Raw genomic sequence first — 288,358 nt, forward strand, 5'->3', positions numbered from 1 at the left:
CCTCACTTTCTGCATGCATAAAATAAAAGAAAAAGATCATCTGTACCCCGAACAGTCTTCACAGAAAGGGGCAGCAGCACCAAAGGCCTCAGTGTGCCTCCATATACTTATTAGGGCTGCAATATCAAAATAGATGTTTCACATGCAAGAGAAAATATAATTTTATTCTGTGATATGGATAAGAAGTCAGTCAGATCCGTATCTTTTTCTGGCAGTCCACTGAAAGGTAAAGTTTGACTCTAAAGGCAAATGGGATAACTTCTGGCAACGCCTTTAGAATGAATCTTTTTCTCTCTGCCATAAAGCAGTAGTAAACTACACACTGTTATACTGGGACGCTATAGCATTTTTCCACACAGGCATACAGTTCAGAAAAGCGACTAGGGTGTCCATTTAAGGTTTCAATGGCTTGTCATGATCTCCCACGTACTTTCTTTACTGCCTTAAACAAAAGCAACATGAGAAATGTACAGCTTAGTATAGCTGATTAATTAAATTGTATTCTGTGGTGCTGTCTTCCCAGTTAACATTAAATCACTTCTTTTGAAAGTAAGATTAAACTTAAAATTTTTAATATACTTTAATTATTCTGAACAAATACCTGAGTCCTCCTTGTGTTCATATAACTAAAATTGAAATTCATATTGGGTTCAAAAAAGGAAGAGACCTGTAAAGATTTCATTACTGAAAATATTCTTGACCACAAAGCACAATCAACTAAAAGCTGAAGGAACACAAACAGAGGCACTGTTTTCTCATCGGTAAGATTGTCTGCAGGAGACAGTCTAGAAGCACATTTAGTTTTATACTTTTGGAAGGATTATGGACCAGATACAGAAGCTCTTAATCAGAAAGTTGTCCTACTACTAAAACACTGAAAATCATTAAATGGTATTATATTGTAGTATTACAGTATGATTCTTTTTTGTATTATAAATAATATCTATGTACTTCTGTAAGAGTGTATGGTGTTCTATTTTAGGTAACACACTCCAAAATATAGTTTCCTCTCCAGAACACCTATTGGAAAAACTATTTCTCTGACATGAAAGACCAGGTTAAAGACTATAGACAAGTTGAAGAAAAATGAAGGACTTTTATTTGATGACACAGAGAACAAACAATTCCTTTGTTCATCTAATATTTTCTGTATTCATGGAACCAGAGCAGGAATAACATCTCCCAAATACATTTCTTCATTAAGAGTATTCGCAGCAGTTTGGGCAGAAAAGACCACCACATACCATCACACTGTCCATGCTGTGAATGTCATTGATAGCAGCTTTCAATGAAGGCTGCTGTATCATTCAATAAAATATTCAAATTGTTCCCATTGATGTTTGCCTTTTTTCATGTCTGGTAGTAGAGAGCTACCAAACAAAACCAAACATTGATGTAAATGACAGTTTTTTGGCACCCCAAAAACAAATTTACTGAAACGATTCATGTGTCGTAATGTTTCTAAAGTCATAAATCCCACAGGATGGAGCTGGGCAAGAGTGACAAGGGAAAATGCTTTTACAAAACACCCTTGTGCATCTGATGCCTATTTCCCTATCCCATAGGTAGAAGTTTCACCAAGATGGCAGGGAAAATTGTGATGATGTTGTCTTGAGAAATGTCTTTTATAGGTGGGCCTGTCAGGTCACTTCTCCATCCTAAAAAAATTATCTCAGGGGTCATAAGGTGCATGTCCTAAGAGAGTGGGCTGGCAGCAAGCAAGGAACCCTAGAAATATTTCATCCAACCTCTGTCTCTCTTCCCTACAGTGAAATGCTCTCCCTGCTGGCGACTCCATGAATGTTTTAGGAGGGAGATGAGGAAAGAGGAGAGCACACAAAAACTGTGATGTAAGGGAGGTGCAGTCCATGCGCTGTGCAGATACTCAGGTTCCTTCTGCTTGTCTGCTTCCTATAGAATGGGACACTGAGCAGAGGGCTGTCTAATATACTGCATCACTAGTGTAATGTAGGTTTTGATACCTTTGCATGGATGTAAGGAACAACCTATGATCCCTGCATTCATCTGGATGAACCAGTGACTATAGACAACTATAACTTACAAACCCACCACCCTTCTGAATGCACAATGCATGTTTGCCGAGTCCTACAGAGCACTGATATCATTTATTGCAAACTATTCAGTCTTTGCTAAGTTGAGAGGTACGAGTAATACAGGCACATCTGAATGAATTTGATATATTCAGTTGAACCCAAATCGAAGCTGCGACACTCTTGTTCTCTGCCCAGAATCCATGGTAAAACAAAGGACTGCTAGTTATGAAATATAAGCTCTACTTTAGCAGGTCGTTTCTCTCCAGTTAGTGTCATTGCTTTCATAAACACGCTGCTATAGGCTGGCAACAGTCTAAAAATGCTTTACATCATTACAATGAAACTTATTTTATTACTGCTTAGTTTAAAAGGAGTATTCAAATGTGGATTGTGTGTGAATTCTATTGTAACTGGGTAAGAAAAATGTGAATTATTAAAGTTCCTTTGGACCTGCAGCCTTCTCAAGACACAGAAATAGGCTGTCATAAATATGCCTGTGGAATAATATGAAAACATTTCTTAGTCAATGTGCATTCAGCAGGAATATTGCATTCATGTTATTTTCATTTTATTAATTTTAATATGGAAATCAGAGCTTCATTACAGTGGAACAAGAAATACATAATAATCTAAAATTTCAAAGCACACAAATAAAATTATGCCTTACCCGCTTTCATTTCCCCACAGCACTCTGCAAATAATATAAACAGAAGTTGTGTTTCAGGGTCGGTGTGGCATAACCAATTTTGCTCAGGTAGAGAGCCAAGAAAACACAAGTTCTAATCCCTACCCTTGGGCTCTCAATTCAGCAAGGCACTTATGTCCCCATGTAACTTTAAGAAAAAGTAGTGTTGTTGGAGTCAATGAGTCTACTTCCCCATTCATGCATTTTCCAAGTGCTCTGCTCAGCTGAGGTGCTAAGCTCCTTTCTGCTACTTTTTTTTCACTTACATCATGGGAGCAATACTTCACTGTTTCACAGTGGTGCTGTGAGGTTTCTGATCTGTCTTTCTGATGGACTGATACAGCCCTAACACCAACGTTCCGTGGTCTTTAATATGTTTACTTTTTTAACATAAAGTCCATTTTACTAACATAATGCCTTCTGATTTTAAGCAATGCTGAGCACCTCTGTCTCTCTTTCACATTAGCGATTAAAGAGTTATTATTACAAGAGTGCAACTGAATTTCCTTCCCACTCTACCTGTCTTTGGTGAAATCACCTGAACTCTGCTGTAGTCCCTCTCCTGCTGTGAACACACCATTGCTGTCCTCCTCTTGAGCTTTTATCTGAGGGGTTGCTTTTCCATGCAGACACAGCACCATTTTAAAGTTGGACCAACCCTGCCTGTGCTGTGTCCCTACAGCCCTGTGTCCGGTGGCTATCTGCACCTTCAAGTCTCTCCCTCCCACTTGTACTAGCTCTTTTCCCAGTTCGTGGAATTTCCCCCTTCCTGTTCTTAACACCAGTCACCTCAGACCTCTTTAAACCTCTTTAAACATCTTTGTTACTAGGACCATCCTTCAAAATCATCATCCTGACTGCTGTGATCCACTCCTGCAGCTCCCTCGCTTCTGTCACTTCAGTAACAGGCTCTTACTTTCAAGGCTACCACCACATGCTGATGTCAGCATTTTTCTTACTTCTTTCTGAAATGCTTCCCGGCCTTTTCAAGCTGTCCTAATTTCATAGGGAAATTTTTCTGACAATGGACAAAAATGTGGTTATTGGCTTTTTAATCGCTCACTACCTCTGACAAATCTCTCCTTAAAACCATCCTCTCCCTTCTGACATAGACAAGACAAAATATGAGCTGAAAACTTTGCTTTCCTGTAAAATTCATTGTTATCCTATGCTCTCATTCACTCCAACTTAATTCTCCTCTTTCGTCATGTCTTTCCCTTACGTGCAGTTCACTTGTTCTGTGGGCTAAGATCTGTCTTCTTGGCTGCTCATCACTGCAGCAATATCCACAATGGGTCTCCAAACCACAATTAGCCTTTCTAAAGGTCTGTGAAAAGTCAACCACAATTTGTTGGGTCCAAACCACATGCTCGTCCCCTTTATTCTTCCCCAAGTGGGCATCCTTCATCGGATGCTCCCAGGAAGCCACCCACGCTGTGCTTTGAGGAAATGCTACCATCCCATGATCTCAGGGTTCAATATTTTATAGACACTGAGGAGCACCAGCAGGTTACTCCTCAGTGTCGCTTGGATATTGTTATGTGCCCATGGCTGCTGTTTATATTTTATTTTCATAAAACACAAAAACCTTCAGATCTGTAACTAAATGTAAAAGCCTGCAATGTTTGAGAAGCAAGGCTGGAATTGATTTGAACACATCCTAATGGTGGCAACAACAGAAGAGTCCTGCCTGATTTTTTTTCAAAAGTTGCTTTGTTCTACATGTTTTCAGAGTTCAAAGCACTGCAAACCTGCTTTCAAAATATTGCTCTTCTTCATATGATTGTAAATTATGTTAGCTGCACCTTCAAGTTTTGCACCAGAAGTGTCAAAACACTGTTAATAGAGTCAAGACCTGTTTCTCATATAAGTGCTGGACTTGTTTCACAGTTTCCCAACAGAGCAGTCTTAGTATATATCTACTTGGAGGTCATTTTTGTTCAGACATCTGGCCTCATTATTGCAGCTGGACTGCTATCTATGTTCTGGCAAATCCAAAATTGACTTTGATGTCCCTCTGTTCAAGATAGCCTTACATTTAATTACAAGTGCTTAGAGTTAATTTGGGAAATTAAGGTAGGCTGACTATAGCCCCTCAGTCCTACAATGCTGACAGCACTAGGTCTTGGAGGATGCTCTCAGTGGGAACTAAGGCACCAACTGAGCAATCTGCTATACTGTGATTCACACCCATGTAACTCCATTGATTTTCTGAAAGTTTCACTAGCATATAATCAGCACAGGAAAGCAAAAATCAAAATCACTGGCCTCTCTACCACACAGGGGAGTCTGAGATAACACACAAGATGCAGCTGCTACACATTGACATGGCTTGCATTCATGCCTTACTCTGTATCACACAGAAAGATAACTGGCTTTCTACTTTTAGCACATTTTCCGGTATGAGCTCACTACTTACTCATTACAATACTTCCACCTAACACCAACAAGCATCCATACACAGGCTTGTGAAGCTGTATGCACTTGGAGCAGCAGCAGAGCACAAGAGATTTTAAAGCATTACTTCACTGTAGTGATGAAAATACTTCAGCCACTGGCAGGTAATGGACCGATGGTTCAGGATTGCTGTTACTTCTGGAAAAAATTCACATTTTGGGCTGCATTACAGGAAGTGTTGTCAGCAGGTAATGGGAGGCAATCTTTCCCCTCTACCTCACCATTTGTGAGACATACCTGCATTGCTGGGTCCAGTGCTGGGCTCCCCAGTACAAGAAGGACATGGACTTACTGGAGTGAGTACAGAAAAGAGCCACAAAGACGATGAAGGGCTTGGAGCATCTGTCACACGAGGAGAGGCTGAGCACAGCACTGTATGAGGCATTTCTTCAGAGACAAATCACAGCATTTCAGTGATAGAAAGATTTCTAAGCTATCTTATCTCTGACCAAGCTTAGCATTACATTGCTAAATAACTCCTCTCAGAAAAACACATATGACACCAGAAATGTAAAGGAGACAGGACCTCACTAACCTCTAAAGGTCTAAACAATCCTTGCAAACTTCACTTTTCTGCTGTGAAGCTGGGCCATAAAGGTTTAACTACTACAGTGTCAAGTTGCCTTTCTACTGGTTTTCACCTTCTATCAGGTTGGACTTTATTCCTATTTTGCTGGGCTCTCCGAGCATGTCTAGACAATAAATTTGTTGGCTTCATGCTCACACAGATCAGTCCACCACTCCCTCACATGAGGACTTTTTGTGTAGCTACATACTTAGTTACCTTGCTAGTGTTCTCACATCATGGATTCCCATTGTACCTCCTGCCTGCCATCTGCCTGAGGACCCTGCACAGTGACTTGCTAATCGAACTGCCTTTCAGACAATCCTCAAGGGCAAACATTCAACTCAGATGTTACTGAATTGCACAGAGGGACTCATTGCATCAAGCCTTCAAAGCATATAGAATTTAGTGTGTTAAATAACATATTCTCCAAGCTTTTCCAGTTCTGGGAACAAGGATGGCATCTCAGCATAGCCCTCCGTGATGCATGGAACAGAATAACATTGCATGTTATTTTTTTCCTCTTTCCAAACAGTCCACTCCTGTGCAATCAATATCCTCCAAGACTGAATCCTAGTCAATCACCCAACCCCTAACAAGTCTACAAGGGAAGAAGGAAATGAAAAGTGATGTCCTAGATGCCTCTAAAGAGTTAAGCTTGAAAACTCGGGAGTAGAGAGGACTTTTCACATTTCATAAAAGAATAGACCAGATAGTACAGTAGAGCCTTACTTCCACCTGAAAGCAGGTGAAACAGTCTTCCAACACCATAAAAAGCTGTGAAAATCTAAAAGGAGCAGTAGTTAGCAGAGATGAAGACCAGAGAAATAGCTTTACAATAAAATATGCTCCATCAAACCTCCTCCTTCATCACTACACAGTGCTTTCAAGCTTTTTTTCTTACTAAAATCACCCTATAACCCTTCACAAGCCCTAAAACCAGTTCTCAAACCACAGACAAAACCAGTACCTGCCTTGGTACAAGCAGTTGGAGACAGTGGGGTGGCCGGCAGAGCTCTGTCTTTTCACACACATCAGCAACCGACTGGACTGCTTCTGCAGCACAGTGGTAATGGTTTTATCAACTTTTTGTATGTATTTTATTAAAACTTTAATTCATAGAGTTGCACTAAAGTTCTGTACTGAATGCAAAACTCCTTGTTCATCAACTTTCAAACTTGCTCTATTAAACACAAAAAGAAGAACATGAGCATATGTTCATAACCCATAAAACAGGAACAGGCATGATTATGATTTTTTATGATATTCCTTTTAAATATTTCAGTTAACATCTACAATATTTCTATGAAATATTTATGATAATTTACATTCATCAGTTTGAGTCCCAGTTTTCAAGATTAGCCAAGTGATAGGAGTACATGGCACCCTGATTGTGAATGCCTAGCAACTGTCATTTGTCACTGAAGAGTCTTGGGGCAGATTTCTTGCTGCATTTTTCCACCTGCACTGAATTTCCCATTGCATTAGCCCCAGCAAGGGATGAAGGCTTATGGGCCCATGGGATTTTGTCTGCAGTGCTAAGTTTTGAAAATCCTTCACATCTAGAAACAATGGTTTTGCTTCTAGGTGAACTCTGCTTCGTGCATCATTCAAACTGCTCACGTGCTACCAAGTAATGGCAAGGAGAATTCCCTGTAAGAATGACTGCTGGAAAACTTTCTTATAAAAGAGTGATTGGTACCTCAGAGAAAATCATGATCAGCTTATTAATCTTTACAGCACACTGCATTTGCATAAAAAAATTTAAAACTTGTGATGAAAAAGAAAGCTTCATATCAGCAGTCCTCAGTGAGCAAACTTTCTGCTACCTTCAGCTGAGATATAAGAGTGAGCAATTAGGCCTCAGGCTGGCAAACAGGTTCCTGTGCTGAACAAAGGAAAGTCATCACTCATCACGACTCTTCATGGGCTAAAAACCAAGCAAAGTGTTTGCAGAACTCAAGTGAAATGCACCTAATGAATTCGTTCCCTTTGCTACTGAAAAAATACTTAAGACAAACAATTAAGCCACTTCCATTTAAAAATTGACTATGTAAGTGGATGGTTTTCACAAGGCTTTTTCTAAATTTTAACAATGGCTATTCTATAAGTCAAAAGCAAATATAAATGAGCTACCGTGCAAAGGTAGAGAGCAGATGTTACAAGCAGTAATTCTCCTTTCTTATCAGGATCAGAGTAATACTGTATTTATAAGCAAAGATAATCTGTACAGAAACTCTATTGTGTGATTGAAATGATTTTAAAATTTGCCTACAACCATAAACCCAAGTTTTCCAACAATTCTAGAACAGCAAAGTAACAGCATACTATACAACTACTCACATTGTTGAGGTAATACTGTCAAATACCCATTTCTAGATCACGTTCACATTGCTTTTTCAAACATTCGTGAAAATGAAAACGCTATATCTGGTGAAACACTCAAGCATAAGAAAAGAAATTCCATGTTGTTTGTTTAAGTGTGAAAATACAGATCCTGCTGCAATTAAATGGAGGAGTTTATAAAGGCAGACGAAAAGCAATAAGACCCCAAGTAGAGAGTCTCATATATTCCTCAATTTTTTTTTTTTAGTGTCATCTTAGAGATAATGTGGTGTTATCTATCTCTAATAGTTACAACATAGTATGGGATACCTATACTTCCCAAAGTAGTATCTTTGCAAGTAATATATTACAATTACTAATTACTTTAATAAATTGCTGATCTCTTCTCCTTGATATCCAGTGATAGGACATGTGGGAATGGTCCAAAGCTGCACCAGGGGAGGTTCGGATTGGACATCAGGAAGCATTTCTTTACCGAGAGGATGGTCAAACACTGGAACAGGCTTTCCAGAGAGGTGGTCGATGCCTCAAGCCCGTTAGTGTTTAAGAGACATTTGGACAACGCCCTTAACAACATGCTTTAACTTTTTGTCAGCCCTGAATTGGTCAGACAGTTCGACTAGATGGTCATTGTAGGTCCCTTCTAACAGAAACAGTCTATTCTATTCTATTTTCTATTCTATTCTATTTTCTATTCTCTATTCTATTCTATTCTATTTTTATTCTATTTTATTAAAATTGGCTATCACTAATAAGAACATCTATTAAACTGTCATTGTTGGATTATGTGGTTTATTCTATTTAATCTTACACTGACTTGATGAAAATAAAAACATTTCAGGGATATTCCTACTGTTGGTTGTAACACACCTCCATTTAGAAGACACGGGTAATTGTTTCTAACTGCTGCTGGGTTTCATCATGTGTATTTCATAGAGAAATGATTGAAAAGTTAGCCCCATCAGACTAATATATGTGAAAACATGGCAATACTACTTAGCTTTGATGTACAGAGGAAAACAACAGACACATACTCCTTGTGAAAGCATCCTCAGAATAAAGCTGACGGAAGTCATTTGCCCAAATCCATTTTCTTTCCAAAGTAGAGGGTTGCCAGAGCATCCAGTCTCAGTCAAGAACAAGCTAGGAGATATGTGTGTTTATGCCCTTTAGCTGTTTGAATAGGGTATTTTTTATTGCAGAAAGATACAAAGGTCATTGGAGAAAACATTGACAAAGGCACACTAATCAATGATGAGACTTGAGCAGGTTTTACTCCTCAATGAAGCAAAAAGAAGTTACTGGCATAACATGAAACATCTCCAAGAATGTGATACTTCAGTTAAGATACTTCATTTACATCCTTCAGTTAAGACAAGTATCACATCATTGGAGATGTTTCATGTTATGCCAGTAACAAGATCACCACCTGAAAAACAATTTTAAAGATTCTTTCTTGTCTTTCTTAGACAGGTGTCTTATTTAAGTTTCTCAGCTCCCAACACATTCTTCATGTTAGTTACAGAGTAAGTATCCACAGATGTTTCACAAACCACCTGGTAACATGGTAACCAAGGGTCAGGAGAGGAAGAAGCGTTTACTAGCAACCAGCAATGAGCAAGAAGGCTCTCTCACAGGCAACAAGATATTGGAGACCATGCCTGTACCTTGAGTGTGTCACATACATACATATAGGTTCTGGAATCTAGTAATATTCTTATACTCATTCATAATCTCTCCTGTTCTCCTGAGCTCCAAATGAGCACAACATTTTTACTGTCATTACCAGCAAGTTGCCCCCTTGACACTAAGTTCACCCTCATCTATATTTAATAACTTCACAGTGTTTAGGGAATAACATGAATCAGTTACTAAAAAGTGAAAACAGGCATATGGGCAAAACCTAACTTTCTCATTGCCTCTATGGACCATGTGGCATGCCTGCTGGGCAGCTTGACAGAAATCCAGATATACTTCTGATGCTTAGACACATCTTTTGTGAAAAGCATGCTTAAAGAAAGTATTACAGAACTAGTGTTTTAGAGATTTTTCCCAAGTGCTCAATTTCGGGTAGACATCACATCACAAACAACTTCTCTGTTAAACTTTCTGCAGGTAACTCATTCAGTTGCTTTGTTCATTCAAAGGAGTATTAGTTGATTTAATATATCACCTTTCTTATCTGAACTTACTTCAAAGCCCTGTGTGCCAGCAGATCTAGCAGATGCCTCTGCTGAAACATACTTAGTGTTTACTTGAAGTACTAAATTGTGTTTCAGTCTTAATAACATCTTAATATGAGCCCAGAGTAGGCAGGCTTAATGTGTAACTGCCTTAAAACAAGGGCCTTTGTATCAGGTCAGTAAGCTAAACATCCTGAACCTGGTACCCCACAGATTCATGGACCTGTACAAGTTAGGAACCAGCTTTTGCAGAGCTCCATCCTTCATGAGAGTATGAGTCAGTAATATGGAAAAGCTCTCTTCTTGCTATCAGTGAACAGCTGAAGACACTCCAGAAGCTCATGCCCACAAATACATCAAAGAAGCTAAAGATGCTATGCCAGTATGACTGCAAAGCCCCAAATAGAAGCATCTTCCTAGTAGGTTGGAGATGACACAGCATGGGTTCAGAGTGGCTGAAGATTGTCAACAGCCTAAGGGCCTAGGAAGACTTAGCAGGATTTAAAGGAGAGAAAAACAGTGTGGAGATTTATCCTCTTCCTTTGCTAAAAGCAAGAAGCTAGAGCATCAAAAGGAGCTAATATTTGTGGAGCTTAAAGGATCCCAAAACTGCCTTGCCAGCAGATAGAGTAAAGCCAGCAACAGAAGAGAGAGCAAAGGAAAAGGAGGAGATTGTCCTGATTTAGAGAGGCAATTGCTTCCTTTTCGACCAATTTCTGTATGCTTGCTGGCTTTTCCTTTCCCCATAGTGAAATTCAGGCAGGAAAAGAGAGAGACTCAGTGCTTTCTTCTCTTCTTCCTCAATATTAAAAAGGAGTAAGTCCTGACAGCATTTTCTTCTCTTCATTTAAGGATCCAGCACAAACTAAATGAGCAGTAGTTTCCCTCCATATGCTACAAGGCAGGTCCTGTGTAGGGAGGGTGCTAGTGAGGAGGGGAGCGCACTGTAGTGTTCTGCACAACCCATGCATGTGTCAGCCTCCTAGGGAATGCTAATTCCCGTGCAGCCAGCCAGTCTCCTCTACCGACCCCTAACACAAAATATGATGCCACTGCTACACAAGGTCATCATCCATGTGACACACTACCAAAAAGAGATGGCAAGCCCTCCTTGCTGTTTTTGACAATTGGCTTCAATGGAATGTAGGACATTAGCCCTTCATCTGCTGAGAGAGGCATCATTGTATAAAGCGAGCAGATATTTCTCCCTCTCACAGAATGAAAATAATGGGAAACATAATGTCCCCTGGACATTCAGAATAGAAATGTAGTTTCCAGATAACAGAGTCACTACAGCACATGACTGGTGCTAGAGCTTAGTAACTGAACAAATATCCTTCTATCTTTAGGCTTATAAGTCATATCCAGTCTGGAATGAGAGCAGCTGTAAATTATGGCCACGTATGATTGTGCCATGGGCTATCCCTGGTGAACAGTTTGTCTCAAAGCATTTCTGTTTGTCAGCATTACCCAGGAAAATAGTCACTGGTGACTTTCCTAAGCTGAAAAAGGAAAAGAGCTCATATGCTTTAGATTCACATATATTTTTACAACACAAAGGATACAGTTAGATCCAACCTTCCAAACAACAAGCCTAATGCTCTCTTCAGAGAGAAATATACTAATGCAAAGATTTCATTCTCTATCAGTTTTGTCCAGCAACTACCACCCTCTCCCAGCTATGTGAAAACTGAGTACAGCTAATCTATCACAAACAAGAGTTGACACATCCCCTCTCTGTGTTATAAAATCCAAACAGTGTTTCATGCTCTATTTAGTGGTATTTTGGAATTTCCCTATCTCTTCCAGTGCCAGATCCAAGTCACAAACTGCACAGTGATAAGATGTCACTGACTACCTGCCTGAGCCTGCACTACCTACCACACATTGCTGATATGATGAGTAACGTAACGAAGAGTACTCTGCTTGAGCACGTCTGACCCCGCCAGGTAGAAACAGCCTTTAGAAACACACAGCACGTCCACAGAGTGGTGTGTAATATGACAGGAAGTTTGTAAAAGTTCACCGAGCACATAGCATTGCCAATTTCTACAGTGGCTTCTGGATGGAACTGTCAGCAGCCTTTCATCACCATGTGTGTCCTTTGGTTCAGGTTCTCTGTGCATGGCTACACCCCTACTTTCAGACTGACCATTATTTTCACACCACAGACTCTTGCAGCTTAAAGACTTTGCTTCTTTGAACAATATTTTTCCTTTCACTGTTCTGCCATCCAAGACAGCCTTTACACACACAAAAGCTTGATCTCTAGGGACGATGTGAATTCAGTGTTCCAAATAGCAAGCTTCCTTACTAAATTAAATACTTTGTTTTTAGCTTTAAAAATAACTACAAAGTTCATCTTTCTAAGCTCTGCATTCAGTGTTGAGAAGCATACTGAAAGAGGATCAATGCCCTCTTTCTCCTACTCATACAAGTCTCACTACAAATACCCAACCAGACAGAATTTCTATAAGGTGATGTACTGGTGCTACTCTGGTGTGGGTTGGCATCAAAAAGTTGTCTCAAGCATAGTTTTTCAGGAGGATAAAAATACAGACACTTACAAAGTTAAATGTTTTTTCCACTTAGTACCACAAAAGTGCTGGTCTGTTCTGGATTAGGTTAGTGTTGAGATATCGAGGCAGAATCTTCAGCAAAATGTGCTTTCATAGCAAATACAAGACAAAAGTTAGTCTCCTCAAATTTAACCTTAAATGGTGAGGTTCTCACTAGATTAGAGATCCGTATCAACAGGACCTTTTTCTATACCCAGTCAACACGGGACATCTACACTCAAACTTCAAGATTGACAAGGATGCCAGCAATGTCAAAGTCTCGGATGCATATGTCTAGTTCTGAGTAACTCTCATGTTCCTATTCTATTAGACTAACCAGAGTATTAGTTGTTTTTAAGTACTGCAATGCTTTATTTAAGATAAAACGCGGTAGACTCTCATTCAAATTACTGTTCTGGTTTGAAGACCTGTTAAAACTATTCAATTTGTTCTAAAAACTCATCACAGTGAGTCTTCTTACAAGCTTTCAAATTATTTTAATGGTTTCTGTACAGTTATGTCAGCTTATGAAGTGTTAACTAGTAGTGCATTATCCATTTTATGTATTTGCAACACAGCCTAATAAAGCAAGTGTAGAGTCCAATGCCATTTTATCCTTTAACATTTATTGACATTTTTGTATTGATTTTGTTAAAAATTCTCAATTAAAGCAACATAATGTCACATTTCCAATACGATTCAAAAGCAACATTTTCACATTTCCAATATGGTTAAAAATTTCTATGAAAGGCCTTGATGAAAGATTAAGACCAGCTCCAAAGAGACATTGGAGATCAGCTCTCAGACAGATAAATCAAGACATGTTTTACTAGCGGCTATGTGATATGAAGTCTTTGATGTACTTTATAAATGCTTTGCAGCTGGATGTTCCATTTTCCAGGGAGACTGAAATTACATTTTTGTAACTCTCTGTAAGTTTTGTCTCTTTGCTGATTGGTAGTATAAGCTGTGCTATTTCTTCAGTGTAAACAGTGTACAGAAAAAGGCTATATAAGTGTCTGTGGATGGCTGTTTAATACTTCAGATGTGCTATCAAGCCTAGACCATGAAGATGATTACTCATAACACTTTGAATAATGATTGATCTTAAAAGTTTTCCTTTTGCTATGGTACTATGTAGTGGATACATCGGTTACTTCTTGCTCCAATTATTCTGAGATGGCTGCTATTTCATTGGCTTCAATGTGGGAGCAGGAACATAATTTTTTACAGATTACCTGTAATCTGTAGTAAACATGCTAGTAAACATGACTGGCTTAGGGAGCGAAACAGAAAAGTTCAACTTTAATGCTTCTACATTTGACAATAAAAAAGGTGATCTGAAAAACTTTTACAAAGTTAGCATTTTACTCTGAGAGCAGACCTGAGTTCCCAGTGTTTCCCATCACTTTCACACTGGCATAGATCTGATTTCAAATTAGTTACAGAGATTGGTAAGTGATGGAATGCTCTGGGGAAATCAGGACCATGGCTTTTAGCAATGATAAGCTAAAATTAAGAGAAGATTAAATTATTTTGCAGCAAGATAAGAAAACCAGTGAGGAAAAATTTCCATGGACAGAAAAAAAAAGAAGAAAAAAATACTGTCTATCACAAAGGCACAAGTAAATTTAGTAAAAAAATCAGCTGTGTGGTAGTCTTCTCCAGATTCCAAAGAACTCCCAATTTCTATTTCCTCCCCTCATCACTGTACATACTCTATATACCCAATAACTATTGGTCTGATTTTGCAACATCTATTCTCTCTGGCCGGCGGCATCAGAAATGATGCTGGAAATATTTTGAGAGATCATTTGATGAAGAATTTACTTCCTTAAATATCTAAGACTGATTCTTCACAGCTGTGCAAAGTGGCTTAAAACTCCCTACAGTTGCAGTGGGCACTTTTCTTACATTTACACCACTAATGCTATGGGGTCACCTGTGGTCCCAGAAACTTGCTGTGCCCAGCCACCATTTCCTCAACCCCCACCCCAAGTTTACAATCATCTGACCTGGAGAATGCCCTGGCCTTTGAAAAGCAATGCAGCTGCCATGTTATTCACTGTTTTTTTACCTACTTTCTGAAGTCACCAGAGAAAGTGCAAAGTACTAGACAGTGGAGAGTTAGGATCTTGGTTTCCCATTTGTAACAGCAAACTGGAGGAATTTTGCTTCATCTTACTGTTTAGTTGATTTTCCTCTCTTATGACCTGCCCATTTTGAACCTCTGAAGGCTACTAAAGTGGGACCCCTACTTTCTTTCAACTCCTGAAGCCCCTTAAAGTAACCCAACTGCCAGCAAAATATTTTACTTTTATTGACTTATTTGTACTGTACTTGAAAGCCTCAAAGCAGAAAGATGCTGTTTCAGCTGTCTTTAAGAACAGTCTTGGTAAAATGAGCTGAATCACAACTGTAAAATAACGTTACCTTCAGGGCATCACATGCACTGAGAAAACTTGAGGGACCAGCTCTCCTCATAAAGTAGAAGATTCCTATTTCAAAGCAAGATATTGGTATTCAAATAGCTACATTAAGAAGGCACCACACACATTAGAGATCTGTTCTTTTTTCTGGCCACATTTCAGAATGAGAAAGTAAGAGTGTGTTTGTAACAGCTGACAGTTCAAAGCTTGAGCATTGGAAAGCAAAGCCTTGTTTACAGAGCTCTTCCTGGATGTCTTAATAAAAATATTTGAAGCTTTTCATTTTACATGCACCATGTTGGTTCAAGTACACCGATAAGGCAGAGTGCATTGAAAGCTGAGAAGGCAATAAAAATTGAAATCTGCTAACCTTATATTTTAGCAGAAAATAAAAAGTCACCCGTAAACAAGCTCTTAGTTTTCAATGATTGAAGTAGAGATAGACATGAAAGTATTGAACCTTTGTGCTGTTCTGAACTTTTATCTATGCAATTTATATAAAGAAGTAAGGTATTTAGCTAAAATCTACAAAGTTTAAGCAAACATAAGAATCAGAAGAGTAAAAGCAGGAATATCCATGAAACAGCACTCTACAGTCATTCATCCACATGATATGGGTTGCAGTTTGTGACCTCCATTATCACCATTATCGATAAGGATCCTTTAATATATTTTTCTTCTTAAGCATTATTTTTACACACTCAAAATCTGTCAGATCTATTCTAACAAACACCAGAATTCCAATATGAATAAATTATCCAGATATGCCTTTACTGAATACTCTTCTTTTAAAGAAACACTAGACACAAACCCAGCCAAGGTGACCACAAAATAGTTAGTGGTCAGTTAGTACAGAGAAAGTAGATGTGCATTAAAAGTTCTCCTATTTACACTAATCTTGAATCTTAATTCACCTTGTTTACCTTCTTATCTTAAAGGTCAGCTTTTTTTCCCCACTGTTAGGATGCATTCAGTAGTTAAATATGCCAAACCTGAATATATGAATGTTTTTTTGACTAGAGGGTTTAGGGATTTTCAATTACCTTATTGTCTGCAATGGTTGGAACTCGCTTTTTATTGCAAAATAATTACTTGTTTGCCTTACATCTGTAGAGAAACCCATGCTCAGTAAAGAATTTATGCTCCAGCATCAGCAGATACTTAAAATTTCAGGGCAAATGTACAGTGCACCATTCAACCAACTTTGTCAGCTGTGGACAACTTACTTTAATTTGTGTGTTGTAATAAGTAGCATGTAATTTATGACTGTGTAGACTGGAAATGTGTTCCTTTGTGAACTTACAAATGATAATTGCAATTGAAAATATCTACTTTTGTGAGTTACAGGGGTACATAAAGTTAATGTTGGTAAACATCATATTTACTTATATTCTAATATAGGCACCAAGAAATGAGTTTGGAGGTCTTAAGAGTGATTCACTGCTGGATTATTATTCATAATTCATAATACTGTCAAATAACAGAGTAGTACTTGGGCATAAGATACACTAGCAGATTTCTCACTGAAAGCTTATACTTTCTTTAGCATACAGCTGTCCCACTCTGATGCTATCAGTATGGGAAATATCTAACATTAGTGAAATTTGAAGACTGAGTTTGCTTTCATGGAGGTTTATGCACATACCAGAGCTTCATTAGAGCACTGTGTACCTAAGTGAAGCATCCTTTCTGCATGAATCCCAGAACAAAGCATGCATTTCCATGAGAAAGGTGAATCCAGCATAAGAAACATTCTCCACTTGAAACGTCATCACTAAATCTTATTTAAATATAGCAAGAGAAGCAAAACTGTTCTTTCTAAACCTGTAGGCAACATGGATTCTTTGGAAAACTTGTTATACCTTTTTGACCTGTTTGGTGCTAGGATAACATCACTGTCCAACTACAACTGAAATCTTTGCTTTTAAAGAACTTTGATAATACGACATACCACAACCCTGTTAAGCCTGAACTTAAAAAGCTAAAATCACCACCACATCTGTCACTTAACTAGTCTCTCAGTGAAACAGATGCCAACAACACATTGCTAGGTAGTTTATTTTTCAGCAAAACAAAAAGGGTGGTTCTATTGAATAGATTCTCTGTTCTCATATTAGCAAGTACCAACAAATGCTCTATTATATGCTAACATACATTTCATTCAAATGCACTTGAAATTTTCATTGTATTATCATTCTTTTAAACACAAGCAATACTATTTATCTCCATTCAACTTTGGATGCAAAATAAAGCAGATTTTCCAGCCTTGAAGAAAACTGGAATTGAGTGCATGCTACATTTTGTCTAACCAGCATTTACCCACAAAAGCAATTTTTCATTTTAGAAATTTTCTTCTAAACAGAGCTAATCCAATGAGCAACAAAGATACAAATACGTGTAATGTGCAAAAATATTACTCCAATTACAGCAATAAAACACATATCAGCCTTAAAACACTGAGAAATAGAACATCGTATTTCTGAGAGCCAAACACAGAGGTATGTTAAGTGAATAATAAAAACACACTTGTGTGTACTAATTGGATAATGACATATATTGCTTTGACTGTCAGTTACCACTGTGCCTTTAAAAGTTCCTTTTGTTAAGCATGTAATTTCACTGTTAAAAAGGAATAAAAACCTATGCAACTGCCTCAAGACAGCCTTGCATACGGTGCAGATCTAACTTCAATGTTACTTAGTAAATAATCCCCATTGTAAGTCTTTGAACTTTACATTCTCATTTACTTCCTATCTGTCTGCCTAGGCTATGCTCTGGTGTGGTATTTTAGAACTTTTCTGAAGCCTTGGGAAAGTTTATAGGGAGAACAATACAGCTGGTATTAATCCATTCCTTATTTAGGTTAAAAAGAGAGGGGTTTGCAGAGTCCGGATGACAAACCCTCTCACTGTAAGAAAGCCCTGTGCAAAGCTGCTTCTGATTTGCCACCAAGACACCGTCTGTCCTCTAGTCCTCCCTGCAACTGAAATCCACAAGTAATGGCACAGTTTTGACCTGCTATCATGTCTCACATTGCATCTCCTCAGGCACTCTGATGAGTGGTTTTAGTATTACTCCTGTTACCCAAGCAGGGAGACTACTCAAAATTAAACTAAATCCTGAAACAATGTCTCACCTCAGTGTTGGTGAGACTGATCAAGTCTGTATCTCACATGTAAACAGACCCCAAATCAGCATTTTTACATGCCTCTGTCTGCATGCAATTTTTTTTATCACTACTCAGTTCACGACTGTTACAGCTATCAACAATTTAAAAGCATACACCGATGGAGAGGAGGGGGAGGAGGAAATTTCAGGTACTCAGACTGAAGTTTACCCTCCACTCCCCAGAAGCTGAGGCAAAGAAAAAGAGTTGCTACAGACAGGACGTGCTCCCAGAGTTTTCTGCCAGCCTCTCGCCTTTGCTCACACAATGTGTCTGGGGAGCATCCTCCACCCATACCGAGACCTTCAGCATCGAGTCACAAAACACAGATGTGACAACAAGGTACGCCCCAAAACGCCAACAAGCACCAGTGCCGGATCAAACCTCCAAAAGATCGCCCCACTAGTTAGAAAAAAATACCGAACCCCAAGGCAACGCTTCCAAGAGCACCTCGTGGTGCGCTTAGAAATCCTCACTCTTTGCCCCTCACGTCCTCCTCCAGCCCCTTCTCAGCTCCAGAGTGGCTGAGCCCACACCATCCTCCCGGGAGCCGGGAGCTGGTTTCCCCACCAGTGCTTGGAAAATCCCCAGCCAAGTTCACCCACTGCACTCTCCGCAGCCCCGCTGCACGCCTTTAAGCTTACCCAGAAGGGAGGGCAGGCAGACTACCTCCCCGTGCTCCGCGGTCCGGTCGCGTGCAGGGAGCCGAGTGATGGAGAGCAGGGAACTCTTCAGTGATAATCAGCGCTGAGAGGCTGCTCCCATGAATAGTGTACATCCTGTAGCAGCAGGCTCTGCTTCTAGCAGCTGGCAGCAGCCCTCGCAGGAGCAGTGATGAGCACAGCTTGAGATCTTCCACAATTAACCAAATATTGTATAGCAGCAACAAATCAACAACTAAAACCGGGCTCACAAATAAAAGCAAAGTACAATTTCAGACGGGAGCTGAAAGCTTAAGTCACCGAATGCTACATTTCTTCTTCAAGATTATTCCAGCAAGCTCCTTCTGCTATTTTTACTGTACCATAATGCACTAGGTCTGGCTTTTACCCTATTGAAAGAACATGAATATATTATTATCCACACAAAAGAGCAGGTTATTGTTTATGAATTACCAGCCTTCCCAGCAACAAAGGCTATTTTCATAAGAAAACTCAATTTCATTTTAGCTCCAATTTGATTACCAGCTGAAGAAAAGCAGCCCTGCGCCTAAACCTCAAAGGATTTTTATTCATACCATTGAATGGGCTTTATTGCTTCCTTTTCAAAACTGATGTAGAAAGCTTTTAGAGTAAAACATTGACAAAAAATTATTGCGCTGCTATTTTGTGCAATAACAGAGCTGAAGAGGGGCAATGATTTCTCAGTCATCCTTCACTGTACTTCAGAACAGTAAAGGCTGGAATTAATGACAGACCATAGAGAGGAGCTAAGCCAAGGTCTCACAATGCATGTCAAATCTAAATGATCACTATACATTGAAAAGACCCAAAAAAGCCTGCAGCTGATTGATTCATGGCTTTCACAAGAAAGACAGGCTTGAAGAGTTTATTGCACCACAATTTACTCTGAATTATCATAAAAATGAATGTAGAGGCTGAATGTCACCCCGGCACACTCCAAAAACACACATCCAGGGACAAAGTTCACCCAGGAATTATAGCAAGGCTGTTCATGCTACTATAGTTGAGGGTCTGTCACTTTTCTCCTATTATAGGGGTTTTTAGCTCAGCTGTGAAGCTGTGCTCCAGAATAAAACTTGGCACAAAGGTCTCATTTTGAGGGAATATAATTTTTTTTTAACAAATGTAAAAGAAAAAATAATTTCCTGGCTGTTTTTAAGTTAAACATTTCTAAAAGCTGCTTGCTAATTTCTGAGGCTTTTTAACAATTGTATAACTCAGGATTGGGTTTAGGATTTGAATATTTTTTTTCTTTAAGAAATAAAAATCAAGCTGTCAGGCCATGAAGGGCACAAACTGGTTTTGCCGTATCAGTCAAAAAGATTTTAAAACTATTGATTTTTTAAAAATGGTTTATAGAACATGTATGATAGAAGAGTGGAATTGAACTGTTAGTACATGGACTTTGCCAAAGACACTTGAATGCTGTATTATGAAAGCAGCCTCTGTACCACTATGAATTGAATTGGCTCAGTCACTAAATTAAGAAGTCTCCCAAAAAATCCACATACAGCGGATCAGAATGACTCAAATGCAGCACATTTAAGACCACTGATTCTGGGACAATTTCCCTCTCTTTACACAGCTACAGTAAAAATACAATTAATTAATTTTCATCTTTCAATGGTCTGACATCAACTTTTGAAAAGCAAAAGAGGAAAATAAACTGCAGTTGCTACAGTAAGTCCCATTTGGGGCTCTTTGACTAACACGGAAACATTGAAACCTGAATTAGTTTTACAAATAAAACAATTCTCGGCTCATGTTATATTTCTACCTTTTAATTCATTGTGCATTTTTTAACGTTACCTGGCCTGAGCACAGATTCACTTTTAAGGCATTCTTCTCAATCCCACACAGATTTCGGGGAAAAAAGGCTGTCTTTTGGTGTTGGTCACTCATAAGTATAGTGGAGCCCAAACCTGGAATTGCAGAGTAATCTGAACTTCCTTTTTGGTTCTCTTACAGGATGGGCACAGCTCACACAGAAGAGCTGAAAGAGTTCAGCTCTTGTTAAAGGCAGATGCTGCTCCTAAGGTTCATATCTAGGTCCAAATTCATTAAAGGTTAAAGGGCTTTGGTTCTTGATGCTCACTTCAGTGAGTCAGAGTTTCTGTACTGGGATGATCAGATTGCAAAAGTCCTTTGTCAAATACAACTAAGAAAAGAAAATTAATCTGTTCTTGTAAATTTTAGTATGGAGTGCTTTCACTGGAAAATATCTAGAGAGCTTATAAAAGCAAAAGAAGCCTGAAAACCCCTGCTTCAGCATCAGAGAAAGAGAGAGAGAGAGAGAGAGAAACAGTGTGTACATCAAAAGAACTGTATTTTGAGTAAAATATTGCAGTTTGGTTTGTCAGAGCTATTTCTCAGAGTCAGGCAGCTACCTACAAAATTCAGTGTACACACAGACCATTGTCAACGCACAGAAGCTGAGCACAAAGAGGTATTTTTAAATTCCTGTATACGGCTATACTTATTACACAGTCTCGTCCTACTCACTCCTTCAAGTGTTCTCATTACTTCATTTTAGTTTTCACTGTGTTTGAAACATCTCTGAAGAGTGCTGACGATGGCTATGGATCCCCTTGAAACACAATCAAACGCTGGCAAAATGATGTGGGAAACAGGAAAATTTTGTGCCCGGATCAAGAAAAAAAATCAAGAAAAAAAGAATAGCATAGACCATGAACAATTACTCACATAGTTTTCAAATGCAAAAAGTTCTAATTCCGTACGTGCTTTAATACCCGTAAAACACTGAGAAAGTTGTATGCTCATGTACGTATGCCTGAGTAGAGAAAAGGCAGCTACAACTGCTTACATTCTGAAAAATAGTAGCATTTAGGGAAGTATACTGTAACTTGTGAAAAATTTTTATTCAGATACAGCAATTCCAGTTTGTGTTCACGAGGCTTGTTAGTACATCAAGGCAGTAAGAGCGTCTGTACAATACCACTACCCAGGGACAGAATTTTTACCACAAGTTCTTATATGCTTGGCACCATTTCTGTGTGAAAAAAGCTACTGAGACCAGAAAAGTACTGAGCATCAACAGAAATCTCATACCATTGCATAAAGCATTTAAATTTGTGTATGTGTGCACATGCAGACTATTAAAGTGGTCTCCATATATATCCACACACAAAATCTAGTTGGTTTTGCAGTGCTCTCATAATTCGTCTGTGTTTATCTATTATATGCAGTCACGTGCACGTGCACATTTTTGTTTACAGCAGATGCTTTCTGAAAATATCTTTTGTCTCTAACCCCACATTTTTTAAACGTAGAGGATCCAACAGACTAGGGAAGTCTTACAAAGAGACAGTATTTTAATACGTTACCATACCAGGCTGAGCTGACACAGTGTTTGGACCCTTCTGGTAATGGCTGCACCCTGCCCCTTCTCCCACTTCTTAATACTTAATATTGTCATGCAGGACAGCTAGCACTCAGGGCAGGTGTGAAAAGCCCCTTCACACAAGACATCATGCAAACTAGAAGCAAACAGCCTGCTGCTGCCTGTTGTAAAGCCCATACTGCAGAGACGTGGTAATGTTTGACACGGCGTTAAACCAGCAGACTTTTACTTGTGTAAAAGAGTGAGTGGAAGTGGAAACCCATGATGGATTCAGTCTCTCAACATACACAAGAGCCTGACATTGTGGAGCGGGGACATGTCCTTGAATGCAATAGTCATGGATGTGCATTAAGTGCTCTGTCAGGACAACAGTAAGTAGGGAAATAGCCCCAGGACTTTTCCACTCCGTTTCATTAGAGCATTGCACAGTGAAAGCAAGAAAAGCTGCCAAGACATCAGACGTGGCTTTAAACAAGAGATGTTTAAAGTAAATGGACTTGCTTCTACCAGGTCTTCCTCATTAATCTTTCCACGAAATCAATGAAGAGTCATCCCTCATACTTTCATCTTTTGATAAAATATGATTGACGTGCCCTTAAGCACATAGACGAGCAACACCTACAGAGGTTTTCTAGCAGACACTGCCCTGCCCCAGGCCTCTTACTCCTCCCATTTCATCTTTCCACAAGCATCTGCCACAGACCCTTCCAATGTTCCCTCCTCATCAGGTCTAACTTCAGCAGCACCCTTAAACCCTCTCCTGTCACATCCTCCCCTCCAAGCAAAGGCTGTGCTTTGACTTGCCCTGCAAGTCCTGACCCTCCTTTTCCCTTCACCTGCTGTCACTTAATAGACTGTGATGAGAGTGCAGTGCCCTAACACGGGAGAGAGGGGGAATAAGCATCTCTGGGTGCAAACCTGGGATGCAAAAGCCACACTTACCTCACAAAAAAAAAAGCTAAAGTGCCTGACCTGTCAAATCTTTACTAGTAAAATCACTATTTGGCCAATACAGAAAAAAAAAGTGCCCTTTTTCAAAAGGAGGTGACACAGTCCATTTTAAACTGTTTGAACCAGCCAGTATTAGGCAATCCCTGCCATTTTAAAGATGGGCTCGCTGTTTCATCATTGCCTTACAAGTGCCAGTCATCTTTCTGCTCTCCCAGAGCACAGGTCACCTTGCACTCAGCAGTCAAGAGTTAAGAAAAGCCTTAGAGAAGTTACACACAAGAGACCACAGAGGCCTCCTACAGATAAAGGAGGAGGGATAAATACTGCAGAACTTCAAGCTACAACTTCATTTACTCTTTTGATACTATGTCCGCTTCTGCTAGGATCAGACAAATTTAATTCAGACTAATTAATGTATTGACTGTTTATTACTCCTATCTTTTTTTTTTGTCTGCTCCCTAAGAAAGGCCTTAGACTTACCTCCAACCTAAAACAAACATCCTCTCATATGTTTTATTCCTTCCGCAGCTGAGCCCTCCAGCAGCTTTTCAGCCAGCACAGCTGCTCCCTTGCTCACCAGTTTGGGAATTTCAGGCAGACACCAGAGACCTGTACCCAGTCTAAGTCCATGAAGAAGAGAGAAGAAGAAGTAAAAGTTGGTACAGATTGGCTAAAAGCACTAGCATTGTGCATGTGAGGGGATAAATAAGTGTTCATCGGCACCTTTTTTTTTCCCCTGAGAGGAGGGGCATTTGATGGCATCTTTGAAAAAAGAGCTAAGTAGTACCTTGTCATTGCTGTTTTGCACTACTGTAGGACATGGGAAAACTGCTGATGGACTTAAAGCTCATTATGTCAAACAGAAACTGCTCTCTGATGTGGGGAGTGAACAGCCCAAAGCAGATACCAGTGGACATGGGAGCAGGAGGAGACAAGGCTATTTGTCAGTCAGCGTTATTGGCCGTGGTCTCCCAGGACATAAGGTCCTTAATCACACTGATGGTTTTGTAAGTATTCCCAGAGACACTGATTTTCAGGTGGAAACTGAACCACAGTGTTACTGGTAGAAAGCAACCAGCTTTTCAATTAGAGTGGGACAGGGAAGCATACAATAACCCATTTTTATTAACAGAGAGATGCTCAGATCACGCGAGCCTAAAACTCAGTTTAAGTCTTTGTAAGGATATAGGCAGTTGTCCGCTTCTTGGCAGAAATCCTCTCTCCTTCACCAGAAAAGTAAGTATTTACTTGAGAAAAGTAAATAGTATTTATTAGAAATGCTATTTTAAATCAGAAAGCAAAACTCTCTGCGAGAGTTAGCTAGCAGAAAAACCCACACAAAGTAATGTAAAAAGAATGTAAAGAAAGACTGGCTGTCGGTGGGAGGAATATTTAAAGACATCATGGGAAAAAAAGTGAGCTCATTTCAAAAGAAGGTTGTGAAAAATGACTACCTGAAGTAGATTTAAATGGAAGAAGATGACTTAGAGACACTGAAAGAGACTAATGGAGAGAACAACATGCCTAAGCTATAGCCATGAACAGTAGCTGGGTAGTTAAGAACAGTTCCAAACAACAGCAGCTCTTCTGGGCCAGTCCTGCACTTCTGACAGAAAAAGATCCTCAAAGAAAATAATCCTCATTAACTAGTCATATTTGTGACACAAGGCAGGCAGTAATGTCTTGCTTATCTGGTTCTTCTCCTCACTATGTATTAACATATTGAGAACAGGTATGTTTTAAAAAAAATGTACTCATTATGGCACTAGCCCACGCTTTTATCTTTCTTTGCATTATCTCAGAAAGAGCAGAACCAGGAATACCTTTTCTACTGGTATTTCAAAATAAAAGGTAGTCCTCTAAACGTCATGGATATTGTTTGTGACAGGATACGGGGATATCTGGTGCAGGGCCACTGGAAGGAATTAGCTTCATTTGCAGTGGAGGGGTCTTTTTTGAAATGAACAAGGAGAATTAAAAAGAAATGGAAAAGGAAGCTGGTAGCAAAGGTTGAGGAAAACACAAAGAGTCTATTGGACAGCACTTCTATTTTTCTCTGTATGGTGCATTAAGTGCATTATAGTAAAAATGAAGGAGATTTCTTTCCTTCTCTTTAAAGTCCAACGTTATTGAACTTGAAACCTTTAACTGCGAGCAAAGCTGCGGTTTTTCTTTAATACAATTCTGCTATTGATTTCTTCATGCATTTCATCAGAATGATTCTGACAGTTTAAGAAAAAATACATTACCTTGATGAAAGATACAATTTTTCTCATGGAGAAAGGCCCTTGGGTAGGTATGTGTGATGTACCAGGCCTGTGAATCTTAAATGATGCTCTGAAGTACATAAAAATAAAAAACAACAAAAAAAACACAAAACAAAACAAACAAGAAAAGAAATTTTAAAGAAAGGTGATCCAATTATCCTTAGTGATTAAGGCTCTGCACAAACAAGTCCCACACTGTATCAGAGAGGTTCATCTTTTGAAAGCACAAGCACCACTTCTCCCTTTCTACCCTTTCCCGCTATCCTAAATCCCCTTCTGGTCTATAGACCTCTTTTCTATTGCTTTTCTCTCTCTGCCTTCATTTGGCATTTGTTCATTGCAACACTGCATTAGCTTCCTCTTTATGCAACTTGTGTAGTTTTATCTTTGCTAATACAGAAAGGTGTATTTTTAATGTGTCTTAGTATCCTAGCACAGAAAAGACCAGCTGCTGTTTTACCACCCCATAAGCATTATGGAGAACAGTCTTCCCATTTCCCGTCACAACCTTTCCATTTGCACGTGTGCTCACTTTAGATACCTTACACCTTTAGCACACATTAACAAGGCTCCTTTTCTTGCAGACAGGAACTACATGAAACTCATAGACTTGAAGGGCAAAAATAATCATCTAGTGTAACCCTGTGCATTATGCACACTGTAAGATTTTCTCTGTATTTGTTATTTCAAGCTCAAAAACTTTTATTGAACTGGAACGTTTGCCTGAATTCATCTTGAGTTGAAATTTGTCCAATGAAGGGCATTGCTGCCCTTGATAAATCATAATAATGGTTAATTTTCTATGCTGTTAGAGTTTCCTTCATCACGCCCTTACTTTTAATTTGAATTTGTCTTTCATCCATTGTGAAGAGAGAGACTCTATTCAAGCCTCTCCAGCAAGAACGTGCCCTGGTTTTTGTGTCTTTCTGGGGACGAATCCATCTGAACTAGCAGTGCTGCCGTCAAACTTTTTTTCCATACTACACAAATCCCCAGCACACTTGAGTCAATCGCTTGTCCTCCCAGCATGCTGCCAGCTGGCCAGATGTAGGCCTCAAGTAGTCTGGTAGAAGCATGGTGTGATATCAGCAAGACCCAACTTTGAGAAGAGGTAACTGGAATATTCTTTTGTGAAGTTACCTCCATGAAGAAGGCATGAGAAAGGATTCCCCAAGCAACCTTGGCCAGCCCGTTAATCCTCTTCTCTGGAGCAATATAAGAAATCCTACATGTCCAAGCTCCAGGAAAACTAAACTGACCATGCTGCTTCTAAGAAGAAAAAAGTCTGAATATTTTCCTAAGAATATTATAATCAAGTTATTGATCTCCGTATCTATTCTCAGGAAAAGAGCAGCTGTTTGGATTAAAAGCACTCTGCTGGGGGCCTGGAGCAAAAGTTTTCATTTCCATTCTGAGATGTTCACATACTCCAGTGTCAACGCTCTTTGTAATTATATAACTAGCAAAAATGTCTTTGACCTGTCCCACTCTGCATACACAGCATGACCTATAGTACCTAGAGTCAGTGCAATGGTCAGATGAGGAGAAAATGGAACACAGCAGCTGCAGAACAGACCAGCTAGACAACTACATAGGCTTGAAGTTGCCACTTCCCCTCCTGCAATGCAGAAAGTTAAAAAAAAAAAGCCTTTCCATTTTTTTCTGCTGCACAGAAAAGTGTTATATGTTATGTTATGTGATAAAAGCTTCCACAAAGGAGAACAGAGAGCAGAGGAGGCAGGGATTTCAGTTAAGCACTCTCAAGAACCGACACACTGTCTAGACCCCTGCCAGAACTGTCCCAGCAGAGCCATGCCTGGTGTCCAGGCATGGAGCCCACCACGATGGAGCAGCTCTTCAAATCACTTTTCCAACTAAGGGGAGTTGCTGCCTAGGGTTGGGACACATTATGGGATGCAGGGGAAGAGCATTTTAGGGTTTGCCAGGAATTATTATGGGATGCTCAGGGCAGGAACCAAAGGTGGAGAAGGGAGGCATCTAGATGATTTTGGGAGGAACAAGTGTGGGAAAACAGAGGGATAAGCAGATAAAGTGGGCTGGGTGCATGTAAATAGGGAGCTCGTCAGTACATTTGTCTGGCCATGACCTTTGCCTGATCAGTGCAGTCTGTCCCTAATTAAATTCCTTTCTCATTTCCTGGGTGCGGGTTCTCTGTTCTATGTGCACGTGTGTGCTATGGAGTCTGAGTGCACCAACTAGAGTGGGACCTCGGGTCACAGGCACCCGTGTGTTCATGGTGGCAGCAGCTGCAGCGAGTGTGGGTGTGCCGGTGAGTGTATGAGCAAAGCAAAGATACCTGTGAGTACATGAAGTGGTCTGGGAGCCAGGCGTGTGTGTCTGTGTGTCTGTCTGTCTCTAAGGGTGAGACCATGGGAGGAGTGGGTTATCGGTGGGATCAGGGGAGTCTCACCAGTTCCCAGAGAGATGGTGGGGTTGGCGGTTCTCTAGGAGCGAGAGCCACACGTGTGTGTGTTTGTGTCTAAGTGTGAGACTATGGGTGGTGGCTGCTGGGGGACCAGAGGAGTTCCAGCCATCTCAGGGTGGGTGTGGGGGATGAGTGAGATGGTCTGTGCAGCAACTACAGAGGGGCTGCGGCCTTGGGGGCTCGTATGTCCAGGTGCCAGCAACTGAGGAGACTGGGATCCAGGGACCAGCTGTGGGGCAGACTGAGTGTCTGAGCCCAGCTGCTGGAGGGATCCACCTTGTACATATGTGTAGCTATGTCCTCACTAACGGGCCTCCATCCTGGTCAGCTTGAGAGGGGAGCTGTTGGTGCTGCCTGTGTTCATGTGAGTGCTCTGTGTGTCTGATGTCATCTGAGCGGCCAGCCATGTATATATAGATGTGGTGTATATGTGTGATCTGTGCATGTGTTCCTACTGGGAGTACATTTCCAGCCTTGCTACTGGTTGGACCTGGAGGCACGGAGCTGCAGCAGCCTCACCCTCTCTCAGGCTGTGGGATCTCGCATGGTATATTTTCGTCTAACAGTGCAGGTTATCAAACCATTCTGGATTTTCCCTTCATACAAAGGTAAAGTATGTAGCAGGGTAGAAGTTCCCCAAAGTCAGATGTCTCAGAAGGGAGGGGAAAACTGAAGATACAGACTCTTGTATCTTCAATAGATACAAGAATCTGTCTCAGATTCTTGTTCAAAAATCAACAGTGCAATTGGAAATATCATAGTGGTTTCAAAACAGCTCAACCTACCTCATCTCTCTCTCAGCCAGCCAAACTGAAGTTACAGTCGCATGTCCAATGTAGAATTACATATTCCTCTGCCACATACACTCAGTTCATAAGTCCAGGTAGGCCAAAAAAAGGCTAGATCTCCTAAATTAACAGCAGAAGGCCATGCGTATTGCTAGGTGTGAAAAAAAAAATGAGTGGTTTTGTCCAAATATGAAAATCAGAGCTCCCCAAAACACCTAGCATAATGCACCATGCTGGAGCTTTGCATGCTGGTTGACCCTCCAAACCTTCCTTTTCTGTTCCACAGAGGCCTGTAGAATGACCCTTTCTGGGCTACATATTCACTCACATCAACACCGATGGCTGAAACAGCTCCTGGCCCAGTTCCATGCCTTGCCTTGCCTCTGCTTGCAGGAGAACATCAAGCCAGAAGTGCTTCTGCTTTATTAAGTTGCCAGGCAAAGAACACAGAGCCTCAGACAGGGCAGACCAAACTGTGATATACAAATTACATCACAGCGTACAATCCTCGAGTCTGGGAGGTCTTAGCTCATTCTATACCAAATGGAAGATATTCTGTGTAGAAAGGTAACATGGAAGAACATGAAGGATGGAAAGCATAAGGCACAATAGGAACAGATGCTTCAGTCTTGGCTACACATGAATACAGAGTCACTGGCAACAAACATGTAGCTAGAGTAAGACCACCAGCTAGTCACAACCTGATTTTGAATTGCCAGGTTCTTCCAGCTGGATTTACTTACTTAAAGTCTGTGCAAGAGGAAGAAATGACTTTATTCTGGATAGAAACCCTATACTTATGGCTCTTGCCAAGGAATGAGGTGTGGCTTCAAGGCTTTCCTCATCCTTGAAGGAGTTCAGTCCCCTTGCACGCACACTCCAGTAGAAGTTTCCATTGAAAAGTTCGGGAGAGCTATTTCCTTCAGAAACGCAAATCAAAAACCCTGCATTATTCCCTTCTCTGCCATTCTTCCCAAACCCACTACCTGAAGCATTCCCAATACTAAAATTAGATTTTTATGCACACACTCTTAAAATCAAGAATAATTTTTCTTTTTTGCAACTTAACTCACAAAACTTCCTTTAAATTCTGAGTATGAGTACCATTATGTCTGAAGAAGTAAGCTTTTGCTCTTCCTGTTGTGAGCTCCCTTGGAAAAACAAACTCAGTACTGTCTTAACTATGCCCTTTAAAACTATTGTAATAAATCGTTCTTGCAACACAATGCTTACAAAAACCTTGACAGAAATACAGCTTGCTGAGATTACCCAGTATTACTGTAGTGTTACTTCAGTGATGCTCTTTAGTCCTAAGGAGATGAAAGGAACATAAAACCCCAAAACTGACCAGGCCAGAAGTCCATTCAGAATAATATCCTGTCTCTGATGTTATCCAGTAGCTGGAAATACTCGCCCTCAGTATATACTCCCAGTCTCATTGAGGAGTGCAGGGATACCCCAAGGCAAGTGTCACAGTCAAATAACTACTTTTAATAACCCAGCCACAGATCTATCCTTGAATTTCTCTACATCTTTTTAAATAAATTTATATTTTTGATTTTACTGCACCCTGTGACAACACGTTACATGATTTAATTATACACCATATTTGTTTTAAAGACATGATGTTGATTTAGCAATGTGCTTCACAGCCCTTCTTTTGTGAAAAATAGTGAATAATAATTTCCTTGTCATCTTTCTGGACCATCTGTAATTTTATAATCTTCCATCCCAATTCAGTTAGAGATGCCAATCTCTAAAGATGTTATGCATGAAACCTAGAAGACTACTTGGACTTTGACATCTAATTTAAGATTACTAGTATTAAAGAGGATGAATCCTACCTTTTACTGTCGTGAAAATTTTTTTCTGAATTTGGCTGCTAGTATTATTTTAACACTCTATTAAATTTCATAATATGTTGATTGCATCCAACTAATGAATCCCCTTAGTTTTTTGAGAGCACTGGAAATTAACACAGGATGTGATACCTACAGGCTGCTATGCATTGTATTTATCACATATCTACTACACTGTATGTACAAACATATGCATTCAGTAGGGAAACATGAGCTTTTATCCATATCCATAATACCAGAAAGTACTATAGATAAAAAAACAAACACACACACACAAATGTAACCCTCTAGTCTGCATTACGGAAACCTCATTGCTAGCTTATAATGTAAGATATCCTTGATGGAGATTCAAATTAAAGATTAAATTTCCTTTGTCATCCATTTAGAAATATGTAAAATACCGTGTTAGATCAACAGCTGACAAGCACTATTGTGTCTGATTAAATAAGAGGAATGCTTAAGCTTCATGTCATCTTTACTCAACATAAGCATTCCTACAGTCGACAACAATTCATAAATAGATGGACCTCACTGCAGAGCAGAAGCATAGTTTTTTAGGTGGGGGGGGGGGGCATTGCAGGCATCATTACTGCTTCACGAGGATGCCCAGCATAGGGTACCTGGCCCCTGAAGTGTGAGCAAGAATGCCTTGTTCGGCACCACAGTTCCCTTTGGAGGACACGGGCTGAGCTGGGAGCCTCCAAGCAGTGACCTAAACAGCTCCAAAACAGTCCCTCGAGGCAGAATTCCTTGCTGTGGGTTTTCACAGGGGGCTGAGTTCTCCCAGCGTGCATTGCACAGGCTTGTTCCTTGAAGACTGGGTCTTTCGAGGGCATGTACAGTAGCTAATAGACCTTCAGCAATATTAGGCACTAGATAATCATCTGTCTGCTTGAACTGGGGAACGTCACAAGGAACTTGGGATTCAAGCTGGGAGGCACCAGTTAAACCTCCAGGTTCAGTGGGCAACTAGGAAGAGGGAGCTTGGGTTGCAACATTAGACTTCAATACCTTAAATCTGCCTGCGTTTCAGTTTATATGTCCCTATGTGCTCTACTGAATCTTGCCCTTAGTTACATGGGCACTTCAGAAAATATTGTTTGTTTGAGTGTATTTTCTCCACAGAAGCAAAGGGATGTCACTGCCGATCTATAAGGAGTGAGGAGACATTCTGCTGGGTGCAGAAACCCAGACTGATTAAACCCATCCATGAAAACAGAGATTTGTAATAAAAATATTAAGCTTGGTATGAATGGAGAGTGAATGGGCATGTCTAGGGCTGGAAGCATGAGAAGGAAAACCAGAAGTAGGGCTGTAAGAATGACAGGTGTTGATAGCACCCAGGTCAGCAGATCTCCAAGTTCCTAGCACCCAGACACACAGCTTCCCAGGACATCCTGATGGAGAAATCACCCAGACTTAAACAAAAGACAGTCTGCATTATGAGATGATGACAGAAAGATAATGGACAGGACTGGAGTGTTAAGACACACATAGATAAGGAGCTAAGAGGGAATAAATCCTAATACCTCACACAAGTGGGTCAGGATGTCCCAAAAGACCACAATCACCGTCAGCTCTTACAAGGCACATCTTGGTGACCTCAGCTTGTTGACCATGTGCTGAGGAATCCAGCAGTATGGAGAGGGGGAGACAACTGGCACCCCTCATCCTCTGCCCTAGCCAGACCCTCCGGACATGCAGCTTAGTACTTGTGAATAGGGAAGCATGAGTAGAATTAGCTTTTTTAAACATATTTTTGAAAAATATCTTGCATTGAGCTTTGCTACAATATCTCCTGGACCCTGGAGACACCAGCATAACCTTTGTGTTGGACTCCAGCTCCTCTCTTCCATGGAGGCTCTGAAAGTACTGAAGGTCCTTTAGTCCCCTTGCCTCTGCATTTCAGCCCACATCCTTCCCAGGTAAATGTTGAAACGAGGGACAAAACTATTCACAAAGCCAGCCTGTCTCATGAGGGGAAGCAGTTATCTCATGGAGGCACAAATCACGGAAATTATTCTTGACTGACAAATGCGCAGCTATCAAGTCTCACATTTTGGAGATCAATTGCTGAGAATCTGGTAGTTATTTAGAGTATTCACAGTAGATCTGCTGTCTGCTGTTAATGAATTTAGAAGGATTGGGTGTTTTATACTTGGGAAGATACGAAATTATTCTTGATCATCAAGGACTGACTCTCTGCGAGGTTAAACTCAGTCACTGTCACTCTAATGGAAACAAAGCACTGGGAGAGTTGGTAGCGACTGCCATTGCTCTCTAGCTGTTTACAAGCACTACATTCACAATCCCTCCTCTGCAGTTCCTCATGAGCGAGTTAAGTGCCTTTGTACACCTAGGCTGTATTTCAGCTGAGAAGTGCTACATGCACAGGCTAATGGGAAAATAGTCCCTGAGCCTTCAAGTATATTACCTGTGGTAAATTAATCAGTTAATATAGGTATACATTTATGTAATGTTTGCCTAAGAGTGACTCTGAAATTCTCTTTGAATAATACACAATTAGGTTTAAATGTTTTCCTCAGTTTTCCTTTCATGAGAATATTTTGCAAATTTTCTCAGATAATTCATTCCATAGCTGTCTTTCAACTGGTTTGTAAAATTTTACTAGCTCACAAAGATACAATTTGCATAGAAATGAAACACAGACAAAAATGATGAAGAAAAAAGGAGATTTAAACTAAGTATAGCATCACAAACAATTTCTTTCATAGGTGCTTTCAAGTGCAGTTGGAAACAGTCATTTAAAAGAATACTATCAAAGAACATGCTGTACCAAGAAATGGTACATTATAAACCCAATTCAAACAGCCAGATCTAAATTCCGCATTCATATGGACTGAATGATTGACTGATTATTACGGGCATTTATTTCACAGAAAGAGGGCAGCTTAATAAAAGTGTATTATTTAGTCAATGGTGTGCTGTGATGGATAAAGAGGTGAAAATCACAAACATTTAAATAGAACAAAAGGAAGAAGCCAAGGAAAGTAGTGAAAAAGAGGAAAGAGAATTCATTGCTAAGTGATCATCATCTAGGCTAGATGGTCTACTCTAGCAACCAGTCTCAGAAAACAGAATCACAGCTTGACTTTGTAGTCCAAGCCACGAGGAAAAGCTGCAATTAATTTCTAGTCAATAAGATACCACATCAGTCCTTAAGGAATCAAAGGGTAGAAGTATCATTGTTTTTTCATCTGTACTTCAAAGGTTTAAAAGAAGCAAGTGGGAAATTGATTCTGGGACAGAATTTACGAAAGATTCTTGGGCAAAGAAGGAGAAACTGCTCATTCTTTTTCTTTCTGCCTATGGTATATCTGCTCCCATCCATCTTTATTTTACCGATAAGACAGGTCTGTGTTTATTAAATCTTCCGTGCACTTCCTAAAAGCAAATAAAATTAGAACAAACATTGGTCTTACATGTCAGGGAGCTGACATGCACATTAGCATATTGTATCATGTAAGCCAAAGGCAACCTTGAAACAGTGCTTTAAAAGGACTTTTCTCCACATGCAAAATTCTCTAGCTCACTTAAAAGGTGAATCCAGAACTTGAGCTGTGCTCCTCCAGGCATCTCAGACCACCATCGCTGATTGCTGGTCCTAGCGATTCACAAAGTCTGTAGGGAGGTAAGTTAAGTCTCTTACCCAGAGAACACCTTCATATCACCTGGTGTTCACAGAAGCAGAGGTCGACGGCCACAGCCATTCTCTTTCTCATAGCCAGTGAGTTGAAGTGCTTGGCAAACACCCTTCCCATTTACCCCTTCTTTCCCATGATCTCAGCAGCAACGCAGCTGCTGAAATTCAAGTCCTTGCAAAGATCCGTCACCCCTCTTCTGCTTCTACTGGTCCTCCTGCCTGTGTCCCTGTGAGGCCCAGAACTGGAGCACACAAGACAATGAGGGGACAGGATTTGCAAATAACTCCCCACAAGCCACTCTGTGCTAGCCCGTCTCATACACACAAACTGTACTGTTTCATACCAGCTGAAAACACGTTCTGCAATGGCGTTTCAGGGGTTTCTTCCTGGCGGACTGCTATCCTGATACATTTGCGCGTTTTAGATCTTTCCTGCTCTAAAAAAAATTTGAAAATATTTATCAGAAGTGAGCCACAGGAACAGAAAGGAGAAAGAAAGGAAGGAGCCTGCTGACTTTAAAATACTTTCTAGGAAAAGCTTAATATGAGGAAGTATAAGATTTGCCCACAAGTATGTAGTGCTCCATGATACACCTAGGAAAAGACCTAGCTCAGTTGCTGAGAAACATCTTTGTGTAGAATTCATCACACACTGCTTTAGTTCAACCTGCCGTTAAAACACAAAGAAAACAACATACTTCTATCTGGAACAAAAATACATTGAATTTTTATTTTGAACTGAATGAACTTCTATATTTAACTTAAGGTTTCCAGATATAAAGAAATCCTTTTTCACACACAAGGGAGTTTCTGAACAGCAAGTACTGATCTCTTCCCAGACTTCAAATTATACCTAAACAATGCTGACAGATCAGAGTAATTGAATAACCTGCAAAATGCAGTTCACATAAGTCCAGGAGTTTGCACAGTTCTCAGAATTTTTCTTAAAGAAGGATGGAGGTTTACTCTACTTTCTCCTTGCTACTCCAGTGCTTTCTCAACAAAATGCTCAAAAAAAGGAGGTTTGGAGAGCCAGTTACCTGAACAATGCTTTATAAATCCCTCCTAAAAATGGCATCTTGCTAGTATAACATTCCGTGTCTACTCAGGAGACTTGTTTTAATGTCAAAACAAAAGGAGATGCTAGAATTACATAAGTAAGTAAAAAGCAATATTCATCTTTGTATTTCCAGTTTCCTCAGTCTTTAACTTTGAAAAATATACCACCACAATAAATTTTTTAAAAAAAACCCCACCTTACAGGACATATCTCATGGTGAAAGAATGGAGCTGGGAGAGGTGAGAATGGCAGAAACTGAGACAGTTGGCAAACTCCATTGCTCAGGTTTGCACTCTGACACTAACAGTCCCCAGTACTAAGAGATTCTTTTGTGTATATTGTAAAAATGAACCTAGCAAAGAAGTCCTGAAATGCATTACCAGCTATGTGAATCTTTGAAATAGTCCATTCTTTCAACATTTTCTGGATACAGGACAAATACTTGGAGTTAACAAAGAATTTCCATCATGCTTTTTCTCCTGTCAGCCTTTGCACTAGAACAAAAGGTTGGACAAGGTGATCTTTCGAGGTCCCTTCCAACCTGGGCTATTCTATGAAATGGTCATTGTATACTGATTTATTTTGCTTAGTGGGTATTGATTTGGAAATTATTGCCCTCTGTAAGTGACCTTTTGGGTGAAAATGAAAATTTGGTGCCCATTTAGTCCTCACTGGAATAGCAGTTGGATGTCTCATCCACCCACTCTCCCTCTGCAGAGGAGTAGTGTTCAAACTAGGTGTATTCTTCTGATTACGCTACCAGTTAAGTCCGTAATAATCTTTTACATTTGCTTTTCATAATAGCAAGTGGCCCAACAAACAGAAAAAGAGTGAAGACCAAATGCCAGGGGGGTTCTTATTAACCATAGCTAATGTGCCTAAACAAGGACACGTTATTTCAGTCTCTTGTCAGTTTTCCATAAAGAGTCTGATGCTTTTATTATACTGGTGAAGGGTCTGGAGGGTATGACCTACGAGGAATGGCTGAGAGAGATGGGGTTGTTTGGCCTGGAGAAGAGGAGGTTCAGAGGTGACCTTATTGCAGTCTACAACTACCTGAAGGGAGGTTGTAGCAGAGTGGGAGTCGGCCTCTTCTCCCAGGCAACTAGTGATAGGACAAGAGGACATAGCCTCAAGCTTCGCCAGGGGAGGTTCAGGTTGGATATTAGGAAGCATTTCTTCTCAGAAAGGGTCATTAGACATTGGAATGGGCTGCCCAGGGAGGTGGTGGAGTCACCATCTCTGGATGTGTTTAAGAAAAGACTGGACATGGCACTTAGTGCCATGGTCTAGTTGACATGGTGGTGTCAGGGCAATGGTTGGACTCGATGACCCCAGAGGTCTCTTCCAACCTGATTGATTCTGTGATAGCACACCTCACTCCTGTATCTCATGGTCATAAGATAAAGCTGGAGCCCCTAAAAATATCAGTGAAAAATAGTTATCATAATCTCTGCTCTGCATTCAGGAAGAACATAAGATCTTGGATGGATCTGAAACAAAACCAGAGAAAACAAGGTTTGAGCAGAAGTTGGCCCATGCAGCCTCATTGGGAGAATGATGTAGCAACTCCTGTAGATAGAGCATTGATTGACTCTGCCCAGAGTCCAAAAGGAACATTATTTTCTTATCTACCTTCATTGCCTGTTGTAGCTCACCACAGTTACACAACAGATTACTTTTGCAAGTAAAGCTAGATTAACCATGCCATTGTCATGGGACTCAAAGAAATCATAAGCCAGCTTGCTTCCATAGACCCAGAAATACAGCAGCTTCTTGGTCAGTTAGATCCATAGCAGTAACTTGAGAGAAAAGGCACAGTCAAGGTTATGATATTCCATGCAACACGGGTAAATGGAAGCACACAGAATGCATTTTTGCTTAATAGTTTTTAAGCCATGTGTAGCTTAAAATTATTCAGAATCTCTGAAAGTAGCATGCAATGTTCATGCTCTTCTCACATGCTTCTCTCTGTACAACATAACATCAGGACCTCCCTCTTTCAATAGTATGTGAGCAAAAACAAAGAAAGGAAGATATCTGGCAGCTGCAGAATGATAAGTCCCTATCCATGCATATAGATTTTCACATAACATCATAAGAAATTAGATTTTATTTTCTCACAATGACCCTCTGCAAAAGAGTCATTTAATGTCACATTTAGTATCACTTTAAAACTACTCAGTTCTAGGAATTAAAAGCCACATCAGACATAGGTACTACAGGAATCATCTGCCAGCAAGGCTTTAGAAAAAGTGGGGAACACTAGATGTACCTGAAGCTTTCACATGCCAGCTGCCAACACACAAACTCCTTCAGGTAACAGTCAAGTAGTGACAAACCTGTGGTAGAGAGGCTGAGGGATACTCACAAGAAGAACTCTTAGCAGCAAGGGAAAAGCTAGTCACTCTCAACATCTGTCCTAACACTACAGAACAGAGTGGAAGAATCATAGAATCATAGAATAGTTTGGGTTGGAAGGGATCTTTAAAGCTCATCTAGGCCAAGCCCCCTATAATGGGCAGGGACATCTTCAACTAGATCAGGTTGCTCAGAGCCTCATCCAATCTGACTTTGAATGTTTCCAGGGATGGGGCATCTACCACTTCTCTGGGCAACCTGTTCCGGTGTCTCACCACACTCACTGTAAAAAGTTTCTTCCTTATATTTAGTCTAAATCTACTCTATTTTAGTTTAAAATCATTACAACTTGTCCTATTACAACAGGTCTGTCCCCATCTTTCTTATAAGACCCCTGGAAGTACTGAAAGGCTGCAATAAGGTGTCCCCGGAGTCTTCTCTTCTCCAGCCTGAACAAATCCAATTCTCTCAGCTTTTCCCCATAGGAGAGGTACTCCAGCCCTCTGATCATTTTTGTGGCCCTCCTCTGGACCCTCTCCAACAGGCCCATGTCTTCCCTGTGCTGGGGACTCCAGAGCTGGACGCAGTACTCCAGGTGGGGTCTCACGAGAGCGGAGTAGAGGGGCAGAATCACCTCCCTCGACCTGCTGGCCACGCTGTTTTTGATGCAGCCCAGGATACGGTTGGCCTGCTGGGCTGCAAGCACACATTATCAGCTCATGTCCAGCTTTTCATCCACTGGTACCCCCAAGTCCTTCGCAGGGCTGCTCTCAATCCCTCCATCCCCTAGCCTGTATTGATACTGGGGGTTGTCCTGACCCAGATGCAGGACCAAGCTAATTTCTGCTCCTGGGCAATGTTATTGGCCATTACCATCATCCTGTGCAAAGACAAGCAAGTAGCACACTGCTGGCAGATAAGGCAAGAGCATTTTTCTTTGAGCTACTGTTCTTTGTCGGGCCTTTGGAACAAACGGGCAGGAAAGAGAGTGAAGTAACTCCTTCTCAATTTGCATTGCAACACACCCCATTGAAGTGAGAAATGAGATTCAAAAAAAATGTAGGGAGAAATGGGAGCTTATACACATGGAAAGCAAGAATAGTTCTGAAGATTATGGATCTGGGACAGGGGATTAAAAGGAGAACATTTGGACCCACCGAACAAGGAAACGTGTGGGAGAATGAAGAGAACAGGAAAGCCTGGGGTGGGATGGAGGAAAGACTGGTACAAGGAGAGATCAAAGATGTCACAGAAGAGATTAGACAGAAAAGTACATGCTGCCCTTGCCCAAAGCTGAGGAATCTCACCATATCTTTGCTGTCAGGAATGCATGCAAAATGCTCCTGCAATCCCCACACCCTGACCTGGTTCATTTAGAGAGCCACAGTCTGCTGATGTTGTATAATACTTGGTTCATTTAATGAAAGATGTTTGCATGGCGGATGTAATTGTTCCCACTGATGATCTCTTATTGATTGCAATTTAGTGTCACGCTGTGTCTGGAAGGCTTTTTTGGGGTGGTTGGTCTTGGGGGTTTTTTAAGAGTCCCAGAAATCCCCCCCTCCCAGACATACACATATAGAATTAAAGTATGTGATTAGCTGTAAAGTTGCATGTGTTATATATACTATGGGGGTGTTGAATTTGCCTACAGCACTTTCGTAAGGCCTTCTTGCATGTAAGCACTATGATCCTTCCTTCCATCATCATGACCTAAGTACCATAGGACCCAGGCATATGTTGTACCTACTCCATCGTACTCTGTCTTGCATTTCCACGTACAACATCCCGAGTTCTTCACCGTATCACACTCTCATGCCAGCCTGTACTTCTGAGACTTCATGCTGCCCTACTACAAGTTCAAAGCATCTGTTTGATCTAACAGAAGTGTCTAAGCAGCTAACCCACCATCTTTCTGATCGTCTTGTTTAAGACATTGAGAAATTTAATGAGGACAAACAAAGCTTTCTAAAAGAGGAAGAACAACACGTCACGAGTTGTATGGTTTTACCACAATTATTTTAGCCAAACTGGAGGCTGTATGCTTGTGCATATGGAGGCAAGGTGTGTTGCTCACGGCCTAGGAATGAGATGTTGAGCAGTATTCGGTATATTTTTGCATCTCATCTTCTTCCAAGTTGTTCCAGTTCTTTTACTGAGGCCTTGACAATGTTGCAAGTTATGAATATTGGACTTAGCTGGTCTTTAAGATCTGTTCCTCTGAATAAAGACAGATCCTGAGAAATGATGAGCAGCCTCCTCTGCCTACCCAAGCACCAGGAATAAATGGATCAAAATCTGTTTCCAGGCATGAGACCAATGCATCCTGCTAGTGACAAAGCAAGAAGCAACAGCTACAGCTTCCTGAGAGAATGCATGTTTCAGTACATTAAATGGTCCAATTTTAAACATGAGATCCCCTGCATAGCTAAGGGCCTCTTCACTTCCCACACACACCCTTTCCAGACAGCCAAGTTTGGCATGTTCCACACTGGAGGTTTTTCTCTGCCATCCATTCTATAACACTCCACACCTGGGCTGCCCCTTAATTGATAATGTAATTATCAGCATAGTCATATTACTTCACACTAAGCATTTTCAACCATTTATCACAATGTTGATCTTTATTTTAAATATAAATCAGGCAATCATTTATGTCTTTTATGTTCTTTGTATTTATTCAAGAATATTTAACTGTAGACAAAAGGTGACTTATTCATTATTCATCCTGAACAAGGCAAGTATGGCAATTTGAAAAGCCTGACATTTGAGCTTTTTGCCAACTCTAGCAAAATTATATCCTTCCCATTGTAAATCAATGAAGTAGAATCATTGTGCACAAAAGAATTAAATTGCCTTGTCACTTTAATAAGGCCACCTTATATACAACCTTCAACCAATGCCATTGTGCAGAAAAAGGGTGCATCCTTTGCCTCAGCTGCCTCAGATCTCAGTAGGCTTTCCAATTAAATGAACATCCTCTTAGTCTTTCACTCCACTCCACTCTTTCTCTTTTTGAGAGGTGATGTCAGAATGTCATAGGCATAACTTGCTATCAGTGGCATGCAAACATCAATGTGAATTAACTTCCTCCAACTCATGCTTTCTTTGGCAGCCTTTTTAACTTGTTTGTCAATTCCAAAATGATGGAACTCCAAGAAAGGGGATTTTTTTTTTAATTGTTTAAAAACTGCTTGGATACAAGCTGCAAATAGCTATCTACAAAACAAGAAAACTATACAAATGTGAGAATCCTTTGCCGGCAATGTAGATAATGTAAAATGGCAAAGAAACAACATGTCCAATCAAGCAGAACACAAGTGGCGTACACCAGAAAGAGAACAACTTTGTGTGTTCTCACTTCACAGGCTAGGACCCTATTATTACAATCAGACCTGATTCTTCCCATCCAACACCCCTTGGATGTGTTTTACCCTGAGAGAAGAAACCTTTAACCAGCCATTTCCAGGCTTTTAAATGACTATCCAGAACATCTATTTCATAATTCAACAACAAGACAGCTGTCTATAATAGTCATATGCCTCACCCTTCCTTTCAATCGTGGTGTGCAGAGGTTGAAAGAGTAACTTCAGCCTGGATTTTTCTCAGAATCAGAGAAATGAAAACAATGAAACAAAGCTGTGCTCGCCAGCAGCCGAAGCACAGCAACATGAGCAAATCTTGATATTTCAAAACATACTCAAAAGTCTGCAGCTTTACAATTGTTTTGGAGTCTCAATATTTTGTCCTGTTTTGATAGTTAACTGAAAGGTGCCTGATAAAGAAAAACCCACGTAAGTATAGAAACAGCGGCAATATTCTTGATGTTGTTAACATTTCGAGTTTAGTCAGAAAATGTTAATAACAAATGACCTTTTTCTGAAGGGTATTTTAAGGAGACCAAGCAATTTTCTGTAATGTGGTTACCATAGTGATTGGCCCTCTAAAAAGACCAGGAAAAAAATAAAAGATGTACATCTGTAATCAACCAGCTACTGCAACAACAAATGGTCTGGTAAAGTAACACTTTGAGTTTAATTCCAAACCGGAAAGATACTGGCTTTTGAAGTTAAGTATAAAAGAAACTATTTATGGGTGGAAAATAAGTCCTCTAGTAACTATTACAGAGCATTTGTGATGACTCAGAAGGGATTTTCCCCTTCTGAGGGATTTTTTCCCCTGGAAAAATACATTAGTGCACAATAGATCAATTTTTCTCTTAGAAACTACTTCATCATCTGTACTGTCCTGAGTCATTCAGAAAAAGAGCTCAGCAAGCACCTGGGGATGGCAAATAGGAACCTCTGTCTCCCCCACTCACTGTCTCTTGCCTTTCCCAGAGCATACCTGGAAAATAAGCAGCTAAAAGAAGTGCTATGGTTTTAAACATTTCTGTAACTAGACTTACAAACTAACAGTGCAAACGTTTCAGCCTACCTGTCTAGGTAAGGTTGGTGATCACCACAGAGTATTTAAGGACAGAAACTTCTAATTGCCCATTACAGAACATGTGATTTGACATTTAAACCCAAAATTAGAGTTTTAAAACTTCAGCCATCTTCCTAATTCTATTCACTGCTGCCTGACTCTGGGCAAACACCATGGACATCCCATTTTCCATGATAAAGTTCCCTGAAAGCCTGATATGACAATCCTGCCCTTACTCAGAGAAGCCCTTGCCATGGCAAGATGCTGCAGACTGAAACCATGTAATGCTCAGAACCAGACAGCCTTGCTTCATAACCTTCAAGGCTTGGGACATGTCTAACAAAGCCCAGCACAGCAGTACCAAATATTAGGTGACATTTTTATTTGTTTTAAAGCATCTTTAACCAAATTATACAAGCAAAAGAGTGACCCTCTTCTAATTGTTAGCGATACAGCACAGAATAATAAACACAGAATAGCAGCTCAAACTTGTGGACAGGCACTGGGCTAGTTCTCAGCTGGGATGTCCCACAGCAAGGGGGTAGAGTGAAGGCTCACCTTGGTAAGTCGATTCAGCTCAGTTCAGTTGTAGACATTTCTTGGGCTACTCTTGAATCTCCTCCTGACACACCATCAGATGACGGCCAGCCCAGAGGGAGGTTCTTCTCACCTGGTCTGGAACACCTGGAAGTGCCATGCCCAAATCTATGTTGGCCATGTCCAGCTTCCTTTATAACCAAGAGAGACAGGCATGTACAGAGAGCAATTTACCTGACTAAAATTAGTCTGAGATACAATCAGTTTGGTTATAAAGCTTGCCTGCACACCCACAAAGGAGCACAGAGAGACAACGACAGTTGAAGGCACCGGAATAGTATCTTGCCTGGCAACTCAGAGGCCCATCCCAGGAAGCATCAGCCCATCAAAGACCCACCTCCACAAGGCCAGAGAAGCACAGAGACACAACAGTGAGCAGAGGGAACCCAAAGTAGGGACTCAGAGGAAAGGCAAATCATGTGCGGGCCCCTCCAAGAACTGTCCCAGGAGACCTTCAGCCACATTGTCCAGGAGTGAAACCCAGCAAGATGGATCACTGCCTGAGCACTTTTTGGACTGAGGGGATGCTGCCTAGGGTTGGGACACACCATGGGGTGCAGGAAAAGAGTATTTTAGGGTTTGCCAGGAATTATTATGGGATGCTCAGGGCAGGAACCAAAGGTGGAGAAGGGAGGCATCTAGATGATTTTGGGAGGAACAAGTGTAGGAAAACAGAGGGATAAGCAGATAAAGTGGGCTGGGTGCATGTAAATAGGGAGCTCGTCAGTACATTTGTCTGGCCATGACCTTTGCCTGATCAGTGCAGTCTGTCCTATTCCCTACTTAAATTCCTTTCTCATTTCCTGGGTGCGGGTTCTTTGTTTTGTGTGCACGTGTGTGCTATGGGGTCTGAGTGCACCAACTAGAGTGGGACCTTGGGTCACAGGCACCCGTGTGTTCATGGTGGCAGCAGCTGCAGCGAGTGTGGGTGTGCCGGTGAGTGTATGAGCAAAGCAAAGATACCTGTGAGTACATGAAGTGGTCTGGGAGCCAGGCGTGTGTGTCTGTGTGTCTGTCTGTCTCTAAGGGTGAGACCATGGGAGGAGTGGGTTATCGGTGGGATCAGGGGAGTCTCACCAGTTCCCAGAGAGATGGTGGGGTTGGCGGTTCTCTAGGAGCGAGAGCCACACGTGTGTGTGTTTGTGTCTAAGTGTGAGACTATGGGTGGTGGCTGCTGGGGGACCAGAGGAGTTCCAGCCATCTCAGGGTGGGTGTGGGGAATGAATGAGATGGTCTGTGCAGCAACTACAGAGGGGCTGCGGCCTCGGGGGCTCGTATGTCCAGGTGCCAGCAACTGCGGAGACTGGGATCTAGGGTCCAGCTGTGGGGCAGACTGAGTGTCTGAGCCCAGCTGCTGGAGGGATCCACCTTGTACATACGTGTAGCTATGTCCTCACTAACGGGCCTCCATCCTGGTCAGCCTGAGAGGGGAGCTGTTGGTGCTGCCTGTGTTCAAGTGAGTGTATCAGTCTCGGTTAACCTGTGTGGCCAGCCATGTATACATACATGGTGTGTACATGCACTCTGTGTGCATGTTTCTACTGGGAATGCTACTGGTTGGACCTGGGGGCTTGGAGCTGTTGCAGCTTCACCTCTATTGGTCTGCCTCATCTGGCTCTATTTCCCTGACATAATCCATCCTAGTTTCCTAAAAGAAAAATCCTACTTTCCATGTTGGGGACCACACACCTAGAGGTTAGAGCTGGGTCTTGCACTGGAAGTACAGGCACTTCAGAGAGGCACCCAACTGTGCTGATGGCCCAAAAAAGGTGAGAGTTTTCCCTATCATGCTGTCCTGTATGCACTTCCTTATTTATCTGCATACATGTAGGATGGGGCCCTTGCAGTCCTGTTTTGTTGTTTACAAGGTCTCTCTGGTCCACATCACTGTGCACCCTTAGCTTGCCAACCCAGTCCACCACTTCCTTACTTGAATGTGGTCGTCACCTCTCTCTCCTGTCATTCCCAGTTTAAAGCTCTCCACACCAGGTTAGCTAGCCTGTTGGCTAATATGCTTTTGCCCTTCTTGGTTAGGTGGATCCTCTCTCTTGATCTTCAAGTAGGTTTCATTGTCATAAAACCCAAATCTCTGTTGCAGGTACCAGCTGCAGAACTGGAAGATTCAGAAATGGCTAGGTCTGAGCTGGTTCCTGCTTTTAAGGAAACAAGGACCGCCAAGTAGCTCCTAACATTTCTTTCAGACATGTTACTAGAAAAGCCTCTCCTTTTGTGGATTCTCTCTATATTAGGGAAAATATATATATGCTCTTTCTTTCCATACTCCTGCTGATTCCAGCCTTACCATCTTGAAGCAGTTTGCTTAGGTTTATTTGTCGAGATAACAAATTACATCATCCAGATGTGGTGAGACCGTACAGGTAAGCATTCTGGGCAAACAGATACTGGGCAACATTTAGTTTAGGAACATACAAAATTGAAAAATCCTCTCTGATTTCTAGTAATAATAAATAAATATTTGTGACTTTGGACATATTAACAAGAGTCTCTCTGTTGGTATATCACCAGTTCTTTAAGGAACATGAGTTTCCTAAATAAATAAAACAAAGAAACCCTGGAATTCACCAGGCAGGTGAGCAGTGTGATTGACATGGCTGTTAGCTCATGAACACAAGTCAGTGTTTCAACAACAATCACATTATTTGCTTTTGCAGCTATCATTTAACTGACTTAAAAGTCAACAATTTATTTGGATAGATGTTTAAAGTCTCTATATTATTTAGTCAGGCATTAATGACCAGTTTATAATGAGAGTATTTTATGCTGCCAATGTTGCCATATTAGTTTGACTTTGATCTGGTACTCCTCTAAGTTTGTCTGGATGATTTAATTATTTCAATATCAAAATACGTTTGGTGAAAGCATATGATTGGAATGATTGCTAAGGTCTGCCTCTATGAAAAGAATATCAATTGTGGATTTATGATCAACCACAAAACAAGTCCCAGTAATTTGTGTTAATACCCAGAAATATTTTTTAACCAAAATACGATGGTTTTCATTTCCCATGGGTGCTCTTCACACATAGACATATCAAGCAATACTTTATAGGCATCTTTGAGCAGAAACTAAAAGAAAGAAGCCTTTCAAAAGCAAAACTTTTGTCAGGAAGGACGAAGTTGAATTCAACCAATGCAGGTGAAGTAGCCTCTTTAGACTCCTTCTGAAGGGCCAAGAAATCCCTTCTAGAAATGCTTTAATTTACAACATTTACAACATTCTACCTTGCACCCATTCTGTAATGACCCTATCGAACTCTCAATTCTCCCTGTCATTGTACAAGCATTAATAGCTTGCAACTTCCAAGAAGAGTTTAGTTTTAGGTCAATATCAGCCATTACATGCCGTTTCATCTCCACAGTCTCTCCACCACTACTCCAGGCCAGCTGGGATCAGACAGCACAGTCCTGAGGTCAGGCTCACACAGCCGGTCCTTCAGAACATATTAGCTTCTACTAGCATTGCTCTAACTGCAGCCACCTCGGAGGAAACACTTTGGGCGAGACTCAATTCCAGACCGAAACGGGTAAATTCAGGTGTCCCATGTGTGCTGCTCCCCTAAGATCCCATTGCAGCCAACTGAGATCTAGTCAATACAGTCCTAACTATTTACCCTACAGGACCTGCCAAAGAATGGATAACTGATTGAGGAGCTTAGGCAGCATCAAACTGAAGAAACGTGGGTATCTACTTGTAGCAAATAGTGGAAATGATGGTCCTGAGTTACTTGCAAGTACAATAGGCTTTGACTCAGCAAGACTGGCTAAATTGGTACATCTGTAACTCTTGTGACTTCACAGCAACAGGGTTAGGGATGTGTCTGGGAGGTTCGCATAAGTTGTTCACCCACGGAAACATAGTGCCATTTGGGATGACTGAGCCATCTGTACAGAGCAGGTGGATAGTACATGACCTGGAGGAGACTTGTTTACTTCTGCCTGATTCTGAACTGGAGGTCAGCAAGGATGTGGGGGCAACTGAGTTAAGCCCTGTGTTAGTTATGCCTCAGTGACTAGGCTGGGAACTTAGATAAGGAGCTCACACAGAGAAACCTGTATGAACATGGAGCAAGCCTTGCCTTTGAGCTCAGGAGGTGCAGCTTGCAGAGACCCGGGATGCCACAGGAGCAAGGAAGGGATAGGTGACAGGCTAATATCTAGGTGGAAGATGACAGGATAGACAAATTCCAGCTTTCTAAAGCAAGGAAAAAAAGTCACGATACAGAGGTTTTGTATTGTTTGAAATGTGGTAAGGCCAGAATTTTAGGAAGCAAAGCTTAAAGCTATCCTCCAGAATTATCATTTCAACTCATGTATGGCCAGTCTCCAAAAGCATAGAAATACCTGATGTCCTAGGTGAGGGGAGGGTGGATCCCTTTGGACCACAGACTGAGATTTCTGAATCTCACTTATGATGTTTCATTCCCCTTAATGTCAGCACAAATATTTATAAAAATCAGAAGGAAAAGAGCATCCTGGGCTAGACTGCAAGGGCACTAAAGGAAGAACAGGAACATTAGGAAGACACAGTGAGGTCAAATCCAGCTTTATAGCAACAGAGAATCAACAGATTTATGGACAAGGGATTGGCTTAAGGAGGGAAGTCTGGAGTCACAGATGATAAAAGTTATCACTGTCGGCAGTAAATATGATGTTCAAGGCAAGGACAGTACTGGAGTCCCAGAAACAGCACAATTTAGCTTTCTAGGAGGAGTTTGGTCTTTGAAGCAGGCTCTTAAACCTAATCTCTCTTTAGCAGCCTTGTCATGGATGAAGAGGCATCTCACATGAAAAGTGATTTACAAATCAGAAATGTAAAAGTCAGCTCCTGCAGTGGTTCACAGAATGAAAAAAAATACACTGGAGAAAGACACACCTTGAACTGCTAATATTTAAAGAGTATAATTGTACAATAAATAGGAATATTAAAAATAAGACAATGAACAAAAAGGAAGATAAAAGTAGCCCTGTTACGACAACAATTTATAGGGTTTTAATTTAGCCTGTATCTGTGAAAGAGTTTTCAAATATGCACAAAGGAGGAAAAAAAATTTCTATTTGCCTCCAATGTCCACCAAGAAAAAGGTAGGTTGAGAGCCTTTTATTTTTTTTACTAAGGTTAGTGTCATTAATTGTTATTGCAGATTTTTAGGTTTACTGGAAGAAGAGGCAAAAAGAGAACTTGAAATAAGTCAAAACCTTTTTTATTCATTGGTTTTGAAAAAGGAAAACAAGGAGCCAGGAAGAACCTTCAGGAGTCGAGAAGAAAGAGTGCCAACACAGGAGGCAGCATGGGAGAAGGCACCAGAAAAATTCACCATATCCCTGAACTACATCTGAGTGTGCAACAACCACAAAACCCCACTTTAGAATAAGAGTGACTGGCTTAACATTCAAAAAGTGAACTCAGAGGGACAGGAAAGAGGACTGAAGTGCAACTAAGCCCTCTACATGTGGTACTTTTCACCTTACAAAGCCTGAAGTATATACAATATCATAAGATCACCATCTTGATCAACACAAAAGACACTAAGTAGGCCCAAAGAGGAGATGTTCTCCAGAAAACAGACACCGTAGTGAAATCATGTATCTGACCTGAAGGTACTAGTGATACCATCAAACGTGGGTTGTCTCCTCTTGATATTCCCTCACGGTAAGATTTGTGGGGAAAGATAATATCTTTTATAATACCATCTGATCTATTTGGAAAAGAAAGAGAAGAGCTTTTAGGCACATAAACCCTTCTTCAGGTCTGAAGAAGCATCACACTTCGGGCTAAAGACAGAATGAGCACAACACCTGTGAGTTTAAATTAAGTATGTTAATTAAATAGCTAGAAGGAGTTGGTACCTGTGGAGCAGAGGGAGGCTGTTAGCAAAAGTGGAAGCCTAAGTCAAAGGGGGGAAAAAGAGGTAAATGCTGCCTATGTAAGGCAGAGACAATAACAGCCTTACAGTGCAGCAAAAAGTACAGCGTGGAGAAGCCCGATATTGTTGCCAATACTTGGTTTAAGTTGTGTAACAGGAAGAATAACTTCAGTCACTGTTGAGTCACGAGCAAACAGCAAAACACCCAGCCTTTCCGCAGCCCCACAGCTCACACCCCCAAGCATTTCTAACACCAACAGAAGACGTTATAACCAAGTTCACAACTTCTTCCCCCATCCAGGAATTCTCTAATATATTTGCTGAAATAAATATCCATGTCACTCTGCATTTTCATAAATTAAAAAAAAAAAATAGATTCTTTGCATTTATGAGTACTAAAGATCCATAAAGAAGACATGTATTACCACAGGTCCAAAATCACTAACACAATTCCCTCACAAATCCTAGAGAATTTTATTTAATAGGGTCACTTGGTGACCAGTACCTTATAGATAAATGCCTTTTATGGATGAATAAGGAAAACCAGAATATTTTTAGTAGATTTTATAGGCATTAGGAATATTTTAGGAGCTATGCAGATGGCAGTCAGTGTAACAGTCAGAAGAAGATTCAAAATGCTGGTGTATAGTTTTGTGCTCTATGGAGATGCAGGATTTAATCATCAGTGGAATTCTTCATAACTTTTTTGATTCTTCCTACACCATCTTTTGGCCTTCTGCAAAAAAAGACAACATTGTTAGAGGAGTAAAAGCCTCCTCACTAACATTTGCTTCTAATACTTTAGTGTGTAAGTAGACCAGAGTGGGCTAGCATGGCTGTCTTCAGGCAAGACATGGCCTGAAGACTGATTGCAGCTGACCCTCCACCAGCTGCAAATAAAGTCCAAAGCTAGACAGAGAAATTGTCTCCACACCCACATGGGAGGAAATGGCAGGGCTGCAGCTTTATCTTCTCCCATGAAAGTCTGGCATCAAGAGCTGGGAACGGTGTGCCCACCTCCTGTGGTCTTGCAAGGATGTATTGGACTGCCCTTGTTCTACATAACTTTGAAATCTAACTCATAGCTTTTATGAACATGAACAAGTTTAGCCTATTTACAATATTATGAATTGCATGAACAGCAGCAAGGCAAGCCACAGCATTGCTGCATTACCAGGGAGCAAGAGGTAGCACTAGGAAAGAGAAGTCTAGAGGGGTTCAGTTTGAGATTCACTCACCTGAATCTAGGTGCTGACATGAGCTGGGTGCCTAAGCTCCCATTACGGACAACGGAGAGATAGGGCTGGGTTCAGTTGCTTAATCGTGGGTATCTAGTATCATTTGAGATGGGTTTTCTGACTGGCCTCCAGCAGGGCAGAGATTTCCCATAGGTCCTATATGATATCTGCATGAGGCTGACAGATGTCTCAATACCCTTGGTCACCAGATTTGGCAAGATAGGCTTGTATCTGGGTAACTGGATCGAGTTCCAGAGCAAGGTTCAGCTCACCCCTTAAAGCAGGCATCAAATAGCTGGATGGCTCTCTAGGCTCCACAGACTGTACTGACTTGCTATCAGGAGAGCCTGGACACCTAGCACACACAAAGGTGCCTACATTTAGATGTCTTAATTGTAGGTTAACTGCACCATCAGGGCAGGATCCAGCTGCCTAAGCAGCTCAGGCCCATCCAAAAGGGCACAAATCATTTTTCTCAAACCCTCCCTCCAGTGGGATAAAGTTATAATCAGGCTGTCATCCTTTTTCCATGGCTGAAAGGAGTTAGTTGCATCAAATCAGCATCCAAGCTTATAGGGCAGGATACTCAAAATCACTTTGTTGTGGCTCACCACCCAGGTAATTCTCATCCCCTGCCTTCCTTCTGTATTATTCCCCAGGCAGGCAGCACAGACATTTCTGGGGATAGATTTTTTAAAAAAAAAAGTTCAATATAGGTGAAAGCCCCTATAAACTTGAAATCAACTTATATATGGTATTAATTCAGTTTTGCCAAAGTCAATAGAATTACATTTTCTTTATAGAGTAAAAGCACTCACTTGCTGTACATAAATACAACCAAGATGACCAGGACAAGCATTATCAAGCTGGTGAGCACTTGTAGGCTGAAAAACAATTACACTTAGTCATCTACAACTCCTCAACAGTATTTCTTCCTTTAAATAATGGCAGCAGCCTGCCAATTACATGCAGGAGTGGCACAGACAGCACACATTTAGTGACATGGTTAATATTAGGTATCACAGGAACAGCTTGTCTCTACCAACATGTGCCACCTTTTCACAAGTCAGAGAAACTCATAGGGTACTGTTGGAATAGATATGGGTAGTCTAGACCCTGAGCTGAGACTTCCTTTTAGTTTTCCTTAAATGAAGAGTCTGGTCTTCACCTTTGACTTGCAGCAGGGGAATTATCATAAGCAGAAAATTAAGTGACTGATTCCTTTGAGATATACACAGAAACAAACACAAAGAAATCATGCTTTTAGCTCTTACAAGGTTTTTCATTTTTCCTCCAATCTGAAAAATAATTCTACCTCTCAAACCCTCCACAAAGTCATGCTTTTTATCCTTGCTGTTGAGGAAAAAATCGTGACAAGTTTATGCTAAAAGGTAGGATGCCAAACAAAAAAGCCCCTAAATGTATCTTTAGGAATAGTAATAATATTGTTATCTTAACTGCTATGACCTTTTAAAAAACCCAGTTTTTAAAAGGCTGGAGGTTGACTGCTGGAACACTGGTAAGGTCACAAAGGCACCTTAAAACACATTTCATTTACCACAAAGGAATTAAGTACCTGAATATCTTTGTACTGGCTTTTAAATAAAATATGAAGCATTTCAGTGTTCTACGTCTGCTCATGCTACCAAGGCAAAAGGTCACGGGATTCCCATCCCTGCTTTACAGACTCACTTGCATCAGGACAAGGAAGGTTTGAACTTCGTGCTACGCCGGCCGGCAAATTCCCTGGTTGCTGGGTTATCACACAGGAGAGGAGAAAGGGACCACTGCATCCTCCCTGCAGAGACAGCACCTGCACTTCTCTACAAACCCACCCTGAAACACTGCGATGTTTTATTATGGAGTCATTTGAATCAAGCATTACATGATGTCATGTGTTTCTACCTCTCCACCCAATTCAATCAGGATGTGAAACTCTGAGAAGCCCCAATGAAGCAGCACTTTTTGGCAAATAGATTTGTGTGAAAAACAATATCCATTTCTCTGTGCAATATTTCTTTCAGCAAAGCCTCATACTGTGTCCAAGTTAAAGGTGCCCTATACCAGCAGAAGCAATACCACACACCGTCATCTCTGCACTCAGCATAAACCTGCTACATCGACACCAAGTAAAGGAAAATAAATGGGAAAATGTAGAGAAGTAAAATTTACACAACATGAAATAACACAGTTCTCAGAAAAGGATGCTGAAGCACGTGCATACACATAAGTGTGTGTTTTGCACTTGTTTCACAAAGAAAAAGTAATTAGGGGGAGAAAAAACAAAATATGAGGCACAGGTTGGGGCCAGGAAGATTATAATGCTGTAATCTGAAGACGAAAACATGACCGTGCAGTTTGATTTGACTGCTGTTCCTGGACTACTCTAAACTGTATGTTAGATACTTTTTTCTGCACTCTTTAATTATAATCTATTGAGCAAAGATTAGTTCCTCACTTGCACTGTTATAGAATAGAATAGAATAGAATAGAATAGAATAGAATAGAATAGAATAGAATAGAATAGAATAGAATATTTCAGTTGGAAGGGACCTATAACGACCTTCCAGTCCAGCTGCCTGACCAATTCAGGGCTGACCAAAAGTTAAAGCATGTTGTTAAGGGCATTGTCCAAATGTTTCTTAAACATTGACAGCCTCGGGGCATCGATCACCTCTCTAGGAAGCCTGTTCCAGTGTTTGACCATCCTCTTGGTAAAGAAATGCTTCTTAATGTCCAGTCTAATGCTCCCCTGGTGCAGCCTTGAACCATGCCCATGTCCTATCACCGGATACCAGGGAGACGAGCTCAACATCTCCCTCTCCGCTTCCCCTCCTCAAGAAGCTGTGGAGAGCCATGAGGTCACCCCTCAGCCTCCTTCTCTCCAAACTAGACAAACCTTCAGGCTTCAGGTTCTTCAGGCTAAAGAATGACAGGTCAGTAATTTTCCCCTTTTTGAGTTTCATTTTATCCTATTACCCACTCCCCCACAGCTACCGTCTTCATTTTAACATAGTTTTTTAAAAACCCTTTTCCTATCTAGGGCATTAACCTTTTTTTTTAATTCTTTATTATTTGACCAAGCTTCTCATTTAACTTTCTCCTGTTTGGACAGTCCAGGTAGTCTTTTTATATGAAAACCAGATGTTTTCAACCATAAGATTTTAAGGGGACAGCATTTCAAGTATCACAGAGTGGCATCAATACAGACCTAAATTCTATGTGCACAACCCAAATAGAAAAAGGCAAAGGAAACTTGTCCATCTCACTTCTCTCTGAAGGCGCTCTTTTGCAGGTTTCTCTCTCACTCATGGAGAAAACATGCCTGCTCTACGTTTTTATAAACGTCTTCCATAATTTGTCTGAGTATATTTATTTCTGCCCCTTTATTCATAAAGATCTTGTTCTCTTCTCTAACATCTCTCCTTCTGGTCCTGTGGCATTATGAGAGGAAGCTGAAACCAACCCTCTGAAATGCAAGTACAAGTCAACTTATGAACATGAGCTTAAGTTCTGGACAGAAGTGAAACACTGGTCAGTCTTTAGCTGTCTCCAAATAGGCCGATTTTTCTAAGATTAAGATACATAGCCTGTCCTGAACATTTTTATGATCAATCTTTACATAGATTTTAATTGGAATCTGGGTATTATTCCTGCAAATGCTCCTCCCACAATTAACCATGTGGTTGAAGAAAGCTCTCTTAGTTCATTTAATATCAAGTGTGATGCCAGTCACCAGAAGAGGACGCAGGGATATACGGGCATCGATCAACTTCAAATGAGAACAGAAAGAATGTGGCAGGCCTCTTCCTGCCTGAGACATAAAGAAAACGTAATTCTGTTGACTTTGGCAAAATTATGTATTTCATAAACATGAAGTTCACAAACTATAAAATAGAAAAAAAAGAGGGGAAAAAAAGCAGTGAATTTAACATTAGCTTTTCATTGAATTTCACTGAAAGTAGTTGCATTATCTTCATAATCACTGAAAGTGAAATCTGTACTGCATGTCTAGAATAAATTAAAGTTTGAAGCAAACAAAATAAAGGTAGAATTGACTATTCGTAACAACACAGTCTCCAAGTCATAATGAACTTCAGTGGAAGACGCTTGCTGATGCCAGTCTGAATAGTCCAGCAGAACACAAGACAGACCAAATACAATAGAAATTCCGAGATTCAATTTGTAACATATAATTATTCCATATTTTACTGTATTGTAAGTTTAAATTATCCACATCAGAGGATTTTAGGATTTCAAGCCTGTGTAATAGAAAAGAATTTTTACTCACATTTTGACAGGAAGGAAGATAATGAATATGTACTACAGAAGAAGATTAAAGAAAAGTAACAATTCTGTAACTGACCATTTTCAATATATTTACATGTAGTTCAACATTTTCATCAAGAAAGCTTTTTATAGTATAAAATGGAAATGGGATTGCAAAATGATTTCAACTAGGAAAAAAAAACTAAAAATGGGGAGGAAGATATACGCTGGCACATCAAGGGACTCCCACAAGACACTGCAATAGAAAAGAACATGCTGAATCCACAGTAGGGGACACCTCCCAGATGCAGAGCTAATATTAATGGAACACAAACATTAATAAGTCAAAATTAAAAAAGCTTTTTGTCTCAACAGAAGCCCTTTGGCAGCTGCACCTTTTGAGGTGTCTGTGGTCCAGAACTGTAGGCGTGAGCTGCATACCTGCCTCCCCTTAGCCGCTGAGAAGAAATGGAAAGCCCATTCCCTGTTTCAGCAGTCAGTGGTACCACAATTCTCAAAGACAGCTTCAGAACAACTCTGTGTCAACTGTTTCCATTAGCCCTGCCTCATACAGCATTTAAAAAACAATATATATGTTATGGAATTACAGGCAGTGTAGTGCACCACCATCTCGGAGCACTTCTATGCTGCAGTACACAATGTGGTTATGGTATGGGAGCACATACCTGATGATCAGCATGAAGCCATGAAGGATAGGGCAAACAGTCGACTGCAGAGAGTACCATGTCATTATTTGAGCTAGGACCTGTGCCAGCTACACTGCAGCCTTGGAGACCTGCCCAGCCTACCTTTAATCCAGCTGTTTTAAGTTCCTTCAGCAGCATCAGCAGTTCAAGCCCACTGGGTTCTCTGGTTAGTTTCCCACCCCTGAGGATTTTCAAGACCTGAGAGGACAAAGCCCTGAGCAACTGGGTCTGAACTAAAAGCTGACCCTCCTCTGAGCAGGAGGCTGGACTAGATACCTCCCGAGGTCCTTCCAGCCTGAATGGTTTTATTCATGTACCTAGCCCATACCAAAGCCCGTATTGCTTTAGCTAATCCTACCGTCAGTGCTTAGGCGGAGATGATGAGGTGGTCAAGTTCAGGCTTGTTCCTCTGTGCTACAGTCACATCTCTAATTCCAATATAGGTCTATGAGCTCTGAGATTCAGTAACTGTGGCAAACCTGAGCAAAGGCCCACTTAACATCTCTTAAAAAAAAAAAGCATGCACTTGGCAACCCAGCCTAAATGTGGGACACATTTGATATGGGTTTAATGTCTGTCTTCCCAGAGGGAAATCTGAGCAAGAAAGCTAAGTAAAAGAAGAAAAAGGGATTTAAAGACCAGCCTGTGTGATATTGATCTTTCTCATGACCAGTGGGGAATTTTCTGAAGGTCCAACAGGATTTAGAAACTTAAACCTCCGTAAGCAGAAACAGGACCTGTAGCCTGGAAGGACTTTTTACTCTTTTCCATATGGATTCAGGTTTTCTGTCCCTCAATACTAACACTGGAAGGTTGTTCCAAGTCCCAGTTCCAACTCAGAATAAAACCTCCCAGTAGTTTCCAGCACCAGTCATTACTCTGTAGCTACCCTTGATTGATACTAACTGCAGGAGGTGACTAGGGTCCCCTTTTTGGGAAAATGACAGCTATGGTGACAGAAGCCACCACATGAAACGACAGACCTGCCAAGTGCTGAGGAACAACAAAAGAAATTTCCTCTGAAAATGGACTGTGAACATGCAGGAGGCTGGATCTGGCAAGACATGGTGTCCGCAAGCCCGTGAAGTATCTGGAGGCTGTACTGGGTTTGGCTGGAATCGAGTTAATTTTCTTCGTAGTAGCTCATATAGTGCTATGTTTGGATTTGTGATGAAAACGGTGCTGATAACACACTGCTATTGCTGAGCAGTGCTTACACAGGGCCAAGGCATTTTCTGCTTCTCACATCACCCCACCAGCGAGTAGGCTGGGGGTGCTCAAGAAGCTGTGAGGGGACACAGCCAGGACAGCTGACCCCAACTTACCAGAGGGATATCCCACACCATACGACATCATGCTCAGCATATAATGCTGGGGGAAGAAGGAGGAAGGGGGTACTTTCAGAGTTACAGTATTTGCCTTCCCGAGTAACATTACGCATGATGCATCCCTGCTTTCCTGGAGATGGCTGAACACCTGCCTGCTGATGGGAAGTAGTGAATGAACTCCTTGTTTTGCTTTGCTTGTGCATGTGGCTTTTGCTTTACCTATTAAACTGTCTTTATCTGAACCCACAAGTTTTCTCACTTTTACTCATCCGATTGTCTCCCCCATCCTACCTGGGGGGAGTGAGTGAGTGGCTGTGTGGGGCTGAGCTGTCTGCCGGAGTTAGCCCATAAGGCAGACAGAGAGAAATGAAGCAAATGCCAGAGGAACAGAAAGAGGTCCTGAGAGAAAGGACTACTTGGGAGGATTTCAGGCACAGTCCTGTTTAAAACTTTCTTTTCCTCAATTGCTGCTGCATTCCGTGAGCATGTAACTAGCCTGGGATCCAAAGAATCATAGAATCACAGAATGGTGTGAGTTGGAAGGGACCTTAAAGACCATCTAGTTCCAACCCCCCTCCCGTGGGCAAGGACACCTTCCACTAGACCAGGTTGCTCAAAGCCCCATCCAACCTGGCCTAGAACACTGCCAGGGAGGGGACAGCCACAGCTTCTCTGGGCAACCTGTGCCAGTGTCTCATCACCCTCACAGTAAAGAATTTCTTCCTAAGATCTAATCTAAATCTACCCTCTTTCAGTTTAAAACCGTTCCCTCTTGTCCTGTCACTCCCTGCCCTTGTAAAAAGTCCCTCTCCCGCTTTCTTGTAGGCCCCCTTCAGGTACTGGAAGGCTGCTAGAAGGTCTCCCCGAAGCCTTCTCTTCTCCAGGCTGAACAACCCCAACTCTCTCAGCCTGTCTTCCTAGGAGAGGGAACCCACAGAATCCTGTATCTCAAGGTAACTACTCAAGTACCAAATGGATGTACATATCGATCAACACACCGGAGCCAAGATTCACCTCGATATACCAAAACAAACATGTGCCCTGCTCTTCCCTCCTCACATTGCTGCCCTGAATCCTACCATGAACTGCAGCACCGAAACACCCAGCCGAGCACCAGGACCCAGGAGGCTCAGCCTGGTATGGACGAGAGAGTCCCTCCCTCGCCGAGTAGTCCCACATAATTTACTTGGGGGGAAAAAAAAAATATCAAAGACGACGGCAGAATAAAAGTTTACGGGAAAAGACACCAACCTACACCCCAAGAGGCCCGGGGGCTGCCCACCCGGCAGGGCCCGGCGGCGGTCCCGGCGCCAGCCGCCAGCAGGAGGCGCCCCTCCACCGCCGGTGGCGGCCCTGCGCTCCCCGCCCCCCCGCCGGCACCTCCCGCTTCACCAGAAGTAAAACCACCCCGTGAACGTCCCACAGCCCACCGCGGGCTTTAGTCTCCTTTCAAAGAGGGGTAAAAATCCATAGGAAACCGCAGTAAAAAGCAGAGCACAGTTTCCTCAGCCAAGTGTGTTAAAGACGCTCCTTCGTAGCACGGCAGGTGGGATTTTACCAGACTGGGGGGAAGATGATGGATAGGAACGGTCCTCCCTGGAGTTCAGAGTTTCTTAATGCCTTCTGCATTTAATTTGAAGTCACCGATATGGATTTCCTACAAGTGATGCTGCTCTGCCACTCCTGACTGATGTTTTGATTGCTCTGAGTATCTACCTCCCTCACGTAGAGTACAGAAAACCCTGCTAATGGCAGCTTGTTCTCTGTTCCTTGGGGACTCACATTAAAGTTCCTAAGATGTTTATTTTACTCTTATGCTGTAAACTGTCCTTAATCTTCATGGGCTTCTTCTCTTCCCACCACTGCTCCCACATGCCACTGCTCCCATGCATTCTGTAGTGAGATGAAGTAGTTCCTACACCACTTAGTGAACATCCATGCTTGGAGTCACCTCTTAACTGCAGGCGTTCACAGACCCATAGGTAAATTGCACTTTAGAGGATGCAGGCATCCAAGAACAAATTAAGCTCTATTTAGCGAGTTCATCCAGGTTCATTGCTCTCAGGCATCAGTACAAAATCCACATTTCACTGTCTGCTTTGGACACAAACAACATGACGTGAGGTTAAAAATAAATGAGAGAAGAGGGCCTAGCAGGCCTCTGACTCCCCCAGTCTCTACTCTTACATCATGGCTGTGCACAGCTTTTATTAGGGTTGTGCTTGTTCCAGATGTAATAGAATATTTACGACAAGCTCCTCTTTTATGACAAGCTCCTTTGGATTTAGTTTTGGTTTTCTACAAATTTGCCTATATTGAAAAATGCATTATATAGGATTATTCATCAAACCACATAATCTCCTTACAATACAAATTCTCATATCGTGAACAAACATAAATAAGAGTTTGGTGAGGTGTTCTATGAACCTTATTTGTTCATCATGTTTCAAAATCTAATAAATTGCACCAGATTTCAGAAGCTCTCAGCACTCACTCTTTCCCTATTTGAATTTTTCTGATGAGTACAGGACTGAACTGTACCATCACACTTCTGAATCTTGTTTACTGCTTTACCACAGTTTAAAGTTGCATCATGAAACATTTACAATATGTACAATTTTGCGGTGAAGTGTTACAATATTGACTGTTTACATTTCAGAACTATCTCTGATCAAACATGCTTTTTTCTAGCCCTGAAGACAGGTTGTTTCTTCCCGTCACCTCACATAATTGAAGTGCATCATCTACACTTTATACTCCAAGCATGTAAATCCAAAGTAAATCTTTTCATCCAAAGCAGTTTGCTTTCTGTACCACAACTTATGAAATAACAACTTGTCCCATCTACCACTATTTCAAAGGCAAATGTTCTGAAATATCTTACTTTAAGTCATTCTCCAAAGCCTGGCAGGAAATAAAGTTCACAGGGTTGTCAGTCATGTTCCAGGTGTGCCTTAATCCATTCCACTCAGCCTCACTACCTCAGTTTTGGCAGAGGAGAGGCAAACACTTACTTGTCCGATGGTCTCAGCTACAGCAAGTTGCTAGGTCCAGCCTACCAACTTGTGTCCCTCAACTATTCCCTTTTTGCAGTTTTCACCTATACAGGTGTCACTTCCAGAGATCAATACCTCACAAAACAGGGGCTAAGGAAGAGATCTGTCATCCAAGAGGGGTTTTCTTTTGTTTCATGCAAGTTTTCATTGCTATCTGAGCTTAATATGGACAGTCATGTTGGTTTCATATTCATTTAGTCAAATTCATTTAAAATATTTTCCTTTCAACAACTGTAGCAGCACATCCAAGCTATCCCCTAGCAATCCCATACAGTTATGGCTTCAGGACAGCATCTAAGCAGGCAGTGGGGATGCTTGATTCAGACCAGGGACTTTCATGGACAGATGAAAAAGAGCCGGTTTCAAGATCAGATCTGATTAGGGCTGCCTAAGGAATGACCCTTGCAGAGCCACTGAGCTGAAGAAAAGAAATCGCCTAGGACATCAGCCAGCACAAAACCCATGAGCTCTGTGCAGTCGAGGGCTAGTAATGTGGACATCAAAGGGAGAAAGGGTTTGAGAACAGCAACAGACCCTGAGCTGTGAGCAGGAGGGACAAGGTGCCAAAGAGACAAGAGGATGCGTGTCTGTGACAAGTTCACAGAGTTGGGTTTTGGTGTGCAAATTCAGTTTTGCTCTAGTCACCTTTGCTCAAGTTGCAGAGGATATCTGTACGTCAATGAGTTTCCCTTAATCAGTATTTCTCAACTTTTTAACATTTTTTTTTTCCAGACATTCATGGCACTACTTTTAACTGAATAGGGAGACAAAAGTCCAGCAACACCATTCCAAAATTGTTGGGCAGCTGTTCTAAAAACAGAACTTGGCAACTAAACAAGCAAATCGTTACTGGCTTTATAAAGGGGTTTTTAGCAAAACTGCAAACATCCACGTGACCCTATGGCTGCCCATGAGCACAGCCTCCAGCAGCTGTCAGGCTTCAGCTGTGCCAAGAAGCAGCCACTGCCACACCAGCACCCATGTCCTGAGCGCCCCATAACATAGCAGTGTCTGCTGTGGCCCAGCTCTGTCATGTTATTTTCAGTTGTTTCAAGAGTGATAAGTGATTACATGTTTCATTACAAGTCTGTATACACAGTTTTAACTTCACTTTCCTGAGGTACCTACAAAAACTACAAAATCACTTGGCCAGCTCCTCTGCTTCCCATACTCACTCCCAGTCTGAACAAACTTTGAACATCCCAGTGGACTTCAAACATGTTTGACAAAGGGACTGAGTTCTTGAATTTCTTATAAACCAACACTCATTAGACTCAAAAAGCTCTGTAAATGATTCTCCTTAAATCAAGATAAAAACAGATTCTACCTCATTAAGGCTGATCACGGAGCACTTCCAAATGCTGCAAGACACAGTCAAGGCAAGAGGCAGAAGAGCCTCACAGCAGCACATTTTTGCCTAGGAACCAAGTAATGGCTCACTGAGTAGTTTAATATATTACGATGTGCACAGTCACTGCCTGCAAAACACATGAATGCGCAGAGTAAACTACGTCACTGCTTTCTAACCTTGCTGGGAAAGCTTCCCTGTGGACAGCTTGGAGATCTCACCTGAACGCTGACAGTGAGTTTACGGTCAATGATGCTGTGTGACTTACTTAGAGGGGAAGGCCAACAAAGGGTACTGAGAGAGCTGGCGGAAGTGCTCACCAAGCCACTTTCCATCATTTATCAGCAGTCCTGGCTAACCAGGGAGGTCCCAGGGGACTGGAAATTAGCGAATGTGACGCCCACTTACAAGAAGGGCCAGAAGGAGGATCGGGGGAACTACAGGCCTGTCAGTCTGACCTTGGTGCCAGGGAAGGTTATGGAGCAGATTATCTTGAGTGCCATCACGTGGCACGTACAGGACAACCAGGAGGTCAGGCCGAGTCAGCATGGGTTTGTGAAAGGCAGGTCCTGCTTGACTAACCTGATCTCCTTCTATGACAAGGTCACCCACTTACTGGATGAGGGAAAGACTGTGGATGCTGTCTACCTAAACTTTAGTAAAGCCTTTGACACCGTTTCCCAGAACATTCTCCTGGAGAAACTGGCTGCTCATGGCCTGGATGGGCGTACGCTTCGGTGGGTAAAAAACTGGATGGCCGAGCCCAAAGAGTTGTGGTGAATGGAGTTAAATCCAGTTGTCAGCTGGTCACAAATGGTGTTCCCCAGGGCTCAGTATTAGGGCCAGTTCTCTTTAATATCTTTATTAATGATGTGGATGAGGGGATCAAGTGCACCCTCAGTAAGTTCACAGATGACACTGAGTTGGGAGAGAGTGTTGATCTGCTGGAGGGGAGGAAGGCTCTGCAGAGGGATCTGGACAGGCTGGATTGATGGGCTGAGGCCAACTGTATGAGGTTCAACAAGGCCAAGTGTCGGGTCCTGCACTTGGGTCACAACAACCCCATGCAATGCTACAGGCTTGGGGAAGAGTGGCTGGAAAGCTGCCTGGTGGAAAAGGACCTTGGGGCTTTGGTCGAGAGCTGGCTGAATATGAGCCAGTAGTGTGCCCAGGTGGCCAAGAAGGCCAACAGTATCCTGGCTTGTATCAGAAATAGTGTGGCCAGCAGGACCAGGGAAGTGATTGTCCCCCTGTACTCGTCACTGGAGAGGCCGCACCTCTAATACCGTGTTCAGTTTTGGGCCCCTCACTACAAGACATTGAGGTGCTGGAATGAGTCCAGAGAAGGACAATAAAGCTGGTGAAGGGTCAAGAGCACAAGTCCTGTGAGGACCGTCTGAGGGAACTGGGGTTGTTTAGCCTGGAGAAAAGGATACTCAGGAGACCTTATTGCTCTCTACAACTACCTGAAAGGAGATTGTAGCGCGGTGGGTGTCAGTTTCTTCTCCTAAGTAACAAGCAATAGGATGAGAGGAAACGGCCTCAAGTTGTGCCAGGGGAGGTTTAGATTGGGTATCAGGAAAAATTTCTTCACCAAAAATGTTGTCAAGCATTGGAACAGGCTGCCCAGGGAAGTGGTTGAGTCACCATCTCTGGAGGTATTTAGAAGTCGCATAGATGTGGTGCTCAAGGACATGGTTTAGTGGCGGACTTGGCAGTGCTAGGTTAATGGTTGGACTCAATGATTTTAAGTGTCTTTTCCAACCTAATTGATTACAATTCTATGATATCCTAACTGCACTGTCACAAATGACAATTGATCGCAAAGGGGAAATGTTTTATCAGATACCAAACCTAGAGTCATCTCAACGAGATCTAGGGATCGTATTGGACTAAAATTTATTTCCTATTTAACCTAAAGGATACAAAGGGACTACAGTGTGACTCTGTGGGGAAAAGAAAGATCCTTTGACAGAAATCTAAGACATAGCCAAGGAATGGGAAAGCATCTTAGGCTGCCGCTCCCTGTTCAGAATTTTGAAATGTCCTGCTGCTCTGGAAAACCTAGAGCGTGTGCCTTTTTATTTGTAATGATGGCAAAGCAAAGACAGTCAGTGAGACAGCCAGCAGATACATGGAACCAGGTCTGAACGCTGAGACAGAAATCCTTCTAAAATTCTAGTGGTTAGGGCAGGGCAGGGTCACTTTCCTGAACCTGTATTTTCAAATGCTTAGCTTAAATCCAAGGTAGTCACCATACTTCCTTCTCTGCCACCAGGAAAGAGTGCGTTGCTCTCTCCCCTTCCAGGCACAGGTAAAACAGTCCTGTATAGAATCATAGAATGGTTTGGGTTGGAAGGGACCTTAAAGATCATGTAGTTCCAAGCCCCCTGCCACAGGCAGGGACACCTTTCCACTAGACCAGGTTGCTCAAAGCCTCATCCAGCCTGGCCTTGAACATGGCCAGGGAGAGGACATCCACAACTTCTCTGGGTAACCTGTTCCAGTGTCCCACCACACTCACAGGAAAGAATTTCTTCCTAATATCTAATCTAAATCTACCCTCTTGCAGTTTAAAACCATTCCCCTTCATCCTGTCACTACTTGCCCTTGTAAAAAGCCCCTCTCCCGCTTTCCTGTAGGCCCCCTTCAGATACTGGAAGGTTGCTAGAAGGTCTCCCCGGAGCCTTCTCTTCTCCAGGCTGAACAGCCCCAACTCTTTCAGCCTCTCTTTCTAGGAGAGGTGCTCCAGCCCTTTGATCATCTCCGTGGCCCTCCTCTGGACTCACTCCAACAGCTCCATGTCCTTCTTATGTTGGGGGCCCCAGAGCTGGATGCAGTACTCCAGGTGGGGTCTCATGAGAGCGGAGTAGAGGGGCAGAATCACCTCTCTCAACCTGCTGGCCACGCTGCTTTTGATGCAGCCCAGGATATGGTTGGCCTTCTGGGCTGCAAGCGCACATTGCCGGCTCATGTTGAGCTTCTCGTTAACCATCACCCCCAAGTCCTTCTCCTCAGGGCTGCTCTCAATCTTAAATTCCCAGCAGAAATCTTGCTTGGTAAAGTAGATAGTAACGAGAGAGTGCAGTGGATGGAGGTTGCATTACACTGTCCCACTGTTTCCTCAACTCAATCCCAGAATGGAGACTTCTTATGGGAACTGCTAAATCCAATCCTGTAGCAGTGGACATTTCTCAGTTCCTCTGAAATTTTCCCTGCCTTAGAGTAAGGCCTGAGATTAAACGAGCTAGTGATCACAGCCAAATTCCTTGCTTAGTTTTGCCTCACAATAAACCTGATCCCGTGTTACCTCCACTCTGCACTGGGCTGAAAGAGCCCTTGTGATGCTGAATGTACAGACGGTAGGATAAGTCACGCGTGCTGCAGGGAAGTGCTAAAAAAAACATACAAATCCCATACACATGGCTAGGTCAAATGCTGCGTGAACACTTTCAACTGTGACTGTCTGCTTTTGTTCTACAGGACAAAAGGTTAATAGCCTGGATATCCTGGAGCTTGAAAAACAGCTCAAAATATACAAAAAGCTAACTCCAGTCAGCTACAAAAGCATACGGAAGTACAAACATTAACAAATTCAGGGAAACTGTGAGTATTTTCTGACAAAGCAGAAGCTAACACAGTCCTCTGCTGGAAAAATACTGTAAAAACATGCTATTTCTGTACTGCTTATCTATGCCTACAGCAAAAACTGAGCTATCATAGGCTGCTCAACAGGCAAGAGATGTCTAACAAAACCTGAGCGATACACTGGCTAAAAAAAAATAATAAATTGTTTGGGGAATCTCACCAGGCCTACCTATAACATCAGATTGGACATTAGGAAAAGGTTCTTCACAGAGAGGGTGGTCAGTCCCTGGAACAGGCTCCCCAGGTCAGTCGTCACAGCACCAAGCCTGTCAGAGTTCAAGGAGCATCTGGACGATGCTTTTAGTCATATGGTTTAGACTTAGGTAGTCCTGTGAGGAGCATGGAGTTGCACTCAATGATCCTTATGGGTCCCTTTCAGCTTGAGATATTCTGTGATACCGTGGGTATCACACATGGCACACCACATTCCCAGGACTGATGCATAGCCGTAGGTAAAATTTTTCTCACTCTTATCAGTCTCCCTTGCCTTTTAGATGTCAGCCTAAAACCATCCTCATGATCAGACTCGCTGCTTACGCAGAGGAGAGTCAGCAGGATAGGGCAAGACTTGCACAGGACCTTTCCTGCCAAGGCTTGTTAGCACTGCCGTGGCAATTGGAAAGCCAGCAGATATGCCTGCAAGTGTACAGGGGACAGCCTCGCAAGTGGGGGACGGGACAGATTCATGGCTGCTCAAGATTGTTCTTGGGGTAAAAGCACAGAAGCTCGCTCTGCCATGCATAAAGGAGAGCCTGTGCATGTTCAACACAGGAAAGGAATGAAATCAGTGAGAACGTTCAGGAACTAATTGCAGCATCTGAGCAAATTTTGGACTGCTAAGATCTGTGCTCTGTAAATAGCAACATAGTTGTAACTGTTCACAGCAACTCACTGAACCATAGCTCTCATTTCAAAGAACACAAGAATTAGATTTGGGCCTGAACAGCGGCTTGAGGGCAGCCACACAAATGAAAAGCTCAGGAGGCTAATTTAGTTACAAATCCAGGCTCAGATCCCCTTCCAAGATGATATTTGATTCACGTGAAGCAAAGAGAAAGCTCAAGTGCAGAGCACACAGTGTGAAATATGGCAAGCCTCCATCACTTTTCCAGCTTATGAAGCACGCCTTGCAGAGCAAATTCATCTCAAATTTTATTTCAGCATTTCTTCAGAGTGCAAACTCCACATTTCTGGGATCCTTCAGCATCAGCACTGTGGGACTCATGGCATACATACAAATACACACACACATTTCACCTGACTATTTTAGGCCTCTCACTCCCATAATCAGCAGTTATTACATGCTCCCTCCTTTTCCCATCTCTTGACCTATCATAGCCAGTAAAGGTGTCCACTGGAAGTGGGTAACAGCAGGTTCTGCACCTAAATTTCTGAGCCTACTAGGTGTAGCAGCTCCGATGGGATGTAAATTAGATACCCCTTGGACAAGCAGCAGCAGTTCCGGACACAGCTGAGATCCTCAGCCAAAATGGTGATGCCTCGAGGAAAGCATATTTAAGAGTGTGGCAGTGACAAAAAAAAGTGTGAGAAACATCCCTGTGAATACTCAAGTCAAAGAAGGAGGGGAACAAGGTGCTCCAGGTGCTGGAGCAGACTCCCCTGCAGCCCATAGAGAAGACCATGGTGATGCAGGTTGTCCCCCTGCAGCCCATGGGGGTCCATGTTGGAGCAGATACCCACACTGCAGCTCATGGAGGACCCTGTGCTGGAGCAGGTGCCCTGAAGGAAGCTGCAGTCCAGAGAGAGCCCACACTGGGGCAGGCTCCTGGCAGAAACTGTGGCCCACGGGGAACCCACACTGGAGCAGGCTTATCCTTGAAGGATGGCAAGCCATGGAGAGAACCCACACTGGAGCAGTGAAAAGCATGGAGAAGGAGGAGCAGGAAAGAGGAACTGCTATGGACAGACCACAACCCCCTTTTCCCCATGTCCCTATGCTGCTTGGCAGGAGAGAGGGCAAGGTAGGGGCGTCAGGAATGACAGAGTGAAGTTCAGCCTGGGAAGGAGAAGCCAGGTAGTGGAAAGGTGGCGTAGTTTTTCTCTTTGTTCCTCACCATCCAACTCTATTGTTAAATAGCAAGAAATTAATTTTCCCCAAGTTGTCTGTTTTGCCTGTAACGGTAGCTGGTAAGTCATGTCCATGTCTTACCTCAGCCCACAAGCTTTTACATCTTATTCCCTCCTCCACCTCTTGCTGAGGAAGAGTAGTAAGCGAGCAGCTGGGTGGGGGTCTGGCAGCCAACCAAGGTCAACCCACCAGAATAAAAAACACCCAAAAAGAAAATCCCTAAAATACTTAAGGTGAAAAGTAAATTACAATTTCAAATTGTGGGAAATACCAGTCTTTACAGTGATGAAACAAGAGAAAAGTTGGAAAATAATATTTCTTCTGGCAAAAGCTACAAAACACTACACTTAAAAATCCTCTGTGCTTTTAAAGTATACCTCCTTGCTAAACTACGCTGGAGTAGAGGTATTATTGCACACATCTAAGCTCAGTTATAAACCCCTTCAAATGCCTTGTCCAAAGACTGAAACCACCTTTTCAAACAAATGACTCCCTACACTTTCTTTTACCCATCCCATCATCCTGCATAAAGCAATACTGATGACGTTCCTACCATAAAAATCACCCCCCCCCCTCTCCTATTTCAGGTAGCACCAAATAATGTCCCTATGATACACACATAAATTTCAGGTCTATTCAGATGATTTATTTACGCAGCAATTTGATTTTCTAGTGTTTCTTGCTTTCTTCCCTTTCATTATATCTTGTCTTTGATCTCCTCCACCTCTTACATTACCCTAGCAGATCAGGTTACCAAAGAAAGTGAAAATTCCTCAGTGCAAGACAGTTAAGATCCTACTTCTCACCCCTCTAAACAACCCTTGCTTTGTTTTGTTTTCCAGGCATCAATTTGCTATTACAAAAAAAACATGAAAAAGCCCTTTCAGTACAGTATACCAACTGTTAATTACAAGAGGTTATTTATATGAAAGGCAAAAGAAAAATTAAAGCAATTTTCCTTCTTAATCTCATAGCCCACGTATTAGATGAAATGTACCACTTCATAGGGTAGGGGAAAAAATCATGGTTTAATTACAACAATGTAGCATAAACACTTTAAGTAGTCCACACCAGGATATTATTGTGATGTCTAAACTAAACTTGAGTTCTCCACAGATACCGTAAACAGACACTCTAAATTCCCTAAATGATTGGCATTAAGAAGGTTTATACAAAGGCGGTCAGTTGTTTAATCTTTAAGACGTTATGACACGGTGAGACAAACACACATACATCAGTAAGTACAGAGAAATGTTATGCTACATTTTGGACAGTTCAGAACTGAAAGTGCTTCACATCTATAGGATAAGAAATGGCTTCATCTCCTCATCCCTAAATGATGAGAGCAGACATAACCCCTTAGAAGGTTAAATAAACAGTGCCCCATTTATCCATGCTTATAGAAAGTTTCCAACAATTCAGAAGATCCATGGTGAAATTTACAATCTATATACAGTATAACAAATTGACAAAGAAAAAAGTTCAGATACTCCTTGGTTCTCAAAAGCCTGAAGCTTGCTCTCTGCACTAAAGACAAAAGCTACCTACAATATCAGGTGGGGTTTTTTTTCCCCCATTTCTTTTTTTTTTTTTGTAAAAATTAGTCATCCCAATTCACCTTGAATAAAATCAGTCCCTAAGTCCTGGTCATATTTAACAACTGCTTAATCCCAGTGTTTAAGGCATGTTCATTAGATGTCAGTAGAGGGGTACTATCAGAAATTATAATAATCACAGGTACTAAGAGTCAGCAAATTTACATAGCAATGAATGCCACTCTTTACAATGGAATGTAAAACAAATCGTTATGATGGAAGTTGTTCCTGAGTTAAAATTTGCTAGATACAGCTAAAATTCATGTTTTCCGTTTATACTTCTTCCTCTGGAATGTCCTTTCACATACGCTCAATTGAAAATCAAAATTCACTCTGAAAACAGCCTGCATGTCAGGAAGTAAAAATGTTAACAAAATTCTAATTATATCCACATTCCCAAATCTAAATTTAGCCAAGATGCTATGAATTTGCAGGTGTGAATATCACTTAACATTTAGCAAAAGTATTTTCTAAATATGAAGATAATTGTAAATGTCAGTCCGCATTTTTGTGCAACTGCAAACAATAGGAAAAAATTTTGGTATCAAGAATTATCATAAATTTAAAGTTCTGTGAAAACATGTAACTCTGATATTGTAGACATTTTTCCTTTTTTTTATCCAGTCTGCTCCTTTAGAATTAAAGGAAGACATTTTTAAATTGTAGGAACACAAATTAAAATACCTACAAATATATTCAGCTTTTAAAATCAGACAACTAATTGCTATTCAGATTCTTAAGTATCCATTCCCACAGAGCTGTTTCTTAAGTATGTAATCATTGGCATTCTTTCCTATTTAAAAAAAGCTGTTCTTGGCTGAAAAAAGTGGACAGCTTTAAAAATAGATTTTTTCATTAGATTCGAAGTGTGCACAACAATTCCTACCACCCTGATCATCGTGGCTCCAACTCATCAAAGTTCATAGAAACATTTGCTCAAGTCCGAGCATTAAATTCAACAAGAGTTAAAGGGCACTAGAAAATCAGGATAACATAAGGTGCGACTCGGGTCTGTGCTATACCTGCACTTCTGACTGTCAGCTGAAGAAAAACCCCTCAGAAAATTGCACTGTCTGCAGTGTGATCCAAGGTTTACCAAAATCAATGAAACACTTACAAATGAGCTTTAATGAAAGTAGTATTTTAAGTGCTCCAACTGAAGCTCACCGTTTGCAGTGATGTAGCATCTCCTGTTTTAAATACAAGAAAGGATTGCAGTAATTGCACTTATCAGACTGGGGAATAAATGTTCATTTATGTATTTTCAAATGTCAGCAGTGCAAACTGTGAATTACAGTATAATGAAAAACAAAAATCTTATTTCCAGATTTGTTTCCATTTAAATCCTAGCAGGACAGAAACCAGCAACACGCTGAGAAAACAGGGCGGGAAAGGAACGACTCTGCTTCCACAGTCTGGGAATTCCAAAGAGAGTCTTACACAGTGGTATAAAAACAAAGCTCTGAATGAAGTTTGGCCTAGCCCACGTGCCTTATGCACAAAGGTTAGCTAAAATTTAATTGTTGTGACCATAAAATATAAATAGCAACAATTTATTCACAAAATTCTGGATTAGATTGATTTTTTTTGCTTTAACAAACTGTATGATCTATTAAATTATCAGCCGGCTGTATGTTTAAGCACAACAATAGAAAATGTAGTACATAAACACCTAAAAATCACAGTCATAAAAAGCAGGCAAGTACATCAGTCTTTTGGTGGCCAAAGCACAACAGGTTAGTCTGCCAAACAAGTGTACATGAATGTAAATCATGGGCACTAGTTTTGTTAAAAATTGCTTCTACTGTCAATAAACAGTTTTCTGCATTTTAATACTGTTCTTAAAGAATTGTAAACTGTTTAAAAATGTATGCACAGACATAAATAACATTAAAGGATTTAAATACAGTGGTCAATAGGAAAAACAGGTTTTTAAATTTGCATGTGTGATGAGAGGGTAATTTGGAACAAATCCGTAATTATCCACAAAGAACTCTGACCTTTCTTAGTTAAGACAGTACTGCCGTCATTTCTAACACTTGTGAACATTATAATAACAAGAGGAAAAAAAATAACATATCAGCCCTGATACATCAATCACATATGCATTCAAAATTACAAATATTTACAAGAAAAATATATATTTAATTAAAAAGCCACTGAAAAACATGGACTTTTAGTCAGGTGCTGCACTTTCTGCAAAATGAGGTAATTTAGATGCAAACAAATTAAGTTTAGTAGAGTTCAGGATCCAGTCTCCACACTTAAAGTACAGATTGCTTCAGTAAATGGCTTGACTGTTTCTATATGTTCAGAGCAAGAAATCACTAGATCCAGTTAAATCCTGTTTTGTAGTGCTCTTGATGCAACACTGACTAATGTCAGAAGGCTTCCCAGCTCAGTTTTACAACTGGTCTTTCAATAGAAAGAAAAAAAAAAAGAAAAAACTAGTTATAAGTTGGTTTCATCCCAAGATGGATCATTCATGTTCTTTAGAACTTTTCTAACAAGCTTCTCCAAGTCCTTGCGAGCTCTTTGTTCTTCTTCTAATGATTTCTTCATCTTTTTGTTATCCTGTTTAACAGAGACAGAAGTATTAGTGGGTTTTGGGTTTTTTGTTTGTTTTTTTTTTGGTGTGGGTTTTTTTTTGGTTTTTTGTGTTTTTTTTTTTTAACAGATCTTTTCTGACCACACATACGTTGGCGATTACAAATTCTGAGGGCTCTTCTCATTAAGACTGCTATTAGCTGTTCAAAAGCAAAGCCTTCTATTAAAATTTCACAAGTTACACACAGTTACTTCATACAATGCAACAAAACCCACCAAATGGAAACTGAGCTATTTCTTATTTATACTTAGGGGTCCTTTATAATGCAAGTACTAGTAACAGATGGCCAATAATCTTGAATTCTTCTGCTCAAATCTAATCAATGAAGAGTAGAATGTATTTGTTGTTAACGGGGAGGGGAAATGGAGCAATAAGTAGAATAAATATCCCCTCTAAGAGCCTCCTGTGATTAGTTTCACAATCTCAGAAAAGCTTCTTAAAATTTAATGCAAATTAACTTGCTTCATTAGGAAAGTAAATAGTTGAAAGGAGTTATCTTGAAAACCATTACGTTCTCTGGAAAGTGTTTTGTGTCTAAACTTTAAACCAGACAGATGACTACCAACACTCTAAAAGGAGCCTGAATTTCAAGGAACACCACCACTCTGTATGTATATTAACAAGTGAGTCAGTTCTCAATATTTAGCACCATCAGGTAATATTGAAATACCATGAATAAGAGGACCACAAGGATGTCACTGACCAAACCACAGTAATGCTTACATTGTTTAATCCTGTACAGGCCAAGGTGATGCTGGCAACAGTCGGGAAGCAACCAGAAGATAAGACAGCATTATATTAAGGCCCCAAGACAACAAGTCTACAGGTGTTTAACAAACAGGTCTGCAATCCAGGGGTCCCACTGGACTCCCATCATCTGTCATGTACAGACATTTCTAGAAACAGGATGGGATCAACAGCTGTCATCTCCCTAACTCCATTCCCTCCTCAAGTCTGTTGAGAAACTCAGGAATTTCATTCTTTGTGGTAGGTAGAAACTTAATTTCTTTTCCTTTTTTATTTACTTATTTAATGCCAATTCAGGACTGTACTATTGAAGTGTAGTGCCTGTGGAGCAACAGCTATGAATAACCTATGGAAGCTGCTATGGGAGGGATCCCACTGTGCATGGTAACTCTCTCCTATCAGCAGTCTGGGGTCTACACCAACCAATGCACTATGTACTCTCAGAAAGCCTTTATCCATGAAGTCCTTGGACACTTGGGACCTTCCCAGCTCAGAGATTGCTTCTGACTCTTCTACAGTTGGCAACATCACAGCACCAGACCAATAAATGCTTCTAAGCTGAAACACTAATATACAAGAAGGCTTTAATACATCTTGGCTCTGGAAGATGCAAGATTCTGAAGAGACCATTTATTTGGAAAGGCACTAGAAAAGACAGCTACTGCTTGAAGTTCAGGAGAAGGTGACTATTTGTTTAGGGTCACAGAGATCTGTCGGGCCTCACTGAGGCAGCATATTTATCCTTTGTACAGAAGCAGACAGGCCACAGGAATATTAGTCGGTTATTATTGCTGCTTGTATTAAGTGAATTCTATTTTTTAAGACTGTCAAATTTGCATCAAATCTGGGATACACATGCTTTGTATGTTGAAAACATCAAAAATTAAGTATTTAAGATGCCAGCTGTCCTATTTCAAGGAACACGCACCACGTCCTTAGAAATACTGGGCATGTTTACAGATGAGCCAAGAATTTGGATTTGTGTTTATAGCCTAAAACCTACAGTAATTTGAATACAAATCCATTTTACATTAACACCAGAGATTTTATCTGACTTCCTGAGTCATAGATCTGTTAAGGTCAGTTAGCAAGTTCACACATTGGAGAGTGAGGATAATTCAATGCTTTTTTGCTTACACATTAAGCAATGACTACGTGCAGCAGCACTAACATGGTTTAAACAGTCTGTGTCCTGACAAGATATTTTTAAATAACTCATTTTGGATATTGAAAACAAGCTTAAGACATCAGCTACAACTTCGTAACAGCAACTCAAGTGAGATCTTGCACAATTCCCCCACATGAGAAAGAAGCACCCTAAGCTAACCTGAAGCCCTCATTAAAAAAAGGCCACATGATAGACACTGAAAAGGACTCATCTCCTGAAATGAGAAGTTTTAAGAACTGATTTGTAAGAGGTGTTCAGGTTACAGAAAGACTGTTAATAAAGGCCTAAATAGATCCAGACACTTATGCTACAAAAATTGTATGTTCCAAGAACAAATACTATTTCACAGTCTCTATAAACTTATTTTGCTGGTGATACAGCAAAACTGCATTTCACAGAATCACACATTTGCCTAACACTTCCAACATTTCACAAGTCGTAACAACCAAAAATAAATGAAACATAGCTTAATAAGTCACCTCAGAGAGAGGATACTTAACACTCTTTTCCAAGGCTGGTGCTCCAAGGACAGATGACAACCACAAAAGAGGGTGCTTTTTGTCAAATTGGTATGTTTTACTTTTAAAAGCGAATCTAGTCCAAAATTCAAGTTCATTCCTGTCAAAGTGAATCAACTTACAAGCCATATTTATTTTTATAATAAGCCTTCCATCTTTCCATTCTCCATGTTGCTATAAATGTAGCAAGTTACCAACCTGTCTTAACTCCTGTACTTCATCCTTTAATGCATATACTGTGTCAACAAGGCTTCTAAAATGAAAAAAGATTATGATCTGTTACGACAGTTTTCAGAAATACATGTCTAAATCTATTATTAGACAAAACTGTTAAATGAAATGCATTAAAAAACAAAACCCACAGCTAGCAGCTAATTTCAAACTTGTGTTAAAAAAATTGTCTCTTATCCTGATTTATATGCAGTAAGGCAAGGACCTGTTAGCAGCTTCTGTGACAGGATACACCTCTCAAGCACATATGGACCTATACTGGTTTCTGTATTACAGCTTTCTGTAGCAGAACTGTATTTCATTTCCAACATACACCTTACGAAAAAAATAGAATGATGCCACACACTAACTAGAAAGAAAACACCAATTTAATATTGAAATCCTACAGCACCTGGAAAAACTATTTACAAGTGAAACGTATCACTTCTTGGCACGGAAGGAATAAGTTGTGTAGCATATACAAAGAAATCAGACTACAAGCCTTCAAACGAAGGCCAACGGCACTTAAAGGACTGGCAGCATACTCCAAACAGATCTGTCCCCTACTACAAATATACCATACACACACTACTATAGTGGGAGACAGGAGGAGGAAGAAGAGTGCAAAGTTTACTGGTTTAAGCCATCATTCATGAAATGTTCTCTTACTTCTCTTCTATAACAGTCTGACCATTACTTTTAGTTTCTTCTACAATAATTTTTTCTTCTTCTGGAAGCAGGACTTGAGGAGCTGATTCTTTGCGGGAACCTGTTGTAAAAATAAATTATAAAATGAGCAAGTCACAAATATTGCTGGGGCATTTTAAAGATTATTATTTCATTGCATGATACACCTGCATGACCAAGGTATATCACTTTCCATTTCCCCCTTCCCTCCACACACACAAGTTACTGACACATTTTTTACATTTGAAATCACAGCCTTACAACAACAAAAAATTGTCTGACATTCCTGTCCTGCTGCTGACATAACTCCTGTGTCATCAATGTGGATGCTACACTGTTCAATGAACAGTGCACGATTCAACCATCAGTAAAAGCTATACAAATTCACCACAGCTAACTCATAAAGAGATAGATGTGTTTAAGTAACAGCGAATTAAGCCTCAAGGACAGAATCTGATCTCACACTGATATAAATCCAAGAAATAATTCCACTCTAAACCAATTACTCCATCAGTAAGGAGCAGAATAGTGGTATCAAATGATACAGTGATGGAGAAAAAAAAAATTAAAACCCCTTTCCCCTGAAATACTATAAACAACACAATCGTGTGTGTGTGCACACATAGCCTTTAGTCCCATAATAAATTCCTACCAAATGAAATACATACTTTGTATTTAATAAATGTTTTTAAAAGCACTTAGTGGTTTGACAATAAAAACTCAAAACATTCCAACATCTTCAAAACATTTTCCACAATCATTACAATTTATAACATCAAGATAATACATGTAGATATTTAAAAAGTAGCTCTGAAAAGAAAAATCTACAGCTCAGATGTGCATCCATTCATACATACATAATGCATTCTAGAAATATTATTTAATTAGGCTGCAACAAATTACAAGCTTTTTTTTTTTTGAAGGCGTGTAAATAAATTGCTGTCTAAGCATTTGTTCAGAATTCAAACACAGCAGATAAGGCCTTAAAGCTCTTGCATATTTTAACCAAGATATCAGTTTTAACAAGCAAGGTACACTTGCCGACCAATTCATTGTAATGAACTTTCAGCAACCAGGAATGTCTTAAGTTTGAACTAATGAGTATGTACTACAGGGTGGATGCCTGTCAGGAGAAATTAGTTAGCTCTTGCTGAACAGCCGCTTTTTCATAACAGTGCTTTTCCTTTATGGTTCATGATAAAATACATAATCTAAACACACAAAAAAATGCAAGAAATCAAGCTCATTGAAAAATACTAACTTGCCTAACAGCTGCAGTCTTGAGTTCTGAACAATGAGCTTGTAGGGACTGTAGTTTAGCAGTATGTGTTAAGCTATTTCAACAATTTCAGCAAACAAGGACAAACATCCTTTAATGAAGAAAACAGTTTCCTTAAGCTGACAGTAAAGATCCAATGTGTCAAAGTTTTATGGAATGAAGATAACGGCAAATTTGAGAAGAGAATCTCATCCTTGAAAGCTGCAAGTTCTTCATCTTAGAGTGAAGGAATATTAAGGGTTAATACCCTTCCCCTCCGACTTATCTTCCAGGGAAGGAACAACCTGTGAAACAAGCACATCCAAACTCTGTATGGAGCCCAAGGACATTTCCCTGTTTGCGCTGTCAATCTCTAATTATAAAAAGTTGTCATGTTTATTTCAGTTAATCGGTTACTGCTCTGCTTTATTCACTCAGGAGGTAGCACAGAACACCGAGCTAAATGTTACTTTAGGAATTAGTTGGCTGCTACCAGCTCACTACATTTTGGGGCTCTGTACCAACGTGGAGCATCTCAGCCCAGCACATGCCGAAGGAGACACTGGCCAATGGGAGAGAACTGCCACGTGTTTCTCGCCCATGACTCCCTTCAACTAGAGCAGCACATTATATTTATCTCTGTATAGAGCTGCATCCAATTGTCTTTGCCTGGTCAGAGTAACATGGGTCCTTGCAAAGCAGAAATAGCATGGAGCAGACAGCTTTTAAAAAAAAATGTCCCAGCTGTACAGTTGTATATACACATGCATGGAAAACAGACATCTACACCAGCACATCTTGATGTACGTACAGCATAGCACAGTAAACACTTAATACTGCTGAGACACAGAATGCAGCTTCATTAAAAACAAAATGTTCACTAACATTATACACACAAGGAGACCACACACTACACATACACACACGATGCAAAACCGTTGCTGTGAACACTGACCTTCCTGTGCCACAAAACAATAACTACTGTGGAATTCAGGACATCACAAGTTTCACCCTCGCCTTCACTGCTCTGATACCCTCAGTCATGCAACTTTTTCATTTGTATCTCAGAACCCCCGCTGCTCTTACAGTTTGTACTTATGCAAAAAACCCCACTTTTTCCTTTACCTTGGTTTGCTTTTTGTGAGTTTGGGGTTGGGGTTTTTTTGTTTGTTGTGGATTTTTTTTCCTAAACCCCACAAGCACTTGCTAAGTATCAAAGGTACAAACACATGGTCCACCTATCCTGTAACAAAGGACCCTGTCATCAAATGAGTATGTGCACAGTAACATCAGACTTGATGTGTCAAGTTCTAAAGGTAAAACAAAGCTACCTCACTGTGCTGATGTTCTGCACCATTTATGCAAGATTTGCTGCTTCTTTTTTTAAGACACATTTTCTGGCAATTAGAGTAACCTCATTACTAGCACTCAACAACATTCCCTAAATTGCACCTTATGCCTCCACCAGGCTCTCTATGGCTATTCTCTACATGACCATCTCTCTCTAGAAAAGTTTACAAGCTACAGCTTTAGGACATGAAGAGCGGGTTGTGTTATAGCACTGTGGGTATTTCATGCAGAGTTGTACTAAAAGGACAGTCCAGGAAGTTGCTACAACTTAGATAATCCTAAGCACCTCTTTGAGATGTATTCCACATTTTCATGAAGGAGTGCAGAAGAATCAAGTTACTTCAGTTTGCCCTATCTGCCATTCCTCAATCCTAAATGTGCAAGTTTCAGGCTGAATTTTATTAAGAGACACTACTCAGTCTCATTCCAAGACAAACAGGCCAAAAGGCAATGTTTAAATTGACCTCCAACAACTCTAGACCCTAAATCATCTTGAGACAATACAACCAAAAGTACTAGTTAAAAAAAACCAAACAAACAAAAAAACCACCACCCAAAGCTTTAAAAAACAGGGTTTCATTTTGTTTTCCTTTCCTTTTTTTTTCTCAAGGTATTGAGGGAAGTAGGGTGGATGGGAGAAGAGAGAATGTTTGGAAAACCCAAACAATTACTTCAAGATTAGCAAACAAATGTTAAGGCTAAGTAAGTTGCCATAACTTTTCAATGGCAAACTCATAAATCCAGCTCTTGGAAGAATGACCCTACTGTCCAGAAGTCTGTTGCGTATTTAAGGCAAAACTGACTACTACGATCAAGATTCAACTAAGTTTCCATCAATTAAATTCCATCAAGAAAATAAAGGTATCTATTCAATATTAGTATCTCCAAGCCCTAGAGTGGAAAATAAAGAACTTCAATGCTTTTTGCCAATACCATACCCTGAATTATAGATTTAGCAAATTTAGCCTCCAGAGTAAAGGAAATAACAGCATAGCCCACCTGGCATTCAGACTGGGGCTAGAGACCTTGGCAAAACCCACTATGTAATATGGTGCAACACCTGACATACAAGATCAGGCCTGTTGGTAACCACTCTCTACTTTCAGTTTTCAGTGTCTGATCTGCTTTCCAGCCTCTTCTATCAGCCGCACCAGCAAGCAGTTCTGAGCACTTCTGGAAAAAGGGAAAGCTGAAACCTGTTTGGATATTTATGTGGCTGAAAGACTTGATGACAGAAGTTCCCTTTATATCCATCCGAAACCAGTAAAACATCACTCCTAGCCCTGGAGTATGGTCTTAACACCAAAACAGGAAGAAACTAGAGCACAGACTGAATGCCACAGAGGTTCTCAGGGATGTCTGTTTGCAAGCATAACTGCACAACCCCAGCCTTTTATTCACTCTCCTCAAAAGGGAGCAAGATATCTTAAAAAATGGTTGATATGGTACCATGCTGGTTCCTGACAGAAGCCAGGCTTCAGAAAGAGCTGTACTGGTAGTCAGTCTGGTTCCTCATTCTGAATCTTTTAGCATACACACATGGAAGAGAATCCAGAAGTTTTGCACAGATCTTAAGACATCAGGCAGAAGGGAAGGAAGAGAAGAAGGGGGATGAAATTCAGGTACCTTTTCATTTTAACCAGATATTATGTCTCTGCCTATGTTCAGGGACCTTGTCTGTCCAGGAACCATTCAAACCAACAGTAAAAATGGAGGTGGGTATTCATATCACCTACGTTAAGGAGCTAACCTCAGGGCCTCGGTTAAAAGCCATCTCTCCCCACTCAATCAAGAACGGGGTTCCTTCCTCCAGAAGGCTGTTTGGAGGAGAAGGCTCAACTCAGGTACTTTCACACTGATGCTTTACAAAGAGTTTGCTTTCTTCCAGCAACTGTGAGGGTCCTAATTTAAGCTATGGAAGTTAGACCCATGGTGATGATGGTTAATGTTCAAAATGCATGGCACAGTCTGAGGCCGTTAGCAATGATTTGGTTTTTAAGTATTGCCATTTTCTTCACTTTTTCATACCTTTATTGTGATTAGGAGAGGTAAAAAGGTGAGCAAGCCACAATAAAGGTCAAAAATTAGAAACAGTACTTGTAAATATACAATTCTGTTTTTCACCAACTTTACTGGGCTCTCTCCATAAGCTAAGCAGCTCTTTGAAATTATTTGCTTGAGTTTCAAAGACAGAAGTCTGATGTGCCACTGAAAGACAAATATGTGCATATACAACTGTTTAGATCTACCATTAGTCACCACTATGTACAGACGTGTAAGTTTCCTGGAGAAGCAAATGTTGGACAAAAAATAAGAATTACTTGTCATTTAAAACAGTAAATATAACTAACGCAATGAAATACTGAAGATGTTAAAGTGGATAAACAGACTGGTCAAATTAACCTTCTCTTTCTCAATAAATTTTTGATGAAGTCCTAATATGAAGAATCCTAAAAATGGTGCTCCCAGACTCTGTGTGCATTGAGATTAAAGCATGGAAAAAAAAAAATCCTTCATGCTACAGATCTGCCAAACTCAAAGGGGAGCCCTTGAATATCTTCCACAGGTAACAACAACTCAGAACCCAGACATTAGGCCAAACTTGTTTACTGTATAAAATACACCTTTTTTTGCAAATTCTTGGGAGCAACAAAAAAGGTTTCAGCATGAAGTGGGGTTTTTTTTTGTGGCTTTTTTTTTAAACTAATAGTGGTACACAAATAGGAAAAAACCCCACATGACTGAGATGACAGATCTATGCAGTTTACAGCAAAATGTTTTGATGACTAAAAGAAAATCCTTAAAGTGGACTGAAACACATACAACTCCATATGTAAGTGTTAGTCATATAAGAACAGAATGAAGAGTCTGAAAGACAGATATACCATCTGAAGAAGTGGGATATTTCTAAGACAACATTTGGAACGAGCTATCCCACTAATCTTCCTACATTTCACTAACCAATACAAAAACTTCCAACCAGAGGGCTGTAGGGCTAAAACTAGAGTTGCTACAATCATAGCAAAAAAAATGTTACGACCTTTTAATACAAGTAGGCAATTACTTCATTTGTTCTGATGTAAACATTTTAGCATGTATATTAGGTTACTGTTTTATTTAAGTTTACTCAAATACGAGCATCTTTTAAGCAGAAACACTAAAGAGAACTCTTGTTTTAAAGAGCAAAATATTGTAATATTAAATCGTGAAAATATGTAAGGTTATAGAAACCAGTATCACATTCACAAAATTTCTCTCTGGTAACAGGACCTGCAGAAGTAGGTTTTAGGTTGTTCCAATAATTCAGCCTGTGCTTTTACAAAGAATGCACCAATTCAAAAAATGAAAAAGAAGAAAACAAAACCAATTACGGGGAGAGGGAGGCAACAGAAGAACATTCTATAGATGGCAACATCTCTGAATACTTGTTTTTTAAAAAAGAGGACAGAGAAGGATACATACTTCACATTACACTGAATTTCCTGCAGTTGTGAACTACATTAAACAAAGATTACACACTTGTGTCAAAAAAGCTCTTTCACTTCAGCATTTGATTCCTCCAAGAGGAAGGGAGGGAGAGAAAGGAGGCATGGGGAGAAGAGGAAATTAAGTGTTAACTTCGAAGTTATGCTGTCCTTTCCCCCTGTGTAATAATTAAAGTCACAGTCTAGCAAATGCAAAATTTATTTCAACTGTACATAACAGATGTCCTTTTCATATAAAACAAAACACTTAATTGATATATGCAACCACAAACAATATGCACACTGTACAGTACAATGCAACATTCAGATATACATCCATGTTGTATTTTCAAAAGGCAGTCACCTACTAAAAATGGCTTCTCCCATTCACAGGTGAAGTGCACAATATATATTTTTTTTTTTTTCTATGTTTTATGTCACTATATACACATTACTGTGTTTTGGCAAGATTATGCCAAACACACAATTAATATTGGGTGGTTTCAATTTATGGCAAATACTAATTTATGGAAACACTGCGTAAGCCATGTGAACAGGGGCTGACAACGGCTTGAACCTACCTTCTAATTCAGATTCTCCATCCTTCCAGCGTATTTGTAACTGTACACATATAATTTACAGAATTGCATAAACATAAGGTACTATTGTTACCATGACTAAAGTTCCACAAAAATAGAAACACTGAACCTTTGGACTGAATACCACCATTTCCACGCTTGCCTTTTTTTTTTTTTTTTTTTTTTAGCATGTTGAATTAATACTCCTGATCAGTTCACAATAGCTTATGGCCTGTAACACTGAAGACAGAGTGATTTTAAATGTGCAGTGACGTTAATATGAGAGATCCTAATTATTGTAATAGTCAATTACTTAAATGCTACAATAATTAATGGTGGTAAACTGTCAAAGCTTTGGTGCATAGAAAGTCAATAAAATCTTCGGATCTGGGTAACAAAACATTCTGTGTGATAAGGAAAGTTCAAGTGCAACAACTGTATTTCAAACTCATATTTACACTATATAACATGAAACAGACATAAAGGAATTATCATTTATCCAATGCAGAAAACATTATTCAACTAGAACACCACAGCTTAAGAAACAGGGAAAAAAAAAAATCCATACTTTCCATATACATTAAAAAACAGAAACTGACTGAAAGGAAGAGGGGAGTGAAGTGGGTTACAAATGCACTGTGGAATGGTATGGAGCACACGTACTTATCTCATTTGTCTAATCAACACTCCTCCCCTTTGAAAAAAGTTCAACATACACAAGTTCCTGCTCATTTCAGTAAGCGCTGCTGCTTTTGTTAGTCACATTTTTGAATGCCAACAACAGTGAGAGAGGATAAAGCAGGTGATCAAACAAGACTGAATGTAAATTTGCAGATGTGAATGTCTTTGAAATAGGTTCTCCACGCTGACCACCTTCTGGAATCACGCATGTCTAGCAAGTACTAACTTTCTGATCATGTAACCTGCAGAAAAGTATTGATTATCTTTTAAACAGTGTGATCAAGTTCCCAGGTGGCAGTTAATTGCATCATGATTATTCTGAACTTGTTCATAGTAATACCTGAACACTGGATAACATGCTTACTTGAAAAGGGGTAAGGGAATTGCATCTGGGGACCCTGTTGAAAATGAGAATTGTTTCTGTCCTTTCATCACATGCTTCTCCCTACTGCTAACGAAGATTCAGAAAACATGTCATTTTTGTTTCGATGCCAATTACATTATCCACAAGACAGAGCACACACACTTCACCCCAGCAGTACCCCAGGTGCAGGTTCGAGCCCTTCAGCTGTGCACAGCATGTCACAGTTCTCTGAAAAGCCAACATGACTAAGCGAAGAGCTGCTGCTGAAAACAAACCTGCTCGTGAGAGAAGTCACAAGACACAATAAAATCTATCACGGACATGCTCCAAACAGTACAACCCAAAAGCCAAGCATTCTATTATTCAGAACTCCAAACAAGCCAATGTGATCGCAGTTGTACCTAGAGTTTCAGATGCTGAACACTTGAGCCTCCATCAGGGGAACCATTTTCATCTCGTCTTTTCAAGAAGAATGGTCAATTGAGAGTTGTCAGCTGTGTATTTTAACAGGCAAGTAAACATCTAGACCCTGCTTTCTGCCACACTACTGCATACAGTAAAGTGACAGTATGACCATAGGTAACATGAGATTATCAAAACACTGCATGTGATGAGCATGGACTGCCGGGTTTTCATGACAACTGCCAGACTGGCGTGGGGGGGGGAGAGCAGTGTGGTCCTTCGTATAAACATCTAAGCAATGAGAAGACAGCAGTACAGAAACAGAAATTTTTATGGATTAGCAAATGCTCTTCCAAACAAATGGGCCAGATACATGAATATCTGAATGATTTTACAGCTCTTGTACTGCTTATTTTTAAGCTGCATTTTTCTTATTCTACCAGCTTTGTATTTTGTTAGTAATATGCAGAAAATCCAACCACTACCGCTAACATATTTCTGTGTTGCTGGCACTCGGCTCACAAACCAGTATGGTTTCAGTACAAAATACAAAAACATGCTCTATCCAAAATAAAAAAAAAGGACCTGTTGCTACACTGACCAAGTCAAAAGAAAAAAAAAAAACCATTCAGAGACACAAATTAACATCTGTCAGTTAAAAAAAACCCTCAAGAAATACCATCCTTAACAGGATATACACTTTTTAGAATGACTTATTTGTACGTGTATTGAATTGGCAATAGAGCCTTCCACCAGGTATAACTGAAGTTTCAGAAGCTCCCTCAGAAGTTGTTAAAATATCACATTAAAGAGACAAGGAACAGCAAGAAAACATCTAAGAAAAGCAGGCTGTGATACAACAAGCATTTGTTAAGAAAAAGCTCAGAAGTGCATTAGTTCTGGTGAGAGATATATGAGCAACAGCTCTTACGAGATGTAGACCCCATTCTGTAACTATGGGCTGTCCATATACTGTCATAGTCAGAGTCTTCTGAGAGGTCTGAAGGCTCCAAACGAGAAAGACTACTGCGACGACCCAAGGAGTCTAGACTTGATTGGTCATCATCAGCCAAGACGTGATTATGCATCAGGTCAGTGCCTTGCCATGCTAAGGATGTACAGGTGAAATGAAATGGCGGATGTGGATAGGCAGAGGTGAGATGAGAAGGAGAACGTAAGGAATAGCCACAACCAAACACATGAAATAAAAGCAAAAAGGTGATGGGAAGAGAAGGAAAAGAGAAAATATTGTTAAAAAGGCACCAAAGTTTCTTTTTTTTTTTGTTTCTTTTTTTCTTTTTTCTTTTTTTTTTTTACTTTTTTGGGGTTTAGGTATAAATTACACTAAGCATGTAATAACATTTGAACTGTCACAATACAATTTTTGAAGTGGTTTTTAAGCTTCTAAGCAGCCTCAGTTTAGAATTTTGAATAACCAAAATACTGTTTAGAGTAGATTTTTTGGAAGAGGGAGTTAGGTTCTTTTGAAGTATGGAGTCATTTCTGGTCTGGGGGGAGTTGACTGGGGACAGAGCAATAAACACAGTAAGCCAGCATGATCCAGTGCTGATGTGAAAAGCAACAGCCCCTTCCCCACTACACATCTGTACCTCCATCCTTTCCCTCACTTGCAATGACACAGTCATTTGTACAGCTGCTTGGTGAGCCAGGGCAGGGAACAGTGTCAGATGAAAACTAACCCTACAAAAGATTCTTTTTCAAGCAGGTCATTTCCCCACCAGCTCACAACACAGCTGCAGAAGTACTTGTGTCACCACTGTAAAGAGGAAAATGCAGGGGAAAAAGCAAAGGTTCTCATGCAGAGCAGGGCTGCTGACTTTCTAAGTCAGCAGCAACATCTTGCACGCACTCAAGGGGACAGTCAGCATACATCTTTTCTGTGCCTGTACCCCTTGTTATTTGTTTAACTGTGTAGTAAATTAATTCACAGAGTAACAGGGCCAAGAGCCTAAGAGCAACACAGTCTGGTCCATTCCAACCCCTCACACACCTCTTCCTATACGCCTCTATTCTGATCTATCTTCCCAATTAAATACTTTAAGATGTCTAGGGTAGTTTGTCAAACAGCTAAGGACAGTTTTTCCTTTTTTTTTTTTTTTTTTGTAAGGCCTGGCAATATCTGAGGACTGAAACCATGTAAGTGGCCATGCTATGAGCCACCATACACACAATATTGCAAAAGATTTTAAGCCTTCATTTGGAGCAGAAATGCAAAATAAACTCAGTATATAAGAAGCAGGAGAAAGTGAAAAAAACTGAAACTGTTCTTTTATTTGCATGTCTCCCCAAATTAAACCCCCATCTTCCTCACCCAAACAACTGAAAAAAGTTGCTCTGCTACCTCTAATGCCACTCCCTACCAATCTGCACTGATGCCACAGCTCTGCTGAAGTGACACTGCCAAAAGCAGCACCCCGTGGGCTTTGGATTAAGGTGCAGGCAGGAGAAGTGCAAAACGAGTGCTGTGAGGCACAGGCAGAATATTAACAAGGAGGTAAGAAAGGAGTATGTAAAATAAGGGGCATACTTCACGGGTGACAGGCAACTTTCATTCTATTCTCCTACACTGACTACTGCTTCCACAGAAGCAATTCCAGCATGATTAGTTTTCTTCCCCATTTCCAATTCCAGTCTACAAATGGATCTTCTGAAACCTAAAGTCTTAGATGACAACAAAGCATCCATGTGCTTAATCAATAAAAAGTTTCTTGCTGCAATTAAGAACAAATAAAAGCTGCTGACTTCCAATGTATGCAATGATACCCACAGCACTATGTATATTTCTTAAATATACATAGAAAGGAAAAAAAAATAGGCAAAAAAGCAAAAAAAAAAATATCATATCCATTTTATATCTGCACACACACACTACTGTGCAAGTGCAAATGTTTCTCCAGCCATTTCTTGTCACATTATCCTCAGAAACAATCAACAGATCAGTCAAGACATTTAAACAGCAATCATCTCATTTAATTTTGTTTGGAACAACAGTATATCTTCAGAATTTTGAACACATTCATTTCCTTTTATCCAATTAAACACACTACTGTTATGACTGTAGGCTATGAAATAGATTAATAATAATAAAAATTATGTAATAGTATTTATAAAATTGACAATTGTATCACCTTGGAGATCTACAGTTCATCAAGACAGAAAAATTAAAATGAAGGTTTTTGCTGTTACTTCAAAAGTTTCTACAGCCCAATACAAGGGCCATATTCCCATATTCATATACATATGAATACAAAGTAGCTGGATTTTTTCAAGGTGATAATAGTATATGAACAGGTATTAGGACAATCCATGAACTAAGTCTGCAACTGCATTTTGAGACTTCTCAACTGTCAGCATAAAGTGGTTTTGCTTGAAAGCAAAACAAGAACAGAGCACTGTGGGTAGTAGTAACAGTGATTAATACTGCAAATTTAAACAGCTTTAGTGAACAGGAGTAAATTAAAATGTCCACTCTTCTAGTTCCTGACAACAGCAAAACCAGATAAGTACTTCAGGATCATTATACTGTGTTCCAAGGATCCCTGATTTAAATCAGTGTTCAACGGTGCAAAAACTGTGCAAATTGGAACAAACACAACAGCATTTTCTCCTTCCTTGTGCAAATGGAACACATGCTGGTGGACTCCCCTGCTTTGCGCAATGTTTTACTTACAATACAGAGGAACTCCACATGGCAACCTTGATTTGGATTAAATGAAGTAGGACCCCAGAGGCACGTTACAGGTTTTCAATAAGCTAGGTATTGATCTGAGAAACTAAAAATGCTTTAAGCAACACACAGATCTATAAACAATTTCTCCTGAAATTATGAGATGGGATTAAAATTTGTAATTAATACTAAAAACAACTAGTGGCAATAAAAGAAAAGAAATTTTTATAGGTCTAGGTTACTTTTCCATAGCGAAAGTCTCTGTTGAACAGAACAAGACAAAAATACACTCCTCCAAAATTATGATTTGTTCTTCATTCCTCCTCATTACTTACTGGGTTTTTGAAACTTAGCAAAAAGCATACTGATCAACTGTCATATTCACTCCAGATCTCTCTCATTCATTGGTGAAGGTTTTGGGCAATTTTAAACCATGACAAGTAGTCACTTTTGTTTCAGTGGGTTTTTTTTGTTTGGTTGGTCGGGTTTTTTTAAAAAATACTGAAAGAATTATAGTCTCTAACCATGGACCTTAGCGTCCAATAGTTAAACATTCAGCACTGGTATTAAGCCAGGAACAGGTTATTATTTCTTCCAGGTCCAGCTTGCTACTTGCAAAGGCCTGAGAACACACATCTCTCTTTTTGCAAACTATCTAATTTGTCTTTTAGTTAGCCATTTCAGTATTTTCTAACTTACTTGAATTTAGTGTTTGACGTGTTTTGGCACTTGTGCAATATGCTTCAATGACTTTAAGAATTTGAGCATCTTCTTCTAAAGCAGCTGTACCTAGAATCAATGGGAAAAATAGAATTTTAAACATGGTCATGTTTCTTAACACAGAAAAGCCTTTGTAAATCACTACATTTCAGTTGAGACCAAAGTTCAGCCTAATCAACCCCATAAAATTCTCTTAATCATCCCATTATAAAAAAAATCAAACTTCAATGAGCAAAAATAACAGTTTAAAAAGACGAAATACTATTTCAAAATCCTTGGGAAAAAACACAAGTCAGTAAGTACTCACACATCCAAGAAATCTTCTGAGCATCTGAAGTTGCACAGAACATGTTTTGAAGCATGATCACTCTGGTTCTAAACCAAATAGCCATTAAACAAAAACAACCCTGTCTACCCAGTAATTATATACATATTAGTTCATTATTTAGTCAAAGAAATCAAGGGACAGAATATTAATTCACAGAAATCTTGAAAACTTTTGGGTTTGTATATCTGTAAGATTTACCCCTTTTAACAGCACACTATTGAAAATGAAACTCAGAATTGACATCATAATAAAAACGTCAGTACAATTTCAGTCCAGCGTGCAGCTGGAAAGATGTCACTATTACGTAAGTATATTGTGAAAAGTGGAGTAATTGAACTTCTCAGATTTTGAAGCAGAAACAGCACTACTAAAACAAAAAAATCTAACTATTCGAGCTTAACATGGCAAAATTTTCCTAAAGGTAGAGGTCCACAGCAAATCTTCTCCCTGGGGAATTCAGTAAAAATGCTGTCAAATTGTTCACTTGCAACAGAGTGAAATTACAGTCAAACTGAAATCTAGAGGTACCTCTACCAATAGTTTAGATGGAACCAGGAGTCTAGTGTAGGGCAAGATGATTTGTTGTTTTAAAAGCATTTTTCCTGTTTTCCTCCCTGCAAAGCTTGAGGAAAAAAATATCTAGAAGATTTTCTGCTGCACAGATTTGAACTGCCTTCAACATCAATACGTAGTAGTATTCTCTGTGTGCCAATGTGTCCTGTTAGTTCGGTATTTATTATTACCAGAACAAAGTCAACTGTCCAAACATTTGACAGGACTAGCTGACAAGCTAAATGTTGAAGAAATTATCTTGACTCGATATAGTTTCCCCACAGTTTAAGAGATGCAGGTACTCCAAAGTACAGGTTGTTTCTCTTTCAAGGCAGGAAAAATAAGTGGATTTCATTGTGGTTAGAATGCAGCACACCATATTATTACAGTAGAAGGATGAATATTTCACTTCTGAAATAAGTATTGTGAGGTCACTCAGTTGAAATACCTTCCTTACTTTGGTCTGTCATAATGCTAATTTGACATAGCAGTTCTCAAAATGTAGCCCATAAATCCCTGGGATTCCAGAGAAGTAGTAAAACCCAAACATTTATCAATAAGCTTTAAGTTCGATAGAAGTTCCTCAGAGGAAAACTTTTACAGCTCCACAAGCTGGAAAAGGTTGAAAGAGCACTAACATAACAGAAGCTTCTAATTACTGACACAAAGGGCTGGGGAGGGGGTGGGGCATGGGGAAGAGATAAATACCAAGAATCAGTAAGTATTTCTAAGTAACACTCTGACTTAGTTTTCAATAAAAGGGATTTTTGGTGGCTTTATCTCCTACATACAAAATACTGGAAGGTGTTAAATTAATCAGAAATAAAACAATGTATTTGCAAGCTATAGAGCCCCTCCTTCCCCCAAAAAAGAACTCCGCTCCTCTCACTAAGTGTTCTTTAATACTAAATCTGCAAGTTGACAGCTTTACTGCTGTCATTGCAACTACTGAATCTCCATCCTCCAACATCTGAAATGATACTGTATTGCAGTACTTTCATTTTTCCTAAACAAGATACCTGCCTGTAATGAGATAAAACATCCTGAATGAAAACACCCACCTGTACATCCATGATCACAGGACTGTCCTATTCACTACCTTAACTTTTGCCATATGAAATTCACATCACACTCGGAAGGACATCTACCTTAGACAAACCAACTGTGCCCTGAAGAAAAGCTTTTTCTCTCCAACCCTACATAAACCAGCCAATACTCACAATAACACACTTCATGCATTGAACACTCAAGGCACAGTCTCTATCTTAAAAAACCCATGAGCAAAAGACAGACACAGAGAAGCAAAAGCTGCAATAAAGAATCTGGCCTTCATATTAAATACCCTGTCTTTTATTGATATAAGTAACTGGATTAATCATCCAAACAAATTTATACGGAAGAATTAGAGTGACACTGACAACTAAATGAATATTGTGTCTGCTTGATAACATTAATGTTCCCTCCACCCCAAATTACCCCAACATCCAGATTTTGACCCTTCTGGTTTTCTACACATTCATCAATCTCTCTCAGTTCAGTGCTGTTCTTCAGACTTTAAAGACACAGACACTAGCAAATGACCTTATTTCTAGGAGATTAGAGCAGACCTTTGGATCTTAGAAAGAATGACTGTGGAAGCAACTAGTCTTCAAACCAGCAGCAACACCCAGCTCAGCAGAAGCTCCCACCAGGATCAATTTAAGAACACAGCTACTAAGTATTCTGCAGAAGTGGGATAATATCTTCAAACTGTTCTTTGCAGTATTAAAAGCCAGGTTTACCTTACTGAACTTTACACGGCTCTACAGTCAACCTCACTTCCCTCTCCAGTAAACAGCTAGAAATAGGCACTTCACAAGCATACATCCACTATAGTCAATAGTTAGGCTCTAGAAAACAACTAATCCCATCGTGACATAAGCACCTAAGATGAATAAAACAAACCATCCTCTGGAGATACCTACACCCTCTCCCCTGTCAGGAGAGAGGAAACCAGATGACTTGCTTACACTGTACATCTAACTTCCACATAATTTAAACTGATGTTAATTCCAGGCTTTGTATTATGCAGACATTTGTTCAAGTCTCTCTTACTTTTTCTCAGTGCAAATTCTTCATCCGATGGCTTCCGTTCTGGCTTGCGTTTGGGAAGCAGCTTTTTCATGGTTTTAGGGCTTTTACTGAGATCCTGTGCAGGGAAAATAAAAATAAAAAGAGCAGAGCTTCTCTACAATAGTTCAAAAGTTTAACTGCTAAGATGTATACAGGAGTTACTAACTAAAAATCTTCTAACTGCACCAAAATTCAATCTACTAATATTTTTTTGGCACATCCCATTTGCCTGAACTGGCTGCTTTTCTCTCTACCCTTCCTCCAACTATACACAAAGTCAGATATTTTAGTTGTTCTATTAACAGAAATATACAGAAAAGTTGCTGCAAAAGCATGCAGGCTGTTTGGGAGCTAGAGCGAAGGGAAGAGGCAGGCATACATTAACACAGGGTTTCTTCCTTAACTTTTGAAGAGACAACCCATTTCACTCGTCTACTTAGAAGCAGGTAAAAAAGGTCCTAACAAGGAAGCTTGGCAGGTAGTATACTCTTCAAAGTCAGAATTTGTAAATGTTCAGGTCCATTCTTACAAAGCTTTACAGAAAAAAAAAATACTGCAACAAATACAGCATTTCCGCTCAAAACATGGTCATGCTAATTTATAGGAACAATGCTAGGCTACAGGAACAAAAGGAATATACTGGTCTACCCCTTACCTTAAGGATACAAGACATCCTCTATAAAAATAGAGAACAAGAAAGTAAAAAGGTGAATGAGGACAGACCAAAGAAGATGAAGATAGGTTTTAAACATCATTGTATGCTAAACACTGTAAAAATGATTGAAATTTTACCACATTGGAGAATTTAGTGCCCTACACATGAAAACATGAAACGAATTTAACTTAAACTACAAAATCAGCATATAGTACAGCCAAACAGAAGAACCTCTTGTAGCAACTAAGCCTAAATACTAACCTTCCAGTTGCAGATCACCTATCACTTTTTCCCTGTTGTTTAGGGGATTTACAAAATTTTTAAAAAAAAAAAAAAAAAAAAAAAGTCACACATACACACAGCCACCACAAAAAAAACCACAGCCAGGCCACACTGGGGCACAGCGTTTAGGCTACAGTTTTTAAGAAACTGCAATTTACACATCTGCAAAGTAAAATTTTTCTGTCAGCATCTCATGCTTGCAGAATAAACTGTTCTTAGGCATAACTGCATGATTCTTTCTGGGCCCTGTTGCTTCACACTAAATTAGTATCATGAGAACACATGACAAAGACACTGAAACAGGAGATATCACCAAGCCACAGAGCATCCAATATTCTCCTCCTTACATACATACAGACTTCCAACATAAATCTAACGTCTTCTTACTATTTACAAAACCACGCAAAATGTAGTGGCAGGACCAAATTAACCTACCACCATCTTCTTGTGGTTAAAAACACCATATTTTATTTCTCTTGGAACAGATTCCTGTTTCATACCATACGCTAATTAAAAACTGCAACAGCATCTTAAAATCTAAGCTTTTCTTTTTTTTTTTTGCTAATAGTAACATTAGCCATCAGATTCTTTTGAGTCCAAAAACATTATATGTATTTTGACAGTTACTATTCTTTTTTTTAAAAAATATGCTTTTGTTACCTAGTAACAGTGGTAAATACTGAGAAACCACGAGTCAATTATACCATCACAGCTGTTTAGAATGATTTGATACAGCACTTTGAAGCACCGTAAGATCCCTTACCCTAGATACTTTGCAGTGTGCTTAGCAAATAACTAACTTGGCAATAAGCCTGGATGATCAACATAACAGAACTGCTAGTTTGAAAAAATAATAAAAAAATCTTATTTATTAACTGGATAGTGGAAATAAGTGGAAGCACTTGGGGGAGGTGGGGGAAGCCTCTCTTAACAAGCCTTAGTATTTTCTGAGCTGTAAAACTAAATCCCTGCTTGAAAGAAACAGCATTCACTAGTTCATTACCACTGATTCAAGATTGGCTATTACATCATCTTTATATAAAAACACATACAGAACTGTAAAAGGGTGGTGTGTAAAAAAGAAAGTTAAACTTCCCATTATAGGCCTGCTACACAGTCATATTTCTTGGCTGCTGCATCTCACCTCTTTATAACAAAGAGCTGCTGAAGGCCGTAATGGAGGTGCAGGCCGTAAGCAGCTCAGACTCCAAGGCTTGGGGGTTTTCGGAGGTTCCAGAGGTCCCCAGTTTATCGTGGTATGTGGAGTCCCATGATGTGACGGATGAGGGAGAGTGTGGTACGCAGGCGTCAGTGGTACTGGCTTGCTGTCTGAATGCTTGCTGGAGGGTGTTACTGGATGGGAAGGAAGCTGTCAAAGACACCAAGGTGATGGGGAGGGAAAGAAAGCATATTATCACAATAAAAACATAATATCATCAAGGATTCATGAAATAATCTCACTTGCTCTCTAGTGCTTCTGTTTATTACAGCTGGCCTTTGAAAATTTTGACACTAAACTGTTATTTGGAAAAATGGAGCTTTAAGAAATTTTTATTGTCTACCACTGACAAGAGTACACACTAAAGAAAGAACAACTATGAGCAGCCCTGCTCCCACTTCTCTCAGCACTAAGGATGGAGCTAAATTTAGATCCATTCATATCTAACAACTCAAATGCAGAACCTAAAACAAGTTCTTAAGGAAATTGTTTCTCCACAGCCTGTCAAGTACACCACCAATTAAAACCTACTGTTCTAAGGATACTTATAAGGATGGTGATGTATTACTTGGTCAATATAGAAGTAGTAATAATAATGAATTTTCTTTTACCCTGTTAAACTATTACACCAAGACGTAAGCATTTTACTCTTTGTTCACACAATGTAAAACAGAATGATCTTTTGACCCATTAAACTACAGTCATAACATTCAGTTCTTGTTACTAATGGCTAAAAAAATGCTTTACACACTGGCATATTTGTCAGATAACCTAATTCTGCATACACTGCTCGTTCACTTCCATCCAAAAGCTATTTCTTACTGTGTGAGATGGCACAGAGTGGGGTTTAATGGTGGGATTCCCAACAGTTGTGACTTTGGTTTGCTTCTGCAGGTGATCCACCCATTCATGCAAATCTTGCTGGTTGTTACAAGACACTAGTATCCTTTCAATCATATTTCCTAGGTGACAGAAGACAGAAGACGTAGGAAACCACAGAAAAACAACTTAGTCAATCTGACATGATTATAAAGACATTAATTTCCTAAAACATTATATCCCCTAAGTACTAAGCAAAAATTTTAACCTGTATTTTCAGTACAACAGCATCTCACTTTTCCAGGTTGTAACAGACATTTCCTCCATGTATTTGTTCCTTTGCCAAGCACAGGAGTTCTACCATTTTTCCCTACCTCTAATAATTAAACACAACCTTAAATAATAAGAAATAGATGTAGGCGACAGGCTCATCTAGCAGCCTTATGCTTCTCCATCTTCCCCAGGAAAGCCAACATATAGCCTAAAATGTCATTCTTGAGTCTATAAGCTACAATACAGGAAAAGTTATAACATACAGTTCAGTGATCTTCTCTCAGAAAAAGGCATAAAGTTGGTCTGAATCTAGTACTAAAGCTCAGGCAAAAGTCACTTGGGAAAGCAACCTTAACCAAAGATTACTTTAATTTCTGCAGTTAACTCCATTTTAACTCATCACATTCCTCATCTGAGGTCAGCTGCATACCTATTATCTCAGAAGACCGTGCACCATCCACAGCTTTTTCCCCTCTCCCTCATAGCACCAATGTGTGATACTGCCTGACACTTGAGAGGGTCAAAATTACTTAAATGCAACCTGCTTGGAGGCAGAATCTGAAGGTATGAAGCTCCACCATGTGGACCCTACTCCCACTGTCCTTTAAATCCCCCAAGGAAATAATAGACATGCTGAAACAAATGACTTAACAGATAGAAACTACCCAAAGTAAGCACAATGGCAAACATCATTAGCAGAGATGCTAAAGGTCTCTCAGAAAGTAGACGACCATTTACAGAAGAGAGCTCTTGCTTAAAGCTCTTCCAGAGTCTCTGGAACTTCTCTTCTTCCAGTGGGTAGCATACTTTGACCTGCTTCATTATCAAGGTCCTTCTCAAGGCTACTGCCTCCATTCATTACAATACAGAAATTAGGGGACAAATCCCATGCAAAGACACTTTGTTAACCGCTTAAGACAAGTGATAAAAAGCTGCTTTCAAGTGAGGCTCTGGGTAGCTGCCTTACAAAATTTTTATAATCACAGGATGGCTGAGGCAGGAAGGGACCTCTGTAGGTCATCCACCCCTCTGCTCAAGCACAGACACCTAGAGCCAGTTGCCCAGGACAGTGGCCAGACAACTTCTGAATATCTCCAAGGATGGAGATCTCTCCAGGCAACCTGTGCCGGTGCTTGGTCACCCTCACAATGAAAAAGTTTTTCCCTCTGTTCAGACAGAACATTTGATGTTTGAAATAGCATATTCTGGAATAAGTATTAAATAAAAATATTTACGGTCAATACCTGATATTTCAAATGCATTTTTATGGTTTTCACTGTCTTCTAGCTTTGTGATAGTCATTCCTGTCATTGGCAGTTTCCCCTTAAAAAAAAAAAAAAAGTAACACTAAAGTTAAATCCAAAACACACAAAAACATTACCAAGAATATATAAACTTAAAGCTCTGAACAAAGACATACACAGTAAATTGGCACACACAAACACTGATAGGTTTAAAAACATTTAAAAATCCACACAAACACCTTATCAATGGAAGTTTTTCATATGCCCAACTTCTGCAAATGACACCTATGACTTTAATGAGTCTATTTGATACCTATGCAGGCTATGAAATCCATACAAATGTAATACTGGTCACTCATCATAGCCTCAGGTTCTTGGAATCAAGACCTTCAGGGTCATCTGTATTACATTATTAGAGGCAACAGTGACTCATCTTTAAGCACATTTCTTTGCAAACTGTTTGATTAGCTCTCAACATAAGGTTTATGGTATAAGTAGATTTAGAAAGGAAGATTTCACTAAACAAACACATCAATTATTTACTGAAGATTTATGTCTCTAATAACCCCACTACTAAATTCACTCACAGAAATATCTGGGGAAAGAAAACAAAAGTAGTAAAAACACCTTTAAATTTGTAAAGTTTCAGAAGAACATATTAGTTTCACAGAAGATAACCTCTCATTTTAAACCCAGTCAAGCTGGGAAAAAAGCGTCAGTTTAGGACAACTTTCTGACCCTTTAGAAACACAGAAGAATAAATAAGACTGAATACTGTCAGGATGAAAGCGTTTACCAAAAATGCAACTTTATTATTAAAGTTCCTTAAGACAGATCCTGTATTCTTCTACACAGAAACACTATTCAGCATATGTTGGCAAAAGTGCAAATACTATGTACTGTGGAATTCTGGCTCCAATGGAGGGCAAAAAAAGCCCCACGACTTCTCCCCCCCCGCCTTTTTTTTCCTAATGACCGCAGAATGGACAAAGGTTTCTTAGAAGCTTGGAAACTAAAAATCACTTGATATTCTGTATGCACAGAGCATGCTCAAGGAAGAGGTTTTTTTGCAACAGCTTCCCCACTGAAGGAAACATGGTGGCATCATGCACTACAATGCAGCCTAGAATTCTCTCTTCTGTTTTTCCATAGTCGCTGGTTCGTGAGTAACACAGCATACAGCCACAATGAAAGAGAGGTGCAAGTTTTGCTGACATAGGTGAAGAGGAAATATGGGGATACACCAAGCAAAAGACTGGTGACAGAGAACAAAGATCACCTGAGCTACATGCAGAGAAAAAAGTACTAAGTCAACAAAACACAGAAAAAATGGAACAGAACTCATGAATCTATTCCCTTTCTTTCAAGAAAATGGTGAAGCCATCTTGTAAAGTATGGTTTGTGCCCATTGTGACTTCAGTTTACCACTGCTAAAAGCTCTCCCAACTAGCTCATGTGACAGATATATCAGCACTATCAACCAGAACATCTGAAGCCTGCTGGTAACTGGAATATTCAGAAACACAGGGAGGGTGTAGTGTAGGATGTCGACCCCTGTGGCATCATTTCCCTGGGAATGACCGAGGGAGCTGCATAATCTTCTGCCCATATCCATCCCAGCTCTGAGACAAGAACCTTAGAAGAACAGTCCAGGTGTCCCATGTTATGCAATCCAGACAAACACAAACAGCGACGAAGTAATTTTGCCTTGTTGTGAATATATAGTCAGCAATATTTGAGAAGTTGTCGGTATTGGGAAAATCACGTGAAACATTATGAGGAAATTAAGTCTTGCATTCAACTGAGGGTTGCACAGCAAACACTAAGAGAGGGTTGTGGCCATACTGAGTAGAAGCTGAAGACAAACGCACAGAAAATTGCTTCTTTACTGAACAACCCTGTGCACCTGGGGCACAAGGTGGGAGAGAGCAGGAAGAAATGTAATATACAAAAGGAGAACAAAATTAAGCCTTACAGATTCATTGTTTAATTTCATATTGTTTGTTAACACACTGAATTTCCAGTCAGTTGCCTTTGTAACCAGTACAAAAGAACCTTCCTTCATCAAGAATTCTGGATGTGCCACTTGAGATACAGAGCTCACCTGCTTTTTCCAGTCTTTTTTCCATCTGTGTTGCGACAAAGCACTGGCCAAAAAGTCTGAAGAGCAGCACAAAGCTAAGAGAAACTTGATTGTGCATTTGAACCATCTAATGCAACACAGTCTCAGACAAATCTCCAGCTACTACCATGGCAGGCAAGATATGAATCGAAACATGAATTTTGGAATTTAACTGCTCTTAAAAAAAAAAAAAAAATTACACAGTCTGTGACTGGATGTAGCCGATCACACAGTAACCTCAACTGACTATGCTTCAGTATTCCTTCATAACAGGCAAATCACTCCTCAGGAGGAACAAACAAACTGCTCAAGAGCCTGATTTACAGGAGTACTTACAGCAGGTGAAATCTTGGGCTCCTTTTAGAACTTTGTGTTTTACTGTGATGCCTGGAAACCACATAACAATACTTGAAGAACATCTATCAAGATTTCAGAAACTCACGGACTCTGCGTTTGCTTTAACTTCACCTCTCAGGGGTCTTTGGAACTACAAATCCAAAATGCAAGTGCATCTGTGAAACACGTCCTAGAGATCCAGGGGAGCCAACCCAATCAGCACTGATCCTCCTGCACTATAGCAGAGTTGCTTTGTTTCTGCAGTGGGGAAGCAGGCAAGAACTATTCAGCTGGGAAACTTACTAAAGAGCTCAAAGACCATGTCTACCAGCAACAAGTAGTGGATTTGTGAAGGGAAACACCTGGTGCTAAGGACATGAAGGCCACATGCTATGCATTTCGGGTGGTGTTACACTGGGCCAGCTCTAGGCTGAGGCCATAGACTGAATGCCAATCCATGTACTTGATCTGCTCCAGTAGTTGTAGCAGACCAAGTGCACTTTTGGAGCACGCCTTCCAGTTCTGCTTTATTCAGAGGGAGTCCAGCCTGAGTCCTGAGAGTATGTCTAAACTGCGACTCAAATATCAGTACACAGGGAAAACTAGAAGGTTCATTTCGAAAGTGCTCTGCTGATTCAAAGATAAAACACTAATGTAGACACACCTAAAGAAACGGATGGTAGCACAGCCTAACTCACACCAATGCAAGCTTAGGAGTGCTGTATAGTTTTGGTAAGACTCGAGCAGCAGTCGGAAGAGCATTAACAAACCTGTACAACAGCATTGCTTTCCTATGTAGATCTAAAAAGCTACTGATACTTCCTCTCACTAGATAGTACTAACAAGGTAAAAAAATCCTTGCTGATAGTCACAGCTGCAAAAATCATACCCGGGCTTCTAGCCCAGAATTTTATAAAACGGATGACCAGTTCTTATTGCAGAAACTATCTTTTATCTTTATAAATGCAGAAGTTTAATAATACTTCCAAGTTTTTCCAATACCATTTAGAAAAAAAGCCACCCCGCAATACATTTATACATATATGTACATGTATTACTTTACCTGATAGATAAACCCACTCATTCTCGGGCTGGCAGACAACATTAGCAAAACATTCGGGAAGAGAAGAAGATACCGTTCATTCTTTTCCTTATCCAAAAAAAAAAAAAAAGAAAATGAAAAAGAAAAAGTAAATATAACATCACAAGCCCCCTCGTCCCTTTTTCTGTTTTATATTATTAAAAACTACCATCAACGTTACAACTCCATAATTGCTCCACAAACATTCGCTCCTGGCAAAATTAACTCTCCATAGAATTTTTTTTTTTTAAAAAAAGGTCAGAAGTATTTGATTTTCTATTTGAAAAGTGCTAGTAACACATGCCTATACTTCTTCCTGGAGAGTACGGTCTAATATTTTAAAACAGAAATTGCACAGTCTGGGTGAAATACTGACCTTGTTTAATATGATAACAACTATTTTGCTGATTTCAGCAAAACCAGAATTACACATTGGATATATTTCTTAATATAGTTTAGATGGATGCTGTTATGATAATGTCAAGACCACAGTCTCTCAAATTGGAGAGATTAGATTTTTGCATGATGTTGGATTATGCCCCAAAGCAGACAAAGAAGATAAAAGAAAAGTAATAATGCTTATATTTGCCACAAAAACTCATTACTTTGTTCTGGTTTAAATTTGCTGGTTTCACTTATGAAGTTGTCCTTTGTTTTCTGTTTTGGGCATATTTTTATGGAAGGAGGAGAAGGTTTACTCTTAATCTACTGCTATAGACAAACTACGGAAGACAGAAGCATTAAGGTATAATGTTTTAATTTTAATGACAAAACAAATATGTCCATTGACAAAGTCATTGTCTCAATTTCAAGCATCTTTGCAAAACAATACAAGCCCTTACCAAGTTTTAATGTTTCTGTTTTTCAGTAAACCTTTATAAATGTCAGTATCATTTTAAAAATTACGAAAGCAAAAATAATCACTTTTGCACAAATGAAGCTGCTCTGTATCTAGTCAGAAAGCCGTAACGCTATGCAGAAACTTCTAAAAGTCCATTATGTTTGACATGTTAGCTCATGATGAGAGTGTGGGGTCGGGTGGTGTTTTGTTTTGAAGACTACAAGAAGAGACATGACTGCAGAAGATGCACTTATCAGCTCTACTGAATCTTTTTATTTATTTTAACACCTAAAAATATACTGAGAGAAAAATATCAGGTGATGAATCCTGAACCATTCACCTGCATAAACACTTTTCTCTTTCTTCATATTTACGGACATCTTTGTTCTAAGGCAGGAAACTGACTGAATGAGGCTGCAATTCAAAAGCCCCCACCAAGTTCAAAGTTTCATTGATTTTACAGGGAAACAATGACAGTAAAAACATGTCAGTAACCTGTGTAACATTTCCTTTATGTTAGCACTTGCTTTTAAGATAATTTAACATTATTTCTGGTAGGACAACCTTTTCTTTGTGTGTTTTGCTTGTCTGGGTTTTTTTTTTTTTAAAGTACCACCCCAGACTTTGCAGAGTCACCTCTGACTTTCTAATGTCTCCTCTTAATCTATTTCTCCAAAACCACTTGATTATTAAGATTCTATTTCAAAATTTACTACTGGAGCAAAGTGCCCAAAACAGTGAGGAAAAAGTGTGCCTCAGACACCTTGTAATATAAAACTTGACAGTTTTTCTTATTTAAAACACACTGTAATAACTGCTATACAAAATGATTCTGTAACATAACTACACAGGGAAAAGCCTGTTTAATTATGCTCTTTGAAAACAATCCTGCAAAATCATCTTACAAAACTGCTATATTCGGTTACATTTCAGTAAATTTCACAGATGAGACCATCCATCCTCGAGGAAATTTATTTCATGTTTTGTAATAAAAGCCTTAAATCAGTAGAGAGATCTTAGTCTAGATCAGTATCTCTGAAGCATTCTGTTTATTTCTGCTGCATAATGATTACAATTAATTTTATTCAAAATGGAAAGAAAGACCGACGGTAAAGATGAGAAGGACGTTACCTCACTTCCAGCACACTGAATCATGACCTGGGACATGTAAATCACATTGCCAAGTGTTTTAATATCCTCTCCCTCCCAACAACGGATAGCTTCCGTCAGTATTTGTAGTTCAAGTTCTTTCCGTTTCCGTACTTCTTGACATTGTGCCTAACAAATACAGGGAAAAATGCCACGTCTATCAACTCTATCAATTTGGAGCAGGTTAAGGTTAGAAATGCCAGTACAGTTGTATTTACTGTTGTGTTTGTAGTACACACAGAAGACAGCGCCTAACTGGAAGCTTTTTTATTTAGATGACTATTACTAATATATCTTATAAAACTAGTTTTGCTAACTTCAATATTATTACTTTTCCTTTCAATACACTGACTGCAATTACTGTTCCAAATTCATGGTCATAGCTCTGTTTCTCAAATTTTTCCTTTCTTTAGATTTTAAATTTTTGTTCTTCCAACCTAAAATGGCTAGGCTCAGCAGAAGAGTAACAGGGCTGTCAGTAACACACAGGACTATACAACAAAGAACCTTTCATTAGTTAAGAGACACGACAATTATGCAAACTATGAGTGCATATAACCTTGTGTTCCTGTGTTTATTAAATGTTTCCAATCTGCTCTACTAGCTGTACTCCCATTCATTTGAATTTTTCTCAACAAGAATTGTTTCCTCTTGTTTGTGAAGCACCCAACAAAATGGGATCCCTAAACCTCTTCTGAACACAAAGAATACTAAATTTCTGCTTTAAAAAATAAAAAAATAAAAAATGACAGGTTACCACCAGCACACACTCCTAACAGGAAACACAAAACATTGTGTTTATTGTAACTGAGACTGCATTAAATATATGCTTATTGCAGTTGACTTTTTTTAAAAGACAATAACAGACAGCTCATCTGTCCAAATCAGGCTTCCTACTCTAATTATTACTAGAAGTTTCATATCCTCTGAACTTCATTAGCACTTTCCCCTTCATCCTCTCTCCCGCAACTCCCAACATCATTCCTCTAGAAAGAATGCACTTTAGAAAAACCTCAGGAGATACACTTAGCTGTTGTAAAGAAGCCCTTCCTCAGGATACTAGTTATGCTAGCACTAGTAGAAAGGGAGACAAAGCATGAGCGACAGGGCAGACCAAGAGGTGTAGAATGCTTGCGTGGCTCTTATATCAATACTGTACTTGCTATAACTCCCCAGCAAATTACTATCCTTAGCTCTGCCCACAAAGAGCGTCAATTTCCAGGCTTTCAAAAATTTCTTATACAAACATTTACAAAAAAAGCTTCACTTTTTTAAAGCAATAGAGGTGGAATGAAATTAGAAAACATTCTACTTAAAATATATCATCTATTTTTTATCACTCTTACAGAAAGATTTTTGAAGGCAGTCATGGATTTTTGAATATCTGGACGATCCGGATGATAATCCTAAAAACAATGGAGAAAACATACAATGACTTTAGTTCTAGTAAAAATAATAAAAAATTTTTAGAGACTTAACTAAAAACAAGTAAGCAATTCCATAAAATAGAAGTTGTAGACCTATCTGCTCTCTTTTCACAGCCACCTTACTCTTATATCAAACACTGGTGGGTTGTAGTAAAACTAAGAGTCATTTATAACATTCCTACTTATGCTCAAAACAGAGTCAAGGAAGTTTTACAAGACCTAGCAGACAAGGGATTTTGAAATCCTAATAAGAAAATGTTTATTTTAGAGTTTTATTTGGCATGTTAGCTTTGTCACAAACTAGATTCCTTAAGACTAGTATGTTCCGTGGTCACTGACTGACAAACCAAATTGTGTGACAAGACAAAGACCCATACGCTTTCTATTCCTCTCCCTCCTTTACACTCCAAAAGTCTAACCTATAAAATGCAACAGTAGCTCCTCAAACACCTTCCTATATTGGAAAGATAATTTTTTGGACAGTGTTCAGTAGAAGTCAAAGGGACTATTTTGGTGACGTGTTCGACATGCTGAGGTCCTAAGATGAGAAGCAGCACTCCTACAAGATAAAGTAGCCTCAAGTAGTATGTAGGAGCACATTCAATGCCAAGTCAACCAAAGACCCTACAAGACTCTTCTAGGAGTGAAGATTAGCTTCTCTGGCTAGTTTTACTCTAAACGTTCAGCTTTTACAGGAAGTTTTACTGCAGTAAGTTTTAAACCCTTGCAGCCCATATTTTAGAAGGCTGACAGAAGAGTCCCATCATGCTTGACATGTACCTTTAAAATAATTGTTGTCAAATCATCATTAAGCTGGAACATAAATGCTGATAAGATATACCTCCATGTGCCTTTCAAGTTCTTTCAGTAACGTGGGGTATTTATCCAGACGCATAAAAGGTTTGCTGAGGCCTGTGGTCAGTACAAGGATCCCAGGGCTGTTGGCACCTTTCATCTCCATGAATTCTCCTAGGTCCTCACTGTGTACACAAGATATTTAAGCAAATTAAGATCAAATTACCAAGGCAATTAAAATTGCACTGGATTATCCGCTTCAGTCTTTCATACGCAATGAATTCTGCCGATAAAACAAGAGGCCAAATAAAGCAAAAAGTAATTCAAGTACAACTTAAGTGCTGCAATCAGTTTCTGCATTAAATAAAATACAGGAACAAGAACATTTGCAGATTTGTGGTCCATCCAGGGAACAGACACAGGATCAAACCCACCTTCTAGGCAACTGATGCTCAAAGATAGCTCCTAAATGCTACCCCATCTGAGCAACAATTACAGAATAATGCTATTTGCACTGTATTTTATTACTCAGCTCTTCATTCTAGTAAAATGACATCTGACCTTAGAGGTGGTTTACACAGGTAATACAAAAGCATAAATGATTCAATGGCTTCGTATTTAATCAAGCACTGATATTTTTAAGGTGTCAGGCACTAATGGGAAGACACAGAATGTTTCAGAACCTTTTTCCCTCCCACACTTACATGTTTAATGACCTCATCTCACACATCCACGGTGATACTGCAAAATGACCAACTAACCAACAGCCATACAAATGGTAGACCACAGCATAAATAATTACTATCTATTCTCAAACAAGTTAGGGTTTCACTGAGGGTGTACTTACGCAACACACTTGTTTTGACAGCAAAGCTGCTCTAAGAAATCCATGCCCTCCAAATATCACAAGCTGCTACTTCCCCTATCCAGATGGTTTTTCATATTTGAATAATTTCCAAGAACTGGTTCAGCCCCTCAACTTTTTACATTAATTCAGTTAAAAAAGCAGTGCATCCTGGGACTTTCAGTTCACTTTGCTACCAAGGAATCTTAAAATACCTACATCTTCTGCCTCCTTATAAAGCAGAGGTTTCAGAGCACTATGGTGGAGGACAAGCTTTTCTAGAGTTTAAATGACCAGGAACAAAATGAGCCCCCTCTGTGGGGAAAGGAATGTACGGCAGCACCTGGGCTGATTTCCAGGCTTCAGAATATGCAAGTTACAGAAGAACGTGTGATTCTCAAGACAAAATCTAAATAAAGGAAATTCAGAAAGACACTTATTAAAAAGATAACATGTTCTTGCATTCAAACTGTGTCACTCTAGATGTCTGCAGATGTGGTTGCTCATGTTTTGAGCCCTTGTTATAGTAAATTAACTAGTTCTCCAAAAAACCCACAACAAACAACACTATTCTCATGTGATAGTCATGTTAATTCTGCTCTAAGATATCCTGAAAGTCCTTACTTTCTACTGATTAATAGCATCACGCTCCCATAAGTTAGAATTACTACTAAAAATTTTTTTCCCCTCCTTGGTTTATTGGCATAGTCTAATTGCTCAAAGGAAGCCTTTGCCAGCTACCAGATTCAGTACTACTTCTAGAAAGTGTAAAACCAGCATCAAACACCGAACAGCAATAAAGGAGGAACACTTGTACATTATGGCCTCATTAACAAAAAGGGAAGGGCAAGGATCTCCAAATCCAGGGCACAGTGTTTCCATGCAGAAGTAAAAGCAAATCTTGACCTGCTCAATTTCCCTAGGAAAAAAACACTGATAGGCCACTGCCATAATACACATGCTCAACTATCAGAGAGTCATGCTATATAAAAGCAGTACACAGACTAAGACAAAACAGACCTCCCTACCTCTCCCAAGACACACACACACTCCTTCCCATTTCAGAACAAGTGACACTTTCCTTATTAATGTCACTTGTCCAAATAGATGAAGAGAGCAGAACAAGAACATGAACTGCGACCTTCCCATCCCAATGTAAGTGCTTTACCCACCATCCCACCCAGATCTCTCTCCTTCTGGCTGCTAAAGCTTCCCCAAGTTCACAGAAGAGAAGTTTACTTGTCTTCAGATTTAGTTAATTGGTATTTACTTATACTACCTTGCTTAAATACATCCAGCACTGTTTCCAAATTGTTAGGTCTGACATAAGCTTACACAACCTCTTTTAGAGCACTTCACCCCCATTCTAACCAGGCCCAGGCACTCCACATGTATTTGTGCCATTTCTGCTGTACTCACCTGCAGAGTCGAGGAAGTGGGTGAAGGGATTTCCCAGAAGCTGCTTTGCATTTTAAAGATGCACAGAGAAGTGCAGGGCACCCCTGAGAATGCCCACAGCTCCACCAGGCAGACCCTGCTACATCCCTCTCAAGAGACATGTATCAGCAACTCCAGGCCTCCTAAAATCAGCTTGTGACATGATCAGGTTTTAGCCAAAATTAAAACCCACTGGAAACCTCTTACAGTACAATAACGCAACACAGACAGACTTGAGTACTTTTGTAGCTTAAATTTATATTTAAGAAATAAAGCTGGCCAACTCAATACCTAGAGCCTGAAGACCTACTTTGCCTTGCACTTTCTTAGTCACAGCCCTTACTCTGCATAAAAATCACACCAACTTCAGAACCTGACAACTGATTCTGGTGGCACCCTAAACAAGACTAAGGATTTTGACTCATGTTTTGGTTTTACAGTGTTACTAGGTATTTATTCACTGGGGATTCAGGCTCATTCACTGGGGATTCAGGCTCATTCACTGGAACATCAAGCTGAATGGCTACGGTGTGGTGGCATGTCTTCTTCTGACTCAGTTCAAGGGAAGCAGCTGTTTCCAGCAAGGTGATGTGGTGGACAAACGAGGATACAGTGCTCCATTTCCATAGAAAGCTTTACCAAAGCTCATCTGTGAAAGCCCATCGGTCTCAAGGCACTCGGTGGTTTTAAATTTCAATTCACTGCGTATATGACACTGATCATGGGTACGCTACTGCTTTTTCTTGTTTCATCCATCAGTTCTCCCTGCAAGTGCCCCCACCCATGTCACCATCAAAGTTAAAGAGTACCTATGGTACTTGGTATGTATCTTCAAGTAAACGTTTAAACTCATTCTTTGCGTTTTGTTTGCTTTGATTAACTTTATCAACTATACCCTTTACACATTATCTGCTCTTCTTCCCCATTTCATGCAGCACAATCCATGCGCACATCTACACGGCTTCTCTTTTCTCCCCAACATACACTCTACAGTACGTGTCCATCGCCAATACCACAGGCCCTTCAATTTAACATTGTTCTGAACAGCACTGATTTTTGCCTTTAGAAAGCAAAGATGAAAAAATCCTCATTCCTTCAGCCATCTCCACACTGCTGGGTGCAGACAAATGCATTATACAAATGGTATTTGCTGAGCTGTCCATTAACACAATGCTTTTTTTCTTCTTTTTCTCTTTTTTTTTTTCTTTTATTTAATGCCTCTACAGTAGGAGGAACATCGGTTACCATTTCACCCACATTCACATTTCTAATTTTCATTGTCACTGTTCCATTTCTTCTCAGCTTCGGCATTATGAAACAGACAGGCCAGAAAAAGGAAAAAACTCACTGTAGCCTGAATTAAAATCAAGTACTTGGAAACCTGAAATAAAAGCCTGATATTATCTTCTTTTCCTTGTCTACTCTGCAATTTCTTTAACTAAACAGGCTCTGTGGTTACGCAATGTTGCAGCAGTTCCCAGGCCACTCACTGCTCTTTGACACCACATACTTGGTTGTTTATCACCTCCTTCTTACTTAATCACAGTATAGGAACCTACAGAGCAAGTTTAAACCTCAGCTCACTTGAAATGTACACAAAGTCTTGAAAAACACGCTTAGCAATGGCATCATCAGGAAGCCTTTTCCACCGAGCAGTGTTAATAGGTGTAATTAAAACTGAATGACGTAGTTTTCCTCCCAACATTCCCAAGAGGACAACGTTTTCTTTCACACACTTCTGTGCTTCCCTCTGCCAAGTTTTGACATGCCAGCTTGTTCAAAATCTAGTATGAACACACACACACACACTCTTAATACAACAGGACCCCAAATTTTGTCTGAGCAGCTCCATCACACAGACCCCGTTAGCCATCTGCTCATGCTGTACCAACCTACCTCTGCAGCTTCACGGACATAAAATATCTGGCAATACGGATGTTACTGTAGCTCAAAGCTTAAAGTGAGTGTCCTTCATTTACTCACAAAGGACAAATACAATACAGAACATAACAGAAAGGCTTGCTTTCAACAAAATATGGGTGGGTTAAAATACTGTTTGAATACAACAACAGTTCACAACTATTTTTTAATTAATAGCAGCTTAAAAGTCAGTGTCGTTAGCTTAAGAGCGCAGCTGCTTTGCCAAGGACAATGGCTCTTTCATGTCACAAATTCAACTGATGCCTGCAAGTACCACGCTCTCCTAGGCAGTATAAGCTGAATAAAACTCTGGCCCACAGCTAAGCAGTACATTTTTAAAGAAATGTATCATTTAGCTGAAGGGAAAAAACTTTTGAACAGTGAAATCATCAACTTAGTCACAATTGCCTAAATAAGTAGCTTTTCAGAAAGAGGCAGCTGAGATTTGAATTCACTATTTGCATCATTTATAGAATAAAATGCAGAGAGGCATACAAAAGCGCTGTGCTTCATTTATCCTGAAATCTTGAGCTGAAGAGCTCTCCCCACTCCAGACTAGCGTTAGTTCACAGCTTGAGATATTTTAAAGGTCACCATGAAAAGGGTCTTTAAGCCCTATTAATATATTCAAATCTTTCTTAGCACAGCTGCCTCAAAAGCTGCAAATCAGACTGGGGGGAGGTAAGAATGTAAGCTCATATGTGCCTACAGTAAGAGAAGTCAAACACAAAAAAGCAGCCATTTAAACTCGAGGAAAGCACATCCAGGAACTAAAACGCAGACGTTTAAAATCACAACTTACACTTCTGAAGTAGGTCTCTGTTTGTAATAGATGGAGCACGAGCTATCACTGCTGAGGGGTCTGAGGACTGCACACAGGCACCGCATTTTGAGAGCGTTGTGGTACAGCTTGGCTCAGCGACCCCTCAGCCGCAGCTTTTAATTTCCTAGGGCTAAACTTCCCAGTCAAGCTCCTCTCCCGAGGACTGTTGCTTGGCGTATGACATCAGCCTGCACACTTGCAGGCTCAGGGATGCACCAAAGTGGGGGAGGCACAAAGAGTTTTCTGACTCAAGCTGATCTGTATTCCACGCTCCAGTTACTCGGAGTAATTGTCGTGTTACAGCTCCACAAACTTTATCCAGACTGCTAGGTCTGTGAAGCAAGTGCGGAATATGCTTGGAACACGTAATCTAAAAGAACAGAATAATCTAGCAAAATCAATGTTTGAACAAGCAAAGATTTGTGAATAGCTTTCTTCCAGCTGAGAACTGGCTCAACACTTGCCACTGCAAAATTAAAAAAGCAGGTGTATGTTACTAATTTTTGGCTGCTTTTTCATCAAGTTATGTTTTCTTTTGGAAACGTTTTTCTTCCCTTTTGTTTTAAAATAAATATGGTGTTGTTTAAATAGAGTAAAAAAAGCTTAAACCCCACCTCCCCCGATAATGGCATAATGCTGATTACATTGGGTCTGTACTCTCCATAATTTCTTCACGAGAGTTTTATGTCCACTGATCAGTGGGGCCTGTTAAGACTTTTTCTTTCATCATGTTATCCACCCTTCAGTGAGTTCTATACTCAAATATCTTTCCTCTTGTCATTTTGGATGCATTCCACGAAGTCCCAGTCCTAGCTTCTGCCTCCTCTTTTTCTTTGCTGGACTTCCCCTTGCACTGAACTTTGTGGCTTACGATCTTCCCCCAGCAGGTAACATCTCATGTTTCTGGGACTCCTTACTCCACTGCAATTATCCATTTCTGTATTTTGCATCCAACTGGGGTTTTTAATTTATTTGAGGAAAATGCATTCTTTCACGCCTTAGGTTGCTCATCCTGTTTCTTCTCTTACCGGAAAGCAAGCATATGCCTATGATCAGAAGCACACAGAGCAATCAGTGCTACTTCGACTAAACACTACGCCCTCAAGGCAGTCCTGCTCTCACCAGCTAGCAAAATTCTCTACAAAATAACACCTACCCTTGGACTTGAACTGGGATGCTCAAGAAAAACTAAGGGATATTAGAACTGAAACCTCATACAACACAGCCAAAGAGGTACGATTGTTACGGAATAAAGTAAATTGTCACAGTTTAAAGCTGGGCTGGCTATTAAACCTGTGGCAGATGCTCTCTGTTAACCCTCCCCCCCCCCCACCTGAAGGGAAAGGGAAAGGGAAAAGGGAGAGAGACTTATGGGTTGGAAAGTTAAAACAGTTTTAATAAACTATAATGGAAAAAAAAGTATAATAAGAATAATAGAAATAATCAAATATATACAAATATATACAAAACCAAGATCGAGAGCTTGGAAATCCTCCTCAGGTAGAGTTGCTCCCCCCAGCACAGGCAGAGAGGAAAATGCAGTAGTTCCCCTGCCATCACACCTGAAGGCTTTTAACTGGAAAATTGGCAAAGCTGGTACCAATCAGTGGGAGACAGGAGGGCCCCTCCCTCCTGGGCCCCACCTCCAGGAGGCAGTGGGTTAGTGATAAATAGGAAAGTGAGAATGACGTGTATGGGATGGAATACCTCGTTGGTCAATCTTGGGTCACCTGCCCTGTCTGCTCCTCCCTGCAGGTGCGACCCCCCTTCGGCTCTTCACTTGTAAGCAGTGAGGAATTTAGCAGTGACCTTGGTTTCTCTAAGACTAATTGGCCTGGTTTGGGCCAAACCAGGACATTAATAAAATAGGGATCGCGTACAATGGCACTACAGCCACAAGAAGAGAAGGGAACAAAGAGAACAAGCTAATATGCAGTGGTGGAAACATGCAAAACTAATCTCTGCAAGAGCCACCACTCAGCTGTACCTGGTGAGCTCCACCTCACCAGTTCTAGCCAGTGACTTAAGACACAATTACAAGACACGAACACAGATCTAAGGAAAAATTCTTAAAAATCCTTGATTAATTACACAGAAAGAATTTTAATTCTGGAAAAAATATGCAACGGCTCTGAAACAATTCCTGAGACAAAAAGTAGCTAGCAAATTTCAAGACTGTATGAAATTGGAGGAATTATGTTGAGTATCAGCTCTAACACCTGATAAAACTTACAGTGCCACAACTGGAACCAAGAAGAGAATCTGTTCTCAAACTTAACAGAAAGATTTTGTTGTTGTTGTTGTGATTATCAGAGGCAAATACAACCTCAGAAACGTGCAGCTCTGAAACCTGAGCTCCCGTATGGGCTGTATTAGGTTTTATTCCCATTTCTGCATATTCACATACACTCAGGTCTCTAATGATATTCATTTCAATAGTTTGACTATCAATAATTAACTGAAGGAAATAAAAGATGTTTGTAGCTCGGAAGATTTGAACATGAAAAATCTCTTATTCATTAAGTAATATAATTAACTCCCTTCACCCCTGACTGTGTATTTATATAAACATGCACATATATGAACTTAAAAACGCAGACACCCTCTTATTCTGTACTAATTGAATAAAAGCCCCCATGTTACTGCTACATACAATCAAGAAGCAAATGCCAAAGAAGAGAAAGAGGAAACAGGCTGGCATTCATACTGAATGACATTTAAAAAAAAAAAAGAAAAAAGAAAAAAGAGGTATTTAAAAGACAAGTAGGTGTGGTGCTTAGGGACATGGTTTAGTGGTGGACTTGGCAGTGTTAGGTTAATGGTTGGACTTGATGATCTTAAAGGTCATTTCCAACCAAAATGATTCTGATTCTATGATAATATAATCAGGTTTTATCTATACATAGGAATACACATACAGAATCTCTACCAGGTGTCAATGACATTTTAACAGGTATTACAACACTGCTCAAAGAGCATGCTTGATACTTCAGAAGATGACATAAAAACCTCATATGCGTAATATTCCATCAAACTCGATGACTGCTTACAATTTTGATGTTACAGTGAACCAACTGGTTAAAGAAACAATACAGTTAATGCTTCAAAATGATAGCCAAATTTCTGTTAAGTTGTTTTTAGTCAGTAACAGTAAAACCACAATAATAAAACTAGTATGTTTTATAGAATAAAAAAAGAAAATAGAGATAAAGTTTCTGAAGTTTCACCTCAAGCATTTAGCTACGAGATTTTTTTGCTTCTTTTTTGTTGGTGTGGTTCCCACCAAAAGCAAGTGAACTTAATAAGCTGCAGAAAATACTAACTTTGTGATATACGAATCTGACTTAAAATACGTGTTCAGTTTATGAAGTGCGCATTATTTCTTCATGGCAAGAAATAATCTGCTGTAGACAGTAAGAATTTATGTTCCAAATCAAACCACTCCAGACTCTTCCTTTTTCTTCTCTCTAAAACACTACTGAATAGCACAGCTGTTACAAACATGATATTCAAATCCAAGAATTCAGCAAACATCTATTTCTCTGCCATATTTTTGCTGGTATTAAAACACATATAGTGCTTTTAGACCCTCTGCTAAAACTATACCACAAAACTAGCCACAAATTATCACTGTTTCTTAAAGAGTCTTAAACCGTGGTCTGTTGTCTCTGAAAAATTCCAGTTCAATATTAATCTAGTATCCACTGCAGTATAATTGTTTTGTTATAATTACAATCATGACTATCCTCAAACCTCACAGTAATTTTTACATTAAGGTTTACTAGGGATGCTTTTACACAATAAAAACATCTCAACTAAATAGACAAGGAGATAGTTCTGAGTATTTTCCTTTTCTTCATGCCTTCAATCAGTTTGTTATTCTTGGTAGAAAAGTCTTTTTCCCCCTACCTTTAAAACAATGTAATTAAAAGCCTTCTGGCATTCTGAGAGGAAAAGGTTCAGAACTGCTTAAAGCCACCTTCTGATTTCTTCACAGCAGCTGTCTCAAGCAGAATGTTTAGTCAAGCCACTTGCTACCGACAGCAATGGTGTTCAACAAAAATGAAGGGCTTAGAATAATAAAAAAGGTAATTAAAAAAAATAGCATTCATTTCTGTTGCTCATGCCAGGCAACACAATAGCATTAAACAGAAAGCCGTTCATCACAACTTACCTCCACTTGAGCTCTTATGAACAATACAATTGCTTTGAACCTACTTCCACATCCAAATTACTTAACTACTCTATGATACTTAAACTGACTCCACCAAGATTTGATATCAAGCTGACTTTACAGGCCAGAAGCTGAATTTTTCTTTGGACAACCTATGCGCAAAGCAACACAGAAGAGAAGAAATGCTACTCTTCTCCATCTGCAGAACAAATAGCTTTCCTTCCTCGTATTTCTAGTATGATTTCTCAGACATGGCTATTCCCTCTGTTATCCAAGAGTTCTGAAAGTTAGGACAATCCTTTACAAATATCTCCAAATCTTAAGAAACATACATGATCACTTTGCTATTACTTGCCATCTTCCATCTAAGGATTAAATCCCAGACTTCTGTATGGAAAGAGCATAAAGGCATAAACAAACAAAAAAGCTAAGCCTAAGAGTATTAAAAGCACCATAGGCATGACCACCTAAATATTTTACCATTTAACAGAAAGTGGTACTGGCAATAGGCCATTTGAAAGAAAACAAACACTAAGGGGTTTCATCAGCAGGTTTTAAACATATTTTGTCTTGTTTAATTTTAATTGATCATTGCTTCTGACAAAAATTCTTCTGTGTAAATTGCCATGGGAATTTGCAGCTTGATTTTGCAAAGTGCTGTTGGAACATAGTTGCATGTCTTACTAACATCAGTGACAGTTCATAGTATTTGGTAGCTAGAAGGCTTTTTAGTTATACTATCATGAGTAAAGCTCACAGGTGTGCCACATATTGCTGCTGCTAAAAAAAAAAAATGTGAATTCTTGGAAGAAGCCAACACTATAGAAAACAACTCAATTATGCTCCTCTTAGTTTAGGAAGAGTTAAGAATACTTAAAATATGTTTATTTTGGTCCATCACAAGACAAAAAAGGGAGAAAAAAGCAGAAAGAACAGATATCCTGCTAGAATTTGTCCTATGTCTAACCTTCAAGACAAGGTCATGGTTTTGTCCCACACAACAAGCAAACATAAATAGCCCCAAACTAACAGCTGCTGCAGCACGCGCTCATCAGAAGAATACGTGAAAGCAGACTTTTTAGATCAAATTCTAGCCTCAACACTCTTCCCTCAAGGCAATACAGGCCATCTTCTATGCAAATTCAAGGTCTGTCCCAAAGCTGAGCAACTTACATCATGTTAACTCAGCATCCCACCTCTTACACACAGACAACACTAATTCTGTAAACTTGAAAAGCTCACACTCCTTTATAACTCAAAAGTAAAGCTAAGGGTATACCATTATAAAACAAAGTACATACAAATGTACAGGCTTTTACAGGGCTAGGTTACAATTTGCCAACTGTCTAAAAAGCCTGCTAGTAATCATGTCAATTATGCCATAATTTCACAAACTTGTTTTGAACTCAACATTTTTAAAACAAAGATGAAAATCAGTACAGTTTGTTTTACATATTCAGAGTCCAGCATACGTTCCTTAAATGAGAAAATTGCCTCAAATAGTTGATAACAGACTGCCAAAAGTGACAAGCTGGTCTTCATCACATGGAACAGCTTTGGGTTCTGGGTTTTTTTGTCTTTTTTTAAAAAATATACTACTACTTTACTTTTCCTTAAACAAGCTCTAACACACCAAATGTGTGTCAAAATAGAAATCACAGCTTTACAACACAAGTATATTTTATACACTTTTTTTGTATCAGACTTAAAAGACCCCAAAGTAGACATACCTGTGTTCTGTGAGAACATTTACTGCTGATGGATGGTTGGCACAGTATGCAAGGTATAAGCTTTTCATTTGTGGCATCAAATTTAGAAAACATCCTCCAACTCTCTGCTGAGCTTCAGGCAACCTAAAAACAAGATGAAATTACTATAATACCAACCAGACACAGAAATAAATTAAAGCCTGGAAAAGCAGCGTATGCTGGGGTTTGTTTGTTTGTTTTTCGTGGTTTGGGTTTGTTTTTTGTTGTTGTTGTTTGTTTGTTTTTTTAATAAAATCAACAGCTATATTTCTATGTTCACTGTCCAGCAATCAACAGCTTGCTTTCCTTCTTCACAGCCTCAACCCTGTAACTGTCAGGCCTGATTATGCGACCACAGTATAGGCAGAATACGGTACATACCTGTAAGATGGTCATTCAGCAAAATTTTTTCAAGAATTAGTGGTAATTAGCACCTTCTTTAGGAGTTTGATTTTCAGTCAACATACCTATCTGTCTGAACAGTTTACTATCCACTTATAAATGCCATGCCAAATCTTAAAAGCAGTATTCCAGCGCTTAGACAAAAACTGGATCGAGCGGCAACAGGATTCTCTCCCTCTACCCTGCACAAGCAGAGATCATAAGCTTAAAATATTCATTAAAAGATCTAAGTACCATATTAAGCTCTGATGGCACAAATAGAAGCCAGTTTCAGTGCAGTAACAGGCTGTTTTTACACAACTGTCACTCATTTTGCTTTTTAAGGACCATAAAGCACTTCTATGTTGGTTTATAACCAGGACAAAAGTGCTGCTTTACCACCATCAGTACAGAAATACTTCCTATAGCTCATACATTCTTCCTCTTTCATGCTCGAAAGCACCACATCTCCTAAGCAGTGAAGGAAAATTCCACAATTCAGTTCAGAAGAGCTTATTTTATCTACCATAAAATGGTGCTTAAATAACAGCAGCCTCAGTGACTTCGGTAAAAAGAGACGACTCAGCAAGAGAAACAGTATTTAGAAAAAAAGCTGAGGTTCACCAAGACTGTGTGAAAGTCATCAGTTTTGATCAGATTTGTCAGAGGAACATGCACACATTTATTGACATAAATAACAGGGGACAGCATATGAAGATAATATGAATATACACAGTATATTTTTCAAAAGGTGTTAGCAGAAACCGTCATCTCAAATTGCAGTAAGGAAATATCTGGAGTATAAATATCTGAAATTGGCTATATGGTACCAGCTTAGATCTGGTACAATCAGCAGAAAGTGAAGTCTGACTTCCGATTTTCCATCTGTATAAGCAGGGGGAAAATAATGCAACCCTTCAAGTCTTATTCTTAGTATCTCCTCAAGCTGCATACTTCATATGCAAATAAAAGCACACTCACATACTTTAAAATGTAAACCAATTTTCAAGTTAAACACAAACTGATGGGAAGTAGTATATACCCTAACCAGACATCCTTACTGCTACTGTATCACCATTCTCAGAACCACTCAAAAATATCCATACTAGATTGCTTCCTATGTGAGAAAGGATAAAACGGACTAATAAGTGAATGTTATCGTAAGGGTGCTGGAAGGGATGAAATCCTGTTATTTTCTACAAAGCAAATCCCACTTGAACGACTAAGCCTCTTCAGCAGTAGGTTATATGGCCAATAGCTGATTGTATAACCCGTGCTGAAGTTAAGCAGAAGATGGGACACTAAGTTTTCAGCAGTCCTAGACTACAAGCTTATCCCTGATGCCTTGTCCAAACCCATTGCACAACATGTGCAATGAGACGAAATGTTTCAATTTCTCCATATATTTCCTCTGCTGGCATAAAGATTGCATCTCCTAATATAAATATACCAAGTTTTTGCTTCAGCCTGTTTGCAAGGTGAGACAAACATTGGATTTTGTTATGATCATCCATTTAACTACTCTTAAAACCATTATTCCATGCTGCTCTAAAACTAGAGGAGTCCTCAGTAAGTACTCAACAGATACACTGTTAGCACAGTCAAAGGGTTTCCTGCTAACATTAGTTATGATAGCTAACGTCTCTCTGGAAGAATATTGTTTTTATTTTAAAAAATGCATTTTTTTTAAAGTCACGATTTTCTGTAATTGTCTTGAACATGTGCATAAAGTCTCTAAAAATCAGTATTTAGCATATTCCCCCTGAATAAGTGAGAGATGCTCCAGTCAACTACAGCAGAAAAGAACTGTTCAGCTTTCCAGGACAGCCACTCCTCCAGGCAGAGGATGTTCCCGAGGATGTTCCCATCCTGCTCAAACACAGTCCTCTTGTCCCACTCCTTGGGTTTGCTCATAGTAGTTAAAAATTCAAAGTTCATCCCAAGATGATCCCAAGAAACATTCCCCCAAATTTCAGAAGAAGTCTGTCTCCTGCTAAACTGTACAGACCCTCTGTACGGTGTGGGAAGACCTACCCAGTATGCAGTCAAAATTGACTGTACAGGTGTTCAAAACGCAAGGCAGGGGAAACATGTTTCCTTATTTCACAGCAAGGTTCATTATAGACACCCAGAAAATGACAGCTGAATCCCCAGTTAGCACATCATGCCAGACACACTCTGATCACATTATCAGCACTCTTTACATTAAAGGCTAGGGTTCGTATTCGATTGTCTGCATCTTTATTTCTCTTTCAAGGAAAGTTTAAATTCTGAAATTAATGGAGCAGCTGCTTTTGCAGGTATTTATGGGAAAACTAGGGGTATTCCCCAGAATACTGCAGAAATGCTACTCTTACAGCATTCCAAGCAGCTGGTCCCCTTTAATAAATTTAAGCATGAGCTAATAATACATTCTTCAAGTAACAGATGCAGCAAAAGTCTCCAACTCTGAAGACATACTCAAGGCATGTAACTCAGTATTAAATAGTAAGAGACCCCAATAAACAGTTGCTGAAAATTGTTAAATTGCCTTTTCATATTGTAGTGCCGGGAGGGGAGGAGAGTGAATTACGTCTGTTCAGGCCAAGCAGACATCTGCATCTTCTCAGTCTGCCATTCTTTTAGCAGAATGAAAGACTGACATTATTCTCTTTTACATGTTGCGCATGCATTGCAACTTTATACTGCACATTCTTTGTTGAATTAAGGTAATTAACAGACACTATGAGAGGCTGGAAACTCATACCCTTTGACTTTTCTAATCCATGCCTTAGTTGCAAGTGTTCTACTGTTTTTAGAGGAACAATTAATAAGTTATCTATATCTCCTTTAACTGCTGCAAAATAACAATTTAAAGCCTATCACCACATCATGTAAACTTTTTAAGTAATTAATGTGTTCAGTAAAAAGCATAGCTAGTTTACAATTTATTCTGAAGCTGTCATCTCAAAATTCTTCTCATATTTGGTACTTTAAATAAAAAGGAATCACATATAAATATTTATACATATACATAAATGACAATAATTTCAGTTATAAAAAGGCCAAAGGCATGTTTTAATTTCATTTAATTAGAGAACCATAACAAAGTCTCTGCTGCTGTACACACACTAGAGGAATCATTATATGACTATATCTAACATCTACCTAACAGATTATCTGCTTTGGAATAACATCTGATAGCTATCAGTACTGTTTCTCCAGACTTAAAATGGGTTCCTACCGCACGATAATTTGAGAAAGAAAAGAAAGAAAATACCTTGTTGCTCAACCACACTTTAAGATTCCAATCAAAATTAGCAATCAGAACAGGACTAAAGCTACACTGGCAGCTGACAGAGAAAAAGTGACATCGCAGAACGTCTAATTAAGTCCTGCATGTTCTGAAAAAATCTACCTCAATTTTGGTGTCAGTGGACGTTACAACGTTCTGAGAAAGGCTGTGGAAAATTTAAACACAAACTAACAGAGGCAATTCTAAAAGAAACGTAGATAACAAAATGTAACCAGCATTGTATGTTTTCTTGTTGCAAGGAAAAGATCAGATGTCCCAAAATTTTAACTTCACTGGGTGGTTACCATAAGAGTGTTATGCAGCAATCTATGTCCATCTACCTATCTAGCTATATATACACATACACATACCCCTGCAGAACCTGCCACAAACTGGAAAATTTCAATTATCTGGGTGGCATTTTCTGTTCTTCCCCATTTCCTCCCACAGAAAGATAAACAGCAGAATTTCCTGCCTCTCAGCCTCCTGAAAGAGCTGGAGCATCAATGCTAAGTTTGCTATGTTTGCAGGAGGTCAGTATAGAGAACATCTTGAACATAAAAGCTGATAGCAGAGAAGACACAGAACAAGTGAAGGTCTGCAAAAATGAGGGGGACACTTGACAATTTTCTGAGCTACTGTTTTCACAAATGGAGGCAGGAGGCAGTACTCAACTTACAATTCATCAGTCTAATTTTTAATGCTCTCTTCACAACCACACTTTTCACTAGTTGTCTACTTGCCTTAGCTCTCAGACACCAGTTAATTTGTATGTTTGTTTCAGGCAATCCAAAGACACTGGTGTGCAAATTCACTTAATGTTGATAGCCTTGTTTCTGTTGAACTCACAACAACCAAAAGCAAGGGAAGGTACTGGGATAAACTTTTAACAGACGTAATTTGTATCTGCACTCCAAAACCAAATCTGAAACACTGATTAGTTTTGGATTACATTTAAGTAATCTCCCCCTCTCACATCCTGGCTGCCTCCTCTTGTTTTGTTGGTTTGTGGTTTTTTTTTTTTCCTTCAAATTCTCATTCTGCTCCAGTATCATGCCAGAAGACGAAGTACCTGCTTGCACTCAAACACAGAACAAGGTAAAGAAAAACAACACAGTTACTGTGACTGCAAGAGTGGGGACGTGAGAGAAAGAGAGGGCAAAATGCAGCTATCGCTCTTATGGGGCAGGGAGATAGGCCTGTGACACTACCTAAAAGACAGCCAATGCCTTCAATTTGCTACAGAGGAGATTATACCTAAGCAGTCCATGCAGGCTGGTGCCACCAGCCAGCCTATGTGACACATCCCCCACCCTTACTGAAAAGTACAGCCACAGACTGACAGCATCTATTCCCAGGTGAGTTGAAGATTTTTTTTTTTTTGGAGGAGACATCTGTTCAATCTCCTGCTACAAAAATACCTGAAGAGCAATACTTAGAATCATAGAATAATTTGGGTTGAAAGGGACCTTTAAAGGTCATCTAGTCCAACCCCCTGCAGTGAGCAGGGACATCTTCAACTAGATCAGGTTGCTCAGAGACCCGTCCAACTTGACCATGAATGTTTCCAGGGATGGGGCATCCACAGCCTCTCTGGGCAACCTGTTCCAGTGTTTCACTGTCCTCACTGTAAAAAATTTCTTCCTTATCTAGTCTGTATCTACCCTCTTTTAGTTTAGTTTTACCCTCTTCAGTTTACTTCCAATAGAGATCATTTAGATTAGCCCAGAGATCACCTGGCAGACATTGACTTTGTTCGTTCAGAGACTCCTCTGCTGTGTGAACCACTGCAGAACTGATATTTGGCATCGGATCACAGATCTGGAATGAGACCTAGAGCACTGGACCGCTTTCTGTCTTCAAGAGATTGGAGCACGGAGTGCTATTGCTCTGTTTTACTGGCAGAAATCCACTCTTTTGCAACTGAAGACTGCCAGCGTCTCTCTGCCTTGTCAGTTACAGCTCTTTTCCATCCATCAAAACAAAGCACACTTGAAGACAAAAAAAGCAGATCAGCCAGAAGATTGTCACTCATTGCTAGTTAGACTTGCTTCATGCATCACTTGGGTTTGGTAAGTGAAGAACAGAAGTCACAAAGGCAGAAGTAACCCCAAACGAATCTGTCCAATGGTGCCCAGCATCCGTGCAGGCAGACAGGACATGTTCCCAGGCCTGTGACAGCTGGAGCAGCCCACAGGGCACCACAGTAATACTGCAACAGAGGCCAACCTGGACAAGTTCAGAGAGGACAAACCTTTAGCAAAGCAACAGAAGAGCTTCAAGGTTGGGTGTGGGGTGGGAGGGTGGCACACAACTAAAACCAAACTATGTCCAAACAACTCCTTCCCCCGAAGCACAAAAAAAGCCCACTACAGCACCATGTGTTCTGAAAAAAACACAGCCCAACATTTAACAACATGAGGATTAAACAAGCCAAAGTGGGGCACACAAGAAGAAAAGCACCAGAAAGCTTCTGTCACTGAAGTACATGCCAGGATTTGTTAAGAGAAAACTCAAATGGCAAACTGAGTCGAGCGGGGTGTGGAATTCAAAAAACATTCAACTCACACCCAAGAATAGGAATTTGTAAAGCAACATAGGCTGGAGACACTACAACAGGCAGGACGTCAGCATTTGATCATTCTGACACGTGAAGTTAGAAAAAACACCACAGTGGATGCTGCTATATGAAGTGCCTGAATGATGGAACTGTAAGCTCTCTGCCAAAAATAAAATAAAATGCTAAATCTGTTTTCAGCCCAGGAGCTACTCCGAGTTTACAGAACAGGTTCACCAGCCAAAACAAACATGGTAAAATGACAAAAAACAAGGCAGCAGGGCAAGCATTCTTCTACATCATGGGTATTATGATGGATGATATTCAAAACACGAGGAAACTGGATGCTCAAGTCAATATGCTACGATGAAAATTAAACTGAAAATACAACTTGGCATAACCAGTGTATTTATGAAAAGAAAGTAACAAAAAACATTTGCAGTAACCATTCACTAACCCTGGGGCATCACTTCCTCTGCCCACCTACTAGCATCTATTATGTTCCTAACGTATTACACAGTAATATTTCACTTACCAGGAAGAAGAAATAAAGGACATTATGAAAAAGTGCTCTAATAGAGTTTAAATCAAAGAAGGAATTCTAAATAAGCTTTCTGAGCTTGAAGCTACATTATGATATCAGGTTAACCTACATACCAAGTTGACACAAAGCTTGCATTAATATCTGTTTGAAGCCATATGCTCTTCCACTCTTACTTTTAAGACCGCCTTAATCAAAAGTTTTAAAAGGTGACAGCCCATTCATGCAAGGTACTCTTATTTCTCTAACTTCTGATTCACATAAACAAAATCATGGTAAGAAAAGAATGACACAACAGAAGGTGAAGTGACAAGAAAAGAAAGGAAACACTTAAGTACATGGACATATGGTCATTCTCAGGGATTTAGATCTCCACTTAACTGATCAAGTCTAACTTGCCAGAAAGAATATCCTTCTTTCTCAAACACAGGATGAAAGAAAGGCCATTTCAAGAAGGTTTCCATTCCACTCCTGAATACTCATCTAAACTACACCGTCCTGTTTTCCATTCTCTCCAGTCGTAAGTAGTCCAGAGGCAGAAGAGGGGAAGAGAAGCCAGGTGGTACGAGGACATGCCATCCGAAGTCAGCAACAGACCCAGAGATACGTTACTGCCTAGTGGAGACGCAGCTTATACTTTGTTATGACAAAGCTTCCTCTTCACGTGGAGCAGCTCAGAGGAAGACAGGAGGGAGAGGTCAAAACAAAACACACTGAGTTGATCTGAAGATCACTGCCGCCAAAAGAAGTATTTTCTCCTCCATCCAAGACATTCATTCCTTCTCATGGCCAAGTACTCCCAGCAGACTGAAACTCACCTCAGCCCTCAGTAGCAATTCAAATTACTAACTTGGCAGAAAAAAAGCAAAGTTGGATTAGCAAGTTGCAATAGCTCACCACGTGGTCAGACAAAACTAGAACACGGGCAAGGAAAAGGACATAACTGAGGTTAGGAACAGGAACTACACTTTTAGTGGAGTTTCAAGACTAGAGAATTGTTAGGACAATTCAAACATGATATGATCACCTTCTTAAGAGCACCCTCAAGTGCTGAGGTACAAGCTGAAAAATATCCAGTTACCACTTCAACCTAACCTATGGAAGGAGGACAGGTGTCTTCATCCCCTTCTTTCTGTGCTTCATGCTTCCCGTATGGTACAGTACAGGTGTTGAGGCTAATTTTTTTATTCAGATTGTTCTTTCTGCCTATTCTACATGTGTCTCCCAGCACATTTTGACAACCACCATTGTTCAGGACAAGAATACTAATTACAAGCATTCTCACACAGTGTTACTCATTCAAGTAACTTTCCCCCTCCTCCACCGTTCTGTCACAAGATAAGATCCCTTCATTCTTCCTCATACTCTCTTAAGACCAGACCTAAAATTCATGCCTCCAAAACAAAAAAAACACCACTTCGTCTACCACTTCCCCACCAGTATGCAATTGCATCATGGAAATTCCTAAGTTGTTTCCAAACTACATAAAAATTCCTACCTCTGCAATTGCATCCTAGGGCCAATATCTATCTGCACAAGCAATCAATGCATTATCCAAACATCTATTACTGTATTGCTCTAGCAACTATCCTTAAAGTGAGAGGAACAAAAGAAAAAAAAAAAAAAAGAAAATTATCTCAAACATCAACACACACAAGTAAAATAATAAAAAATTTGATTAGAATTTTACAGTATCTGGCATGCATTGTACTTACTTGGTGCATTCTTCTAAAGACTGTACAAGCATTTGTTGGAAAGAACTTATTTCTTCCAGGTTTCCCATTAAGTATGAAGTATTTGCCGAGTTTAACCTGGAGCCAAGGTAAATAAAAGGTGTTTAGGTTTGCAGTTATTGACTAACTGTGCTTTAATAAAACCTACAACCTTAAAAGAAAATGCTTACTGGTTCTTGGATCAAGGACCAGACTGTCTCAGTTAGCAAGCAAACTGCTTAAAAGCAAGCCCTGCCTAAAGGATCTCACAGTCCACACAAGAAAATGTGCATTAACATTGAAAATGAAGTTTTGACCACATAAACCCTCCCCAATATACGAGAGATCTTAAGCTTAATTTTAAAACACCAAAACAAACTCACATACTTTTCATTGGCTTGTAATGGTCGCAGGTAGTTTGAAAGCATTGTTTGTAGCTCCTTAGCATACTCATTTTCTGTTTCTAATATATTTTGTAGCACCTACAATAAATGACAGTTGCTAATTGGTATTTTTTTGAGATACTTCAAAACGCTCAAATCAATACCAGTTTTAAAACATATTAAAATTTACTTAGCACTGGGAAAATTTAAATGAATGTTCCTACATTGAAAAATTAAATACCAGCAAGAAAGCATTACATACTATACATTTATGAAATTCACAGGGGAAAAAAAAAAACCCACACCACACATGATGAGCCATCTTTTAGCCACGTACAAAAAAAACGTAGTAAGCTAACAGGAACATCCCTGCACTTAAACTTTTACCGCAAAATTTGAGAGCTATACAGAGTGTTCCTCCTATGTACTTCAAAACAGATCATCAGAGGTTGGTAAAGCACATTAGAAGTTGCAAGAGAAACAACAATTAGTGTTGTTTTCTCAATCTCAATTACAACACAAGACAGCTAATTTTGCTAGCAAAGTGCTTATTCAGATGCACTCTTCTATCTAGAAGGTCTGAATATTAACAGGTTTATAAATATGAAGTAATTGACAACTTAGCAATACGATTAGCATTATTGCATTCCTTTTAAATAGGGCTGCTTAAGCTTTAGCCAAGCAACAATATACACTACTATGAGAAAACTACAACAGATCCTGATGTAAAGCCAAGAATTTATAAGCTACAGCACACACTTTTTTTTGCTGAACAGAAATCAGACAACTGGAACACCCCTAAATATGTACAAGAAAGCATTTTACTGGGTGATGAAGGGAGTCTGCCTTATGATATCCTCCAATATATTCGCATTAAGTTCTACTGTGCTTCTAGCGGGCAAATTATTTTTTGCCTCCCAAAAGTTAATGATTTAGCAACAGAATCATGAAAACTAAACGTAGTTCAATAAACACAGCTGAGCTTTGAAAACTTTTTGCTATTCACTGATCATAAGCCACACTACAAACCTTCTCATTTTGCTACATGCCATATTTGTCAAGCCTACAGTAATATCTCATTTCAGCATTTATAGTAACGACTGTAATTGAGTGCATTATTCACTGTTGTAGTCAATACTCTTTCTTAAGAAATAAAAAAAGCCATTCATTCCTAAATGCAAACCTGATGAAATAACTTTAAATAGTTCAGAATGTCAATGAAGAATTCACTGTTCCTTTCATTGGTGTCATTGATTGTGCTTATTCCTTGAATGCTTCTATTCATTTGGAGAGAGAGCGAGAGCACTTTTGAGTTCATTCTTTTGTTGGAAATCTGAATCCTGAACTGAAGATTAAAATGTCTCCATTCTCTGCTAAACACTATGACAGAAGAATGTCACAGGAAAAGTTATAGCTACTAACTACAGAACTACAACATAAAGTACAACACAAATTTTAAAGCAGCTGGGTTTTTGACCACTTAGACCAGAAAGAAAGAAAAAAAAAGAAAGAAAAAAATTTCCATTGATCATAGCACTAATTAAACTCCACATTCTCTTACACATATATAAAACAAAGTCAGTCAATTGTTAAAATGGAAATGTAAAAGTACTTAGGATCCATGACGTTCAAAACTAAATGCAAGACCAATCTTTTCCAACCCGGCTTTTCCTACAAAAATCTCCCATCACAAATTCATTACACAGCCATTAGTAGGGAAAAAAGACTGAAAGCCAAGGACAAAAACACAGTGTCCTGATGAAGCACTGAACGGCATTAAGACATTCAAAGATAAAAATCAACAAATTTGCTAGAGATCTTGAAAGGCTGCACCACTTCTCCACTTTCTCAGAGAGTATTTCCATTCTTTGCTATAAACAGCTGTTTGAAAAGCTTGAAATAAAACTAGTTTCACATTGTACACAACTCCCATTATTTTCCTGTGCTGGTTTGGATTTTTGAGGATTTTCTTTGCAATAAGAGAATAACAGATTGGAGGAAAAAGACTTCAAGGAGGGAAAAAAAATAGGAAAGCTTAAAAACTAGAATCAGCAACCCGAAAAATTACTGGAAAAAATGAAAATAAATGCAATTGTAAATATGCTACAAAACATATGCAGAGTACTAGATACACTTATGCTGCTTTATGTTATTCCAGTAGTTCACAACGTTACACAATACTTTAGATATACACATAGTTTTAAACACTTCCCAAAACACATTAATCTATTCCCTGATTTTTTTTAACAAGTACAGTTTCCACTGCATACAACATTCTTTTACTCCTAATATCTTTTAAAAAGAACAGTCTTGCTTACATAGCTCTAAAATATCAGTTCTGTGAACTCTCACATCCTTCCAGCTTGACTTACCTACCTCACAGAGAAGTTATGAGGATTAAATGTTCGAACTGTGCTTTGAAGCGCTAAGTAGTCATATTGCAACTCAGTATTTTGGCATCAGAGCACCCTTACATGCCTCATATCCACATCTCGCCCGCATGCTCTAATAATCACCTTTCTTCCCTTTCCTGCTTTCTGCGCATTCTGGCTGCTGCAAGACCCCATGAGACCTGCAAGACCTTGTTTCCACAACTCTACCACAACATTTGCACAGATAAGACCGGGTACCAAAAGAGCAGCATTGAAGTGGCAGCTTTTGCAATCCGTAACGCTGATGAATGGCAGGCACAGACAACTGAGCTCACACAGCACAAGCTCTCTAAATCACACAGCATGGAAAATTCAAGCATGGTTAACAATTCTGTCACACAAAACCCCAGCCATTCTCCCTAAGGCAAACACTACCACCCAAAAATTGATTTTAAGTGACCTACATGAAGCTGATCACCTTCCAAATCAGAGGGAGAAAAGGCAGATTTCACAGCTATGCTTGGGCATGATCCTGTAGCACATTCCCGTTTTATGGGAGTAGTATGGCACCCAACTGAAATATCACGTACTTCAGCAAAATGGTGATCAATGTCTAATTTCCTGGATCATGAGAATCTGAGAGATGAACCCCTTTAAAACAGGCCCTCACGGGGGCAATGTAAAGCACCACAGAAGTATACCATATCTCAACAGTCCTCAAAAACTTCTATGAACTTCAGTAAACACAAACTCTTGACCCAACTTCAGAAGTGTGGCCTCAAAAGGAGTGCTTATTTTCCATCACTTCTCAAACATTTACATGAAAAATGAGGTCATCCAAATAGTCATCCTATGCAGAAAGTTGCCCGTTTCTTTACCTGCTTTTAGAACAGCTACTTAACCTCAAGGCAAGTGTCCTGTAAGTGGAGATAACATAATTTTATTTTGGACACACAGTTTTAAATTCTCAATGGATTAACAAGTAAAAATAAAACTCAGAGTAATGCCTCCTCTGTCTTCAGGGAATAACCTGCAATAACATGCCCCCTCCTTCAGTAACAGGTTACTAAATTGCTCTACATGAAAAAATGCTTCGTGCTTGATCACGAGTCTGGTTCATATTACACACTGCTGTAGACTTGTACCGTTTTATGCAGGACAAGACCTTGTAGCACTAGTCATTCTCTACTAACCTGCAATTCCCAAGCCAGGGAAAATGTAAGCAGAAACCAAATGTGCTCTGTCTTCTCAGCAACACCTAGTGCAAGGTGCAGCTAATAAAGCACACTAAGACTAGAAGGTATGTGATTTGTGTTATGAACTTCAGATGGAGCTCTGTGAATCCATAAAAATAAAGAACACTTTTACAAGGGAGTGAAGAACAGAGGAAAGCAGTGAAAGCAATCTCCTCTTTATATTAAGCACCTTTCCCTTAGCCTAACCCAGCCCTTCTCCCAGAAAGGGAGAGTAGCAGAGCCTCTCCTACCACTTTCTGAACTTTCTCTGAACTGCCCTTTGTTTCTGTCCTCAGTCTGACGAGTGTACCCACAGGTGCTGCCTGCACCTGCACAAATCCTTCCCTAGGAAAAACAATAAATAATCATGAGGTTTACAGGGTCTCAGCACACGCCAATATTGTGAAAGACAGCCACAACATAAAAATAGTAAGCAGTCCCAGAGTCCCAGCCTCAAATCATACTTGGTTGTCAAGAGAGCCTTTAACACAGGTTTTAATGCTTACTCTTTAACTCGGGCTACATCCTTTTAGCTATCAGTTGCCAAAGGTTTCTTTGGAGCTGTTTTGTTTTTACCTTAGTACGTGCTCAATTTTATTATCAGCACAGACTGATGATAAGACTTCTAGCACAGGGAAGTCCCATGTCTGCAGTTTATGTATTAAGACAGAACAAAATCTCAACTCACAAGTTAAATCGCTCTTGCTTTAGTGACTGGGTTTGCTGTTTGTCTTATCTACATGTAAAAATAATTACATATTTAATAATTACTACATAAAATTATTTCATAGTTATATTGCCATTGGAAGCACTTAGTTTTTCAAGAAAATCTAGATGTTAGTTAGTCTAAGTTAGGTTTTAGGCACAGCATTAAACTCTTACTTCTCTGAAACAAAGTGCATGCTACAGCACAGCCTCTTGGTTCTTGTGAACAAAAAGAATAAAACGGTGAGCTTAAAAAAAAGTGGGGGTATTTGCCACACTGTGGAAAAATGTGCAAACAAGACAATGATCCAATTCACTGCAGACAGATGTAAGAACAGCACTCTAGGGCCAGTGCTCTAAGTTACTATACATATATTATCATAAACTGGTCATTTCCACCACGCCCCCTCCTGCAATATATCATCAACAGTTAATAAATAGCTACCAGTCAAAACAGTGGGAATCTTATTACATAAGTTTAGTGCACCAAGAAAGCTGCACTTGAGCAAGGTGAAAAATAAACTAATTCCAAGAGCAGGTAGGATGGTCACCAGTTTAGCTTTTTTTTTTTTTTAATTAAACTACTTTTAAAGCCAGCTATGGCTATTTGTTTCCCAAAGTATACAGTAGCTTGAGTCTCCATGATTACGGTAATAGGTTATCCAGGGAACAATCATAAAAAGCATACAAGCCAAAGGTGATATTTCAGAATTGTATGGCCTTTTAAACTTAGCCGCCTTAACTATGGTTTTACACAAATTCAAACATTTACTTCCTATTATTTTCACTGAAGTACGCTATCACTCCTAAAAATGGCCTGTATTACTCTTACAAAGTAAAATATGCAACCACAAGATTCAATTCATTTTGGACACAGCCAAACTGGAGTTTTAGTTAAGCCCAAATTAAAGAGCTGCAACTCTTACTTTTCATCATATTAAGATCTATAAGGGAAATAATAATACAAGATTATGAATAAAGCATGTATTTACCACTGACTTAAAAAAAAAAAACACACACACACAAAAAACCCCACATTTAAAAAAAAACAAACAAAAACAAAACACCAAACCAAACAGCCCCCACCAAAGCCAAAACCAATCCAAATCTAAAGGACTGGTGTTCAAAGGAGGTGCCAATTTATTTTGATTAAGAATTCAACACAGATGTAGATTAAACTTAAGTAACAGCAGTCTTCTGCCTAGTGAAGGAACTAAATCCTCTCTTTGCTGCATTCATTTCAGTTCACTTGTATTGAAAAACACACATTTTAACATAAAACAATAGAGAAGACATATTTACTACTACACACTACAGCAACTTTGAAAAAAACACGACTGTAAAGAGATACCGTGAAAAGCAAAATAAAAACTATCCGATATTTTGTTGCTGGATGTGCCACAGTAAGATCATTACTTCCTGCAGTTTGAAGGAAGGTGTGCCTGCACAAGCACTTTCCACTGTGACTAGCAGGTATGGGATACAATAGCCAAAGACTTGCATTCCCTTTACCATGCAATTATGGCTACTGACAGAGTAACCAGGCAAGCCACGGGAAGGAGCAGGAGGGTGCTTCATTGTTTTCAATTAGCTGACTATATGCAAAAGTGCTCTCTCTTCCAGGTGGCTGGTGTCATTCCTGCCACAACCACAAAAGATGAAAGCATAAAAGGATGCTTTATGATCCCTGCTAAAAACTGACAAATAAAATTAAAAACAATGACAGCTGCTTCAAAGAAAAGGGAAAGAAACCTCGTGTTTTGGTTTTACACCAGCAGGGAGCAGTGGTTAACAAAAACAGTAAGATGCTTTTGGCTTCCCAAGGTATCTGTTAGTAAATAAAGGATTCTCAAAATGGTTACAAACCACCTTTAAAGACAGTTTGGTATGTTTCTTACATGCATCTACTAAAGAGGTCTGAGGTCTAGCTTAAGAATTGCTGAGGGTATGTTAAAGGCTGACTCTGGCTATGTCCCTTTGCCTGTGAAATCTATCCCTCAGTGTAAGGCAGAGGTTCCCAAAGTTAATAATTGAGTTGATTTATAAGCATGAATACAAAGGGGGCAAATTAATTCAAAATGTTCACTCTCTTGTTCAACAAAAAGGGCAATAACATTCTTGATCATTTTAACACAGCAGAATTTCATTAATTCATGGAGACTGGAGAACACTGATTGCATATTTGGGGGATAAGGGAGGAAAAAGGAAATTAACAACTAGCAAAGTAAATAAAATGAGCAAAATACATTACAGAAATGCCTATTATTCACTTACTTTAAACCATAATTTTGCGTCATGCTTAAGAATCTGTATGTGTGATATTCTATTAAACTAATAATGATCTTGTTTATATGAGAATTCACTAAAACCCCTGTCTAGCTTTGGCACTAAGGCTCTGACAAGACTGCCAATTTTTTGTGCAGATAAGAGTATTTAGTTAAATAACATTCTAGTACTCTATATAACAGCTCACATGGAGGAAAAAGGATCACTCACCACATTGTAATAGCTTTTGTTAATTGCAGATGTATCAAAGCCTTTAGGTGGACTCTTCAATGTACCTGATTTGGGGGAGACCGGTTTTTCTGAAATGTAAGATATTTTTATGTCAATGGAGTGCAATTTCATAGCTCATCACTAGAGGTCAAACAAACCGCTTTAAAATATTTATCATAAGATACAGTGAAAATAGTGCTTCACTGAGAAATGTACATACTTGTGCTTGAAATTATTGGTAAAGAATCAAAATGGTTCATATGTTCACATGTTCACAATGAATGAAACTGTAGCCTCAATGAAGGCAAGTAGAAAAACTCTCATTCTTTTTCCTGGAACCAGAAAGTCAGTCAACAAAATCAGCTTTTCCAAAATTGTTTAAAAAAAAAAACCAAACAACAAACCACATTATCACAGACTGCAATTTAAAAAAAAAAGACATCACACAACAGGCATTTCCAAACACTACACACACTTTCAAACAAAAGTAGTATTAAGTTTTAATATAAGTTTAATGAACTCGGTAAATGTAAGTAACCAATCAAAGGCTGAACAAAGCAGAGATAGGACATTACACTCAGTCTGGTTGAAATAGAGAATCAAAACACTATACAAGTAGTGGAGTGACTTACCAGATACCTATCCCAGAAAATCATCTTTTAAAACAAATTTTCTTTTATTGTTCATGAAGTAAAATTAAAAATGCTTATGCACTTGAGAAAGAGTCCATCATAACAATAAATGCAATCCTTCCTATAATCCCCCAGTGAATCTACCCCTAAGTAATGCACGCTCCTTCTGGAAGGACAACGTAAGTCTGCAAGATCAAAACAACAGTCCTGAGAGTTACCCGAGTGCTGGCTCCCAGAATGGAGAGGCACAGAAAACACACTCCTAAAGCCATTGCTCGAAGTCAATCACAAAGGAGCAAAGATGAGGGGAGAGACAATCAAAAGCATGGTCCTGCAGGCTGGAGAAACAGCAAGTAAGATTTACAGCATCTCTTTTTGACTTCGCACACAACCAACTGAGAATGCTTGTGAGACTGCATTTATCAGGACATTACGGTGTTTTGGTTTGTTTTTTAAATAAGTAGGCTTGTCTAATAGGCAAATTTCAAATAAACATTTGAGTAATTTATATCCAGACAATAAAATGGCAGATTGTCAAAAAACAAAAGCACCACCAAAACACACCTACTGAAAGTTTTACCTTTATTTTAAAAGCAAGCTCCTGTTTCAAACACATTTTAATAAAGATATATGAATAATTTAACTCTAGTTAACCTGATACCTCAAGCCACTAAGAATAAATTACGCAAGTCTCAAATACAGACCTGCCTTTCCAGAAGAAGCCCGGTCAGCCAAGCTAAGGGCCAGCTATGGGAAATTCCCATGGACAGTAAAGCTGACCAGGGAAACACCACCATAAGCAGAACAGTCCCTGTGGTACCAGCCTCTGCTGGACTGTATCCTGGGTAACTTAGCACTTCTTCAGGCTGCCCAGCTGCAGCATCATGGATGTTGCATTCTCAGGTGAACTTACCACAGATGCAGGCCACCTGTTCATCTCCAGTGTGAGGAGCACTGGGCAGGCCAGCTGGACCTGAGACTTCAGCCAGCAGCTCATAAGGAGCAGCTCAGACTCCAAGAGCACGCATGTGGTATCTTTGAGGGGATTTTCTCTGTATTGCACTGGAACTCTCCTCAAAGAAGCTATTCTAAAAATACAATACGGTCTTAAAACTGCCAAACATAGGCAAAACATTTCTCCTGACCATGTTCAGAGATTACAGTAAAATCCTTTTGGTTAATATCCCCCGCACACACGCCCCCTCAGTCAGCTGTAAACTGACAGCACAAAAACCCAGCATTAGCCCCAGCAGTTATTCAGCTGGGATGCTCTCAGCCACCAGCCCTGCAGTATGTACGTGCTCTGCTATACAGCCAAGTAATTCCAAATGACAGGACTCTTCCCATCTACTTAAAACAAAACCATAAATCCAAGCAGATTTGTCATTAAACACTCAATGTGAAAGAAGCACCTAAAGTCATGCTGTATGCACAGCTACTCATTTATATATTTATATAAAATGCTACTAATTTACAGGACAATTACAACTTGTTTCTTCGTACTGAATGATGAAAATGATGTAATTTACACAAACTTGGTAATTTGCTTTCATTCTCTGTGGAAGCTCTTGACTTATCCTACAATTTATAGTGACTTTCAGGTTCACTAAATACCTAAAGATTTATTAATCATGTGCCCAAAAGCATGAAAGGAGAAACCAGAATTATTTAAGGAAAAACGCAAATACTTGTCACTGAATTTTATCACAAATCTCTGACCCTTGGTAATGTGGAGAAAGTTGGCTGGTCATAGAAATCTGGCTCATCTTCCAGCTACTTTGCTATCTTAAAGGGTGTAAAAATACATCTCTTCCCCTAACTTTTTCTTCACTTAAGCTGCTGAAGGGAGAATTTTTACTGAAATCTGTAGTCATTTATATTACCAGCTGTTCAGCTGATTCAGTTATTTATCAGAGACACCATCAAATTCAGATTTAAGAACAGGACACAAAGAAGAATCACACATTCAAATCATTTTGCCTGAACAGCCATAATCAACATTCAGCTTTTAAAATGCAAAGGCCATTTCTATTGTAGGAACACAGAATTAGACATAGCAAATCGCTCCAGCTGTCCATCATGTCTGGTATTCTGCCTTCAAGCACTGCCTTGCTTCATAAGGAAGAATAAGAAACAGTCTTGTTGCAATTAGCTTATTGCACAATGCATTACACAGAAGAAAATCCTGGTCTTGCAGATAAGAAATCACTTTCTTAGCATAAACAAAGATAAGTGTTATTTACTATCCTTCATGAAAGAATACCAGAGTACTTTTGCAAACATATAGCATCATTCATTAAACATTTCAAGCAGGTGTCACCCCCATTCAGCATACTGGGAACATATAAAGGTCTTATATGTCCATTGTCTATGAAGTCCATAGGTTTTGAAAACATAAGCAAAATCCTAGCACCTTGCCCACTCCAACATATAAGCTCTGTTTATCAGAGCACTGGAAGAGAGCAATTTGAGCCAGACACCAAGTTTTCCCATATGGAAGATTCTTCCCTTCTCACTACTCTTCCCCCAGTCCCAATGTAAGTCTGTTACATTAACACTGAAAACACAACAAAAACATGCACAGCATATAATCATATCCATAGCAAACAAGCTCTGCTCAAGTACTGAAAGAGAGGTATCCAGCTGATGACTGAAACCAAGAAGTAAGTTCACTGTCAGTTTCTTTCCTGATCAAAGCATTACATTCAACTGTACCCAGCTACACTTGATAATGCTTTGAAGTGGCTAGCAGCTAGTGATTAACCAGATAGAATTCACTTAACAAATCATCTTTGGGTGGAGAGGGAGGTTGGCACAGGCTTCTTAACATTATTCTTCCAGCAAATAGTTATTCTCAGTAGAACCAAAACAACTTAAGAGCAGCTGCTTCTTTAACCTTTCCCTAAGCAGTACATAAGATGCCATGAACTGTCTGAAATGAAGTTATCTTATCCTTCACAAACATCTACCTAAGTGACTGTAAAAGGACAATTTACCCAGTCCTTCCCAATGTTTTGTTTCATTCCCTTTCCATTAATATGCAAGTATTTTTTATTCGCCTTCAAATTACTTGTCATTCTCACATTTCCTCCTATCTCTCCTTCTGCCATGTCTCCAGTTTATGTCATACTCTTTTTCACACAACAGTCTACTCCACAAAGCACTCCTTCAGGACATACTTTACTAAAACACTTCAACTGTACTGCTGCAAGATCACCACCACCAGGTGATTCTATTACTAGGCTATGGTGTATGTAATCAAGATGCAAACATCTGATCCAGACTATTTCATCCTACAGTCCAGGAAAAAAAATGTGCCAGTCGGGACACCAAAAACTCCATGCTCCCTATTAGTGAAGTTCTACAAGCAAGCTCTGTCTCTCAAGGCTAATTGGTTCAAGTCCAACACCAGGAAGACAGACCTAAACTTGTTCCTGGTTCAGGCATCACTGTTAACTCCACTCTGCAACACTGACACTACTAACACTTCTTCCCTAGTAGTATTCACTTGTCCCAAACTCTATTTTATTCATGCCTGTAGCATAACACTTGACAAGAGAACGGAATACCCCTCCAAGCACACACGGCTGGGGATAGGAGAGCTAGCATTCTTGGTGGTTTTCCTTTTTCTCTTTTTTATCTTTTTTTTTTTTTTTTTTTTTTTTTGAAGCTAAAAGTGTATCTCTCCTTCTCTCGTGCACCACAGGATGGGAACAGGAAATACTCCACTCTTCCACTATACACTGGCCTTTTCCCACTGTGATTTTTTTTTTTTTTTAATTATTTTTAACATCTAACCAGAAGAACCATTAACACTGTAATCTGCACTGGGCCTGATACTAACACAACTGTCAAGAAAGCGTATCAGAAGAGAGACCAGGACAGTAATGACACATTAATTTCTGTGAAGAATTAGAATAAAGTTTGTGACATCTCAAATGTAACTTTTCAAAGTTGTACTCCCTTCTGCAGAATCTCATGCCATTTAACTGGATTACACTTTGATAAAACCCAGCAAGTGACCATGTGATTTTTTTTAAAAATCTGATTAACATCTGACAGTAGCTAAGCAAGCACATCCCATTCTGCCTAACCTCTATTCTCTTCATCACAAGGGAACTCTAAAAACTAAGCCTCTCAAAACTAAGCCTCAAAATCTCTATACTGCATGAGACAGGAGGAGCAATGTAAGAGACAAGACTCTGCCTACACCTTCACTCCTCCCTGCTCTGTTTTATGTAAGGAAAAAAAAACCAACTCAATAAGGCCACACTGTCAAATATCTAACAAGTTTACACAGTATAAATCTTTTACCCTCTGTCATGTGTAACTGTACGGCAGGATAAAAATAAAGTCTTCTCATTTCAAAGTACTTCCTGACTAGTGATCAAAGAACGTTAGGAAAAAAAAGGCAAGATATTACAGAGTTTAAAAAGGGAAATTAAAACACACACACAGGGAGGGAGCGAGAGAGAAATGGACCATCTTTTTGAACCTTACAGTGTAGGCACATCTGAAAAGAAACTACTACTTCATTTTTTCTTCTATTTGTAACTTTGATTCTAAGTACCAGAATTTCAAACAAATCCTCCTTTTCCCCTTGGGTCAGGGGTGGGAGGAGGAAAGAAAACACACACTCAAAAGCAAAATAAAACACATTTTCCAACTCAACCAAATCTACTTTCCAAAAAATACAGAGTCATTGTCAAGCCTAAGAAAACTAAATGCTGTGCTTTGCTCAATAATCTCTTATCTGTCCTACAACCATTTGTAGCTTGCCTCATACATGTATTATCATTCTGTGCTACCACTGATCACTCTGGCATAGCCAAGCAAACAAGTTACAAGGCAGTAAACATGGGCACGGCTTTACAATGTTTTAACTACGCTGAGGTACCTTATCATGTAACATGCTCTGCTTGTGCAATAACATGTAATGTAGTTTACCTTTCTTCTAAAAATCTTTCAGAAAGCAACGTGGGTAAAGGCAGTTCCCATTACTAAGCAGGTCTTTCTTCTTTTCCTTGAACATCTAACTTCAGAGCAACCACACAAGCTAAGATTACAAATATACTGTTATCCAACATTAGGGGATTTTAATTTAGAACAAATATCCATTTAACTAAATATCTAATGCCTATGAATTTTGTGATAATTAAAACAAAACCAAATATGCATAAAGAACTTCTTTCCTTTCTTCTGTTACCCAGTTTGCCTAAGTCAGGTTCCAGCAGACTGAAGGGATTTATTTAATCAAACCCACCAGTTCCCAGGAGCTCTCCAAATAACACATCATCAAAAATGATAATGCACAATGTTGCCTGTACAGAATTTCTAACTAGTTGTAGTATTTTGAGCCACATTTGAGAGAAGAAAGAAGGGTGGAGTCATACTGTCGATGCCAGAACATTTTACAGAGTATTTTGAAAACTGATTAGATGTCCAGAATGAGCATTTTGTTCATAAATACACCTTAATCAAGAGCAAGTATTTCAACAATCCTATCCTGATCTTTTTAAAATCAAGTAATTATAACACTGACAGAAAACACATTTTGAATTTAAGCTTGCAAGAAAGCAAGTGCTACTAACTTATTTTAAAACACATCAGGAAAAAAAAAAAGCACTTGTGTTTTAACCTCATGCTCAAAGTATGAAGGCAGTTAAAACATTTCTGAATTAGAAAAATCTTCAAGTGAGGTATATATAGTTGCCAGGAAATCAAGAAAAATGGACAGTGAAAGACCATCAACTCAAGAAATGTCAACCACTCTAATGAAGACTAGCAAAAAACAGCAACCACGACTGTCAACCCATACATAAAACCTAGATGAAACTTCTCATGAACACTCACCAGAGCCATCATGTAACTTCACAGCTTTGTGGTAAACAGCACTACATTCCTGTGTCAACAAGGACAGTGGAAAAAGGAAGTCCAACCTCAGGACACAGTGGCAATGCGCTTTGATACAGGGAAGTCTGCTGTCTCCCTGGGGCTCGGGTAAGGGATGTTGCCAGGAGGATTCCCGAACTGGTGAGGCCCTCTGACCACTACCCACTATTAGTATTCCAGGTGGGTAGGGATGAGATTGAAGAGAGAAGTCCCAGGGCTATCAAAAGGGACTTCAGGGCCCTGGGGCATTTGGTGAAGGGGATAGGTGCACAGGTTATATTCTCTTCAATTCCTTCGGTGTTTGGTGAAAATAGGGAAAAGACTACGAAAGTACAACAGATTAATATGTGGCTAAGAGACTGGTGCTGTAGGTGGGATTTTGGGTTCGTTGACCACGGGGCGGCTTTCACAGCTCCAGGCCTGCTTATGCTGGATGGGGAACAGCTGAGTCAGAAGGGGAAAAGGGTTATGGCCCAGAAGCTGGCAGGGCTGATCAAGAGGTCTTTAAACTAGGTTCGATGGGGGAGGGGGATAAGACCAGGGCAACCACAAATGAACCTAGGGGCGACAGGCCTGCGTCGGGGGCAAGGCCGCTAGCCCAGCTGAAGTGCGTTTACACCAATGCACACAGTATGGGCAACAAACAGGAAGTGCTAGAAGCCACTGTACAGCAGGAAGGTTATGATGTGGTTGCCATCACAGAAACGTGGTGGGATGACTCTCATGACTGGAGTGCTGCTATGGATGGCTATAAGCTCTTTAAGAGGGACAGGCGAAGCAGGAGAGGCGGTGGGGTAGCGCTGTATGTTAGGGAGTGCTTGGACTGTGTCGAAATTGAGGAAGATGATGAGGATGACAAGGTTGAATGTCTATGGGTGAAGATCAGGGGGAAGGTCGGCAGGGCAGACATTACGGTGGGAGTCTGTTATAGACCACCCAACCAGGATGAGCAGGCGGATGAGGCGTTTTATAAGCAGCTGTCAGAAGCCGCCCGGTCGCCGGCCCTTGTACTCGTGGGCGACTTCAACTTGCCGGATGTCTGCTGGAAATACAACATGGCAGAGAGGAAGCAATCTAGGAGATTCCTCAAATGTGTGGAGGACAACTTCCTCATGCAAATGGTAAATGAGCCCACTAGAGGAGGGGCCCTGCTTGACCTGTTGTTTGTGAACAGAGAAGGACTAGTGGGAGATGTGAGGGTCGGTGGCCGTCTTGGGAGTAGCGACCATGAAATGTTAGAGCTTTCGATAGTGGGGGAAATAAGGAGGGGCAAGAGCAGAACTTCTGCCTTAGATTTCCGGCGGGCTGACTTTAGCCTGTTTACGAGGTTGGTGGATCAAATCCCTTGGGAGTTGGTCCTGAAGGGCAAAGGAGTCCAGGAAGACTGGACATGCTTCAAAAGGGAATTGCTAAATATTCAGGAGCAGGCTGTCCTGGTGTGTAGGAAGACAAGCCGTTGGGGAAAAAGACCGGCCTGGTTAAACAGGGAACTTAGACTAGAACTTAAGGAAAAAAAGAGAGCCTACTTGCTCTGGAAGAAGGGTCGGGTAACTTGGGAGGTCTATAGGGACGCTGACAGGTCGTGTAGGGAGAAGATTAGAAGGGCCAAAGCTCAATTAGAGCTTGATTTGGCTGCTATGGTCAAATACAACAAAAAGAGTTTCTACAAATACATTAACAGCAAAAGGAGGGTCAAGGAGAGCCTCCACCACTTGCTGAATGAGGAGGGTAGTGTAGTGTCAGGGGATGCGGAAAAGGCAGAGGTGCTCAATGCCTTCTTTGCCTCGGTCTTTAATGTCAAGACCGGTTGTCCTCAGGAGACTTGGCCCCCAGAGCCTGCAGTTAGGGACGGGGGGCTGTGTAAACCTCCCATGATCCAGGAGGAGACGGTTAGTGACCTGCTGTGCCAGTTGGACACCCACAAGGCTATGGGCCCGGATGGGATTCACCCCAGAGTAATGAAGGAACTGGCAAACGAACTTGCCGAACCACTCTCTATTATCTACCGGCAGTCCTGGTTAACTGGAGAAATTCCAGCTGACTGGAAATTAGCAAATGTAACGCCCATCTACAAGAAGGGTCGGAAGGATGATCCAGGGAACTATAGGCCTGTCAGCCTGACCTCGGTGCCAGGCAAGGTGATGGAACAGATCATCCTGAGTGCCATTACACGGCACATGCAGGACAATCGGGGCATCGGGGCCAGCCAACATGGATTCATGAAAGGCAGGTCCTGCTCGACCAACCTGGTCTCCTTCTATGACAAAGTGACCCACTTAGTAGATGAGGGCAGGGCTGTGGATGTAGTCTATCTAGACTTCAGTAAGGCATTCGACACTGTCTCCCACAGCATCCTCCTAGACAAACTAGCTGCCCAGGGCTTGGATGGGTGGACTCTTCAATGGGTTAAAAACTGGCTGGATGGCCGAGCCCAGAGAGTGGTGGTGAATGGGGCAAAGTCCAACTGACGGCCGGTCACTAGCTGTGTTCCCCAGGGCTCAGTTCTGGGGCCGGCGCTGTTCAATATCTTTATAGATGACCTAGACATAGGGATTGAGTGCACCCTCAGCAAATTTGCAGATGACACCAAGCTGGGCGGGAGTGTCGATCTGCTGGAGGGTAGGAAGGCTCTACAGAGGGATCTGGACAGGTTAGATAGATGGGCTAAGACCAACAGCATGAGGTTCAACAAGAACAAGTGCCGGGTCTTACACTTCGGCCACAACAACCCCATGCAGCGCTACAGGCTGGGGGAAGAGTGGTTAGAAAGCGGCCCGGCAGAAAGAGACTTGGGGGTGCTGATCGACAGCCGGCTAAATGTGAGCCAGCAGTGTGCCCAGGTGGCCAAGAAGGCCAATGGCATCCTGGCCTCTATTAGGAATAGTGTAGCCAGCTGGTCTAGGGAAGTGATCGTCCCTCTCTACTCGACACTGGTGAGGCCGCACCTTGAATCCTGTGTCCAGTTCTGGGCCCCGCGCTTTAAGAAAGATGTTGAGGTGTTGGAGCGAGTCCAGAGGGCAACCAAGCTGGTGAAGGGTCTGGAGGGTCTGACCTACGAGGAACGGCTGAGGGAGCTGGGGTTGTTTAGGCTGGAGAAGAGGAGGCTCAGAGGTGACCTTATTGCAGTCTACAACTACCTGAAGGGAGGTTGTAGTGAAGTGGGAGTCGGCCTCTTCTCCCGGGCAGCTAGCGATAGGACAAGAGGACACAACCTCAAGCTTCACCAGGGGAGGTTCAGGTTGGACATTAGGAAGAATTTCAGAAAGGGTTATTAGACATTGGAATGGGCTGCCCAGGGAGGTGGTAGAGTCACCATCTCTGGATGTGTTTAAGAAAAGACTGGACATGGCACTTAGTGCCATGATCTAGTTGACAGGGTGGTGCAAGGGCAGCGGTTGGACTTGATGATCCCAGAGGTCCCTTCCAACCTGATTGATTCTGTGATTCTGTGATACTGAAGGGAGGAGAATTACAGAAAAGCCCCTCTCTAGAACCTTCAGCAATACCCAAAAAGCAGAAATCAGTTCAGAATAGAAGCGTTCATAACAAATCTCATGGAAACAACCAAGAAAAGAAGCAAAATGAGAGCAATGAACTTCAAGTAAGAAGTATTCAGTAAACTTCAAAATATAGGTAAAAAAAGACTTCACACTAGTGACAACGTAAGGGGAAGAAGCTCGCAAGAATGACAAACCCTTTAAAAATTATGGGCTTCTCAAAAGAAGAACAGGAAAAGTTGATGCAAATTGACATGATCAAATATCACAAATACTATAGTGACCTCAAACACACAAAGAAGCAAAACTAACTAGAAAAAGTCAGTTCACCAGTTGAAATACAACATTGACACAAGGGTAGTAGCAACAAAATATTCCATAGCATACACACATCAAGGGGGAGAGCTGATCTGCAACTCAATAGGGAAAAAAAAAAAGAGTTATTAATAGACATCAAGAAGCTCTTAATATGTCATGCTTCCTTCTACCAGCCACCCATCCTCATTATAAAAAGGTCAACTTCAGACAATTCCAAGACATACCTACAAAGGCATAAAACCAGGTTAAAACTAGTATTTTGATAAATTAAACAGTAACTGCTGTGCTGATGTGGCAGTAAGAGAATTAACTACATGCATGTTTGAAACCACAGAGCACAAGTGAAGTTCCATAAAGTACTGGAAAAGGCCAAAGAGAGTAATTGTCTTTAAAAAAGGAGGAGGAGAACAGAGAAAGCTAGAGAGCTACAGGTCAGTCATTTTAACTTTATAACAGTCAGTAAATGCACAAAAAACAAAGCAATGAACTCAACTTCCCAAGAAGGAGAAAAGCACAGGCACATATACCCTTCCATAGGAGCAACTGAGCATATGAGAGAGCGCTCCAAGAATGCAAGAAGTCTTGCAGAAGCCCTTGTAGCACAGGGAACATACCTATACAGCAGAGGGAAAAGAAGAGCTTAGCAGAAAACTTTTCTGATGGTGAGAAGTGAAAGTTAAACCAGGAACTGGAAGCAGTTAGCCTCAGCCACCAGGAATCAGACAGGGTTGCAAGGACTGGCAAGAATCAAACTGCACTTGGTCCCAGCCTCAGCCCCACAGCTTGCTGGCTTTCCTATTTAGGAGACCTACTTCACACAAGTGAAGTATTCTTAAAAAAAACAACCATCACCTCAGCTTCAGTTGCTTACAACTTGTGGTTCTCGTATGTTCACTGTTAAATGCTACTTTCATTCTGGAGCCTAACTGCTGACCCAGGTTCCAGTCTCAGGAGTCAGAAGAGATCAAAACTGATGAAATCCAAGCAAGACCTCCACAGCAATGTTTTAAATGAATTACGATGGGACAAGATAGTAATAATGGCTGAAAAAGACTGCTATAACACTACAGTCAAGAAAAAACAGGCTTCAGGAATTTATTTTCAGGATAAGCCTCAACTGAGAGATCTCTGAAGAACATTAAAGCCAAGTCTTACATCATGACTATGCCTAAGAGGATGTAGTTGAAAATGACAATGAAGTTACAGACCTAAGACTCTAGCGTTCTGCAAAAACGGACTGTAGATAGCAAATCAAGGAAGAAAATAGGATGCAACTGGAGGAAAAAGAATAAGTTTAAAAATGGAGTTTTACCCTCACAACTACAGTCTGCAATCACACATCAATATGGCTGCCTAAAAAAAAAAAAAAAAAAAGTCATGCCAATGATTTTAGTACAGCCCAAAATATGTGTATTTTGATTGGAGCTGTAACAAGGGAAAGAGTGGTAAAGCCTCTCAGAGTCCCTGGGTAGTTTTATCCTACCAGGTTTATCCCCAACCTCTGAAAGCAAGCAGAGACAGGAAGGAGACCAAAAAAAAATAAATAGATGATAACACCCATGTCAAGGTCCTGATGGATTAAAAAGCAATGTTAGTTCTGATATTCAGTCATGAAGATGACATTTACAGAAGTCACCTTCACTGTACGAAGTTCAAAATAAAACTTCAGTGGAAGCGTGAATGCTGTGTAAAGAAAAGTGGAAGGCACATAAACAAAAAAGAAAAATTATGAATACATTATCTTTCAAAAACCACCTCTAACTTTTAGTAGATTTCAGTAGAATTGAGGATTTTTCCTGTGTTTGTTTGCTTCTAAGTAATGGGACATGTTTAGAGATTTTTTTAGTGTAGTTTTTTGTTGTTTTGTTTTGTTTTTTTAAAGAGAATCCCTCACTATTTCAACCCAAAGCACCAATTCAAAGTATGTCAGCATCAGAGCCAAAATCCAGCATTCTAGGAATTCAGACTGAGGAAGTCAGCAGCCCAACTGTGACAGAGACAGACAGACAAGCAAACAGCATGGGGGAGTTTTCTGCATGCTTACTGTTCATTTGAAAGTCCTAGAGCACTCTATATAGCGAACTGGGGTGGGGGAGTAGGAGTTCTTAAGCATTAATGATTGCTGTGAATGAAGTTCAGTAAATACAGTCAAGCTTAAACAAAAAGCATTACAATTTTTGAGGAATCAACCAAGAATCAACCTCTACCCAAAGCAAGAACTTGTGCAAATATGCTCTCCTTCAAAACTCACCATTTGATTTTATTTCTCGTACGTAGTTACTTGGAAACCACCCTGTTTTGCCATTTAGAGTTCCTTCCCACCAGCCTCCTTCTTCCACTCTTGTAACATGAATAATATCTCCTTTTGAAAAAGAAAGTTCATCTTCATTTGTCTGTTGAAAATTAAATTTTGCTCTCACCACCAACTGATGGTTGCTGTTATCTGTCATGTCCTAGTAAGTGAGAATACAAAGAACAAAAAAAGCAAGTTAGAGATTTAAACAATTATTCCATGAACAAAACAGAAGTATCCATAAAATGGAAATAGCCTCTCCTCCACATAACAACACTCCCCACACATTTTTACTCTAAGCATTTGTAAGGGATGATTTGCTTTTTCCAGTATTTCTGTCATTTTTAAGCTATGCATTTGTATCAGTCCAAGGAGTATATTGTCTGATTACAGCCCCTTCAAATCAGAAGGAGGTAACAGAGCTAAAATGAGAATAATTCTTACTCCCCAAAAAATCAATTCTATTTTCTATATATAGTATAAATTGAAACCGCCTTTGGCAATTACAAGGAAACAACAGCTTTACATTAGAGAGTTTTTTCCTAAAACTTTCTGGGCTGGGAGGAGAGCAGAACTGAGTTGGATTTAATTTAATGCTGGATATAAATAGTTTGCAGCTTAAAACTTTTTTTTTTTTCCCTGTAACAGATCTGGTTGGAAGCTGCCACACCTGAACGTGCAAGTCTCCGTGGCCTGCCAATGGCGAAGGACAGTGTCCTTCCACAAAACCTACAAAACAGTTATGCAGTTTACCTTGAATAAGTATTCGTAAATCATTTGCCTCAAGGTTAGCAAAGCTGCAAGTCTGCAGCATGTCAGACTTGCAGCTGTCCATATATATCTATATGCTCATCCTCTACCACAGATGTGAAGGCAGATTATCGCTCTATCGTAACAACTAAATGTTAATGATTACTTCTTTCAAATGAACGATGTTCAAATTCAGCATTTTGTTCCTGGATGTCAATTTTGAATATCTGCATTATAGAAGCATTTCATGAGAGTTAGGACAAACTTTTATGCTAAAAAAAGCATACTTGGGCAGCTTTAAGTAATCCAAATACAATCCATTGCACTGGAACTGAGAGAACAGGACTATAAATCATGTCTGTCTCTATCATAAGTAAGGATCAATACCTGTATAACTAAAAAAATGACTGTGTAAGCAATCCTAGTCAGCTATACAGGTAGCAGAATTTCACCTACATGTTGTCTGTATAGTCGAGATGATTAAAAGATGTACTGTGTAAGGTCACTGGGATCATGTAACATGTCAGCTTTATTTAGATCCACAGCAATCATATTACTGTATCACAACTCAATTTAACAATCAGACTTTTAGTGGCTGAGAAACTGTAGGAAAATGAGGGCAAACACAACTTTGAAAACATGTAGAAAGCCCCAAGATCCTGTAAGTCATAATGTTCAACAATTAGATCAGCACATTTTCAAACAAATGCCTCTGTCTTAGTCCTCTGCTTGTACATCATGAGCTTTCATCTGCTATGACTGTTCAACAAGAGAAAAAGTTTTGCCTTAGTAAACAGTAAAAAGCTGCAAAATAAGCAGCAACATTGCACAGTCACATCAGCTAGTCTCTTTACTCTGCCAGTATGGCTCTCCAGTAGAGGACAGGGAGTACAAATTTGGCGAGAACAGTTCCAAACTGATCATCTACAGCAGCAAAACCAAACTAAGAATTTCACGGGTTTGGCTACTACCTCTCTTTCGCTCCTTCTTGCACTTCTCTGCCCCTTTGCAACTTTCTGCAAAGCTGCTCAGATCACCAAAGCGGTAGAAATACTTAAATACTTCAGTAATCCAGCTAACAGCTAGTCCCACAAACATCTGCATCAGCAAAACCGAGTGGGTGGTGAACAGCAGAGTGGGAGCTGGAATTAGTGGCCTAGGGCAAGAACTTGCACTGGCTCTGCTAGAGAGAAAACACATCAAACCACACCTAAGAAAGCTTAAGCAGAGTATTGTGTTTAAAGTTTCACATAGCAATCATCACACAGTTCAAAAGAGCCACCTTCAAGCACAGAAAAAGTAGTTTACAGTAGGGATCCAAACCCTCCTTGCAAACATCACTAAAACCACCCTTCATCACAGTAGAGTTTCAATACAGTATTCCATCTTGATTTCGGCTGTACTGTGAAACAATTCCCCATACCGGCTACCTGAAGGCTAGCTGAAGGATTCACCTTGAAACATAGAAGAAAACAAGAGTAACTACTAATACTTCCAACATTAGAAATGCCACGTTTGCCGAGGTTTGCATATTTTTCAGTCACCATCCCTAAACTCATGGACACGGAGAAAATTAGATTTTTGCCTTTGAAAAAGCAAGTCCTTATTCTGAAAAGTAAGGAATAAATCCAGGAAGATACTGCGTATGCAGACAACATGGAGTGGTTAAGCGAGGAAAAAAGTATTTAGAAGTTCACAGAAAGCTGCATGTATTTTGGAACATCATAAGAAAAGCTGCAAAAATAGAATGTCACAGGCTTGAAATACAGAGGTGAAAGGACAAAACAGTTACTTTACTACACTACTGTTTACTTATAAATCTCGTAAAAAAAAAAAAAAAAAATCACACCGCAGCATGTTTCATTTCTTCTAGAACTTACCAAACTCCGATACTGTCCCTGAAAGAGTTTTGAAGTTCTACTGTGTAAAGACTGGGATCCCAGAGAATCAAAAGATTTTATCCGATGAGATGAGGGACGTGCGCATACAGAGTCACTGCCCAGCCCTATGTCTGTAGGAGGGGAAAAAAAAGTAGATATTACAATTTGAGAAATCTGCATATAACTTTTGCCTACTTCTGTAAAACTCACGTGCTTAAAGCAGATTCGATATATCTGTAGTTGCTCAATAATTCAAGATTTAAAAAAAATTATAGTAAGAAGTGATCTGAAATCCTGAGACACTGGCAATTTCTTCCCTACACAGACAGGAAAACAATTTGAGCTGTGTAAGAAGAGGGTTAGGGTTGTATTTCTCCATTCCTTCTCACTACCAGTCTATTTAAAGGTAATTAACCAGCATCATTTTAGCTAGTGGCCAAAAATTTCAAATGCATAAAACTTGCTTGAAGTAAAGCCAGCCACATCTGTTTCTTAGCTCTTCCCCCCCACCACCACCATCTCCTTCTCAATTAAAACATTCCTTCCACTGTCTTTTTTCCTATGTTCCTTTGTCTCATCCCTTTTTTGCCAACTAAGCTATTTCTTCTTCTTTGGAGGGAGGGGGGAGGGATAGAAGGAGTAGAAAGGAAGAAAGCTGCTTGCTCGAAAAAACAACACGCCCTCAAACCTCTCCCCTCTTTCATCTGTCTCTACTCCAAGCAGCACATGCGTCTGTGAGATGTTCATCTGACGGGCAGCGTTAGGTGCTGTCAGGGTGCAGCTGGCATTCCTGGGGGCTGGGAGGCATCGAGGGGGCAGTAGGGAAGGGCTCATCCCACCACCCTGGCCAGGAGCGGGGCAGCTGGGGCACCCCCAGCCCCAGACATCGAGCACCTCCCTGGGGACAGGCTGTTGGTCCACCTGCGGGTGGGGTGTCCTCGTGCAGATTAGCAAAACACAGTCAGGTAGGAGCCAGACTGCACCGGAAGTGGCTCCTAAGGGCACAGGTCAGTGCTGGTCATGGCCTCCCACAGGGCTGCTGGGAGCCCCTGCCAGCATTATGGTAGGACGGGGGCTGCTCCCTGCTGCACCAGCTCCCCCAGCCAAACCCCCAGGAGGGGGATGCTCCCAGGGCCCTTGCACAGGTGACATGCTGCAGCAGACAAACATTACTCCTTTGCACAAGTATGGCAAGGCGTTCCTTTTCCTCATGTTCTACCACATACAAGGAAATCATTCAGGGAGCATCTGAGCTTCAAGGAGCCCTGAAAGCAATGCAGTATTTTCTGTCCCAAACTTAGATGTTTTTTCTCACTAGACTACACAAGCCTCCCAACTGCTCTCCTGGGTTTTATGCCTCTGTTACTCTCTTAGTAGTTTGCTTTGCTTCCAATGCTTGACCTCTGTATCAGCAGTACACGCACACAACTACAGTGTCCTGTGAGTTACTTTCAGACTAAAGTAGACCATGATTATGCAAATCCAAGTTATTTTTGGTCCAAGGGAAATGACACATACAGGCTCAGTTCCATGAGGAGACTGGTGAACAAGGCATATCTGCTGTTCCACGTCAAACCTGAAGGGACAACTCAATTCCTCTTAACTGGAAAGCCTTTCAACTTCAGCACAGCATCTAACAGCAGCCAAGATGCAGGAGGAGGGAAAGGGTTTGAGACTAACAACAGGCACAGAAGTGTTGACAACGGATGCTCCAATTCCACAGTGACAGAGTGGAAAACACCTTCCTCAGGTGCATCTTTTTAAATGAGTCATTGTTATCCTTCAAAAACCATTATCCTTCAAACAAAAAAACACCCCTACAAATATACACTCCCTAGTCAAACAGTGCAATATTAGAACTATTCATATTAAGCTGCATATTTTGTATTGATAGTATCATTACGCATTGAAGTCATAAAAAACCTCACACTTCGTGAGCCTGCTTTCCTAAAAAGCATTTAAAGGCCACTGTATTAATACAAACACTGGTAATTATAGTCCATTACAGAAAGGACATACATCTTTGTTTTCACACACTACCAGGAGATAAATGGGACTAGATCATGGGCTTCGTTTGTAAGTGATAATTTTATGGCTAATTGTAATGCTCCGAAAAACTTTAGAGTTGCTGTAACCATCAGTAACTAATAGAACTTCAGGATTAAAAGTAATCTGAAACATGTCCGTGCCCAGTTTGCTATGTTTCCTAACTGCAGTCAAGTAGAAGAACAGACACACCACCAAATCCAGCATTATACCTTGACACAGTTCACCTAGGAAAACAGGATCGGGTTGACTCATGGCAGTGTGTTCCAGCCTTTGGGCAACCCTAAAATACACTACCCAGAATTTAAGTGTGGCCTGATTACCAAAATTTTCTATTTCACAACAGCAGAGCTAATACACCAACAACAAAAGCACCTTTTGAGGCGTGAATTAGAAATTGCATGTGTTAGAGCTGACAAGAAGGAAAATTATTACAAACAAACCACATGCAAATTGCAAGTATTTTTACCAATAATATCTGAATGCTTTCAAATCAATTTGAACTTTTGATATATTTAAAAGGCTTGCAGATCCCACAAAATCATTCAAGTTTCCATTCAAATACCAAATAAACATGTTCAATGAATTTCTCAATGGGATTATTGTCAGGAAAAAATTTAACTCTGCTGCTAAAAACTCAAGAATCTTGAATGGCAACAGAACGTGCATGTCTGACAAATATTAATTTGGTTAACTTTCTCAGAAGCTTCGCTCTTCCATCCATCCAAAGGCTTCCAGGTTTGTAACATCCTTTCTTCTTCTCTACCATTATCTCAACTTCCCTATACCAATTCCTCTCCCCTTATCTGTCTACAAACAGCAACTGGTACCTTGATCCCACCCCTCCCAAAGTTAAGACTTTGATGGAGTGTATATCCATAGCAGCCTTTCTTCAGTCTTCATGCTCATTACTCACACTCCTTCCATTGCAGAAAGGCCCATCTCAGAAGAACCTGTGTATACCTGAAATTCTTGCAGACCCAGACGTGTATCTGAAAGCCACCTTCCAGTACTACAGTAGGGAGACAGAGTCTAAAATGCTTTCTAAACAGTCACCCAATTAAAGACAATTGTTTAGAAGAATAGTTGGTCAGGAAGATTTACACAGCTCTGCTTGCTCCTAGGAATGAGGCAACACCACAGTTTGCATGTGGTTTTGATTTTTGGTTTCCATATGTGGGAATCCGGCCCTTCCTTTTGAGCATTGTCTCAGAAATCGTAAACCACGTGCTCGGGCGACATCTTATGGCGGCTGCCTGGAATGCCTGAGCCTGGCAACGTGGGATGGCGCAATAAGCTAGGCGCCCGCCCTCCACCCGCCTCCGGATGCGTGTCTCCGGTGACAGCCTGGCAAGGGACCAATCCTACGGCGCAGGAACCAGACATGTCCCGCCTTCGGACCTGTGATTGGTGCGAACTGTTGACTGACGGCTCCCAGTCACATGACTCTGCCGAAAAACTCTATAAAAGAGGCTGGATCACTTCAACACGTGGGACCCTCACCGCCATCTTCCAAGTAGGAAGCAGGACACCGCTGGATCTCAGGGTGGTGAATATTTTCTTTTTCTTTCTCTTTCAACTGTTTTCTCTGTTTCTTTCTTTCTTTTATCTCTCTCTCTTTCTTTTCCTTGAATATTGAGTTGCCTCAGTGTTGGACCTAATAAAGTCAGAGCCAAGTTTGTTGATACCGTGCCTCGGTTGTGCTTTGTCTGAACTCAAGGATCACGAATCTTTAATATTTCGGGTCAGGATTTTTTGGGGGTGCTTTACCTGCAGGCAGGTTAAGCATACCGGGTGTTCGCATTGAACCAGGCACGCCGCACGTGGGCTGCACTGGAATTATTTATATTTTTGGCGGGCCCTGCGCGCGGGCTGTCTGCATTGAACCAGGCACGCCGCACGTGGGCTGCACTGGAATTACTAATTAGGCGGGTCTCTCTCTCTCTCTCTCGGGGAGCAGGGGACGGGGATTGTCTGCATTTTATTTCTAGATTTGCTCCTTTTTTGACTAATTAGGCGGGTCTCTCTCTCTCGGGGGGGGCGGACGGGGGGGGCGGCTGTCTGCATTTTATTTCTAGATTTGCTTTAGAGGCGGACCTTAAATCCGGAACCCGACACCATACCACCACCAGCCGCCCCTCCAATGAAAGGGATCAGCCTGGGTCTTTTCTAAGCCAGCTGCAATTGTGGCTTTTTGATGTGGGTATTCATCTATTGATGTCTGGACCAAACAGCCACACTTTTTCTCCCCTTTAAAGACAGCTATGGTCAGTGTACAGTAGTTTTAAAGATGTACTGAAATGGTCTACATTTGCACTTGCAGTTAAGATGAAAGGCAGTTATCTTCAATTGGTGTGAGCGGCTTCAAAGAAGTCAATGGTATTGCTCCATGCCCATTTATTAGAACTAATAATTTGATTGTTAAACTCACTCCTAAGGGGTGTTTTCTGATGCAAGAAAAAAAGAAGCCACAAAAAAAAAACCAACCCTCTGTTGTAATGGACCAGAGGAGTATTATAAAAGTTACAAGATACTTATCATATTACTATTAAACAAAACACCTCTGATCCACCACTGACTTTTCTATCAGCTTCCTTTTCCTCCTCACATAAAAACTGATGAGTATAGTCCAGTTTTAAATAATCTGTCTCTCACCAGAATCTAACCTGGTGACCATTACTGGAACTTGCTGCTGACAGTGTAAAGCCCCAGCATGGAGCAGCAAGAAGCCAAAAAGGGCCACCAATGTTAACATTTTTTGATTGTCCTTGGGTCCAGTTGGCATCATTTAGCACAGCCACACCCTACAAAGAAGCACAGACACCTCTCATCTATGCGCTGTTTCTACAGCTCTTTCTCTCCCACCAAAGAACTTGAGGTAGGTGGTTCGTGACTTCTAGCTGCTACCTAAACGAAACATGCATGGCTTAAGGGATCAAAGATGTTGGCTATCCTTGTGTTACTGTCAAGAAAGGATGGTGCTGGGAATGGAGAGTGGGGAGGGAATGACAAAAACCTTGGCAAAATTGTTCGAACATGGGAATGACAGAGTGGAGCAAAAGTCAACTTTAGTATTTCAAACTGGTGGGGGGGACCAAAAAAAAAACAAAAAACAACAAAAAAAAAACAGGCCCTTTTTCTAAGAATTCTTGCCAGCTAAAAGGCCCAGTCTTAGACCCACTGCAAAGCCTCCTTCTGCAGAATAGTAGACTAGAGAAACCCATTAAGACTGCCAAAGTCTTAACAACATGAACTTCAATAAAAACTCTTCTAAAATGCTGCGCGTGTTCATTTTATCATGTGTATAGCAAGAGGTATAAACATACACTGATGCGAGTTGAAGGCAATGGTAAATGAGCACCAAAACAGAGCAGTCTACTTACCTGCAGTCACCTTATTTAAAGCCACAAGAGAGCTGAGAACTTTGCTGAAATTCTGTCCCTGATACAGGTCATTTGCATCAAAAGTCTGAAAACAAAAGAACATGCAATAAGTCACAGAAACAAGCCTTTAAACTAAGCACTTCTATTCTACCATGCAAACCTTGACAGCAGAAGCTATTGCCTGATCAAGGTATCAGTCTTTCAGTGGCTGTTATGGATCAGTAAAACTGTGGAGGTTTTTTCTTTTTTTTTTAAAAAAAAAAAAAAGAACAAACTCATTTTTAAATATAAAGAGAATATATAAACAGCTTCAGTTTTTCTCAAATGCAGAACATAGAAGCTAAAAAATATCAAGTGTCATTTTAATTGCCGAAAAGTTGAATAAAATGTAATTATCAGAAGAAAGAAGTTTTCCTCAGACATTTGGGTACCACTACTCTTGGCATACTCTTCTTTTTCTGTAGCAGCTCACAGGCATTGTACCTGATTATTTATAAAGTACTTTTAAAATTACTACAAATACTTTTAAAAGTAGTACAACAACGTACATGCTATCTCTTTATTCTACAAGACACAGAGGAAAGCAGCATTCCTGAAAATTCATTAATTTTACAAAGAGTGAAGCTGCTGGATAGGTTAGATGGAGAATGAGGTTTGCAAAAGGCAGGGATGAAAGCTGAAGGTTACTTTATTTTTATTTTTTAACTGTGGGAAAGAGATCCAAACCTCAAAATATCTTGTGGAAAACACTCCAGTAACTTTCAAGCACTGGGCGATGACATTAAACATCTGGATTTTCAGAGGGAAAAGAGGACATTTTTTTTTAAAAAAAAAAGAGACCCATAATATTTGCCTGAGGTAATGGAAACACTCATGCAAAGTCTCATGAAAACAGCTCTTGCAATAGATTCTGCATAGGTTGAAAGGAGCCACAGTATCCCCTTGTGCAAGACTAGAAAGAGGACAATAAAAGACAGCTATTACAGTTGTTCCAACTGATTTAAGAAACAGAAAAAGATTCAGTTTCCTGCAGCATAGCAGTTTTTATCTAAAAAGTAGACAAAAACCTGTCTATTTTCCTGATAACAGACCCATCCCCAGGCACTATCAGAAAGTCTGTACCCCAGAAAGCAGCCTTCAGAGGCAGGAGAGGAAAAAAAACATATTTTCCCAGGGCAAAAGAGAGAAAGGGACAAAGGAAGACCAGATGAACCCAAGAGAAGTGAAAATCTTCATGAAAGCTACTTAAAGTAACCACAGAAGGGGCTGCCAGACCAGTTGTGACTGGTTATGTGATACACTGACAAAGGTAGGGCAGGTTTAAGAAACATTTAATGACAGTATTAATTAAGTAAGAAAAAAAATCTCCCAAAGCATTCACAGTACTTTCATATGTTAACATGCACATTTTTCCCCCTCGTACTCAGGATCATCCCTGATCCCAGCAAGCAGCAATTCTATGCTGGCTGTACAGGTGCTGACATCTCTCCACCTCAGGTAGTGTGTATACAGCTCAGGAGAGCAATACCACAAAACAGATGCAGAATCAAGCAGAGGCAAACGCTAATATACTCCCAGCAGTTATCACTCACATAAAACAAGTCAAATAACTATTTCATCAAGTTTCACTGGGCTACAGATCATTTAAAGACTGCTCTTACTTATTTGAAGCTGTAAGAAGTAAGGAAAGGGACCAGGGAATTGCCTACATGTGAATTTTATAGGGTTTTTCCTGAAACACGAGACAGTATTTAAAGACTATGAACACAAAAAAGACATTAAGCAAATAGGAAATAATCCAACTTTACAAAAAGAATAAAGATATGTTAAGTTTTATTAGTAGCATAATTTATAATAAATAGAGGTAAGACACTGATACGGTGACAGCAGAATACATAAAGCCTGGTTTAAATGCAAAACCAGGCGGGAGATCAACGTAATCACTGCTGAAATTGGGGAAAAAAATTAGCTGTTATGGAACAAGAAAGCATTAGAAGTGTTAAAATTTTCATTGTTAGCTGCGCGCTTATTGTGGCGGTTTTTAAAAAAAGCAAACTAGAAGTACGAACACAATCACGAAACAATGGCGCTGATCCTAAAAAACCGAAATACATGAGACACAGGCGCTTGTGCGGACACCAGAACTGGATCAGAAAGGTCCTAGGGGTAGAGAGAGAACTATTAAAAAAGGAATGTTTAAGGAAAAGTTATAAACTATAGCTTAAACTTACAAAAACTTTTTTTAAAATGTCCTAAATCCATTTTAAGCTCACCTTCATTCTGGATTCTGATAGAGCCACAAGCTCTCCAAAGCCAGGCTAACTGGAGAACAACAGGACGCGAGGAAGCCTCGCTTCCTGCTGTGCTGAGGCTATAGGGGATACCAAGAATGATTTGATTGGATCATCCCAACACGTATAGTGCCATAAAAAAAAGCCCGTATCCAGGACACACATCCAGTCTGCTGCTTCACAGGAAACAACACAATGGGAGGATACGAGAAACATTTGCTTCCTTGCCATTTTACGTAGGGCGATTCTGACAGGAAGCCACCCTCGGCACGCTCGTGGCCAGTACGTTCATTAGGAGCATCTGATAAAGGGGGAGGGGGACATGACACCCTCCAGAGAGATTTTCTCCTAATATAACAAACGTTTAAGAATAAACTAACCCAGAGAGGAAAAAAGCTTAGGTTTCCTCTAAAGTTTTGAGGCTAATTTGTTACAAACTCAACTACTTGATTACAAAAACCTTGTTTCAAAAAAAACAAACCGAAACAAAAAAAAAAAAACAACTCACAAACCCACACAACAAAAACACCCCAAACACTCACATCCTTCTTCTGTCTTAGTGGAGGTTTGCTCATTTCACAATATATGTGAAAACCCTGACATAAGTAAAAGCATCAAGATGCTTTAAGAGGAGCTTCCGTGGGATTGCCAGAGAAAACTGGCTGCTCCAGGTTTTCAAGAGAAGTCCAACTTGCATGTGGACTATGATCTTCATTCTGGTATCTACAGACAGATTAGGTGTGCTAACTGTCTCCTTAAAACATCACATCTTGATGTGAGAAAGAGTCATTCACTAACTTTCCTATGCAGTGTCAACGGTTGACAAACATGCCCCCCCATACAACACCCCCAATTCTGCAACTGCAAGAATCAAGGCTGAATTTTGAGATCCAAGTATCAAATTTATTTTTATATTGCACACTGCTACAACATAGCAAGGTCTGCATGCTAAACTATCTTCTCTAATACTAGCATAACCCACTTTTCAAATCATGTCAGAAGCACAATGTGAACTCAAACTTGCACATGCTTACAACAGCTCTTAAAAACCTAAAAATGCCAACACTTAGAAAGATATTACCTTGGAAATACTGAGATTTGTCTTTTAAACATTATGTGACAGGCATATATAGATGTTAAACAAGGTTTTATGGAAAAAATTTCCAATACGCCCTTGCTTTCCATGCAAACAACATTTTTAACTCTGCAGAGACTCTACCTGTGATGAAGTTTACCCTCTTGTTCATCCGATCCTTATCTTCCATCAAGAAAGTCAGATAAAACATTACGCAGGATGCAAGTACAAAACCATCATAAATCACATCAGATGAGGACCTAGCCAAGCCAAATCTTTTGAACAAACTATTTAAATAAAATAGAGAATCACAGAATCACAGAATGTTAGGGATTGGAAGGGACCTCGAAAGATCATCTAGTCCAATCCCCCTGCCGGAGCAGGATTGCCTAGACCATATCACACAGGAACGCGTCCAGGCGGGTTTTGAATGTCTCCAGAGAAGGAGACTCCACAACCTCTCTGGGCAGCCTGTTCCAGTGTTCGGTCACCCTCACCGTAAAGAAGTTTTCCCTCATATTTAAGTGGAACCTCCTGTGTTCCAGCTTGCACCCATTGCCCCTTGTCCTGTCAAGGGATGTCACTGAGAAGAGCCTGGCTCCATCCTCATGACACTTGCCCTTTATATATTTATAAACATTAATGAGGTCACCCCTCAGTCTCCTCTTCTCTAAGCTAAAGAGACCCAGCTCCCTCAGCCTCTCCTCATAAGGGAGATGTTCCACTCCCTTAATCATCTTCGTGGCTCTGCGCTGGACTCTCTCTAGCAGTTCCCTGTCCTTCTTGAACTGAGGGGCCCAGAACTGGACACAATATTCCAGATGCGGCCTCACCAGGGCAGAGTAGAGGGGGAGGAGAACCTCTCTCGACCTGCTGACCACACCCCTTCTAATACACCCCAGGATGCCATTGGCCTTCTTGGCCACAAGGGCACACTGCTGCCTCATGGTCATCCTGCTGTCCACTAGGACCCCCAGGTCCCTTTCCCCTACGCTGCTCTCCAACAGGTCTGTCCCCAACTTGTACTGGTACATGGGGTTGTTCTTGCCCAGATGCAGGACTCTACACTTGCCCTTGTTATATTTCATTTTCATTTTCATACCTTTGTTTTTAAATTCCACAGAATTGACCAGTTGCAGAATCATTAACATAAAGCACACCTATTAAATAAAGACAGACCAGGACTATATTAGGAGCCTTACGCTGGAAACACTTTGCAATTTATAAACAGTTAGCTGGGAATCAATGAACTTCAAGCTTAGCAGGCTCATTCCCCTATGCCTCTTATTATCTGCCTGTTTTCCTGTTCTTTAACATCTCTCCCACGTTCTTCTGTTCTCTCCTGAATTTCAACATCTAACACATCAATATCCCAGGCAGATACTCTGTATTCTAGAAGCAGACCAGACCGAACTGCCTAACAGCAAGGGGTCTTATGTGATCTATAACACTACACATATACTCAAAAGCACACTGGCCCTTTTCGCCACAGGACACTGACTGCCAAAGCCTGATGATTGCCTACCCTGATCCACAGATTCTGGCTTCCCTTTCCACGCCCCCCACCAATTCCCAAGATATAAGCCTGACTTCCATTCAAAAGGTGTTTATGATCTAATAGCAATAAGGAAGTAAAACTAACATAGCAATGCTCATCCCTCACATCCCTGCAACAACCAGTACCTACTGAAATTGTAAAAACATTAACTGAGGGATTAGTGAAAGGCAAAGGAAATTAGAAAATAAGGTTGAGAATATACCTGGTGAGAGCAGACTAAGGCATACAGTAAGGCTGCAGCATCATTCTTTTCTTCAAACCAGTCAGTTTCAAGGCCTCAGGTATGCTTAAGACTATTTTATTCCTCCCTTCTAGCCTATTAAGTCAGAAGTCAATCATGGAGGAAATATTTTTAAATTAAGGTATTTCTCCTGATAAGGCAAGGTCTACAACTGGAGACAGGAAAAAAATCAGGGGTGGTTCAGACAAGCTTCCAGACACACACTTTTTCTTCAAATGTGCCTTCTACTAGTCTTAACTTGCTCGTATCCTTAAACCACCAGAGCATCAGTAAGGCTGCATTTAACAGTCATAATAAGAAAAGTTCATATAATGGTTAAGAGTAAAATAGGTTTTTCTTAATAAATATTTCCTTGCTAGATAGACTAGTGCCTTGAATATACAGGTATAGTATTCCCAGTGGATATTAACATTTTAAGCATCTGTCTAACAAAAATAGATCACAGCTTTCTTTACAGCCCTCACCATAAACTGCAGCAGCTGAGGAGCTGACTTCTGAGCAGCCCAGACATCTGTTCAACACAGATAGGGCTGCCCCTGCTACCCTCACCAGGCAGCCCCAAAATAAGCTGTAACACCTAGGCTGTGTGTACGAAACTGGCAGGACACTTCCCAGCTCAGCTTGGCGGCCTCGAGCCCCTAGTGCAAAAGATAACGAGAACATTGGCTTGCTCACCCAGAGGAAATGAAAGGAAATGAGCACGGTGGCTTGGCAAACAGCATGACCACGTACGTGTCGCTCCACCTGTTCCTAGCGCACAGGCTGCAGCGTTTTTGGCCACGCAAGCATGAATAAACAAATGGTATGGGGAAAAAAAAAAAAAGCAACTCACAGTTAGAAACGGGTGACCTTCTTGAAAAACACTGAGAACCTCCAAACACCTCTCTTCTTTGCGCCACCACCCCCAGCGTATTTCTACCCCTAGAGCAGCTGGCAAGGGGAAGCCACAGGGGCCATCCTCAGTCCACCTTCCTGTGATGACAGCTAATACACCTAAGGTGGAAAAAAAGATCCCATAGGTAAGCCCAGATGCAAAGCACAAATTTCTTCATTTATCCTTACATTAGGTCAGCTGTAAGTGGTGCTGAGTCTCATTCAGCTATTATGCAGCAGCTGTTCCTCGAGCAGTGAATTATCATCTGAAAGCTGCGGCAGTAAAAGGAGAGATAAGAAAAGCAGGGAACTATGACAACTGAGAGAGGAAGGGAAGGGGGGGAGAAGAAGAGATGATTACAAATGTTCTGGAAATCTCTATGAAGCATAATGTTGCCCAAATCTAGTATGCACAGCACAAGGGAGAGCTAAAAAAAAAAATTAAGTTCTGTTTCAAAAAATTAAAGATTAAGACAGGAAGAAAAGTTTGAAAATAACTGGGAGAACAGATCTGCAGTGCAGGATTTCTGGGTGATTTGGTAACAGTTCACAAGAGAAATTATAACTCATTGGGTAAAGAATATATAAAACTTAAGAAGAGATTGGGAACAAATTTTACTGCTCATATAAACCTGTTCCTCAAAAGTAAAAACTTAATTGCACTAAAAACACCACACCACCTAGAAAGCTTTATTTAATTCCTACAACTAGTAATACTTTTAAGACCTAACATCTTATCTACAAAAGCAGGCACAACCAGCAATAAAAACATATATAAGTTTGCAGTGTCTATGTGTGTATCTGTGTGTGCGTGCATGTATCCAAATATACATTTATGATACAAATCCAAAGAGGACAAAGGTTAAAAAAACCCCTTGTTTTAGACTCCCTGAAGACGTACTAAAGCTTTCCAGCTCCAAGAATTTTTTGCCCAGACCACCTCCATCAAAGCACTAATGATTCTGCAGAGGACTAATTTCAAATACTACATTTTATCTAAGCCACTGCTTCAAAGTCAACATCTAAACACTGCCAAAAATAAACATACACAACTTATTTTTCACCAACCCCAGCAAAAATGGCATGAAAAAAAAATACACAAAGAGATACTAAGGGGTTTTTTTCGGAGGTGAACTGTACAATTTTGAAGCTTTCCAAATCTGTTTGTTTTTAGAATGTGACACAGTAAGTTAGTATCCTCAGATGAATTATTTAGTAAGAAAGTAGTAGAATTTGGTATTTTTAACCATAAACTGCTAGTAGTAGCAAACCAAGATGTAATTTTAAAAAAATAGAAAGGTTAGCACTGCCTACATTTGTACAAGCACATAAGAAAGCATGAGCCTGTTCCAAATTTCTACCTGTACAGCAAAACAAGAACTACATCTCTCACACCTTCATCCTAAATCACTTTCAAATTGCTTTATAGGTTTTGAATCTTACAGACGATACCACACAGTGATAACCTCGGCTGCCACTGGGAGACTTCCACTGGCATACAGTATTAATACATGATTGAGTACTAAGGCTTACAGAAGCTCACACTCCTGAAAATACAGGCAAAAATAAAAGTTGTTGGAAGGAAATGAGAAGATAAAATTTGATCAGGACACTGGAGGTGAGATGCCTCAGTACCTGTCAATGCAACAGGTTACACCTACTTGCTTTGCTGAAACAAAGCGATTGCATAAGCACCTTCCAGTGCCAGTGGAGAGAGGCACTTCAGCAGGGAAACCTGGCCAGAAACACATCCCGAGGAAGATTCAGCCCAGTAAAACTCCCCTCTCTTTCTGATATACACAGACAAGAACTATGTAAACTACTCTCCTAGAATAAATCAGGAAACACGGCTGTGGAAATCCAGGCCAAAATGCATGGGGAATACTGTGTGTAAGTAAGAACACACACAGGACCAAGAAAAAAACCACGAAGTACACACTTGGAAATAAGTACAGACAGCTCTGCCATGAAGCAGAGTAAGCACTCAGTGATAAAAATGGTAAAAAAATAATTTTTGGCTAATATGTGCACAGGTCATAGCAGACTGCCAGTGCATCTGATAAACAAGGACATGGTTAAAGTCATATGTTCTGGGGAAAACCACAAGAGAAAGGTGAAGGATATCTTACTGAACTACAACTGGCTTTTCTAAAAAAAGAACTGAAAATTCCACCTTATCCTTCTCCCAATGGTCCAACTCCTAAGAATGAAAGAACCAAAGGCGTTTGAATGAGGAGTAAAAATTAGACCCAAGCACTTCACTCAGCTTGAAGTACAACATCCACCTGTTCACATGAAGGCCTGCTGCACAGAATAACAACAATACATTTGGATGACCAAGACTAGGTGCTCAGTTAACTACAAGTTACATTGATTTCCTAAATTTGCTGATGGGTTCTACTTCATCTTCTGTGCTCTACTAAGACAGCCATGTAACCTAGCAATGATCCAGAGTTCAGAGCTCAAGTCTTCTCACTGACAGAGCTGACTCACAAGAAACCAGCAAGAACTTTCTCAAGAGTGTCACAAAGTCTTTTTCTTCCTGAAAGTGACTGTGTCATCTGACCATGTAACGAAAAAAACACAAATACTTCTGCGGTGCTTATCAGCATTGATATCACAGAAAAATTGCAATGTGTCAGTAACCCTTTGCTAAAAAGAAGGCTCCTGCTTTCATAGCATTTCTTTTGACACCACAAATTACAAACTCAATCAGCACCAAAGGGAGTGTGGAGAGTGGACTAGAAACCAAAACTGCCATGATGACTGGATACAGTGCCACAGCTAACAAAAAGGCTGGCCCAAATTTTAGAAACAAAAGCAAACAACAGCAAAACCTACAGAACAGGAGATCTTCCCCAAAAGAAACAGACTGCAAAGAAGAAAAGCAGCTTCTAGGTCTGGCTTTCCCCGCCCCCAGCTACCTATCCTTCCACCAATCCCATTCAACACCACCACAATGAAGCAGCATGGAGAACACAAGCCTTCCTGAGTTCCAGTTTAGAGGATGTCTGTCGTGCCCTGAAGTACTAGGTTAAGCTCACAGGCAGATATCCACCTTCTCCTCCTTCATTTATAGATAAATGTCATACTTGCAAGCAAAGTTACTGTAAAAGAATCTGCAAACTGTTTCCCACCTTAAAGTATAAACATATATTATGGCTCCATCATTTTCATACATCTACAGTTTCTTCCTGACTTTTCTTTTTTCCTCAATATTAAGTTAGAAAGAAACAAGTTAGGAAGAAGCCTTAATGAAAGAGCAATGCAAAAAATTATTCTGCACAAACTTCATGCTAACTGAACTTATCGAGAGCACTGAAAATGAACACTGACCTCAAGCAGAGAACACATAGTCACAGAAGAAATCAAAATGACAGGACAGCAACAATGACAGTCACTTAAGACTACCAAAACAGGCTGCCCAAACTGGCCTGGCCAGGGTCTGAAAGCAGATCCTGAACACAAACATTCAGAACCAAATCATCTCTGTACAGGGTTGTACAAGCTGCTGTTTGCCAAGGGCTGAACTCAGTAGTGACACATTGAATTTTTAAGGCTCAGAATAAACCAGTTCTTAAGGAAGAGGGAGTTGATATATTCAGGAAACTTGTAACTAGGTTTCAAACATTACAGAGATGTCTCCTTTTGGAATACTTAAATTTTAGATTTATTTTCTAAAATAAAGAAGTACACATCAGCTAAACTGTGAACATCTCCATACTCTTACCTAAAAACACAGGAAGGATGGCTTGCCATAATGCATTTCAGATGCCTTATGTCTAGATACATGTTCTGCCAATGTTTCTCAACTAATTTCTGAGGTATCAGCTTAATTTCAAAAGCCATGCTGTATTGAGTGAGGAGAAGAGACCTATATAATGAAGCAAAAAATTGAAAAAAAAAAGAAATAGAAAAACCAACCTCTATGGGACCAAAACAGGTAGTGTTACCTGAAATCCAGCTTGCCATTTGCATAACAGGGAAAACAGTAGCTAAATACCAGTTTAAGTCACTACCACCAAATCAAAGTATCACATACACATACTAAGATCGCTGAGACAGACTTTTTGCTTTAAACCAGCAGTATGCATAGACACAGACACACTCAGAGCATGTCAGAGAGTAAGAGCTGGGGTGGGGGGAAGGAGTCATCTTACTGCAAAAGGTTTTGTACTACATGAGGTTATCATCTGCTCTCTTAAAATAGCCTGCTGGCTGTTTTACTACACTACCACGTGCTCTAACCACAACTTAAATGCTATCACATGCTCACGTTTCATCTGGAACAAATGCACACAGCCAAGTGATCAGATGATGCACAGATTCAGCATCAATGGAGAATGAGCTACAGACAAAGCACGAGCCACAAAAAACAGCCCCACTGACCTCAAACACACTATTTCACCTACTGCTTATCGGCTTGCTTCGGGGTCTCATTTTGTTGTGCACACACTTTTTTTTAAATAAATGTATTAACTGCAGAAACAGGAAAATGATTGTAGCATTAAATATGTATTAGTAGCTAGAGGAGAAAGACTGAAGGGGAATTGGTATTTTGAGATTTATGGCATAGGTCAGAATTTGACTAAGCATGATTAGATGGATGGAAAACAAGTGGGAGAGGGAAAAAGAAAGATAACTTAGAAATGCAAGAAAGAAAAAAAAGAAAAAAAAAAGAAAGTGTTACACCCTTCTGGTAAGAAGGGATTTAATCAGAAATCTCAACTGCTTCCTGAATATACTGTGGAAAGTGCCAAAAATTAAGAGTAAAGGCCTGTTGAAGCTTTCACTTAGAATCACCAACTGGAAAAAAGTAATTCCAAAATAGTTAGCAGAAATGAACAAGCCCCCAAAACCAAGATTTCAGGTTTCAATTAGATAAGAGTGAATTCATTTCAATACTTCCATTTTAAAAATGCACTGAAGAGCACAAAACTGCAAGCACACTCCCTGAGTTACAGCTCCTCCCAAGCGAACCCCTTTCGATTCATAGCTTACCGTTTTGATTTCAGCCAGTACAAACACTGTTAAAAAGGAGCCTAGGGCTGGACCTCTCCCTCTCTCCCAAGCACCTGCAATAATGTGACCTGGGATCTGACACCATTTATAAAACCCATTTTGAAAGAGCAGGCACAGGACTTTATCCAGGAAGCAGGGACAAACCTCACCACCCCCTGCCCTGGTGACCGACCACTCCTCCTGTTGCATGGCTGGTGGAGCTGCCTGTGGGGCAACTGGAGGGCCCAGCATCTTCGGACAAGAAAGACAGAAAACTGAAGCCAATTTAATGCAACAGCCTGTAACTTGATGGCATTTGTCAGCTGCCAGGTCAGAGGCCAAGTCATCCCTATGAAGGGTGAGGCAGATACTTAGGGACAAGACACAGGGCACAGGTCTAGGTAAACCATTCCTGCTCAGGAGTCGCAAGCCCACAGATCAGAACAAGCTTTCAGAAGGGAAATCTCCAACACTCCCTTCTCCCACATCACCTTGCACTCCTTTCACTCAGGGGGGAGTCATTAAACCCCCACAGCCATCCAGTTCTAGCAACTGAACTGGCAGAAAATTAATCCAGTAAGAAGCAGGAAGTTTGCTGCAAGTTTCACAAGCTACATCAGTTCAGTACCGGACGAGATTAGCACCTGAGCCAAGGCGTGGAAGAGAAACACCTTGTCAAGGGAAAAAGATTCACCTGAGGTGCTGGGAAACATCACAGTTGTTCAGATATTTTCCAACGCAGGGAGGGGGGGAAGCACCACACAACTTAGCTGCAATCTGCCCCCACCCCAATCATCCAGGCATCATGCTGATGTTCAGTAATAAGTTTCTGTAAGAAATTCAAATTTACAGTTTATGGGAATATCTATAAAAATTTCCACATTCCAAATATTAATAAAAGATGGCCTCTAGCAGGTTACAAGCAACAACAAAAATGAAATCCATACCAATTCTGTTTATTCATAGTAATGCCTGGGGACACAATCTGAAAGAAATAAAACGTTTCCAAGAAACTAGCTATTGCAAGAATTTTATAGTTCTGATTCATCAGCTGACAGGCTATATGATGCGCTTGGGCAGCCAAGCCAGCAAGGGCAGCTAGAGGTGTTACTATGAGCAGCCAGGCCCAACAGTCTATCTTAACTCCTCCTTTTCTCCTAAATATTCTCATCTCCATGGTCCAGGATTCTTCTAGCCTCGTGCCATCACCTTCCCCACTGCAGATGCCCTAACTTCAATGCCCTCTTCAAAACACAGCTGCTCACACTCTAGTCTTCACAAAACAGAGTCCTAAATCCAGCCTCTCATTTGCAACATGTACTACCTCACCAGCACTGCCTGGACCCTGATGTGGTGTCCTGATCCAGAAGGCAGGTCCTGGGTTTCCACAGCAGACACTGAACAGAGCAAGCTTTGGCCACAACCTGATCAATGGTACCCATATGGAGATATCTTATTCCTATCACCTTCATGCAGCCAGTCAATGCGGAGGAGTCCATGCCTGTGGTAGCTGATGCCCTGTAAGGTCAGGAATATGTCTGTCCACAGGCAATGTGGGACCTTCTGATGAAGACTTGGGTATGCTACCATGTGCTCTTATGAGTTGTAACAGTTCAGTGACTGGCAAAGATTGTTTCATTGTGAGCTCTTTTGCTCCTGCAACTGCTGCTCATACAGCAGAACCCAGGAGTTAAAGCAGCTCCTCTTGATAAGAAGAATTTCTAGCAGGGAGCCATACACTACTGTAAGCAGCATCTAGGCATGCCATCCGTGGAATCAGGACAAGCACCTGAGAAAAATCAATGACAGCCTGTCCGGCCCCAAAACCTGCACCTAAGAGCTGCCAATAAGGAAGAATATAGAAAGGCAAATTATTACGTATTAATACTTAACAAAGATGTTCTTCCAACAGTTTGTGCCCCAGGGACTATCTGCATTTAAAAGCCTTAAATGGATTTTTTAGACTTCTCCAGTCACTTCTGTAATCCATGTAATTTTAACTTCTACAAAAACCAACAGAAATTATTTGCACAGCTCAGCTACAGTGTGAAGAATCACCTCCTTCTATTTGTTATGACCTTCCAAATGCTTGCTTTTTCTGAGTAGCCCTTAGCTCCTGTGCAACGAGAAACAGAAAACAACCTTCCCACCGTCTCCATGCCATTCATTACTGAGACCCTATTGACCTCAGATATTTATCTCTTCTGTCGACAGAAGAGTCAATACATTATCTGCAACTCACGTGGACTCCATTCCTTCGTTTTCTTCTAACAACTTCTGTTAAGTCTTGAAGTGGCAGACTATTCCATTTCTTTTAAATACAGCATTTCTCCTGGGCACTGCTATAACTATAATTCATCCCGATGCTACAACTTGCAGAATAGCCAGAGAGAGTGATCAAGCACAGTATCTTTGTGATTTGCCATGACTACGTGATACCTGCCAGTTCAAAGAACTCAGATACTAAATTGAAATTTTAACTAAAGCGTGCAACACAGTACTTGGCACAGCCTCAGTAGCAGAGGAATGGAAGGCAGCAAACACGAACCAAGCCTTTAAAGATCAAGGAAGGAAAGAAGGGAAGAGATCCAGAGAACTACAGACCAGTAAAGCAAATGCCTAAGCCTGGCAAATTGAAAAAAGCTATAATAAAGAACAGAAATGGTCGGGCTTGCATAAATATGGAAATAGAAAAAAATTAACATTGCTTTGGTAGAAGGAAGGAATCTTTCCAAAATGCATTTATGCTCCTTGAAGCAATTAGCTGTAAACACAGGGTGGTCCAGTTAACACACCATATCTGAATATCCTTTGAAAAGACACCTCAAAGGTTGTTTTTGTTTTAAACAAAGGCAATATGAGCTCCGAGACTCCTCCTGAAGATTCAGAAGTGCTCAAGAAGTAAGAAACAACAGCTGCCTACAAACTATTGGTTTTCACTATGAAGGGAGTATCAAAAGTGTCCCATAGGTATCTGGCTTAGTACCCACACTACCCAACACAATGTACACGCGATTTCACAAAAGGCATGAAGACTGAACTTTGTTGAGGATACAAAATTATTCAGGGTAGTCAAAACTTGAACTCATAGCAAACAGCTACCATACAATCTTGTGGATGACCAAATGTTAAAAGCAGCAGGCGAAATCCAGTGCTAACAGATGCAAAAAATACCCTCAGTCAAAATAAAAAACCCAAACCTCATCATCATACTTGCACAAGAATAAATTCTAAATGAGCTATTCCCACTGACAAGTAAAAGATGACAATCAGCTAACAACTTCAGATCAAGGATCAGCCAAGCCATGAAGTCCAAGAGAAACAATACTTGAAAATTAGAAAAGGCAGAGGCAACACACAGGTGGCTTTTATTATTTCCATAGTATCTCTGTAACTTAAATACAGCTCTGGTCCACCACGATACTATAAAACAAGAAAGGGTACAGAGACATATGCTGTTTAAACCAACTAAATTAATGCAATGGTTTGCATATAAGGAAAGAGTAAATAAACTAGAAGTGTTCATTTTGGAGAGAATATGGGATGTCACATATAGCACGGAGAAGATCCATAATGTAAGAAAAGTCAACCACTGCCACCAGCTGCAGCAGCTGAATAAACAAAAGGAAGCTTTTATAAAATGCATAATTTAACCCTGGAACTTGCTGCCTAGGATGCTGTGCAGGTAGAAAAGCTCAAAATAGCTTTGGAAAGCTATTTAAAAAAAAAAAGCCATAGAAGGAGGTCCACTGAGCTGCTAAATACATAGTGATACAGACACCATCCCTGACTCCTCAAGAAGCTCCTCAGCTATGGACTGTCAGAAGCTGGGAAGATTTAACAAATTTTAACAGAAAACCACACTCTATTGTCACTGTTTTTTACACCTTTTCTCCCAGGCATCTATTACAGACCCTTATCTCACAGGGTAACAAGGTAAATGGACCTTTGATCTGAACTTGCATAATCATCCTTAGGTTGTTAAAGACAGTAAAACTATTCCTACATTTTTAATCTCCAAAGCCAAGTTCAGCAAAAAAAGTTTGTTATGCTAACTTAATCACTACAGAAAACCCCTCGGTAAAACACTGCTTGTGCAACGATAATTAGCCTTTATTCCCCAAATTCTCAGACTTCGTTTTACAACCAATACAGGGTTTAAAAGCAGAGTTAAGCAATTGAACAGTCATATTGGAAGCTGCAGAAATATTACCATGACAGAAATTACCTGCCAGAAATTTGAGAAAACATTTTACCTAGGTCAGTGCAACCGCACGCTGTTACCCAAAGGGGCAATGCTGACTCAATGCCTCCCACAGACGTACCCCACACGCCTCCCCAGTGTGGGGTCTGGCCACAGGGCAATCAAGGAGTGCGTCGGCTCAGCTACAGAAACCTATCCAGCCTTAGTTTTCCATAAGATCAGCACACTGAAACAACTCACTCTGCAACTGCGCAGAGCCTGTAGATCTGACACTGGGGAAGTGGCAGGACTGGGTCCAAGCCTGTGGACTATCGGGACTTCCCTTCACAAGGGCAGCCCACAGCTACAGCAGTAGATGTGCAACAAACGGACTCACCATTAAGAGATGCAAACACTGTAACGCTAAATGCACCACTTAAACACTGACGTGAACTTTGCAGCACCACTTCAAAATCAGCGAGTAATTATGTCTAGGTTTAAATGATAGCAAGGAGGCTAGGAAGAAGAAACAGCTCCATATATCACTATACCAATATGTTAAAGTTAAGGCAAAAAACAGCAATAACATTTTGTTATAAAAATTTCATGTGGTATATTAACACATGGGGGGGTTTCCCCCCCACTTAATCTTTGCTATTTAAATACCACAAAAACCAGCCTCAGTGTAGAAGATCAAGTGACGGATTAGTATACTGACCCATCTTCACAGTTGATACCGTGGAGTTCAGACAGTTGATACTAACGGGACTTCTGCAGAAGGCTCACGATTTTCTGAGACACAAAGTTAAATATGCTGAGTTAAGGACGAGGCTTCGAGTGTAACCGAAACCCTACAGGGAAGCACTTAAAACTGAAACTGTCATTTACATAGCATTTTAAGATACCAACCAAATCACACGGAGCTAGAGCACCCTCAGAAACACAATTAATCATAGACATCACTGTAAAGGCATAAATGGCTATAACGCTGGCACTTAGCACAAGAACAAGCCGAAGTCAGAGCACATACAAACCCTTTTCAGATTGCGATCTCCATTATAACAACCCCCAAAAAACCCATGAGAAATTTCTGCTGAGGTCACTGATGTGACTAATGCCAGCTGTAAGACCTCAACCTTTTAGCTGCGAGATCAGAACAGATATCCTGTTATTACCAGAGTCACATTGCACTGGAAACCTAACTTCTACAAGAGATGAAGTCTGCAAAATACACTGCGATATTAACACAGAAAATGCCAATGCAGCATTAGGTTCAAAACCGAATAAAAGAAACAGAAAAATAAGAGATCATTCGTTAAAAGCAGTAACTAGGACAGTGATAGTAAAGATCCAACCTCAGAGGAATTCAATACACACAAAAAACCCACCAAGGTGCTCTGCACCTGGCAAAAGCAGGCATCACATCAAGCAATGCCTGAGGCAATGCCCTCTTCTTTCCCTTGCTTCTTAAAGCGAAGGCACATAATGGCTACTTATACCTAAACCGGCTGCCAAAGAAGTGAGAGCTTTCCTGTGTGTCTAACCACTCCCGAAAACACAGCCTATGACCTAAAGATAAGAGGTTACCAGGTATTGCACTCTATCGTGCATCTAAAAACCCAGTGCAGATAGCGTCTTAAACCGATCAAAGTTTAACTTTACTTAAACTGAACAAAGCAAAGGCTTCTCTGTTGCGTGAGAATGGGGAACAGCGAAAGTGCTCTGAAGCCACCAAGCTGTCACTGAGAGCTGTTTGTGCACTGTGGGATTGCTCTTGGAGCAGAGGCCAACTGCTGCAGTTTTAATCCAGATTAGGACTGCAACAACGCAGAGCAACGTGACACAGAAAGCAATTACAGCAAGACTTTTCTTAGGAAACACAATAGCTAAAAAGCTATTGATACCTGTTCAGAAGCACAAGAGCTTCCATGTGCAATACCAGGTTTGTTCCCTCTATCTGGAACAGTGATGATAACGCTCATTTTCTGTACTGCATCTTACGCGTGCATCTCTGGCTAACTCAGGTCTCTCCTGGAAGGTGTATCCTCCCCTTTCCCAGTCAACAAATGTTTGAAAACTCTGACTGTTTCCTCTCATATTAAAAATCCAAGTGACAACAGATTCTGCAAGCAGGAAAAAATGAAATTAAAAGAAAACATAACAGAGTAAAATGTGTCATTCTAGAAGCAGGTTGAAAAGTTAAGCAAATCTTTCCAATAGGATGTTCCAGAAGCATTTAGAAAAGAAAGATGTGGTTCCAACAAAGCAGAATGGCTTAAAAACCTCCAGCAACATTCTCTCAAAAAGCTGGTGCCGCGAATGTGTTCTCTTTATGGAAGACAACATCAAGAAGGTGACTTGTGTTCTGAAAAAAAAAAAAAATTAACTTCTCCTACAGATGAGAAACCCTTTAGAACAATATTGGAGTCTTGCAACAGATCACAGCTCCTAGTAAACAATTCCAAATGAATACAGTTTTTAGCCTCTTAGAAGTAAGAACAATAGCTCTGAAAGCAAACATACAGTTTTCAGACAAATCTGACCCATAAAATAACTATTAAAAAGCACTTCTTGACTGTTTTTAAGAAACAACTGAAAATGCTTGTTTTGCACAATCAGTCTGTCAAGCCAAACTTGTTTTACACAAGCCTCTGCAAGGCTTCTAGAATAGCCTGCCTTATTCTGTACAAAGATTGGCATGGTGCCCAATACCACACACCTGATAAAGCAATACATGTATAGTACATACTCCTCATATTTAGTGCCCTGCAACATAATTAGTTTTAGGGTATCCAGACAATAAATCCAGCTATGAAAACTGCTCTGAAAGCACGCACCAGTAGCTTCTACAATCCCTTTTACCAGCTATAAAAGCCGTTCATCTAGACAAACATTCACACTATAATCTCTAACTTCACATCATCTTTTAAAATGGAGTTACTACAACATGCTTTAAATAAAGCCATGATGTAATATCTGGATCATACCAAAGCAATGCAAGTTCTGCTTCATGGCAACTCATCACCCTACACTCCATGATCCTAGTGATATCTGAACAATTTAACCTATACAGTCCCATGCAAAGCTGTTGTGGCTTTCAATACAAGACTGTCTCCTTCCCAGTGCCACCGTGTCACCCCAACTATTGGCCAAGGTATTCTGTCCAAATCTCTGTCAAGTCAAGAGAGTAGGTGAGCAGCTGTGCTCTCTGCAAGCTGCTCGAGTAAGAAGTTCTCCAACTGTCAAACAAGCCACAGCTCACTGCTTCAAAAGGCAGGCTGCATCTGCTTGCATAAATTTCCTTGGAGAGACTGTTTTGAAAAGGCAGGAAAACAAAGGAGGAGAGAGTTTCATGTTGTGAAGGGAATTTCATGTTCTTCATTAACTCACAGGAAGGGCACCTGAGGCTTCCTCTTTAGGACTACAAAGCCTCCATATATTACAGAAGCAAAAGAAAAGTAAAAAGCTGAAAAAGTCATCTTAGTATTAAAATCAGGATCATTTCAAACAAGCCTCAATGTACCTCACTTCAAGCATCGCCACAGTTACCTGAGGATAGACACTGTCGTGAAAATATAATTATTTCACTTGGGTAGCTTATCTAGTGAAACTATTAGCATTCAGTAGGCAGTGTGGACACTCCTTGATGAGACCTGCCTTTACTACCACCAAGAACAGACTCAAACTTCAAAGCAATTACAGGCAGCAATTAGATGGAATTCAATCCAGCTTCAGGACTTTCAGTAGCACAGCAAAATCATCAAGACCCTATTTGAAGCACTGAGCACGGCAGTACAGTAACACCCCCCCCAACAGTTCAAGTCTCTTCAAGAGACACTAGTAGATGTCTGACAGGCTTTACTGTAGATCAGAAGTCTGCAGGACAAAGACCTGGTAACCCTGTCAATGCTAACACCTTCCATTATCAGATCTTTTATTTTCTCTTAAGCTTTCCTAAACTTCAAACATTTGGACTAGTATTTTTCACATAGTGCATGTGCCTCACCCTTTATCATTATTTTGTACAGAACTTTCCTATCCTGTCATTACCAGAAATGACACCGGGAAAACAATGTTTGCCAGAATTTAACTTTGGGAAGTAAAAACCTTGAAACAATTCAGCGCCCTTTGCTTTGGAGCAGAATTTTTAAAGGCTCTCTACCCTCCCTATCAACATTTCTTTCCAAAATGTACCAGAAACTGTCCTCTAGAAAAAAAAAATCCACCCAATTTTGACCAGCTTAAGACCCTTTGGCTTTGTTTTATTAATTTCTTCTTTAAGTTACTCTATACACATGCTCAGGACAGACTGAGCATGTCAGATTCAGAGAGGAGTTCACTTGCAAAGCAGGGAGCAGAACGCTTCCTGGAGGTCTCAACACAGTTCAGATGCTAACATCAAAAGAGGGAGCCTCCAAGAGAAAGCAACTGCCCAGTTCAAATGCCATGAAAAAAACTAGATCCAGAACTGAGGTGGAAGAATGACATCACCACGACTAAGTTTCACCTAATTTTAGGAAACTGTTTTTCAGATATCTGGATCCATGCTGTCTCCTTTTGTATCCCCTGAGGATCATACATACAATCCACCATAGGTCATCCTCTGGAGAGGCTTCTGTTGTTGGCTACAGAAGGAAGCCTCCATAACTAATTTTAGCAGGGTCCCAGAGACATAGCTGAAAGCAAGGGAAGGGAAGGGAAGGATAGTGTCAGAGAGAACTGCAGCCTTCGGAAATCCCACTCCTCCTTAACCACGCTCTCAGCTACAAAGTTGCACCCTCCCTTTCCCACTGGTTTTTGAGCTCATCATCCCATTCACTGTAACTCAATCCACTGAAGACTAAGGCAATCCAGTTTTTTGCTGGGACAGCTCTCTGCTGCTTCAGAGGCCTGACCAGCACCAGAGCTGGTCTACAGTAAGTAGCAGGAATAGATCGAAAAATACCTTTCTCTTTGAGCAGAGATGACACTGACTTACTTGACTCAGAGACCTGGGAAATCAGGGCTAGACAGCTGATGCTAGGCTAGGAATGACAGGGAAGAAGAAACAGCGAGGCAAATCACTTGTGAAAACATGCATAAAGGAAGATTAGAACTCAGAACCCAAGTGGGAAAACAAAGCCAACAAGAAAGTGAGAATGGGAGAGGAGAAACAGAAACAGTTGTCAAGAGCCAGGTGTAGAAGCCAAGTCATGTCATCCCTCTGCCACCAACACTTAGAAAACGCAGCAGTTGAGAATGTGCCCATCTCTTCCCAGCTCGGCACAAAGAAGAAACAGGAGCTTACCACCACGAGCCGATATGCTGACAGTGCAGGTGCAGAGGCTGAGCAGGAGAGACAGCAGTTTTGCTCCCACACATCAGCATGCTGCCACAGGAAGCTTCCCCCCCGCGCCCTCCTTTTTTGAAATCTAGGATCATCTTAAAGATGATCTCCATATTCAATGTACAATAATCAAGTAGTACCATTTCCCTCAACGTCTCTGTCCCCATTCAGTACATAGGGCAAGGCTCGTCAAAGGATCAATTGGGAAGCATTAAGAATGGATTTGCCTGTAAGGGTATTTTCCCAGGCGCCAAATCTCTCCCATATAGGATGTCCTCTTACCCACCACATTCTATACATTACTCAGGCAAATCATTTCACTTACCTGGATTAAAAGTAACTTCAGAAAATGGGTCCTGGTTTGCAATTTAGCTCCAAAATGAATCGAGTTTGCAAAACAAGGAGGCTGGCACAGTGGCGGGCAGTGCTAAACTAGCATTGCCACTGAGCCAGAAGCTCACAATACCTACTCCTTTAGACACCCATGTCATTTACTGCAGATATCAGAAGGTGCGGTAAGAAGCCAGCAAGCTGCACGTCTTCTGGTGAAGCCAGCTGACAGCTTCAGCAGAGAAACTAATTCTCTCTATCTGCCACAATACTGCTACATCCCAACAAAAAAGTAATCTCGTTTCATTTGAGTTGATCCATTGCTTGCCTCTTCAGCTGCTCGGAAACCAAGGCTTTGAGTTAAATGAGACTTTAAATTAATTTGAGGCAGCACTGCAACTATCCGCCCACTTTACATGAGTCCCAGCTCCCGCCTGACCCCCACAGTGAGCTAACTCAGTGGGAGAGAGAGCAGGTTAGTAGGGCTACTTCTATCAGCCATGCAGAAGCTAATAATTCTGCCTCCAAACTAAGACTTAAATAATATCTAAGAAAAGTCCGAGACCATCCAATGAACAACAGAAGAGCGCTGAACAGCCTTCCAGCTGAAACCAGGCAAGGTTCCTTGAGAAAACCAAGCGATTACCTGTTAATCACAATGAACACACAGAGAGGGCCCAATAAAGCTTTTTTGTTTTGGCATAACAATTTTTCTATGGTCAAAGCCTTAGTAGCATCCACAACAAAAACAGATTTGGGGAAAGCGTGGTGCACAAAAGCTAGTCTATGGCTGTTTGGGTCCTGAAATGCTTTTACAATACAGAGAAAGATAAGTACCCCACTTACCTACTTATCAGCTAAACTAACAGAAAACCAGATTTATTAACATCTATGCAAAACGTGCCCAAATTACACGCTCTTGAGCATGTTAGGAAAAACAGCCCGCAGCATTTTAAGTTACAGTATTCTCTCATTCCTATCTCAAAGAGTACTTCCCTGAGATTTGAGATTTTTGGACTCTCTAAAGGCACATCTACATTTTCTTCTGCATTTGCTGACAACAGCTATAAATAAAATTACATTCATTCATTTAATTCTGAATGATATACTGACATTTGAAAATTAGATACTTCTAGCAAGCAATATTAACAAAAAATTAAGAGATAAGCCATCTTAATAAGCAAGTACAGGCAGGAAAGAAATCAACAAGTTGACAGGCACCTTTGAAACTGCAGAGCCCTCCAAGCCAACTAATTAACTTAGGCCATAAATAATACCTAGATGCAGTCAATTTAACTATCAGCAGTTTACCGTATCAAAGTCAGCTAATTACAACATCTTTGTATCTTAACAAAGAAGAATTGCTCTTTCCGTTTCACTGCCAAGTACAGAAAAAACTTTAGCTCTATTTATACATGAAAGCTATCTTTTTGCAAAATGTTCATGTGACACCAGGGTGAAGAACTAGCCTACGGCAAAGGGTGTGAAAATGCATTTTTTTGTATACGCTGCTCACAAGTCTGCGGGGTGGATGGATTTAAATGGCCTGTTGGAATAATGATTAGTTTAGTATAGATTAACATCCTGCTCCATATCTGTAGTTCAAGCACTTTCCTAAGCATTGGGTATCAATCTTTAGGAAGAAGAAGTGGGAGATTACCCTATCTCCACAAATTTAAATGCTTTAACATACATGAGAATGAAAAATTTGATCAAGTGACAGAAAATTATTAATTATGTTGTGATTTCTGCACTGAGGTTGCTTTCAGACAAAACATGGTAATCAGTTAAAGTGTACATTTTGAAGGCACTCTGTGTAGCTAATAAACACACAGAACATGCAAGGAAAAAATGTTTCAACATGTTTTACATGGAAAACCAGTTAATTCAACAAACAGGAAGAAATATTTGTGCCTGCTGATTTAAAACAAACTGCTTCTAGGCACTTCCTGCTAACAGACTTTAGAATTAGGAACTGTCTTTTTCTTAAACATCATTTTTATTCACTAATTAAGTGAACAAGTAGGGGGGTGCGGGACGTGATAAGTCCCACCCCCTCTCCCAGTCTCTTTGCTTTGTACTGACTGAATGAACTCAAAACATTTGAAGAATAGACTGATCCAGCTGAAAAGTAAGTATAGTTCTATTTATTTTATGTTGGGTTGCTGCTGCCAAAAGAGGAGGTCCCGGTTCCCTCCTTTCTCCACTGTGTCCTTTGTGCCACAGTCATTCAACTGATCCACTGTGATCCAGTTCAGGGGGGCAGTTACACTGCAAGAAAAAAATCTAATCCACCAGAGCCCAGCAGGGATGCAGCGAACAGTTAACTGGGAGTCGGGCAGGTCATCTAAAAATAAAGCAAGGGGTGTTTCTGCTCATATTTCATTAGAAATAAGCATGAAACACAGCGTAAACTCATTGAGATGAAGTAAAAATAATACTCAGGCAGTACATGCTTGCTGCCAGAGTTGTAAGGAAAGTCGAACAGGGAATTAGTGGATGCCTGGCTAGGGGTGTTTCCATTGCAGCTCACACTAATCTAAACCAGGGTGCTGCCACAGCCTAACCCTCCCCGACCAACCAAACCAACCCCCCACCTTTACACAGACAGATGCTTGAGCAATTGCCCATCAACAAGATTCTCAAAAATAATTTAGTTTCAAAATTAGAGCAGGATTTCAAATTCCGTCCAGACATCTGCTGAAATACACGGTCCAGCTCCTAACAGGTGTTCGTAATGCCTCCCTTGCACCACCCCTGGCGCTCAGACCCTGCACTGAGGCAACCTGGCCCACCACCCCATCAGCAGTGGGCCTGGGGGGAGCACAATTATCTGTTGTTGTTGGGTTGGATTGTTTTGGTGTTTTTTGGGGGGATTTTTGGAGGGGGGGGGGCAGGGAGGTGAAGGTTGCATTTTTATGGATTTACTCAGCCAGGTGGCTCCTGAAGGCAGCTGGCACATGTGAGAACCAGCACAAGATGCAATGGTCACAGCAGGAGAAAACAAAGGCAGAGAGCAGATCTCCTCTTTTGGCAGCAGCCACCAGCTAAATTGGCTCCCTCCGTTACACGCAAATTCACCACCAGTTATTGTTACACTGAACCACCAATAATCCCACCATCAAATATTTTTGTGCTATTTCAATTCAATTTCATTTTCCCAGCCTCAGAGGAAGCTGCTTACCGCACAGCTACGCACGAAGCCGCTCAGCACCCCTGGAAGCTCTGCTCCACCGTGCTCAGTCACTGCTGGGTGGGTAGGCAAGGGGAACACATTTTAACCAGCACTCAAGCCCTGTCCTGGGACAACCTGAGTCCCCGCTCTTAAAATTTTCAGAGGCAAACTTCATGCAAAAAAAAAAAAAGTAAAGGTGTTAGTGCTTTCAGCACAGAGGCCAGAGCACTATTTATACAAACCTCAGCACACTTAAGTCACTCTAAAACTTGAGGACTCTTTAATTTGTTCCTGCAAACGCCATTAAAAGAAAAATGCCGCTCACACACACCCCTTCCATTCATCTGCTGAGTGATCTGCATGAAGGAATCAAACGAGTTAAGATCCCTTTTCTGGAGAGATGGGAGAAGATTGGAGGGGGGGGCGGGGACGGACAGGGGGAAGAGAGGCATAATTTAATTAAAGCTATGGTAATAGTTTGTTTTTTAGCAGTACCAGCCTAAGAGAACAAGAGATACTGCTTTTGCTGGCACTTCCAGCTAATAATCCCCTAAAATAATCATGCAAAACAGCATAGGAGTTCTTGTGAAGCAAGAGTGGACATCACAGGAGGAAAATCTGATCAGGCAAGAATTTCGCAAGATATTTGACACGTACATACCTGGAAAAAACTATTAAGCACATCATCACCATGTTCTCACTAACCACCACTAGTCCCCTCTCTGATAACCACTCTAATGCCCTCCTCCTTAAGGAAAACAAGTCAGGGGCAGGTCATAGAAAATAAGACAGTGGAGGGCAGGGCAATAAAAATTTAAACAAAACAAAATTTAAAAATCACTCAGCACTACCAGGAGAGGATCTGTGAAGGTGTCCTTCACAAACAGGAAGTACACCAGCTAGTAATGGCACATATTTGTTGTTGGGTTCCCCCCCCACCCCTCTATTTTTTCCTTTATTATTTTACCACCTAAAGCAGTTGCACTACTACATTCTACCTTTCATAGGGCTGGTGAAGTAAGTAGCACTGAGGATTTGTACTGGAGCAGGGGCTTGGCTCATTTCTTAATGTTTTGTTTCTAAATTGGACTCAAAAGCAATTGCTACTTCATAGTTTCTAAATACTCCATTCAAAGAAGCGCAGCCAACTGGATGATGAAATAGAGCAACACTCTACACTGCACAAAACACACAACAGTCAAAAAAATGGATGTCTTTTGAAACTGGAAAAAGTCTTTCGGCTTCAGCTGAAGTTTAGGGGGGAGAAGGTTCAATCAGGATTTCGTCTGCTGAATACAAGCCCCGAGCCCCAGCCCTTCAGGAAGCAGAGGGTACTGTGAGAACACCTCACCCCCTCCCCCGAAGGCAAAGCTGGCAGCTGCTGTGCTGCCCACACAGGCTCCCCCCACTCGCCCAGCAAAGGCTGCCAGTGGGGCAGAGCCACCTCAGGACACCAGGCAGGCAGGCCCCCCTTCACCAGAAGAGACACCCCTCTTTCCAAGCCACCAGTACTCAGGCTGGCGTATCTGCGCTTGGCCCACAAGATGGCACTGACAGAAAGACTTTGCTCCTGCTTTGTTGCTCTCTCCCTCTGACATCAGGTTCACCACTGGCCCTGGACCGATTCAGAGGAGGACTGCCACCTACTGAAACACCACACCAGCTTCTCTCCTCACCTGCCCTCAAGTCACCCAACCAGCTAGATCCTGCTGGCTTCATCAGACAGGTAAGCAATGGACTGAGGCAACACATCTGCAGACAGCTTATTTTCAGTAACAAGACTCTGAAGTTTTCAGCACTACGATTTTCTCTGTTACCTAGAATTTTTCAGTATTTCCTGAAAAACAAAGACCTGCAAAAAGCCAGCAGTGTCAAAAAAACATGATGTTTCCCACACAGGGAGACACTGACAGGACTAGCCCAGCATCTAATGAAACATCTAAACACAGTTAACTACAGCGAAATAGAGGGTTCAAGCTGAAACATGTGAGAGCTAGAGCTACCTGGATAGTCAGCTGAACTCAGTAAGATAAGATTAACTCCCCTTAAGGAAAAATCACCACATTCTAATATGCCTTTTCCTTTCAATTAGAGGAAGTGGGCAAGGCACTTTTCTCATCAACACAATCTTGCAAAATCAAGCCTGTGAAACCTCCTCTGCACAGCAGAGTGCATATCACCTTTCCCACACGTGCCAAGATATTTACATGCAAGGAGAAGTCAGGAACAGTTGCAAAGCTGGAAGCATTTAAGAAATCAGAGCAAGTCATAGAAGACCAAGATTTCACATTGCATCATTTTCATGTAACTCAAGTGATTTATGTTGACTCTTAAGTCCCAAGCAAAATCAAAAGAAGATTCTGCCGAGATCACAGTAAACAAAAGCAGCAGCCTGATTTGCAGAGCTGGACTCTCTCCTGCATAGTCCCCATCTCAGGTAATCTAAAGCAACCGTTCTGCTAGAATTCCTCCCTTGCCAAAGAGATGCAACATAGTCAGTGTCACATGAGGAGAAAGCTTTCCAGGTTCCTGCGGAGACCGAGCACTGCCATCTCCTATATTGCAGGATGCACTTCAGCTATGAGGATGTTGTTAGTCCAAAAGCATACATTAAAAACAGACAATGCTACATCATTAGATCTGCAGGTACTCAAGTTGTCTTCACACAGAATACCACCACCTATAACACATTCTGTACAGAGGTAGATCTTTTGCTCTCCCTATGTCACACACAGGCTTGGGAAATTCAGCTGACACCTAGTAACAAGGTAACTGTGTTCAGTATACACAAGTGTAGTTGTAGAGTGCAAGCTTTACATACATTTTTATTTTCAGTATGTTTGCCAGCCACAAAAAAATCTCTTACAAGTCTTCCAAAACTATTCAAGAGAAGTGTGTGTGTGGGGAGGGAGTCTGAGACTTCTGAAGTTCAACTTCACAAGTCATTCGTAAAAACCACAACAGCACCTAACAAGACCATAGCCATCCTCTGTGAAGGAAAAAGGCAGGCAGGCTGGCCCTGACCTGAACCCAGACCTGCCTTCTGAAACACACTTCACGGCTCAGCACTCACCTCACAGCAGGCGCAACACTGCCCCGATGCCATCTCCATTCCCCTCTCTCACCACCCAACCTACTTACTATGCCTGCTGTCACTCTCCAGCTGGGAAGGACAGAGCAGCTCACCTGCTCTCCTCCCCAAAACCGTCTTCACACCTGGCATCCCCACCACCCCTGCAGAGCTTGCTCCTTGCTCAGAGCTAATCAGAAGTCCCTCCTTCCGCAGCTCTCACCTTTCAAAAAGTCAGCAGATGAGTCCTTCCTCACTGCACTCCACACCAAAGAGCTGGAGGGCAGGAAAGGGCTACAGAAATTACAGAGCAAGAACTCCTCTGACAAGTCCGGAGAATAGTGTAACTCAGCAAACAGCCTCTTCTCCCTTCTTCCCCCTCAGGGACTCAGAAGCTCTGCCCAAAACTCTCCTCCCCTCCATCCCTCTCTACCCACCCTTTTCTCCCGATTTTCCTACTTTCCACACTTCCCCTCACATGATTAACTCCTCTTCTATCTAAGCAACACTGAAAACAGTTTGCTATATTTGAGCATAAGAGTAGAATGCTGAAATCTTCTGTGCATTCTAGATTAATAGTGCAATACATTTTAATTGCTAGATGAAGGTTCATTTTATTCTCAAGATCCAAATGAACGCTGCAAATGAAGCAGTTACACAGAAGCCTCTCCCAAACCACAGAGCAACTCATGCACAAAACTACTCTGAACAGATCTATACTAGATAATATTTACATCAAAGTACAGTGTGTCACTGGAGCTTGCCTTGTACGTGCTGACCTTCAAGACATGACTGAAACATTCTGGATCTATTTTGACACGCCAGACTCACCCTCACGTTTGGTCCACACAGCAAAGACAAATGGATCTGGACCTGTGTCAGATCCATCGTGCTGGACACACTCTGTACATGCACATTTGCTTGTATTTTTGCATTCAAACTATCACAGCACATGCAGTACAAAAGAATTGGCAGGAATGAAAACATTTATGGTCCAATCAAAAATTTCTGAATAATTTTTTACTTGGGAAATACTGAATATGGCCCTTAAGGCCAAAAAAATACCAGCATGTTCCTCAACCATGTTTGTTATAGTACTCCTTACAAAGGTGCATGCTTTTAATCTGCTTTTGTTATTTGCTAGTGTTAGGGGTTTTTTTTAAAGTAGTCTTAAAATTTTTCAGTATCAGGTGCTTTTGAACATGTGTACCCCCGTAAGGAGAAGCATTCTTCCTATTTAATGAAAGCCACTGGAGTCACGTTAGTCAAGAAGTGATAGCACAATACCACACTACCAGTGATGCAACAAGTTTGGCAGAACCACAAGAAATAAATTCTCATGGGAAGAGAAGGAGGTTTCAGTGAGCAGGGAACAGCATAAGGATCTGAAGTGCTACCGTGCACATTTGTGTTTTAGACTGTGTTTTACTGGATAAAATTGTAACAGCTTCTGATACTACCATTCCTCCTTGTCCACCATATGTTCCTGCCTCTCTGTTACCTCCTCAGCTACCATGACACCATGCATGAATGGTATGAGAGATGAGGAACTGGTTTGCCCTTAAAAGGAAAAAAAAAAGACACTATTTTTCCACCATTCTATTTGTAAGACACCCTTAAAGTAGTATTCAATGGCTTCTCCTCAGTGGGAATACAAAGAATTGGTGAACACATGAAACATGATCACAGCCCTAGACTACCTCTTTGTGCATCATAAGAACCCTTCATATCATAAAAAGAAGCTGTTCTATAAAAGTAACATAAATAGTAAAGTAACAGCATCCTCCTGTCCTAGAAAGGTTCCAAGATGTGCTAACACGGCCTTCCAATCACGCAAGTCAGTCTGTACTGCTCTATTGCATGCGATGGGCAAAACAGACCAAAAAAGAAAAGACCTGAGAACAAACTGCACAAAACACGGATCTTCAGAATTGTCATATTAACACACGACAAAAAGGACAGAAATCAGAGATGGGGGGCAGTCATGTCTTGGAGGTCAGTATGTACAAGGCGAGTCGCAGCAGCGCACTGCACTTTGCTGTAAATATTATCTAGTATAGATCTGTTCAGAGTAGTTTTGTGAACAATTAGAAATCAGGGGGAAGGAATACAGCAGACATATCTTTAATAAAAGGTGTAACTTCTTTGTACAATTTTTCCCTTTTGAAAAATCTACCAGTAAGATCTCGGGCTCCAAATATAACTTTCCGATGTGTGGTCTGTAAGCAAAGAATGGTAACTTTAAAACATCACAATTCTGGAAAATGTTTATGACAAAGAATCATGAAGGCATTCGGCCACAGCATTCGGCAGCACACCTGCGTTAGAAAGACATTCTGCTGGAATAAAACCAAGATCAAATCTAAAGAAAACAGTGTTCTTGACAAAAAAGGATGATAGTCTGAACAAGGGCTGAAAGTAGTAGGTGGGTGATTGAATTTCTATATCATCATCACTAAATTGGCCTAAAGACCTTCAGTACTAGAATCCTACTCATTCCTAGCTCACTAACAGACATCAGCTAAGTCCATCTATGCTAGCAGCTTAGCTCTGCATCTTCCTTATACAAACAGGTCTTTGCAAGCCACCTCACAGAATACCTTTCCAAGGCCACAATGGTAGAAGGACTGTAGTCATAATGATCTAAAGAACCATGCAAGGCTCAGAGAAAAGGAGCGTCACCTAACAGATGAACTGCTATGGTTGGGGTGGGTGTCAGAGAAGACAGACATGCAAGCTTGCTCCCAAAAGATTAGCTGGTCTAACAGAATGACATTGGCACCCCTTACAAACTTTTCCCCGAGGCCAGAGCTGTATTGTAGACGTTTATAGACATTTGTATATCTTGATATAATTCATAGCTCTTGAGATTTAATATCCCAAATTTGCATGTGGTGTTCTGAACCTTAAGGGCAAATCCTTCTTATACAAGAGATTTAATAATAAACAAAGAAGGGATCTTAGACTGCATGAGACTGCCAGGTTTGCTTTATTTCCTCTTTGGTTAGTTTACTGTAGAAATAAAATCCTGGTTTTGGCATTGCTGCCTCTGTAATGAAGTGACCATCCTGAATCCCAGAGGCAAGCAGGTCTCTTGGCAGGTACGGAAAAGGCTCTGGGATCTGTGGCTTGTCTTATCTTTTTCCACTAGCCAGTTGCCATCTTTCCTATCAGTACAGAAGTCAAAAATACAAAACATTTTTGAGCTCAAAAAACCTGTTAACATTAGATACTAGCAGATAAGCAGGCATTAATCTTTTATTTGATGAAAGCCAGTAGAAAAATGCTGCAAGACACTACTCATGGAATTTGATCACGTAGAGCTTGGTGTTGTTCACAGGATCTCTCAAGCGTTCTGCCCTTTAAACAGACATTATTTTCACTTATTATTCTGTATTTAACTACTCCCCAAACAAACTTCTCGGCTGTTGGAGCTATACAGTGATTTCTCCAGGGCTTCTTTTTGGCCCTGCAAGCTGTCAAGCAGCTCTGGTCAAAGAATGAGGAAAATCTGCATCATATTCAGGAGGGTGAAACTCCTTTGAAAGAGAAGAAAACTGGAGTATCATGACACAGGTACAAGAAAATCATTACGGCAAAACTTATTAGGGCTCAGATAGGAACAAACACTCTGTGACCATCACCTTTTCGTTTTTGTCTCTTTTGCCAGACTTCTGTGGAAGATACTCTACACCTGCAGTACGAGTTCCATCACAACTATACATATCCATCCACATTCTTCTAAAACAGAGTCTGTCATGTACAACTGTGTAGGACCCTGTTTTGAAAAGCAGATCATTCTTCTCAGAACGGAGTACAATTAAATGTCTTCCCACCCAAACCATGGGGGAAAACAGCCTTTAAAGCAAAAATGGCAAGAGCAGTATGTATGAAATATCCTCTGCCGAAGGAAGAAGTGCACACTAAGTTTTGAACTGACAATGTAGGCAGCTATTCTACAGTCCCTTCTATCTACACAGACATTCATCACAGACAGTGAAGCTTCAAAATAGAACAAACTACTCGACGCTACAATTACTCTAAGCAAACACTAACAGTTTCCAGAAGGGAAAAACAATATGGAGTTGGAAATTCAGTCCCTGGTTGAGGTCTTAAGAACATTTTTTCACTAACAAGTCTCTGGTCTTTGTATCTGCATACAAAAAAAACCTGCATTAGAAAAATTATTAAAACACCAATACTTGCAGAACATTCTTCTGGTTATTTCCTGAAGCTTGTTCTGCTTTACCAACCCAGATTTCATCTTACAAAGGGTTGCTGCAAGCTCCAGATTAAGTACTCTTCCCCCCCCCCCCGCCCCCCTCTGGAACACTTAAACATCAAAAAATACTGGGGGGTGTGGGAAGGGAGCCACTAGTTTCCCTTGAGGAATACCAATCCTTCTCATTAGAATTTGAAATATCCTTTCTCAATATCCTATTATCTTTCTAACAGCCCAACCCTACTGGGGAGTAAGAGGAAGAAGACAAGAAGAGCACCTTTCAGACACCAGAACATTACCAAACTAAAAGTTTCTCACCTCTGCCCCTTATTTTTAGGGTAGGAAGACAACAGTCATCATGTTCTCTAATAAAAGGATGCCACAGAAGAAAGCATCCCAAAGAATCCATTTACTGCTGTGCAACTTTCTATTAACCACAGTAGTTTATCAAGTTTCAAACATGTCATAACAAAGTCTCTAAAGCTGGAACCGTACAGAGCTCCAGAGCAAGGCAAGGAGCTCTGACACAGCGTCGTAAAAATATAATTCTACTACTCCCAAGATGAGTTCAGATCTGGGAGCAAAAAGTGCTTGTGCAATGCCAAACCCAGGCTAACCAAACCAGTACCGCGTTTTTACCACACTCACAAAATTACACACAGAGAAATCACTTGATCCAACTCCATATAACTCAGATTCAATGCCAGGCTCAAGTGCACCCCTCGTAGAGCCATGCAAAACTCCACAGTGTGGAATACTTGTTAGGAAAAGCACCACATTAGTGCACAGAACTAGGTCACATCTCCCCACACCACTCTAGAGCTTTCTCTGACACCCGTATTATCCAAATGTTTCTACTATTTAAGGTATCACATACACATCCACCACTTTGTCAAATATTTATACTCACCATTAACTCTTGATTAGCTAATCTGCCCTCTCTGAAAATATCCCCTTCACTGCTTCCAGAGACACCCTTCACACTCTTTGCTCAATGCAATCTCTAAACCTGATCGCAACTAAGGAAGCATTACACAGACGCTGCACAAAGGAGCTATGACATCTCCCCAGTTCCCACAGCGAGGAAGGCAGAGATCCACAAGGGCTGACTCACACCTTGTTAAAGGAGACAGGAGAAAGAGCCCAGGATTAGCGGATGGCCGAGAGGGCCCTGCCAGCTACTCACTGGTTGAATCTGGGTTGCCATTCCTCTCATCTTCGGCCGCAGCTAGGGGGTTGGGAAAATTAATGAGAAAACAACAGGGAATGGCCAACATACAAGTCATAAATATACACACAAGAGGCTCCATAAGCCCAAGCATTTGTGCTTCTTCCTGCCAGCCTCTCAACTCTTCTGGTAGCTTGGGAGTAATTCCTGTTCCAACATGCTGAGCTGGAAGCTACTGCAGCCAGTTACCTCCACGTAAGAAAGGAGTTTCCGGCAATCTTGCTGAGAAGCCCCTGAGGCCAGGTTAAAAATTTGACTATACCCAAAGATATTCAGGCTCTGAGAATAAGACCAAAATTATCTTTTCTTTTAATCATTTTTCTTCATTTTCTTCTCACTCCGAGAAAAAGAGCTGACAAAAGCTTTCTGCAACTACAAAAGAGAGACCAAACTGCAATGCTGTGACTATTCCCAGCCTGTCACAACTGAAAAAAATTCAAGCTTAGTGACAGACCTGCCATAGGAAGTAAGAGGGTGGCAGGGGGGGAATATTCATGGTAATCCCCCTCCCTTTTGCTTTAACATCTGCAATACCCAATTTATTTCTGAATTGAGATTTGAAGTGCCTCCCGCACAACTCTCTCTAGCTCAACTGTCTACTGCTTGACTTTTCAGTCAGCTCTCACACATGAACATTCAAAACATGATAACTTAAAATGCAGCCCTAGAAAAGACAAATGGAGAGCCAGCTGCTTTAAGGCAAAACAGAATGCCTGAGACAATGCATTCACCCCAGAACCTGGTTTCTGAATATTTTAGAATATTAATTTGGTTTTTGTCTCCCAACAAATCCTAGAAGAGTCTCTATTTGTTGGAGAAGCGGCAGGGGGAAAGAAAGGCAGGTAAGAATGCAAGGTCTTATTTCACAACAAACAGTGCTAAAAGCTGTCTTAATTTCAATCTTTTCCCGTGACGGAACCTAAGATTAAATGCACGTCCTGAAAGTACCATTAATTTCACTAATGATACTTCACTGTTTAGAGGCCTCAGGAAAGCAATCAGAGTCTTCTTAATGATATTCTGTTACTGCCTGGCAAAATTACAGGCAGGACCAGAGGTACTGTAGGAACCTGAAAACTAATTAAGGCAACACTTCACTAATTTAAGTTCAGAAGCACTAGAAATCATTTTTTCCACACAAAAAACGCCTCCGAGAACTGAAATTACAACACCTCTCACTTTACAACACAGAGAAGCTGCAACCTGTTTTCAATCGCATCGGTTCCTTCCCAACGCACACACATCAAGTAAACTCAACAGCAGCACGTACTTGGTATAGCTAAATATACTGGCAATATATGACTACCTAATTCGCAACCCTGTGAACGCACGTTTGGAGAAGATGGCAGTTTGCTTGGCTTTTATGTAATATAAATTTAACAGAAGAAAAAGCACCTACCATTTTACTTAATTAGCATTTCATTTGGCTGGTACCAACTTCATTTCCACACGCCAACTCCAGCGCTTCAGAAAACAGTTTCACAAATAAACCGGGTACAATTTATATGTTTATTACCAAGAATCCACTCAAACAGAAAAGCAAAGGTTTTACCCGCAACGGAGCCGACCAAACACGCCTCCCACCCCACCCCCTCCGCGGCACAGGGAGCCCCGGCAGCATCTCCCCGCTTTACCCCGGCAGAGGGACGGGGGGCGCAGCCTCCCTCAGCGCTCGGTGGGGAAAGGCGAGGCCCCCACACGCCCCTTCCAGGCGGCACAGCACGTTTTGCCCTCACACCGCCAGCAAGCCGAGCCATCCCGCAGCCATGGAGGCCCGGCCGGGGAGCGGCCGCCACCGAGACCCATCGGGCAGCGGGAAGGCCGCAGAGGCCGCCCCAGGCGGGCAGCTGCGGCTTCCCCCACCGCCCCCTGAGCCCGCAGCCAGGGGAGGGGTGGCCGCCACCATCTTGTCAGCCGCCCACCACCGGCCACCCCGGCGTCCCCGGGGCACAAAGGGAGGGCACCGCCGCCTCCCACGGCGCCGAGTGGGCAGAGGGAGGCAGAGAAACCCCCCACTCCCGGGGATCCAGCCGGGCACCCCCCTCCCGGCCCCCGCTGGGCGCTGCCTGGGCGCTGCCCGCCCCCGCTCCGACTCACCTCCAGGCGGAGGGAGGCACCGCAGCCCCGCAGGAACTCGCGGATGTTGCTCAGGCACTCGCCCTCCGTCCGCGGCTCCGGGTACACCTGCAAGAGAAGAGGCGGACGGCTCAGCCCGGGGACCGGCACGGCAAGGCACGGCACAGCACGGCGGCCCCTGCCTCGCCGCTTCCCTCACCTCACCTCCCGCTCCCTCCGCAGGCGGCAGCGCCGATCGCTCCCAGTGAAGGGGTTGAACCGGGAAGTAAACACGGAGCACAGGAAATGGCGTGCGAGGGCAGGAGCACGGGCAGGGGTGCCCCGGCCAGGCGCGGCCCCGGGCGGCTCTGCCCCGCCGCGGGGCGGGAGGCGAGGCGAGGCGAAGGGAGGCGCGGCCCGGCCCGGCCCTCCCCCGCCCCGCCCCGGCTGCAACCGCAGGCCCGGCCGGCGAAGGGAAGGCGGGGAGCCCCGCTGGGAGCGTCCCCAGGCCTCCCCGCTTAGGAGTTTTAGGGTTTTTACATAATAATCATACATACACCACCACCACCCCCCCCCGTGTTATTAAGGGTTTGGGCCGCAGGGCGAGGCGAGGCGGTCCCTCGGCCCCCGGGCTGAGGGGCTGCACGAGGCGCAGCCAGGGCGCTGCCCCTCCTCGGGACGGCGTCCCGCCCCGGGCCGCGGTAAGAAGCGATCGTGCACGGGGTAAAACGCCCACGCCGCGGGTGGCCCGTGTCCCCTGTGGGGCTGCCAGCGCCACCCTTGTTTTGACTTTTGTTCACACTGAAGTATCGGTTTTCTAACAAGGAAATACATCAGAAATGCCCCGAAGACCCCAGTGGAAAAGTATCAGTACCCGGAGTTAACAATCTACCGGTTCCAGGGTCCGCTATTAGCGAGCTTTGTTTATCTGTAGTTTATTAAACAGCTGCAGCCTCCTCCCACCCCAGAAAAGCAGCAACTTCACAAAGAGGAAAACCTTGACTGAACTTAAGAGAAACGAGCTTTCGGCAATGCTGCCATGTGCTCTCTGCAGCCACATTGACGCTGCCTTCAGTTCAACCTCTACCCTGAAAGTGAAGCATAGACCTTCCATGGAAAAGCAGCCAGCCCCACAGGCTTCGTGGCCATAGCTTAACTTACCACAGCTTAACTCGAACTCTGTGTGTGTACATAAGCATGGTTTCACAATAAACTCATTGATTTCTATGAAGTAGTTCAGCAAACAAAGCATTGCCCAAACCGAGAGGTAAGCAGACCTGCAGCCCTGGACACCTCGTTCTGTTTGAAGGGGACAGCCTAGCACAGAAGTGCACTGCAAGTCGCTGGAAGCTAAGCTGGCAACGCATGGCGGCGTGTCCTTTGATTACACGTTACACTTGGACGGAAGTTTTCTTAAATGCACATGTATGTCAAGGCTACATAAAGTTGCAAGCATAATCCATCTCGATAGCATTGGAAACTTCACATAAGGTTCACGCCAAACACTGTGTCAAACTGAAGTCAAGGTAGTGCCTTCCTGTATGTTTATAACAGCATCAAAGGTATTTCTTACCCTGTGATACCACAAAAATTAACAAATACAACAGCACGACAGGGTGGACCTGATACAAAGAAATTTAAAACACAAGTTGCTATCACTTTCTAAACACAAAAATTCACATGAGTTTTAAATGAAAGCCACTATTTCATCATACAAGGAATTTGGGAGCAATATGAGTTGAAGAATTTTCTGTTCCTCAAGCAAGCACACCCCCCCTCCCCCCACAAACTCCTCAAATTTTTTGGTACTAGGATAAACCGCTGTAGGTTAAGAATAAACCTTTTACTACGCAAAAACGTAAACGGAACACCAAAGAAGTCCCCTACATGGGTACAACAGCAGGAAAGATGATCTCAGTAAATTTGTAAAGGATACAAGCAGTGAGAGAACCCTCCTGGAAACATCAAGAGCTTCATCCTTCTTGCATTGTTTTTGCTGGTTTCACATTTATTGCTTGTCATACGTTTTGATTACTCTGATTAACTGACTTCTTAATTCTCATAAGAAATCTCAAGCTTAGTCAATCGTGCCAACATCCCTTGTTAGAAAGGGTTCCTGAGAATCCCATTAGTATTTCCACGGAAGTTGATGCTTCTAGGATGCTCCCTTCTCCATATTCCTAATACTTACACAATAATTATATAGTTGTAGTTTATAACTTTTTTTTCTTAAATTATTTGCATAATAACTGGTTTCGATCCCCCTTTATAGGTCAGACTTCCCTATCTCTCCTTTGCACCCACAATTTTCTTGGTTGTTTCTACTTCATCAAGGCCTCTTTTCATTCTGAGAAACCTTAAAATTACTTCTGCTCCCCAAACAAGAATAACCTCTAACAAGAAATCACAGTAAATCTAGAGTTCTCTTAAAAGAAACAAACGTCTTGTCTCATAACTTAAAGTGCACCACTTTAGCACTCCTTATTCCCCAACTCCCCAACACGTTAAGCATAGAAATCATTAATTTTAAGAAACCCAGATATATGTAGTACCACCTCATAAGAGACTGCACATAACTCATAAAACACCGCACAATACCTGGAAATAGGCAAAAAAAGGGGGTAAAAGGGGGACATCTGATTAGAGGAGGGCAAAACCTTCCAATTAAAGAAACAACAAGCAAAGAAAACCCAAACTCTGCAAACTGCCCTCTTTCAGGTCTAGAAGTTTAAAATACATGCCCAATATACACCTCTGAGACCTCAGCCCTACCAGCACTCTAATGCATGTTTCCAGTTAAAAATCATCTTCCCTCAAAAGAATAAAACAAGTTACAGTAAATCTTTAGAAATGCCATTTCTTCTCTCACAAAACGAGGGAAAAGACTTTGGGGCGATCCGAGAAGCAAGCTACATCTTCTCAGCTCTGTGGCTACAGTGGCATTTTTATCCAACAGGAGACAGAAGCGTATGGGTGGAGAATTTAAAAATATCTTAGCATTTGTATCCCGCTAGAAATGCAAAGTGTTAATGATCCCATAAAAAGAAGCAAACCCGTTAAGTTATTTACCTGGGAAATCTTAATGTGATTATGGCAACCTTCTCCTACGGATGGCTAAGAAACACTCAGAACCCCTGACAGAATCTCAAAGTCCAAGTATGTGGGCCAAGCCCATGTTAAAATCACACTTATGGTATATGACATCCTTCACATACAGTTATAGGATGCTCAGGAGGGTGACCTCTCTCTCATCGATCACATTTATAGCCTCACAGACTATTCAAAACGTAACAGAACATAAGCGCAAAAGCATACCACAGGCAGGTTAAGTCCTAGTCTGCCTGAAAGGTGGCAAATACATTCAGAGAGAAAGGATAAACAAAGTAAAAGTAGGGTCATACTTCAAAATTACTTGATAAAAAGTAGATTGCATGTACATAAAGCTAATAAAATAAAGAGGTTACATATTTTCCTCTCCAGTATTTGCTTCATCCTCTTGCTTTCACTGACCAACACTGTTACTTCATTAATAGGGGCTGTATTCTTCTTATATGTTTATACAACTCCTAGTACAAAGAGGCCCCAGTGTCCAACTGGAAACTCTATATGCTCTAGTAATACAAATAAAAAAGGTTAATAGTAATTAGAAAAGACAAGGATTCCAGAGGGACCTGAGAGATTCTTAATTAGGGACCGGAGCTCCACAGTGGAATCCAAAGAGACAAGTGGTAGTAATACACAGAGCAGCAACAGTTTAAACCACTTCTTCGTGGTCCAGGGACAGGTTCTGATTAAGATTTAATCTCTCAGGGAATAGTTCTAGAAATCATGGATAGTTCAACGAGGACACTTATGTGATGCACTGCAGCTACCAAGGAGCTGAATACATTTTCCACCATCCAGAAAAGATGGAGAACAATTTGCCACACAAACAGATGGCACCTAGCTGTATGTTACATCCATTTTGATCAGTTTAAGTCTATGATTTTAATCAACAACAACAAATGCATAAAAAAGGGCAAAGCAGAGACAGGCAGTATCAAGAAAAGGTATGACAGGGGCAGTCATAGAAAAAATGAAAAAGTCTACCATTATTTCATTCAGACAGGGAAAGTATACGGAGAAAATAAGTTTCAAAGAAAAAAAAAAGTCCTTTGATTGCAATAAGTAAACACGAGAAATTAATAAAAAGCAGGAGACATCTTCAGCTATGTGTATAGAAAACTAGCGGTTTACTTGCATTTATCTGCTGAACAAGTTGACAAGATGGGTCAAAGGAAGAGAGGTGTATGAGGTCTTTAAATATAAACTGGAGTCCACCATGAGGGCAACAGCAAGAGACTGAATTACAGCAGAGCTACTACATGTAAGTTAAAAAAACACGTACAACATGGTTTACTATTTAAGAAGACTATCTCAGTTACTAGAAAGCAGAAACTAATAGAGAACATAACAGGTAGCTGCAAACTAGTAGGCATGTCCAGCAGACACTTAAAAATGTCCTGTTCAGGAGTACGCTGCCAGAGGCTGAAGTCCAAAGACTCAGCCCTCGAGTAGTGATACTAGGGGAAAATCCTGTAAAGAGGCAGCTCTGCACTGTGAAGAGCATCGCAGAGGAATGCAGTCCCAAAGGGAGGTGTTGTAGGGACAGGGTGGACGAGGGTGCTGTCCTCGGTCATGATGTGCCAGATCATTTTTCCCGCACCCTATTCATTCTCCCTGGAGTCTTTTACACCGTATCCATCTCGCAGCAGGAAACAGTTTTCTCTCCAGGTTTCAGAACTCCTTGTACACACAAAGCATTACCGCAATCTAATCAGTAAAAATACTATAAATGAACAATTCAGCAAAGCTAATAAAAGGGTCCTACTGATCACATTTGGTCCCACAGCAGCTGTGTTTTGTGCCCAGCCTCTTTCAGAGGCTAGGGCACAACATCAAGGGCAACTGATCTTCCAATGGAGCATGGTGGCACAGAGGCAAACACCTCCTGCACAAGCGCTGCAGGCTGGGGTTTGTCACCAGGGTTTGTGTTCAGGGATAAAAATGAGATTTAAAAAAATCATGAGGAGGAAGCCAGGCCATTCTCACACTAACCTGGGCTGTGAATCATAGAATCATAGAACTGTTTTGGTTGGAAAGGACCTTTAAGATCATCAAGTCCAACCATTAACCTAGCACTGCCAAGTCCACCACTAAACCATGTCCCTAAGCACCACATCTACATGTCTTTTAAATACCTCCAGGGATGGTGACTCCACCACTTTCCTGGGCAGCCTGTTCCACTGCTTGATAACCCTTTCAGTGAAGAATTTTTTCGTGATATCCAATCTAAACCTCCCCTGGTGCAACGTGAGGCTGTTTCATCTCATCCTATCACTTGTTCCTTGGGAGAAGAGTCTAACACCCTCCTCGCTACAACCTCCTTTCAGGTAGTTGTAGAGAGCAGTAAGGTCTCCCCTCAGCCTCCCTTTCTCCAGGCTAAACAACCCCAGTTCCCTCAGCTGTTTCTCATAAGACTTGTTCTCCAGAACAAGTGAACCTGCAGTGAAGCTGCAGGTGATTCACTGTCCAGCAACTCCTGCAGGTTCCTTCCCTCCACACCGCTCCCAGCTGCTTTGCGTCCTGCCTGCTCCTGCACCGGTGCCTGGCAGGGCCCATCCCTTGGGGCGTTCAGGTTTCCTGCTCCATCCTCCGTCCCAGAGCACCCATCCTCACAAATTGCACCCTGCAGGGACAGAAAAGAAGGAGTGGCATCACAGCAGCGCCCTCCATAGCTACACGGGAGGACATCGTCCGCTTCTTGAGGAAACATCCATTACTAGGGACCGATGGCAGGTGCAGCGCTCCCTCTGTAATCAGTGAACAGAGCTGGGCTCAGAGGACTGTGGATGGAGCCCCACACTCCTCCCAGTACAGCAGGAGTCACAGATGCACTTTAAAGGGCTGCATCTTCCACATCTCTAAGTGAGGAGCACTCTGCAGTTGAGCCCAGCCACTTAATGGATCACACATCTTGCTGGTGGCATTATGTGACATTAGCAGGATGCTATATTTAAACTAAAAACATGGATCAGGATTCTCAGCAAGGCACAGTTTTGTTTTAAAATTAGGTGTCTTGACAGAGCACCAGATCTTACCATGATACTGTTTCTGCAGTACTGTAGCTCTTTAATACTGATTTTTCCCAACCTATAAAACCTGCTGCCCACAAACTTTTCAATAACAAGCCACGCAGCAGTTACCGTGTGCTAGACACCTATATTTTGGCATGAGGAAACCCACACTCTGAAAACGCAGCAGCAGGCAGTCAGCATAGATGGTAAGAGCTAGATCCAGTAAAAGACTGAAGCTCCTACAACCCATGCACCAAGGTGCCCAAATTTTAAATTTCCAGAGTTCACACAAGAATTCACTTAGGCTCTGCACACAGCACAAAGGGGAAGGCAGGTGCCTTAAAATACGCCCTAAAATTCTTATCTGCTGAGACGGATACCCAGCCTTGAAGTTAACTAAGAGCTAAGACACAGCAGAAGGCAAAAGCAAGACTGCACCTATGTTCTTGACCCCATCCGGGACTTTAACACAGTGAGCCTTCATCTGCTTAGCATCCCAAACTCCAGTCATCTCCTGGACTTAGAAGAGTCCTTTGAGTGTCTTTTGGAAGAACTCAACAGTGCATCCTCTCTGAGACGTGACAAGTGCCCACTTTTTATGAAATAATTTAGCATGGAGGTTCCCAAATCTCTTGCCCTTGGACATCATTATTAGTGACAGCTGCAGCAGCAGCTCTTAGATTCCACTGCCTGGCTCCATAGCCATCAGCACGGCTAACCCCACATCTGACACTCCTCTGCTGCACATCCTACATCGCCACACCAGTCCCTGTACTCCATCCTGCTATCTGTCCCATCTCAGACACCTCACCCACCACCACAACCCAGCAACTCCAATCCCAAACTCCAATCCCAGATTTAGCCCAACTTTTCTTCCACACAACCTTATCTCACCATCCTTCCTTTACTGTCCAATGGGCCACACCAACTCATCAGCCACAGCTCCATGCTCCCTCAACTTCCACCCTGCTATAGCACCTGGAACCAGGAGCACTTTGGTTGACTGAAGACTCCTCCAGCTTTTTGAGTTCTTCCCCTGCACGTGTTCAGAAGTGCTCATCTGCTTCAGCAGCCTTCATTAACAGTGACCCACACTCAAACACACTGATGTTCTGCTTTAGCTGCTTCAGTCCCTTCTTGGAAATAGCCCTCAAAAACTACAGTCCCTTCTTGGAAATAGCCCTCAAAAACTAAGTTCAGCTAAGTTTACAAAGGAAATTCACAGTTTGGTTAAAAGGCCAGACAGGTCTGTGACAGCCTTGATAAACTGGTTGTCCTGGTTTGGCCCAAACCAGGCCAATTAGTCTTAGAGAAACCAAGGTCACTGCTAATTTCCTCACTGCTTATGAGTGAAGAGCCGAAGGGGGGTCACACCTGCAGGGAGGAGCAGACAGGGCAGGTGACCCAAGATTGACCAACAAGGTATTCCATCCCATACACGTCATTCTCACTTTCCTATTTATCACTAACCCACTGCCTCCTGGAGGTGGGGCCCAGGAGGGAGGGGCCCTCCTGTCTCCCACTGATTGGTACCAGCTTTGCCAATTCTCCAGTTAAAAGCCTGAAGGTGTGATGGCAGAGGGAGCTACTGCATTTTTCCCTTTGCCCGTGCTGGGTGAGCAACTCTGCCTGAGCAGGATTTCCAAGCTCTTGATCTTGGTTTTGTATATATTTGATTATTTCTATTATTCTTATTATACTCTTTTTCATTACTATAGTTTATTAAAACTGTTTTAACTTTCCAGCCCGTAAGTCTCTCTCCCTTTTCCCTTTCCCTTAGGGTGGGGGGGGAGAGGGTTAACAGAGAGTGTCTGCCACTAGGTTAATAGCTGGCCCAGCTTTAAACCATGACACTGGTTCTTGGAGTCTTACACAACAACTAGAGCCACTTTTTTCTTCAATCTGCCCTGCGAAAATGATATTATAAAACTGATACAGCTGTTTCAGCTCATCCTTTCAAATGTGCACCTGTATTAAACTATGTTCAGGAAAACAGTGTGTTCTTTGCAGTGGAAGTACTGTACTTTTGTTACTTCCCTTGGACCCTGATCAAATTCCCATCAAAGTCTATGAACTGACTCCCAGGAGGTGGGTGTTCAACCAAACCCTAAGACAGAAACACAGTAAGTTAAGGGCACCAGGACATTCCAGATGGCATTTTTGTTTTCTCAAGTTTTCATTATATTTTTATATTTCAGACCAAAAACTACATTAAGATAGCATTAAGAAACTGAGAATGCCAAGCATGTAGAACTTGGAAAATACAAGACTGAACGCTGCCTTTGCAGCTGCAGTTACAATCTACTTGCAGGCCCACCTTGTGAACTGAACTAGGCACGAGTCCTGCTGAAACACATGAACAGGACTGTGCATGAAGAAGTTTATATATACACATAAAAGGGTCTCGCGGCAGCTGCAGGAGTAATCTTCTTTCCAGTGTTTTCTAAGTGCTGAGAACTAATATTCCTAATTCCCGTGGTTTTGCTTATTTTCTTGCTATTTTAAAGAAAAAGAGGAAATCAGCCAGCGTGCAACTGTCACCAACCTGGGGCGGTATTATCAGCCTCGCACTGTGGAGCTCCAGGGGTGCCAGCACGAGGTACCCGCAGGAAGACGTGTATTTCCCTGAAGTCAGTGAGTGGAAAAAGCCCCACGAACTGCTGCTCCAGGCCTGGGCAGCGTTTGGGCAGCGCTCAGCAAGAACCTACCTAACGCGGTATTTTGGGAGCTCCATTCGCTGGCATCCCCCTGCAAAGGGAGGCTGCTGGGTAGGGATTTTGCACCGTTTCTCACATAAACCCCGCAGCATTTCCCACGCAGCGTCGCTGTCTTGATGCAGCGCGAGCTTGGGCTTCGGGAGTCCAATCACTCAGGGTTTGTTTACAGTGGGAGAGCTCTGCTGCTAGATATGCTGGCATCGCTCCTCGGCGTGGATGTAACATATGCCAGAGAGGGAATTCCTCTGCCAGTCTAACAGTACCCACTTCCTCCAATGACATTAACGAAGCCAACAAAAGCACTTCTCTGTCAGCACAGCTGCACTGGCAGAGGGGGGCGTGTGTATGATTTTTACTGCTTTTTCCCCCTCCCCGTGTGTAAAAAAATATTCCATGGGACTACCAAAGCCCTGCAGTGGAGACCCTCTCCTGGGCAAGCTGCCAACATTGTCCGACAGTGCTCGCTGCAGAGCTAGAAAATGGAGACCTGAATGAAACGCTCTTAGACCCGAGCAGCGTTTCGTGGGCCGAGAGGGGACTCTGCCCACCGGGTGCCAAAGGTCCGTGGCGAGGAGTGGTGCAACGGGAACTTCTCGCAAACAAGGCCGGCCACCCCTCCTCGACTCTGCAGTGCCGGTGGCGCGTGATGGTGGCATCCACATTGTACCGAGAGGTATGGAGATAAGGTGGCTTTGCTCCACGGGGACAGCACAGGAGTGTCATGTCGGCTGCGGATCAGGGAGTAAAGCTCAGCCAGCCACAGTGCAAGACTGACACCGCTTCCACGCTGCCAGCTCACAGTATTTTTGCAAGCCCCTGTTATGCTTGACATGTTTTAAGGTTCCAGCTCTTCAAATCACAGCCACTGAGTAACGACTAATTAAAACTGCTATTTAAGAAGGTTGTATATTGAATTCCCCTCAGTGGTTCAAACACAGATTTTAAGCACATATATGTGTACATATTTCTACTTAATATCTTTTTATATATATACATATAAACTTTTTTATATATATATATATAATTTGTAAACTTCAAATTTTAAGCCTGTTTTTCTAAGGCTTGAATTACCATCTTAAACATTTTCAGCTGAACGATGTGGTGCCCTCAGCCATTAGCATTAGTAGGCTACTACTATTAGTAACCAGAGGGAGCGTGCTGGTGGCATCCCCACAGCTCTTCCTTTTCCCCACACAGACCTAGCGTTCAGAGGATGGTCTGGGTAGCAGTAAGGCATCTGAGGGGCAAGAAACTGCCTTTTCTGTAGTCCGTATTATGCACATAGAAAGAACGTATCTAGAAACTGTGGAAAGGATATTAACGAGAGTAAGACCAGCAAAACTAAATTAACTTTCTGCATTTTCTCACAAAAACAATTTAATCACCAATAGTTTTATTAAATTCCCCCTCTTCTCAGGGTCTGGCATGCCCTTATTTAATTCAGTCTAGACCCTTACGCATTAACAGGGTCTGATTTTCAAGGAAAAAGGCAGCAAACACAGATACAAGTACTCTGCTTCCTCAGCACACACATACAGACCGTGTTTCTCTGGATAACATCCCAGTCACCAGAACTACACAGTCAGTGCATACCTGGGGAAAGCAAGGGCATTCTCCTTCAGTGCATCCGTGCACCCCTGCTCTCACGAGACAATAGGACTAACATGGTAAATGACAATGTAACAGGACCGAACGATCCCATTAAAAAGCTCACAGTGACACTTGTAAGAATAGCACCTATGCCGGACAATGGCACTCTAATGACTTCGCTCAGGATAACTTTCCCCTGGCGCTCGGCTCGCCCTTGCAGTGCTTCCACCCTGGAGCAGCAGCATCCACATGCACACCGGTGCTCCCCAAACACGCAGCCACGGCAGGCACGGCTTCCCAGCGCGGATTATTCTTGCCAGAATCACAAATAATCTCCTTGGGAGGCTCTACGTAAGGACTATTGCCGGGAGGAGAGAGCATATGCACATTAAAATGCAGATTTTGCTTCCTGCCTCCTACGTCTAGTCCTACGATGACCTGCTGCTGCTGCTGTTGTAACACCAGCGCCTGCAACACCTTCCTGATGGATTTCAGTGAGCAAAGGCAGGACAGTTCTTTTGTTCAGCCCAGCAGACCCTGACAGCCTCAGCAGGGCTGCAGGGGCAGATCCATCCCAAATTCAGACTGCTCAGGGGCAACCAGCACATGGCAACTGCTACCTTAGTAGTAACCTCTGCTCCACTGCTGGGATGCTCACCGCCGTTCCTGAGCTCTGCCTGGGCTCCACAGTCAGCTCACGGCTGGCATTGCACCCTCTGCGAAGGTTACCGGGCTATAAAAATCACCACCTGTTATTACCTCTGGCTCCCAAACACCTCCCCTTCCTTCTTCCTTAGCAACACCTGAAACACCACATTCAGGTCACACCTCGTCCCAGCAGGACAGAAGTATTTGGCCCTGACACATCCATGCAAAATCAGAGACAAGTGAGCATCAATCTCCCTGTGTCAGAGCCGTAGGTGCTCACACCCATCATGAGGACAAGGCTCATGAGACAGCTCCTGCACGTGGCAGCCTGAACCCTCCTTCTGGGGACTCTGACTCTTCTTCAGCGCTTGCACTCAGACACAGCGATTCATTTGCCCTTCAAGTCACAAAGAGTTAATTTCTTGCAAAATTACAATTCAGAACACCTTGTTTAGCCGAAGACCTCCATCATTAAAAAGAGAATCATACTAATACAAGGTATTCATAAAAAGATCCTAATCTTTGCTGCTATCAGTCCTGATACTATCCCAATTAATCACTAAATTAATGTCAACGCCGATGCCCAGTCCTCCACAGGAAGAACAAAGTTTTCTTCCGAGCCTCAGCCAGCAAGAGAGGGGTGTATTTATTTTCCCGGGGCCCACCTCGCGCCACTCCTCTCACACCTCGGCGATGCGGGAGCAGCGAGGGGAATGGGCTGTGTTTTGGATCAGCCTCCCACGCACAGCACAGCAGTCCCGGGTTGTTCAATCCGGCGCTCGGCGCAACGGCTGGGTATGGTCTATTGGACAGAGGGGGACCAAGGCGTGTGAGACCCAGCCGTGCACCCCGCACGCTTCCCCATCGACCTGCTTCAGAGCGTGGAACCAGCTGCTCTCATCCCCTCCAGGAGCCCCTGAGGGGGGGGACCACGGGGTGTCAAATGGCTGCTGCATCTCATTGCCCGATGCATCTTCCCTGCTTTCTCTGAACAGAACAAAGCTGTCCTCCAAATGATGCTTTCTGTCGAACAGCTGACCAAAAACAAAAGTACAAACAAAACTTAATGGAGCGCGAAGCCTCATATGACAAGGAAAATTCCCGCTCCAGTTCTGATCTCTGTTTACAACATCAAAAGTGGGTCAAACTGGTCAGCGATGGAGGAATCTGTTTGGAAAAATGATCTCTACGAGGAAGAGCATCTAAGTGGCAGACAACTGCACTGCAATGCTTCCACGGGGATCCTCTCCCCTGCCACCAAAGTAACTCAATTTTACAGTGCAGGGTTGAAATCCTGAAACTTGAAACCACGGCTTTTCATTCAAACGACGTGAATTCCGCAATCCCCTATCCTTTAGAGCAGATTAACTGACCAGTGTGCTTCAGTACAGATCTCTGCACTTAAAAAATCTAAGACATGGCTGGGTTTGGTCAGGGTGGGGGAAGCTGTTGTGGGTTTTGTTAGTTTTTTGATTGTTTGGGTTTTTTTTTTAAAAAATAACTGCTCTCCCTTTTGTTCCTTTCCCACGTTCGGGATAAGATTATTGAGCAGTACTGTCACACTGCCTAACCCAATTACTTTGTTTTACCCTGTCATGGTCTCTCTCAAAATGCAAAGGAATCGTAATGATGTTAAATGGGAGCCCAAAAATGAGAGAAAAAGTCTGTAAGAACATTACTTTCCAAAGTATTTTCATTCACAGTTCTTGGAATACGGTGAATTTAATATCTGTCCTTTGCTGTTGTTCGAGATAGAAGATGACTGTAATGCAAACGCATTTAGCCAAAATTTCCTGACAAGGAACTCTGTATGTTATTCTGTGCAAGGATGGTATACAAATATAGAGCAATCTAAAGGAAGAACATACTACCTAGCCTTGAAACCCACTAATTTGTTTTATCAACTTAAGAAAAATCTGTTCTTTGACCTTCAACTACTTTATTCCTTTTATGGTCACACAACCTTTATTTATTAAAAGTCTTCTACTAATTACTCTCAGGGTACCCAGAGGCTCTAAGAAGCACAAAATGCCAAAAAATGTATTATCACATTCCTGTTCATAATGAATCCTCTTTCTGAACAGTTTTTGAAAGAAAGAAATGCATGTAGTGTTTTCCAGAAAACATCTTAAAAACCGTGATAAACATTTCTCCTTATTTATAATTTGTATTTTTTTTATGTTCTCTCTGGTTTTAGTTACTACTTTGTATTTACAGAAAAATGAGCTCTGCGAGTCTTCAAAGTGTCTGTTGATGTCAGATATTTATAGAAAGTTATGATCTCAAATGATTTGAAGAACTGAAATAGTCTACATCTGCGGGACAAACCTTGTATCTTTTAGACTTCAAAACTGTCCAGTTTGAACTGGAGGCTTTCAGGACAAATAAGGAATAAAAGGGCTCATATTTAAAATGCACTCAGTATAAAAACATATGATGTAAATTAACAGTAGTAGCATAAAAGACATTGAAAATGTAACAATACAGGGAAGGATGTAATTTTTGTATGTTTTTATTAGCAAAAAAAATAAATAAATAGAAAAACAAAAACAAGGTATTATGGAAATAGCTCAGACTTATAATGGTAGCTGAGAGCATTAAAGAAGTATGTGGTATATACTCTGAGTCTACAGAAAAAGAATATTCACAAAGTTGGATGGGAAAATGAGTTCCCAAGTCTCTCAGACACATCTATGAATTAGAAAGTGCAATGTGAAAGGCCCACAAAAATAAGTAGAGCTCCCCTCACAAAAACAAAGAGCCCCTAAAAAAAAAAAAAATTTAAAAAAAGAGGTGATTTATGCCCAGACTTTAACTAAGCGAAAGCCAGAGGAGACACTCTCAACTCGGGTGAGCTCGGGGAGGTGGGAGGCTGCGAAGCGCCAGCTTTCCTCCCGCCCTGGCTGCCGTCCCAGCCCGCACACCACTGGCTGCAAACCCCGTGGCTCCGCACCACGATGCCCATGAGAACCCCCCAACAGCTCCCTTCAGGCCAGGCTGGGAGCGGGGTAGGCTGTGGGGAGCTGTGCCCCTCTGCAACCCTCCTCTGGGCATGGGTGCCGTGAAAGGACCCCCGCCCGAACATCAGAGGTATTCACTCCTCTGATGTGAAAAGAGAGCCTCTCTTAGTTGCACTAAGCAAGCTGCTCCTAGTTATACCATACACAGAAAAGCACGTTAAGTTGGGAAACGCTGTTCTAACACTTATTTCTGTCATGCTTTTTTATTTATTTCATTGTTCAGTAGAGCCCGTTTCCCAAATTGAGGCTTGACATCCACACAAGGGGAAAGATCTTTTCTGCCCCAAAGCTCAGGACCCAAATCCCAAGATTTTGGAGAGGTGCTCAAAGAGAGTGCGTGGAGCTGCGTGGTGGGACAGACTGCCAAGACTCTCCTTGGGCTTGGTGCCACCAGGCAAGAGAGCCTGGGGGCAAGGAGGCAGGAGCAGAGCTTGTCTGAGTAGGTGGGTGGCCAAGGCAGGGGATCCCCACGCTGAGGGGGTCCCTGCTCTCCGCCCTTCGTCACACACGTCACCCCAGACGGCGGAGCAGGACATTTACCTGCTCCAGAGCTGCAGCTTATGGCCCATCGTACGGGACAGCAGCTTGCACCTTGTGTACCGTGACCATAAAGCCACAGCATCTCAGGAGCAGACACACGTCCTCTTCGACTCTATCACACAAACAGCCACTACTGGGAAAATGGTGGCAGGGAAAGCTGGTGGTGGCGGCAGTGACTTTGGCTGTCCCATCTAGCTCTGCCGGCCACCATGGTAGACCCCGAGCACTGCTGCTGACACGCTTCACCCTCTCTCATTACTTCCATCATGCAGGCTCCTGTGGGGTTTCCGTATCCCCATGCTGCCTCCTAATTTGCTTGAGAATTTAGGGGGGCAGGAACGACCTAGTACACCCAGTACAGGGGGACTCCAGTCCAAGGGCCAGGACCTCCATGCTACATTACAATGTAAAACAGTAACAACCCCAGTTGGTGGCAAACTAAAGAACTGAAGGGAGACAGCCCAGTCCAGCACCCTATCGAGCTCAAAGCACTGGTTTTCAACTTTGTGGGTCAGTAGACTACTTGAAAAAGAGCCACAAAGGGTAACAAAAGCCTATTGTCAGCAGGCTCCAACGCATGGAGCGGTCTGCCAACGGCAAAAGGTGAAAAATATGGTGGGGTTTTGAAGCAAGGAGTTTTCCCATCAGCATGACCTTCATCAGTCTTCTCTTCACCACCTCATATTGGCTCATGAGGAAAGTTTTGCCAACACACAGGACGCTATGTGTGCTGCACTGTCGAACACCAGGTGAGACAACTGCATCGTCCCAAGTCTTGAGGCACAGTATCAAAAATCAAAACCCTCCCCTCTAGCCAAGCTAGAACAGGAATTACGCCCGCGCGCGTAAAAGTTAAACGACAGAGTACCTTTCCTTCAAACGCATCGCAGAATAGAGCTGCAACACGTTTTTCCAACCCGAAAAGGATGAGATTTTTTTTCCACAGGCTACCACGCCATAAAAGACCCAAATAACGCTAAAACAGCCTTCAAGAAAACTACGCATCCAACGTTAAAACGTCCTTCAGAGGCTGGGAGGGATGAGCTGAATCACCTCCCCAGCGAGGTGAGGCACCGGCTATTCCAGCAGTTGCGTAGACAAGTTTGCAGCCGGCTCGCGGCGTGCCCGTACGGGGCCGTAACCCCCCTCCCCAAAATATGCTTCTCCCATGCACATCCACGACTTCGATTCCGAGAGCGCAGCAGTATTTTGCTCTTTTTCCTGTAAAACACTTGCAAAATCGTGGCCCTTCCGGCTGCCCACTCTCGCCCCGACCCCCCGGGCGCACGCCCGATTGGGGCTGACCCCCTTCCCCGCCCCACCGCGCCCTTCACACCCCCCCAGGCCGGGGGATCCCCCTCCCTCCCGCACGGGCGGAGGCGGCGCGGGGGGCCCCAGCGGCGGGCGAGGCCGGGGGCGGCGGGCCCGGCTGCACAAAGGGCGGCAGGGGGCGGCGGGGAGCCGGGCACTTACTTTGTCTATGGTGCCCGGGAGCAGGCGGTCGAGCAGGCGGCAGAGCACCACCCCGTCCTTCAGGGAGGACTGGAGGAAGCCCTCGGGGTCGGAGATGGTCTTTTTGGGCGACTCCAGCACGCCCAGGGCGATCAGCCACGTAACGGTCTGCTCCGCTGAATTCATGGCGGCGGCGGCAGCGGCGGAGCGGGGGTCGCGGCACCCCGCGCCTCGCGTGGGTTTTGCGTCTCCCCGGGCGGGGGCTTCAGGCGGCGGCCGGCGCCGCCCCCATCTGAATGCAGATGACGACGCCCCGGCCCCGCCGCCGCCACCGCTACAGACACATGCAGCTGCAGTGCCGCCTCCTCCCCGCCCCCCCGCCGCCGCCGCCGCCGCCCCATGACATCACTGCCAGCGGAGGCAGGCGGCCCCGCCGCGCGAGGACAGCGCGCCCGCGGAGAGCTGCGCACCGCTCCGCGCTCCCCCGCACCGCACCGCGCCGCGCGGACCCGCACCCGCACCCGGAGGGGCGGCCGGCGGCTGCCCCCTAGCGGGCGGCCGGCGCCTCCGCGGGCGCGCAGCGGAGCGGCCGCGGCGGGAGGCAGCGCTGCCGGGAAGGAGCCGGCGGTCACCGAGGGCCGTGGGCTCCTCTTGAGGGAATGTTGCCGGGTCCCCCGGCTCCTCGTTGCCTCCTCGGCCTGCGAACAAGCCCCCACGGGCCTTCGGTGCTACTGACTTGATACCATCTCCCTCTGGGAGCTCGGGCAGCGCGTTCTTGGCCCGACTGATCCCATTTACGCGGTTGTCGCGTTTGCTCGCCGTTCCCCTGCGCGAGGAAGCCCATTACGCAGCCTCGGCCCAGCGGCCGGATCGCTGCCTCTCCCCGGCGCGCTGCGTCCTCGCCCCGGAGCCTGCAGCTCGCCATGTGCCTCCCCAGCGCTCCTCCCGCCAGCTCCCACCCAGATGGTCTGTGGCACCGGTTGGGAAGCCAGTGTAAATACCAAGAAGGACTGGGAAGGTGAACCTGAAACACAGCGGTGAAAGCATTCCCGTGCTTTTTGTTTCAGCAAGACCCATTCCTCAAGATTTTGCTTGGACAGGACCCTACATGCAATCAGTATTTTTTTGCTAAGACGTGGCACGGGCTCCCCAGGGCCCCTCTGTCGCCATCAGCCTCCCTGCAGCACACGTGCTGGAGAGGTGATGCTGCCGCAGCCCGCGCTCTCCCCCCTTCCCTCGTACCCCACCAAACCCCCTCGAGGGGCAAAACCGCCTTCAAGGCAGTGTTAGAAGGCTCATTGCCAACCCAAAACTCATCTCCCTGGTTCTGCTTCCAGCCTGGCTTGCCGTGTCCGCTGCCACTGCAGCCCAGGAGCAGCATCTCTGGAAGGTTCTCCTGGTCCAGAGTCCCTTCTTGAACCACGGGCCGGAAAGACAGAGGTGCCTTAGGGTTTGAGATGAGATAATCTAACATCAATGTTCAGTCTCCTCCTAATCCATAATAGAAGCAGATTTTCTTAAACTCTGACGCCTGCGGTGTGATCTCTTCCAAAATTTGTTAGCATTAACAGTTTGAAACTTTGTCTTTCATTTTGCTGCTTTCATATATATTTTGAGCAACAGCTTCCTACCTGATAGCTGGTTAGCTATGAAGAACACAACCATGGGTATTTTTTGCCATCGGAAAGCCGTGTGGATGGCCTACCTGGAGACCTTTGAAAGAAGCTTGCCACAGGTGGGGGAACCATTTCCAGCTCTTTAGGGGGAAAAAGTGGAAGTGCCTGAAAGATTTAGGACCACACCAATCTCTTCCTGGCTTCCTTCCTTGTTAGACTTTCCCCTACAAGGTATTTACCACAGACCACCCAAACTCTGCACTGCTCCCTTGTTTTATCCTTTCCTCCTGCGTGCCCCAGTCCTGAATGTCTATGCCACAAGCTCATAGGACGGTCGGAGATTTAGCATCTGCGCCACCCAGTGAGTGGAACCCATGCCATGGTGGGAGTTTGGAAGCAACACAAACAATGAAACATATAATTATTGCCAATCTGCACTCCTCCTTCTCCTTTGTTTCACAATTAAAGCTGTTCTGATTCTCTTCTGTCCTGACTTTCATCCTGCTTTTTCTTCTACATCATAAACTGATGATATCTTTATTTAAGCACTCATCATGATAATGTTTAAGCAATCTAAACTCTTTCTGAAGGCATCAAGAGGCATGATTTTAACCACCTTTTTCTGCAAAACATTTTAAATATATGCAAAGCTGAAAAAGCGATTTTGGTACTGACTCTCATGAATAAAGGATAGATATGGAGCACGTACGTAGGTTCAGGTAACCTCCAGGTCTTAAATCTCTTTACGTAAGCAAAGAGGTTTTTATATGTTGATATTTCTTTGAGTTTAATGATATCTGGATGCTTTTTTGAACGAGAGAAATAAATACTCTATGAAATACATCATCCAGCTTTGGCAGAGATCTAGTAGATTTAACAGCACATCATTTTCCATAAATAAAGATTAAGCTGTCAACAATTTATTTGGCCTTTCACAAACTTTTGTCATATTCTTACGAGAAGTTACTAAGGAAACCAGGTAGGCACAAGGTAGAAGGTAAATTTCTGCCACGGATTAGAAAGTGGTTGAAAGACAAAGCAGCAGGAATAAATTGCCAGTTTTCAGTTTGACCAAAAAGTTACCAGGAGAGATATCTGCTCTATTCTGCGCTATGCACTAACTGAAAGTCAACAAAAGGCAATTGTACTTCTGTGGGTTTTATTTAGTCTTTCAGCCTGAGCAACAGGTTTTAGAGGAGGGAGAGCAGGAGAGGAAGGAAATTGCAGGTAGAGAAAGCTGCTGTTTCATTTTAGACTCTCATTTGCCATTTTTCATTTTCAGCTGTTAATAGCTCATCTGCCTGCACCCAGAGCGGCAATGAGATGCTTTGGCCGGATACACGACTCTCTGCTTTCTCAGTGCCAAACCAAGGTCAGGATTTCAATGGGGAGGAGACTAATTAAATATCGGTCTGTCTTGAACAGAAATTGCCTTGCAGTCTGTAATTAGCTATATAGTAGTCATACTGGATCAATCACTGTGCTGGGATTCCCGTCCTGTATGTAATTATCTCTGTAGTTTTAGGCCAGGGAGGTTTACATCCCTCTGAGTAAAAACCTCACCCCAGCAAAGCAACGCTTCTGTATTAAACTCAGAGTTACATTTCCATGTCTAGTTAAGCCTACCTTTCAAAAGTACCTTGAGGCTTGTAGGGGAGCTAGTCTTTTGCAGTTACTGAAACCAGCTATCACAAGTTCAATATCACCAGCTCTCTTTGCTGTTGATTGACTGCCTGTCAGCTGAAGGTGTCAGTTAAAATCTATACGCCAAAGATGGTGTTGGTGAACTCAGGAATGCAGATCCATGAGCTGCGTGGTACTGGCACAGGTGACGATGGAGAAAAAAACACAACAGAGAACAAATTATTTCATTTATCTTCCAAGTTGCAAAGTATTTTAATAGGCAGATGCCAGATTTCTGGTCCTGAGAAGCCTGTCAATCAAGCATAAATAAATGAGTACCATAGAGAGTGCAGCTGAAGTGCTGGTGCAGAAACACAAATATGGGACTCTCAGAGCAGGTGTTTGACAAAGGGCCACAGCAGCGTGACACTCAGCACTGCAGGGCAGTGCAATGGGATGGCCAGGCAGGCGTGGGCCTCTCAAACAGGGTTCACAGTATGCAGCGTGCTGAATGCAGAAATGTCCAAGCCAGGCACAGAAAGAAAAAAGCAAAGGAAAAGGCACTTCTAAACCTCTTTCTTTCATGGGGGCTGCAGGCACCTGGGGGAAAGCAGGGATGCTGAGCGTGGTTAAGGCTTTTAGCTGGGAGAGAGAGATGCCCCAGAGCTCAAGTCCCTCATTTATTTCCACTGGACCATGATTTCATCTCTCTCAGGCCCCTAGCCCACTTGCTCTACTACTTCCTGGGCAAGTACCTTTAGGGTCTATTCAGAAGCAGAAATGCTGTCACCAAGTCTTTATTTTAAATCAATGCAGCCTATTGACACCATGCTCTGATTGAGCTCAGAGTCCGGGCTGCTGCCAGATCCTTCGCGATCTTAGTCTTAGCAGTCGAAATTTTTGTTAACGTCTGCTTCATTTGACGGGGCAACTAAGACAATTCTGTGTGTTATAAGCTTTATTGCAGTCATCGGTGCTTTTGTAGCTTTTACCCTGGCTATGATCTTTAGATGGAAATATCCGCAGAGTCCTCTGGCAAGTCTGCGAGAGCCCAAAATGTGGGCTTCCGTGTTCCCGAGAGCATCAATTCAACAGCTACGCTGCCTTTGTCTTCCAAGTGCGGTTCAGGATAATGGCATTGATCCGCTACATTTTTATACTTTCAGAAACCAATAATAAGCATCTCTGCTTTAGGCAGAGATGAATATAAAACGATGGATGGCCCTTGCCATGAAGGACTTAGTCTAAATCACAGATGATAGAAGATGAAGGATAGACCTGAGAAAGGAAGAAATGAAGAAGGACAATGGGCAGCAGCGCAGTCACACATAGGATGTCTCCACGGAAAGAAATCTATTTTAATGGCCATTTCAAAAGTTTTATTCACACTGAATGAGGACTGAGAAGTAAATAAAGGATAAGAATTAAATGGCCAGAAATCAAAATGGCTAAAATGACCGAAAATTGTTTGAATTCAAACAAAAAAGGAGCTGAGATTTTCAGATTTTTTTTTTTTTTAACACGTGCATACTGAATGAATAGCATTTGCCACATTTTGCCCTGTATTTTGTTAGCATGAGATGGAGTAAGTGCTTTTCTAACACTGCCGGCTGGGCAGAAGCAAATCAGTGGCTCTCCTGGGGAAGGTCTTGGGGGAGGGGAGCTGGCAGTGAGCCCCACCATTTCGGGCCAGCCACAGAGAAAGCTGTGTCCTTGCAAGCTGAAATATCAGATGCAGATCCCCAGCTGGTGGAAGTTGTCACAGCTCCCTTGAAGTTGATGAATCTGTGATATTTTTTAAACAGCAAGCTCTAAAACTTTTGCAAAGGGCTCTGATTACAGAGGACCGACATGACCATCCATAAAAAGCACAAACTGGATTCTAGGATGTATATGATGAAGAATTTTGGGCAAAGGTAAGCAAGAGTGTTGCAGAGTCATTAGTAAACCTCATTTGGAGTATAGCACAGAGACTTGGACACTCGTGTTCCAGAAAGATTAAATCACACTGAAACAGTCATTAGAAGACTGACAGTGATCTTATGGGAGCTTGGCTTGTTTGCCCTGGCGAAACAAAGCCTGAGAAAGGAGACAGGAGGGCTGTCTATAAATACATCAGTGGGTAAATATCACAGATAGGCAGGCAAGAAGCTATTTAAGCTTAAGGACAATGCTAGCACAAGAACAAATGGATATAAACAGGTCCTGAATAAATCCATGCTGGAAATCGGAAAAAGATACTTGATTCTTCTAGCCATAAAAATCTTCAATGCTGATAGGAAATAGTGGGGCAAATAACCCTACCGTTTTTAGAGGGGAGTATAATGAGTGGGTTAAAGTGATTATATGACTTGACTGCAGTAGCAGGGACTGGACTTCACCCAGGCTCTGTTCCTCAGCAAACTTTGCGTTATGCCTACCAGAGTCAAAGTGGGCCAAGCATTCATCGTGATGGATAAGATTTAGTGAGAGAAGTCAAATAAGCAGAACCACAGTCAAAGCCATTCTCTCACACAGAGTGAATGCTAATGAAACTCGTTCACCACCGCATGGAAAATTCACTTAGTAAACTAGGTTAATGAAAGAAAATCCTCTTCTCTGAGATACAGGCCCATTGGGTTGGCAGGTACACACAGTGACCCTTGCACGTATTTTGTAGAGTCCTTTTCTATTCATATTTTTCAATCCTATAAAAGTTTGCCACAGCTCTATGCCTGTTTTGTTTTTAAACATGCAGTCATTACCAGAGGGAAATAGCGTCCTGCTGCTGGTGTGAATAGCCTGTCTTCCACTGTACTCCAAAGTCCTTGGCACCAGACAGACAGTTTTCAAGACGCTTCTGAAGTATGGGAGGATGGAAAGGCAGCACATGGGATGGGAGAGGGGAGGAGAACACAAAGATGCTACAGGCTCTTGGTCAATGCATTGAGCAGGAGCAACAAAATGTACCACTTTCCCATCAGCATATTTATGATAGCATTTCCACACTTTGCTCAGGTAAAGAGGAAGAGTACTGAACAGCTAATTTGATGGAACTAATCAAATTAATGGCGAGGTTTGCAAGAGGATTCTTATGGTTGTACGAGTGGTCAATATACTGTGTGCGTTAGATAAAACTATAAAACTGGATCGGTCCCCATTCGCATGGGAAATCGGTGTTTCCCCGTGGCACAGCAAGTGTTACTATCTGCTGGGTCACCCTTGCTATTTTTTGGGTACTGACAGCAAGGCATGCTCAGGGGAGGGTTTCGGGAACTTGCTCCCTTTGGCAGCTAGCCAGAGCCCCAGCCTGGCACGCAGCAAGGCTCAGCGTAACATCTATCGGCTCCATCAAGCTTTCAAGTGCTCTCTGGACTATTTTTGCAGCACACCACGTGAGCTGATGGAGCTTTTATTTTTAGTCCTACAGTACGATTTGTTGACTGTGTCTGTTTCCTATGCAGTAGGTACTGAAGTGCCAAGGTGCTAGAAGCCTTCTAATGATCCATCAATAAATGTTACGGTCAATAAATGTTACAGTCAATAAATGTCACTGTCTGCCTTGCAGTTAGCATCTCCACCCTCCAGCCCATATTTATATTATATCCATTTAGGTTATAGACCTTTGTATCATCACTGCTTCACTTCAGATTTACTTCTGACACTCTCAGTCAGCAGTAAGATGTTCTCCTAGTGCTCCTTTTGAAAGAAAACAAATACTAAATAAACTCTTCTGGCACGAGCCCTGCTGAAGGCTTACCTAGCTTAGGGGAGCTTTACCTCCCCAGATTAAAGGGTTTGTACTGGTGCTGGGTACCCAGCAGGAGTGTGGAGGGCCAGCTGGGGAAGCTGCTCCCTGCCCCATCAGACAGGACACACACAGAGAGCAGCAGCTGAAATCCTGTGCTTCGATGCAGAATCTCCGGGCACCCCTGGCTGCTCTCTTTTTTGCTGACCAAAACTGCAGCCACCAGACGGAGATGGATTATGGCGATGGTTATTTGGCTCAGCCCTCTGCCTGTTTCTTTTTAAGACCTCAAAAAACTCCAGTCTTGCATATTTTTCCTTGGCCTTTATAGTTCTTCACTTTCAGTGGTTTTAATTTTGGCCCAAATCAAACTACAAAGTACACTCTGATAAATTAGTAGTCACTTGACAAGCAGCTTACCAAACAAAGTCTTCCAGAGGCCTTGAATCCTAAAGACCTGCAACTTTATAAAAGCCAAGGTGCACACACAGAGTCACACCCCAGCTCATTAGAAAGGAGAAATAAGAGAGTCACTGACACGCTGCATTTCCTAGAATTCCCAAGCTTAGGTGACATCATCATTTAACAAACAAACCGTCTACAAGGTCTGCCCTCATATGCCATATGCCATATTTTCCTATGCCATATTCTCGTGGCATATTTCAGGTGTAATCCCACTGAAGTTATAACCCCATATAAAAATGCCCCTTTGTATATGGGCATTCATTACTCAGTGGCCTTGTGTTAAACATCATGTTTCCAACAAAGTAATGGGATATTCCTGCTTCTAGACACAGGAACTGTATTATAAAACACTGTAAGAACCCTAGGCTGAGGATTGGCTGAAATTTTTGTCTCCTTTTTCTTTGTCCGTGTTTCCTATAATCCCAATGGAGAGTTCCTGTATTAATGTAAAGTATATTTTGAAAGACAGCTCTGCAGTCATTGCTTCTCCATCTTTCAGCCAGTTTCCAGAAGGTGTATTCCAGCTCCTTATTAGATATAGCTACGAAAAGGAAAGACATTGCATAGGTAAGATAAAATCTCTTTTTAAATTGAGCAAAATAAATTTGTCAGTGTTTATCTTGGATTTTCTAGGGCACCCTCAAAGCACTTCAGATCTCTATGTATTTTCAGCATGTTACATGTAATGACTTGATGTGATGATATTTATAAGCCTGTATTACATTAATCAGTAATTGATATAATGGCTTAACACTATACCTAGTTAGTTTTCAACCTGGAGAGTGTTTGGTCCCATATCTATTAATAACCTCTATCTGATCAGTGAAACAGACCATGATAAAAGCTGTGCAAGAAAGCTTCCTTCTTTACTAATTGGACTAGACTTGGAAACCAGAGGCTTTCCTGGGAGCATTGCCTATTTTCCTCATAATTATTTGCATATTCAGTTGAACAGCAAAACAAGTCTATAATTGGGGGATTGGACTAGATGATCTTTCGAGGTCCCTTCCAATCCCTAACGTTCTGTGATTCTGTGTGATTCTGTGATAATTGTTCATTTCAGAAATGAAAAGCTTCTTATCATGTTTGCCAGTCAAAAAAATATGTGCAATTGCTACATCAATGGCAAATAGTACTAAATCAGTACTACCTGCACTAATTTAGGATTAGGAAGTGTATTAAACAATAACGTAAGAAGCAAAGGACGTTAAGGGAAGGAAACTAGCTGGAGACATTGTTTAATGTATCCTTGTTAGTACAAGGAAGAATTTTTCCACTGCTCAACATGTAAATTACGTTCCCTGTCTAATTGCACCAATCGAGGCAATCTGAGGTAGTTTAACATTCAGATCTGTTTTGTAACCGATTTATATTTGATGCGTAACTCACAACAGTATTGACATCATCTTTAAATTTAATAATATGGGTGGGGTCAGACCTAAATGTGAGCCTCTCACTTTGATGTCTGACTTACACAGAGATACTCAAATGCTGCTTGGCTGTGCTGCTGTGGATTGAATGTCACGGCGTAATGCCATTGGGAAGAAATAGCGCCACCAAAATAACTTGATCTAGCTATTTAACCTTCCAAATATATACTAGGAAATGAGACAAAGCCTGCAAAAAAAAAATGGTGGACTGGTGGTGAAAAAAAAAAATGCTGAAATTGAGTGTAGTCCTTGCGATTCAAACCCACATTGTTTTTCTCATCATTTTGTCCCATCCAACTCACAGGACTGTCTGGACCAGTATTGATTAGTTTAATATCATTACATTCCAGTATATACATTTGTGTCTACTGGCCAAGTACTTCTTGAAAATAGGGTTATTAAGTTAGTTGATATAGAAGTCAAACACCAAAGTCCATGCTCAAGCAAATTCTCACAAAGTAGCTACGAGTTTTACGTGAGAAAGTAGTGACGAAAAAATTCAAAGCCCACTTCTGGCTCTTTTTCTATCTTAAATTTCAGTGCAAAACAAAGGAAAATTACTGTTTTAAACATAAAGTATGAAATCTCATATTATCTTTTATTCAAAAGACAGCATTGCAGCAGACGAATTCCATCTGTGGCAACTTCTGCCTGCAACTTCTGTTGTCACGAATAAACGCTTCTATCAATCAAATTTGTACCTAAATAATATTTAAAAGGTAACACCCTATTTTCTTGAGTGCAGTTTCCCAGGCTGAGGAGTTGATCATAGAAACCTGTATAGAATGAGCAGACACACGGGGGACAGCCTTTCACCGGGACTACTCCATCTTTGATTTCAAGCCCAGACAACTCAACCGATATGGCACAGATGAAGTTGAGCCACCAGCAAGCAGATCTTTCACAAACGGGCTCCCCTGTGCCAGTTTCAATTTCTTGTTCTTGACATTAAAGCTGTTTAGAAGTTAACTTCAAACTTGGGTTGTTTTCAAACCAGCTAGGAGAAAAATGCCATCAGCCACTGTCATGCCTGTATGACTCAACTCCTTTTGCCCAAACCAAAATAAAAATAAGTCTTTTGAACATCTTTCGTACAGACATGAAATATTTCAAGAGAAAAGGCAAACATTGCTATTACCTGTCATTCATAACATTCTGAAATGGCAAATGAAAAGTCAGAGACACCACACACTGCTGCTATTTCCTTACAAGTGGAACTGGACTGTTGACCAGCTCCAGTAAGTGAGCACCCCTCCAAACCTGTGCTTAGCATCTGTCCAGGAAGGATGTTTCTCTGTTGCTATAGAAGACTGATCATACACCACCATACACCATTGCACTGTCCTGCCATGTAGAGACTGGATCCAGAGACTCAGCTAGGTACGGGGGAAGTGCAAAACAAAATACCAATACAGGAAGACTGTATGTTTTCTAGGCTCCTGGCCTCATTATGTTGAATACCAAGTTTCATTTTTCCCAAATTAAAAGTTGATGGAGAGAACTCCAAGGGGAACTTTACAAGGATTTTCCTTCCTTACTTTCTCCTCTTGATTTTAATGCATGAAGACATACTTCATGTCCAGGGAAAATTGTTCTGAATCTCTCCTCGATGTAAACAAAGGTTGGTCTTTATACAGAAGTTGCAACAAATTATTAATTTAACAAACACAACATTGTGTTTGGACCAGAGCTAAAAATTTTGCATACATAAAAAATAAGCAATGAAAATAATAAAGTAATGAATTCTGCAATTACTTGAGGTCTTTATCTATGCTCTTTCAGCTCATATCTGAATTTCTTCAAAGACTTAAGCCTTCGAAGACTTCAACTGGTGAGAATTATGAATCAAGCAGTCTGACACCATATATATTTTTTTAACCTTTACACGAAAACAGTCCGTAATGCATTTGACAAGCAATAGTAGCTACACAGTGACGCCACAATTTTTATTCAGTCTGTACGTATTTTAATTCATCTATTTTAATTCATGTATTTTATAAATACAGTGAGATCTTTGCCTAAACAACTATAAGAAGAGCAGATCTTCTGTAGTAGTAATGAAACATAATTAAATATTGGGTGACAAAGTTGGATAGTCTTATTCACATGGAAGAGGACTTTACTCCTCAAAAAGTACACAGCAGGACTATTTGAGGAGCAGCTGCTATATCATACAATAAGAAGATAAAAATTTGAGCCCAAGACATTTTTATTTAAGACTCTGTTTGTACCTTTTAATTGGCAAACCACATGACAGATTATTTGCTTTATTTTAAAGTACATTTTAGGGGTGTATTTATGAAACGGTATAGTTCTATGTGAACTGTATGTATATACAATGTGCAGCAAAATAACCTCATGAAATAGGAAAGAGAAATTATGACTCATCATGCCTGCAGGACTGCAAAGCTGGATATAATTTAGCTTCCTCTTCCAAAAGGAAAAGAAAAACTCAGAAAAACTAGGCAAACAAACTTTGAAAGAATCCAACTTTTTGTAGTCAAATATTGTTCTTTTACTAGGTTTGTAAACTCTAGAATCTCACATAAGCAAATTTATCTTCAACAAAGGCATTTGTTTACTGTAAGTTACAGCTGTATATATTTTGATCACCATTTCAAGTCAAGAAAAATCTTGTTTCAAGTTAGAGGACCTAAAAATAAAGATGACTGTCAAGAAATATTCACTTTTAGACCGTGAACTTTGACACTGCCCTTTAGTCATAAGTCTAAGAATAAACAAAAAAAAACCCCTTATGTGCTACAACTGTATTTCCTGTAAAATATGTTCATGATTGAGGTATTTCACTAGCACAGGATGTGCTCAGATGAAACGGAAACTGCCCCTCCGGAACAGCCAGTTAAGCTCCCAAAATAAAGTATAGATGAGTTTGCCGACCACAGCGTGATTAAGCCTCAGCTTTCTACTCAGGCAGGGAAGTATTAATACACTGACAGCAGGAGTGCTGCAAATAATCTGAATATTCAGTTAACAATATTGAAACATATTCTAGAAGAAAATGAGACCTGCAGACAGCTATTCCTTTAAAGGCTTTAGACGATGCAAGCCTGCAAATGGATCGATGTCCAGCATGGTCATGAGTTACCATGATCTGTTGAAAGACGTAGGAAGTGTGTGACACTGGTACCACAAAGGACTGAAAAAGACTATTTGACTGAGGCATTCAAACTGATGCTGAACTCTAAATAAAAGTTACATCCATGGGGACTAAGCCAAAATATTACTGGTTCTGAAGAAAACTCATATAAGCAGCCTGAAGCAAAAGGAGAAAAAAGAATGAAAGTTTTAAATCCATACAGAAACTTTATCTGAGCTGCATTAACCTCCTGCTGCCTCGAGCACTCAGTGTTATGAGTGTAGCTAGATGGTCAAGGGAAGTGAATTTTCCCTCTCTATCTCGCAAGGCTGTTATTCCCATTTGAGGGGCTACATGTGGAGGAGTGTATCCTGTCCTGGGCACCCCAGTACTGGAGACTTGCTGACAATCTGGAGCCAGTCCAGTGCAGGGCCACGAAGATGGTCCAGGGGCTGAAGCATGCCACATGAAAGGAGAGGCTGAGAAAGCTGGGTTTGCTCAGCCTGGGGAAGAGCTGGCTCCACATATGTCATGTAGAGGAGACCAGACCAGGTGCTTGTAGTTATTCAAAACCCAAGACCTCCAGAGGTCCCTTCTGACCCAAGTTATTCTATGAGGCTGCTCTGAGATTCTGTGAGGTGAAATGATCCAGGTCCACCTTGCAGGGAGTGCAGACGTTTCACTGTTGGAAGCTGGGCATGAAAGGAGAGTACCATTGTACAACAAGAGCTACCTTCTAGGGGCAGACTAGTCAAACTCTTCGCCAGCTGGTAGCACCAGCCATCTACCTAATTCCAAGATAAATCTTTCTGAGGGACAAGATATATAGCCCTGCTGCCCAAAGCTGTTTCCCTGGAAGGAATGGCACCTGCGCAAAATCGCCCAGTTTGACATCCCAAATCCAGAGGCAAATGCAAGGGCTACCTACCTGCTTTTCAGCTGGAGAGTATTTTTATGCTGGAGAGCTGAAAACGGAAATCAGTATTAAAAAAAAATACCTAAATAAAGTATTTAAGTTCCAATGACTTAGCAAAAATTCTGACTTTAGAAATCTTGTGTCTTTACCAGTATGAATAAAATAATCCAGCTAAAATATAAAAGCTAGTTTTGATGATTCACTATTAAGAAGTTATTCACTGTGAACATTCTAACTTTAAGTTTTTTTTGAGGCAAAAAAGAAAGAACATTAATAACAACAGATACATGTACTAATGAAGCTGCTGATAATAGCAAGGGGAAAGTGAGAATGCAAGGCAGGCAAAACAGCACAGTACACAAAATATATGACCTATGCAAAAAGATGGAGCAAATCTTCAAATACATAGAAAGGCTATTGCAAACCAGATGGAAATAATGTGTTTTCCATGTCTGCAGTGCATGAAATGAGAAAGAACGGGTTTAAATTGCAGCAAGGCAAATTCAGATTGGACACTGGGAAATGTCTTTACAGCTTTTCTGGGGAGGTGCTGTAACCTTAGCATTGTTAGCAACCTTTAAGAAAACATGAGACAGCTATCTGTCAGAAGTGATTTATCTACACAGGTTCCTGCCTGGCAACAGGAAGATGCACTAGATTAACTTTGATGTTCTTTCAAGACCAATGATTTCATACAGAAGCTTCTATATATTAAACATAGGAATAAAAAAATGCCATGAATTCTAAATTACAGTCTAAAATACGATCTGAACTAAAATTACAGCTATAAATGAAAGATTGGTAATCAACGAGTTCTAGGGAAAAATAGCAAATCTTTCCTTTTGGTGGTATTTGCTAAAGGAAATTCATAGTACTCACTTTGACATTAAAAAAACTATATAGGAATAAGCTCAAGGCATTTTATTACTCAGTACTGAATAAGCAGATGAGACAGCAGCCAGTTATCAAATGGAGCCTCTATGACTATGACTTAAGATGTGACCTGTGTTATGGAGAATGTCAGACTAAATAATCATCAGTCTCACTTCTGGTCTTAAAATGCAGGGATAAAACAGGATTTCTCTTTGGTCACCCAAAACCAGAAAGACTGAAACAATTACAGTGATTGCTTATGATTTTCCGGGACAAGAGGTTGCATTCACAAGAATGGCTCTGATTTACTCTTCAAGAATTTTCAGGGAAACAAAACAAAACAGAAGAATCCTAATTTGTTAGCATATCCTTCAAGATACAGAAAACAGCAGGCCAAAATGAACCTCTGGGTGTTAGCAAGAGGCTCTGTGATTTCTTTAGCAGCATGATGTTAGGCGACCAGCATCTTTTCTTCTGTCTCTTCCTCTCAGCTATTTCAAAAGGTAACCTCATCCATGTATCTAATAAAATCACAAAAGCTGAAAAGCATCATATGCTTTTCACTGATGTTCTTAGCTCTGTCTCTTAATAATTACTTTTACAGTGCCTTCCCTTACCAATAAGATGAGCTCAATGAATGGGAGTTAACTTCATCACATGTCTTTGCCAGAAGCGGCTTCTGCTTCTTGTCACGTTCCCAGCGGTGAAAGGCTCTCCTCAACTTTAACTGCAGAGTTCAGACCATTGTGTACATAAAAATTTTATTCAGGCAGTGTGATTTTTATCAGTTCACATGGACTGATTTTACACATACACGTGTGTAACAGTAGCTCAAAACAATATAGGCACCGCATGATTTTCTTAAATCTGTTGTAGTGTAATTGTCCTTCTGAACTTTAGCAATGGACAAAGGCATCTGTGCAAGCAGTTAAAACTAAGTGTATTTGAAGGCTAACCTGGAGTAAATAAATAGTATGGAATCAAAAAATGTTTAACTAAAGGTCTTAAAAATATCCAAACATAACTAACAATTAAATACATCTGTTAATTTTGTAATTGTTAAACTAAGGTTAATAAAAAGAATAATCCTTCCCAAGACTTACAGTCGGTAGTATTTGAACAAATATTATTTAAAAAATTCCAGGTAAGAAACAAGCCCATTTCACATTGATTTTTCCCTAGCCTTTAGCTATATATATGGCAGCACTGTTTGCACACATAAACGCTATAGTGCAAGCAGAAATTAGTCCAGGCCTCAATTTGCATTTGTACAATCAGGAACAATTTTTGAAAATATAAAAGCCATAGGGTTGTAGCAAACTCCCTGAAAGAAGCAAATATGAATGACGTCGTCCCTAAGAATATCCCGTCTTCTGTATAGCTATTAATTACTTTTATTTAGTTGGAAGGTAACATGGTATATATAAACTATCTATCTTACGTGTCTTACCCAGCATCAGTGCTAGGCACCAAAATCAGTAAATGAAGAGAAGGCTCAGGATCAAACCCCAAGTATGATCTTCCCCTCTCTGACTCCTGTCACATGGCACATTATTGCCTTCTCTCTTCCTCTCTCTCCCTCCTTCATGTTTACTTTACTTATCCCTTGTGGTTTTTTTCCTCTTTTTCTTTTGTCATTACTGGCAGTTACTGTTAAAACATAAGTTTTTTTTCCCAGAGGGATTTCACTACATGCACAAGGAAATCAGTAGTTAGTACTGCCAAAACCATTTCTGTAACCAGAGTTTGGTTGAGCTCAGGATTTTAAGGGATACAGAAACCTGGCGAGGATCGAATGCCAATGAACACCTCGGCCACTTTTTTAAATGATGTTTACTAGAAATCAGATGTTTTGGTTGGGAGAAAAACTTGGTATTTGGTCTGCTCTTGCAAACTAACCAGTAAGACTGGTAAAATGATCTTCTGATGGGAAAGCATGACATTGACCAAGTACAGATTTCCCTTGAAATCTCCTTTTTTTACAAAAAATACTCAAAGATTTTTAAGTTTTCCTTGATTTTTTAAACAAAAATATTTTGGTTTTCTCAACTTTTAAGCCAGAATCCAGGGGCATTTTTCAATCGAAAGTTTTACTTTTATGTAGTGGTCCCTATCTTTTAGGGAAAACGAATCTGTCCGGTTTACCCTAGAGATACGTGGAACATTTATTTGAAAAAGAAAGTCGGGCTTTTTGCTCCCACTGTTTTTTGTTGCCATGGCCTTCTCTTCCCTTAGTATTTATCAGAGGTTTTATTTTGATGTAGTGGCTGAGGCTTGTCATCAGCTGTACCTCATGTAAGGGGAGTAAATGCTTCTGGTTTTGCTCCAGTTTGGTATTTTTCCTCCTTGAATATTTTCTGTCCTTTTATCCCTGACTTCCAGCTGTGTGGTTTCTGCCAGGGGTTGGTAACTATAATCACAGCAGTTCACGGGCCTAAACAGTCATTCAAACAATTTCCAAAACGTAATGCGCTCTACCAGGTAAGGAAGAAACAAAAACCCCCACCTGTTCCAAATGTAAATGTTGGCTCACAGGTTGCAGTTTGGAAATCCCTGCCCCAGCGCAGACATGCTGAATCAGCACATCCCTCAGCTGCCTTGGCCACATCTCCAGGTCCTGAGCACATGCAGGGTCCTGATAGCAAGGCTGTGCCAAGCGGCTTCGTGCCAGGCCAGCTCCTCTGCAGACAGGCTGCACATCCCTGGAACCTGTACCCAGGAGGGCTGCTGCAGGCTACGTCTGATTCTGCCCCAAAGTCTTCCAACGGGCAGCAGAGCCAATGTAGGACAGAGGGCCGGAGGGCAGATTTTCGGTGTAATGCAGTGATGACCAGCCGGAGAAGTGGGAACAGAGACAGCAACTGCAGTTTAAAAAAAGAAAGGTCTTGTGATTACTGGATGTGGGCTCCACACCCAGACAGGGATGCCTGAGTTTGATTCATCTTTGAGGGTCTAGAGTGTCAGCATAAAATAATATATCATCCACAGGGTCCCAACAGGCAACATCTATGATTAATAAATAGCTGAAAATAATAACAAAAATTTGACAGTGTTGATAGCTGCCTATTTGGCAGCTTAGAAAAGCATGAATGATTTTACAAATCACTGTGCAGATACGGTGACAACATTCAGCTGTCTAGGTCACTCAACTGGACGTCTAGCCCTATCTGCACCATCCTTCAAGGGAGAAACGTGAACCCATCACTAAACATGATCCTAAAGTGTCAGCAGTCAAAAAAATGCACTAATCCTTTTGCTACATTTGAAGAGCTTCACATTTTATTGGCAATATTATACAGATAAAAAATATTTGCAAAGCAGAGATGGACAGACACATGGTTAAACTCAGCTGATTCAAAGCAACACATAAATCATGATTTTTATCAAGCTTGCTTTTCCTCTTCTCCATGCAAGTTTTCCAGACATGTGACATGATGTAAAACAGCAGAGAACATAGAGCCCCTGTACAGGGTAGGGACCGTTTCTAAGTGGCACACTAAATTTTATACAACCTTATGACATCTGCAGACCTGTTTAGAATTTTTTAATTTATGTATACTTATGTCTCGGTCTGCCAAATAAATTTATGAAGTGCAGCATTCATCCTTTTCAGGACACAATCCTCTTACAAAACCTATCAAGATAAGTTTGCAAAACACTCCAGAAATAATATCAGCATCTCTATGAACTGGCAGAGTTTCATCCATCTTTGACCTAGATACAAGACTTAGCAGGACAAAACCCAGCTCCCTGTCAGCAGATTAAGAGTAATAGAAGATAGTTCTCTGGAGGAACGACAGATAAGGAAATCCATATTATTCACAAACATTGCTTCAAATCTTCATCAGGAATGAAATACGCTTTAAAAAATCATGAGATTGGTTTAAAAATCATGAGATTTGAAATATTAATAAATTTGGAGTTATTTATCTGCCGTTGAGATTTTGAGCCTCTAGAGTGTGCTCTAGTCATATTTTCAAGCATTTCCTTAGAAACTGAAATGTGTAGATACTTTATTTCCAATGATGGCTGAGATGCATTTATAAAGCTAATAATTCAGAAGTTGAGGCCATCAAAGAAACATGAAGCTTTAAAAATATTCCTAAAATTACATGATTAACAATTCAGTACAATATTAGAAATGTAATAGAGGAGAAAATAACCAAACTGACAGATGAAGGCCTGGAAATGCATAAGCATTTCTGAAAAGATTAAGAAAAATTTCTTGTAGTGCCAAGGAACATGAACTCCAAAATTTAGGGGGTAACTTAGCTGGCCAATTGGTGTACCAGTTCAGTTATCCTCTCAATAAGACTTAATAACAACCAACTGCAGCAAAAAGAGACTTTTTACTATTTTGAACACTCTATGCCCTTACAAGTTCTGAACTGGTTCCTCAAACATATAGAGGACTGGCTTGCAAAAAGTTTCAGATTTGCTTTCCAATAATTCATTCTCAGCAACTTTTATTTGCCCTCCAAGGCTCTCGCCACATTCTTTTTAACATTTCCAGGCACTTCCCTCCAAAATCTAGGGCTAAAGACTTTTCTTTTATTTAAAAGAAAACAGGTTTTTAAGCAATCATAGAATCATAGAACAGCCCAGGTTGGAAGGGACCTTGGAAAATCATCTGGTCCAACCTTTTTAGGGAAAGGAAGCCTAGATGAGGTTATCTAGCACCCTATCCAATGGCATCTTGAAAGCCTCCAGTGATAGGGACTCTACCCTGACCCTGGGGAGGTTGTTTCCATGAATGATTGTTCTCACTGTAAAAAATTTCTCTTATATTGAGATGAAACTCCTCCTGGTGCAACTTCTACCCATTGCCCCTTGTCCTGTCCACATGGCAACTTGTGAAGAGAGAGCCTCTGTCCTCTTTGCAGCTGCCCTTTAAGTGGCAGCTGGAACACTGTGATGAGGTCCCCCCTGAGCCGTTTCTTTGACACCTAACTCCTTCAGTCTTTCTTCATAGGGCAGGTTCTCCAGCCCTTTGATCATCTTCATGGTCCTCCTTTGGACCCCCTCCAGCCTGTCTGCATCTTTCTTGACTTGTGGGGACCAGAACTGGAGACAGTACTGCAGGTGCGGCGGGACAAGTGCTGAGTAGAGTGGGATGATCGCATTGCTGTCTCTGCTAGTCATGCCCCTGAGGATATACCCAGGATCTGATTTGCCTTGGTTGCTGCAGCAGCTCATTGCTGACTCACGTTCAGCTTGATGTCCACCAGCACCCCCAGGTCCCTTTCAGCAAGGCTGCTCCCCAGCCACACAGATCCCAGCCTGTACTGGGCTCTTTGGTTATTCTGTCCCAGGTGCAGGACTTTACACTTGTCTTTGTTAAACTTCACACTGCTCTTGCTGGCCCACTTTTTCAGCCTGTCCAGGTCTCCCTGTAACATGGCTCTCCCTTCTGACATGTCCACCTCACCACCCAGTTTGGTGTCATCAGCAAACTTGATGAGGGTGCTTTCAGGCCTGTCATCCAGATCATTTATGAAGATGTTGAACAGTGTGGGGCCCAGTATTGATCCCTGGGGGACCTCACTTGTAACAGGCAGCCAGCCTGGGTAAAAACCATCAATCACCACCCTCTGAGTGTGACCTGTTAGCCAATTTCCTACCCATCTCGCAGAAGACTCATCCAATCTGTATCTTGCCACTTTGTGCAGGAGAAGGCTGAGCGGCAACAGTGTTGAATGCTTTGCTGAAGTCCAACAAGAGGCTGAAGTTTTAAGGAAAATGCCAAGCGTTGCAATAGACTCATGAAGGTTAGCAACCCTGCACCTCCTTCTGAGATGATCATTAACTTGAGACCAAACTGACATGACATGGCAGTGCCTGTTGGCTCTCTCAAGTCCACCCTGAGTCCCAACTGTTCTGTTTACAAATAAGAAAGCAAAATTCTGTATTATGCATTAGATGTGGGATACAAATTAACCATGCCAATAATCTCCTAATTTCCCAGCAGTTCTGCAGTAAGTATGTAGAATTAACCATGGTAATATTCATAACTCTCTATTCAATTAATATTTGTTCATTGACATGACACATTTGCTAACCGAATGACTGTATGATAATTTGATAAGCTAGAAGCTTCTAAGTGGAGGAAAGAGTCAGGGTCCTGTGCATCCTGCTCTTCCGTATTCAGACTCAAAGATGGCCAGTTTATTTTCTATGTAGAATTCGTGTAAATCTGAACCCACACATTTTAAAAATGGTCATTTTTTCTACTGTCCCCAAGTTGAAGGTATAGCACTTCAGATTCTCCTCAAGCTCCCCATGTCACACAGTGGCTAAGCTTCATCAAGAATGATGAATACTTTTGCCCTCAATTTGGCCTATAGCCCAGTGTCTAAAACACTCCTATAGGCAGTAGATGTACGTCTGACTTCTCAGTGTGCACCTGCATCTGTGGCTTGTGATGTGTGTCCTTTAACTTCCAAAAATCAATGTAGTGAGATTCCTTCTAATGACCTGGCAATAGTACGAATTGCTATCAGATGAATTATTCTGTAACTTAAACCTATGGATTTACCTCTTAAAGAAGGTACTATTTAACTTAGGTCAGTAAATGAGGATGAAAACTCTTCCTTTCTTGCATAACACGAAAGAATAAAAATTCAACAACCCCTTAGTTGTGGGGTTCCCACGGGACAACAGTCAACTACTGACCGAGCTATGTCCAGGCATGTCCAGGGGGTGGTAATGGGGTGGTGATGAACTAGCCAATCATAATACAGAACAAGGACCTTGGCTATGAGAAAAATAAGATATGGGGAAGTTGAAAAATAAGAAAGAATGCAGCACCTGCAAGATATAACTTTTTAGCATAAGCCAATCAGAACTAACATAGAGGCGTGTGAACAAAGCATACTAACCAATCATAATAGAAATGACATGTACACACAGCGTGTACAAAAATAGAATAGTATAAATGTACCCTCAACAGAATAGTATAAATGTACCCTCAGATACGCGAATAAATGAGATCTGCTTAATGATCATATTGGTCTGCGTGCAGTGTCTCCGTGCCCTCTTGCGAACACTGACAAGTGGCGCCCGGAACAGGGACTCTTCAGCCCGGAGACTGCGGAGAAGCAGCGGACAGCGGACTGAAAGGGGGATGAGAGGAAGCCAGCTGTAGAGTGCTGCCCCGGCACTGAATTTTCGCACCGGCAGGAACGGATGTGGTAAGCCCGAGTTTTGCTAGCAAAGGAAAACCTGGGTAGGGCTTCCCAGGCAGCTGGGGGAGGAATGGGGTCTACCCTGACCAAGACAGAAGTGGCAGTGGTGAAACTTCTCCAACATATACTCTCTGAGAGAGGAATTAAATACGACGAAGCTGCGTTAAAGCAGTTACTGGTTTGGGCAAAAGATAAAGGACATTTTACAACCTTTAATGATGTCTTTGAAGTGCCTTTATGGGAGAAGATTGGTGACTTTCTCTGGAATGCGGTGTCAAGTGGTGAAAAGGAAGCCTTTAAATTGTCTGCTACATGGAGGCTGGTTAGCGAAGCGTTAAAAGGAATAAAAGCAGAGAGAGAAGTCACACATGCAGCTTTTATGGCTTTAGGACCGCAGACGTCTACTACCCCTTCACTGTTTGCGGGACCAACACCTCCCACGGCCCCGGTGGCTGTACCGGTGGCAGCTCCTTTATCGCCGTCGGTACGGACGGCTCTGAAAAAAGCTGAGGAGCGGGGAGTGAGTAAAATAGATACAGATCCATCAGAACCGGTAGTGCGCCCTAAAACACGAACTCGATTTGGACTAATTGATTCAGACGCTGAACAGGAGACTTGGCCAAAACCCCCTCCTCCTCTCATTGATCTCTCTACGGATGAGGCTGAGAAGGAGGACAAGAAGGAGGGTAAACCTGCTTCGTATCCACCTTTACCGGATTCGCCGTTTCCTGAGTCTGTTGAACAAAGTTTACATTCCGGCGCTAAACAACCACCGTTAAAGTCTCCAGTTACGGAGTCAGCAGTACCAGAGTCACAAGGACTTAAAGGACCGTTACCATCACGAAATGGACACGAACTTGACATGACAGAGCTTGGTAGACGACTGGAAGAATTAAAGACGGAATTGCAGCAGCATCGTACAGCCAACGCCTCGGGACACGTGACTATGTCTCCCCAAAACCCCCCTCTGTGTTCGGGACAAGTATTAGGGCCACCTCAACCTCCTTTACAACTCCCTACTCCACCTTTAGATCAGGGCGGGGGGGGAGGTTTGCGTCCATCTGGTAATGTGGGAGGTGAGGGAGAGAGTCAGCGTTCGCCCGCGTATACAGGGGAAGGGGGGGGAGGTGAGGGAGGAGTGAAATGGAAAGGGATCATTCGAGATGCGTTATTAGGAGTTATAATTCCACAAGCATATCCAGTGATTGTGGGTGCGGGTCCTGAGGGAAGAAATATTTGGCAACTGTTAGATTGGAAAATTGTAAAAGAAGCATTGTTACTACAGTTAGCGAGGGACAACACAGATGAGGACTGCAGGAAAGTTGTTGCAGGGATGGCGAATCGTGACCCCACCTTAACTGAGCTAATGGATGCTTGCGGGAAGGTAGGAACCACTACATTTCAGATGGAGCATTTAGCAAAAACTTTTGCGGCGGCAGTTAAGGTAGTTCATCGTTGTTATACATGCGAGCAAGAAGGTCACTTTAAGAAAAACTGCCTTAAGAAGTCAAAGCTGAGTGGGAGAGATAACTCTGTTTTGATGTGTCATTGCTGTGGGAAGCTGGGGCATTTTGTGAAGCTGTGCAGGTCTAAGTATAATGCTCAAGGTCAGCTGATAACAACCAGCTGCAGAGTGCAGGGAAACTGGAGAAAAAACATAGGGAGAAACTGTATACTGACACAAATGAATCTTCCCAACCAGTTCCAGGCCTAAGCAGTCAACTCGCAGCCTGAACCGCAGGGAGCGCAGGACTGGTGTTTCCACACGGGTTTAACCTGCGCGGCTGCCAAGCCTTGGACCTGTGGCAAACGGCCGTTGTGGAACAAGTGCAGATGTGGAACATAGGGCTCAAGTTATGGCTGCGGCCGTACTTGGGGCTTACGTCGTCACAATTGCAGTCTCTATTTCAATTGTTAGCAGGGGACACAAATTTAACAGCACCACGACAGACTACTTCAGAGGTACAGCAACTGATTACAGAAATAGAAAGCAGGCTACATTCCAAATTTGTACATCGTATTGATTTGAATCAGGAAATAGAAATTATCACTTTGTTTGATAGGCAAATTCCGTATGCAATAATTGGTCAATGGAATTCAGAATGATCAAATTCGTTACATGTATTGGAATGGTTGTTTCTACCTTTAAGAACAAAGAAAACTGTTCCCCTGATTGCAGAGCTATTGGCACAGATTATCATCAAAGAACGGATGCGATGTCGGGAGCTTGTGGCCAGAGATCCTGCATCACTAACTGTTCCTATTGCAGCTCAATATTTTGAGTGGTGTATGGCTAATAGCTTTGCTTTGCAAACAGCCATGGAGAATTTCTCGGGACAGGTTGTTTACCACTTGCCCTCCCATCCTGTTATAAAATTGAGTGCGGAACTTCCAATTGCCACGGGAGTGTGGTGTACAGACACTCCTGTGGATGGAATTACCATTTTTACAGATGGATCTGGGAACACAGGCAAGGCGAGCCTTGTCTGGTATTCTGACGGCAAGTGGGAATCTATGGTAGTACAACAAAAGGGTTCACCTCAGGTGGTAGAATTACAAGCTGTATTAGAAGTATTTCAGAATTTTCCCATTCCCTTTAATTTGGTTACTGATTCAGCATATGTAGCTGGCATTGTAAAGCAATTGGATAGATCTGTTATAGAGCATACATGTAATCAGTGTGTTTTTGAATTGCTGCGAGCTCTGTGGCAAGAAATTCAAATCTGAACTGCATTGTTTTATGTTTTACATGTAAGAAATCATACTAATTTGCCTGGGTTTATTGCAGAAGGCAATGCTCGACCAGACTAGACATTACCGGACTAGACATTACTGGACTAGACTCAGATGTTATCTATTTACCTATCAAGAAGGAATATCTACAGTGGTTAACAAATCAGTCAACTATTTTTCAAATAGCCTTACAGGACTTTACTGGACAATTGTTAACACATTTACCAAAAGATAAAAAGCTACAGTTTATTTGCAAACAGGATTGGGAAGAAAAACCTATCAGATCAGAGATACCTGTGACTGGACTAACTGTTTTTACTGATGCAGGAAAGCGATCACACTCAGCAGTTATTACCTGGCAAGAGGATGGACAATGGAAACATTGCAAATTCTCAGGACAAACTGAGGACTCATTGCAGACACTTGAACTTTTTGCAATCTACCAGGTCTTTATAAAATGGAAGGACTTACCTGTAAATATTGTAACAGACTCTCTTTATGCAGCAGGCATTGTAAATCGAATTGAGAGAGCTTTTATACGACCAGTGAAGAATATACGACTTTACACCATTTTGCTACAGCTGCATCAGGCAATAAACCTCAGAGAGGTACCTTATTTTGTTACTCACATTCGTAGTCATCAATTTGATCAAGGTTTGAGCATTGGAAATAATAAAGCAGACACACTTGTGTCCTATATGCAAATATCACCAAATTTATTTGAACAAGCTTGCCTATCCCATCAATTCTTTCATCAATCAGCGAAAATGCTAGTGAAACAATTTCAGCTCACCATGGCACAAGCACGTGAATTAGTTAGTGCTTGTCCTAGTTGTCAGAAAATTGGCATGGGAATTGGAATAGGGGTAAATCCTCGAGGGTTGTGTGCGTTGCAACTGTGGCAAATGGATGTTACTCACATTGCAGAATTTGGAAGGCTCAAATATGTTCATGTATCTGTTGATACGTTTTCACATGTAATATGGGCAACAGCACAAACTGGGGAAACAGGTCGTCATGTCAAACCACATTTACTTGCTTGCTTTGCAAGTCTTGGGGTTCCACAACAACTTAAGACTGATAATGGACCAGCATATTGTTCACAGATTTTTTGTCAATTTTGTCAACTATGGGGTATTACACATGTCACTGGGATTCCTCATTCACCTACGGGTCAGGCGATTGTGGAACGTGCTCATAGTACATTGAAACAGCCTCTGCAAAAACAAAAAGGGGGAGAGGTGACTGAACCTTCTGAGAGACTTGCAAAAGCTGTTTATGTACTTAACCATTTAACTTTAGCAGGAGATAAGGAGAGACCCCCAATTGTAATACATTGGGAGGCAGTTCGACAGAGAGTAGCAGAAGACAGCAGGGCAATCAGGGATGCAGCAGAAAATAATTAGCTCAACAAAATCCTGCAAGAATTAGGTGGATTGTCTCTAAAAGGATAGTTAGCCGCATTGTTAGAGGGAATAGTTTATGTAGTTGTGATTATAGTTATCATAGGGATCTTCGTGGGTTGTGTTAAGACAATCATTGAGAAGAGTATATGGAAGTAGTGAGATAATAAATCTAACTACTTCCAAAGGGGGAAATTGATACCAGATGGTTTAGCAATGGTTTAGCAAGAGTAGGCCTCAGAGCAGGCTCTAAAAGGCCTGCTCTGTGTTACCTTTATACAGAATCAGCTTTCCTGTCAGTAATTTTCCTTTCAGCTAGAATAATAGAGAATAACAGTATGTTCTGAAGCAAACTGCATGTTTTGTAGATAGAGTTTACTTATGGGAATGTTTATAATAGGCATTATCCTACTTGTGTTACCCTGTTTGTTTGCATGTTTGCAGAAAACTGTGCAACGAATGGTCAATACAGCCTTTTTGGCACAACAACAGAGAGCAGGATTTATGGGTAACCAAGGCTGGGATTCTCGGACCGGGCTTTGCGAGACACAGGGAACCGGGTTTGAGTAAGAAACAAAGACAAAAAGGACGAGACAGGACATAGCTCGTTCAAAAACAAAAAGGGGGATTTGTGGGGTTCCCACGGGACAATGGTCACGTACTGAACGAGCTATGTCCAGGCATGTCCAGGGGGTGGTAATGGGGTGGTGATGAACTAGCCAATCATAATACAGAACAAGGACCTTGGCTATGAGAAAAATAAGATATGGGGAAGTTGAAAAATAAGAAAGAATGCAGCACCTGCAAGATATAACTTTTTAGCATAAGCCAATCAGAACTAATATAGAGGCGTGTGAACAAAGCATACTAACCAATCATAATAGAAATGACATGTACACACAGCGTGTACAAAAATAGAATAGTATAAATGTACCCTCAACAGAATAGTATAAATGTACCCTCAGATATGCGAATAAATGAGATCTGCTTAATGATCATATTGGTCTGCGTGCAGTGTCTCCGTGCCCTCTCGCGAACACTGACACTTAGTAACTGGATAGATTCAGATCTGGCAGCAGGTAATTGTTGAATTAAGATATAAGTCACCCAGCCTACACCCAGGTAACACTCCCATAGATTTGTTCTGAAGATTTACTTAAGCGCTCACTTCGGTATTCATGTGTACACACTTTACTGTGCAAAGCCACACTTTCAAGCAGGCTGGAATGCAGCCAGATTTCTTCGTACAGTATGGAAACACAGATTTCCCGAGGGAGAAAAACTACTGCCTGGAGTCTGACAAACTATGCCAGATGCAGAAAGCAGTTCAAAAGCGCATGGGTGCGGCAGAGGGGCCAGGAGAGAAAGACAAACAAGGGATGGCAAAAATACCGTGGCAGAGACACAGGCAGGAAAGAAGCCCAGGTGACGATAGGACTTCAGGGTGTGTGGCAAATCGCTAACAGACTCTCATACAGAAAAAAATTAACAAGAACTGGCGTTGGCTTCCATTTTGCCATTCATAGCCCATGGAGGGCTCCATCAGAATAGCAAACACAATGCCTCAGCTCTAAAAGAGTACACAATAGCACCATACCAAGGCTGTCCATCTTGGAGAGCCTTTAGTTTCTGCAGTCTCTTGATTAAGTCCCTGATTAGGCCTTTTTTCACAATGCTAACACAAAGACATACTTTTCTACCCAGTGAGTTAGGCTATGTCCTCCCCTTCTTTCACCCGCGGCATGTGCTTTAAGTATTAGAAAGGCAAGGAGCTTGAAAACACTTCTGAAGCAAGCACCATAATTTACCACCATTGTGAATTTCATTATTTAAATAAAATACTACTAATAAGCAAATGTCACATGGCTCATGAGACTCTGCATCAGCTAGTATTTAGTCAAAGTAATGTTTAGCTGAGCTAAAAGAGAATAGAAAACAGGCTGGTAAATACCAGAAAGCTAGTATTGAGTTCACGGGGCACTTCACACCGGTGCAATGTACAAAGAACCAAAAAAACTGTTCTTTTATGAACCAACTAATGAGGAGAGCTACTGAATGCACATGGCTAGCAAGCTCACTCAGTGATTGACCTTATAATCTCAACTATAGAAACACGTGTATGCAGCCAAATAACACATCCATAGAGAACCAAGTTACAAAAAAATGAGGGCATATAATTTTGGCCACTCTAAAAATTGACAGAATTTAAAATACTCAGGAATTACAGTGAAAAGTATAAGGGGGAATTGATGTGAAAGCATGCTTCTTGGGGCATGGCAACTAACAAGACAGTTCCTTCAGTTTCTCATCTCACACGAAAATACTCTGTCCCTCTCTCAGTTCATTAATCCCTGCCTGTGTTTTACTTCAAAGCTAAAGTCAACTCCTTCCTTACACTCATGCTAAAAACCATACAAATTCTGCAGCTGAATTGCCTTGACTCATATAAATCTCCATCAATTTCTTAATATTACCCAGTAAATCTCTTGTGTTTATCACAGTTTGCTATGCCTTTATCTAACATGCTGGGCAACTGATTTAAACCTGCTTGATTTTTAAGTTCAGATGGGTAAGAGCTCAACAGATATGAGCAAAGGCTGGTCATGTGGAAAGTACAGACTGTATATTAGCGAGCATTTCTAGCTGTAGGAAAATGTTGGGCAAAAGTCTTGACCTAATTATATATATATATCTCCTTGTTGCAATTCTCATTTCCTTGCCCAGCTACAGTAACATAGGTTACTGCCTTTCCCCTAAAAACCTGCTAAGAACTAGTCACATTCCTAAGCATGACTATAAGAAGCCACACAAACTGTTCTCATTTATCCATGTGATAACTTCTGTATGTTGTGAGATGGTTCTGTGACAATAAAAACATCTCTGATTCTTGCAGTTGTTGGCAAATATGACAAAGCCATAAGAAAACAAGTTCAATTTTCTACTAAAACACACGTGAAATTCTGTTTTAAGGCTACAGATGTTTATCTGAGCAACTGTACCACAGATTTCTCCAACTTCCAAAATGAATTCTGTGAAACTCAGCTGAACCAGAAGAACTGTGTTTTGGTATCTGACTAGATATTTCCAACAGAAAGAAACCGGAAATTGAGTGACTCTTCTAATATGCTGATTACTTCATGATCTCCCTCTCCCCAACCCTCCCATAACTATCAGCCGCTATAAACACTGAAGCAGCCATATGTCGATGCAGAATGTTCCTTTATTAAAAAGCTGTCCTTTCCTCTAGATTGACTGGGGGCACAGAAGTTCAGCCTAAAAAGCTCATTCAACATTTGTGTCTCAACATACACTGTACAACATACCCCACATCCATAGATGGTCTTTTGGCTCTCCACACTTCTGACCATCTGTTGGGAGGGCAGGATGCCCGCTGATAAGTAAGGCAGAATCTGTGTCAGTTGCCAAGAGAAGGGGATATATAGTCCTGCAAGTGACATCTGTTTCACCAGAAGCCCTTTTCTCTCTAAACAATGTTTCTGTTTAATCTCAGTCACGCTTGTTAAGAATAGTGTTTAAAAGACAAACTAATGAAAAACCCTGGAAAGTATTGGAAGGGAAACGAAATGATGGTCAGCATAAGAGTACATTTCACAGACCTATGGAGAATCCTTTTAGTATTAAAATGACTGGAATATTGGAATAAAGTTGTAGGTGCTTTGGCTATGCAGGCAATCTCATGGCAGATGAAGTCACCAAGGGATAAAGTGAACGACAAAGGACTCTCTATAACTTAGCCCAAGACAACAGCTGCGCTCTTAAAGAGAATGGTGGAGGGAAAGGTACAACTGACTGATTAATAAGATAGAAATCTTTTCACGTAGATGAAAGATAGAAAAAAGCAAGCCATTAAGTACCCTTAAAAAATTCTTACCGATTCAGTGAGACGCTTGATAGTTTGTGGGAGGAGAGACACCAAGTGATGCAGGTTGCCCATCTTCTGCCTGTAGCCTTAGTGTGTTGAGTCAAACTGGCACATCTAGAAGTTGAGTCCATAACGTAGAGCAAAAACTATTCAATCCACTAACATGCAATAGATTCCTGCAGAAGAACACGATGTCTCTGATGGTTATGTCCCAAACAGACTTGGGAAGTATTACCAACAAATACGAAAGAGAAACCATGACAAAGGAAGAAAAGAGGAGATCATCGAGGAGTCATTAGTACTTGCAGAAGTAAAGAGATGAATATGATTCATTGACCATTACTCCTGGAACGGTCAATGAAAGTAATCCAAAAAGATACAAAATTGGTCTCAAAGCATCATTGACTGTATTCACTGAATCTTTTGTGCATTAAGCACATACCTCACATGTAGAAATCTACACTGTAGACATCTAAATTTAGCTCTGAATCTGGAGCTGACTCCCACTCTAAGAGTTCTGGTTCACAGTCAGAGGTGACTTGTCCTGGATGTGTGTTTCATCCGAACCTGTAGCTGGGTTAAGGCTAGGGCATGTATTCACACCAAAGAGCCTGGAAATGCTCCTGAGCTTCTCAGCACAGAATACAAGATAACTTTTTTCCATCCAACATCTTGACTCTTTTGGGCCATTGATAAAAGTCCTTTCCTTTTCCCCAGAGATTTTTGGTTCTGTTGCAACCATGTCTCGGCTGGAGAACAGCTGCTGAAGTACTACAGTTGGTGGAACAATATTTTAAGATAAGCCAAAAATTATTTGGGGTTACTTTAATATACTTGGCTGCAAATTATAGAAATTCAGCAGCTGCTACATGAGCAGCTGAACCATCTCTGCACCAAGGGCGGAAAACTGCATGTTATGGGATGGAAAGGACAGCTGGGAGCAGGAAGTGTCACATCCATCAGTAGGTGAGCATCAGTCAGCACCCTCACTGCTCCGACTCTTGACTTACTGCTCTTATAAATATGTAGCTCTGAGCGACATGGTTTCCCATTTACATTTCCCGCAGTATGTCATCTGTATAATAGTAACTGTAAAGTCTAGGTAACACTATAGCACATATATTGTGCAAGAATTACATCAGTATTGTGAGAAAAAACCATAAAGCATCATACAAACTCTTGGCAGTTATGGGTTCTTTCCCATAATGTAAGACACAGGGGAAAACTGAGTTATTCTCAGTTAAACTGCCTGGCAGTAAAACCATGGAAATCCTGAATAAAACTGAGCTAACACTTCTAGGAAATAGCTAAGTATATCCCAAATCTAGACTGCTGAATTAAACTTTAATAATGGAACTTACTATGGACCTGCCCCGGCAGAGTTCTTTAGCGTTTGGTCAGAACGGTGCAGATAGATGGCTAGAGGTGAGAAACATAAAGTTAGGCTCAAACAATCATTAGGATTTTCCTTCCTGATTCTCATTTCCAGGAGACATCCCATTAATTTGAGACTCTAGCACTGTGCCCATTCCCAAACTGTCTGCTAGCTACATCTCCCTTCAGAAACCCTGCTCCTACATTCACTATAGGCCTGATCCCTGATTATTCTTACAATTCCCCAGTGAATTTCTGAAGTCATATTCCAGTTTTAGTTAAGCTTTTTCCCAAAACTGAAAAATTGAAATACACTCTCTTTTCATACCAACTCCTATACATTTTGGAAAGCATGCATGTTCCCAGATAAGGTTCCAAATACACATGGCATGTGCATAACTTTAACTTCTGAGGTCACACACCTCAACATATTTAGTCTAAAATCCTTAAAAACATCAACAGTGGCATGCATTCATTTATTAATTTTTAGCATTTTTAGTGAAAACTGAAGGTTGAACTGACATTGACAATGAAGCGTCAAGATTTCAGTCTTTGGTCAAGGCTGAGACAGACTGGCAGGGCAGTGATTCTCAACACTGTACTGCTGCTGCTGTCTTTGCCCTTTCTGTTGTATACAAGGGATGAATTTCATTCCTCAGTCTAGTACCACCAAAAACTATACACTTGTTCTACAAACTGATTAGGTGAAGCCCTGCAACACCTAACCTTGGATGTTTTTAAACCCAAATAGGTGCCTTGGCTCCTATATAGTGCAGCTTGGAGTGTAAGGGAATCCCAAGTCAGAGTGAGCAGTTTTAAGTAGCAGATTTTCTCCTTGGCCTCCCCCAAGAGTGGATAGGGATCCACTTGATCCATGGTGGTGGCAGCTGGACAAGACCAAACTGGATGTAAACCAGAAGAGTGCCACAGTGTAGATCTTTTTAGATGGGAATTCAAACAGCCAGTATGCTGAATTTGGACTGCCTGAACTAGCCAGTAGTAACGCTGGGGGAAAGAGCATCACATACATCTTACACCGTATGTACCTCCAAAATTGATGAGCCTTAATCTGAGCTCCAGTGAGGTGAGTGCTAGTAGTTAGTCACCTACATTGTTCCCTTCAAAAGGCAGCAGAAATACTTCTAGAAGAGGAGAAAATGCAACAGTGCTGCTTCTCCTTTGGAGAATAGCTATCACCTGGTGAGAGAGCAGGAATCCACAAGTTCAAGGTCACACATAAAATAAAATCAGACGTATGATTTTTAAAAGTGAAAAATATTCTTGCTTGATTCTGACATACAGGGGAACAAGTAATTGTTTAGGTTATAGTTTACAAAACTTGAACACAAATCATAAATTGTATTAAGCTAAGAAAACAGGTTAATGTTACCTCGTATTACCAAAATTTCACATAATGTTACACTTGTGGAAAGCAAAGAACTATTGTTTTGTTTAACTGTATGTATCACAACTGCCTGGAATTCTTTCAATACCAATTTGCTTATAGCACCAAATTTTGTGGTTATTTGAGCCAAATGGCTCTTATCCACACACAAGGCTTTATTTTCCTCGCATTCACTGAGAAAAAAACAAAGTATTTCCCAAACATACAACAGACTTATAGCTTGTACTTCTGTTTGTTTGTTTGTTCTTTTTTTACAGCGGTAATATGCCTTATGATATGAATATATTAGAGCTTTAGTATCAAAGATTTTTCATGCTTGATATATTAGAGAAACTTGTAAGCTTTTGTTTATGTATTTCTGTGACCCCGCGTTTTGCAGTAGCTGAGCACTTCACATAAATTATACTTAGCCTCACAAACCTTGAGGAATTATGGAGTCCTAGCAGTTCTCCTACACTTTATTTTCCTAATGGATATGGACCTAGACCCAGACCCACAAAAGTTTTTAAGAAAATAACTGCTGTTTGAAGTGATTTCAGCTACTGTCAATAGGAGCAAGAAGCCTTTGTGTATCTGGACCGGTACGTCTTATCCAGGATAACATAAGAAACCTGTAACAGCGGATGAACCAAACCTGATCTACCATAATGCAGGCCAGTATCCTAACTACTCGGATATTCCTCAGCTTCTCAACTGCTTGAAAGTCCAGGCTGATTTGCAAGTTTGGTCATCCATTTTGTTACTGTGATAGGCAGCCAATTATTCCCCATGCACGGAGAAAACTATATGTGTTTCAGAAAAGATAACACATTTCAGACACTGAATGGTACTATCCGTCATTTTAAAACCTTGCATGGCTAAAGATTTCAGCATTAACTTTCATGCCAACATGTGCTATCAGACAGTCTCTCATGTCCTGTCTGATTGCTTAAAATAACACATTGTCTTTCGTTTGGGGTTATACAATTACTTTATGTTGATATAAATAATGGCTGTGGTTTAAGCTTCCTTGTAAGATGCTCCATAAAGCTTGCTAGGTCTAATTTCACAAACTTCTTTGGAATGGCAGCACCAAAACTAAATAAAACGCATCTTCTTTTCTCCCTAAAATGTCAGTGTATCTGTCAGAGAAAGTCTGGTCAATAAAAAAGAATATCTGCATGTTAGTATACTAAATTTTGATACAAGAATGTTGCTATTACAGCTGGAGTGAGAGCATCTGCTAGAATAAAAACTACTACATGGAGATGTTTCCAGGTTAACCTGCTGGTTTGCACTGCCTAAAGCTTTTGCTTTCAGGCCAGCATTTACTCTTGGTATGTTCTGCTCAGAACCGTGTTATTTCAGAAAGTATTCTAATATGCCCAACAGATAGAGGAAAATATACTGAAGTAGCACATAAGGCAAGGTCTTCACAGTAACAGACTACACAGATGAATTTGGGCTGTAACCATTTCTTCAGTCCAGCCAACTAGTTATCACTGGCACAGATTTATAGTAAAATTACCAATATAATTAATAAAGTATTTTAGTTTAAAGCTGTTCTGTTATTTTGGCGAGGCCAGTGAAAATTCACCTCATTCCAATTAGATCAGAACTGGACTTAGATACTGCAGAAGAGATGGCACTGGTGAAGGACAAGCTGGTGTCTGCAAGAACCAAGTGTGTTCAACAGGCTTTTAGCAGTGTTTAGTTAGTGTAAATGATGTCTGGCATCTACTGGACACGGTAAAAAATATGCTATGCTTCTCAAGATTAAAACTAAAGTTTTATAAAAAGAAAAGGGAACAAGTATTCACTTGTTATAATACCAAAGAAAAAGACAAAAAGAGACAACACTGATTTGGAAGTGAATTCACAGGAAATATCACTGATTATACCAGGCTCTCCCCCTGTATATTCACTATCATGCAAATGATATCTGAAAGCTTTTCAGGGTACAAATACAGCTCATATTCCTGCGTAGATGTATGAAAACTCTCTCTGTACCAAAATGATTTTATTTTTAGCAAACCAGTAGTTTACTATTGAAACACAAGATTTCAATCACAGAATCACAGAATCACAGAATGTTAGGGATTGGAAGGGACCTCGAAAGATCATCTAGTCCAATCCCCCTGCCGGGGCAGGATTGCCTAGACCATATCACACACGAACGCGTCCAGGCGGGTTTTGAATGTCTCCAGAGAAGGAGACTCCACAACCTCTCTGGGCAGCCTGTTCCAGTGTTCAGTCACCCTTACAGTAAAGAAGTTTTTCCTCAAATTTAAGTGGAACCTCCTGTGTTCCAGCTTGCACCCATTGCCCCTTGTCCTGTCAAGGGATGTCACTGAGAAGAGCCTGGCTCCATCCTCTTGACACTTGCCCTTTACATATTTATAAACATTAATGAGGTTACCCCTCAGTCTCCTCTTCTCTAAGCTAAAGAGACCCAGCTCCCTCAGCCTCTCCTCATAAGGGAGATGTTCCACTCCCTTAATCATCTTCGTGGCTCTGCGCTGGACTCTCTCTAGCAGTTCCCTGTCCTTCTTGAACTGAGGGGCCCAGAACTGGACACAATACTCCAGATGCGGCAAATTAGACATTCATTCAATATACCAAAGTGGAAAAAGAAGCAGGGAGACAAAAAGATTCTTGTTTGGATGAATTTCCAGATGATGGCATTACAACGTTCTCTTTCAGGTTCTGCCATTTAACTATTTCACAATTCAGTTTAAAAATGCTTTCCTTACTGTTCTGAATAAAACAATTTCTGATTGCAAACTCGGTGTAATCCTGATAAACAGGAATAAAAAATATACAAAGTACAAAGGTACCTTTAAGGATAATCTGCTATAAGCTTCCATAAAAAGTGGATGGCTGTGATTTATACCTAGGGAAAATCTTACCCTGCTTCTTGTTTATTAATATGGAAGTGCTGACCTAGGTAAAAAAACGTATCTATGACTACAAATTTACCTAGCAACAAGAAATTTCTGGAAGCTGAATCTAGGTAATTCTAATAAACTCAGTTCAGTTCTGCTGTTACGTGAGGATACACTGACAATTTTCAAAGTTTTTGTAGAGTTTAGACATTAGAGGAAATGTAATACTTTAAAAATGTACTCTCTTCCAAGCAGTTCATTCTCATATTTGATCCTCTTTTAACTTCATTACGTTCCACGTTTCTTATAATGTATATTTATTCTCCTCAGAATATACTACAATTGCCAAAATTCTTGACTTTTACACTTCTTAACATCAAAGAAATTACACAATTACATCAGTCTGGGACCTATGTCTGATTTCAGTTCCAACAAAGTAAATCCATGATTTTGCAGAAACACATTAAAAAAATAAGCTTTGGCTTCAAGTCCCACTCAAATATGTAGCGACAGATGTCAGGCTGTGGTTCTTGACAACTGGGGTGATTCACTTCAGAGATGCACAGAGAATCAGTTTTTTAAAGGAGGCTTTTTGCATCCTAACAGATAGGGAAATGAGGCAAGTTAACTATGAAACCACTATTATTCTAATTGGTTTAATCCATTATCTTTCAGAATCCTGCACATATAAAGATTTACTTTCCTATGTAGCAGCAGATTATTTCTGTCAAAAATAATCCCATATATCATAGAAACATAGATTGGTTTGGGTTGGAAGGGGCCTTAAAGATCACCCAGTTCCAACTCCCCTGCCATGGGCAGGGACACCTTTCCACTAGACCAGGTTGCTCAAAGCACCATCCAACCTGGCCTTGTACACTGCCAGGGAGGGGGCAGCCACAGCTTCTCTGGGCAACCTGTTCCCATGTCTCACTACCCTCACAGCAAAGAATTTTTTCCCAGTATCTAATCTAAATCTACCCTCTGGCAGTTTAAAACCATTCCCCCTCATCTTATCACTACATGCCCTTGTAAAAAGTCCCTCTCCCGCTTTCCTGTAGGCCCCCTTCAGGTACTGGAAGGCTGCTAGAAGGTCTCCCTGGAGCCTTCTCTTCTCCAGGCTCAATGTTCCCAACTCTCTCAGCTTGTCTTCATAGGAGAGGTGCTCCAGCCCTCTGATCATCTTCGTGGCCTCCTCTGGACTCGTTCCAACAGCTCCTTGTCCTTCTTATGTTGGGGGCCCCAGAGCTGGATGCAGTACTCCAGGTGGGGTCTCACGAGAGTGGAGCAGAGGGGGAGAATCACCTCCCTTGACCTGCTGGCCACGCTGCTTTTGATGCAGCTCAGGATATGGTTGGCCTTCTGGGCTGCAAGCGCACATTGCCAGCTCATGTTGAGCTTCTCGTCAACCATCACCCCCAAGTCCTTCTCCTCAGGGCTGCTCTCAGTCCATTCTCCGCCCAGCCTGTATTTGTGCTTGGGATTGCCCTGACCCACATGCAGGACCTTGCACTTGGCCTTGTTGAACTTCATGTGGTTTGCACAGGCCCAGCTCTCAAGCCTGTCAAGGTCCCTCTGGATGGCATCCCTTCCCTCCAGCGTGTCGACCGCACCACACAGCTTGGTGTCGTCAGCAAACTTGCTGAGGGCACACTCAATCACACTGTCCATGTCACGGACAAAGATGTTAAACAGGACCGGTCCCAATACCAACCCCTGAGGAATGCCACTCGTCACGGGTCTCCACTTGGACATCGACCTGTTAACTGCAACTCTTTGAGTGCAACCATTCAGCCAATTCCTTATCCACTGAGTGGTCCATCCGTCAAGCCCATGTCTCTCCAATTTAGAGACAAGGATGTCACGTGGGACAGTATCAAATTCTTTGCACAAGTCCAGGTAGATGACATCAGTCGCTCTTCCCGTATCCACCAGCACTACATATTTTATATATATATTTATTATATATATTTTTTATATATAATATTTATTTATATATACAATATTTATTTATATATATATTTTGTCTTCCTTCCGGTGCTCAGAATAATCATCACTGTCCTACCAGCATCACTTTTGGAGGGAAGATACTTTCACTCACGTTTAACTGATTTCCTAAGCAAGAATCTTCTCCTATTTCTTTCATTACAGAGATTGTGTCTCCTTTACTAGATGCAAGATAGAGCACAGTAATTAAAATGGAATGTAAAGATCTATGATTATGCCCGAAACAACTGAGAATTATTGTTGCTTACATCAGTTCAAATATTAGCTTACAGAAAGATTATATCAAAATCTTATATGGTATGGTACCTTTGGTGTCCCTACTTATGTTCTTTACAAGCATGTTTTTTCATTCACCAAAGCTACTTTCTCAAATAGTGAAACACCATCTGACTTTTTGATCTTATTTAGAGTGACACTGGAAATAATTTTTCCATTTCAAGGAAAATGACATTTTTTAAAGTCTTCTCTTTAATTGGGAAGAAAAAGTAAAAATCTCACTAAAGAGAAAAATACTTTTAAAAAAAGCTTTAAAAATTAAAATCAAATTAAGCATCTTCCTTAATAATTTAAAAACATTTAATCTTTAATTGAATGTTTTGAACTCTTAATAATTTTGAAATAAAGCATCATTTTAAGGAAATCAGATTTTTATCTAAAATGTTAACACTTCCAGTTTTAAAGTAAAGAAAACACAGCCTGAATGAAAAAAAGAAGTTTAAAGACATTTTCAGTCAAAAAGTTGGATTTTTCCCCTAGTTAATTGGTATTTTCTGACTGAAAGTTCAATAAGGTCTAACTTTAATCCAATGGCTCAAATACTTTCCCAAAATACATTTTTACATTGTCTTCCCAAATCAGCTGTAGTAAAAACTATTACTAATCCTGTCTCTCCTTTTCTCAGACTCTACCTCCCATTCCAGCAGGAGCAAGTATTAGTCGCACCTCAAAACCCCATTTTCAGATTTACATTTTCCTAAACCAGTCTTTTCTTCAAGGAATAGAATAAAACTCACATGGCACATTTTGAAGTAAGACTTCGCTTATCTGTTAGAGGTAATATGTGAACGGATTTACCAGAAAATATAGATTTCATATATTTTTACCTTCAATCAATATTCTAGGCAGACAGCAATCAAATGAAATTTGTAACATTTTCTGTACTTTCAACAAATGATGGTGATCCTTGGCCTTGATGTTATTTGGTTGTTAACAACTGCACTAGATTAGCTAGATGACTATCCAAGTTCAACTGTATTTAATGTTATTCAGCATTACTAAGGATATAAAACTTTAAAAATTATGACTGAGGCTTGTGTTTATACATAACTTTTGGGTTAACCAGGGTTGTTTTTTTTTTAAAAATATACTTAATTAAATTGATACAAACATCAGTGACCTAATCTATATAAAATAAATTTGCTGACATCTGCTCAGGATTGTGAGGATTAATCAAACTCTAAAACTGGTAAGTGCCATTGTGTATCAGCAAAGAGGTGAAGAAATCAGACCGATTTATCATTGTTGTTTCTCCAAGTTGAGTTTGAAGTCCAGGAGCAAAGGATGGGGATGCTTCAGTTTTGTGCCTGGAATGCACACAGTTCCCAAGGATCACATTTTAATTATTTATTATAAAATTAGATTATAGATATTATAAAAAAAAAAACCACTTAGCATTCATTTAGAAAGCAGTTCTATTAAGAGTCACATTTCAGAGGATATGCTGTTGATTGCAGTTTAAAGCAGAATTTAGAGTGCAGATTAGAACTCTGAGCAAGAGTTCAGAGGACTAGCAAATATTGGGGTGAACTGACTAGCAGGGGTCACAGACTGAACATATCAAGTTTAATCCTGTATGAACAGATAGATGTGGTATTTTAATTCTGAAGATTTGGTAGAATCAGAAATGTGAGAGAATGAAAAAATTTCTCTGAGTGAAAACATGTGTAATGTTAAGTTTTACTCAAAAGGTAACATTTCTAAACAAGTAGAAGAAAAATTACCATGGAAGTATAGATGCATCTTTAACTTCAGCTTTTCAAGGCAATATCACAGCAACATTTTATTTGCAAAAGAGACAACCACAAGATGGCTCCTTTCATATGATGCTAGCTAAAATAAAAACCTATTCTGATAACGTAGGCTGCTTAGTCTTTTCACTCCCTCTTATGAGCAACTGAAACACCAGGCACCGTCCTCTTTGACAAAAAGATGGTGCTACAATTGCTTTATTAAATGACGGCTGGGGGAGGAGCACGCTCTTTCTTAAATGACTAAGGACTAAAACCCTCAAATACAAGCATCTAATCTCTCTGAACAGGGTGCAGGTTTCAAGAACACTTGCCAGGCTCAGACACAGACATTTCACACTCTTCACCTTTCTCAAGATTTTTGTTTGTTCTCTTTGTAAGAGGATATGGCGTTTTCTCCTTTATTAAATATTTTTGCATGGAAAGATGTCCAGATTTTTGAAGTGTAAAATTATTACGTGATTCATTAAATCCACATCCATGTAGATGCAATCAAGCTACAGATTTGGTTGTTGTTTCATTTAATGTTTGAATAAATATTACATAAACGTACCGCTTCAAGCTTCCATCCAAGTGCAAAACAAAAGAGTACATGCAGTAAATATATATAATGTGGTTCTTAACATAAGAAAGTCTGGTTTGGTGTGAGAGGTTTGTAATGCTCAATTACATAGATTCCATACCAGCAGCCATGAATTCCCGAAGCCGCAATGTGCAGTTCCCCACAGTAGCCTTCCTCAGGGTGCAAGAGCGCTGACACTTTCATGGTATCCTTTGCATTTCTTATATCTCAAAATACTTCAGAGCACAACACAAATGACATGAACATTTCGCTGACCAGCGGGCTACAACATGGCAACCCCTTAACACCACATGACAGTGGAGGAAGACAGCATCTCTAATGAAATATCAGGAGGAATTCAGGGAGTCACCGGGTGAATTATTTAAACGGGAACTTGAGCAAGACTCCTCCACACATTCATGTGCTTTTTCAGATAAAAGTTATTTACTGAATGCAAACAGTCAGGAATTCAGATTTACATTCATCTTAAATGTAAAGATAAGTGGAGATATCACGACCTTTTGGCAGTCCTGTAACTCTGCCGAGAACACGTACTTTTGAAGATGAGGACATTGAACAACCTTTTTATTGCTGTGGTTCAGGCTCCATATAAAAGGAAAATGGAAATGGTTTGGTATTGATTTCTTACAGAACTATGTTTTTTTACCACAATGCTGGTATTTTGTCTCTCAAGAAATGCTAATTTTCAGTTAAAACTGGTAAGGAATGTGGAAAAAAGAAGGGTAGTTTGTCAAGAAGCCAACAACTATAATTAACTCCCTTACTTTTTAGGCACTAGACCTCTCGGTTAGGCATGGCCCAGATGACTCACATGTATCAAGAAGAGAATAGTTGCATGGAGGGAGAATCGACAAAGCCTTATGATGAATAAGGTCACTCTTCCCAGGCTCGTAAAAGATGGCAGCTTTACACCTGTAGTGTAACAAATCTGTTTTTATTTATTACCCACAAAATCACATTGTTTCCTAAGCAGTGAAGTTTTTTAAAAAGGCTTCTTTATGCATGAGTAAATATTTTTCTAATGAAATCTTGGTTTGTCTTGCAACCCAACCCTAGTTTATTTAATAGTGAGATAGCTTTCTTCAGGGAAGGCTGTCAGAAATGGGGGATGGGAAAGGGAGAAGTTGGCTCTGGCTACAGCATGCAGCTGCTCTTTGCTACTTGCCTGCAATGGAGTGATACATCAGTAATTATTTGAAAGTCAGACAGATTCCCTGCTTTCCTTGCCAGATAAAACTCTGAGAACTGAGGACTGGAAAGGAGGATAAAGGACTTTGTTTACTGTTTTTCCACTCATGGCTTTTTTTCCATGTTAGCTGCTACTGCTGCTATTAATTTTCTGATCTTTGTGCCTTCAGAGGCCTCACATACTATGCAAACTTAGTTTTCCCACTTGAGCACTAATGCTTTTAAGTTTAATAAATTAAATTTTACAAAATGTTTCAGCTGTTTCTGCCAATAACTTCCATCTGAAAGAATAATGGTTATTTCCTATTCTGTTTTAGGAGTGATTGCAACAGAACACTTCACTGAAGAAAGGTGAAGATAGGAAAAAAGACAGATAAGAACAACATATTTCAGTGGTACACCACTCAGTTGTGGTTTAATTTAACCAAAAATAGGAAGTGAACGTAATCTTTGAACTAGTCCCTGAAAATGATGAGTCAGAGTCTATTTACACTAGGAAAATGATGGAAAGTTCCCACCATTGCTAAAATTAATTCATGGCATCTAACGAAATGTTTTCTTTTCATCACAGTTCACTGAGAGCTTCAGGGGGAAAAAAAATGATGAATAATGTTTGAATAAGTTTCTCCTTTCACAAAATCCCCCTCCAAGATTCTAGATAGGAAAACAAAATGAAGCACAAGTAGCTAGTATAATTCCCCACAGGCCCAGAACTGGATTCAGGCACAATATAGGAGGCAGACAGGAATTCTGTAACAACCGCCTACAAAGACAGGAGGTTTTATGGGATTCAGGACCAGACAAAATGTGAGGAACTCCTTATGTGACTGGGCACATCCATGCAAATGACATTTATGGAGGATTAATTTGTTGGAACGTATATGCCCAGTGCAGCCTAAGAAGCCTTCGGACGCCCAAGATACCTGTTAGCTCTATGCAGGCATGGCAAGAAGACATGTGGAAACTGATACCTTTCTGCAGCAGCCCCTGGCAACAGGGAAGAAGAATACTCTTGAGCATCTCAAATGGCAGTAAACATGTATGTACAGGCAAATAAACAGAGCCCTAAATGTTAACCAACGCAAGCTTGACACGGCAAGAATGGAAGGATTTGAATGAATTATGTATTTGATGGAATTCTATGGGGTTTTTTTAACAAAAAAAACATCCCTGACTTTGTTCTGTACATGTTATTATAAAATGCTCCATATCCAACCTGTCTGAAAAGAAAAAAGGGCAAATATAATTTATTTGTATCAGAATGGCACAGAGAAGAAGCTAAGTACATTACAATTATGTAAGCAAACAAATTCTTTTTCACAAAACACGGGTTTAAAATAATGTATTTACATTCTAAATTTATACTTGTTAGACTACTGAATATTCAAGAAGTCCTCATTTACAGACCATTTTCTTTCTCAGCCTTTAGCCAAAAGAAAACATAAAAGCACACTTAGCTAAAAGAAAACCAATCTCTTCTTGCATCCCGCTTTGCCTATAAACTCTTCTGTGTCTTTTTCTGTTTCTTTCTTAGGGGAAATTTAGTTCTCTGAAACGCCCCAACAAAACATGAAGTTTACCTCCTTGATCTGTCAGAAACAGAAACAAAGCTTCTCACTTCCCTTAAAAGACCAGGAATAGAACTGAAGACGAAATTAATGCAAATAGGCCTGCAAATAAATATTTTTTCAAATATACAAAAATGTGTGCTACTAAATTTAGTAGGTGAACTCTTCTGAGTCATAAAAAATCAGAAATGTACTTTTTGTGTAAACAATACTGTAAGCATCCTGTTTATAGCATTCCATTAAAGAATTTCAGTTTATAAAACATATTAAATGCTAAAATCTGTCTTCATACAAACCAGAAAATGCAAAGAACCTGAGAAGTTATGTATTACTTCTTCCCTTTTTTTCATAAAAGGTTGTAAATTATAGTTTAATCCATGACTGTCATTTTCCTGACGTACGCTATGTGTGAATGGACCGTAACAGTTGCTTTGTTTGTCAGGGAGCCCAAATCTATCATCCAGAAAGAAGTTAGAACGACATAACATATTTATATTATATGTATCTGATCTTTTTGGACTGCAAGATTGTTGAAAATATCTTCAAGACTTGTATTGTTCCATACAGAAGCTAACCATGACAATGATAGAGAAGTACAAAAGAAGGAATTATAATTTAATTGCAATGAAATGTTAAAAAAAGTTAAAACCAGAATTCCCACGTCCCCAGTTTCACAACATCTGACAGCAGTTGAAGAAAACATTTTTAACTAAAATTTAATTTAATTTAATTTAAAATTAACCAGCCTATAAAGCCCATTGCCAAAATATATTAAGGAAGTCAATGGAAAAGCAGAATATTAAACAATACATATTTTTATATTTATCTGGATAATGATTCACAATTTAAGAAACAGAGAGAGACAGATGTGACTCCCCAAGTCATATGCCAACTACAGACTGATTAAGGAATCAGTGTCGTATGGAGAGCACTGTGCTTGTCTATTTTGGAACTCTTGGTGTAGATCACTAGCAAGGAAATAAAAAAGGCTGACCTCATAACGAGGAATCTAGTCACAAAAATAAAGATACTAGGGTTCAGTTCCACGTGCAGAATTCCTGCACAGCATTGCTAAAGCCTCTTCCCTTCTCAGCATTCTGCTTCCCCCTTTCTATGAGGAATAACAGCACTTGTCTGTCTTGCAAGGGAGTGCTAGGAGGTATATAAAGACAGTGTCTATAAGGAAACGAGCTAGACCGCTGCCTTTATTTGGTATAGCAGTTTCTATATCCCAGTAAGAGATAAAAAACACATGCAAATCTTGAATATGAATCTTCTCAAGTTCAGGAAGATTTAATTCTTGTTCATCTTCACTATAACCCACATGTTTTTAACATTTATTGCTTTTTATGATAGTTATAAATATATGAGCAACTGTGTCAGCACTTACACACCACAGAGTAAGAAACACTGCCTGTTTTCAACATAAGAAACTGTATTCTTTCATACCAGCCATTCTGGTAATCACCATTTTTACAGCATAAATTGTGGTTTTGGGGATTTTTTTTTGTTTGGTTGGTTGAATTGTTTTTTTTTTTTTCCTTCAACTGTTCTATCATATGGGACCTTCATTATTTAATCCCAAAACGAAGCATACTGATGTAAAATGTTAGCATCTGCCTAGCTATATATGGGAAAAAAAAATCCACATAACCCAGAAACAGAAGTGCATATAGGATGATAAACTCTTAGAGCTTGTGGAAACAAAGGCCAGATCCATCATGAGATGAACGTTTTTGTAAGGTCAAGAATAAGGTATTGAACTGAAAGTTGCTGTAGCTGAAAGTACTCCCTCCCCTGGCCAAAGCATTTAGCTTTCCTGTGCTTCAGTGTCGCCATCTATAAAAGGGCTTATTTGTAATTCATCCTCCTCTACACGTTATTCTGAGATCTACAACTTGGCAGACTTGTAGAAACCTAAGTATTATTTTATTTTGGTGAAGATAAAATAATAGCTAGAGGATACAAATATTAGCTGCAGTAACTCCTAGTGTTGAAATTCCTCATCTGTATATTCATACCATAGTGTTGTATTTTTACCTCAAAGCACTCTGATTAATTGAGCCTTTTATCAGCACTCAGGACATTATTTTATTATTCTCATTTTGCAGATGAAAAAAGTAACAAAATAAGCCTCTATAGTTTAAATAAGGCCACAATGAAGAAGACAGTTAAGGTGAAAACAAAGGTTTCTGAAAGCAAGATTTCTATCTTTATATTCTCTGTCTTGATACTGCTATTAAAATATAACCACATATAGAGTTAATAAGTTTTATGAATTCATAGTTAAATACGATAGTTCTTGATACCAGAGTTTGCTGCTTGTTATTACTTGACTGAGAGCTGTATGTTATTACCTGACTGTCAAGATCAAAACAAAACTTTGACAACACAAGAAAGGTGTTTAGTTTTGCTATAATTTTTTACAGTCTAAATCCATTGTTTCTAGCTCAGGCCATCACTGTGATATTTTAAGGAAAATCTTAAGCCAGATCTGTTTGCTGTTGCAACAGCATTCTGGAAAGCACCTTCTCTACATGAGAGCAGTACAACCCAACCAAGCACCCACTCAGTATCAGCACATTTCCACAGTGAGTGAATTCCCTAATCACCTCACTGCAGACTAAAAAATTACCCCATATGCTGTATTTCTCTTCATTTTCTAAGATTTTACATATGTACAAAAAGACTATTTGCTACGGGAAGCATATGTCAAGAGGGCGTTTTATGATGCACTGTATTCCAGGATGCAGTTCTTTCTGCTTGCAGGTAGGTGTTTTTCTTCGTGTTGGAATTTTATCTCTGAGGACTGGCTATTGTACATACACAGTTTTAGCTAAGCCGAAATCCGAAGAAGCCAAATAAATGTGAGGAACGCCTATGGAACCACAATACATACTTGCTGCGAGTAGTATATAAAAGCATGACTAGGGAGAATTTCAGCAAAAACTGAAAACATTGATATGTTAGCCCAAGAGTCCAGAGTTTCACCTCCAAAGAATAAAAAAAGCTATTTTAAAAAACAAAAAACCTACCATCTTTATATCTTTAACTACTATTCAATCAGAAAAGTAATTAAAAAATCAATTTAAATCAAATAAATTATTTCAGATACTAGTTTCTACCCACCACAATAAAAAACACACATTTCTCATGCACAAAATCTGATCCAAAAAAATAGTTACGAATGTTTTATTTTTCCTGAGAAATCAGGACTCCTATATCAACCAAAAGGTATTTCACAATACCTTAATGATCAGTTTAACCTGATGTTAAAGAAAAGCCTTTAAATTGCCTCAGTCTCCTGGTACTTTTAACAGAAATTACTTTGTACTATCCTTGCCCCTGAACATAATTCCCAGCTTGCATCGCTTAATAGTGTATATTGAAAAAAAGAGTATCTCTTGATTTTGGGGGGCAGATGAATTTATGCAAACACACTACCATCAATTTATGCAAACACATTACCATCCATTTAATTTTACTATTATCAGAAAAGTAGTTCAGAAATACTTTTCATAGAAAATAATTAGGGATAACCAACAGAAGTTTCCTAAAGGTTCTGTGGAGGCATTACTCATGGATCGGCTTCTAGTTGCAATCAAGAATTTGGCATTACCATTTTAATCAGACACTAACAAGGTTATCCTTTGGTTTGCAATCCACTGTGCAGCACAAACCCGTAGGGATCTCCCCAGTGCTGAGGGGCACGGACGTTGGCCTGAAAGCACTGACGTGGTGTACGGAAACAGCTGAATATTCAGATACTCGGTCAGGGTCCCAAGCAAAGCAGCACATCACACCCGCGAACAGTCCCTTTGAGAGGAGGGGGCCCTGCGCGGTGAACAGGATTACTCGAGGTATGGAAGAGGGCTGCACGAGGTATGCTTTGTTTCCACCCAGTCTGCTTCCCTGTGTGCTCTAACACAGACAAACACCCTCTCCCCGTAACCACGGCTGCTAACCGCACAAGCGCTCGGGCCAACCGGGCGCGTCCCCGAGGAAGGCCCGTTCCGCTCCGCACAGCGAAGGCCCAGCAACGCTCGCCACGCTCCGCGCGCCGCCGCAGATTTCACTTGCGCGGGGCCGGGTCGGGGGCGGAGAAGCGGAAACACGGACCGTTCCTCTCGCCCCGCGGCGCAGGGAGAGCTAAAAACCACCGCCGCGCCGGCCGGCTTTCCCCGCCGAGCCCGGAGGCGCCGTTCCTCTCTGCCGGCACGCCGGGCTCCAGGAGGCCGCTGCCGCCCTGCCCCGGAGGCTGCTGCCGAACCAGCCTCCTCAGGCGGCGGCGGCTACAGCCCTCCCGCCTCCAGCAACAGTAAACACGGGCGGCGGAGAGATGCCGACCGCGCGCCTGCTCCGCTGCTGCTCCCCCCTTCCCCCGCCGCACCGCCCCGAGGGGCGCCCGGCCCCGCCCGCGAGGGGCGGAGCGGCGCGCGCGGCCCCACCCCGCTCCCTTTGTGCTCGGGCAGCTCGCAGCAGCCGCAGTCGCTGCCGCCGCCGCCGCTTCCAACGGGGACAGCCAGCGCGCCTGCACGCCCGCCCGCTCGCTTCTTCTCTCCCCCCCCCCCTCTCCTTCCTATTCCCCCTCCCCTCGTCCCTGCCGCCGCCACCCCTCTCGCTGTTCTCTCCCTGCCCTTCCCGCTCGCCCGCCATGTCGCTGGGAGCCGGCCCCGAGGCGGGTTTCTCCAGCGAGGAGCTGCTGACCCTGCGCTTCCCACTCCACCGCGCCTGCCGCGACGGGGACCTGCCCGCCTTGTGCGCGCTGCTCCAGAGCTCGCCCCGCTCCGACTTGGCGGCCGAGGACTCCTTCTACGGCTGGACGCCCATCCATTGGGCCGCGCACTTCGGCAAGGTGGGGCCTGCCTCGGCCGGCAGAGCGAGGGCGGCGACGGGGGCGGGGGTGAAGGGGAACGAGGGCGCCGGTCCCGCTCGGGCGCAACGCGGCGCCATCTTGGCCCCTTGCGCGCGCTCTGCCGGGCGGCGCCCGCCGCGCCCCCCCTCCGCCTGCCGCTCGTTTCTCTCAGGGGATCGGGCGGGCAGAGCCGTGGCGCTTGGCTTCTTCCCTGCCCCGCGGGCAGCGAGGCGGGGGTGGGGCGGATCACGGGGCTGGTAGCACCTGCCGTCCCCGAATCATTCATCCCCTTCCCGCCGGCGGCGGCGGGAGCGGCCCCGTTTTTCGCTGCTTTCCCGGCAAGCTGGCTGACAGAGGCGGCCCTGGGTCTCGCAGCCGGGCTTTGAAAAGGCGCCCGGGTCACCGGCCGGCACAGGGCGGCGGGAGACAGTGGGGAGGAGGAGGAGGAGGGGCGGGGGGCTCCTCCCACGCTGACCCCCTCCGGACCGGTCGGCCGGGGCAAGAGGGACGGCCGTGGCGGCGACCCCTTCCACGCTTCCCGACTAACCCGCCCTCTCGTCAAGCTTCATGCTTTGTCTGCGGAGTCTAGTCATGGTCCTTACCGTCCTCAGACTCCACACCTGGAGACTGTTTTGTTGTGGTGTCTGTGTTATGACTACCGGCTCGTTAGGAGTTTGGGAAGAAGATGCTTGTGCTTGTCAAGGACTCTGTTCCCTTCAGTATGAAAAACAAACTGTGCTTTGTACGCACGCAGATGCGAGTATGGAATTGGCCGCGTTGGCATTGTTGCAATGCAGCAAAGATGAAGACATAAGTAGCTACGCCATGGTTCTTAGCTGCGCCAGGGGAGGTTCAGACTGGACATCAGGAAGCATTTCTTTACCGAGAGAGTGGTCGAACACTGGAACAGGCTTCCTAAGGAAGTGATCAATGCCCCAAGGCTGTCAGGGTTTGAGCAGCATTTGGGCAATACCCTTAACAACATGGCTTAACTGTTAGTCAGCCCTGAATTGGTCAGGGAGTTGGAATAGATGATGGTTGTAGGTCCCTTCCTGCTGAATTAGTCTAGTCTATTCTGTTCCTGAAACTTCTGCCTTTAGCTCCTTTTGAACCTTAAGTATGAAAAAATACAGTGATCTTTATAAGCTGACAGGTAGTGTTTGAAGCCATGCTATATGAGAATCCTAGTACTATTTTCAAAATAAATGTGTTTACAGTCTCCTTTGTTGGATTGACAAACTCAAAAATGGGAATTAACAGCTATTTAGGAAATGGGCAAATGGGAAAAATCGCCCAGATATTTCTAAAGTGCCTTTTTTCTCTGACTTGTCTCTAACTCCAAATCTTAAGCTGAGTGGTATCTTAATTTATTGATGTTATGTAGGCCTTTCCTGTTTCTACTGCGGTGAGTGTTGCAGCCTATGCAGAATTACAGCCTGGAGGGTTGGGGTTGGTTTTTTTTCTCCACCCCATTGATTTGTCTGGTTTTGGATTTTGAGGGGCTTTTGTTCTTGTTCTCCCTCCCATTTCCAGTATATTTCTATTTATTGATAGTGTGCTGGAGGAGAAAAATGAATGTACGTAGGCAGTTGTCATGGTTTATAAAAGCATGTTAAGAGATGGTTTCTATATGTTAAGTGACTTTATCTGCAGTGCTTGTTTCAGAAACATTTTAGAAACATAGCTGAGTAGTCCTCCAGTCTTTAAAAAAAAAAAACAAACCCCAAAACACAAGTACAAACAAACAAAAAAAACCCCAAACCCACAAAACCCAAAACCTAAAGCAGCCTTTTATTTGTCCAGAAAGCTAATCTGTGCTTTGGGGGGAAAAAAAGTGGAGTGCCTTAAATGTTATCATGAAGTACGCTTATAGAAAATGTGAAGGTACTAAATTGGTGTTAGTGTCTTCTGTTTCCTTTTTCCATCTCATGAGAATATATCTTTGGTACATGCTTGTGGCAGTCTTGCTTTTGTCTTGGAAGTGTGTGTGTGGTGGTTAGTTTTTTCCTTTAAGCATCTTGAGCTTTCTACTAGCTACGTACGCTAGGTTACGTGAGTTTTTGCGTACGTTCTAGTTTCTGTTGAAGAGACTCTTGCAGAAACAGCTAACAAAGGGAACAAGTCAGTCTGCAGGATACTGTGTTTATATTTGCCATGTTCATTCTTAGGTATCAGCAAAATTTGATACATGGTGGTGGTGTTGAATATAAGGGGGAAAAAATCTGGCAAGTGAAAAGAGACTTGCAAAGATGACATAGGCTATAAATGGGTTTTGTACAACTTGGCATATATGTACTTTCCTAAAAGCCTCGTGACAAGGTCTAAGCAATTTCAATTTATGGAAGTTTTCTGCATGTTTTATAGTCTTGTTAGGTAATGTTCCTTTCTCTGAGCCAGAGACTATACAACACCCTTGAAAAAGTTACAGTAATGTAATTGGATCCCAAACTCAACTGACTTCATGTTTGTGTGGCATAGTTATACTTTTACCTTTCACCAGTTAATAGATGGTTGCCAGCAGTGAAACAATAGCTGCTCTTAATGGACATTCATATGCATGTCTTATGTTCTTATTTATATTTTTTTTTTCCAAATTCAGATTAATCAAAACTTCAAATGGAGAGTTCTTCTATTTCTCAAAGTATCAGAGTTTTAAAATATTAATTTTTGAAATGTTCATTAGTAGTTACTGAAAAAGACTCTTCCACTTCACTACTTTGTTTTTCTAGATTTTGTGGGATTTTCACTCATTTGTTTTTCTTTTCCTGAAAGAAATTAAATGGTGACAGAACTTCATGGCTGTCCTGATATAGGACCATTTGGCAGCGTGGTCTATCAGATATGTATTGCTTCCACCTACAACTCTGAAAGAGGCTGAAATGCCAAAACTGATCTAATTTCTTTTGGAAGAAGGAGCAACTTGTGAGCAGTGAAATCTACAACAGTTCATACACATACACATGCACGTGCATGCACACACAGCATCAGTCTGGGGTTGGTGAACTTTAGCTGTATTGAGATGTTGCTTTCCCTTTACCTGTTGCACAATTTGCACATAGAAGAAAGGCCTCATATCAAAGGACAGTACAAAGTCATTTTACAATGCAGGACTACATTCTTGCACGCAGTCGTAGATGTGCTGCAGTAAAGGAGCAGCCACAGTCAGGTTCTGTTAGAAAGGCGTATGTGAAAGAGGAAAGGGTTTTTTTTGGGGGGGGTGGGGGGGGAATACTGATCTAATACTAGCACTGATAAAAATAGAGTATGTTAAGACTAAAAATGAAAATACAGTATTTCTGAATAGCTTGTGCTGAATCACAGTTTTACAGCTTGCAAGTAATAAATAAAATACCAGCAAAGTCAATTGAAAATGACTGGTTGTAATATCTGGAGTTCTAATGGCAGTATGGACCTCCTTTTAGAGATAGTAGCAAGTCCAAATTTAGTTGCTGTGTAGAGTATCTGTGGTGGAGTTTGTATTTTCAGGATATTTCCTGACTGCAGAGAGCTGCTCATACCCTAAGATGTAAATTAATTCCTGTTAGAGTTGCTGTATTCCAATTAGAGTTAATTATGTAGTGCCCTAAATTACCCTGTCATTCTGTAGATTTCTGAGAAGGTGGGTCATAACGTACAATTGTTAACAATCTAAAAAGCTACCAGAGAGGTAGAAAATGAAGGGCTTGCAAAAAAAAAAAATGAAGTTGCTGTTAATTCACTTCGTCTTATACTAACCTGAATTTCATTTTTCTTTTTAACCACTTGCATGTGTATTTTTATTTTCTCTGACCACATCTATTTGCTCATATTATTCTCCTACTTTTATTTTTGCCATTTGACTGTTTACATTATAGGAAGCAGAATAGTAGCAAGTACATTCTGTTTCTTTTGGAACAGAAGTAATACAGATAAAAATGCCTGTGTCTTCCTCGGTATTTTGCCAGTGTTGTGGCCTGTGTGGAGGCGTGTCTTTCTTCATTAAATCAGTTTAACCTCTGCTTTAGATATAACAATACAGTGGAAAATATCTTCTAAAAGGTTATTTAATGAAAGTGGACTTGTATGTCCTGATCTCAAGCGTAAATAAAGTGAGGTGGTGTTTTTTGTTATGTTCACTTTTCCTGTCCACAGAAGTAATTTACCTCATTCTTCCATAATCTTGGAAGAAGCAGGTTTTTCTGACAGCCATGATGCAGAAGGCTCATGCCTCAGCTTTCAATGGGCTGAAACGTTATCTTCGTTGTTAAAACCCTGTAAGAGATAATGAAGGAAAAAAAAATGCCACACAAGAAAAAACGACATTTAAACATGAAGTTCTATAGATAATCATGACATGTAGCCATCTTATAAAGCAGATTTAAGCAGTGCAAGATGATGCTAGTGAACCAATTCCAATGTGTTTTCCCTTTTGATCGATGGGCTGTAATGCCTGTCTAGTTATGGAAATACTTTCAGCTCAGTTTCTGTGCAGGAAATAATATTCTTTCCTGAAGTTGTAATGCTTGTCTGAAAGTGTTTTCAAATTAATTCTGTTAAAAGTCTATTGTTTTAAAAACTGGCTGAACTTTATTATTTTTGTTTGCAGTTATAGTAGAGGAACTTCTCGGTGTAGCTGGAGTGATTTTCCATCACAATGCTTATTAATAATTACAGTGTTACAATTATTAATAATTATTAAGGGTTAACAGCAATATTAGGAGTGCTAGCATGTGAACACCAAGGCAAGTCTCTATTAGCAAATACAAAATGTATTTGGGTAGTTTAGCATTAGAATTATAAATTTCCCTACACCATTTTTTAATGTAATTTTTTTTTTTTTTAATTAAAAGTACTTGTTTGATTTTGAAAAGGTACTTTTTCTGTGGTAGTGTTGAGGTTTACGGCGTTAGATTCATTAATAGAGCAATATTTCAGTTACCCTCACCCTTACACCTTTACTTCATGTAATTAGTGACTTTGAGAGCACATGTGTCTAGTGTCAAGTCCATTACAGTCTAAAAAAGTATTTTGGTATATCCTAAAGGGTAAGGTACATATGTGTTTGCTTGAACTATACAGGGGGAGGAAACAATTGAATTTCAAAATATATTTGCAAAGCTGATGTAAAATACTTTTTTTTTGGTACTTTTATCTCATTTATGTAATTCATCAAAATCAGGAATTTACAGGTTTAAAAAAAGAGAGAGACTGACGTACAGTAGTGGAGAATAACATTGGAATCATGATGTTTATGCTTCTATCTGTAATCAAGCTGCCAGCTGACTTTCTTATGCTTTTTGGATGGCTCCTTTATGAACAGATGATTCCATAGCTGTGGTATGGCTGACAAACATTTTTTTTAACTGTGAGAGACTGACCAGTAGATTTTAGGTGAACCAATGCCCCGAGTCAGTGTGGTGGTTTTTTATTTTGCTGTTGCATGTGTGTGTGGTGGAGTTTGTTTTCTAACCACAGTAAATGGAAGCTATTTATTTTAGCATAGTGCATTCCTTTTCCTATCAACAAAAAGACAATGTTACTGTGTGACAGGAAAGGAGCATTTTTTTTGACTATTTTTGAAAGTTGAGGTCATCGTGGCTGGCTGTGGTTTGCTTAGCTTCTACAAATGTGATGTTATGAAAATTTAAAAATAGCAGCTGGATATCTGACGCTTCTGGTTAGTATGATGGGAAAATAAAAGTCAGAATATAGTGTGACAAAATGCTGCAATTTTTAAAACAAAGAGCTTTTCTTTCTTGGTATTTCCACAATTGCAACCTATTTTGTTTTTAACAGGTCTTCAGCTGTAATAACAGGAAAATCGTGAAAATAATCTATTCTTTTTATAGATTTAGCATAGTGTTAACAGTATTAGTTTTCGTTAGTAATCTGCTTCTGTCACTCTAGGAAAACAGTAAAGAAATTTAAAATCTTGTGTTTTTCTGATTGACCTTCCTCTAAACTCTCCTGAGAATACATCTATGTATTTCCTGACAACACTCTTGTTTGACAAACATTATCTGATAATGCCTTAGTATCATGTTTGCAGCTTTGCTGGATCAGAACTCTTTTTTCTTCCTGACAAAAGTGAACCAAATAGCTCTTGTAGTCAGCTCTGAGGTATTTACGCTCTCTTTTCCCCATCCTGAAAATAAACGTTGGAATTCAGTTTTGGGGGTAAGAATTAAGTACTTTTCAGGTATGGCCTATGGCCAGAGAAGGGGGGAGTATAGGGAGGAGGGGGAAAATCCACATGTTCATGTTCTGTCTTGTTTTGTATCCATATAGTTTCACTAGTATGTTTAGCTTTTCTAGGTTTTATGTATTTATTTAGCACATGCTAATTGTCATAGCACATCTGTGTAACGTTTTTGGTTTTATTCCCTCATGTCTTTAAAGCTGGAGTGCCTAATGCAGTTAGTAAGAGCTGGAGCTTCTGTAAATGCCAGTACAACACGTTTTGCTCAAACACCAGCCCACATTGCTGCTTTTGGAGGACATCCACAGTGCCTGAATTGGTTGATTCAAGTGGGGGCCAACATAAACAAACAGGTATGGATTCACACATATCTCATGTCTACATATGGTTTTGGAAGGAGTCTTTTGGTCCCTTTTTACTACATGTATGATCCTTACATTCTTGTACAGATACGTTCTTTTTAACATTAACTGAAGTCAGATGACTTTATTATCAGTTATAGGCCTTTTTCATTATAGTAGAGATAGGACTATTAAATGTCCTTTAAGCCACTAAAGGTTTGGAGAACATTTGTTTTAGGAATTTACATCTTGCTACTTATTGAACAAAATAGTGTGCTGCTCTGGTGTTGGCGGCATTAGTAAGTACTCTGGTATTGTAATGCCTTTTTGGGGGAGAGAGAAAAGACTTTGTGAGGAGCATCTTATTAAATGTGTTAAGAATTGACAAAATCACCATTACCTACAGAACCATGAGACCTTTGTGGTACTTCATGATTTAGTCAGCTAGTAAGGTCTGCCTTGGTTTATTTTAAGGTGCATCTTGTTTCCTTCTTAGATTATTTCCAAAGCTTTTCTAGTAACTTCCTGCAAATAGATTAGCAACATGTACTTTACTAACAAAGAATGAATGGGTGATTTATTTTTTTTAATTTGTTTTAAAATAATTTTCCATTATTTCTACTGTGAGTATGATAATGATTTATTTAGTAGCAGAGTGTGCATTAGTGTAGCAAAATTCCTGTAAAGGACTGTTGTACTATGGTACAGTAACAGAATTGAGTGCTTAAAACTATCACGCTTTTGGAGCAAATGTTTGCAGTACTGAATGGATCCATTATGTATGCTGGGCATACGTAATGTGTTCCTTTATAACAGTACTCAAAATTATTATTTATAATATTCTATGAGAATAATTAATACTGCAGCATATGTATTTATTAAAAGCTGTAGTATGGCACAGCATCTGTAAAATGTCTGGTCTGTTAAATCTTGCATCATACTCTTCTTAAAATATTTAATGGCCAGACTGTGTTTTATATGTAGTAGAGTTAAACTAAGTCTGCTGAAGAACTTGAACATTTGCATTTCTAGAGTTTGGTTCTTTCTTTTTTATTAAGCTATACAAAAATAAGAAATGGGGAAGTTTGTGTTGAGTTTTCAGAAAAGAAGGCTGGTGCATTGGGAACAGCTGTGAGACACCAGGAGAATTGTAGAAACAATGAAGGTGACTGGATGCAGAGGCTATAGATCGCATCTTCTCCATGATACCTGACAAAAGTAACTTATGCAATAAGTTATTGCTGCATAGTGGTAGAATCTTCAGAAGAGAAAATACAAGAACTATAAATGCATCTGGAGACCAGGTAAGAATGTAAAGAAATGGTGATTAGAGAGGAAAAATGGCATGCACAGAATAAAGATGTACAAATATCTGCTAAATGAGAAGAGAAGAATGAATGAAAATGAATGAATGAGAAGAATGAAAGTTTCCAACTATGAGGATAAAGAGAAGAACAGACCAGTGAGGTTGAAATGGAGTTGAAGAACAAGCTTGCTGTCCTGGAACGTGATGGGGGAAAAAAAATCACATCTAGTGAGTGAGGTTATAGCAAAGAAGAAAGTAGCAGCTAACCCCCAAAAGAAGAGAAGAGTGCAGAGAGATCTCTCCATGAGCTGAGGGCAACATGCAGATGACTGTAAAGGAAAGCAGAAGGCAGTATAATACACAGTTAAAAGTAGGCAGGAAATTCACTCCAGCTTAAAGAAGTCACCAAGACTAGCCAGTGACTCAGGAGTCTTTATAAATTGTTGGCTTGTCACTAGAGCAAATCCAAATAATAGATCTGTAGTCCTCCACAGGAGAACAAGTACTGTGGTTCTCCAGTTTTCAGAGTGGTGATAGTGTCCTGTAGACTTCTCAGGGCAGGTTTAGGTATTGATAGGCAAAGGACACTAATATAGATGGTACTGAGAGTTGACACTGTGGAAGCCTTGTATGTTTTTAATGGTAGGCCCAAGTTACACTTGAATGCAATAACTTTTTTTTGCACCCGCAAAATATTAATTGAACATAGAGAAGAGGTATTTTAGATTTGGTTTGATGATAAAATAAGAAGATAGCTCTGGTTAATTAGAATGGTGGTAGAAAAAAAAAGTCTCTTTGGTTCTTTGTTAGGATGCAGCTGGTCAGTCACACTAGTTTCATATGCATGAGCATTGAAATCTGGACAGTGTACCGTGGTGATACCTATAGCAGCAAACTCATCCCACGGATATGTGGAATGTTTCATACATGGCTGTGTAAAGCATAGTTAGTGCATGCTTTGCTCTCCCCAGTTGCTTCCAGCTGTTTATTGAATTGCAGTCAAATTCTACTATTCTTGTTTGATTTGAACTGCTTAATAAATGATCTTGGTTCCTTATGTAACTTCCAAGCACTTTCAGGTGATCATCTAGGGCTTCCACCCACACTTTGGAGCTTTTGGAGCACTATTTCCTGATGTGTATTTTGTTTATTCCTTCCAGCTCGCTGACTGATGCTGTACTTCAGACAGACATAGTCACTGGCTAATGCTTGTATGAGGACAAGTGTTCCATGGACAATGGATACAAAACACATGCTGAGAAAGATCTGGGAATACTTGATATTTAAACTAGTAAAACTTCCCTTCCAAACTGACTCCTGGTCATTGGCTACAGACTAACCCATCACCTCTGGAAAAAGAAAAGGATAGCTTCTGAAAAGGAATCCACTCGAGTCTCAGTCTTAACGTAAATCTCCGGTACTCAGTAGAATTTGCATGCACGCTTTCTCATATCTTCCCTGAGGTATTGTATTGTAGCCCAGGCTGCCTGCCCTGAAGTTTAGGAAAACTTGAAAATGCATATTTCGGTGCTAGTGACAGTTGTCCAGGACATTTCTCAGGCAGCAGCGATGAAGGACAAATGCTGAAAACTGCTTGTCCTAACTGTACTTTGCTCCTCAAATAAGATGTATGAGTATATCCTGTGATGCCCAGCCCTCTTGTATAGCTGTATGTGCTGGCTAGAACCATCTGTCTCTCTTTATGATCAGTGGGCGGTTCTTCCCCCCCTGCCCCCAGGATCACCATAAAAATTTGCAGGAGAAAGCTAAAGTGCCAAGCAATGATCTGCCTGTTTCTACCCAGCAGTGGACTCAAGAGAAAGTCCTACTATTCATTTTTTTTCTTCAATGTGCAGTGCCTGCTAATAGTTCTTAATAATGTGACTCAAGACCTGCATTTGGCTACCTGCCTGCTCTAGTTCACTGTAACAGTGCAAACCAATTATACTGCTACTTTCCCGGAGATTTTTTTTTCCTGATGTTTTATCCTTGTCACAACGCAGATTGATTCTGTGCTGTTGTACATATTAACATCAGATAATCATGATTACTTTTTGATCTAAAAGCCTGTTACTTCATTTAATGTATTTCCCTCTAGCCTCAGCCTATTAAACATTTCTGTTGTATGTTGCCTGTGTTGATTGGCCAAAAAAAACAGTTTGGTGTGGTCTATCTGAAAGAGAACAGATAAGAAATACCGCGTCCTTACAGGTGATGCTAACTTACTTTTCATCCAGCCAGTTACAATCATATGGCAGGGATAACAGGTAGTAGATTTTAGGAGGGTTAGACTACCCACGCTAGCAAGAGCTGTAAATACACTGATATCCTTGGTGGGGAGGAAGAAAACATTAATTCCTTTGGTATGTTACAGTTTTGTATTTTTAAAAACAATTTGGACTAAATCCAGATAAAAATATTCCGTCAGTTCTCATCTGTACTCAAAAGTCAGAAGGAGAAACGATAATGAATTCAAAGCATTTTTAGCAATGAATGAGGAAAAAATACTCCATATTCTCCAGCTTCTACTTATTGGCTTCAGAAAGGGTAGGGTGCTGGGTCTAAGAAATCTGAGCAGCTTTTGGAAATGTGATCAGATGATACAACTTACAGTTCAGTCAGTTGAGTTAAGGAATGGAGTTAGTTTGTATTTCTTGTTAGGTAAAATAGTGCTTCTGTGTATTGGATAATCTATACTAGAAGTATTTTACAAGTGCTTGCACAGTGTTATGGTTTAACCCTGGTAGGCACTGAAGCACCACAGAGCCACTTGCTCATTTCCCCCTCAGTGGGTTGAGGGAGAGAATTGGAAGGGAAAAGTGAGAAAACTCACGAGTTGAGATAAAGAAGTTTAATAGGTAAAAAAGGAAACAAAAACAAGATAATGAAGTGATTAAAAAAAAAAAAAAACAAAACCACAATTGTTCACCACTAGCTGACTGATGCCCAGCCAGTCCCTCAAGCTGGGGGAGAATGGCAAACTCCATCCTCCCCCAGCTTTTCTTGCTGAGCATGGTGTCATATGCTATATTCCTCTGGTCAGTTTGGGTCAGTGGTCCCAGCTGTGTCACCTCCCAGCTTCTTGTGCACCCTCAGCCCACTCGTAGCTAAATCACTGGTGTATAACCAGCACTGCTTTGGTCACAAATCCAAAACCTAGCACCATGCCAGCTACTATGAAGAAGATTAACTTTGTCCAAGCCAAAGTCAATACACATAGCTGAAAGCTTTCAGTGTAAATGTGCATGGGGGCTTTTTGTTTTTTTTAAAAAAAAAATGACAGGTAAGTAGCTTTTTTTTTTTTTAATGAAAGGGGTGTAAAGATACCAGTGAGGGAAATTAACTGAATTGTATCCAGGGACTTGGAACTTGGAGAAAAAAATTAGAAATTTGCTCTAAGTTCAACTGAAAGATCCTAAAGCCAACAGAAATTCGGATCCCAAAAAGACAGAAAGTGGGGAAATTAGAGTAAAAAATGGCTTTAGACTGCTGAAAAAATAACCACATCTAAATAAAGGTCTGGGAATAAGCAGAGAATTTGGGAAAAATATTTAATTAGTAAAGGAGATGTCTTTTGAGGTGAAGCAGCATAGTGAGGGAATGCAAACTGATTAATCAAGCTGAGATGTACTGAGAAAATTTAAGCCAAAAAAGCAGAAGACTTTTCAGCCATATAAATAGAGAATAAGGAAGGAAACCAAATATTTACGCAGTAAAATGAAGTAGAAGTCAAAGGTAATCTAGTCATGACCCAAGGTAGAGAAGGCTGTGTTTGTCTTTGCAAAAGGATAGCCGTGCTCCTCCAAGGGAAAGGAGGAAGACGTTTGACAGCGGCAGTCAGTTGCAAAAAATAAATGTGCCTGTGATGCCTCATGACTCTCTTTGTCATATCTTCATGAGCACTGTACACAAAGTACTTAGTGTCCACAGAAGCAAACAAACTTGTGTTATCTTGAATGTTAAATTAATAAAACTTAAATGGTCTTTCTGCTCATTTATTTGCAATGTGACTTCTGGACTGTGAGACAAGTTTGGGCTGTTTGTGCAGTGTCACATCAAAAGGGTAAATAGGACCCTGAAAAGTTCTCCTCTAGATATGAAAAGCCAGTACAAGTTATTGATATAATCTCTTCTGTAATAGTATTCCAGGAAGGGAAACATCAAACTGAAGCACATGTGGGAACTGTGGACAATTAGAAGGATGATGAGGTATTATCAAGGATAATTAGGCATTTGTAGAGTCCCTCAAAATAAAACCACTTAGCTTGCTCTGCATAGCCAAAAAAGAGGTAGGGAATGTGTCTTACGTGTGAAAAGCAAGGTTAATGGTTGGACTTGATCTTAAAGGTCCTTTCCAACTGAAACGATTCTATGAAGATATGCTAACAATCTAGACACTGAACTGCTCTCAGAAGCTTCTTGGGAAAACCTGTGTTATATATTGCTTTTTCTGTTTGGTGCCATTCATTCCAGTTGTTGAATCAAACCAGAATTGTTCTGAGACTCAGAGTACTTTATTTTGCTCTGTATACTTGATTTTGGATGTACCGAAAAACAAGTAAAATTTAAAGCCATTTCTCAGTGGGAGGTTTTTTTTTTTCCCCCTTTCACTCTAGCTCATAACCGAGAGAGAATTTCTTCGTAGAGCTGGGAAGCTATTTTATGAACTATTTCAGTGCAAAAAGATTTGGTCCCATAGGAGAAGATAATTTTAGTCATCACTAATGTTAAGGTGCTGTAATTAAAACGAATGTTATAAGAATCTAAATCTGTATATTCCGTCATTCTCCAAGTCTTTTCTCAGTTCCTCAGCTTTAGAGAAGAGACGCGTGCTTTTCTGGGCCAGTGATTGAAAGAAGTTCTTTTCAAGACATATATCCTCTTCTGAGATACTAAACTTTTTCTGTTTTTTGGCGACAGGATTGTTAGTTGCTATAAGCCTAGCTTATTCTTGTAATGTAGTGGTGAGGAGTCCTTTTGCAAAGGTCTTTTTTCATCCTTCTAGCGTTTCCCCACAGCAATACTTCATAATTGAGTTAACTAGATCTTACTGTGGGCAACATGCTAGGTTTATGGGGCTAATAGAGATTTGTCATCCTTGTCATATGCATGGCTAGTTGAGCTAACTTTGTGTAAACTGAACTTTATATTGAATGATTATCTTTTAAGTTAGCATTGGGACTGTGAATACTAATGCTGAACAAAAGAGGCAGATCACTTCTTTTCTACACTTTTACCTCTAACAAAGGTGGGGGGAGAAGGAAACAATAACAAAATGATGAATCGAAGACAGTTTCCATGATAGGAAAACATATTACACTATGAAGAAAATCTTCCTGGATAAATTAGTGCCAAATGAATTTCCGTGTATGATAGTTAATAAAATTGTGTCCTATGTTGAATACCTCTGTCTTCCTGTAACTTCAAGAAAAATTATAAATAGGAGAAATTATATAAACTTCATTGGAAAGCAGTCTTCTATTCATCAGCTACCGACAGCCATTTTGGAAGAAGGGCTATATAGCTGTTTTCTAATCACTAAGGACTTCAAGGGGTTTTCTGCTCTTTTCTGTCTCCAAACTTTGTGTCAGCCTCAGCAATTTTCTTTAGTTTGTAAGAAGGTAAACTTTTGTCTGGTACCATTATTGTTCCCTGCTGGGGGTGCTAGGTAGTTCGCTGTTTGGCTGAATATATGTCTTAAGCACTGGTAAACTGGCTTACCCTCAGTGAATTTTTAACTTGTTATAAAAAATACTTCACCATAAAATGAAATTGGCAAGTAGAAAATTGAGAGTATATAACACAATCCAAAATTCATTTTCAAGTTATATTGACATGGTCTAAAAGATATGATTTAATTTCTCAGAAGCTTGACCAACCATTTAGAACACTTGTTACCTTGTATCTATCAAGATGGTAGTATGATCGTATTTTGAATATATTCACATTTCAAGTAGAGCTGAAGCATAAACAGTACTGTAGAGTTGGGTGTAAACACCATTGTGTATGAAGACTGACAAGTCAGTAAAGGTGCTGTGTTACTTTAATAGTATTGATATTTTAATAAAAGCAATGGGGAAGCAAAAATGAGGCACATACAGTTAGAACATTTTTAGTGTCAGCAAGTGAAGTCTGTCAAAAATTTGGAGAGAAAGATAGAGGATGCAGAAGAAAGGAAAAAAAACTTGCTATGCATTGAAAGTGTTGAGGAATGTGATAACTAAATCGTAACAAACCAGTAACTGAACATTTACTTGCTACTTCAAGGCCATGTTTCACTGCAGATTCTTCTCTGTTGTTCTTAATACTGGTGGTTAATTGCAAGTACTGAAATTCATCTGCAGCCAGTAGATCATGATGCATGGAGTTTACCTGCTGCTTGCTAGCTGCATTTGTAAAATTGCTGTAGATTCTCCCTGTTACCTGTGAAGATAATTTGTAGAGAGGAGTTGCCTGAAAAGCAATACACTACTCCCAGTATGTTTGAACATAATATGAAAAGATTAAATGATTGGCTGTGCTGGTTAACAATAGTGGAATGTAAATGGATAAAGATACAGTAGAGTTATGCATATATACTCCTCACCTGGTGAGGATTAATGGTGTAGTACAGTACTGCATAAGTGTATCAGCAAGACCTGAAAGCAATAGTCCCACAAACTTGGCCATGCTACTTCTAAATTCAAGAGGGCTTGCTCAGCCCAACATATTGGGAAACAAAAGTGCTAGAAAATAAAGTGTTAGAGTAACATGTTATGGTGGTATATGTTGCAGGGTTTTTTAACAAGTTTTGCTGAATATGACTCTGCTGATTGCCTAGTTATTGGATAAGGCTTATCTTGTGAGTTAGATGCCCTTAGTATTATTTCTTGCTAAATATCTAATGTATATGACAGCCCACTGTAAACTTTGAAATAATAATAAAGTTCCTGATGTATTTGTTAGCTAATAAATGCTGCTTTTATATATCTGCTTTCTTAATTGAAATGAGTAATGTAAAAAGAATATTTTAATTTTTAGAAAGATTATGCTTGACAAAATGTAGTTTGTCTTTACAGGATTATGTTGGTGAAACTCCTATTCATAAAGCAGCACGGTCTGGTAGTATGGATTCCATAAGTGCCCTTGTGGCTCATGGTGCGCAAATAGAGTAAGTGAGGTATTTTTTTTGTTGTTGATTGTTGTGTGTTTAGCTAACTAACTTAGACCAGTAAACGTAGATACTAATGTCAGAAACAAAAGTCAAAACAGCAGACACCTGTAAAAGACTGCTAGACATGTTCAACTGTAATGAAGCCCAAGATGTTTTGCATGTCTAGTAATTACATTTATTTTACTTAAGTGATACCAGTGTGCTACCTTAGTACTGCATTTATATCTGATATATTAAAATATTTATCACGCTTCTGTCAGATTACCCCAAATTGTACACTTTATCTAGCGTGTAGTTGTTTTTTACAACAAATCTACACCTTGCACTGGTGAATAAATATAGAAAACAATGCAAAAGCAACATGATGTGAAAAATAGCATCTCTCACACTCTTCACAGTTAGTTTAATACTGTTTGTTAGTATATTGTGTATTTGCCCTGTTAACTTTTTTCTTTAAAGGTTTGTGTACTGCAAAAACATTCAGAAAATCTCACAAACTTTTGCAACTTACAGCATGGACAAAATGGATGCAGTTTTCACCTAGAAATGTTGAGTATAAGCTCTATGGCTTATGATAATGTAAATACTTTAGCAATTTGTTTTAATTAGAACTAGCCTTATTATCTTAAATGGTAACTAGTTACTGTATTTTAACCTGCAATATGAAACTTTTTAAGTTGTAAGTGAAGTAAGAATCATGTAGTTAATTTCTTGTTTTACCCTTTGGTTTCCATCTTACGGTTTTTGTAATGTTGCCCTGATAAATCTACCATAAAATTTAACTCTTTCAATGGTATAATAGAGTATTCAGGAAATATAGTACCTTTTAAGTTAATAGTAATGAACAAATTGCTTTATATGAAGAGATTGCCTCATAGAAAAATGACACTGAAATAACTTACACAGCTGTCTTGGTCAGTTCATTAAATCAGTCTTAAATTTGTAAATTACCATTTTGCACTCACTTTCAGCTATCTTAAGGTAAACTTGGATTTAAATTTACTGTGGAATTGAGCAAACCTTAATTATCATCATCAATTAGTATGTAATCTTGTGCTTTTTTACAAAGTACCCAATCAAAAGAGAAGTTGTAGAACTGCATAAACAATGTGAAATGAGTGAGTTAAGAGTCTGATGTAAAGAAGAGGACGTGTTACATCCATAGGACTTTCAAAATAAGTAGCTGAGTAACTGAGGTTGGAGATGTGGCTACAACTTTTAACTTAGAGAACTAAAATTTTGCTTTTTAAACATCATATTTGCAAGCCATAGGCACAACATTTTGGTAAAACTTGGAGAAATATATCTGCCTTTGACCAAAGCTATTCGCAGCAGAAGTAGCGTAGGTTTATAGCAGTTTTAGTGAAGAGGAAATAATTTGAATTCTCAGTTTTCTAACTTTGAATTCCATCTGTGTTTCAGTAGGATAGACTTGTCACAAGTTCTGTAGGTAATTAAATATCAGATCCTGTCCAGGAAATGGTAAAATCAGGGATGCAAATGCAATAGGCTGGTGGAGCAACCCATGTTTAGTCAGTTAGAGGATCAGGACTTGGCCCTGTCATCTGAGAGAGCTAGCTATTGACTGATTGGTGTGAGGACTTTTTTCCATAGAATCTCGTTTCCAGGCTCAGTATGTTAAATTAGGCCAAATCCATGTATATGCTTTTGACATTGATTGATTTTGGGTTATCTGGGTCTGAAAACTGGCCCCATATCTTTGATTATGTTAATTTCCTCATTTTTGTAACATCTTGAAAATGTAGGTGCTCTGAAAGTTTTGACTCCTTTATTTCATGGCTTCAATTAGAAGAAAAGGGAGAGGGATTTTATCCATATATTTGAGTTCTAATTTGTATGTATTAACTGAAATGATAATTGACTATATAGGACCAAGAAAATAATTTCATCAAATACAGAACTAAGCACTAACTAAAACTGAAGTGCTGATCTGTACTTACAGTGAATATGGCCTTTTTTTATGGGGATTAGATCTTCTAGTCCAATTTTTTCTTCCTGCAGTTACAGATGAAAATCTAGTTACGTGAAGATGCAGAGAATATAATATCCCTTGTGACTGCAGATAGTCAAATACACTGCTTATACCTGATATTTATAGCGTACATCAAGTATTGCACCATCCCTAGTTTTTTATAGAAAGTAGAACAGGGATGTTGATTTCATTATTACACGAACACTAGTGATCAGTAGTGTAATATTGCAAGAAATTATTTTTTATTAGTGATTATTGAAATACTGCTGTTAAAATGAAGTAACTTCAACTAGTGTAATCTTTGATATCAATGTTTACCATATTTCTGCTTTATTCACTCCTTTGGTTATCTTGAAAGCCAAAGAATATTGACAATAGTCCAGTAAGGATAAAAGTAAGAATTTTAGTTTGAATAAAATTGCCTCACTTGAATTGTTCTAGCTTACTTTATTTCAGGCTTGTTAGTGTGTTGCTTTTACGGAGAAACACAGTTTGTTGCGGTCTCTAAATTTCATGAAGTTGTTGCATTGTTTTCCTAATTGATGACAGAGAATTTGGGTCTCTATTCCTGTGTAAATTTTTAATAATATTTTTAAAATAATAATTGTACCCTAGTGAAAATATTTTGATTTTTTTTTGTGGTATTTACCTTCTCATTTTAGCTGAAGCATATTCTGTGCACAGTATGTCCTACAGCCATAAAAATGGTTGCTCCACTAACTATGGTATTCATGGACCTTTGAAGAGGGGGAAGCAGGTGGTCACAATGTCCTCATATGAGTGAAAAGGTTTGCTGTGTAACTGACTTTTTAATGTGGATAGTACCTTTTAAAGTATCCATAATAACTGCTGGGTTTTCACTAAGAAGCATAATTATGCAATTTATGTATGGTTAATTGTGTATTATTTATCATGGTGACAAACAAGTGTCCACAGCTCTTTATGGAGGAAGAGCCTTCTTGGTGCCATGTTTTGTTTTCTCTTTTACAATATTTTTTTTGAAATGCTGAGTCTTAATATAGTTACATAGATTGCATCACACATATCTATCTATCTATATATATATAAAAAAAATTCAGCTATAAACACAGGACACTTGATTAAAAAAATAAGCAGATGCAGCTGTTAATGATACTGATTTGAACTTCTGGTTTCATGTCCATTTTCATGCAGTTCACTTGTGCATTGTGTCCACTTATTTCTGAATAAAAATTATTCTGCAACTGTCATTTAACAGTTGTATATTCTGTAGTGACTTGATTTAGAGCTAGGAGAGAAGTTTGAAACACTGTTATCCTGGGATAAAGAGAGGTGTAACTTGTGGGATGGGATGTGGCTTGGTATGCATCTATCCAATTTAACACAAGTACTCGCTTGCTTCTGAGTTTTGTTGGTCAAGATGCTTGAATAGTAGCATAGGAAAGCTTTTTATTTGCCTGCCAGAAATCTTAAGGATTTCAGAAAAACTGGTTTGTATACCATGATGGGATGCTATAAGACCCCAAAGAGATACTTTCCTTGCTGATTTCTTATGGTCTGGTCTCCAAGTTTGAGGAGAATAACTGGCATGCTGGGATAAATATACCACCAGTACATCTGTTTCTACCAGATGACAGATTCATATCATGATGTTGATCTAGTTTAGGCAGACACTTCAGCCACTTTCTCATTAAAGCTGTCTTGCATTCATTTGAATGTGTAAATTCACTCCTATAATGCCAGAAATGTCCTATCTCTGGTATTTAGTTTTTCAGCAAAAACTTCATTCTCATTCTTTGGCAGTGGCTTAATTTTAATTCTTCTTTGCAGATTCATGTGTCATAAACTGCATTGTGTTGTTTTTTAAAAAAGCATCATTAATTTCTTTTTTCTTCACAACTGCTCTCCATCTTTCATAACAGAGATCTATCCAATGTGTTTTTTTTTTTTTTTTTTTTAATGCTGCTGGATTAGCCCTTTGTGAAATTCTTGTAATACGTTTCTGTTTGAAGGCTGTTTCACACTTTGATTATGACCACTCCTATGATATCTCAGCTTTGGTTTTCTCATTTGTACTTTTGAGATGTCTTGACTTTCTGAAATTCAGTCACCTTTAGTGAAGAGACGAAGAGGAGTGATGTGTAGATTTCATGATGATAACGCAGAAATCAGCCATCCCTTTGTGACATAAACCTTCAGTTCCTTTTCAGTCTGGAGGGAGAGCTTACATGGCCTGTTCTCTTGAAGGGTCTCAGGGTTCAGAGATCTCCTCCATTAGTTTCTGGATTTCTTCCTGATGTCTTAAAATCTTAGCAGATACTTGTAGTTTTTTAACATTTGCTTGATTTTGTAACCTAGCTAACTTAACTACCAAACTTTTAATATTGAACTGCAGTCCATTTCTGGTGTTAACATACCTGTGAAGTGCCATTACTATGTCATCTTTTTACTTCAGAAGCTGTACTGCTACACTGATTCAATGTAGAAGAATCAACATCCTATTTTCTTATGGTCATTAACCTCATCTTGAGAATAATTCTTCAGGTTCTTACTGATTATTTGTTTAGGAATAGGGTTTGGGTGCTTTTTCAACAGAGTGGTTCTTATCTGTTAATTAGTATATTAATATTTATATAATGTGATACTTTTCAAACTCAGACCACTTCATACACGATTCTTTTTGCAAACCTGATTGTCTGCTCTCCAGATAGCAGTTTAACTGCTGGATTAATTACTGTTGTTGCATTATTAGCCAGTGCAGTATAGTTGAAAAAAATGTGTCTGTTCTTGTTTAATCGTGTATAACAAGCATTTTAAGGGCTGTCACTGAAGTCACCTTGTAATGACCATTCTGCAGTATGGAGGCTACAGGTGTTGGAATTCATTCTTCCTTTCCCACCTTATATTCTTATGGAAAGGCAAAGTCAAAGTGGTTTGTACATTTCAGTGGTGAAACTAATTCTCCTGCAAAATAATTACAAATAAAGCTTGCTAATTTCTTCCATGTTTGGTTTCATGCTTGATTGGCATAGTTGTAGAAGAACTTAACGTGATTTGTAGGAGGTTGTGACCATGAAGTAAAGCAGTAATTTGGATTTAGTCTCAAGGAAAGATTTAGTAATACTGAAGTAGAACATATATGCATGGATAACTGATAAATCAAAAAGTGGAAGAGAGGGGCTCGATTGTACAGTAAACCAGGATGGAAAAGGGTAGTTTTCACAGTTACAGTGGTTCTGAATAATTGCAGGAAGCTGAGGCAAACTCTTAACCACTGAGTTCCTGTTCAGTTTGAGTGGATTATTCTTAGTGGGAGTGGAATAACAACAGTAGTTACTGACATCAGTTCAGAAATAGAGAAGAATGTGAGAGGTTGTACTTTTTATGAATAAAGTTAAGTCCTTCATTAAAGCAATGATATTTTGTGACCTTTCTGGAACATAAAGGAAGTTCACAGGATATGGGTCAGCTTGATAGGGCAGCATATTCATTAGTGACGAGCCTTTGTGATTTGTAGCACTGGTTTCTTGGCTTTTCTTCAGTCCAAAAGAGCTGGATAAAGAACATTGAAGTGTTACCAAGAGTTCTAAATGAGGATAGCTCAGCTTTCTGACAGGAATGTTAGGGTTTTTTGTTGGGAGTGATCTGCCTTCACGTGCTAATGTTCACTGTGCAGCTTCCCTTCAGATAGGTTATTTTTTTTTCTGTAAGATAAGCTGTTACAGGCAAGATAAGGTATTACTGGCAACAGAAACCTGGGTGCCATTAAGTCAGGTGAAGAAACCAAAGTGTTGTGAAGTGGAACTTGGCCAGAGCACAAGTTAGATACAGTGGAAGAAACAAGGGTGCGGTATATTCCTGAATACAATAGTCTGATTAGTGTGATGGTTAGTCCAGACATTGATGGTGGTGATGATCTGTACAGGTGCTGTGCTTGATCTGCTGATGCTTTTTGCCTGGATATGTGATGAGAGAATTAATTGTGACATGTTTGCTTTAACTTCTGTTGTGTTGATCTGTATTTCATTTGCTATTCTAGTTTCTGTCTTTTCAGTAGAGTTGGTTATAGTTCAGCTAGTACCTGTGAACCTGGACAAAAAACATTAGGCAGCTGTGGCATGGCCCAGAACATGTTCAGGTTGATCAGAAAAGTTTTCTAATGTGTGTCGTGTGCTACAGATTGCAAGATATATCTCATTGCATGGAGGCTTAACAAACCCTGGAAGAGCTTTGGCACCTGTAACTTAGGGAAAATGTTACTCTTCTATTTCCTTCTTTGTGTTTTGCTTGATATTGCTCATACATGGTAGATAAATTTTCTTTTAAATCAAGGAAAATCTAAGTTGAAAAAAAAACTTTTGTGAAGCTCATTTAAAGTGGTTTTATGCACTTCAGTGATTTCTGAATCCAAAAGATCTTCTGTCTGCTTGAGTTAAGACCATCAAGTAATTTTTATCACAAAAAATAAAAGTTTGTGTAGTTTGATAGTCTCCCTCTCCCTGCCTATTATGGGAAAATAATGAATCCATCTCATACCTTTAGTCCTTTCATTCTTGATTTTTTTTTTCCCTCCTTTTGGCACAAAAATACTTCAAAATTCAGTTACCTCTTTTCTTTAGTTTTATTCCCAAGCTCTTATTGTCCATGCTTTTGGTACTAAATCTCTTGAACTTTCTTCCATGCTTAGCATATTTGAGAGAAGCTTGCTTCCTTAATTTTTCTAATTCTAGGCTATCATTAGTTTTCAGTTGGTATGTTGAGGAGAAATAATGTGATTTTATTTGCTACTAGAGGCATTTTGGCAGAATCTGCATTGCAAGGCTGTTCGTCTTTACAAGTCAGAGTTTGCACTGAACCTTTCCTTAGTAGTCCTCCATAGTGCTTTCCTCATTGTCAGCAACTTTATTTGCAATACCTGGTCTGTTTCTAGAAACATGATAGCAACAGCAATGACAGTTCTCATTTTCATAAAGTTGGCTGGCTAAGTAACTCTTACATTGTCTTCGGACTTAAAGTGGCTGCAGTACTAAAAAGGCGCTTATTTGGAATTCATTTTTGCTAGTCGTCTAGGAAATATTTATTTCCATTTTAATAGGAAAGGTCTTTTCTGTTATGCTGTGTTGCAATCTGACTGTTTTAAGAGTTACGATAGTCTTTCATACCTTCCCTTTGTGAGTTGTGTTTAGGAATCACTTCTTACATAATCCGGTATGAATTTTAGTGTTGTTGATTGCTGATAACAGGCAAAGTCAGATAGGCCTGTGTTGTTCGGGAAAAAGTTTACTTGGAAATGTGAATAATTTTTACAAGAGATATTGAAGATTGAAGTCTGCTGTTTGAGGTCTTTCTTAAAGCATATACATTAGAATACAGATAACGGCAATAAATCACGGCCTGATGGTGATGCTTGTAGTAATTCTAATGTTTTCCTACCATGGTTAATGAATTCTTTCTTCTGCCAGCATTTTAAAAGCCTAAAATAATTTCACCTGCCACGTGTTCTATTGTGAAATAAAAACTTGGCACCAACTTGCGCTTTTGTAGATGCCCAGTATGTAATTCTAGCATGACTTTTTATAGCTGTCCCCAGCAGTGACACGAATCTGTTTAGTTAAGAATATTTTTCTCTTGGTATCTGAAAAAAAAAAGTTTGAAACTATTTCACAACTTTTGTATTTGGACACCAAAGGGTTAAAACACTTCAAGTTTAGTATTTTAAGATCATTTTGCTTCAGAAATTTTAGACTAGTATACTGATGTTTATGTAGGAAACGTTTTTTTCTCACTGTGGGCGTTTTAGTGTTCTGATCTTTTTTTCTCTTTCTTCTTTTGTTTTAATCCTTGTATCTGCTAATTTTTGTATAGGAATAGTTACTAATTCTTTTGAGATACAGCCTACTAAATTTAAAGTAATTGAAGCCATGAGTTGACCGGTAACTTTAATCCATTCTGTATAAATTTCAGTGAAGAATTGACAAATTGGTTTCAGGATGGAAGTAATAATGCTTTAAAGGCATAAAAGGCTTAGTATCTTGTTGTTAAGGTGGTCACATGATAATGGCTTACATATTGAATAATGTGCTACAGCACTTTATGTATGTTAATGTAACTTTTAATCTTAATGTTGCCTGCAAATATGTGATCCCTTATGATATAAGTTTCCTGTTTATGCACCATTGCCCGTTTAAATCAAACAGAAGATTCTGAAACTGTAAAAACTACACATGTCAATGTTTTACAGCTACGTAATTCGAATTGACTTGATTTTTTCAAGTAATCCTAGAAAGGGGGAGCATTCCATATAGAAACTGCTGAAACTGCCACAGGTGCTTCTCCGAAAACCTTACAGTTGTGGCATTGAATGTTCAGTATCGCTTCCTTTCTGCACACAAGGCATACTGTTGAGGTATTTGTTGCGGTGATTGGTTTTAATGCTAATCTAGGAATTCAGATATAGAATCTATAGATTTGCATGCTTTGCTTACCCTAATTTACAATTATCTACATTTTTATTTGTAAACTAACAATAGATGAGATCAGTATTTTTTAACAGATATTACATTGATATACGAAAACTGTGGTTTATTTTCTTAGATTGTCGCATGGCATTAACAAAAACACAGTAAGCTGTAGGTGATGTAATCACTATTTAAAATTAAACATTTAGGGGATTTTTTTTACATATGTGAATGTCTTTTTCAAAAAGATTTAATGTTGACTTTTTGTAGCAAACATTTCTTTTTCAAGGTATGTGACATTATAAGTGGAAGACAGTGCATTTCAAATGTATTTCTATGTTAAAGACACATAGAAATGTACTTGCTTTTTTCCTCCAGTAAGTATAAAAATATGAAGAATTGAAACAACTTAGAATCAAGTTCTTTCCAAGTAAATTCAGTGTAACTTACAATTTAATGCGAGAAGCACAAGTCTTCATCTTCTCTTCCTACAGATCCTTCTAAGAGTAAATTTTGTACGTTATCTTGAAGTATATCTTTCTTGCACAAAGGTAGTTATATTTAAACAATTCTAAGTTTTGTGTTGTTACTTTCTATAACTTAAAGTGGAAGTGTCTTGCATATTTTTTGAGAGCTTGCCTCAGATGTTTTTCCTTCCTTTAGTGAACTTGTCAAAACAAATTGTAGTTACATTGAAATAATAAAAACATCCTGCTACACTAAAGCAAAACTGGAAGTTAATGTCATGTTTCTGTTCACCAATCCTGTTTGGTCAGGTAAAATATTTCTCTTGTTTTTGAACAACAATTGAATTACACTCACAGCCAACATTTTTAAAAGCATTTCAGAAGAAGGAAATATCTAAAGATATGCTTAATCAGTGTCCTCTTTATAGCTGCTTTAATTTGATACCAAGACTCTCAGATGAACTGGGCCTTTAAAATGAGAGCTCTGATTATGTCAACTGAAGGGACAAGAACAGATTTCAAAAAAAAAAAAGTCCTCTTCATGCCAAGATTAGTCAGTTTTGAAGACTGCCTGTGGATATCACTTGGTTGAAGAAGAAAAAGGGGTTAGAAGATTGTTGTTTTAAGCACTGTAGAAGGTGTGTGAATAAATGTATATACGAAAGTCAGAGCTTTAACTCTTAATATAACAGTGCATGTCTTGAGTTTATTTATAAAACACCTGTCACTACAGAATAATTCAAGTGTTAAGTGGAATCTATCAAGGAACTTCAAGATCACCTACTTCTATTCATCCATATCCAGACTTCCCTCAAATTTTCTCATGGATTTTTTTTCTATTTAGAATAACTTTATAATATGAAAATGTATCTTTCCAATTACATTGGTCTTTATTCTTTTGCTTTGGGGTTAGCATCTCATACTTCTGCACTTTGAGGAAAACAATATGTCTTTATCATTCCCAGCTCCTGGATTTTAGTCTACAAGAAGGCTGAGGGTAAATAATATCACGCTTCTGATTCCAGTTTGTTTGTAGTAGTAAGAATTACATGGAAATAATGAATAAACTATAAAGCAAAAAAAAATACAGCCAAGTGAAAGAATCTTAACAAGACTCATTCATTTTTCAAATACTTGAATGCTGGAAATGACACCAGGTATGTGTTTTCTAAGTGTAGAGTGAATTGACTTTATGACCGCTTACCAAAACTGCATTTAGTCCTGGGTACGGTTAAGTAAGGAATTTTTCTCCTATTTGTCAGTTCAAGCCTTCCTGTATGTTCCTGTCTGGAGTAGGTGCCAGAAAGGGAATTACATTTTCAGAGCGAGCTTTAGTTTTCAGTGTCCTTTCTTCAGTTTTTCCACCTGTTCCTGTAGCTGGACTGTCCTCCTTCAGACATGTCTGTTTATTTTTGGGGGTTTTTTTTACTGGAGAGAGAGGGAATTAAGTTTTTGGAGCACAGCTGTCTGTTTTGACAGTAACTAGGACAACATTCAGAAAATACTGCACCAAGTCAATGAATACTATTTAATAAAAGACTGACTAATCATAAAATGCATGTAACTTTTCAAGGCTTAGCCTGACTTTGTTTTCTTTAATATGACTTTCTGTAATATGACTTTATTCCATCCTTCCACACCTTCCCAACTGGTAGTTTCTTCCTTCATAAGATCATCTTTGAAAAATACCGGTCTATGTAGCTTGTTATTTGCCAAGTCTTGTTTCAGCTGGCTAGCCTAGCTTAGAGAAAAACCCTGAAAAGAAACATAATCTTGTCCTCAAGTTTGGCATCTTTGTTGGAGGAAAAAAAACAACCAAACAAAACAAAACCCCAAACAACAACAACAAAAAACACCACAAGACCTGCAGGAAATTTCCTTACTCATTTTTAAATTGAGTAGTGCAGTTACAGAAACAGAGCTGTTGTATTTGCTGTATGATTAGCAGTAACAAAAGGGCAGCTTGCCTGAAGATTTGATATCAGTGTGTTCTGAGCTTTGCAGCTTCCGCTATTTCATGGTGTTAAGGGTAAAACATCAAAACTAGTACTGAAGGGATTTTTAACTTATAAAAAAACTGGGGTGAGTGGAAAAGAAGATTTTTCCAAGAGACATGAGATTCTGAGGTATTTCTGTCCATGTTGTCCAGTGGTTTACTTTTTTTTTTTCCCACTGCTTTTCTTTCACAGCCTGGGTCTTGAAGTTACTTTTCAGTTATAATATCTTACCTAGTCAAATCATTTTTCTTTATGTAGGCAGCTATGAGAAATGAAGAGAAATACCTTTCAAGGGAATCTCAAATAACTGAAGTATTTGAAAATTTACTTATAGTGGTTACCCGTGAGTTTCCTGCTTGTTGATTTTTTTTTTTTTTTTTTGACCGTGCAGTCCATGTCATATAGTCTCCTTAATAGCCAAATTAATCTTCAGTTACTACTACTTCTTTTCACTTGACAGTTTACATACCATTGCAGTTCATAACCAAGGGCTGACATAGGGATTACACAGAAGAGACTGAACTCCTCTTAGTCTTATGTGTAGTCAGGGCAGTGAACCATTTCTATTTTCATTCCTATAATGGAGTCTGGCTTTTATATTCTTAGCTCATGGACTAAGCTGAGATGGCTGCTTCATTTTCAAACATTGGAAGCATTTGAGGTAGACCACACACTGCAGATTTAGGTAATAGATGTGTTCACAGTTCCTTGTAACTACTGCTGTAACAGGGTGGTACCACTCCAAATCCAGATTAGAGCTTTTAAAGAATGGTCTAGTAGATGTCCTAGCTTTTTAATTCATTCAAGTACTCCACTTCAGGGTTTCTAGAAGGACTGTACAAGACTGTTTTTCTGTTACACGCTCAGAATCCTCACAGTGATGGCGGTATTTCTACGTATTTTGGAAATAGAGAAAACTATTCCAGTCTGGTAAGACTGATAGCTGTTAAGAGCATTTTCTTTCCTGCTTTGTGTATATGGCTCAGTTAGCCATTTTTTCTTGGATGACTTGCATTTTGTTATGATGAGCTAGTATAGCACGGCTAGCTCCTGCTGCCTTTTGTGTTTCCGCTGTCAGTTTTTCATCCTAGAGATGGCTAGAAAAATCAGCTAAAGAAGTAGGTCTTTTTTATCTTTCTGGCCTGTTTTTGAGAAAGTAAGACTTAAGAGTTTTTGCCAGTTTTGTGGCTTCTCCTTTTCTCCTTCCCATTAATATTGTAATGCAAGCCAGTTTAATTGAAATTTGAAAGGATTTGAATAGTCCCAGAATAATCAAGCTTCAATTAAATTAATGGAAACTGATAACTGGATATAGAAAAGATACTCAAATTATCATTCCCACTGAGAGGGAGCAGAGAGAACTTAGCAGCTGTGTTCCCTTTTGTAGCAGTTGGCCAACCAGTTTCTAGAGTCCTCTAGATCCTGTAATCTTTTACTTGATTTGACTTTTTTTTTCTTTTTTTTCATTACTTCTGAACAAAGGAAGTTCTCTTGAAATTGATAGGCTAAATTCAGACTCAAATTTTTAAGAGCGACATTTCTAAACTCTCGGAAGAATGTTACATCCAGTATGCTTGGAGTCCCTTGAAAACCTATGCAGTACTTCCAAAATGCTCCTGTAGAACAAGTACATCTTTGTCTACCTGTTAAGAGTAAGCTGTTCAGGAAGAGGTGGGAAGGGAACAGATCTAGAAATATCAAAGATCATTACATTTTAAAATCTGACAAACACTAACTTAAAGTTAATCTGTTTTCTTTCTGGGAAACTGACTTTTCTTTCCCAGAGTTTGGTCACGTAGCTTACACACTTGCATCTTAGTTTGTACATCTCCAGATGCCTCTGGCAACTTCTGTCGACATTCCTTTGGGAAACAGTGACTTAACTCTAGTCTGTCTTACAGTCCATTTTTCTCAAAACAGAGTTATTGATCAATAACATTTGCTAAGTAATGGAATTACTCCTTGAAGTTTTATTGAATTAGGTGGTTGGTCAACACCCTGTTGTGTTGGTAATTTTTATCTTTGCATAGCTTTAGTTTGCTCTTGTTTAGATTTCCTTTACTGACCTTCTGGGGCTCGCAAATTTAAAACAAATTTCAGAGAACTGAACTCTTATTTTTGTCCAAAACAGATATGTTGAAATTGCTGTTTCTTAAATTGTAGTGTTACGTCCATATGCTACACAAGTAAATTAAAACTACTGAAAGAGCATTGAATGTTGATTAGCGTGGACCTCAACGGGCCATCTAGTTCAGTGTGGGAAAGGATAGACTATTCTGCAGAATTTCTGAAATCATGATCTGCTTTTAAAATGGGGCAGGGGAAGAGAACCCTCTGGAGATTCAGCAACCTTTATACTCTGAAACTTTTCTCATAAGGCCTAGCTTCAAATATCCTTTGTTCATGTTAATCCCATTCATATACTGCCTGCACTGGATGCACAGAATGTATTATTCTCTTTGCAGCAATCTTTTAGATATTAAAACTAATACCTCTACTTGAGGTTTCATTTATCTTGACTAACTAGGTTTTTCAGTCTTCTAAAGTCTTAACTTTCTAGACCACTCTTGGCTGCTGTTCTCTGGATCTTCACTAGTAGTCTAAGTGTTGGCTTAGAATGAAATGGAATGAAATTACCCTGATCTAGCCTAATGATTTTTCTGATTCAGTAGTATTTTGACGTATTCTTCCAGATTTTATGTAATCCAGCTGCATCCATTTATGGAATTAGTCTTGCTGTAATGGTTTCTAAAAGATTTTTTTGGTCTCTTTTTTTTGTAGCAAATAAGTTGCAGTGATCTAGGAAGCAGAGCTGGGCTTTGTTCTTTGTTTTCTTTGCATGAGCTGGAGAGAGTTGTTTTCTGCTTTGTATGAGTTTCAACAGAATCAGGTCTGTTAATCTTCTGAATTCTTATTCTGTTGGCTGGTCTGTTTCTGGATTTTTAAGTAATGGACTTGTCTAAACTACTGAAGCCAAGAAATAAAAATTCAATTTTTTGACTAGTTAGATCTGTCTGGGAGGGCAGAAAAAACTCAGGAAAGATTTATTGGCATCTTTCACTTCACAGTCTAGTTTTGTCGTTTGTAGCCCTTTTGTCTCCACTTTTATGCATCTACAAAGTTCCTGTATTTCTAAGCACAGACATAACTGTATGTTGTGTAAGTGCATGTGATACAGCAGTCTTTCAAATTAAACCTCTGCATCTCTACATGTCGTACCTGATTTCATTTATAGTCTCCTTGATGCATTAGAGTATTCAAAATCCAGTGCCATTCTCTTGTACACGGAAAAGTAATGGTTCAAATAACAAAGCAAGTCCCAGCACTTATGATGTCACACACTTTGAAATGAGAAACAAACCAAGAAAAAAAGAAGTATAAGCAAAGCATAACTAAGTATAGCATCTTTATCTATCTATCTATCTTTTTCTATATATGTATATATTTTATTGTTAGGAAGAATAGTGATGTTGTTATTACCTTAGAAACCAGAATACCATGGACAATTGCCAAGTCATGTTAAGTTTGTTTTGAGTATGTGATCTTTTGCTCAAGTTAAAGCAATAGATTGCAGAATAAACTGCAGAAGATGGTAAAATTCAAGGCTTAAATTAGTCTGAAGTTTATGTAAAGATCAGATACTTCAGACTATTTTAGAATAAAGCATTTTGAGAAGTTTAAATAGGAAGATGTTTTTTTAAGGCACATAGTGTATTGATTTTATTCTAAGTGTATTGTCTCCCAAATTTTGCTTAGAAGCCAGATAATATGTGCAAAAAGTTAAGTTAGTTATAAAACTAAGATAACTTAATTTCTTAATGGAAATTTGCTAAGTGTATGTTTTCTCTCATCGCCAGCAGATAGATAGTAAGGGCAGCAGCAGCAGCAAGCTAGCTTGATGAATGAGTGTAATTCAGTTTCTTTGTATTGTACAGCTTGAGAAATGCCAGTGGCCTGACAGCAGCAGACCTTGCTCATACCCAGGGCTTCCAAGAATGTGCTCAGTTTCTCTTAAACCTCCAGAACTGTCACCTGAATCGTTTCTATAGCAATGGCACCTTAAATGGGGTTCATCAGAATGCAGGTCCCAATCCGTTCAGTGGTGGGACAAGTCGAAAGAGATCTTTTGAAGATATGGAGTCTGCTGGTGTGAAGAAGGCCAGAACAGAAGGTGAGACCCCAGAGGTAAAAGGGATGGGGTGATAACTGTTGCTGAGAAAGGAAAATAAACATTTTAAAGCCTTTCAGAATGGATGTTGAGTATTATTGACAAACTCACATACATATCTAAATTACATATTAATACAAGAAGCAGATGAATACAATTATTCTGTGCCACGAGATCCCATTTCTCCCTGTCATCGTCACGGTGTGTTCAGAAATTTCTATTTCTGGAGAGTGCTAAAGTTACATGATGCCAAGAATAATAGGTGAAAGAGTAGAAGCTGAAATTAGCTCCTTCCTTAATTTCTTCTTCAGGAGAGCCGAATAATGTTGCGTTAACTCACAGAGATACCCAGATGTTCTGATGGTAATTTTCCACTTCAGGATTCATTGACAATTCAAAAACTGTTTGGTAGACAAGATGAATGAAATTTAATGCAAAAAGTTTCTCAAATCAAGAGGGGTTATGTCTGTGACGTTAACATACCTTGAGTTTCCAGGGTTGTGCTCCAAGGGGAACTGATACTTTACAGTAGGATATAAGACTAGAATGAACCTTAAGAATTCCTGTTAAGCTTGGTGCATTGAGGATAGTGCGCCTTCCTTGGCCAGTAATGATGCGACAGTACAACCTCGAAGATACTTTTTTGGTGGCTATATGAAGAAATCTTTTTTATATCCTACAAACACCTTGAATAACATGATAGAGTTATTCCACTGCTTCCTTTCTGTTGGTCATCCCATTAAATTCTTATTAAAAGGAATGCCGCATTCTGCACTCAAGCCTTGTTTCTTTTTCCTGTCTAGTATCAGGAAAGGGACTTTGTAGGTCTTCATTGAAGACACTTTCTTCAGTTAAAGTTCATATTGTTCTAGCAGGTGTGACTTTCAATAAACCAAATAAAATGGGCTTGAACAGTGCTTAATTCCAGATAACAAGAGGTGAATTGAGACCAAAACAATGTTTCTGAATATCACATGAACAACATAAATTTAATCAATATTGACACTGCGTAGTAGTTGCTTTAGTACCTGCCGTCCAGCCCCTGTTTCAACTATACCAGAATCGGAGGCCTTAATGTGGTACTCCAGAGCCGATCATAAATGGGATATGTTACTTTGTGTAGTTGGTCTAAACTATAATTTCATGATGGAGAAGAATGTGTATACAACTAAATGCAAGACTGCTGAAGCTGAAGTTTCTAATCTGATGTGTCTGCCCTCAAAGACATCAGCATCAGTAATATATCAATGTAAAAAATTGGAGTGACAGTGAATCACTGTTTTTGAGGCACTTTGTAAACAATAGAGCTGAGTAAGGGGAAGTCATCAGTACGTCGTACTTATCTAGCCCTTTTACAAAACAAGCCCAATTTTGTGGCAATTTTGCCATTACCAAAACCACACTGGTCTGTTGTCCTTTAAAAACTATTTGCACAGGAGGTTGCAGATGTTCAGAGAAAGTACAGGCAATCTGTATTTGCAGGGAAGGGTCAGGTTTTGGTGGCCGTACTCCAAATCAGAACAACCGCTGCTTTGAAAAAACTACCTGTTGTGACCAGTACAGTATATGGCCCTTGCAAGAGCCTGTAAGCAGTGGACTTGGAAGAAGAGAAGTACTTAAGCTGTGCTTTGCCCGTTGTCTTGGAATAGCTAAACTGGGCAGTGGGTGAGGCTTACTTACATGTAATTTTGTTTATATGCACACAAATGTACCTGCTCTCACGTGCATAGTATTAAAGAAACCTTCCACCTCAAAATCAAGCAACACTGGTATGTGATAAACTGTGATACAAACTAATTACTCTCTTCAAATGTAATATAAAAATGAGTTCCAAAGGCTGAAGCTGAACTTAACAAAAGTAAATCGGTAGCCACTTCCAGAGTGTACACCAAATAGTTCTTACTTTTGACTTAGAAACATTAGCTGGATTCTATGTCCAGTTTTCTGAAATCAGTTCCAGAAATTTCACCCTGCTTCCCAGGCTGGTTGGTAGAGGGTGGTGCACAGGGTCAAATATGGTGATGATGCACACCAGGCCAACTGGTGTGTTAGTGGCAGTCCTCATCCTAACCCCTCTGGTTCATGGCCCGTAGCAGGGTGGCTTCTGCCCTGTGCTGTACATGCCAAACACAATGCTGACTCGCTGTGCACAACTGGTGACCGTATCAGTATCACAAGCCTCAGCCTGGCTGCTTTTAGGTGTTGTTTGAGAGGGGGGGATGAAGGCATCGCCAGGTGTACCCTTGAATTGGCCAGCATGAAACTGCACTTCTGTATTCCTCTAGGTAACTAGCAAAAATGCCTTTCCCTTCCTGGTTTAGGGTGATTTGAAGCCCACTGATCCAAGGGCCCTGGTCTCCTTTAGGCCCTGTGTGATCTCTTTGGCCCTGAAACACTTTAGCTGTTGCTTAAGGTTCTTTAAAAACGAGTAGTTTATGAAAATTTCTGTTGTGCCCGAGGTAATGACAGCTGATTTGCAGTCTAATAGAGTAACCCTTTATAACATAGTATTAAGAGTGTGTGCAGTGTATATGGAAAGGTGTGTTAATGTCGGTGTGAGAGCAGTGCTTTGGGTGGTAGGTACTACAGGGAGTGAAGTCAAGCCCATCTTGCTTATTAAAGCATTTGCCACAGCAGTCTAACCGCTTGCAAGACATCTCTTTGTTCAGCTCTTGAAGGGATCCCTGGAGCAGTCCGGTATGAATGGGGGGTTGTTACTGGGAAAGAGGGAGCAGTCCAGACTTGACAGTAGACAAAAGTGAAGTAGAGATTGCATTTTATCTGTCAGGCACACTAGCTGTGTAACTTAAATTGCTCTTTATTCAATCTGTTAGTACATCAGACTAACAGTTGTTTGATATGTAGGTGCAAAGTCTGATAGGTACACTGGTAATTCTCCATTTTGAGGGATTAAAATGAACGTGCAAGTCCTTAGCATTTACTTATTCTGCATGTGGAATCTCAAATATGTCAGAAGCTTTCAGATGAGAAAAATTTACATTTCTTTGTAAAAAGCTTTGCTTTAATAATCAAAGCACTCATCTGTTTGTTGGCTGAGTTTTCAAGTGTGCACCAGTGACTAAATGTGACTTTTTTTTTATCAGCGTACAGCTTTGACAGCTTAATACCAATGATGAATGGAGGAGTTGAGGACGATGCTGACAATATGCACATCGATAGAGAGTTTGCTGTTGTATCAGGTGGGAGTGGACAGTTTCCTGTTAACTACAACAACATTCAAATGGTTGAAGACACCAAACAACAGGAGAGTACTTCTGTTGGACCAAAAGAAATTGAAATATACACTGTTTCTGCAATGCAAACTCCTTGTCGTTGCAAGAATCAATATGAATTTTATTTTTAATTTAAGTATAAAACTTAGTCCTTTATTTTTGCACATTGTTGTCTAGAATCTTGAAAACTATTGTGTTGCTGTAACACCCATTATATTGGGGGTTTAGTAGGTATCTAAAATTAGCTGTTTCATGCAATATATTGTAATGGTGAAAGAGAAGGTTTATTAGTAGTTTATTGTTATTTCAGATAAACAGAAATCCACAATGGCTGTTTCACTTTTAACCTGAGGCTTGTATTACGTTGTGCCTTGGTTTTAGTTGTGATAATTTCAGGTTAAAGGAAATTCAGAAATAATTTAAATGATTCATTTCATTTCCGTTAAATAGATTTAATTGCTAATAAGAAGACTTGATAGGGAAACATATCCTAGTGTTTATATAGCTTTGAAAATAACCTATGTTACAACTAAACTATATTCAAAATAGTTCTACAAACACTATAAAAATAGTCTAGACATACACGTGTTCTGAATTTGTTCAGACACAATGATGTAAGTGCAGGATCCTGCTATGGGGATCTTTTATATAAATAAAAGACTGGACATCGCAGGTCTTAAACTAGTATTGGGAACTAACATACCTTGGAAAACAGTTTTTGTGTTTTGTAACGATCTTCATGGAGCAGTCAAAATGTTACTAGTATTAGTGACCACTAATGCTCTTAAGTTTTTTAAGGGCTGCTTAATCAAGATGCTTTTGGTAACCCCAGGATATGTATAGAGTTTTTGATTAAAACAGTCTTGGGTTGGCTTTTTCCATGCACTTCGTAGGTACAGGCATGGAGTTACTATAAAAGTGCATTATTACACTCAGAAATTAATTTCTTTAATTTGTTCTGTGATAAATATGTTTATGCTTTGTAACACAGATCAGATTCACCAAAGGGAATGATAATTAATAGATATTTTAATATATTAGGAATAAATATATATATATATATAAAAATAATCAATACTTAAAAAGTAGACTATGATACTTTCCAGTGATAATTACTAAGTGTTCTTATTTATGGAAAAATGATTGTCTTTCATAAATATACTCTTACTACAATAGGTGCTAATTTTTAACAAATAGTAACATTCTATAATTATCACTAGAACTATTCACTACCTACTTTAGCATATTAACTACCAGTAGTGCCATTTTTATTAAATTTGATTTGGCAAAGCCAGCCTATAAGGATTTATTTTTAAACAGTTACAATTTTGCACTTTTCAGTTAATAAACACTGTGTGAAATTCCTTCTGTGCGTTTTTGTCACTGAAATACTAGCTTTGATGTCTTAATGGGTTTGGGTTTTTTTTCCACTTTGAATAAGAATTTGTGGTTAGTGAGTTCAACTCGTGTGGTTATTTTAACTCATATGGGACTAAATAGGAAACCTCACTTAGTACATCCAGTGAGTTACAAATCGAACACATTTCTTGGCATTACATATTGCTGTATGTGAAGTATCAGTATCATAACCCATATTTCAGATAATTTCCATGCGAAAGACTAACAGAGAACCAAAACTTCAGATTCTTCCTTGTCAATCAGTGGTACTCATTATGTGTCACTTAAACAGGAACCCAGTGTTTTACAAACGTGGGAAGTTACCAACAGACTTACTGGCTTGACTTGGAGATACGCAGTGAATGCAGTCATATTTTGCAGATAGGTTTATGCATTCATGTAGACATAAACATATGCACATGTATCCAAGGATAATAACAGAATGTAAAATCTTTAAATGTCACCATAGAGGTCTGTAGTTTCTATGTTTGCCTTGCTCATCTTTACCCATATAGATGTGAATTTTAGATGTCCTTTACTGGTGGGCAGTTTTAAGGCAGAATTTATCACCCATTTTTTGAGCTAGTACTTTGAGTACCACTGCAAAAACACACATTTCAGACATACTAATGAAATCTGTTTATGGAAATAAAGTATTGTACTAATCATTAAAGTCAAAGGAGAAATTGCTTCAAAACAGTTGTCAGTGGGTTTTGCATGCACGTTTTTAGAATTTTGTTTCCTATTACTAATCTTCTTTAGTCTTCTGTGCACTCTGCTGTTGCTATTGTATGGCATTTTGCGTGTGGATTGTACAGATGTTATTATAAACTTACCATTAAATACAAACCTGCCTAGTATGTTATCTAGCAAGCTGCTAGATAAATTGAAGTACTTTCTGAATAAAGGAACTTCGAAACATCTTACATTAGCACCCCAACATAACATTTCTTTATTTGACCTATTTCAGTGTATACTGTACTGTGAGAATTACTACTAAAAAGAAAAAATATCCATGGAGAAATTAAGCTGAAAACTAATAAAAAAACCTCTTCACCCTCTTACAGATACTCAGTTCTTGTACGTACATAATCTTTCATCCCAAGAGGGCATTACAGTTAAGGTGGAAAGATGCCTTCTATCCACCTTTCAAAACACTGCCCAGAATGTTGTCTGCTGCACTTATTTCATACAGTTAAATGAAAAAAATGCTGAGAAGTTCACCTTGTCTTTGCAAAGATGAATGTAGGCATATTTACAAATTGAATGTAGATAGATAGTTGCATTTTCAACGTAAGAAGCTATGCTACAGCTTACTGGTCAGCTCCCATTACTTTGAACTACCTATATTGTTATGAATAAAGGGTAGATTTATTTTCAAAGTTGTGTACGGAAGCATTTTTTAAGTAAGTGGAGTATAGTGGAGACATTTTGATGTATTTCCATTTATTCTTAATTGTTGGTGACAGGTGTATTTCTTAATGCAGATATGAATAGCAGTAGCTCCATATTGAATGCACTGACAAATGGATGTGCCATCAATGGACATTTGGATTTCACCGCCGCACAACAGCTCAGTGGGATGGATGCCAGGCGTGAAGAGTGTTTAACACTAACACCTAACGGAATAATTGCTGGAATAACTTCTCCCAGTAGGCACCGAATTCATCCCAGTAACGGCACCGAGGAACCAGAAAAAGCCATGTATAATTCCACCGATATGTGTGGCTCTCTACATCTGAACGGCAGCCCAAGTAGCTGTGTTTCTAACCGGCCCTCATGGGTGGAAGACCCTGGAGATACTTTGCACTATGGGCACTATCATGGTTTTGGGGATACTGCTGAAAGCATCCCTGAGCTTAGTAGCGTTGTTGAGCATTCCAATTCTGTCAAGGTTGAACAGAGATACGACAATACTGTCCTAGGCACCATGTATTTGTATCATGGTTCTTAGGTAAATGACCTTTATATCAAACGCATATTGAAATTGCTACCAAATGAATCTGGGGGGACAAAATCCTCACATAGCATTAAATTTGAAGATTGCAACTTATTGCTATTTTTACACTTTGTTTATATGAAAAGTAAACCTTTGATTTGACAGCCTTATACAATAGTTGTAGTTTGTTGCATGTATGGGGCTTAATTAGTGATAAAATAGGTGCTGTTATGATGGAATGTTTATTATTTTCATTTTTTTTATTATGGAATGTTCTGGTTTTGTATTTTTTTATTTCTAAGCTTGTGAACACTATCTTTCCCTTTTTAGAGCTGTTTTCCCTTTTATTAATACAGCGTTTAACTGAATTTTGTGAAGAAAATGTTACGTATGTGCATCACTTAGAAGTAAAGATTTTTCTTTTCCATATCTTCTGCTGAAGCTATGGTAGCAATATCAATGCCAGCTATCACTATGCAAGGTTGAAAGTGGCAATCTATCTTCTGGAGCTTCTCTGACTTTATAGTTTGTACATTTGTTAGGTATGATTAGATGTTCATCTTTAAATTTTTTGAATGAGTTGTTTAAAAGCGCAGAGACAAAATTGGAAAGAGTTACTGTTCCAGTTTCTGTAGCGTAGAAGTGCTTTGCGTTGTTGTTGGGCTCTTTGCATTATAGAGTGGGAAAGTGGGCTGCCTTTGTTGGGTCGCGGTTGGGTGTGCCTCGAGTTAGCTCTGAATTTGTGGCCGTTTTCTTTGGCTTCTCTCCTTTCTATGTACACTCGATGTTTTACCATAGCTCACAGACTGGAGGCATGTTGGCACTGTTCTGCTTTGTACACAGTTTAAAATTGCTGTTACTTGTTATAGAATTTGCCAAGTCAAAATATTTGAGTTTGACTGTCTTGGATATACATTTATTGTCCTTTTTTTTAACATATGCTTTGAAAATGTAATGTTGTGTACTCTTTGGGCTATGCTCATGGAAAATACATTGTATTTAAAGCTTAATACACAAATCAAAATTCATATTAAGTGCACTATATGAGCACTAATAATATAAGTTGCTGCTTTGTGTTATGATAAGTGAAGAATGGGGAAGATTACGGTAAATGAGATAAGCCCTCTGAATTGTGTTGATTTTTTTGTTCTTGTTTTGTTTAAAAAGGGACCTTTACAAATTGGAATTTAATAAAAATAAACATATTACATTGTATCTGAATATTTTGTTTAGACATTATATTTGTATTGGCAATTTGAGCAAGTCTTTAACAGTTTTTAAATCACATTTCTCTATAATCTTTCTCAGTGTGCAGTGGGATTTCTTGATTTTGTCAGTATGTGGAAGCAAATGTGAACAGCCCCCTAAGTTGTCCTTGATTGATTGAATCACAGAAACACATACTGGATATTCTGTGTAAGAAGGTTGTATCAGCCTTGAACTCCAAAAATATGTTAAAAATACTGGTTGTCTGTTTTTCATGGAAGTTACACTCTCCTTTGAACATTTTTAGGCAAAATGCAACAGACTACAGAGAAGTCAGTGTTCAAATAGACTTTACACTCTACGTGGTTCACTACATACAAGATAGTCACAGTGTATTCAAATGGAGAGTAGCACTGACAGGAAAATCGAACGGTCCTTTTGCAGATTGTTGGCCAGACCAGCAAAACTCCTCAGTGCCTTCTGGAGAGAGACAAGACCATTAATGAAAGCTGAATCTCACCTGAGACAAGCTGTTGCTGGCGCGCACGTAACCACTTGCTTGTGCTCAGACAACTGCATCTGGGCCCTGTCTTAGACTATTTAATTTGCTGATGTAGTGCCCAGAGGCACGTGTGCTCTTGCCATCATACTAACGTGAGATATTAACTTCATTGTAGCGTTTGGTTTGGGGATCATTTTGGTATTTGCCAAGCTTGCTGCATATGCTTTCTTGCGCTTCTTCAAGTAAATCAAAGCAACTCGTAGTTACAATAAGCACTGCCATGTTACGTACAGGGCTATAAACTGATTCCTAAAGGGTTTTATTTGGGTAACAACTACATTTGCATGTTTCTGTTCCGATGGTAGAATTTTAGGTACATAATTTTAGCATGACAAGATTTATACTGTGTACATAAGGCACGGTTTTTAAAATTTGTGTACACTTGGTTTTCATGCCCTTCCTTTTCACATCTTTTCATCAAAAAATACCTTGGAAGACACTATATTACAAATTCAAAGAGAGAACTTCTTACTGCTTTATTTTAAAAAGCACTTCTGTGCCTGTGTGTTCAGCAACTTGCTAACAGAGACAGGTTTCAAGGTCTGTATCTGTTGTCAGGCCCCATGGAAGCTAATTATTAAATTCCTATTAAATGTAGAAGACCGGTGAAGGCCATATGATGTAGACAGGCCGTGTGGGTTTGCTGGGTAGCTTCCTTTACGGCTGATGTTGCAAAAGGGAGAAGTCTCTGGCCATTCCGATTACAAATGTAATACATGCAAAAGAGCTGCCTCACAAAACATCAAAGTAAGCCATGAGCACAAAACAAACCTGGAATGAAGAAGGAATCCTTGCTGTCCCATACGCTACAGCCAACCAATGGTACAAGCTTTTGGCAGAAACACACGCTTGGTGCAGTAACGGCCTTGCACGCTTCTCCACTTACTTCGCGTCCAACCAGTTTCTTTCAGTCAGTGAAAACCTACATGCTTCAGGGGAAAAAAAACAACCACACAACAAAACAGAACAGGATGTCCCCTCCCTGGCAGTGTTCAAGGCCAGGTTGGATGGGGCTTTGAGCAACCTGGTCTAGTGGAAAGGTGTCCTTGCCCATGGCAGGGGGGTTGGAACTAGATGATCTTTGAGGTCCCTTCCAACCCAAACCATTCTATGATTCTATGGTTCTAAAACAAACACACAAAAAAAACCCAAAAGCACTCTTTCACCAGCACAGTACTGCCCACCTTGCTGTCCCATGCCGGCATAGCCGGTGCAGTACGTCCTGTAAGTCCCTTGAACTCCTGGGCGCATGGGGCACCAGCAGCAGAGGGTAAGGCAGCCCGACCAGTCCTCCCTTGCTGGTGCCACTGGATGTGACACATGCTGCAGCTTCCGACTCGCACCTTCAAACCCTGAGAGATTTTTCTTCAGGATGGTTACTACCCTGATAAAGTTTATTTTTTTTTAATTGTGCTTTCTAGGGGTCTTTGTGACAAAAAAAAAAAAAAAACACCTTCTCTGGCATTCTAATAAGTGAAATTTCTTGTTATTTGTCTCTAGCTCTCAAGTATGGCTTCATGTAAAGCCACAGCTAAAATGAATTTCTTGATGCTCCAGGAAGGAAGTCTTGGATAACTTGGTTTGGGGGCAGATGAGCTGGGGATGGAGCAGTGTTGCAGATTTCCTACAGGACTGACAAGAGAGGAAGGGCAGGGGAAGCCTCCCTTGCAGGGCAGCACCGAGAGCTCCAGTGATCCTTCTGCAAGAGAAGAGGCGGTAGTGGAAGATGGCACCCTGGCAGCATCCCCGCTTCACTGCTGCCGATGGCCTGGGGGACACAGGTCCCCTGGGCAAGAAATCTTTGAGATCCAGCTGAACCAAAAAAAGAAAAAAAAAGTCCTGTAAGCAGGGTTTGCTATTCCCAGCACTTGGTAACCACATTTCTGCTACGCTGCTTAATGACTCCCAGATATTTCACACCTCTCCTTCCGTTCCCGGAGTTTCCTGTCTCAAAGTGGTGACTGGCTGTTTACAGGTAAGGATCAAAAGAAATCTGGTTTAAAGCAGATGGTTTATTTTAAAAGCATATCTGGCTGTAATATTTTTTTTAAAAATACACTACAATGGTTCATAACAGTACTGTACGCTTTGAGTATCCAAATTAAAAGCTTTGCCACACTCAAAATTGTACTTTTTCTATAAATTGCACTCCCCAAAAAGCATAGCGAATGTTACTTGTGGTACGAGAATAAAAGTTAGGCATCTTCTCCCCCTCCAAAAACTACAACAAGTTTTAATGAGTAACTTCTTTTTGCTTCTGTGTGACTCAGCTGCATGTACAGGATTTGATTTTTGTTTCCAAATCAGTAGTAATTAGCCTCAACTGGCTGAAGTGCCAGCAGGGGAGACACGCATTTGACACTGAAGTCAAGTCCCCTGGCTCGATCACTAATCTGAGCAGTGTTCCACACGGAAAATAACCGAGTACCCGAACAAAATACCAAGCTGCATAGTATCAATTATATTTCTTCTTGCCAGGCTAGAATTGTAAGTCAAAGAAGAAAAATAAGCTAGTCTGATTTTCTCTTCCTGCAAAGGCAGGATGTAACCTTACTAAAGAGGAAATACCACGTATTAATAGAGCTCTTCTCTTGATGTTACCGAAAGGTCAAGCATTGTTTGCTGGTGCTAGCTGGCAGCTCGGTCTCACCAAAGACGTGTGCTTTCCTGTGATGACCACAAACTTAATGGTGTCTGCGGTTTTTGCCAGGTTTTACTCGGGGGAGGAGGAGTTGGGGTTTGTTTGCTCTTATTTTATTCTCGCTGTTTCTGAAAGGTGTTGTGAGTTGGATCAAGTCCAATCAAGTCCACATAGCTTGGAATCTCAGTTTAGTCTATTTTGTATTTGATGCATTGTATAAATCAGCATATTTTCTAAAAATCAGTACCAAAAAGACAAATTATAAAAATCAAGTAGGTACACAATGTTAGAAGAACTGAGCAAAAAGTATATGCATGATGCAGAGAAGCACGCACTTAAATGGTAGTTCCTGGGATCAAGCAGCTCCCCTGACAATAAGATGTCCAACCACAAAATTCTGTCCATTCTAGGAAGTATAAAACCTTCAGGATTTTTTTTATGTATAGCATAGCTGATAAAATGCCTAGAGATTTATTTATTGGACTGTATTTGCAGTAAATATTTCAAATCTGCATTTTCAGCTGAAATTCTGGTATTGATAAATCAGGGATGTGTCTTCCATTAGCTGATGGGTTGGACACTGTCATACTGGAAACTGTCACCATTTGCCAGATGGATTTTCGCTCTTCATCTTGAAGCATCATCCTGCAGATGCAGGTTGGCATTGCTGACAGTAACCAAGTACGACATTTGTGTAAAGAAATTACTGCCATGTGAGCGGGGGAGATCATCGCTTTTTTGGATGTGTAGCTGTTCTTTTGTGAGG

The 288,358-nt window shown here is 40.6% G+C and overlaps 2 protein-coding genes and 1 long non-coding RNA gene across 16 annotated transcripts; 2 read left to right on the forward strand and 1 right to left on the reverse strand.

Annotated features, from left to right (window-relative positions):
- Nucleotides 1-67,484: 67,484 nt before the first annotated feature.
- ARHGEF7 (Rho guanine nucleotide exchange factor 7) lies at nt 67,485-200,075 on the reverse strand. Of its 9 annotated transcripts, none has more exons than XM_068420102.1 (23): nt 199,774-200,073; nt 183,712-183,798; nt 149,042-149,126; nt 143,613-143,743; nt 140,941-141,142; nt 128,351-128,439; nt 121,547-121,641; nt 121,163-121,258; nt 112,677-112,799; nt 101,795-101,933; nt 100,873-100,932; nt 99,509-99,655; nt 97,519-97,605; nt 93,998-94,076; nt 92,484-92,623; nt 91,587-91,811; nt 90,161-90,181; nt 89,488-89,581; nt 86,493-86,582; nt 83,037-83,213; nt 73,991-74,090; nt 73,310-73,364; nt 67,485-70,644 (listed from the first exon to the last, which is right to left on the reverse strand). In XM_068420102.1, exons 1-23 carry the CDS (start codon nt 199,936-199,938, stop codon nt 70,522-70,524), a joined length of 2,610 nt encoding a protein of 869 aa, XP_068276203.1. In that variant the 5' UTR covers nt 199,939-200,073; the 3' UTR covers nt 67,485-70,521. The 9 variants fall into 9 exon arrangements, with proteins under 9 accessions (XP_068276203.1, XP_068276269.1, XP_068276260.1 ...); XM_068420168.1 differs by lacking the exon at nt 199,774-200,073 and adding an exon at nt 183,895-184,017; XM_068420159.1 differs by lacking the exon at nt 199,774-200,073 and adding an exon at nt 183,890-184,017.
- A 4,659-nt stretch (nt 200,076-204,734) lies between these two features.
- Nucleotides 204,735-209,621, forward strand: LOC137660639 (uncharacterized). The gene is made up of 3 exons (XR_011047737.1): nt 204,735-204,907; nt 207,683-207,750; nt 209,359-209,621. It is a non-coding gene; the product is annotated as an uncharacterized lncRNA (long non-coding RNA).
- Nucleotides 209,622-246,189: 36,568 nt separating this feature from the next.
- Nucleotides 246,190-284,404, forward strand: ANKRD10 (ankyrin repeat domain 10). Of its 6 annotated transcripts, XM_068425417.1 has the most exons (7): nt 246,190-246,573; nt 252,952-253,104; nt 261,457-261,548; nt 262,898-262,907; nt 264,816-264,864; nt 266,290-266,302; nt 276,353-276,593. In XM_068425417.1, exons 1-7 carry the CDS (start codon nt 246,373-246,375, stop codon nt 276,492-276,494), a joined length of 660 nt encoding a protein of 219 aa, XP_068281518.1. In that variant the 5' UTR covers nt 246,190-246,372; the 3' UTR covers nt 276,495-276,593. The 6 variants fall into 6 exon arrangements, with proteins under 6 accessions (XP_068281518.1, XP_068281512.1, XP_068281513.1 ...); XM_068425411.1 differs by lacking the exons at nt 262,898-262,907; nt 264,816-264,864; nt 266,290-266,302 and adding exons at nt 279,718-279,813; nt 282,714-284,404 and having other exon boundaries at nt 246,197-246,573; nt 276,381-276,616; XM_068425412.1 differs by lacking the exons at nt 262,898-262,907; nt 264,816-264,864; nt 266,290-266,302 and adding exons at nt 279,718-279,813; nt 282,732-284,404 and having other exon boundaries at nt 246,198-246,573; nt 276,381-276,616.
- Nucleotides 284,405-288,358: the final 3,954 nt, after the last annotated feature.

This window comes from Nyctibius grandis, chromosome 2, assembly GCF_013368605.1.
Source record: "Nyctibius grandis isolate bNycGra1 chromosome 2, bNycGra1.pri, whole genome shotgun sequence".
NCBI classification, from domain to species: domain Eukaryota; kingdom Metazoa; phylum Chordata; class Aves; order Nyctibiiformes; family Nyctibiidae; genus Nyctibius; species Nyctibius grandis.

What these genes read in the sequence shown, in the direction of transcription:
- ARHGEF7 (XM_068420102.1), bottom strand. Translation starts at nt 199,938, where the DNA reads ATGAATTCAGCGGAGCAGACCGTTACGTGGCTGATCGCCCTGGGCGTG. An exon ending in TTCAGTGTGCTGGAAGTGAG is followed by an intron (nt 97,606 to 99,508) that starts GTAACGTCCTTC and finishes TTTTTGGATAAG; the next exon opens with GAAAAGAATGAACGGTATCT. An exon ending in CAGAATGGGGTCTACATCTC is followed by an intron (nt 74,091 to 83,036) that starts GTAAGAGCTGTT and finishes TTTTTACAACAG; the next exon opens with GTTCCCGCAAAGAATCAGCT.
- ANKRD10 (XM_068425411.1), top strand. Translation starts at nt 246,373, where the DNA reads ATGTCGCTGGGAGCCGGCCCCGAGGCGGGTTTCTCCAGCGAGGAGCTG. An exon ending in GGGCCGCGCACTTCGGCAAG is followed by an intron (nt 246,574 to 252,951) that starts GTGGGGCCTGCC and finishes ATGTCTTTAAAG; the next exon opens with CTGGAGTGCCTAATGCAGTT. An exon ending in GAAGAAGGCCAGAACAGAAG is followed by an intron (nt 276,617 to 279,717) that starts GTGAGACCCCAG and finishes TTTTTTTATCAG; the next exon opens with CGTACAGCTTTGACAGCTTA.